Genomic DNA, 282,442 nt, shown 5'->3' on the forward strand with positions numbered 1-282,442 from the left:
TTGTGATCTCTGTCAAATAAATAAATAAGATCCTTTAATAAAGAAAAACAGAAAAATTCTGAAAGAGGATTAAGAAATAGAGGATAGGGACGCCTGAGTGGCTCAGTGCGTTAGGCCGCTGCCTTTGGCTCGGGTTGTGATCCTAGAGTCCTTGGATCAAGTCCCCCGTCAGGCTCCTTGCTCATTGGGGAGCCTGCTTCTCTCTCTGCCTCTGCCTGCCACTCTTGCCTACTTGTGCTCTCTCTCTGACAAATAAATAAAATTAAAAAAAAAAAAAAAAAGAAAGAAAGAAAGAGGATAAACAGCTCAGAGCACTGGGGGCACAGGGACATCCCCACCCACCCATTAACAAAGGAGACTGTCGAATGGACGTAAGCACTGGAAGTCAGTAACTCTGACATGTACCCTAAGTTCCCTGAATTAGCATTTGTTGTGAGCAGCAAGAAAGACGGGCCCTGAGACACGAGTCACAGAGGCTTGTAATAATGACACAGATAACCCAAACCTATCAAAACCCCTAACACCATTAACTCACATTATGATACATAATAATGGCCACAGAGGTAAGAGTAGTTTTCTCAAGAGAACAATTTATTAATGGATATGCAATAAAGTATGTCCCCAAAAATCTTTCCAGAAGTGACAAGACTAAAAGTAAATTTGTTTTCAGTTCTCTGGCAGTTTTTTTTTTTTAATGTAAACATAAAATATTTGGAAAAATGATAAAAAGTAACAAGTGAATCTGTAAATATATTTTTAAAAATCCCATCTCAAACAGGTGCTTGAGGCTTACACATACAGACGTGCTATGTGATAACTAACTGGATTATTTATCTAAACAGAAATCAAAAGGCACTTCTGTAACTCTGATGACAGCAGCACACATTCAGTCAGGCCTTCAGAGGAGGGAGGATGACCTGAATGAGCAGAACCAGAACCATGACGACACAGATGGACACACGGACATAATTATACAAACAGGTGCCCAAAAGCTATATGAATACAAGCATGATCGCTAAGTATTTAAACATCCCTCGAGGCGAGTCTCAACGTAGGCACACAGCAGTGAGCACACTCCACTGACCGGCGGTTTCAAGACTCTTAAAAACACGTGATGGCCAGAAGGTTCCTCTCGTAATTCCGAGAACGCGGCAGTGATCAGCCAGCAAATGCAAATGCATTCAGATCTGAGTGTAAGCTAAGCCACTGCATGCATAAATTGGGAACGAGTGGGATTCATAATTGTAGGACACAAAGAACACAGTTCCAAATCCCTCAGCATCATTCACACTTACTGTGTGGAACCAAGAACGTCTCCATCTGCTTCCAGCCCAACGTCAGAATACAGACATGCTGACACGGTCACAGACGGCCATCACCAGAGTTAGCGACATTGTGACCATCCTTCACGTTCATTTACAGTTTGCCTAGCTGCTACCTTCCAGAAGTCCGCTCACTAGTGAGACCGCGTACACTTTACAAGTCAAAAAAACAACCGTATTATTATACTAAACAACATGAATAAGCAATAAAAATCTTTAATGAGCGATCCCTGTAAACGCTGGTAATTCACTTCTATAGTTCAGCAGAGTAGTAAGTACTTAACAAGAGCATTTGAGGACTCCGTACAACAGTTTACATCTAGAAGAATTAACGTCTGGAAATAATTTCCACGAGTTTAGGAAGTACTGAATCCTGGTCTTCTCAGCATCCTAAGCTCAGGCCTTAGGAATGTAAACAGGGACTCATAAGATTTATTTCTAATGAACAAGCAAGAGGCCGTGGGCTTTCACAGTGCAGGAACTGATTTATTATGTCGAGCCGTGGAGACGAGCACAGTAACGGGGACTGTCCTGGAGGGTGTCAAGGGCACTGGCACCCTACACATCACTACCAACAGAAGGCACTTAAAGGCATTTCGGGGCCTTGGCACCCGACATGGACTTTGCTGAAGGCAAACAACGGTTGTAAAGGCGGCTCTGACGATGTCGTGAATGTTCTTTCAAAAGGCGATATTAAATATGTAAAAATGGAGCGAATTAAAATGTTAATATATTAAACAATTTATAAACATTAAAAGTTATAGATATCTTACAAAACAGCTGTGATGATAAACATTTTTGTTGCAAACAACAAACAAACACAAATTAAACACAGTACAAAAACGTCTCTTAATTAGAGGGTTAGCTGGGAGGGGTGGAGAAGGAAAGCTCAGACCTCAAATCTACTAGCTTCCTAACACAAAGTATTCCTAATTAAACTTCACATGTATTTTTAACACTGAAATATAAAAAAAATTGAAATTTTCAATAATTCCTTATTTTAAGGCCACTGAAGAAAGTTTCACATTGTTACATTGTTGTGATGTGCTGTTCAGAGTCCAGGGCTGTTCGGGGTAACTCGTCACACCTATCCCACTCAGACTTTCCCTGAATGATGCATCCTGTTGAGATATGCCCTCTCCTTCACTAAGAAACGGTCAGCACCCAGCGCCACAGGTCGCAGCATCTGGGGCTCAGTCATGGAACAGGAGGCGGCGGACTTGCTGCAGGTGTGGTCTGACTCCGAGGAGAGTGGCTCTCGGGACATGGTTGCTATGACAACGTTGTTGCTAGGACAATTCCAAGGATCACAAGCAAAACAATTACACAAATAATAATGAACATCATTTTCTGCAAGATAAAGAAAAACATTAATTAATTTGCAAAGTATCAAAAGAAAGAAATCACTAATGTCATTTTACAAAATATGAAAGAGTTTAAAATACGAGTCCCACAGGTCACAGAAAAGGATGGAGTGCGGAAGGAAAGCTCCAGGGGCGAAGCTCTGAGCTACACACACGTCTATTAAATTAAGGGGATGTAGCTAAAACGGTTGTTGTTACAACGACACATGCTCCTGGAGGGAAAGGCAATGTCTACTCGGCACCGTGCGGGTTCTTAACGAACACTCCCTAGTGGTTAGATGAAAACAACAAACTGTTATTCCTGGACATACTGCACATCTTCTCCAACCTTACATGAATCTCTCATTTGCCAACCTCTGACCTCCCCATGTTTTCACACTGAGGTGTGTGCACATGCGTGAGAAACTGGAAGCTGCTGACCCTTCCACCACATCTGCAGCACAGAGGCCGGGCTATGAGCACAGCCAGCTTTGTTCTCAGCTAATAAGCATTCCTGCACAGCTGGAAGCTAGCCCGCCCTTGGCTTAGGGCATCTGGTCTCATCCAGGGGACTCATCTGGGGGAGAAGATAGGAAGTCACAAGGCTAAAGGCACCTGGTCCTGCATGACTCTGGGTTCCCTTTGTGGACCTGTACCGCCAGCTCGCACACACAGGCCACACCGGCGCCTAAGAAACACGCCTATTAAGATGGCACGGCTCTGAGCCAGCACTGGCCTGTAGCAGCTCCGTCCACACTGCATGCCAGGCCCACAGGAAACGTTCAGTCACTCCGAGGGCAGGGAGTGCCACCTTCAGGTCCCCATATTCCTGGCATGAGGACTGCAGCCCCAGCCACATCCCACCATACGCCTGTGAACTCTGCTCAGCACAATGATCTGATGACAGCCTTTCCTCTGGCCTCCGGTCCCTTCTTCCTTCCCATCAGCGGGCACCCTTCAGCTCCAGCACCTACTGCCACCACCTGGGGCCCCTGGGAGACCCGGCCACCCTGCACGTGAGCTCGGACTTTCTGTACCCCGGGGCTGGCTCTGCGCACCTGTCCTTCCTTTCCCACCGGCTCGAGGTGGCGCTCCTCCGAATTCCATGATAGCTGAACTCCTGCGCTCCAGATGGAACAACCATTCTTGTCTAACACCCCGCCAACAGCACAAACCACACGTGGGCCTTCTCTCAGTGGGCAGAGCACACCCAGGGCACCAATCCTGTTCTGAGTTCTAGGCCTGGCTTTCCCAACTCATAGACACAAACCATGGGCCAGGCACTCTCTGCCTGTGTCCTTGGACTAGGAATCAAGTGCCCCCCCCGCCCCCCATGCTGCAGTGTTACTTCCACAAAGTGCATACAGTCTGGTGCCTGGCCCCCCGGAGGGCTCTGCTGAAAACATAAATTTTCAGAAGTATAATTATAGACATCAACTACTGCATTTGTATAAAAGAAGTAATTGTTGACATGCACTCTGGGGTGTTTTTATTAATGAGGACTGTTCTGTATTCATATTTGAAGACACTAGAGTAAACTGGGCCCAAGGCCCACAATAAGCCCACTGCTCCTCCAAAAATCACACTGAAAAGCCTGCTTTTACCCAATAGCATGACCAAACAGCATCTCTAAGTCCAACCTAAACGTTAATTTTAACCTTTAGCGTAACCATGTTCAAACAACCATATTACAACCAACGGAAAAAACTAAGAAAATATGTATTTTTAAAGTAATTATAAAAATATTTTTAAATGCAATTATATTAGCAAAGAAAATCACAGACACTGTGTTAGCCCCAGCAGAGCTAACAGGACAGCATCGTGAAGATCACATAAATGTCTCAATACAGAGTGCTAAGCCTCCTTCCTTCTGAAGAATGACCTACGACCAGCTCCGTGGCCAGAGCCTCTCTGAAACCACATCCCGTGTGATCCTGGGGCACGTGGATAACACGGGCTCAGGACCCCCAGCCCCGACGTCAGTGCGGGCCTCCTCTCCACTTGATGTCCATCCCATGTCTGCAGTCGCCCTCACAGCCGGAGAAGGGGCTCCCCAGGACCACCCGCCATCACCCCGCTGCCGGGCGCTGCATTGCGGCCCTCGGGAGGAGGTGGCCAACCGGCCCGGGACACCGCAGCCCACCAGCCACATGCCAGCCGAGCGCCCCCTCAGGGAGGAGGGTCCCAGGTGTACCAGAGACCGGAGTGAAAACACAAAATGTACTGAAGCTTGGAGAGCGGTAAACAAGGCAAACAGAAATCTAGGGACCTCCATCACCATGAAGTAGAACCATATGTTCTACTCAGGACCCTTCAACGAGTGGGCGGGCTGACCCGATGGCCTTCGCTTCAGCGAGGGGGCATGGGGAAAGCACCAGCAGTGGGCGCACACGAAGGATGTCCCTGGAGACCCCACTCCCACTACCCCCCAGCCCCCGGGAACCCCCGCAGTGGGGAAACCTCACAAAGCAACTTTCAGTTGTTGCAATTATTCCCAAAGCTGAAACCTGGAAAGGTCCATGAACGCAGGAAGTGCCCGTTCACTGAGCAAGCGCCTCTGGGCTGTGGGTGCCCCGCAGGAAGGAAGGGGACCCCTGCCACACCTGCACACCTGCACACGGGCCACGTAAGAAGGCCTCCCCACAGACAGGCTGGCAGGACTGGGCAAGCCGCATAGCTGATAAGGACAGTTACTGCATGGACGAGCAGTCAGTTCCTCTCTGCCGTGCCAGCGGGGGTACACACACGGACATGATCCGCGTGGGCATCTGACGACTGATAAACCGATAATCAGAGCATTTACGGAAACCAGGGCACTGACACGGCTACAATCATCCACTGTTTCTGTCAAAGAAAAGCAAGCCAATTACATTACGGTGCTCTCCTGGCACCACGTTAGAAGACATCATTCTGACAGTAGAACCATCCCCAGGAAGCTGCTTTAAAATCCAAGTTACAGGACACCTGACTGTTTGACAGCTTTTAGTTCTTTAAAAGCGTGGTATTTAGTTGCACGAGGTGAGGCTGTTTGGAGATAAACGGTTCTAGAACTCGGGCTATCAGGTTCCATCAGTGCCAGGGATGAGGGAGGCCCCAACCCCTGTTCCAGCAGCCAGAGCTCCGGAACGAGCCCTGCCCTGTTGTTCCATGTTTGTTTGCTGTCAGCGGGGGACCCTCCGCTGCCCCTGCACCACCCCAGAAAGCACAGCACCCGGAGGCCGGCTGCGCCCGCAGGCCTTGAGGTCTGAGCAGATGCGGCAGTGGGGCGTTTGGGAACAGAGTGAGCAGTGTGGACAAGCTGTGTGACGTCAGGGGTCAGCTGTGTCACCGGAGAGGTGGGGACAGTACCGGACAGTAGCTGACACCAGACAGGGAGGCCTCCTCAGCAGCAGAGTCTGTACTTAACAGGAGGCCTGCTGTCTTTGTAAAACCAACTTTTCATGAAAATTCTCACTGCACTGCTATGCTGGTTAGGCAAAGGAAGGGACCGGCCCTTGGCTAATGACCTTGTCAGACTAGTCCACAGTGTGCCTGGAAGCAGACTAAGAACTCACATGTGGACTGTACCACCTCCTTCACGCAGGAGTATTTTAAAGAGTGGTGACACAGACTGATGTCATGCTTCAAGGACAAGAGCGTGCTCAGATAGGCCCCGGGAGATGCAGGCTACAAGGAGAGCCCAGAGGGGCCCCAGAGCTGCGGCCCGCGAACAGTGAGCACCGTGGCCTCTGCGCACAGACCCCAGCCCTTCCTTTCCTGTCTGCATTCTGTGGGCAGCGCATGGAAACCCCCGACCAGAAAGGCACCGTGAAGTCGCACAGCCCTCTCCCAGGACAGGAGGCAGCAGCGGGGACTTTGTGTGGCCCTCCCCACTCCGGGGACAAGGACAGGAAGAAGAGCCGGCAAGGACACCTGAGAAACCTGGAGAAAGCTTTCTTCTTCCTGAGTTAGAACTTCTTCTTCCTGAGTTAGAACTTAACTTCCTGAGTTAGAAACCTGGAGAAAGCTTTCTTCTTCCTGAGTTAGAACTTAATTCCACCGTGTCGCTGTTTTCTTGGAAGAGCTTTGCTCACAACTCACGCGGAATTTGGGTACGGACAACCCCTTCACAGAGCCTGAACGGCGGCAGCTACAGAACCACAGTCCGGCCTCAGCAACGCTCTTCTTCCTCCAAACCAGAGAATCAGCAAGTAACCCGAGGGAGGAATCAAGGGTTCGCAGCACAACATGTGTGACCGACAGCTTCTAGAATTCCGGTCCCATTGTATTTACACCCCCTCCAGACACCGCCCAAGACACAGAGGTCTCTGGAGAAACGTGGGGCCGCAGAACACAAAGGCCCATGGTCAACACATTTCCCTACACAACCTTCACCGTTTAGCAAACAGAATCACTTCCATTTGAGAGTGAAATAAGAATTTAAGGAATCATTTATTTCCTGGAATCCCTTTTAAGGAGGGCTACCTCCACACACTACCCTCAAAGCCAGCACAACAGAAGCGTGCACTCGAAGTCCGAGGAGGCAGACTCACCCGTCTGGCTCTGCTGCGGTACCTCACGGCTCTCTTCGTCTCCTCTTTCGCGCGCTCCACGTAGTCTGTGGCGTTCATCACGTTCTTTTCTATGTTGTTGATCATTTCGCCCTTAAGACAGAAAGTTCCAGGCTCAGAGGACACCCCTGAAACACCTGAGCGCGTATCTTACAACAGCCACGGAGCACAGACAAAGGCTTCACAGGGACGTAATGTGCACGTAATAGACACCGAATGTTTTCCACGTTTACGGACAGATGAAACCACTGTACACATGCCAATACAAAATGATCAGAATTTATGTTTTAAAAAGAATGAGCACAGATGAGAAGGGTGGGCAGCAAGGCTGAGGGTGAAAGGCACATCAAGGACACTCTGAGATGTGCTCTTGTGTGCACGCAGCCCAGCGCCTTCCTGGCACGCGCACACACGCGATGTATAATGACATGGTTTGAGTGGCACACTGCCATGGTCTCCTTAGAACACCAGAAAACCAAGAGCAGCGTATGTGTGACACTAGGCTGACGAGCTTGAGGAAGTGTGTGGGGCGAGGCGAGCGCAGGGAGGAGCGAGGGGAGAGGGGCCGGTACCTGCTCTCCGTCCATGGCAGACAACCTGCAGCAACGCCGGCAGCAGTGGAAAAGGACACCCATTACCTCCCACGCTCACTAGCATCTCTGACTACACACATAGTCTGAGCTCGAGGAGCCGACATAGTGTTACTAACACTCTTCTACAAGGAGACCATGACACAAAGCTGAGAACACAGCCCTTTCTTAACGGACCTTAATGCAACACATCTGCTGTAGAACCATCATAGTTAGTCGAAGGTGCTCTGAAACCTTCCGTAATTACAGAAACCGTGTAGTGTCCTTACTGCAGAATCCTCCCTGAAGACAGGAAGCTGGCAGAAACTTCTGGTGTAGGAAGGCAAGGGCCCCACCCAAGCCAAACAAGAGTGAGCCCACGCCCCACCCCCAATGCCCCTCCCCGGGGCTGTTGGGTTTTCCTGCCAATCACACAGTACCTGAGCTTTCCACGTTTTATGATAAACGTCCTCAAAAATAAACAGTGTTCTTCCAAAGGTCAGGGACACACATGGAGAATGAGTCCCATACAAGGATGGACTTCCTGTCACCCCTCACATAATCCAGAAAATAAGCTGGTCGGGTTCAAAACCTCTCACCAGACTGCTCCTGCCAGAGCAGACCCCGAAACCAGCCTTCAAAGGCATGAGGACACGATCTACTGAAGATGGGTGACATGGACCCTCCCAAGGTAATGGGTGTCACCAGAATCCTAACCCCTGAATCAACGAGCAGCCGTGTACAGGCCTCCCTCCATACTGGAAACATCAGGGAGGGCCTGATTCAGGTCCCAGGAGTCAGAACACACCAGCCTGTATTTGACACTGGATTTTACATTTTGTAAGGAACTGTCTACACTCCTTCCACCCTCTTCCCTGGGGTGGCCTGCCCTCCTTACCTGTGTCCTGGACAAACCAAGAATTAGACCACCATGCCGTGGACACAGGCTTCTGCGTGTGTCACAGACAGTACCCTAAATTTAGGGCTTATTCTTTTAAACGTTTCTTCCCATTACGTGCTAATACGTGCTCCTTGTAGAACACTTGAGAAATACACACTTTTTAGAGAAGAAAACTAAAGCCCTACAGACCCATGTTACCTTACTTGGTAGATCTCTTTCTTTCTGTGAACACTGTTGTGCAGAGCTGCGTTCATGCCATGTACACACACGGGCATGTGTGCGTGCTACTGGATTATGCTTACACAGATGGGTATGTACACACATAAGACTTTGTATCTCCCTCTTCATTCACAATTCCAGCTCGATATTTGTACGTCTCACTAAAAATCCTCCTGAACCAAAGTCTGCCCAGGTCTGCTTCGCCGGCTGTCCTGTGCACACACAGACTTCGAGTACGAAGCCAGTCCCTCTCTGTTGCAAGCTGAAGCAGTCGCCAGCATTCCTACCTCACAGTAACGCTGCAAGCCTCTTCTGACTTTTGAGACTGGACCCACAGCTCTGGCTTTCTCGGCCATGCAGGACTCTGCTAGGAGATTCCACAGATGCCTGCTGTCTGTGTGGGAGACAGGGAGCTGTGTGCAGTTACCTGGGTCTCCACGAACATGGCCATGTCCGTGAACATCTCGTGCAGCTCCCGGATGCTGGTCTCCAGCTTCATGATGTCCTTGTGACGAGACTCAATTTCATTGAGCGCTTGTCTAGTAATTTGAGAATCTGATATGATCTTTGAAAAACAAACACAAAAGAGAAATACTGATGAACTCAGGGCCGCTTCGGGAGTGAGGCACAGGCAGACGCGTGTAGGCGCGTGGCCTCCCGGGCGCTCACGTCCGCCGTGAAGACCGAAGGGCTCCCGCTCTCCAGCATCTCCTCCAGCTCGTCATCCGTTGTGGCTCTTCCAGCTGCAAGACGAACACACACTCCACTCAGGACGCACCCACATTTGTAAACGACCCTCTCAGCCATATGTCACCAACTACCACTCGAGTTTACGTTTTTAAAGGCTTTTCAGACCTTTCAAATGTATCTTGTTAAATGAGTGTTAATGTTGAGAGAAACTGACCTAAGACTAAGAAACAGGAAAAATTGGAAAACTCTCAGAAGAACCTCATAACTGGAATGAATCATGAAATCTAACTTTAGTAAGAATGAGAAACAACTCTAAGGAGGACGTCATATGTATCTGGAACCACACGTGTTTCTAAAAGTTTACCTCTGGCTCACAGATAAAGGGTGTGCTATCAGCATAGACTAGAAGATCACAAATAAAGACTGAACAATTAGAAGCAGGGGCTTTAATACTCGCTATGTGTTAGTTGATGGTATTTTTTCCTTGAGTTTAAATGTATTAATGCTCTCTAAGAAATACATCCACAGGTTTTCAAAAACACGCAACTGGTAATTCTTTTTTTTTTCAATTTGTGCCATGAAAGACCAAATTAAATGAACATCATAATAATGAAAATCTCATTTAAAGAGAAAGTTGACAACAGCATTATCCATATTGTCATCAGGAAATGACCCAAACGTCCATCATCAGGGCCCCAGAGAGACACAGCGTGGCCCATCTGCACGATGGCACCTGAGCCAGCAGGCCGCAGATGGCTGCATCTCAAAAAATCTGTTTTAAGTGGAAGAGGCCAGTCATAAAAGGGCACATATTGTGAGACTGCACGTATATGAAGTATCCAAAACGGGCCAGTTGGCAGAGGTCGGTGGCTGCCTAGGGCTCAGGGGAAGAGGGCCGAGGAGTGACGGAAGTAGGTGCACATCTTTGGAGCGAAGATATTGTGCAACTGGACTTGTGACCCACTAGAGCCACTGACCTGTACACTCTGCACATCACTGGCGTGGGATATAACTGAGTCTCTAAATAGGATGAAATGCTGTTTGACGAGGTTCACACTCGTGGCTATCCTGGGCTCCCCAAGTCCCTGAGAAGGTGCACAAAGCCCACAGCCCTGGTGGCCACTGCACCCGTCATGAGCTCACGCCACAGCTGAGGAGATGGTCTTCTCTAACGGGGAGCAGGCACAGCAGATTGACCTTTAAGTGGTCAGCAAGGTGCCTTCTGCCCGGAGGAAAACCGGAGCCCCACCATCCCAGGCTGATGGCAATGCACGGATCCTTGCAAGGTAGGCTGGAGCAAAGGGCCGCCCGCACTTGCTCGCCAGACACACAGCCCTGTGAGGCCCTCTGAGACTGTCTCCCCAGATGGGGCACAGAAGGTTGGGGGCAACAGAAAAGTACTTGGGGAGATAACGGCTGGAAGTTTTCCAAATCTGATTAACACTCTAAAAGTAAAGCTGATTAGAAAATGATTTAAAGTCCACTCACCAAGGATTTTCCAAAGGATGTAAATAAAGAAAAAGTTCTGGTGATTCAATGAATAGGAAGCCATGAAAAGGTTTTAGGTTTTGCAATATTGACAAAAATAGAGATGGAATAACTCTTCTGAATTAGAGTACTTTGATGTCAGACATTAAAAATAATATGTTTTTAACAAAAATAGCATTTTCCTCTACTCACTTATTTCTAGCTGACGTTGTATCCGTCCTTTGCTCCGCTCCCGGAATAGAGTCTGTGCCTCATTATATTCTGTCATAACTTCCACAAATTTCCGAGATAGTACGGAATGCTATTAACACAGAAGAAATTAATATATAACGACCATTTCTTCTGCTGAAAGTGACATACAAAATATGACACCAGGAAAACTAAAGCAGTCATGGGAGTCCTTCAGACAGAAAGTGAGAGGACCAGCCAACTCTAGGACAGAAACCATACCGACAGCTTCCCGTGCGCCACCAGCCCGGACCCTCTGGGACCCCCACTGCATGGACATGGATGCTGGGACTTGAACTCACCCACGGTTCCCGCCTCACCGGACACGGCCGGGCCTGCACACTGGGCACCCCCTCGTCAAGCAGAAGCTAGCAGCCTGGACACCACCGTCCACACCACAAACCTTTAGAAGGTGTGGACCCCACCCCCCACCCTCCAGGGACTCAGATAATTCAGATAATACTGCTCTTCAGAGCAGAACCCTGCTGATGGACGGAATACCCTTTTCCTTCATAATAAGGAGGTCATCTGTAGATCACCCCCTTGTATGCAGGGATGTTATAAGGATTAATGGACATAAAGATGACTTCAAATCTGAAAGCAGTAAAGAGACCTATTCTACACATCGCTGCCATCTGGGCGAGGCCGACAGGCAAACCTGGGTTCTCCGGATGCGAAGATCCACCGAAGCCCGGCTCCCACTCTCATCCTGATTGACACTGTGCTCAATCGCTGGAGACAGACAGGGAAAGAGTCACCTCTCAAACTAAAACACAGAAGTTTCTCAAGCCAAACCTCTAGCTGCTTTTCTTTCTTATCTTTCCAATTCCTCATAGATGTATGGGTCTTAATAATGATCATCCGTCAGTGGTAATACCACCAAATAAAACCACTTATTCTATCTTAACATTTAAAAGAAAAACAAGCAAAAGAAATCACCTGACTCTGATGGAGTTTGGAGAACTTAACCATCCGTCTACAGGAGATACAGAGCTTTCAAACCCTGAAGCATGGAAACTCTGATGGACAAATGTCCTGGTTTCTCCAACCAAAAGAAAAAGAGAGGAAGACGGAAGGAGAGTCTGAGTTTAAAACTTTAAGTGACGCGCCGCCGATCACAGGGTACGGCCCTCATCTGGAACCCAGTTCAAGCACACTGTAAAAAGAAACTCAAAGAACACTGGGGAAGCGTAAATTCTGATGGGATATTTCCTAAAAAATGTGTTTTGGGGCGCCTGGGTGGCTCAGTCATTATGCGTCTGCCTTTGGCTCAGGTCATGATCCCAGCATCCTGGGATCAGCCCCACATCAGGTTCCCTGCTCTGCCACTTCCCCTGCTTGTGTTCCCTCTCTCATGGTCTCTCTCTCTGACAAATAAATAAATAAAATCTTTAAAAAAAAAAAAAAAAAAAACCTGTGTGGATATATATGATCATGGCACATGGTTGTATTTGGGGGTGAAAATCCTTCTGGTCTTCAATACACTGACATATGTGCTGATGAAGCCACCAGGGCAGGTGGAGCCCTACGGGTGCAGAGCTGAAGGGTGTGGCCACAGGCTGGGGGCGGTCATCTCCCTGCCCCAACCTGTCTACAATGTGCCAACAAAAGTTCTTTCTGATCTGTGAAGATTTCCTGGGTTTGAATGCTCCTCTGTAACGGATACAAAGCGTCTTCCTGGCAGCCCTCTCAGAAACCACCTCTTGGAGCTGAACCCGAGCACCACAAGCTAAACTCCTACAAAGTTAAGAAACTATTTAAGAACTAGAGATTCGTATGGAAGGCTACTCACCTTCTGAAATACCTGTAATTCAGCAAAAAATGTCATAAAAATAGGCCTCAATGAGAGATTAACAATTTATAAGCAAATGTTTAATTAACCTTGATGAATACAAACTAGTTGTTCTATCCTGAATTTGCAGATTAACACTGTTAGCTTTAGCTCCCTGTGTGCGGTCCTTAGAGCCAGCAGCTAAGAATCCTAGAACAATGAGTAATGCAAAGGCCACTACCCCAAGTTCATATAAATTAAAGCGCTCACACTTCCGACTTGTAAAAATGTCAAGAATCAGAGATTATAAAGGAAACACAGATTACCCACATGCCCCCATCACCCATTACATGCAGCCAAAGCTGTAAACTCACACTTCAACTTGGCTCGGATTTTGTTCGCAGTTTTCTTGATTTCTTTGTTCAGATCTTCAAGTTCTTCTTTTATTTCTTTAAAATTTAAAAAAAAGGGGGGGACATCTAAGCTATAATACACAATTAATTTAAATGGAACAACATTCCTGGTAAATATTTAAGTGTTTGGGTCTCAAAGTGGGACTCCCAGACCAAGGAGCCTCAGCACTAGGTGGGGTCCTGGTAGAAATGCACATTCCTGGGCCCCACTCAGACCGACTCAAGGTGGGACCTGCAGCCTGCAATCCGACCTAACCAGCCCGCAGGTGACTGTGAGGGAGGAACTGGGTGAACATTTGGGAAGAACTGGGTGCTAGCATTTAACTGCTGAAACTGACTCTGTTGCTAACACCTAGACCTAAGGAAGGAAGCAGAAATTTAACCATATTCTGGAAAGAAGTTCTCCCATGTGTTTGATTTCCTTTGTGCTCATCCCTGCCTGACTGAAGCAGGTTCCTCACGGAAGTGCCTGTCCCTGCACTGGGAAGGCTAAGCCCCCAGACACAGCCCCTGTGTCTGGAGAGGGAGAGCAGTGCAGGAGTCGACAGGAAAATGCACTCGGGGCAGAACATGTGCAGGTGTGCAGCCCAGCTGAGGACACGGCATGGCAGACTTGGGGAACAGCTACAAGCCACACTGGGGGGGGGGGCACCAAAGCCTTTGTAACTGAGAACGGAGGCTGGAGCCTTGGATGGGTCAGAGCCCTGCCCCCAGCTGGTACTCCCCAGGAGCACCCCACTCTGGATACAAAAGCCCTGGGCTGTTCCAGGATGGATCCCGGACTCCCCGCTCACACAGGCAGGCAGAGGCCTCAGGTGTTTGTGAGGGAAATGGAAGAGGCGTGACCAGATCTGATCCCTTCAAGGGACAGAGAAGAGCCATAAGCTTATCCGTGGCAAAGGTGGCATTTCAAACCACTGGGGAAAGGATGTGGCACGATAAACACTCCTGCTGAGAACCATCAGGAAAGCTGGACAAAATGTGTTTTAATCTGCTTGAAGGCATTTAAAGCTAACAAGGCAGGTAAGGAGATCCAGGAAGACACCTGGAGGGGGAGCCAGCGACTGGAGCGGCCTGAAGCTGGAGGCAGGGGAGAGGAGGGGAGAGCTGCAAAGCTCCGGAGGAGGGACCTTGACGCAGCTCATCTAAGCCTCCCAAACTACACCCAGAACTGCTGCTGCCCCTGGCCGTCCGTCAGAAATGTTTAAAAATCATCTTCTAGAAAAGGAGGACTCAAATCACTGCCACAAGCTTTTATGCACCAAACCCGGGGCCCAATCCCAAAGAGCCAGGCACACAAAGAACCACAGTGGAGGCACACAGGCGCCAGGAGCACCAGGGAGTGGCTCGTCAGATACGGTGGGATCGTTATGTCCAAAGGGGTGAAATGCAAGGTTAGGAATTTTGTCAGAAAGGAACGAAGTGAAATTCCAGGACTAAAAACATCTCACCCAGAAATCTCTCAACGGGGAAAGAGAGGTCTGCAGATGAACCGCAGACAGACTCCCCAGCGGGATGGTGAGACGGGGGAGAACAGAACGGGGGGTAGGGAACCCCAGGCACAGGGAAAAGGCCCTGACCCCGCAGACTGCAGGTCTCCCAAAGAGGGAAGGCAGGAAACAGACCAGGGACAGATCATGAGGACAAAGTGGCCCGGGCGGCCATAGGTGCAGACCCAGGGGCCCAGGAGGCTAACTCAGGAAAAGCAGCGCAAACAAGAGAAAACCGCATCCAGAAACAGCAGGGCAAAATTGCTAAACCAAAGACCAAAGACCAAGTGTCTTAAAAGCTACAATTCAACAGCTGACTTAAAAAAAAAAAAAAAAAGGCACTGTAAAGATTACTTCAGAATCTTCAAGATGGTCAAAGAAAATTACTTTCACCACTCAGTGAAAACATCCTTCAAGAACAAGATTATAGGGGCACCTGGGTGGCTCAGTGGGTTAAGCCTCTGCCTTCTACTCAGGTCATGATCTCAGGGTCCTAGGATCAAGCCTCACATCGGGCTCTCTGCTCGGCAGGGAGCCTGCTTCCTCCTCTCTCTCTGCTGCCTCTCTGCCTACTTGTGATCTCTCTCTGTCAAATAAATAAATAAAATATTTAAAAAAAAAGAATAAGATTATAGTTGGAAAATTGCAGAGAACTGCATGTTCCCTACTAAAAGCAGTAACAAAGAGTGCTTTTTTTTTTTTTCTTAAAGATTTTTTATTTTTATTTATTTGACAGAGAAACAGCAAGAGAGGGAACACAAGTGGGAGGGTGGGAGAGGGAGATGCAGGCTGAGCAGAGAGCCCGATGCGGAATTCAGTCCCAGGACCCTGAGATCATGACCTGAGCCGAAGGCAGATACTTAACAATTGAGCCACCCAGGCACCCCCTAAGAGTGCTTTTTAGAAAGAAACGATCTCAGGGACGCCTGGGTGGCTCAGTTGGTTGAGCAGCTGCCTTCGGCTCAGGTCATGATCCCAGCGTCCTGGGATCGAGTCCCACATCGGGCTCCTTGCTCGGCAGGGAGCCTGCTTCTCCCTCTGCCTCTGCCTGCCTCTCTGTCTGCCTGTGCTTGCTCTCTGCCCCCCTCTCTCTCTGATAAATAAATAAAATCTTTAAAAAAGAAAGAAATGATCTCAGATGGAAGTTGTGAGACTCAAGAAAAAATAAGGAGCACTGGTAGGGGTATGCATGTGGGGGGATCCGAACGGGCATTCATGGTACAAACGTTTACATTACTTTTACGCATCACATATATACGATGACATGTGCATACAAGAACAGATGTGGTTAAAGTTTCTGAGGTCCCTGTGTCTGGAAGTAGTAAAAACACAGATTCCTGTTGGACCTTAAGTCAAGAATGGACGCTGTACTCCAGAGGACAGCACTGCAACAACAGAAAATAGGACTCATAAACAAGCTAGCAGTGGAGGGGATAAAATTCTTAAAACCTAAGCCAAAAGAAAGCCTGAAAAGAGAGAGAAGTAACGGAGAACAAGCAAGAAAAATGAAAAACAAACATGACTGTGAATGTCCACCCCAATATGTCAGTGATGCTCAGTAACAGCCTACAAGCACGTAGAGATCAAAAATGACCAGACTGGAAAAGTGACAAACCCCATAATACTGTACGTATAAAAGACGAGAGATACACATTAGGCACACGGCTATGGGAAGATCATCAGAAAGTGGCGGGGAGGGGTGCCTGGGTGGCTCAGTGGGTTAAAGCCTCTGCCTTCGGCTCAGGTCATGATCCCAGGGTCCTGGGATTGAGCCCTGAATCGGGCTCTCTGCTCGGCAGGGAGCCTGCATCCCCCTCTCTCTCTGCCTGCCTCTCCGCCTACTTGTGATCTTTGTCAAATAAATACATAAAATCTTTTTAAAAAGAAAGAAAGAAAGAAAGAAAGTGGCGGGGAGAGCGATCCCACAGCCACGAATCAAGGCAAACCAGGGAGCTCTGTTCACGCAAGCAACGTGGCTGCAAGGGCACAGAGAGCGTCTGTTCGTGGCAGTGGGAGGGACGCCCCCATGATGAAAGGCCCAGTGCAGCATGAGACCCTCCTCCGGTTGTGAAGGCCTTAATCCCCAGCTTTCTGCGCACATGCGTCTGGCCCCGCCCTGGAGGGAGGGAGCGGCTGGCTACAGAGGGTGACACACATGGGACCAGGCTTGGGGCGGGAACAGGGCTGCCCGTCAGGCAACAGCACTGAGTCGGCGTGACTGTCCTCTGCCAGATGAATAGTGCCAGCGAGCAAGAGTGTCCTTCGGAGTGCCCCAAAAAGGTCACTCTGAAAGGAGTCAGCACGAATAACACAGCACACATGGAACACACGTATCGCATGTGACAGCACGTACACTGTGTGTCCGTACAGGCACAAACACACAGGTCAGCGTGGCCAATGTGGACAACCGCTGAGGCCCACGGACCGTCACTGCAACCTTCCCGTCGACTGAAAATGTTCACACTGAAACTGTGGAGAACATGTCTAACGGTGCCAGTCCCTTGATCCAGCAGGAACAGACCCAGGAACGGGACACCAGGGTGCGGCCAGGTGGGCCTGGGCAGCCCGTCCACTCATCGTGTATCCCACCCGGGAGCCAGGCAGGGAGAGCGCCAAGGCACCCCCGCCTGCCAGGGGCCGGCAGCCTGTGCATCGCCCCAGGCTCCCCTCTCCCAGTTCCACAGGACATGAACTGTATTTCTCTTTTCAAGGGTCAACTAAGTAGGCACTAGGACAGTGCCTCCCACATTTTGGTTCACACTCTGTCATGAAACAGACAAAAGACAAGAGCGATAGTTTTATTCAGAGCCCAGTAGGGACTACTGGGAAGCATTAAGAGTTCTGCCTGTGGGGCGCCCGGGCGGCTCAGTGGGTTAAAGCCACTGCCTTCGGCTCAGGTCATGATCTCGGGGTCCTGGGATCGAGTCCCGCATAGGGCTCTCTGCTTGGTAGGGAGCCTGCTTCCCTCTCTCTCTCTCTCTGCCTGCCTCTCCATCTACTTGTGATTTCTCTCTGTCAAATAAATAAAATCTTTAAAAAAAAAAAAAAAAAAGAAAATTCTGTGGGCAAATAGGTGTGTGGAACACAATAGTAAGGTAAACGGGACTTTATTTAAGCCACACTGGTCAGGGTCTTTATTACTGAGGACATCAACTTCCCAAGAGGGGATCTGGCATGACAAGGTGCCATAGCTCCTGTTTCACAGGCTAGTGATGACATTCGGGAAACGGCCTTCAAAACCATAAGGTAAGGCACCTAGTGAGGGTCAAATAATTATTTTACAAGACATGCAAAATCTTAAAATTAAGAACATGTTGGGGTTCCTGGGTGGCTCAGTGGGTTAAAGCCTCTGCCTTTGGCTCAGGTCACGATCTCAGGGTCCTGGGATCAAGCCCCGCATCAGGCTCTCTGCTTGGCCGGGAGCCTGCTTTCCCGTCCCTCTGCCTGCCTCTCTGCGTACTTGTGATCTCTCTCTCTCTCTGCCTGCCTCTCTACTTGTGATCTCTGTCTGTCAAATAAATAAATGAAATTAAAAAAAAAAAATTAAGAACGTGTTCATTTTCTGTGAAATATCTTTATTTTGTCAACGTAAGGCTATATACCAAATAATTCTCTAACAAAAAGTTGCTTTGAGCTTTCCTCCGAGGTTGAGAACAAGAGGGGACCACCACTTCCACTTAACCCCGTATTGGATACTTAACCCCGTATCAGAGGTCACTGAAGTAAGTCCACTAAAAATCGCACAAAGCAAAGGGAAAAGCGTCATTATTTGCAGATCACATGACTGGGCGCAGAGCCAACCCAATACAATCTACACAGAAATTAACCGCGTTAATAGGTAATTAGGCAAGATAATGGTCAACGTCTAAGAACCCACCGTACTTCTAGACGTAGAAACAAACAACGAACACACCTGCAGCAGATACGGTCACACTGTTCACACTAGCGACCTCGTAAGAAACAGGGCAGGCTGTGTGCGGTCCCTACACCACACCCTGTGAGCACAACTGAGCGAGATCAAAGAAATGAAAATTGTAGAAGGACAGACCCTTTTATGGATTAAAAGATATAATATTGTAAAAATACCACTTCTTCCCCAAAATGATATTTCAATCACAATCTCTGGCTTATCCCAATCCATCTTACCTTTATTTTTTTTAAGATCTTATTTATTTGTCAGATAGAGAGAGCACGCACACAAGCAGGGGCAGCAGCAGAGGTAGAGGGAGCAGCAGACCCCCAGCTGAGCAGGCAGTCTGATGCAGGGCTCAATCCCAGGACCCCGGGATCATGACCTGAGCCAACAGCAGATGCTTAACCAACTGAACCACCCAGGTGCCCCATCCATTGTACCTTTAAAGTTTTCAGGATTTATCTCTCCAGATCAAGCAAACACTCCCTTATAATTACCAAGGTCCTCATTCCGGGTTAACTTAAAATCATTACTTAACAGACATCCAGAACAGCATACTCCATACAAAAAAGCCTTTCCTGAACACTTGAGATCACCCGTAAACCTGCCCTAACAAATGCTGCTTTCCAACTCAGTCTCTTATTAACTTTCTTTTGTTTAAAGATCTACTTTATCTTAGAGAGAGTGAGCGTGAGCAGGGAGAAGAGCAGAGGGAGAGAAAGTGCGTCCGAATGCAGGGGCGGCCTGCCAACTTCCAGGATCCGGACAAGTTCCCTGCGCCACCGCGCGTGCAGTCAGGGCTGAGGCCTGGTTCACAGGCAGTGAGAGAGAGGGGGGCACAGTTTTTAAAGCCAGTGACTTACTTCCTTCTGGGTTTGGTGCAGAAAGTATGATGCTGTGGTTTTTCTTTACTTCTTCAACATACTGAGCTATTTTAGCTGTACTGTTCCTGATCTCCTCAACCTAGGACAGATAAAAACAGCCGTCACCGTCGTGGCCAATTCCAACTTGCTACCCCTTCCTATTACCTAGAAAGGGAAGGAAAAAGGAAGGAAGATAACAATCACATCAAGAAATACCAGCCTTTTTCAATTCTCACATTGATAATTATTTATTTTAAAGATAAAGAAAATTACTGTGTTAAGATCCATACTCCCATGACTAAGGCGATATCAACTAACATTCACTAACAGAACTACCAGGTGGGAAAAACCTCAACGATCAACAGCCAAGCGTCTGCACAGGTGCCAGTCACTGGAGGCACACGGCCACGCGCCCAGCGCTCCGAGCAGCAGAGGAGGAGGCAGCCACGCCTCCGTGTGGGGAGGTATTTGTGGTCGACAGGGCCAAGCCTTCATAGTCACGTTTTCACCTCTCATGATCTCAACTAGTCAACGCTTATTTCAAAATGTAAGGTACTCACCAGTGAGATTTATCCCAATGGATCCAAACATCCATAATTAGCACACCAGAAAAATAGCTTAAATATTTACTGATTCGTTTTAGAACAGTAATTACAAAACCACTGCATGTTGTGGCAGTAGCCCACGTCCCAGTCCCGTGAGTGTCCCCTTACAGGGGACTCTGCGGATGGGGCCGAGAGTCTAAGATGGGAAATTATCCTGGACTGTCTGAGTCGCCCCCAAGCAGCCACAGGACTCCTCAAAAAAAGGAGGCGGAGGGTCAAATCTAGGAGACGAGGGTGTGCCAACTTGAGCAGCCTCTTCCCTAGAGCCTCCGGAAGAAGCCGGCCCCGCCGGCAGGCTCGTCTCAGGTCCGGCCAGGACCGCTTGAGATGAAGGCATGTGAGGGAAGCCACTGGGTTGTGCTGATTTGTGACAGCAGCGGAGAGAGACTAAGTCCACACACTCATGAGAGAACAAGAGGAAAGGAGGACTTCGCATCCCTATAAACACGGTCTTGACCACATGGACTCCGTGAAGGGGTCTTGGCTTCCCCAGAGGCCCCAGGGCCCAGCTGCAAAGCACATCTGGAAAACCCAAGTGTTGGAGGAGAGGGTAACACAGAACGCTGCCTCCCGAGAAGGGTGAACGGCCATACTGCGGGGCCTGGAGGGGATTTCCAGCCACACATAATTTCTGTAGGACTTTACGGACTTCGTGCGTGAAAACAATTAATAAAATAAAAGCTGATTCTTTTAAACGTCTGCTAGTTCATCATGAAGGTGTAAACACGTGCAGCGATGCTCTGGGTTCAGTGCACAGGCTGGCAGCCCCACCAGCGGCCCTGAAAGTGCCATTTCTGCCGGAAACTACAGTCATCAGGAGAAAAAACACCGTTTGGCCCCCCACAGAGTTCTGCAGTAGACACCCCCTCAGCCTCTCCAACAGCGGCCCTAGTGTAGCCCAGAAAGGAAAGGAGGCTGTGACGCTCTCCGCATAGTGCCAGGGGGCAGCACCGCAGTCACGGTGGCGCCCACTCCCACCGACAGCCAGGAGGGACACGGCGTGGGGTCTCTTTCTGTCCCTTACAAATCACCTTCACAAAGGGGATGTTCCCTGGCCACCCAGTAGGGCACCATCCTAAGTCCTTCACCAAGCACCAGCCGGGTGCGAAATCCTACCTTTTACAACGTTCTGTATGATCTTTAAGATCTGAATGCCGTTCTCTAAAAACAAGTTTGTATTAACAATATCGTTGTCTATATGTGTAAGAAGTCACTCCACAAAGCTTAACTGTGACATGAAACAACTATTTAACAAGTGAGAATCTGACTTCCGCTGGGTTCTGCTGCCCCCGAGCCCACACACCATTCTCACACTTCTGGGGTGCCACAGCCAAGCTGGGTCAGCACATCGTTCCCAGAAACCAAGAGCCAGGTCTGCGATATACGAGTCTTCTGTCAGACATAACAGCAACATTTCATTAACACCAGGAGAGTCTTTAAGAACTACATTTTCACAAGGAATTGGCATGGAAGAATTAAGCAGATAAAGGGGGTAAAATATAAAAAAAATAATTTCACAGAGTGAGTAGGTAAAGTCAAGACAATACAGAGGGTCTCATTTCCAAAGGGAAACCAGGACATGCAATATCGTAACTGCTTCGCACTTTGAAGTGAGTCCCTGTATCAAACAATGACTTTCATGCTTTTCCCACTAGGTACAATCAGGAGCTAACATCATAAATACCAGAAACCCCATGGCTACGCTAATCCCAAGTATTCAGCAAACTCTCAAAACTGCTAACTTTTCATATATTTGTATTAAAACAGTACACTTTTAGGACTTTATTCATATTTATTTGAGAGAGAACGAGCATAAGAGCATGCGTGTGAGCAGCAGCAGAGGCAGTCTGGAGAGCACCCGTGGTCCTGGGGTGAGGACCTGTGAGACACAGGCCTACCACAGGGCGTGGCAAGTCTCCCAGAGGCAGCCTAGCTAGAGGAGCTATCTCCCGGCCCCAGCTCCACAGAGAGAAGCGCCACCCAAGGCGGGAGTGTAGAGCTCCTCCTTGGGGAGGACAGGGGACCTGGGGCTCCACGGCTGCAAACCACCACTCCCGGCAGCCCCTCCCCAAACCTCTTACCAGGAAGAATGGCTCAATACAACCAGGTATGTTCAGGGCATGAAAAATTCTAGGGAACCTACGTCAACAGAAACAACTTTTGCAAATGTTACATTTAGTATTATTTCAAATATCACACACACATAGTTACACTAACTGTGTCTAAAGAAGAAAGTCTAGCTGGGCTTCATCGAATGGCTCTTACCTGGTGGAAGAAATCATCCATGAAATGGTCCTTTTCAACAACAACACTTGTGTCCCCATCGTCATCTTTTCTACACTAAAATGGAAAATATAAAAAGGAAAATTCAGATTTTAGAGATGTTCATGTAGGCCCACAAGGTCAAAGAGAAAAGCGACCGGCTGGAGCACGAGGTCTAATAGGCCCGCACTGTCCGCGGCAGACTGAGAACTGGCTGGTGGGGCAGGGCGGAGGCAGCAGACAGCCCTGGGGGCAGCACGGCCACCTCCTGGAAGCAATGGCAGGGCTTCCCGGAACTTGGCGACAAGGAGCTGCTCATGCACCACGGAAGTCAACATGACACCCCAGGTTTTATCCTCAAGAAGCGAACCCCTCGTACCGCATATTTTCTATAAAGATGAAAAATGCTGACAGCACGGGCTAACTTTTCTAAAGCACACAGTTTTCAAGGAACTTGCACCTGTAGCAGCCGGCGGTCCTCATTGTTCCCTACGTGAGGGACTCCCAGGGGCACCCACAAACATTCAGTGGCACTCTAATAAGGAAACACTTACTAGGAAGAAGGAAAGCACTGTCCTGACCACTGGAAAGAGCTGGGGATGCTACACCAGCAACCAGGCTCTGAATGTTTAAATCCCATCCGAGAATATTCTAGGGCAGTTCTCAAACTTGAGGTGCAGAAGAGTCGTGGGAAGGCTGGGTATCTGACTCGGCAGGTCAGGGTGAAGCATTCTGAGCACTCTAGTATGTCAGACACGGTCTCCTGCTGCTGCTGGACCCGGGACCCTGTGTGAAGAGCCACTTTTCAGGGAGGCGAAGCCTGTACAGCGGAAGCCAGCCCTGGGAAGGCAGCCGTGCACGACACATGCGCAGAGCACCGCCAGCCCAGGGGACTGTTCCGTGGCTCACCGCGGGCATCAAAGTCGTGTCTGCAGCATCCCCTAGTGGGGCTGGCGGGACTGCAGGACAAGGAAAGAAAACCTGCCAGAAAGTCCATGGGGGGAACAGCTCTGAACCATGTGCCTGAGGACACAGCAGATGAGCCCTGCAGAAGCCGAGGAGGCCGTGGGTTTTGGGAATTCTCAGAACCTTAGCATAGTGGAAGTCATTATCCACTCCAAGTCTGCACTGCAGCTTTACTGATCTACAGCCTAGGAATAACTTGCAGACAAAATTCTACTAGAATTTAGCTAAGAAACATCTGAAAAGTTCACAAATGTTTAAGAAATCATAGGAGGCCTTCCCTCTGCACCATCTGGAGCCCTCACAAAAGCCCGGAGATTTGGCCTAACAGTCACCAATACTCTCCCACCGCCCTGAGATCATCTCTGGAGGTCACCTCGCTCAGCCTGGGGCCTCTTCTGGGCGAAGATAAGCCACATCTGTTGGCAGAGGCAAAGGGAAAAGAGAGGTTTCTCTTCGATAGAGAGGAAGAGCTGGCTCAGAGGAGCAGCTTGCAGGAGGAGAATGGCAGGAAGCCCTAATCGCAGGATGACACAGTGCTGGGGACCAGAGGAGTGGGGCGGGACCAGCACGACAGGACCAGGGGGACAGTGGGCAAGGGGAAGCAGAAGCACCACCGGCACAAGCCTGCACATACTCTCTCGCTGGAGGGACCCACTGGCACCTCTCAGACAGGCGTGGCCGCACTGATGACCCTATTTGTTCCCTGTGCCCTGACTCCCCTTAGTGTCCTGAGTCACACTGAACCACCACCTTGCTCTCACATGACGACAGCTGTTGAGAAAGACACCTGGATGAGGGCTGCTGACAATGCTGGGTTTGTCTGCATTAGCAGGACAAATGTCACGAGTTGAAATGTGTCCCTAGGAAAGCAGACATAGAAGGCCTAACCCCAGACCTCTGCCTGTGAACCTTGGTGGGGACGAGGGACACAGCAGGAAAGCAGCATCCCCCAGATGTGGGCTCCAGACTGCTCCCCATCAGCACCTGAACCTCCGAGGTCTGCCTCCTGGTCTGTGAACCATGGGCTCTCCTGGCCCCACCTCCTTCAGAGACAGGTTGTAAGCACCTCTGTCCCCCTGTGTGACCAAAGGGGTCTCTGTGTCACAGGGCTGTGTCATCAGTTCATTCTAGTCTCGGCTGTGAGCAGAGCCGCACTTGAGCCGGGCACCGGCAAGCATGCCACCACAACGGACATCAAGGGGAGCCATGGGTACTTCTAACCCCACCAGGTGGGCCCAGCTCACGGAGACAGAGCGCTGCTGCTGGTGCACCAGGGCTGCAGGAAGCACCCTCGCCAACCACCACCCACGGCCCGGGTCCACATCGCTGCGTCACACACTGGAACACAAACCACACAGTGAAGGGCTGTGCTCAGGTCCTCAGAGCTGAGCAGTCCTGGGCCAGCATGTGCCCCCGCCCCCATCTGTCCCACTTTACAAAGCTCACCATCAACAATTCCCCACGCTGACTCTGGCCACAAAGAGCTGTCCTTCACCGCCAGCTCCAACACTTGGCCAATGGTCCCATTCACTCTGCTGTCCCCATGCTGCCAGGAAGAGGCCGAGGCGCCGAGGACAGAGAGGCTGCCCTTGTCGATTTGACTCCAAATACCCTCGCTCTTAAAACTTCTCCATCCAGAGGTGCTCTGTCGGCTACCACAGGCCCTCCTCCAGACTCCCGGCGGCAGCCTTGCCCCTGGCTTCCTAGAGTGTACTCCGCACCCCACTCATCCTGACTTGGCCCTGTACCGCCCTACGGTGGCTATCCGTCTTCCCTTCTCCAAGGCGGGATCTCAGCAGGAAACAGTTATGTCACGTCCCCCTCGAGTCAGGAGCAAGAGTGAAACAGCATCACGCAAGCAGCTGGCTTCCTGTGAACGGACGTGAACTTGACTTAGGAGTGAGCGCGGTGGTTCCAACTGTGGCCCGGGGCCAGAGAGATGAGAAAGGCGTCCGCCCAACCCGACTCTCACAGGGCGGCTCCCATCTCTCCGCTCTGAAAGTCACTGCAGACTCACACAGGGCGCTTTGGTCCTGCCTGCTGGGGAACGCTGGGGAAGGCAGGGAAGGCTGCAAAGCCGCGCAAGGAGAAGGAATGCGACAATGAGCCTTGGGTGCATCCACCACATGGTTCAACCACCACCTCCCTGCAACCGGTCCTGCTTCACCCGCACCCCCCTACCCCCACGGCACTAGGTCACCCCAGGTGAATCCCACAGAGAACGTGCAGTGGCTCCACGCTGCAGAAAACTCCAGCTGCCACTCCAGGAGACACAGCAGCCCACTGCCGTGCTCGGGGACACAGTTCCCGACCTCACGCCGCTGTGGGGAGCACGTCACATCGCCGCCACACTTCCACGCTGGGCGCTGACTGCACCCCATGCACAGCGCCCACCAGCAAACCAGATGGAGGAAGCTCAGTGCTGCCTCCACCCTCTGACCCGCCCCGCACCCTTGATCTCCGGCCAGCCCTATAGGCAAGGGGATGCTCTCTCTGCCTGCAACCGCGAAAGAGCCAGAGGACTTGGAATGCATTTTCTCTACCGTCTCCTTTCTTTATCCTTAATTTACAACCTTTACCTCTACTTCTTATCTCTAAGGGGAATTCACAAAGCTACCAGGTAGTTGAAGATGGGCTCCATTGCTGCCTTAGGTCGTCCATTCCTAAGGAAGGGAAAGGGGAAAGCGAGACCCCGCAGACGGAACACTGCTACTCACTGGAGGGCCTCCCCTAGTCCCTCCCGCCAGGACAGTGGAGTCCGAGCCCTGACCCAGCCCTGGCCACAGCTTTACCCTGAATAACGAAACAACTCGTGGCAAAGCACTTACTAAAAGCAATGGGAATACTCTCCAGTGTGACGGGCTTGATTTCCAAAGTGTCAAAGTGCAAGATAAACACACTCAAACATCAACATTCCGTTTCTGTTAAATTTTAAAAGAGGCCTCCCTCAAAGCGGCGTATAAAAAACAAAATTCTCAGTGAGTGGCCACTGTCAGGAACAGACACGGAGCAGTGCCCACGCTCAAGGGCTCCTCAACAGACACGAATAATCCGCCACTGGAATGCTGTTTAGATTTCAACAGAAGCTGAACTATCCCAAGTTAGCAGAATCCGGACTTGGATAAAACACTGGCTCCTTTCTCCAGGGCAGAGACGCGAGGGCCTTGCACAGACAGTAACTGTGGGCACCTAAGTTACATTTTCTTGAGACACATACAACAGTGGTACCTTTGATGCTAGAGAACATTAACTCAGATCACTTAAGTAAAAGCAAAGAACGCCTGTAACTGAACACAGGGAAAGCCGTCTACTGGCGTCTGTATGAGACGCGCCTTCCTGCTGCGTTGACGTTACCGGGGCTGACGCCCTGCGGCAGAATGTCACCGCGGTTCATGTTGGTGTATTTGCCGGAGCGCTTGTCTCCACTCTGAATACTACACAGACCTTTCACGGGTACTTGGACTTTACATCAACAGAACCCTACTGCAGAGACGTTTCTGCAATTTGACTCTTTTCTCCCCATGATCCGTTTAAAGGTTTCTCCTTATCTCTCACCTCGACTCTGACAAACCAGCCCTCCCTCTGTCCTGCACACCAACTTGTCCCCACCTCGAAGCCTCGGGGCCTGCTGTGCCTTCTGCTGGCCGCACCCCCGGGGCTTCTCCTTCTCAATGCAGCCCCAGGGAGCCCACCCACAGCCGTCCTCCCAGCTCTGTTTCCCTCGGAGCAGGAATTTACTCACTCCTGCCTGTCCCCCACAAGTGGCCTGGCAGCAAGGACACCATCTGCCTTCTCACAGCTCCTGCACCAGGGTCCCATTCAGAGGGATCAGCTGAGCAAACGAACAGAAGGCGGAGGAGACTGAGGGGCAGATGGGGAGGACAGAGGACACAAGCGGCAGAGAAGCACACAGGGCTGAGACAAAGCAGGTATGACCTGGGCGGGGGCATTACCCGTGGTCCCGGGTCCGGCCCCCCAGCCGGAGATCAGGTGGCACGTTCTGCCCTCCAGTCCTCAGGCACCACCCTCCTACTTTGAGTCAATCTCCTCCCTTCTCTGTTGCAGCTAATGGGTTTCTGTCCTTTGCACCCCAAAGAGCCTTGAGGACAACACATTCCTCTGTCATCTCCATTTTCCTCACCGTGGGATCTTGAAACGGAAACACACCAGTTCAACCCGACAGTTCCCAGCACAACTGCCCACACCAGTCGGCCCTGGAAAGGGTGAAAAGTCTGGAAGAAAACAGGACTGTCGGTGCTCAGAGACAGGAGGACAGCCACCTCTGGGGACATGAGAGCAGGACAGGAAGACTTCCCAGGGGTGATGCCTGCATGAGCTGAGACCACGAGGACGTGACAGGCAGGAAGAGAAGGGGGACATGGGGAGCAGCACGCATAAAGGTAGGGAAGAGGGAGGCCACCTCGGCAACTGCAGACAGTGACGGGACCAAGGCAGCCCAGGGAAAGCGCGCACCAAAGAGGAAACCCTTTTATGAACTGGCTTTCATGAACTGGTTCTCTTAGGTTTTCTACTCCTTAAATTCACAAGAGACTTGAGGTCAAAAACAAGAATGAACCCGTGTAAACGTCGAAGTTTTGTTGTCTTAAAAAGACACATCATGCCTACAAATGAACATATTTATGACAGTTAAGAACAGAGAACCCATAGATTCCAACTGAGGGAACGGTTTCGACAAACGAAATACAAAAAGTTAGAAGAACTAAATGAGCCATAAAATTCTAAACTATAAACATACACATACAGGAAATGATAAACACACTATAAAATTCTTAGCATTTTAAGTGTCAGTGAAGTATTTAGGAAAAAACGTTTTATTTTACAAATGGGAATCTGAATCTTTATAACGTGCAAGCGGAGCTGTCAAAAATAACTTTCAAAATATCTGCGCAGTTTTTCCTGCCCTTTAATAAACTATATTTGCACCCTAAATCAGGGATTAAAAATACTCATTTTGTCATTTCCCTTAGGTCTACTAATGAAGACACAGAATGACCATGTGTTTGTGTTTATTATCCTGTAAACAATACCCACAGTTAAAATCAGTTTCTCTACTCTTGGCTAGGATACGTCCATTTGCGTACACACACTTTTTTGAAAAGGCAATCGTAACACTGTGGGGTCCCTGCCTCCTAGAACAGGTATTCCTCCCGCCTCTGCCATTTGCCCTCTGTGTGCTCCCGCCTCTCTGCATCCCGCACATCCTCCCCAGAGACCCAGCACTCACGGGTCTCTTGGACACATGGTTCTTTTACTTTCTAGAAATCAGAAACCGCATCATTCTGGAGTCGGAGTCTAGGATATCCTGAACAAGTCACTTAGACTTTCTGCACCCAAAGAGATTGGCTGCTCAAGAAGAGAAACATTGGTTAGAAGCAGCTAAACCTGAATTGGATGAACTGTATTGAACACACTAATATTTAAGTCTTTTCCAAGGGGTTTTCAGTGATAATCTTCTCAAGGGAAAGCACTAACAGCTCATAAAGGAAACTTTTTGGAGGTTTCCCAAAACAACTATTTTACCAGCTTGAACAGCATTGATGAGGCATTGTTAACTACCAAATTAAAATTCACCTAGGTAGGGAAAAAACACCAACTGTTTAGAAACATGGTAATGTATGGACATTAAAGTCTTCTTTCAAGAACTACTTGGAGGGGTGCCTGGGTGGCTCAGTGGGTTAAGCCACTGCCTTCGGCTTGGGTCATGATCTCAGGGTCCTGGGATCGAGTCCCGCATGGGGCTCTCTGCTCAGCAGGGAGCCTGCTTCCTCCTCTCTCTCTCTGCCTCTCTGCCTACTTGTGATCTCTCTCTGTCAAATAACTAAATAAAATCTTTAAAAAAAAAAAAAGAACTACTTGGAAAGGATACATTTCCTTAAGGAAAAATAAAAGTGTGACTTTTAGATCTGATGATTTTCAGATGAGCTCTTAAATATTAAAAGTTATTAAACTTTAAATATGTCGATTTTAAATTAATATTTTATACTAAATTTTAAATTAATATATAAAAATTGCTTTTTATAACTTCCAATAACCATTAAAAAGCTAATAAATATTAATAGCACTTATAATTACATGGCATTTTCTCCCATCTACTCCCAGAGTGTCACACACGAGAGATAATTTCATGTTTCATAACTCCTTCTACTAGTAAGCAAGACAGATATTATTATCCCCATTTTATATACAGGAAAATTAAGGTTTTCAGAGTTTTAAAAATAATTTTCCCAAGATTAGACAACTCCACCAGTAGAAACTTCCAACAATCTGTTCTACAGTTACTCAGTGTCTTGATCTAGAGCAGGATGGTACTGGACTAGAGAAGGCCACTGCTAGCTCAAATTCTAGATCAAAACGGGTCCTGTGTGTTCCACACCCTACAGCAGAGACAACTGTGTATACATAAGCTTCAACAGGGGTAAATAATTGCCCGAATTATTTTTTGGTTAATCAAGCCAAGAAAAGCTGTTTATATATAGTCTACTGACAGATTTTTCTTACTGTTCCCCAGTATTACATCTATTTGGAGATCTTCTGTTTGCTAAAACTGCTACAATTCTCCTGTTCAGAGGCACTCAGCATTTCTTCACTCAACAAATATTTGAGCTCCTCATGGCACAGAAAAGGCATTCTACCGGGTGAGATAGTGGTAATTTGCTACTTTTAACAGCATGTTCAACTGCAGAGATCAGAATATTCCGCCTTTAACAAATCGGGAAGGACAAACCCACGATGAAGAAAGGCTCCGGGAACCAACATAAAGCATAACTTCTACGATCCCAAGGGAGAGTCATCCTTTGCCTTCCGGAACCAGGCTTCCTCATCGGATGCCCGGAACACAGGTGACCATTCAAGGGACTATCCCCCGATTTTTCCTAGGCACGACCTATAACCAGCTGCACTCTAGAAGCAAAGGAGAGAAGTTCAGTCCCTGCGTGCGATGGACTCTTGGGCAGCGGGCCCAGCACAAGGCAGGGCTCTCCCCGTGCAGTGGGATACAAGACGTAAGCCACTCGGCATTGAGGACTTGCATTTTTAAAGAAGAAAAGGTCATAATTAACTGTTGGCCTCCCGCATGCTACGAACACCCAATCCGGTCCCACCGCCGCCGTCGCAGTCCCAGAGCAGTCGAGCTGTCGTCCTGAACACGCGCATCAAAACTCGCCCGGCCCCCGAGCGAGCTCCCCGGTCTCACTCAGTCAAGGGCCACTGGCTGGGGGCGCCACACTGCCCCGAGCCCGGAGCGCCGGCGGCTGAGAGGGCAAGCACGGGTCCCGGTTCTCCGAGGCCGGCTCCTCCCTGGGGAGCCGCGGGCTCAGCGCCCGCCCCTGCGCTCACCCCGCGTCCGGGCTGCCAGGCGCCCGCAGGCAGGTGGCCTCGTGTGCCTTCCTCCTGCCACGGGCGGGGTCCCGGGTTAGACCCCGGGTCTCAGACAGTGGGACGGGCACAAGCCCTGCTCTCGGGCGCTCACAGCCACCCGCGGGGCGCGGCGGGGGCACCGACTACAGCTCAGGGGGCTCCGGTCGTCCCAAGTGCTGCGCTGGAGGCCCTGAAGCGCCTTCAGCCTCGGCGAGCAGCGAGCGGCTCGGGGAAGCGGCTTCGAGGCCCGGCCACTGCCCCGCGCCCCCGGCAAACCGCGCTCTCAGACTCAGTTTCCCCATCTGTCCGCGAGGGGACAAGCGCTCCCGCCTCTCGCTGGGCAGCGTCCAGGGCACGGTGGGGACAGCGACCCCCGCCCGCCCCCGCGCAGTCCCGCGCTCCCCCGGCGCCCCCGCCCCCACCCGCCCCGCGGGCCGCCGCGCCTCCCCGCCCCGCCCCGCCCCGCCCGGCCCGAACCGCTATCCGCCGCGCGTCCGCCGCTCACCGCCCTCAGGTCCGGCAGCCGGTCCCGCATCCCCACGGGCCCGGGCGCTCGCCCCGCCGCCCAGGCCTGCCCGGCGCCGCCTCCGGCCGCCGCGGACTCCCAGTGGCCGCGCCGCCTCAGCCCGCGGGTCGCCGGCTCCGCGCCGCGCCCTCGCACTGCTCGCCCCACGGGCCGGCGCTGCCACGGCAACCGCGCCTGCTCGCTCTGCGCATGCCCGGCCGCGCCGCACCCTGGCCCACGCAGGCTGCGGGAGTCCTGGCGGGGAGACCGCGGCCGGAGGGGCGGGGCCGGGCCGCGAGGGGCGGGGCCTGGAGGGAAGGCGGGGCCTGCGGCACCGGGAGCTCACGGAGCCTGGCCGCGAGGGACGGAGCCTGGGTGGGGGGCGGGGCACGAGGGGAAGGCGGGGCCTGCGTGAGGAAGGGGGCGGGGCCTGGGAGCTGGCCGGGCGGGGGTCTGGGTGCTGGCGGGGTGGGGGCCAGGAGAGGGGGCCTGGGGAGGCGGGGCGGGGGTCTGTTGGGGGGCAGGGGCCTGGGGGCCGGCAGAGTTGTACACCGACGCGTCTTCGGTCACCCAGATGTGCCTTTTGTCCCCTCTTGATTTGCTTTTTTGTTTCTGCGCTTTCACACTCATTATTTTTAAAGATCGCGAACATTTTGGCGAGCATTTCAGCTAGGCTGTGGAAGAGGGCTGGGTGCAGCTTTGGACGCGCGCACCCTGGAGGGGCTGTCTCCTCCAGGATGCACACCGGGGATGTACGCGGCGCTGGAGGAGGGCCCCGTGGGGCGGTGATGCGCACAGGCCCGGGGCACCGAATGACCCTAACAAAGACTCTTCTGGAAGCACCTCCTCCATGGAAACCTGCGGATGTCCACCACGAGTGCCCCTGGATCCCCAGTATGGCGCCCGAGCGTCCAGCGTGCATGCTGCCTCAGAAACAGGCAGGCCCACGGTCAATCCTGATCAAGGCATCCCAAAGGACAGTAAAAGGTGTCCACAGCATCAGTCTTAAAATCCTCTTTGTATGATTTCCCATGCTCGGTGTCTCACGCCCTGCGGTTCCCAGAACCCCGTGGTCTCTGCACCCCTCCGGGACCACCGCCTCCTGGGCCTGCAGGTGAGTCAGCAGTACTCTCTCGGGCTCCGGGGGCTAACCGCTCTCTCCAGCCAGTGCTGGCCCTGCCTGCTGTCTCCTCCCCGCCCTCTGTTACTCCTAAACACATAACGTGGGCAGCAACTCATGTGATAATGTTGAATTGTCAACCTGAGCTTTCTTCCCCACCTGGGAAAGAATGAAGTGCGGATAGTACATACTCTGTCATCGTTGTCTCTGTCATGTACAAAGATAGGCAGCGTGGCCATGGTGACAGGTTATGGACTTTACCAGATTATGGGGGTGGACCTAGTCTCACCACCTGACCGCTTGCAAGTGAAGGGCTTTTCTCCAGCGGGAAGAGAGGACGGCAGAGAGTCCCCCACTGTGGGATGGAGTCTTTACTCCATCACTGGCTCTGAAATGTTGGGTTCACATACAAGGACTGAAGACAGACTTCTAGGAGCTAAGGGAGGATGCCATCTGCCCCCTGACAGCCATCAAACAAATGGGGACTTCGGTCTTGAACTACAGGGACCTGTGCTGTGTCAACACGCTGCTTGAGGTTAGCGGCAGATTCTTCCTGGTGCCTCCCAATGACAGGTGACCCCCTGACACTTTGGTCTCAGCCTTCTGAACCCCAGAGCAGAGAATGCAGCCCAGACCTCTGATCCCCAGAACTGCAAGCCAATAAATACGTGTTGTTTAAAGAAGCTCTAGATTTTTATAATTTGTCATGGCAACAGTAGGAATCTAATAGTCATTGACTAAAATCAGAACTTGAGTCCCTGTTGGATGGGGCATCTATGCTGTTCACATGTCCCTTTTCAAGGACAGCCTAACACACAGTCTCCAACTTTCTTCTCTGTAGCCTAGAAATTTCCTCTAAGCCACTGCTTTTAGTTTTCATGACTCACTCCTCCGTTAGAAACAGTTGCTTGGGGGCGCCTGGGTGGCTCAGTGGGTTAAAGCCTCTGTCTTGGGCTCAGGTCGTGGTCCTGAGGTCCCGAGCCCCGCGTTGAGCTGTCTCCTCAGCAGGAAACCTGCTTCCCTCCCTCTCTCTCTGCCTACCTCTCTGTCTACTTGTGGTCTCTGTCTGTCAAATAAATAAATAAAAATCTTAAAAAAAAAAAAAAAAAACAACAGTTGCTTGCAGCATGTCTGATTTTTCAGTACACTGAAATGTAAGCCAACACTCAGAAGGTTACAGTACATCAGTACATCAGTAACAACAGATTCATGGGACAGTTTATAATTTTTATATGTAAATTATCGACTCACTTGGAGTAAAAGCCAGAGTCCTCCCAGTGGCCTGGGAAGCCCTGCACCATCTGACCATCCGCAGTAGCTCCAGGGTCTCATTTTCCAGTGCCTTTCCCTCCACTCACTCCCAGCCAGTCCCATTTACCTCAGGACCTTTGCACTGGCTGTTCCCATCTGAATGCTCTCTCCCTAGGTATCTGTGGAGCTTGGTCCCTCACTTCCTTCAAGACTTTGATCCAATGACGTCTTTTCAATGACCCTGTTAAAAACTGCACCCCCCCATCTCACACTCCAAACCCCATTACCCTTTCTCCCCCCCCATAACACCTACAGCCCTCTAATGAGGTACATCTTGTGTATATGTATTTTGTTTGCTGTTTATTAACTGTCTCTTTCCTCTGGAATGTCCACTCCACTGAGGTCAGGGATTTTTGTCTGCTACCCCCTAATTATCTCCAACACCAAGAATGGGGCCCAGCATATGAGTTGTTAAATGAATATTTGTTAAGTGAATGAAAAAATTATGCCACAAAATTTGCTTAGTGCACATACCCATTATAAACTTCATTACTGTGGTGGGCAAGTTATGGCAAAGTATAGGGTACCTAACTTCAGGCCAAAGAGTCTGGATTTGAACCCAGCAAGGTTCCTGCCTGTTTTAAAATTCTGTGATTCTAAATTAATGTGCCTTATTGGACTTAATGACCTATGAGGGGAAATTTAAAAAACCATTCCAAGTCAGATTCCTGAAGAAGGACTGTCTGTTGACCCTAGAGTGCTTGCTCTGGTCATACGTTGAAGAATTGACTGTCTCTGCTTGATCCTACAAATGCAATGTCACTGGAAACGAGGATAGGCTTTTAGGTATTTGGAAATGCAGTTGCCTTGTTTAATTGATCATTACACTAAACTTAGAATAGGCTATCCTTGGGTGCCTGGGTGGCTCAGTGGGTTGGTCCTCTGCCTTTGGCTTGGGTCATGATCTCAGGGTTCTGGGATCAAGCCCCACATCGGGCTCTCTGCTGGGCAGGGAACCTGCTCCTCCCTCTCTCTGCCTGCCTCTCTGTCTGCTTGTGATCTCTGTTTGTCAAATAAACAAAATCTTAAAAAAAAAAACACACACACACACATTTATTATCTTAATTTTGCAGGGCCAGATGTCTCTCTGGGCTCAATTTGGACATTCCTGGGGGCTCTGGGAGAGGGTCTGTTTCAGCCCCTTTCCCGCCTCCTAGGGTCACCACTCACCTGAGGCGGGGGAGGGGGCGGCTCTTTCCCCTTCCACGTAGCACTCACGCCTCTCCCACCTTCCACGTTTTGCCCACGGTCAGTTATCCCCCTCATGTCCCTCTCAGAGTCTGTGGTGCTGGTCACCTCTGCAAGGTCCCTTTCGGGGACTCTGAGTCACAGGTGAGGAGGCTGGAGTGCAGATATCCCTGGGGGCCGTGACGGTGCCCGGTGCCCGTTGTGACTTACACTTGGCCTGTTTTTCAGAGAACTATTTGATGCATTCCTTTCTGTGAATGGAAAGGAAACAGGATGAAATGCCTCCTAGCTGATGACTAATGACTTTGTTTGGTACTGATGTCTTCCGAGAGAAGGGCTACTATCACCAGACCAGTCCCTTCTGACCTGTGGGCTGAAACACCAGCCCACGGGGAGGAAAAGATGCACATATCCCTGATCACCAGGAAACGCTGATTAAAACTGCAGTGCGACGGGTGCCTGGTGGGCTGGGTCGGAAGAGCCAACAACTCTTGATCTCGGGGGTCGTGAGTTCAAGCCCCACCTTGCAGGGAGAGATGACTGAAAAATAAACTCTTTTAAAGAAAACCGAACCAAAAAAAAAAAAAAAAAACTACTGTGTGACACTATTTTCCCAATGCCTAGGGAAAGCAGAAACAGAGGTACACATCCGTTTGACCTACTAACTCCTCTTTTTTTTAAAAAAAGATTTTTATTTATTTATTTGACAGAGAGAGAAAACACAAGCAGGGGGAGTGAGTGAGGGAGAAGCAGGCTCCCCGATGAGCAAGGAGCCTGATGCGGGGCTCAATCCTGGGACCCCGGGAGCATGACCTGAGCCAGGACTCCAGCATCATAAGCTGAATCAAAGGTAGATGCTTAACAACTGAGCCACCCAGGTATCCCTGACCCACTGATTCCTCTTGAGAAATCTAAACTTGCTATAAAAGCCCCAGGATGCATAGATGAATAGATAGATAGTAACTGCCGCCTGGTTTTAGTGGCCAAAAAAAGCTAAAACACATGGGGTACCTGGGTGGCTCAGTGGGTTAAAGCCTCTGCCTTTCACTCAGGTCATGATCCCAGGGTCCTGGGATGGAGCCCTGTGTCGGGTTCTCTGCTCAGCAGGGAGCCTGCTTCCCCCTCTCTCTCTGTCTGCCTCTCCATCAACTTGTGATCTTTGTCAAATAAATACATAAAATCTTTAAAAAAAAAAAAGAAGGAAAGTGGCGTCTCTGCCTACTTGTGATCTCTGCCGGTCAGATAAATAAATAAAATCTTTAAAAAAAAAAAAAAAAAAAAGCTAAAACACACCTCAACATCTATCAAGGCTGGAAGGTTACTTATTATGTGAATCAGACAGTAATTCGGGAAGACACCCAGTCCCGCCACTTCCCCGGCCTCCGTGTGAGTGACCTGATACACCCGGGCAGCTCTAAGACAGGCTGTCAAGACTCCAGCGAAGAAAACATCATGCAACCGAGGCTTGTGCCCCAGTTCTGAGCATTCTACCGAAACAGACTGTGATTCTACAAAATTTTTATAAGCCCTGCGCTAGGGTTAAATTTTGTCCCCCAGAAAAATACTCTGAAGTCCTCACCCCCATACCTGGGAACTTATCTGGAAACCGGTCTTTACAGACATCAGCAAGTGAAGGGTGTTGTTGATGGGGGGAGGGGTGGGGGAGGCATCAGAAGAGATTAGGAGGAAGAGCCTGAGTGGCTCAGTTGATTAGGGGACTGCCTGCCGCTCTGGTCAGGATCCCAGAGTCCGCTTCGTCCCCCCTCCCTGCTCATGCTCTCTCTCTCTCTCTCTAATAAGTAAGTAAGTAATCTTTAAAAGAAGAAGGAGGAGGAGGAAGAGGAGGAAGGAATAAGACACAGACCCACAGAGGGAAGACTGTAGGAAGCTGTGTGATAGCCCTGGGGACCACAGGCTGATGGCATCAAAAGCCAAGGATGGCCAGGGATTGCCACCAATATCAGAAGCTAAGAGAAAAGCCTGGAATAAACTCGCCCCTAGAGCCTTCAAAGGGAGCGTGGCCCAGCCCACACCTCGATTTCAGGCTTCCATAAGTGTGAGAGAGTCTGATGCTGTGATTTCAAGGCACCTCGTTTCTGGTCTTTTGTTACGGGAGCCCCAGAACCCAGTACACCCTGTCATTACCTTATAAATAGCACCGTTATGTGTCGGAGATTTGCACGTCTTAGAAGAGCCAGTTAGTTCAAAGTCAGCATTTAAAATGTGCCACAGGGGTGCCTGGGTGGCTCAGTGGGTTAAGCGCTGCCTTCGGCTCAGGTCATGATCTCAGGGTCCTGGGATCGAGCCCCGCATCGGGCTCTCTGCTCAGCGGGGAGCCTGCTTCCTCCTCTCTCTGCCTGCTTCTCTGCCTACTTGTGATTTCTGTCAAATAAATAAATAAAATCTTTTTTAAAAAAGTGCCACATGGGACGCCTGGGTGGCTCAGTTGGTTGGACGACTGCCTTCGGCTCAGGTCATGATCCCGGAGTCCCGGGATCGAGTCCCGCATCGGGCTCCCAGCTCCACGGGGGAGTCTGCTTCTCCCTCTGACCTTCTCCTCACTCATGCTCTCTCTCACTGTCTCTCTCTCTCAAATAAATAAATAAAATCTTTAAAAAAAAAGTGCCACAATTTTTGAAACCCTGAAAAACATATATACTGAAAATTTAAAGATACACTGTGACAAATCTATACTGGAATTTTTCATGTATATACTCTAAAAGTTGCAGGTATAGGCATCCATATATAAATACTGATATAGCTTATGGATATAGGTACCAGGTACTGTCTCTATATGGACAGAGATGCTGCCTAGCTACTAGGCCACCAGGCATGTAGATGCTAGATCTCAGTCTCACCATCTGAAAGCAAATGACAACATGTGGAGTGTAGATGGCTGATGTCTAGATAGAGATGCAGATGTGTAGGTCTACGGTGGGCTGGAGGGTCCCAGGCCTGTGTCAGCCTCTGAGAACTGTTTTCTTCTGTTATATATCTGTGGGGTTTTTTTTTTTCAAAGATTTTATTTATTTATGACAGAGAGACACTGCGAGAGAGGGAACACAAGCAGGGGGATCCCCAGGCAGAGAGAGAAGCAGGCTTCCCGCTGAGCAGAGCGCGATACGGGGCTCGCTCCCAGGAAGCTGGGATCATGATCGGAGCTGAAGGCAAACACTTTATGACTGGGCCACCCAGGTGCCCCATGTCTGTGTTTTTTTTTTAAGGCCTTTTTTAGCCTCTTTCTTGGACCAGACTCCCCTAAAGTGACATGGGACACAGAATGAAAGTTTCTTTCACAGAGAGCATTCTGTCCTACCGTGGACTGTCAACGGCCTATTTTGAAGGTTCCTCTTGCAATAAAGAAGCAATCATTGTTCTTAAGACAAGAGGCTCCTTGCTCGAGTTCTGAGATCTGAGTTCACGCAGAAACATGGTCAGCACGGGGATCCCACGTCACCGCTGCTCCTCCATTCCAGACACATGCCTCCGTGCTGTCCCTGACAGCTCCAGGCAGCCTTCCACCTCAGGGCCTTTGCACTGGCCATTCCCTGTCCCCAGAATTATCTTTCCTCCAATATCTGTGTGACTTCTTCCCTCACCTTCTACAGGCCTTTACTCACATGTCACTATCTTAAGGAAGGCCTGTTGGTCCCTCTCCCTTTCCTCTGACTTTCCATATCTTCTTTGCTTGCTTTGTTTCTCACTTAGCAATCATCACTATGTTATATATGTATTACTTCCTTACCAAGTCTTTCCCCTGTTTCTTCTTTCTAGGATGGAAGCTCCAGGAGTCCAAGACCTCTGGAGTCTATTTCGTTAACTACTCCAGTCCTTGGGGAATGGCTGGTACACGGTAGATGTTCACTAAGTATTCGCTGAATGAATGAATGACTGGTGTATTTTTTCATCTCAGACTCACGAAACCAGAGGCTTTGAGTGCAGGTCCTGCAGGGCTCAGGGGGGTGAGTGAGTAGAGCAGGATCAGTGCCAGGTGACAAGGGCCAACGGCAGGCCTTGGGACTGAGACACAGTAGGGACTGGCAGAGCCTGAGGCCAACAGCAGTGTTCGCCCGTCCCTGGGAGACAGGGGCGAATCCAGGTGCTGGTGGCCACACAAGAAAGCAGGCTCAGTGACTGCCCATCTTGATTCTCAAAAGAAACCAGATGCCTGGATTTTTACGTGAACTACCCTTGTTCCTTGTGCTGTAGACCTTACCACTCTGCAGGACAGATCACGTCAGAAGTTAGTGTTTGAAACAGCAGCAAACAATAAATCTCACGTGTTTTCCAGGAGTCGGGATCCAGGACTGGCTTCACTGGGAGGCTGTGACTCGGTCTCTGGAAACTGCAGGTAAGATGCGTGCAGGAGACCGCAGCCAGGGAGGCGGGACGGGGGCTGCGAGATGACTTTCTAGAAGGCTCCCTGGCAGCCAGCAAAACCCCCTGGGCTCCTTACAGGCCTCTCAACTCCTCCTCGCTAGAACCTGTCCCTGGGGCTGTGTTCGTCCCTGCAGTGCGTGGACTCTCCCAGTGAGTGCCCAGAGAGAGCATGGTGGAAGTCACCAGAACCTCCAGGACTTCAGTCTCCAAAATCACACGCTGTCCTTTCGGACACACTCCCATGCCTGGAAGTGAGTCGCTCCGCCCCGCCCACACACGAGAAGGAGGCTCAGCCTTTTTCAAGAGAGAAGTTTCAAGGAATTGGTGGGCTCACTCTAAAAGCCATCACATTTTGAAGTGCTGAAACTAGTTTAGATACAAATCACGTGGTGATCCACCCCAGGAGAGGGCAAATACCACAAGAGGGTGGGACTGAGTTCATTCACTGCCTGATCATTGCGTGGAGAAGGGGATGGGTCTCTGGCATGAATAAATGACAAGGCTCTTGATTTTGCAGTCAGGGAAAATAATTTCTGCGCTAACGCTAAGGAGAAACATGTAATCTGTGCATCGGCGTGCTCCTGGTGTACAAAACTGAGTGTCTAATAAAGGAAATATTTCATTTGACAAATTGTTGATATCCGGCTGGATTGATGAATGAAGTAGATCATGGAATCTTGAAGAATTCCTTCCTTATTGGTTTGCAAAGCCAAGGAACTTGATGGAAAGTGCACAAATAGGAAAGATCGGCAGTGTTTTTGCTAAATGTTTGTTACTTGCTTAATGATTAGTTTTTTTTGTTTTTGTTTTTGTTTTTTTTTTTATTTGACAGAGATCACAAGTAGGCAGAGAGGCAGGCAGAGAGAGAGGGGGAAGCAGGCTCCCTGCTGAGCAGAGAGCCTGATGTGGGGCTCGATCCCAGGACCCCGGGATCATGACCTGAGCCGAAAGCAGAGGCTTTAACCCACTGAGCCACCCAGGCGCCCTAATGATTAGTTTTTGACGAGAAAGAGCATATTAAAATTCTAATAAGCTTCTGTATGTAAGTCACTGTTATTTTATTAGCATATGATGGTGCTGCTACTGTATTCAGATGGTGTTAAGAGTAATTCACTCAATGATTCAACATGTACTTACTGAGCACCCATTACAAGCCAGGCACTCATGCCAGGCAATGTGCTTTCTTTTTTCTAGTGAGAGAAAGAAAAACAGAAAGGTAAACATACGAATTATTAAGCAAGCTATATTCAGTTAGTGGTAAGTGTTTTGGAGAAAATCAAGTGGGGGCTGAGATGGAAAATGGGCTGGTGCAGTGACACCATTGTAGAGAGGGCAGTCAGGGTGGGCTTTCCTGAGGAGGTGACATTTGAGCTGCGATCTGAAGGGTGAGAAGGAGGCAGTCGGGCAAGAATGTGGAGGAAAGCATTTTAGGCAAAGGGACCGGTAAGTGCAAAGGCCCTCAGGCAGGGACAAATTTGGCAGAGGTACGATTCAGAAAGGCTCATGTGGCTACACAGTTACAGGGAAAGAAGCTGGAGATGGGGTGGAAAAGGAGACACAACTTAGCTCACGTGGGGCCTGGCCAGCCACAGGTGTCATGTATGTAAGTGAGCTGGCAAACCGCTGCAGTGTTAGACAGCCCAAGGAGGGTCTGAACTATTCTACGAAGGTCAGTTTATACTCCTAAAAAAAAGATGCACTGAGAAGGACATCACCATTTCTGAGGTATCCCAAGCCAAACTGTGTCACCCAAAACCCATCCAGAGGAAATATCCGACAAATCCACAGAAGACCGGTCCTGCAGAGTCTGCTGCACAAGCGTCAAGGTCATGGAAGATGAAGTTACTGCTCTGGATCTAGGAGTGTGACTACACCGACCAAACAGCTGAAGGTAACATGTCATCCTGAACAGATCCCGCACCAGCTGTAGGACGGCGGTGAGACCCGTGGCATTCTGGTCTGTAGGTGAGACCATCGGACTGCAGCCGGGTTCATTTCCTGATCTGGGTAACTGAGCCGTGGTTCCGTAACAGAATGTCCTTGGGGTTTTAAGAAATACATACCGAGGGACATCCCGCTTGCTGCTTACTCTCAAACATCCCAGAGGACAAAAATCCTATATATATATATATATTAAAATCATATATACGGTGAGATGGATACTGAGGGAAGCAGAGGAGGACCTATGAACTGAGGAGTGCTGATGTTTGAGGAAATTAGAGGCAACAGCTGAAATTCCTTGTACTGTTGCTGCAACCTTTTTGTAATTCTGTTGCCTCTCTGAGCATGTGATTGCCATGTTTGAAACCACAGGGCAAGCATGGGTTTGCAATCCATGCTGGGTGGGGAAGACAAGGAAGTACCCCGGTACCCTGCAAAGCCACTGGTGAATGGAAGAGCTTGGGCAGTCTCACTGGGGAAATGTGTTATCTGTGCCAACCAGGGTACATTTTCCCATTTTCAGTCTGCGTTCTTTGAGATGATCCTCTTCGGAAGTTCTGGGACAGGGCCAGGGAACCCCATCTGCAACTAACGTAAAGAAACCAGACCACCAGGAGGGGCGCCTGGGTGGATCAGTGGGTTAAAGTCTCTGCCTTCAGCTCAGGTCATGGTCCCAGGGTCATGGTCCCAGAGTCATGGTCCCAGGGTCCTGGGATTGAGCCCCACATCCTGCTCTCTGCTCCGCAGGGAGCCTGCTTCCTCTCCCCTCTCTCTGCCTGCCTCTCTGCCTACTTATGACCTCTGTCAAATAAATAAAGAAAATCTTAAAAAAAAAAAAAAAAGAAAGAAATAAAAGAAACCAAACCACCAGGAGCTCCTGGAATGCTGTGTGAGAACAACGGATACCCTTGGTTCAACTTGGCTTTTCTTGCAGGAAGAAGTATTTTCAAAAATGCCAAAAGGTAGAAACACTGGTGTTCTCACCATCCTAGAGTTTTACAGCGGCTAATATGTCGTCCTATTTGCTTCAATTACCTTCTTTTAACAGAAGAAAGGGAACCTTGATAGCCGCCTTTGACCATTCTGCCTATTCCCATCACACCACTCCCTCCTGCCTCTCGAAACAACAGCCTCCGAATTCAGCCTATATCATTGTAGTCAATTAAAAAATTTTTCTACATGCACTGAAGACTTAATATGGTTTTGTGTCTATAAAAGTGTCCGGAGATGGCATCATACTGCACCGTCTCTATAAAACATTGTATCCCTGCGGACTGTATAAAGCTACCGTCACGTCTTTCTTGAATTCCTTCTTTTCTCAACATTACCCCTCGAGACCTAACCCTGCTGATACAGATGAACTTGCTTCCTTTGAGATGCCATACCGGAATCCAGGTTAATACGTGTATACATTTTCCTGTCAATGGATATTTCTGGAAGTTCCATTTTTTGTGGCTATTGTGTTGTAGTGAGCGCAGGCAATCCTGTCTGCCTGTGTGTATATGCGCGTTTAACTCCAGGCACTCTCTCTAGAAGTGAAAGTACAGGCTCGCCAGCTCTCGGCACTGATGTTTTATCAGCTTCTGCTCTCCAGAGAGGCCAAAGCGACGTGCACTCCCTCCAGCAGCATAGAGAGCTGCTTTGGTGTCCTCCTGAGGGTCCTCTGGGGGTGCTCAGACTCGAGCTCCCAGCAGGCAGGTTCACAGAAACGTTGTGCCCAATTTGCGTCACTTGTGTTCCCAACAGGCTTGGTTGCAAAGCACACTCAGGACGAAATGGCTAACTTCTTGGTCCATGGGTTCCCCAGGGCGGAATCCTTTCTGAGCAACCTGACTATTCTGACCAGGTCATTAGCAGCCTGCTCTTGCTCTGAGTGTGGATGCTTGTTGCAGAGGGGACTAAGAAGATCTGGGTTAGAGGAGACTCTGTGGCTGTCCACACAAATGCCAAAAACTGGTCTTAGATTTAGGGTTAGAGGTTGGAGGATTCCACCTGGCCCACAACCTGGCTCAATGCCAGTGGGCGGTAATAACAATCAACATTTTGAGCTTGTGGTTCATTTTATTTTCTACCTACACTGACCCTCAGATGGGCTTCTGAGTGCAGTCCCGTCCGGACTGTTGACAGCTTTATCCCCTCCAGAGTCTGGAACCTAAACACTCATCGACTGCATCCACGTTTGTAACTGGGTTGAGAAGAGCTGCCGAGTCTGAAAACTCCATTTCATCATCCTGTTTGCAGGGCACGGTCGCAGAGCCTGCTGACCCATTAGATGCTTTAAGAGAAGGGAGGCAGGCTCTTCAGGGTGGGAAAAAGCAAGTGTCTTTCTGTCCTTTACCCCTAAGTGGGTTCCGGTGGACGCCAGGGACGCGGGGGGCGGGAGTGGGACCGGGAACGTAGGGAAGCGGCCAGGGGTCGAGGTCAGAGGGGAGAAGGGACATGGAGTGAAAGCGATCTGGGGCTGGGGGACGATGGGTGCCGCGGGGAAGGGGATCTAGAGCGAGCTCGGGTGTGGGAGGAAGGGACCGGGTGCGGCGGGAACGGAAGGGGCCAGGCCGAGGACCAAGGCGAAGGACCGGGGCGGTAATGAGTAGGGGAGGTGGGTAGTGGGCGGGATGGGGGGCTTGGGGAGGAGACTGTGGGGAAGGGCCTGGGGTTGCGGCGGGAGAGAAAAGGGGCTGGGGGCGCAGGGCGGAGGCCACGTGTGGCCCGGAGAGCGGGATGTGGAGGGCGCTGGGGGCGCAGGCGTGGCTCGCGCCCCCAAATGGGGCCCGCCCGGGTGCCGCTGTGCCCCGTTCGCTCGACTAGTCCCCCGGCCTGGGAGGCCCAGGGTCTTTGTGTGCGCGGCTCCCCACGAGTTTCCCGCCCGAGGTGCCTGCTCTCTCCGCCGAGCTCTGCGGCGCGGCCGCAGCAGGGCGCGCCGCGTCGCCGTCGGCGCATGCGCGCGCGGGAACCCGCCCTCTGGGCCGGTGCACGTGGCCCCGCGGGCCGGCGTGCGTGCGCGCGCCCGCCCTGCGTCCCGCGCCCGCCCGCGCCCGCCGCCCCTCGAGTCTTTCCCTCCGCGCCAGGCCGACGGGTGTGGCCGCCCAAGCCCGCGGCGTGCGTGCGCGCGCGCGCCGGGCCACGTGGGAGCGCCGCGGCGCCGTTGCCCCGCCCCCCTCGGCGCGCGCCGGCGTCGGCTGCGTCTCCGGGCATTTGAATTGCGCTTCCGCCATCTTTCCAGCCCTCAGTCCGACGGGCCGGAGACGCTTCTGGAAGGTAGAGCGGCGGGGCCGGGCCGGGGGCCGCGGGGGCGCGGGGGCGCGGGGGCCGGGGGCACGGGGGGCCCCGGGGCGCTGGGAAGCCGGGCCGGGGCGGCGGGGGCCGGGGCGGCGGCGGTTGCGCGGGCCCGGGCGGCGGCGGCGGCGGGCTCTCCCCTTCCCCCCGCGGCGGAGGCCGCAGGCCGGCGCCGGGACGCGAGCCGCGCTGGGCCCGGGGCGGGCGGCGGGGGGCGGCCCCGGGGCGGGCGGCGGGCCCGCGGCGGAGGCGGGGGCGCGATCGGGCGCCGTGCGGCCCCGGCCTCCCGGCCTCCGCCCCGCGCCCCGGCCTCCGGGCCTCCCGGCCTCCCTCGGCGCGGGCGCGGGCGCGTCGCCAGGCCCCGCGGCCGGAGCAGCGCCGCCCGCCGTGAGCGCGCCGCGGCCCCCGCCCCGGCCGGGGTGTGCGCGCGTGGGGCCGGGCCGTCCGGCGCCCCTTTGTGGGCCCGGGCACGTGGGGCGGGCCCGGCCATGTGGCTCCCGGCCGCGCCGCCGGCCCCACGTCTTTCTCTTCGCTCCGCAGCACCAGCGCCATGGCCGCCCAGGGAGAGCCCCAAGTCCAGTTCAAAGTACGTGGTCGGCGGGGAGCGGGGTCGGCGGGGGTGGGCGCCGCGGGCGGGGTCGGCGGGGAGCGGGGTCGGGCGGTGGCGGCGCGGGAGCCAGCGTGTGCTGTCCCGTAGCTGGTGCTGGTTGGCGACGGCGGCACCGGGAAGACGACGTTCGTGAAGCGTCACCTGACGGGGGAGTTCGAGAAGAAGTATGTAGGTACGTGGGGGGCCGGGCGGCGGGGCCGGGCTGCGGGCGCCGACCCGGGCTCACGGCCGTGCTTGTGTTGCAGCCACCTTGGGCGTGGAGGTCCACCCGCTCGTGTTCCACACCAACAGGGGACCCATCAAGTTCAACGTGTGGGACACGGCCGGCCAGGAGAAGTTCGGCGGCCTGCGGGACGGCTACTACATCCAAGGTAGGCGGCGGGCGCCCGGCCTCCGGGCCGTGCTGTGTCACGATCGGAGAGCCGCGGCGCTGGCGCTTCTGCAGTGGTTGGGGGTTTGGGGTTTTTTTCCCCAAAAGGATCTCAGAATTGGAAATGGAGTTTCATAAAGGAGAAATCTCCTGGAATCTCACTCCTGTGATGGAAAGCTTCTGGGAGCCCTTTCTTTGGCCGTTTCGGACACGCGAATAACAGATGAGTGTGCAGCTAGAAAACTAGCGTTAGGTCGTGCTTCGTGGTTCGCTGAGTTGTTTCACGGTTTCCAGGGTCAGCACGGGGACCTAAGTGTTCCTAAGCGCGAGCGCGTGTTCCGTCTTGTGCGGTCTTCTGCAGAATAGGCTCTTAGATCTCAGAGCGGAGGAGCGAGTAGCCCAGACTGCTGGTGTGTCGTTCATCGACCGGAGATTTGGGGATGGGGCAGCACTAATGTACGGCAGAGAGATTCGATCCAGCCAGCTGGTCATTCGCTCGTGGTGGAATTTCAGATCTCGCGGTGTATTCCAGGGATGGAAGATTTTTCAATTTGGAGGAGACTTGGGAATGAGTTAAGAAACAGATAGCCTGAGGACTGGTCTGATCTCCTTGGCATTCCTTGTGTGTGTGGGAAATCCTAGGTGTGTAACCCTTCTCCTGAATTTTTCTTCAGCCCAGTGTGCCATTATAATGTTCGATGTCACGTCAAGGGTTACTTACAAGAATGTGCCTAACTGGCATAGAGATCTGGTACGAGTGTGTGAGAACATCCCCATTGTGCTGTGTGGCAACAAAGTGGACATTAAGGACAGGAAAGTTAAGGCAAAATCGATTGTCTTCCACCGAAAGAAGAATCTTCAGGTACGTTTATAAAACTTGCTGTTTACGGTGTTACTGCTGTATCAAAAGTGAAATTACAACGATCAGGTCTGTTCAAGGGATTCGTGAACATCTGTGGTGTGGTTCGAGAGAATTTCTTTAGTTTGGAACATCCTAATGACAAGAAATACATTTTTAAAAACTAACTTTCCTTTTTTTTTTTTTTTAAACAGTACTATGACATTTCTGCCAAAAGTAACTACAACTTTGAAAAGCCCTTCCTGTGGCTTGCTAGAAAACTAATTGGAGACCCTAACTTGGAGTTTGTCGCCATGCCCGCTCTTGCCCCGCCAGAGGTTGTCATGGACCCAGCTTTGGCAGCACAGTATGAGCACGATCTAGAGGTAGGGTGTGCAAGTGTTCGCCATGTGGTCCTTTCCGGGGTCTTATGTTGCTGGTGGCTCCAGGCCAGAGTACTACCACGTTGTGTCTTTTTTTCTAGGTTGCTCAGACAACTGCTCTCCCGGATGAGGATGATGACCTGTGAGAACGTGCAGCCGGAGGCCAGCGTCAGAAGTCTAGTTTTATAGGCAACTGTCCTGTGATGTCAGTGGTGCAGCGTGTTTGCCACTTTATTATATAGCTGAGCAGAACATGTGCTTAATCTTTGGGATGCTGAAGGAGATGAATGGGCTTCGGAGTGAATGTGGCAGTTTAAAAAGTACCTTCATTTTTTGGACCTGCATATTTAGCTGTTTTGGAACGCAGTTGTTTCCTTCCTGAGTTTCAGATATGAGACTGCTATAGTCCCGTCACAATACCCAGTGGTGAAATCTTGTTTGTCACTGTCATTCCCATTCCTTTTCGTTTAGAATCAGAATAAAGTTGTATTTCAAATATCTAAGCAAGTGAACTCCTCCCTTGTTTGGTAAGAATTTTAAAACTACTAACAGGGAAAGTTGTGCCATGATACTATTTAAATTGCCTTTGCTATTCTCACTTAATTTGAAGCCTTGCAAGTAAAACTCTTAAGTCTGTTTCTTGTATGTTTGAATTCTCTCACGAAAGTGATAGGCTGGTGTCCGCAGTGTTCTGTTTGGTAAGTTGTTGATGAGGTGTGAGCGTCATCAGTGCAGTTACGCTGAAATGTCTCTCCTGCCACCTGCCTGTTGATGGGGTGGTGTCGGCACCTGGGGAAGAGCTTGAGACTTCTGTGGCCTGTCAGGACAGATCAGTGTGTGTTTTCAGACTTTTGCTAGGCATTTTAAGAATTACAGTTGTGGTTAATTCGTGGCAGAAGTAACCATGCTGTTATGTAGAGATTTCACAGTCCAGTTATACCCTACAAATGATGGCAGGAACTTGACGGAAGTCTCAAATACGAAATACTTGTTAAAAATGAGTGTAAGTTATTCATTTACTTGCTTTTGTTTTAATGTTACATGTTTAATGTAAAATTGGTATTTTAGAATGATGTTCCACGTTTTCCGGCTGTTGTCAAGTATTCCCAAGCTTTAAGGATGCCGAAGATTAAGTTGGACACCTCACAGCTTTGATGCTTTTTTCTGAAGGATTTTTGTGGCCAGTTCAATGGCACAGACTAAATACGTTCGAAACAGAAAAGCAGACCCTAGAATGGTTTCTCGGTAAACGTGAAACACTGTAGAAGCTTCATTGGATGAAACCATTTAAGTCTGTATGATTTCCACATTTAAAAATGAGTTGGGTCTGTCTTGCTTGAGTTTGACCCCATTGATGCTATGCCCTGTAGCAGCTGGGCGTCAGCCTTAACTATCTCGCTGATACAAGCACTGCTAGAGTTCAGCTTACCAAAGTTCTCACAAGTCCTTTTCTTCTTAAATGATTACTTTCCTACCTAAAAAGAAAGTAGGGATTGCTTCAATATATGGAGAAAATGAAATACAAAGGGTAGAATCAAATAAGTTTCGATACTCAGTAAATGTATCCATAGATTTACTCACAGATCGGAATCGCTCTACATGCTACACTCTATTCTGTTCAAAACCAGATTAAATCTGGGACTTGAAAAGGGTCTTCCCATAGTTGGGATGAAACCTTTTCCAGATACTTAATAGAAGGCATATGTGTTTGTGACCTGTGTGGAATGCAAGCGTGACGTGACTACTCAGAATCTGGAATGTAACCGTTAAACACGGAAGCTGCTTCACTTACCTGTTTAATATGGGGTGGGAGAGAATTTGCAAGTCTTACTGAAAAATTTGCTGCCAAATATATTGTTTCTTTTTGTCTGGATTTTCTGGATCCTCTGTAGTATTGTGGGAAATAATCGTTAGCATGCATCACCTCCCTGTGAGGGTACATTTCTGTGCAGGTTAGACACGGCGGGAGGGTGTTTTCCCTCTGTTCTGAAATCTGATGGGTTAAGGGGAAGCCTTGTGTTGGAAGCCTGTGCCCTTGAGTTAATCCTGATGAGTAAGGGTCTGTTAGAGCACTGGCCGTAGGAACGAGCATGGGTGGCTCCCACATGGAGTGTGCAGCAGTGGTTCCCTTGGACGGTGTTTATCCTGCTTGGTGACCTGTCACAGTGTGAAGGGCCGGTAGGATGCAGGAAGGGCAGGGTGTCCGCAAAGTCCGGTGGGGTTCTGATCCCACTGAAGTGTGCAGACTGGGTTTTCTGTCCTAGCAGCACATCTGGGGAAGGGCAGCGGTTTGCAAAAATACATTAAATTTCCAAAGAACTGATTTTTTGGCTCAGAAGTGCGTGTGTAAGTGAAACAAACTCCAGAATTTCTGGCTTCTGTGAAAACCTCAATCTGAGGAAATGAGCTTGTGGCTCAAGTTCCATTTGAGTTGCTGGTTGTGCACGTGGGACCAACTTCAGGAGTTCTGTTGACCCCGTTCACCATGTTGGGCTGCAGATTCCTTGCGTGCACAGTGAGGAATGTTGCCTGGGGGGATCCACAGAATTGAAACGGTAGGGTCTGTGGTGGTGTCTGTTCAGCCACAGGAGGTGGAAGGGGAACCTCGGACTTGGTCGCCCTTCTCTGAGCAGCAGAGTAGAAAACCGTGGCAGGTAGGTGTTCTGCGATGTGGGTAGAGGATTGCTTACATCCCGAGCCGCGTGCTCGGTCCCCATGGGGAGATGGGCAGTCCAGGAGTTGCAGGAGGGAGCACTAGGACTGTAGTGAGCTGATCCGCAGAACTGGACAGCTCGGGAAGCAGGAATCACGTCCATCTGGGGGGGGCCGCAGGAGAGAAGGGTTTGAGGTCAAGGGAGCAGAGCCCTGGGGTGTGGTGGGCGAGGGGCGGACCCAGTGTTCAGTGCAGGTTGGGTCAGTGCGCCTCAGGGGTCAGGAGCATGTTAAAGCTTGTTCTGGGAGCAGGCGCTGGTGCGCAGGGACCCGTGGCCATCCTGCGCTGGCCCGTGGAGGTCCTCTCTGCGGCACAGTACTCCAGGGAAGGGGAGGCTGACCCGCGGTTACGTAGCCACATGTCCAACAAACGCGCAGCAGAAACAAAGGAGCCAGGCACCATCATGAAACGGTCCCTTTTCCTCCCGTCTTGGAAGTGATGGGCAGCCCCAGTTTATGTTGACGGCGTGCAACACGATACTTGATACCAGTGCACGGCCACCCCGGCCAGGCTGTCCGCTGTGTCCGCCTCTGTTGTCTGTGTGCAGTAAGAACATTGCCGATCCGTCCTCCGCACACCCGCGCGTACGTGGCTGTAGTAACGGGAGTCGCCATGTTCGGTGTCTGGTCTCCAGAGCCTGTTGCTGTGCACAGCCGAGACTGTGCTCTGCGACCGGCTCCTCCGCGTTCCCCGGTCCCCTGCAGTCGGCACCCCCTCTGCATCTTGGGAGTTAGATGTGCTTAGACCCCATGTAGAATTACCGCCACGGGCTACGCGTCCGTCTGGCTTATTTCACTGAGCAGTGTCCTTCCCCAGCCTCATCCACGACCGCAGTAGGATTTCCCTTTTGGAGGCTGAGTAATATTCCCTGTCCACATACACCTCATATTCCTCCTCCTCTGACCGGCCAGTGCACACAGGCCGACCGCACGTCCTGGCTGCTGTCCGCAGGTTTGCCCTTTAGGAGGGTGGCCAGCCAAGCTTCCAGGACATGGGGCCGGCTCGCGAGCCGCGCTGCCCGTGCAGTTACGCACGAATGCAGCGCGCCTGGTAGCTGGGAAACCACACCGCTGGGGGGAACACCCTGTCCCAGCCCTGAAGCCAGCCCGGCAGGGGGAGCTGCTGGGCAGGTTTGGGTGAGTAACCTTGGCTTTCTGCTTCTCATTTCCTGACCCGTCTGACCACGCTCTCCCCCAGAGTGAAAAAAGTTACATTGAACGTGGACGGATTTGGACAGTTAAAACACAGACTCACCACATCTCCCTCCTGTCGAGAGGGAACTGTTGAGGACGTTTGGTCACATACGCTTTGAGGCATTTCCCCAAAAAGCGGGATTATGCTACAGTACTGTTCTGGAATCATTGTTCACTTTTTATTCTGGGGGTTTCTCTCCCAGGCAGCTGCACTTCTGACAATTGCTAGGAACCCGTCGTGTGTGGGGCTGCAGTGTCGGCTGACGACCAGGTCCGGTCGGGTTTCTGTGACCAGCCCCTCGCTGTGCACCTCTGAGTGGATTTAGCAAGAAAAGGGGAATTTATTCCCAAATGCTTGGAACCGCCATGCTCTTTCACCTCCACGTGCTACTGAAGTAGCCTTTTTTTAAGATTTTATCAGAGAGATCAGGAGCAGGGGCGGTGGAGGGAGAGGCCGGCTGCCCGCTGAGCAGGAAGCCCCGCCGCGGACTCCATCCCACGTCCCGGCTCAAGACGGGAGCTGAAGGCAGACGCTTCACCGACTGAGCCACCCCGGCACCCGTTTTGAATTTTTTTTTTTTTAAAGATTGATTTATTTTAGAGAACGCCAAGGGGGAGGGGCAGACAGAGAATCTCCAGCAGACTCCCTGCTGAACACGGAGCCGAGCGCGGGCTTGATCCCAGGACCCTGAGACCGTGACCCGAGCTGAAACCAAGTTGAGTGCTCAGCCCTCAGAGCCACCAGGCGCCCGCAGACAGCCATGTTTTTAATTTTAACTTCTGAAGACGTGTTCTGCTTTACCGAATCCTCATGGATGGAAACTTGAAATTACTGTCTAAGGAGTTCTGTGTGTCCCCAGTGGGTGACGCGGTGTGAGATGTGGACGGCAGTAATGCTGAGTCAGTCCTCCCAGATCACCCCGTTGTCGCGTGGTTTGCAGTTCCTGAGCCACACAGGGTGTGGGGTGTACGCACGCTCACCCCCTGCGGGTTCTCCTGTTGGGTTGCGTCCCCGTTGGAGCTCAGAAGATACTGACTGGCGATGTTGGGGTTGGATTTAAAGGGAGACAATCTGGGGGGAAAGTAGGGCCAACCAGAAAACCTGCAGCGATACGGTGGAAATTGAGAGCTTAAATTAAAAACCAAGAAAAGAGGTAACAGCGCAGATCCCTGAAAACACTGCGTTAATAGGAAGGGCTGAGCGGCCCCTTGTTGAGCGGGCTTTCCGTGTGCCGCGTGCTCTTTTCAGAGGGTGACTGGGGCGCGGGGGCACAGGGAGAGGGAGAGAGAATCTCAAGCAGACGCCCCGCAGAGCGCAGAGCCCGACCCGGGGCTCGACCTTGGGACCCCGAAATCGTGACCAGGAGTTGGTCTCCCAGTGGAATGAGCCCCCCAGCTGCCTCACGTAGAGCCTGTAGCTGCAGCCCTTGCGTGAGTGGCCAAGGCTGCCAGTCCCCCGGTAGGTCAGGGCTCACCCCCGACTGCTACTGTCCCACCAGAACAGACTGGGGGCAGGCAAGCACTAAGCCTGGGGTCTTGTCACCTGAGTGTCCGTGACTGGAGTCCTGAGGTTACAAGGCTCTGTAACAAGGTCAGCTTTGTCATAACTCAGAACCATGAGCTGCCGATGGCTTCACACCCTCATTCCCAACCCGGGTGTCACTTCCTCCACCGGGAGGCTCGCGTTGGGTCGGACCCTCTACCCCTGGTGTCTCTGTGTCCAGTCCCCACGCTTGCTGGGATCCAGAACACTGTCCCTCCGCGGTAGCTCCTGACTCGTGGCCTGGGCTAGGTGAGGCCGGGAGGCAAGGTCTCACACCCCCGGCTGCGGCAGTCAGGAGAGGAGCGGACCCCTCAGTCCCTCGTGATTTCCGCTCCAGGCGCGGCTGCCGCACAGACGGGGGCTCCACCCGAGTCGCGAGGCTATGAGCACTGAGCCGGCACATGTTGGATTACAAATGATTATGGATTTTTCAGATAATTGTTAATAAACCACTTAACTGTGAACGTTTTTTACGTAAATGAGCGATTCCGTGTTTATGGCATAAACAGTGTTTTCTTTCCGAGAAATTGGAATGGGATATTATTTGGTCAGAGTTTATGGAAGTCATTGTGTTTCAAAAGGCGTCTCCTCAAACTAGGCTTTGGGGACCTGATTTATTTTTTTAATATCTTGGATTATTTTAATAATTTCTCTTAGCTTATTTTGAATAGTAAGCTTATTGTTGTGATCTTTTAGAGAGGATACATCTCGGCATCAGCTCGTGGTCTGCGTTCTGTCTCTTACGTGCCCTATCCTGTCTCCCCGAAATGTTCTATGGACCGCATCCTAACCCCTTTCTGCTGCTTGTTTTCGGGAACTCCCCTTCCCTTCGCTTTAACGTTGTACGCGTGATGTCTAAGAAGCATCTCTTTACTTGGAAATTCCCCGGTTCTTACCCTTCCCTCCTTTTTTCTGGGCTCAGGGTTTCTGTTGCTTCTTTCTTCCCTGTCCTGTCTACTTGGGAATCTGTTGCTAGAAGCTTCTCCTCCATGTGGGGCTCGCCCGAGGAGGAGCTTCCGGGCTGTGTCTGCTGGGCCGACCAAGGCCCGGGTTGGCTCAGATGAGCCACATTGGTTTTCTCCCAGTCCTGAAGGTCAGGAGTCCAAGGTCAAGGTTCTGCAGGGTTTTCCTTTCTGCTGAGGGCTCTCACTGGGTTTGCAGCCAGCCCTGTGTCCTCACATGGCCTTCCCTCTGAGGGCGCTGGAGAGGAGCGCTGGCTAGGTCTCAGGCCACCTGAGAGCCCAGCCCCTGTGACTTCCCTGTAGGCCTGGGGTCCAGAAACAGCCACCCTGGTGGGGAGGGCTTTCAACCTGGGAGTCCGAGGGGTCCAGACATCCAGTTCCCGTGGCTCCTTAGTTTCGTGAGTTGACAAGGAGCAGATGATCCTTGAGCCCCCACTGGCGACCACCGCCTGATGTGCGGGAGTCCTGGCTCCCAGCGCTGTCCTCAGATCGGCCTGCCCTCTATGTCCAGGGGAGGAGCTCACTGACCCTGTTGCCATTCTGTATTTTAGACCCTCCAGTGAACGCCCATGTGGCTTCTTGCCCCCTTCCCTTCAGAGAAGCCGGTACCGAGAGGGACTTCTGGGCGTCATGGTTCATCCCCGGGTTCGGTTTGGTTAGGTGACGAGGTTTTTTTGTTTTTCTACTCCGTGGCGGGGGCGGGGGGGCGGGAGGTGTCCTGGCAGGGTGAAAAAATGCCACCACCGCCAGCCTGTGAAACATGACCGCCGAAACACGGACCCTGAATGGGAGGCAGCTCTTAAACTTAACCGCCGATTTGTGGATGTTCAAGATCGGAGGAATACGCCAGATCCCACAGTCCGGATACATCAGCAAAGCCCAGAAGATGGGAAACACCGCAACAACTGACGTCCTCCTCGTGGGGTGAAGAAGGACAAGGGGGAGGTTCGGGCCTAGAACTTAGAGGCCTGAGAGGAACATGGAGTGGAAGCCACCCGTGCACCTGTTAGATGCCAGTTCTGATAAAGTCTGAACGCAGCTGTGGGACACTAACACAGGAGCCTGGAGCCCACGTGTGGCAGCACGGAGGAGTGCTGGCCACGTGCCTTGGTGCGACACGGTTTCCACGAGTCGGCTTTGTCGGCAGGTGGACATTTGTGTCCTGAAAGACAAAAACTCCCCGTCATGCTTGCCCCGCCAGGCTCGGCGCTGGCCCCGGGAGGGCCACCGGCTCCACTGTCCCGGGAGGGACTGCAAGGCGGCAGTGTCCCAGCCTGTCACCCCTCCTACGTCGGTTGGCTGTGACTCTTTCATGAAGCCTGACTGCTCTGTGTCACCCATTTGGTTGCCCTAAAAGTGGTCTGTAGGGAAAGACAGAATAGATGCTTGATTCTTGTTGCTGATCAGTTTTCTGGGCAGTGACTTCATGCCCTCCAGGATCACCAGTGAGATCGTCTCTGTAGTGTCACTAGGCGTGCCTCTATTCCGCCTGCGTGGTGAGCCCCGACCCGTCACCGTTGTCTTCGCTGGCCGTCAGATCGTGTTCTCTGGCCAGTGTGGAGCTCACCAGGGGAGGTTCATGTCATTTGAATAGGACCCTTCTCTCTCTCTCTCTTTTTTAAAAAATATTTTATTTATTTATTTGTTTGTTTGACAGGGAGTGCACAAGCAGGGGGAGCAGCAGGCAGAAGGAGAAGCAGGCTCCCTGCCAGGGAGCCCGATGTGGGGCTTGATCCCAGGACCCTGAGATCATGACCTGAGCTGAAGGCAGACGCTTCACTGACTGAGCCCCCGAGGCGTCCCCAGACCCTTTTCTCTTTTAATCACATTTTTGCTGCGGACATGACAATGTCCTGGGGTCACCCTGTATCATTCTATCATTCCTGCTTTAGACCCAGCAGCAAAGATTTCCCCATGAAGCCCCAGAAGGTTGCTATTTCGAGGCCAGAATCTGGGTGTTGGGGCGTTTGTCCTTACCAGCTGGTCCTTGTGTCTAGACTTATGGTGGACAGAGATAGGAAATACCTATTTTGCTATTTGGTTGGAAAAATTAAATCAGTCCATCCTGTTATTTTCAGTTAAAAATTAAGAATATGCATTTTACTTCTTTGACTTCATAGCTACATCTTTTTTTAATGCTGAAATCCTGGTTTTTAGCAATGTTATTATAATTATGTAGTTGCTTTATCTACTGTACAGCATAGATCTGGGATAAGAGTATGAATTGTCCCACTTGAGATGAACACAGTGTAGTTGATAATTACTCTATGTGTGTGTTTTCTTTCCCACAAACTGTGCAGTCCAAACGGGGCGCTTTAAAATCCTTTGAAATAATGCCCTGTGGTTATACCATTGACTTGGTACTGAGTTAGGTTCATTTACTTCAGCTTTTCTAAGGGATTTTTTCTTCTTTTTAACTTACTTTTTGCTTAAAAGGGAGAGAAACATTCGCGACTCTAATACCACCAGAGGATGGGTTAGAGGGGTCAAGATTTTATTTCTGTTGCTTCCCCTCCTGATGGGAAACAGTTTCACTAGTTTTTTGGTTTATCCTTCCACTGTGTCTTCTGGAGAACAAAAATGGACATTGAAATCTATTTTGATAACATCAGCCGGTGTGTGGGGGGCTGTATTTGAATATATTTCTGTTCTCTGTTTCTTACACAGAAGTTTTTCTACCGTGAATGTTCTGCGTTGTAAGGGACACGTATCCTGGACACACTCCGTAACAACGTCAGATGTCTCCTGTTTGTTTTTACAACTGCAGTATGTGTCTATTTTGTTACGTCCACTCCAGGCTATAGTCATGCAGACCCTCTTGACGGTCAGTCTCTGGAAAGAAAGTCTTGCCCATATGGAATTTCATAGTGTTGCGTAGCATCTTTGCAGAAGTGGGACTGGGGGTCGAAGGAGAAAGGGCAAGGGTCACTTTTGTTGGATCTGGCCAAATTCCTTTCCAAAGGGTTGCTGCAAGTCTTCATTACCCCCAGCAATGTATTCTGTGTAGGCTGCAGTAGTTTTCTTGGAGAAGTGACACCTCATAAGAAAACGTCATGTAAAATTTAGATTTCCATTTTCTCTGGAGACATGGATAGACCTGGGGATACCCCAGTCCTACGGGAATGGGATGGCTTCTCCAGGTTGTCACGACTCCTGTGTCTGAGAACCTGAGGCCTGTTTGCTCACACCTTGCCCAGAGGTTGGTCTGTAGGTGTTTGAGTCTGTGAATTCTTGTCACAAGTTGAACTTGACAGCTCAAATTTTCATTGGCCGTGAGTGAGACCGAAACTGTAAGTCTATTTGGGAGTGTGTGCATGTGTGCACGTGGGTGTACGTGGGTGTGCAGACAGGGCCCAGCAGAGCTGTAGGAATCAACCTGCTATTAAACCTGTACTTCTGGGGCGCCTGAGTGGCTCAGTGGGTTAAGGCCTCTGCCTTCAGCTCAGGTCATGATCCCAGGGTCCTGGGATCGAGCCCCGCATCGGGCGCTCTGCTAGGCAGGGAGCCTGCTTCCTCCTCTCTCTGCCTGCCTCTCTGCCTACTTGTGATCTCTGTCAAATAAATAAATAAAATCTTTAAGGGGCACTTGGGTGGCTCAGTGGGTTAAGCCGCTGCCTTCGGCTCAGGTCATGATCTCAGAGTCCTGGGATCAAGTCCCACATCGGGCTCTCTGCTGAGCAGGGAGCCTGCTTCCCTTCCTCTCTCCTGCCTCTCTGCCTACTTGTGACCTCTCTGTCAAATAAATAAAATCTTAAAAAAAAAAAAATCTTAAAAAAAAAAAAAACCTGTACTTTTGTCTCTGAGGTTTTTTCTTTCACTTTCTGCTGCATAGAAATCGAGTAGGGTTTGAAACAGTGCGACCATTACTTTTGTTTTAGGTCTTTTACTTTTCATAAGAAGCCAGCATGGAGAGTGAGTTATTTGTGTAGGTTAAAGCAGGTGTCAGGCCTGGCACTAACCTCGAAATCCAAATGAAGAATCCAGATTTTATATCAAACAACTGATAATGACCCCAGGAGTCTGGAGGACAGGCCTGGAGTGGTGACTTTAGTCACAGTAGTACCACTGAAATGCTGACAAGATATTGGGGCACCCGGGTGGCTCAGTCTCTGCCTTTGGCTCAGGTCATGATCTCAGGGTCCTGGGATCGAGCCCTGCATCGGGCCCTATGCTCAGCGGGGAGCCTGCTTTCCCCCACCTGCCTACTTGTGACCTCTTTCTCTCTGTCAAATAAATATATAAAAATAAAATCTTTTAAAAAAAAAGAGAAAGATGCTGACAAGATGTAGATCTTGCTGGTTGGCAATCCTCTGAAAATTAAATCACCAAATATTTGGAGTATTAAATCCTTAACGATACTCTAGTTTATAATAGAGCTCTTTAATGCGTCTCCTTGTTGTCTGAGGATAATTGGTATTAAAAGTAGTCACTTGAAATAAACTGTTTAAGCATCAAAATTTCCGAGTGAAGAGTGAAAAATGTTTTGAGAAACGAAACTAAAAATCATGGCTAGTTTAGTATTTAGTGTCACTGAGCTCGTAATTGAAATTCTTTGCTGATTCTTAGAACAAACCAAAAGTGATTTGCGTGAATTGGGGCAGAACACAATTTACATGGTGAAATTATAGTAAGTTCTTCGGCACACAGTTGATTTTCACAGCATAATCTTATTTTTTTACATAAACACGTATGAGGCCTTCGTTTGTGTTTTTGTATTCAGATCATTCCCTCTGGAACGCTGACCATCCTTGTAATTTCTCTTTGGTTTCAGCTGGTCCACATCTGCCCAATATACAGTTTGTCAAGTCTTGCGTCTCTTGTTGCACTTGAACTTTATTAACTGATTTCTGCTGCAGCTCTGTTCATCCCCGAGGGCCAGAGGCACCAGCACCACGGATGCCGGGCTCATGACCGGGCCACTGATGCTCCCAGGCACGAGGCTGGCGGCCGAGGGGGACAGTCGTTTTGCAAATGACCTTCAAGGAACAATCCTGTGTTTGGGTGACTTTTGCCTCCAATTGCAAGCTCGGTTGGGAGGACTGGACTCTGAGGGCCTCCCGTGCTGCCTGTTCTCAGCGCAGCCCGGGAGCAGCGGAGGCCTAGCTGCAAGGACAGGGCACCAGGAGCACTGACCCGCCCCTGGCCCTGCCTTCTGACATTGGAAAGACCGAGACGTTTGCTCTACCAACAGTGGTCTTCAGTGTGAATTTTATTCGAAGGATTTAAATGGCTGTATCTTGTACTGACTGTTTTCTTTCACCAAACTCAAGCAAATAGAGAAAGCTCCCAGAAAAGGCCCCGAGTGTGCAGCATAGTGGGACAAACCCAGTTAAGAACTTGACGGGGCGCCTGGGTGGCTCAGTCGGTTGGGCTCCTGCCTTTGGCTCCGGCTGTGGTCTCAGGGTCCTGGAGTCGAGCCCTGTGTGGGGCTCCCTGCTCCTCCCCTGCTCAGGCCCTCTCTCTCGGATACATAAAATCTTAAACCCATCTAGCTTTTATGCATATGTGTACCAGATACGATACTGGGTATATTTAATGCTGTTGAAGATCCCAGTTGATTCACGCTGTCACTTTACCCATTTCAGAGATGAAAAGCTGGACGTTAGACAGTCGGTGGTGTGGCCAAGCCACACAGCAGAGAGGCAGGATTTCCACTCCGGTACCGGCTGGGTTTTCAGCCACGGTGCACGACAGCGTTCTCCGCTGGGCCACCAGTCCCAGCCATTGCCCATTTACGTCATTTACTGATTCCACAGGATTTTCCCATAAATCATTTTATGTATAAGGTAATTTGGGGAAGGAGGAAAGAGACACTAACTCAAATACAGAAAGACGTGGGTTCAAGGCCACATGACGTCCGCGAGCCTGGACACTTCCCTCTGTAAGAAGTGACCTTTTCCTGCAGTATCTGCTGGCCTTGCAGGTGGACGCGGTCCTGTGGGGCCGAGCGAGGTCACCCACCATCCCCTACCCCATGGCGGGTCTCCCTGGAAACCACCTGATGTCAGTGTGGGTACCACAGTCACCAGGACCGACACGTTTACTAATCTCCCATTTTATAATTTTATGATGGGAGATGACACAAGAATTATGTGTCTTTTCAGATCCAGAAAAACCGTCGGAAATCACTGTACAGAGAACTGGTAATAAGACTATAATGATTCTGTCCCCTTGATCCCATGTGACTTGGAGCTTTAATGGTCTTAAGGAAATGCTCGGCACCCTTTCCTTCTGAATCATTCACAGCCAGTTGGTATTATAAAATTTAAAACTTTCTGTTATGGAAGATGTTAAAGAACTAGTACAGTTGGTGTAATAAGGTCGGGTTAATACCGTCAAGATCTCCTGTAAGGTGCCCTGTCTAGCGCCATCTAGTGTTGACAGGTGTCCACCGCAAGTACGTTTATAAACCTCTGATGCTCCCAGCTGACCTCTCACAAGCCCTGAAACTGTGTCTCAGGCCTCATCACCCTGAGCATTTCCTTACCTCTCTAAAATAAGAGCGTTCTTTTGAGTGTCAAGAAGATTTTAGGAGACTAAAAAATTTCGGGGTGAATAAACAATGCCACTGAATCAAAACTTGTTATTTGCACCTAAAAACATATTATGTTGTTTCAGTAAGGAAAAAGAAAATCCCTTTTAAAAAGAGGATACTCATGTTTCTGATTTTTCTGATACATTTTTTTTTCCCTAATGGAGCTTGTTTTATTTTCATGATATAAAATCCATTTGGTTTTTCTCTTTGAGAAATAAATAGTATTTTTGGCTTGCTGAGAATTTTCTTAAAAATGAAAATAACCGGGGCACCTGGGTGGCTCAGTGGGTTAAAGCCTCTGCCTTTGGCTCGGGTCATGATCCCAGAGTCGTGGGATTAAGTCCCACGTCGGGCCTTCTGCTCGGCGGGGAGCCTGCTTCCTCCTCTCTCTCTCTGCCTGCCTCTGCCTACTTGTGATCTCTCTCTGTGAAATAAATAAAATCTTTTAAAAAAATGAAAATAACCATGTTTTGGTTATGCAGCAGTAGGTGCTAGTTTTTTAAGAAATCTAGACCATATATACAAATATGAAGGCCACGTACAATCAGTCATATACTGTTGGAGAAGCACCTTGAGTGGCCTCGTGGTTCCGGCCCTCACCCGTGCTCTTCTCTGCGTGCACTTTTAAATTTTATTGCTGTATTTCCCTTCCATCCTCTTCCCACCCAGGTAACCAGTGGCAACAAACTGATAGGTTGTCACTCCATAGCTTTCTCCATTTTAATGTATTGTGTACCTGTATTTAATTTAACTCAAATTTAATGAGTTTTTAATACCTTTATTTGAACATAGCATGCATAATACGTTCACCTGGTCCAAAAATGAAGGAGCTCTCTAAGGCAGACTGGTGAAAAGTCACCCCCTCCATGCAGCTCTGGCCTCTGTCCAGTAGGCAATGACCTTCATTAGCTACTTATGTAACCCACCCTGCTTGTTTATGTATCAGTGAAATATACACTCTGTTTTACTACCATTTAAGAAACATGAATGTTAGCTTGCTTAGACATTATCCCTTTCGCTTTTTGCACACAGCAGTGTAGCCTGTTCTGTATATTGAGATTTTTCTCTACATAATTGCATAGCATCACAGCCCCATGGGTGAGCTGGCATTTGTGTGACGGGTCCCCTCCTGGGGTCCTTGGGTTGTTTACAGTATTTTCCACTACAGACATTGCTACCGGTATATCCTTGGACATGTATCACTTTGTGTGTGTGCAGATCTACCCGTGCGCTGCTGTTCGCCTGGGTTGTTGGGTCACAGATTAGCGGATGGCTGCTCCTTGCTGGTCTTCCGTGGCTGACGTACAGCTGACGGTGCGAGAGCTCCCATTCTCACATGGCTTCAATAACAGCGTGTGTCATTAAACTTTGGTAAGTTTGCCATTGTATATAAGTGGAAAGTGGTAATTCAGCATGGTTCTAATTTTGCATTTGTGAGAATGGACCACTCCTCACTTAGGCTGGGATGACATGTGGGCAGGACGGACCACAGCTTGTGTAGGCATGCGCCACCAAAAGGCAACTTTGTTGCTTCCAAGTTTGGGCCATTATGAATAAATCTGCTATAAACATCCATGTGTGGGTTTTCTGTGGACCAAAGTTGCAACTCCTTTGTTGTAAATACCAAGGACCACAATTGCGGGATCCTGTACTAAGGGTATATTTAGTTCTGTAAGAAACTACCAAACTCTTTTGCAAAGAGGTCACTCCCTTCTGTATTTGCATCTGCCTGGGAGAAGCATTTATCCCGTTGGATCATGCTGGGATGCTAGTTGCCCGACCGGACCCGTAGTCACTGCTCAGGAAAGCAGTTTTGTTAAATTCCATTTCCTTTGAAAAATAAATGCTTCATGGAGGTCTGCTTTACTTCCACACATTTAAGCAAATTATTCTCTCCAATTTAATTTTCTTTTTGCGATTAATTTTCCTTCATCATTTATTCTACATTTGAACATTCTCTTACTGTTCTTAGGTTGAAAAATAGAGGTTCTTGGATTTTAAAGATCACTCTCACATTTGCCATGTTTCTTCATACAACCCCCTCCCTTTATTAGTTCCTTTCTTCTTTACTTGGAACTGTTGAAGTCTTTTACTAATTGCTTTAAGTTCAGCCTTAAGCATTTAAAAACATTAATTCTCATTTTTTAAAAAGATTTTATTTATTTATTTGACAGAGATCACAAGTAGGCAGAGAGGGAGGCAGAGAGAGAGGAGGAAGCAGGCTCCCCGCCGAGCAGAGAGCCCGACGCGGGGCTTGATCCCAGAACCCTGAGACCATGACCTGAGCTGAAGGCAGAGGCCCAACCCACTGAGCCACCCAGGCGCCCCTAATTCTCATTTGTTAATAAATCACCGTTAGACCACATACTTTCATCCGACTAACTTGCTTATCCGCACTGCTGCTTCTATCAAAGTGTCAAAGGCGTCACTTCCTACGAAACGTGAAGTTTTATTTTACGTGCCCTTTCAGTATTGAGGATGTATTTTTAAACAGTTCCCCAATGGTGTTTTTTGCCGCACCCCCATATTTACTGAGCTATAACTGATATGTGACATTGCCTGAGTTGGAGGGGTCCAGCGGGATGACCGGATGGGCGGGTATATTGTGAAATGGGAGTAGCCACCCGCTTGATTACCATGCTTCGTGGTTGCCGTGGTGACAGCATCTAGGATCTCCTGTCTTAGCAACTTTGAAGGACACAGAGCCTTGTAGACCGAGGTCACACGCTGCACACTAGACACCCAGGACTTCCTCTTGCTACCCTGGGAGTGGGGAGGGTGCGCCCTTTGATCGCCTCCCCTCCCCTCCCCTCCCCCCCCCCCCGAGTTCCTCACTCCGTTCTTCCGTGTGCCAGTCTGTCCTTCCTTGTCCTCCACTGAGATATACTTCAAGATTCATCTTCTACTTTCAACTTTATTTTTTAAGGTCTAGCCCTTTAGACAAATGAAACAATTTATCTCCATTTTACGTTTTAGCTGGTTATGGGTAACATATGGGAAAAAATTTTCTTTTGTTTTATCTTTAATCCCACTGCTTTAATGCACTCATTTTTTTTTTAAAGATTTTATTTATTTATTTGACAGAGATGACAAGTAGGCAGAGAGGCAGACAGAGAGAGAGAGGAGGAAGCAGGTTTCCTGCTGAGCAGAGAGCCCGATGCGGGACTCGATCCCAGGACCCTGAGATCATGACCTGAGCCGAAGGCAGAGGCTTAACCCACTGAACCACCCAGGCGCCCCTAATGCACTCATTTGACACGTCTTTCGGTTTTTCTGGGTACTCAGTCACATTTGTCAAAAAGAGACTGTATTATGATGTTTCTAATATTTATATTGATTATTTTCTCCTATTCTTGGATCTGCTGGAACCACTAAGCAACTCGGATAACAGTAGTCATTATGGCTATCAATGTCTTGATTTCAGAAAAAGCATTAGTGTTTACTGCTTTATTTATTCTTGGTTCTTGGTAAGTAATTTTGAACCTACTTAAGAATTTTCTGTATAGAGCTTTTATTAGAAAGGGTAAGTAATTTTGACAGTGCCTTTTTAGCCTCTACTTATAATAATTTGGTTTTTCCTCCACTGATGTAACATTTTAATGGCGATAGATTTCGTAATGTCCATCATTGCTGAGTTCCGGGGATGAGCGCTGCCTGGTCACGGCGTTTCTGCATTCTCTGTTAATTTTTGTGTCTGTGTTCCTAAGGGAGACTGAGCAGTGGTTTTCTGGTTTTGCATTTCCATTACCAGGTGGCGGCGCCAGGCTTTTGGAGCAAACTGCTAGGCTTGACCTATAACCACCTACCTACCTCCCCCACCGAGACTGACGGGCGCCCCGGGCCAACTGCTCTCTTCCTGTTAGCTGCCTCACCCATGAGGTGAGACCACGTGCAGTACTGAGCTCACTGGGGTCTGCTCTGAGGGTTGCAGGAGGTGAGGTCTGAGAAGCCGGCAGACGGGCTGACATATGGTACAGTTTTAAATGTCAGAAAAGGTTGTGCTGTCTTCTTAAGATGAAATGCAGATCTTCCTATATTTTCTAGAGTCCCGAATTATATAAGGGGTTTGTCTGCCGGCTTCAGCATTGTGCTGGAGGCGTAACGTAGCTTTGTCAGGGTCTTGACGTGATGAGGACCCCTGAGGTGGGAAGGAAAACCCTGAACTGAAAGTGTTTTTAGAGAAGAAAAGGGATTGGTGGTTGGTCTTTCCAAAGCAGAGAGAGAGAGAGACATCCCCATGATACTGGTGTAGGAGGGCGGCACAGGAACGTGTTCTCTTTCCAGAAGAGGCAGAAAGACGGAAATTGAGGGGTTGTCTCCTCCATGGCATAACTCAGGCTTTTCTCTAATCTGCAGCTCTCAGATTCTCTGGGAAAACCTTTGACACACTCTCTCTCGTCTCTTAAGTAAAGGTCCACGCACGGTGTGCAGCCCAGCGCAGGGCTTGAACTCAAGACCCTGAGATCAAGACCTGAGCTGAGACTAAGAGTCAGATGCTCAACCAACCGAGCCCCCCAGGGACCCCTCTCTCATCTTTTAAAAACGTGTGGTCAAGCTGGACCTCCATCTTTGATGGGTCATTACACAGCAATATATTGCAGGAAAGTGGGGGTTTCTCTATTTTCTTTTTATTTAAGCTTAGGGAATTATTCTACAACTTAGGAACAGACTCGTATTTCTGAAATGAAGTCTCATGTTGACAACTTTACATGCAAAGTTATGTGGAAATTAGAAAGGAGGGCATTGAGTTCCCGGTTCGTCCCCTAAGGTGTTATTTGACCACATTCTAGAGTTGGTTTTTTAAAAAAGTATTTATTTGTTTGTCAGAGAGCGAGACAGCACAAGCAGGAAAGCAGGCAGAGAGGCAGAAAGCCCGACGCGGATCTTAATCCCGGGACCCTGGGATCATGACCTGAGCCGAAGGCAGACGCTTACCGACTGAGCCACCCCGGTGCCCCTGGAGTTATCTTGGAAAAGAGGTAGGGCACACCGTGGAAACTGATCCCTCTCGATGACATCTGGGGTCACTTGGAGTGAAATATGAACTTCTTATCTTGACTCTTCCAGTGTGCTTCTATCTGGAAAGATCTTGCTCCAGGCCCAGGATCACTCCACCTGCTCCGTGAATATGCCCGGCGCGTACCCTTCCTGGGCTGATTACATCTTCCATTCCACCCGCCTGGAGGGTTTTTGAGCGGCTGTCTCCTTCTTCACATCTGGGTCTCTGCACAGAGGCACCTTCTTGCCCAGCCACCTGTGGCGCTGCCCCGGGCTCCGTGAGACTCCTTCCGTCTTCTTGACAGTGTCACGGCTGTGGGCAAATGAAAAAAATTAGTGTACGGATGGCTGGCCTGTGCCAGGGAATGTTCTTCGTCCTGGGAGCAAAGTTTTGATGTGGGCCAGTCCGCTCATTGCAAAGTATTTTGTGGAACTGTATGACATTAGAGATTTTACACTTTGACCTACGAAATGACCATTTCCTGTGACTGTTCCTAGTGCTGTGGCATCTTCCTGGCTCTTCCGAGTACTTCTCGCTGGAGTCCTCCCACGGAACACAGCGCTTGCCTCTTCTGTGTGCGCTTCGACCAGAACGTACTCTGTCCCCACTCCAGATTTCTCACTTTTCCTGTCCTCCCCCCAACTAAAACTTCCATTTTTGGTCCGGCTAATCTCAGCTACTCGGTGGAAAGGCATCAGGAACCATTTGTATTAACCTGAGACGAGTTGGTGGCTCTTTGCTCCCGCTGGAGTCCTGGCTTTTAAAGAAGATTCTGGGTAACCCATGGGCAGCCTTAGTTGACCTAATTTAAGATGCTCTGAAAAAGCGACCGGAAACAATGCATTGTGGACGGTCGTGTTTCTCAGTGTGTTCTCCTCTGTCACACATGACAGAAATCCACTCAGCTGGCTTAAATATTATTTTTATGCGGCGAGAAGCTTAGATTTCTGACAGCCAAGAGTGAGTGACAGAGCCTGGGTTCTTTCCTCTCACCCTCCCACACACCTGAGATCAGTGAAAGAGGCTGGACCAAATAGGTAAAACCATGGTTTTTAAGACATTAAACTTCCGACAGTAACAAACAGGATCTCTGATACAGACAAGAAATGAGGCGAGCCCCTCAAACACGCCAGCTCACTGCCCGGGGAGAGTTTGCAGGCTGTGGCCGGGGAGGGTGACCCAGGTGGAGCCCCGCAGTCTCCCTGAGCTCAGGAGGTAGACTTGGTGGTCAGAGGAGCAGAGTCAGTGGGGGTGTGCAGGACAGGGTGCTGGGAGGGAGTTTCAGAGAGATTACTTAATAGGTCTGTAGAGGTTCCTTCTTCGTGTGTTCATCTGAGTACTAGTGCAGGGCATGGTGGGAACTCCCAGAGGATGACAGAAAGTGCATCTCGGAGCACGCCTGTGGCTGGGAATAGTTCGTGTTCCCACCAGGCAGAATGAAAACTTCGTAATTTATGGGCATTTTAGGTAAAGGCTTTTGCCTCAGAAGTGGTGCAGAAAGGGACTTAGACCTACAAGTTGGTCCAGTCTTGCCTAAAAACTTAAAGTCATGACCCGAAGGTATGAAATTGTTTAAAATAGCTGAATACATCCCAGAACAAAGCTTGACAATATTTAAAGGAATCCAACAATGAACAGGAATAAGGAATCCAACAATGAACAGCATAAAATGGACAATGCTTGGCGGCCAGTAAGAAATTACCAGGCATGCGAAGACGCCGAAAACGTGACCCATAATGAGAGGAAATACCGATTCTAAAGCAATCCGGACAACACCACAGATTTTATGTTTAGTAGTAAAAGATATTCTCACGCTTACTGTAATCCTGTTCCGTGTGTTCAGGAGGCTTGAGGAAAAATGGAACATGGTATGGAGCATTGATCTCAGAGATGAAAACAATCCTATAAAAAATTACTTTGGATGGGATTAATGGCCGATGAGACACGACAGAAGATTAGTGAACAGGAAAATGCAGAAATAGAAAATATCCAAAGTGGATCAGTAAAAACACTGAATAAACCCAGCAGAGCAGCAGTGATCTGTGGGATAACTCCAGGGTCCTGCTGTAGGTACACCTTGAGTCTGAAGGAGGCAGCGGGAGACAAATGGGAACATGGGCTGAAACCCTCCCACACGGATGAAAGCTACACACCCACAGATCCAAGAATCTCAATGAGCTCCAAATGCAAGAGACATGAAGAAAACTACAGAAAGCAGACTATTATCACATTTCTTAAAAGCAAGTGATCAAGAAGAAAGTCTTAAAAGCTGTGGGAGAGTGGGGAGAGACGTCTGGTCTCCAGAGAAGCAGAGGTAAGAAGGGTGGCAGATGTGGCATCTGAAACAATACAAGTGGGAAGATAGTAGAGCAGCGTCTTTCAAGAACTGAACAGAAAACAAAATCTGAAGTTGACATTTTGGAATTCTGTTTGAAAAAATAGCTTCCAAAAACAGAGGTGAAACAGACATCTGGGGCATACAAATGCTGGAAGAATTAGTTACCGGGAGATTCCACAATAAGAAATGCAGGACGGGGGGCGCCTGGGTGGCTCAGTGGGTTGAAGCCTCTGCCTTCAGCTCTGGGCATGATCTCGGCGTCCTGGGATCAAGCCCCGCATCGGGCTCTCTACTCAGCGGGGAGCCTGCTTCCTCCTCTCTCTCTGCCTGCCTCTCTGCCTGCTTGTGATCTCTGTCTGTCAAATAAATAATTAAAATATTTAAAAAAAAAAAAAAAGAAAAGAAATGCAGGACGGTAACACCAGATGAAATCTGGATCTATGCAGGGAGAAAGGACACTGGACAAGATTACTATGTGGATATAAATTTTTCCTACACTGCAATTCTCTTTTTAACAGAATGGAGTACTTAAATCACATTACTGATGTAATGTGAGGTTTATTTATTGATTCATTTTTAAAGATTTATTTATTTATTTTAGAGAGATAGAAGGGAGCAGTGAGGGGAGGAGCAGAGGGAGAGGGAGAGAAATCCTAAATTGGACTCCTCACTGAGCACAGAGCCCCACACAGAGCTCAATTCCAGGACCCCAAGATCATGACCGGAGCTGAAACTAAGAGTTGGCTGCTTATCTGACTGAGCCTCCCAGGTGTCCCTGTAATATGAGGTTTATAGCATGCAGAGGTAATATGTACCTTGTCAGTTGTATAAAGTTCAGCAAGGCTGAAATGGAGTATACTGTTACAAGGTTTTTACATTATACCCAGAGTGATGGAGTGTCACTCGAAGGCAGACTGTGACAACGTTAAAATGTATAGCATATACTGTAATGCACCCACCAAAAGACTAGTAGCCAATAAGCAAATAATGGAAGGAAAATAGCAACCATAGGGGCACCTGGGTGGCTCAGTGGGTTAAACCCTCTGCCTTCGGCTTGGGTCATGATCCCAGGGTCCTGGGATTGAGGCCCGCATCAGGCTCTCTGCTCAGTGGGGAGCCTGCTTCCTCCTCTCTCTCTGCCTGCCTCCCTGCCTACTTGTAATCTCTGTCTGTCAAATAAATAAAATTAAAAAAAAAAACACGGAACCATAGAAAACAGAAATGGAGGGGAAAGGGGAAAAAGAACAGATGGGACAAAGAGAAAGCAGATGTCAGGATAGAGAGTTAAGTCTAACCATACTAATAATCACACTAAATGTAAATGGTAGAAACACTCAATGAAAAGGCAGAGATCATCAAACTGTGCAATCTTGTATTCTGCCTATAGGAAACCCGGTTTATTTATTTAGAAATTGAGCTATCATTGACATACAACATTCTTATTAATTTCAGGTATACAGCATAATGATTTGATATTTTGGATCTACTGTGAAGTGACCACAAAATGTCTTATTATTTGTCACCACACAGCTACAAATATTTTTTCTGGTGATGAGAACTTTTTAAAAAAAATTATTTATTTATTCAACAGTGAGCAAGATCACAAGTAGGCAGAGCAGCAGGCAGAGAGAGAGGGAAGCAGGCTCCCCGCTGAGCAGAGAGCCCCACGCGGGGCTCCATCCCAGAACCCTGAGACCCTGACCCGAGCTGAAGGCAGAAGCCCAACCCACCGAGCCACCCAGGTGCCCCTGGTGATGAGAACTTTTAAGATCTACTGTCTTAGCAACTTCCAAATGTATAGCATAGTATTATTAGTGGTAGTTTCCATGCTGTACATAACATTGTTGGGAAACTCCCTTTAAATATAAAGTCAGAAATAAGTTAAAAATAAAAGGATGGACCAAGATTTACCATGCTAACACTAATGAAAAGGGAGCTGGATTGACTGTATTTGTATCAGAAAATAGACTGTGGCAAAGAAACCAGGATGAAGAGCATCATTTCATAATTCTTTTTTTTTAAGATTTTATTTATTTACTTGAGAGAGTGAGAGAGAGAAAGAGAGCGTGAGAGGGGAGAGGGTCAGAGGGAGAAGCAGACTCCCTGCTGAGCAGGGAGCCTGATGCGGGGGTGTGGGACTTGATCCCGGGACTCCAGGATGGTTACCTGAACTGAAGGCAGTCGCTTAACCAACTGAGCCACCCGGGCACCCTCATTCCATAATTCTGAATGGAATCAATTTATCAAGAGGTCTAAATAATTACAAACCTTCACATACCTAATAAAAGACCATCAAAATACATGAAGCAAATTTGATAAATGTACAAGGAGAAGTACAAAGCCCCATAATTACAGTCAGATTAACACCCTTCTCAGTAACTGGTGGAACAAGTGGATGGGTACTCAGTGAAGATACAGAGAACATTATCATCCAGGCTGAGCCAATGGAAACTTCTAGAACACTCTACCCAATCAGAGTAGAATACATATTCTTTTCAAGTGCATGAGAATGTTTATTCTGAACATAAGACAAGTCTTAGTAAATTTAAAAGTACTTCACACAAAATATGTTCTTTAACAATATGGAATGAAAAATTGGAAGTCAGTAAGAGGAAAGTCTCAGCAAAATACCCAAGTATTTGGAGACTAAATAACACACTTCTGCCCATGAGCCAAAAACACTGAATCAAAAGAGAAATTAGTATTTTGAACTGAATGACAATGGAAAGAGCATATCAGGACTTGTGAGATGCACTTATGGTGGGTCTCTGAGGGAATCTGTGACATAGTCTTTATCTAAAGGGGCAGTTGTAGCACCGAAGACTGACATTGGAGCCGGAAAAGGTCTCCGACCCATGACCTCAGTTTTCCCCTTAAATTCTTAACAGGGGAACAACTGAAGCTTGCTGTGAGCAGAAGGAGAAAAAAAAATAATTAAATGCCAGAGTGGAAATCAACAAGATAGAAAAACAGGTAACAGGAAAAACCCAATGAAAGCGAGAGCTGGTTCTTTGAGAAGGTCAATAAAATTGATAAGCCTCTAGTCAGGGTTAAAAACAAGACACACCGGGAGGAACGGGAGATAAATTAAGATGTTATGGGAGAATAACAGGACAGTCTAAATGCTGTCATGCTCTTATGTCCAAGCACGTGGACAGGAATGGACACATTCCTCGAGCAACAAACTCTCAGAAGGTCACTCCAGAAGACGCAGGTTACTTAGCAGCCCCCTGTCTATCGAAGACACATGTTTATATACGAAAGACACTGCGGATGAATTAAAATCATCACAGAGAAAACCACAGGCTCTGGGGCAGATTTTACCCAATACCCGAGAAAGGAATAATACAAATGCTACACATATTTCAGAACACTGAAGCAGGGGGAGTTCCTCCCCACTCACTGGAGGCCAGCATCACCTTGGTACCCAAACCAGATGACATTAGGTAAACTGCCGACCGCGATCGCTCGAGAACGTCCATGTAGAGGTTTTTAAAGTGTTAGCGAACCAAGTCTAGTAACGCATAGGAGAGGATAACCCTTCACCACCAAGGAGGCTTTATCCCAGAAATGCAAGACTGGCTGGCATTAAAAGGTGCATCTGTGTGGTTAACCCTAACCCGACCTACACCCTGGGATCCTGCCATCGGAGTCAAGCACTGGGCAAAATCCAACATCCGTTCCCAATTAAAACTGGCAACAAAGTTGGGCTAGAAGGAAGGTTCTTTGGGCATGTCACATGTGGCCCTTGTTAGGTTCCCTCTCTGCCCCGCTCTGCTGAGAGTTTTTATCAAGAAAGGATGTTGAGTTTTGTCGAGTGCGTTTCCTGCATCTACTGACATGATCCCATGGTTTTTATCCTTTGTTTGTGGATGCGGCTTGTCCCACTGCTGGAATAAATTCCACTTGGTCGAGCTTTTAATGTCCTGTTTTGGGGGCGGGCGCCTGGGCAGCTCAGTCGGTGAGGCGTCTGACTCTTTTTTTTTTTTTTTAGATTTTATTTATTTATTTGACAGAAATCACAAGTAGGCAGAGAAGCAGGCAGGGAGAAAGAGGGAAGCAGGCTCCCCGCTGAGCAGAGAGCCCGATGTGGGGCTCGATCCCACGACCCTGAGATCATGACCTGAGCCGAAGGCAGAGGCTTAACCCACTGAGCCACCCAGGTGCCCCGAGGCATCTGACTCTTGATTTCGGCTCAGGTCGTGATCTCAGGGTGGTGAGATGGAGGCCTGTCTCAGTGTGGAGACTGCTTAAGGTTCTCTCTCTCCCTCTGCCCCTCCTGTCTCCCGAAGAAGCAGAAAGCAGAACAAGTCCCGTTGAATTGTTTGCTAGCGTGTCATGGAGGCGTTTTGGACCCGTTTCTTTCCTTGCACTGTCCTTGCCTGACTTTGAAGTCAAGGCAGCGCTGGTATTGGAGAAGGAATTTGGAATCGGTCTCCACCTCTGCTATATTTGGGGAAGAGTTTAAGAAGAACCGGAGCTCTTTCCTCGTTACCTGCTGGATAGATCACCAGGGAAACCATCTGGGTCTGGGCTTTTCTGTAGGGGGAGGCTTTTGATGATGGGTTCGATTAGTAACCTTTCTTGTGACTGGTCTGCCCAGATTTTCTGTTTCAAATCATCGAGGGTGTCCGTCGCCCGTGAACATCCCCAGACTCTACCCCGTACTTAGTGAGTCAGCATCTTCAGGGGACGGGTCTGGGAATCTGTAATTTTGAAAAGTGCCCCAGAATTACCTTCCCATCAGTCAAGTTTGGAAAATCACCAAGATGAGTCCCTTTCACCCGAGATGATGAAGTGCCTTTTTCATCAGATGACTCTGCTCCTGGCCCAGCGGCTGTGTCCTGGCTGCTGCCCTGGGTAATGAACGCATGCGGGGCCATAGCTCTGCCTGTCTGGTAAACACACTCGGCTCTGCTAGCTTTCCCCAGGCCCAGACAGAATTCTGTTAAATAGAGAGAACACCTTGCAGACCATCTTTTAAAAACGTAAATTACTTATATAGCTACCCTACTTGAAGGTTCCTAGGATAAAATTCAGCCTTTTGGTGGTGGCGTGTCATGCCTCCCTCCCCACTCTCCCTCTCCGCTGCCCTCCAGTCCGGCTAGCCCCTACAAACCCCAGGGCCTTTGCCCTTCCTGTTCTCTGCCTGCTGTGTGTTTCCCTGCAAACTCTTTCCTGTTTTCTATCCCTTAAGGAAAAAAAAAAAAAGTGGCATCAAAGAAGTTTATTCTCTTACAGTTCTGGAGGTCCCAAGTGAAAAGTCTGAGTGTTGGCGGTCTGTGTTCCTTCTGGGCCCTGGGGGATAATCATTCCCTTACTCCGTCCAGCTTCTAGGGGCACCTCCTTCCTGGGCTGGGGGCCCCTGCCCAAAGCCCTCTGACCTCTGCTTCCTCCCTCTCACGAGTCCCTGTGATGGCCGTGGGCTCACCGGGAGGGTCCCCTCCCTGGCTCAAGCTCCTTTGACCTGATCACACCTGCAAAGCCCCTTTGCCCCACAAGGTGGTGTTTTCACAGGCTCAGGGGCCTGGGGCAGGGTATCACTCTGCTGGCCACAGCTGGGCCCTGCCCTCGCCCGGGACACCTGCGTCCAGCCTCCAGGACTCTGTGTGTCATGGCTTGCCCTCTCTCTGGAGGCTTTGCCACCCTTATGTTTCCATAAATCTGTTTGGTATGAGCGTCAGGTCCTGTCCCTGACGCTCAGAGATGGGGGGTCAGCAAAGCAGAAGGCACCTGTCCTGGGAAACGTGACCGTCCCACGTAGGTTCCAGTTCCATGTAACACGAGTACCCACCGCCCCATCGATGTATGTACATGCCCAGGTGTGGGACCTCGGGTCACTCTGAGCACCTGTGGCTCAAACGGGGGTGGGGGTGGGGGGCAGTTAGGCGTTCCATCTTTTACCGGTAAGTCTCCATATGGCCACAGGGGGGCACTCATGCTCCATGCTTGTGTCCACACTTCCTGGTGACCATGAGGGGGCGGGACCAGTCCTAGGTTCTCATTCCCCCCACTCCTCCCCACCGCAAACCTCCTGGACAAGGGGACAGAGCCCTCATTACCAGTGGCTGCTGCGTCTGGTCTGTGAAAGCCACAGCAGGCGTGTGTCCCCTGGAGCAAGGAGCCGCCGGGCACCTTTGCCTGCTTCTGTGGTCCTTGTAGAGTGTGTGATCGTGGCTACCGAGGCAGGGCGCAGAGGGACGCTGGGGCTCCCCCCCACCCATGCCCCACCTCCTGCGACCTTCACCCAGAAGCACGGGCCCCCGGGGAGGTGCACAGCCCACCAGCTCGCCCATCTGGGAACAGCCCTGCCGGGAAGCTGTTTCCAGCCGAGACGGGTGCGCAGGGCGTTTAGGGAGATTGTTACATGCGTGCATCCACGTCCTGAAAGCCTGGAACATGCCCAGCCTCAATGACAGGGACTGAACATACAAAGCAAAATTCAGCAGAGCGAACCAGACGCTGGGGTGGCACCTCGGGCAACGGTGCTTCCCAGGGCAGGGGCCGCGGGCCGGCCGCTCTGCTCCGAGCCCTCGGAGCCATCAGGATGGCTGGTGGGATTGCAGCGCCCTCCCGTGCGGCTGCTTTAAGGGTTCCTGAGATTTTAGAGACTATTAGGTCTTCATACTTGGAAAGGCAGAGTTTGAGTGAAGGGGGCGTTTCTCCAGCTGCCATTGGCTGGAGGGTCCGCCTGGGAGGTGGGCCAGGCTCTAGACGGACTCAACAGCCCCAGGGCCTGTGGTTTAGCCCCGCTCCGGTGGATTCTGAGGCTGCTGGTGCTTGGACCACAACGGAGAACTGTGGAACCACAAGGAGTCTCACAGTCTTGCTCGTGGCCTTTGTCCGCCCAAGCGCGCCGCGTGCCCACCGTGTGGCAGGAGACATCATGAGTAACATGGGACTTGGCTTGTGTCCCGTTGAAGTTACTGGCGTGGTTTGGGAGGCCCAGACGGGTAACGGCTAACTTCAGTGCTGCGAGCAGTGCCGTGCAGCAGGGGCAGGGAAGAAGGTGGACCAGGAGTCTGTGGGATGAATGGGGGCCGGGGTGGGGGGAACCGTGGCGCAAAGCCCCCGGGCGCATGGCTGGAAGACAGGGAGGGAGGAAATCGCTCCTGCTCCTAGGATACACAGGACCTGGCAGGATCAGTGCAGAGCGCTGGGTCAGCGGCCGGCCGGCCGGGTGTTGTAAGGACCCCGAGCATTAAGGGGACGTGGGACTGAAGGCTGTCCTCTCCTCACAAGAGGTCGTGCCTGTTTCCTTGGACAAACGCAGCCCTGCAGAGTGTGAGGACAGATCCTACACCCGACCTTGGGCCCGGGAAACTGAGATGTGCCCCTGAATCCCCACCAGAGGGCGGCCTGAACCCCGCGGCGGGTATGGCCTAGGACTCCCCTGTTCAAAGTCCTGGACACACGCGCCCGAGCCGAGAAGTGGGAAACTGTGGCAGACAGGGCTGTGTACGCCAAAAGTCCCATTCCCCTCCCTCAGCCTGGTGGGTTTCCGGAGGGAGGGAGGTACCGAGCTCCCTCCCTGGTCTGTGTCGAGCTCATCAGAGCAGGCATGACGCCTCCCAGAGCTCCGGGGGCGTGGGGAGCGCGATGCCCATCGTGATGCAGTCGGGACTTCCAGCGGACATGGGAAGATTTGCCAGACGGTGCAAGTGATCTTATCCTGAGCGGGCCCCCGGGGGAGCCGGCGGTGCCCGTTACGGGGAGCTGATGGGCCTGGATTGGGGGACCCGGCCCTTCTCCTGCGCGTGCCGCGGTCTCGCCCTGTCTTAGAGCCGTGGGAGGGCAGTTCTTGGCTCTGTGGGCCTCCCATCCTGTCGGCCCGCGGAGACGGGGCTGGGGCAAGCTGACCTCCCGGGGGAGCAGGTGCGAAGTTGACGGCTGGCCGTCAGCTGCGGAGCGTGAACGGGGCCTCAGGACCGCTGTCCTGCTGTGTCCGTGTCCTTCTGTTCGTGGGGGTGGAACTAGCAAGGAGGCAAAGAGACCTGTAAGCTCAGAGCTCTGAGGGTCACCCGGGGACCTGCTGTGTGCTCGGCCTGGGACTGTCACGTTGACTTCCCTGGTGCTCGTCAGCTCGGCACACTGAACCTGGAGCGGCCGGCTGGGGCCACAGCTCCCGTCGGCTCCTGGACTCCGCTCGCCGGAGCGGACAGGCCACCCCTGCGCCTCCTGTCCCGTCAGGCAATGTGCTGCTCGGGGACACACCCTGACTGGCTGCTTGCTGGGGTCTCGCTCACGCCAGCCGGGGGCACCCAGATGTCGGCGGGGGCAGCTGTTGGCCAGCACATTCCTCTCTTCCTGGGAACACAGTGTGACACCCTGGTCTCCGCCGGGGCAGGGAGCATGGCCGACAGCAGGGAGGGGGAATGGGTGACCTGTGCATCTTCCACATCAGCAGCCGTCCCCTGGGTCGTGCGCCTGGTTTGCTGTATGCAGTGGGACAGGGACACTGGGTCCCCGGATCGCCGCAGGAGGAGGCGCGCAGTGGGTAACAGTGAACAAGAGATAAACCCCTGTCCTCTGTCCTGCATTGGCATCCAATGCTTCCAGATGTCTTTGTTTGGGCCTCTGGCTCTGTCTTACCTCAAATAGGCTTCCTTTCAGTACTGGGGAGAGCTGGGCGGGGAGATTCATACAGGGCAGCCGTCCGCCTGCCTGGTCGCCTCTGCCATCAGGGCCACAGGACAGCGTCCCTTAAGGTCCCCCGGAGTCTCCTCCCCCGAGTTGCCCTCCTCAGAGCGGAGACACGGGCGCCGAACCTCGGCCCTGCCCAGCCCTTCTGCTCTGCCACTCGGGGTCTGTCCATGCGCTCAGAAATCAGGGGTTACTCTGGAGGTCACCGCCCTCCTGGGTCTGCTCTGCCAGTGCACATTTTATGGCCAAACGATGACCAGGACTGGTCGTTTGGAGTGTTGTAAATTCATAAGACAAGTTCGCGGAGACCTTGCCAAGGGCGTGCCACTTGGCCGTTGCCTCACATCTAGTTGTGGGGAGATGGGGAGCTGGGCTGAGAACAAAGTATGCGTAAACATTTCTCCCCCACTGATATCAAGTGTATTAGTCAGTCCCTTGGTTGCGAGCCGTAGACTGACACAGACTGTCTTGTGCAAAAAGGGAACATTTTGAAAGAATGCTGAGGGTTCACGGAGTTGTCGGGGGGCTGGAGGGTCGGGCTTGGGTGACAGAGCCAACCAAGGCGGCTCGGGAAGGCTGGGCTGGAGGAACAGGCCAAGGCCAGGATATGAGCAGATTGTCCGTTGTCTCTTGGGATGCAAAGGCCCGGAGCCACCTCATCCCTGGGGTTGGACGTGCGTGTCGAGGGGTCTTGGGCATATCGTCCTTTCTCAGGCTTTCTGGCGACGGAGGGCGTTCTGTGTTGCCGAGTGGCTACAATGCATTGAACATTTGTAAGTACTGTCTCAGTCCTGAGCACAGCCCTTTGGTATAAAAACAGTCTGGCTCCATTTTGCAGAGAAGACAAGGGTCACGAGCCACAGACGGGGTTCCTCCGCTCGCAAGGAGCAGAGCTGGGGTTCACAGCCAGGGCTTATCTCTTCCAAAGCCGGGGCTCCCGTTCCACGTCCCGCCCAGCGTGAGGGTCGCTGGGGGCCAGCCTTGCCCCAGAATAGGCTCTACTCTTCGCTGGGAGAACTTGGAACGATACTCTACATTTTGGATCAAGATAATGCACAGGCAGTAAGAGTGAGCTGCGGGGCTTGGAGGTTAAATTTCCCCAAGGGGAGGCAATTTTGGGAAAAGCGGGAGGGGTTGGAGGGGCTGGGGAGGGAGGAGATGGGAAAGGGAATAACCTGAACCCAAAGTGATCTGCTATCATCATCAAATATTTCCCCTAATTGCAAAAAAATTAAGGGGCTAAGGGAATGCCAGGAAAATCAAGCACAAGCATACTAGGCGTTGGCTTTTTTGGCAAAGCGAATTTGTCTGTAATCATTTTTTAAAAGATATAAAAGGAATTGCCTCACACAATGATCCCTTAAGCCTGGTTTTCATCTGTTTCTGGAGAAACGCTGCGTTTCGAGGGGAGCACATCCGCGGAAGGTGGCGGATTTGTCTGTTAATTGCTTTCGATTATAATTCTAAGCAACATTTAGCACCACCGGGGAATGCAAACTTCCCAAGAAAGCCCAAAGTACAAATCATCTTTTTCTGACCTGCAAGCTCCGTTTTCCTCGTCGAGAAAGGACGTCTTCAGGTGTCAGAGAACATCATTTTGGGGGGCAGGGGCGGGGAGGGCAGAGGGAGAGAGAGAATCTTAAGCAGGCTCGTGCCCTGCATGAACCCCCGACATGGGGCTCGATCTCACGACCCTGAGATCATGACCTGAGCCGAAATCAAGAGCTGGACACTCAACCGACTGAGCCCCCCGGGAGCCCCCATAAAGCACTATTTTGTATCTCTTAGGAAGATGCTGGGGGCGAGGGATGCCAATAACTCTGCGGGTGTGTGAATCTTGTAAGGAGCTCCGGGTCCGGGCGGAACCGCCAACCTCCCTCCGCCAGGCGGGTCCAGCGATGCCCAGCTCTGGGGAAGAGTGGTTAACCCTGAGCTTGGATTGGGGAGGGGGCAGGAGGCCATGCAGCTCACCGCCTGAAGCACTGAAACGTCTGTGGTGACCTCTGGGCCAGGCTTTATTTTCTCTGTCAAATCCCTTTTGTAAATCGGTCTGCATGCAGCTCGCAGAGCCCGAAAACTGGCAGCCCTCAGGCCTTCTCCAAGCTGCACACATCTTTTCAGAATATTCAGATTAGTTGGCCGTGTTGGACCGTACAAAGGTTTCACACAAAATTTAGAATTTCCAGCGTCTCCAAAAAACAAAAACCAAAACAAAAAAGCCCCCACAGAAATCAGAAGTCGCGCAACGTGGAGCCGTCATGTCTGGCTTGTGGAAAGAACCATACTCCCGGGACGGGTGTGTCGCTTCCTGAGCACGTCCTCCTGCTTTCTGACTGTCTGGGGGCCAGCCGGTCGCCCTCACGGTGTCCCCGCAACGCACGCGGCTGGTCCCCCCCTTCCCAGTAGTCATATGTCCTCATGACTAATGTCGCTCCATCGTTGGTGTGATCACTGGCCATTGGCACGTCCTCATTTCAGAAGCATCGTTGTCCCAGAAGTGGCTGCTACCCTAAGTTCTCCTGCTTCTCTTGGCTCCTCCCCAGAACCAGCTCCGCTCACCTGTCCAGGGTATGGGCCCTCGCTGGGCAGCCCCTGATCCGGAGGGGATGGACTCCTGGAACCCAGCTGAAGCCAGAGGACAAGGGCTTGCACATTGATCCCGGCTCTCTGGGTCAGCCGCCTTTTCCCCAGAGCGCAAGGCACACTCACGGGAGTCGTATGGCGACTCCCAGCTGGTGACCCAAGCCTGGAGGCAGAGAGCACGTTAGGGGTCCCCTGGCATAGGGAACAGGTGCGCCCAGGGCAGAGGTTCAGGGAGCGGCGGGAACAGGACACACGTAACCACTGAAAACCCTACCCTGCAGAGCGCTGGGGCTCATTTATGGCAGGCAAGACCCCCCAGAACTCTACTGCTTGAGGCAGATCGAAACCCACTGCCCAGACCTCGCTCGTGCGTCACTGCCCCTCCCGTGGCTGAGAGCAGGGAGAGGCGCCCTTAGCCAGACCCTGCCCACACCGCTGCTGTCCCCGCTGCTGGGCCTTGCTTGTCCCACCGGCAGGGCTGGGGATTCCTCCCTGCCCCTGGGGCAGGAGTCACCCGTCGGGCTCATCTGCATCCCTTCTCCGGTGCCGTGAACCATGACGCACCACCCTTGAAACGTGTTTCCGACAGATGGCTGGTTCCCACGAGGGCCCGGTGGACAATACAAGTAGGGACTTGTGGTGTTCCAAACACGCCCGTTTCTGACTAAAGAAGGCAGACGCGGAGCGGGGCAGCTGACGTTTCCCCAAACAAGCGGTTACTCATCTGAAGAACCTCACACTAAATATAGACGCGGAGAGAGGTCTTGAGTGTGAGAACATATGGCATGCTTTCCTCCGCTGTTTCCAAGTCTTCAGGTTGGTGGAGAATGGTCTTTGTTTTCTGCGTGGCAGCCGAAGCAGGAGATGCGCCGGGTTTGTGCGGTTTGGGAAGAGAGGCTGTCTCTGCCATTCATCTCAAATTCTGGAAAGTTCTAAGGCAGAATTACGTATATACGGAAAAATAAAGAAGCGTGTAACAGCCCATTTCTTTCTTTCTTTTTTTTAAGATTATTTATTTGAGAGAGAAAAAGAGAACAGAGAGAGGGAAGCAGACTCCCCGCCAAGCAGGGAGCCCAACGTGGGGACTCGATCCCAGGACCCCGAGGTCAGGACTTGTGTGGAAGGCAAATGCTTCACCGACTGAGCCACCCAGGAGCCCCTAACCGCTGATTTCTTCAAATGAAATGCCCTGCTCTATGCTCCAAACATCTGTAAAACAAGATTTTTAATGACCTAACTCGTGTGTGGGACCCACACTTCTTGTGCAGGTGTGAGGTGTTCCACACAAGGGACTCCAGCTTCCTGCCCTCTCCTCCCTTTCCAGAGGCGTATTCTCCTCTCTGCCTATTCTTCCAGAACTTTCCTGTGCCTCTACATACCTTTCTGTGTACCTAGAGAGAAAGTGCATGTTCCTGTGTGTGTTTGACCTAGACGGTGTCACATTATTCCAACGGTTCTGTCCTTGTTTATTTTCATGCGGCTTCTCTGGGAGAGTCTGGCGTTAGCACCTGAGGATCCTAGTCATTCTTTCAGCTGCTACGCCATCCTGCAAATTAGGAATGTTTATTCCACCAGTTCTGAAGAATTTGGGGAGGGTGTTCTGAAGCCTCTAAAATTTATAGTTTGATGACTCGCTGCCGTTACTGGGGAAGAAGTAATCTTGGATTTCTTTATGTTTCCTAAAATCCTTATCACTTTGAGGATTTTCCCCTTAAATATTTGCAGCAAGCCTGGTTTCCTTGTGGCAGCATTCTCCCCTGCAAGGTGCCCTCTTTCTCCTTTATATTCATTTGCATCAATTAATTAGGCTCTCTCTCCCGTTCGTTGATAACTGAGACTTAAGTGGTCACGATTTCTCTATGGTGTTTATCGGAAACTAGCCCGAAGACATAGTCACAGTGAGTCAGAGAGGGGGCCCACGCCTGGAGCAGCTAACAACCTCCCACACCTTCCCAGCACGTGCAGAGGGGCTGAGGAAAGGACTGAGGTGAGGAGGGCAAAGCTGCAGGACAGGACCTCGTGCCAGTTCACGCCAACTCCTAGATACAGCCATGCCTGCAGCCAGAGTTCCGTTGGCATTCTCCTCCGCTGGACCCGTAATACGTTTTCCGTTTGCTGCCATCAGCTGGGTTGGCAACCGATACGGCCCTCCCTGACTGAGCTCCAGTGTCAGATTTTGTCACTATCTTGGTATGTTTTTTTTCTAGTTTCAGAGTCCTTCACAGAGTTGTTTTTCTCCTGGATATCATGTTCCTCTTCGCTATTTACTTCAGCCTTGCAAAAGACCAAGTTACCAACCTTATATATAGGTTAAAGTTAGTTGTTTGCCTGCATAATGGTTACTATGTATACTTATGTATGAGTTCATGTTTGGCTCAGGTAATGTGGCAAAAAAAAAAAATCTAGCAAGAATCCTTTTTCTATGCAACTATGGCATAACCTATCTGGCAACACATTTTATAGTCATCTTAACTCAAGTGTGGGGAGAAAGTAACATATGGAGAAGTTTTGTTGGATCCTCATTACATTTATGTTTTCTTGCATCCCTCATTCTTGAGTCCCTGCCAAAAGTTTATATCTAATTGCCTCTACATCATATTTTCCCCCTCAAATAGAAAAAAAAAAGTGTGCCCTGTAAATTGTTATAAACACTTTCACTGCACAGCAATTTTGTTTTCTTGTTCTACATGGACTCACAAATTTAAAATTCCTCGTAAAGTGCCTCAGACTTTATTTCAGGCAGAGCAAAGTGTGAGTGGTACTATTTCTCTCCTAATGAGAGTGTGCTGGGCGTATCAGCCCAATGTCCCCATGCTTTATCATTGTGGAGGACCAGAAGGGACCATTGGTGAAGGCTCAAGCAGGGATGGAATATGAAAGCTTTTTTTTTTTCCTATTAAAGAAAGAGGATTCTCTTGCAAGGAGAATTCCATGAGACTGGGAAGGTTTCCAAAGCCTTTGAATCATCGCACACAAAATCACTGTAAAAACTTAAAAATAATCCCTTTAGTGGTGCCTGTGAACGTGAGCCATGTGTCTGAGATGATCGAACAGGAAGGAAGAGACAGAAAGGCACTAGTAGACTAGAATAGCAAGGTAAGAGTAGCTTTTGAACATGTATGATTCTTTCTGCAAATATTTTTTCTTTTGGAATATTAAGACATAGGGTGGCTGTACAGTACAGTGGTTGGGAACGTGGGTGCTGGAGTGTGACTCCTGGTGTGAATCTTTACTCCCCTACTCAGAAACTGTGTGACTGTGGGGACTTACATCACCTCTCTGGGCTTCGCTTCACTTCCTCATCTGCAAAGCCGTGATGACAAATTGCATATATCCCAACAGCATCATCGTAGGGATTCAATGAATTACTGTGGGTAGGCTCGAACAAAGTGTGCACATACATGGGTGCTGTGCTGTAAGTGTTCCCTATGAGGATGATGATGAAGATGATGGTGACGAAGATGGTGGTGATGATGGTATTGAAGGGGATGTCCATGGTGATGAGGGTGATGATGATGGTGTTGAAGGGGATGTCTATGATGATGATGGTGATGGTGATGGCGATGTTGTCCATGATGAAGGTGATGTCTATGATGATGATGATGGTGATGACAATGAGTGTGATGCTTATGATGATGATGATGTTGAAGGTGATGTCCCGGATGATGATGATGGTGATGATGACGGTGATGTTGACCATGATGATGATGAAGGTGATAATGATGATGGTGATGATGATGATGGCGATGTCCATGATGATGCTGATGCTGATGTTGAAGGTGATGTCCCGGATGATGATGATGGTGATGTTCATGATGACGGTGATGATGATGGTGATGTTGTCCATGATGAAGGTGATTATGATGATGGTGATGATGATGTTGAAGATGATGTCCGGATGATGATGATGGTGATGTTGTCCATGATGAAGGTGATGATGATGATGGTGATGATGATGATGGTGATGTCCAGGATGATGGTGATGATGATGTTGAAGGTGATGTCCGGATGATGATGATGGTGATGTCCATGATGATGGTGATGATGATGGTGATGATGATGGTGATGTTGTCCATGATGAAGGTGATGATGATGATGATGGTGATGTCCAGGATGATGGTGATGATGATGTTGAAGGTGATGTCCGGATGATGATGATGGTGATGTCCATGATGATGATGATGATGATGGTGATGATGATGGTGATGTTGTCCATGACGAAGGTGATTATGATGATGGTGGTGATGATGATGGCGATGTCCATGATGATGGTGATGATGATGTTGAAGGTGATGTCCGGATGATGATGATGGTGATGTCCATGATGATGGTGATGTTGTCCATGATGATGAAGGTGATGTCTATGGTGATGATGAAAGTGATGAAAATTTGATGTCTATAATGATGAGGATGATGAAGGTGATATTATGATGATGAGATGATAGTGATAAACAGGGCTATGAGGAAAGGGTGACAATCTCACCTCCTTCTACCAGGACTTGGCACTACCTGGTACAGCCTGATTGAGGAACTCCTCATTATGAGGAGACATGTCTAGGATCAAACTAAAGATGAAGTATGTTTGTAGTAAAAATCTCCAAAAAGGTCATGGTTTTGGATATATTTTCTCCTCTTCCAGAATCTGAAAACTCCATTACCCTGATGCCTCTTCCATGGTGCTCTAAAGTCTTGGATTCTGCATTCCTTTGTATATTCTGTTAAGTAGCTGCACAGATTCAAGGCTGTTTTCCTACTCAAAGGAAAACAAATCTGGGTGTAGATGTAGTCCTACTTCTGGAGCAGGGCTGCAGGCAAGGGTTCCCTCTCCGCTTTATGGCATGGATATGCCGGTAGGTCTGGAGATGTTTGAGTCTGTGCAGTAAATGTCAGTCTGCTCGGTTCATTTATAATCAGTGGTTTATTCCTTCCTCACACAATACCCTCTGAGTGCTTTGTGCTCCAAAGAAATGTTTCATTCTCATCTTGCAAATGATTTTGGGAAGATACTCCTGACATTGTTAGTATATATATTGAGAAAATTTTGCCCTAGGACATACCCCAGTTCTCAAGTGGATTTTGGCCAATCCACTGTCCCCCACTACAGGCTACCATTTGTAAACTGAGCCAAATGATTTCAGAGGATGATAACTTTTCAGTAGCTTACTATCATTAATTTAAATAGATTAGAAGTGCTGTTATTTCCTATGTTTATAATTACTACTTTGCATACTCCTTGCCAGATCGTCTCTGAGTACATGTGTTAGGGAAATAAAAGCAGGGAACTTCCTGCCATTATAGGCATAATTTGATAAAGGAACAGGTCACATAAATGATACCCATGCAACCAGCATATTAGCATTAATAATAGTAATTAGCTAGTTTAAAGTAAGCTGTAAGAAAGATTACATTCAGGATTCAGGAAATAGGATTTTTTTTTTTTAAAGAAAAGATTTATTTATTTATTTTAGAGAAAGAGCATGTATGGGGGGAGGGGTAGAGGTAGAGTCCCCGTTGAGTATGGAGCCCAACACAGGGCTCGATCGATTCTGGGACCCTGAGATCATGACCGGAACTGAAACCAAGACTCAGGCGCTTAACTGACTGAGCCACCCAGGCGCCTCAGGAAATATGATCTTAAATCGTTGCACAAATGGTGTGTTTTCATTTAGTGACATGGAACAACTTGCAGCTGCATTAAGTGTGAGAGAAATAGATGAATTCAGGGTGTAAAAACTGTGTTTCCAACAATTCTGCACATTCTGAGTTAAGCGATTTCTTAAGGGTGGGTAATAGACCTCCAAAACTTCGGGTCAAGGAAATAAAAATAATTGGTGCGAAGACACATTAACTATGTAGGTATCTTAGCTCTGCGGCTCAGATGATCCTATCTGTGGCGAACATGGAAGATTCCGGATTATTACCATCAGTCATCGCTGGACGTGTATGTTCCATGGTTACTCTGTCCTCCAAGACCAGGGCACTGAGGGCTGTTTCAAAAGTACAGTGTAAGTGTCTACACTGCCACTCCCATCTCTGCACTCACAGGGACTTGTACGCTGTGGGGAGCTTGGGTCCTTGAAACCGTCCCTCCCCCAACACAAAACAAAATTAGCAAAATCCTTTGTTAGAACATCTTTTTAATTCCTTTTCTGACGAGCGGAGTATCAGACCCATTAGACAGTCAACGGCACCGTCACTTTGTTTCAGAAAGCGTGCAATATGAGATAACCCATCTCCTCTGGCGTTCTCAGTGGGCTGTAAGGCTCCCGCGGAAATGGGGCCAGGCGGGAATGAGACCCAACAGCTGGGAGTTTGTTAAACTGTCCTCTCGCAGGATTTACTAAACACTGGAGGAGCAGGGATGCGTAGGGATCTCTGAGCTGCATGACTAACCGAATTCCAAGAGAAACTGTCTTTTTTTTTTTTTTTGACCTTTGAAAATGTAACTATAGATTATCTTTTTTGAGGTAAAGTGAGAGGTTAAAAAAGAAAAAAAGAAAACCCACCCTGATGAAATTTCTGCCAGCTCGAGAGGGAGAGTTTTAATGAGTTCATCTCCCTCCCCCTTTGTCATAGGCACTTGCCAAAACAATAGCTAATTTATTGAATTCCAAGAGATTTCAGTAACGATCAGACTTTGGTTGGGGGGTGTGAGCGCTCCGAGGCTGATACTGAGGCTAACCGGGCTCTCGGGTCTCAGGAAGGATTCACGAGAGCTGAGCAAGGACGAGAAACGGAGAGGCACTTCCTCCTTGTTTTTTTTAAAAAAAGTTACTTTTAAGGAATTGACTGCGGAGTCAGCTGCCTCTCTGCCTGTTCTTTCCCAGCTCAGCTGGCAAGGGAGACGCATTCCACGGACTCTTAGCGAAACACCACATTGAAAACAAATAAATACGGGTGAGCCTCGCAGGAGGAGGGGAGGCAGACGTCTGCGGGGCCGTGAACGGTTCTTTCGGGAGCAGCCCCAGCTGCGAGGACCCAGGCAGGGACCCGGCGGGGCCTCGCCGCCGAGGGAGAGACACACACAGTCCAGAAAGCAAGCTGAGAAGTGGGTATTTCCACCCCCTTCCCATTACAAACCCCAAACTCAACAAGGACATTTTTAGTTATGCAAGTGGTTTCTAAAGTGGTGCTTGTGGGCGACGTGTGAATTCTTAAGAGCTTCACCAGCCCACGGCGTGGAAATCTGTGATTCCACCGTGGGAGGGGAGGCCTCCAGGTCCCTGTGGGGTCCTCCGTGGCCCTTCCTGGGCCTCAGCGTGGAGCTGCTGGCGGGTCGCGGGGTACCCTGTCCCGAGAAGGGTTTCCACTTTGTAGCTCGTCTCACAACGCCCAGTGAGTCTCACCGGTGTCCAGGCCACTCCTGAGGGTCCCCCGACATGGCAGCAGGCTGAGGGCAGGTTCTGTCTGCCCTCAGCTCCCAGCGGTCACCTTCTCAGACCCAAATGGGCCATGGCAGGGAAGGGATCCCCCGGGAGGCTGGTTATCGAGTGAATTCTGGGCTTCTGGTGGCTTCGGCACCTCCTTCCCCTTGATGCCAGGCCCGCCTGCCCCCAGCCTGTTCCTTTCCAGATTCGTTCTTATTCAGTCATGCGACCGTCTACCTGCTTGGTCAAACCAAACACCCAGATTCCCTCCTTGGCCTCATCTGGTTCACATTACATCCCCACCACCCAATCCCCAAAGCACACCTCGGATATTCTACTTCCTGCATGGTCCCCCCTCCCAACCACCCTGGCCCGGGCTGCCATGACCTCTTGGTCGGATGTCTCCAAGAAGCTTCTAACCCACACTCTGTGTCCCATGTCCTCTGCCTCCAAGAGTCAGCCACCCATACGGCAGCCCCAGCAATCTTCTACAAACGTAAATTAACCCAAGCGCCAGTCTCCTGAAACCTTCTAATGGCTTCCCGTTCCACGTTCAACCTGGTCCTGCCCCTTTCCTGGCCTCTGGCCCTGCCTGCTTCTGACCTCCTTTGCTTACCCTGTTCTGGCTGCATCAGTTGTTCTGACTCTCATCAGCACCACGCTCGTTGTCGCCTTGGGGTCTGGCGCTCTCCATGGGCCTTCCTCTTCCTTCAGCTGCCGGCATCCGTCCAACCGCTCAGGACTCCGTTCCCAACCACTTGTTGAGCAACCACTTGTTGTCCTTCCCCGGCCACCACTACAGCCATGCCTCCATGCCCTCCCCGCTCGGGAACACCGAATGGCATTTTAGTTTAGGTTGGTTAAAGCACTCCTCAACATTTTCAGATTTCCCACTTTTTGTGCACGTGTGTGCCCCCCCCCACTGGAATAGAAGTTCCTCGAGGGCAGACCCCTGTTTTTCTCGTTGCCGACCCCATCCCCTGTTGTTGGGAGAGTATTTAGGGACACAGTAGATGCTCCATAAATACTTAATAAGAAACAAATTCTTATTTGATAGTAGCAGCGGAACTACAGGGGTGGGGTGTGCGGTCTGCTCTGTTGATGGGTCGGTGGGCGTGCCTGGAGGTTTCCCCCAGATGGCTGCTGCCTGCCTATAGCTGGATTTCTGGGACGCTACGGACATGTTAAAAAAAAAAAAAGGTTTCATTGGGTGAATGGAGGCAGCAGTTGTAAGAAAGAAGGCGGGTGTTGAGTTTTATCTCATGACTTTTCAGTATCCGCAACCACATGAGCCAGTATTCTCTCTGTCTCTGGAGAACCCCAACACGCCTTCCTCCCGCCCTCATCCCACAAATATGTATGAAGCCTGAATGTGATTCCATACGAGTTGATGGGATGTGGCCTTTGTGCTCTGGGAACTAATAATCTAATAAAAGAATGAAGATAAAGACGCCAACATTCCGAATTCAAGGCGGAATTTCAGGCAGGCCACGGAGAGGCGGGATGCTCTGAGCGCTCGAAAAGGGAGGCTGACCGTGAGGTCGTTGGGTCAGGACCCAGGCCGTCTGGAGTCAGTCACCAGCTCCTCTTTTCAATACTCGTGTCTTCTTTGACAGGTGATCTAATGGTCTGTGACTCTTTTTCCTCGCTTAAAAAATATAGAAACAATGAGCGCCTACATCATAGGATTGTCAGAAGCACTAGACAAAACACCGCAAATGAGACACTTAACACAGCACCTTAGCATCGGGTTCAGCACGTAGAACGGAGGACAGAGACATGGCAGTTTTTGGATTTTGGACGGAGCACGGCGCGGGAGTCCCTGTGGGGTCAGGGGAGCAGAGGGAGCAGGAGAGCCAAAGCGGGGCTAGGTAGTGGCGTCGGAGACGCTCAGCTGGGAAAACAGGACGGGGAAGGGGATGGTCATTTCGGGAAGCTCTGTGGGGCCCCAGTGGGGAGCGACATAGTCATAAGTAATCTCTCTGGTGAGTAATTCTGTGTCCCTGGGGACTCTGCAGCAGAGAAATTGCTGAGATGCCTTAAGTTCTGCAAGAACTTTCCTGCTCAGAAGTTTTGGGTGACCTACAATGACTCGGAGAAGCTCCCTTCTTTCCTTTTACTCGTTTTGGGTTTATTTTGCTTTTTCTTTTCTGGTTCCTTCACGGGGAAACTCAGAGGATTGATTTGGGACAGTGAGTTTCCCCCTCTGGGGGCACCCCACCAATTCTGAGAGGTCAGATTTTCATTTCCACCTGGTTCAAAATATTTTCTCGCTTCCCTTGAGCGATACTCTCTTACCTGTGGATTGGCTGGGGGAGTGTTGTTTCATTTCTGAGTAGCCGGAAGTTCACCTGTTATTTTTCTGTGATTGATTTCTGGTTCAATTTCATTACGCCCGGAGATCATACCTGCTCTGACTTCACTTATCTGCATTAATTAGGATTTATTTTATGGCCTCGGGTAGGGTCTTTCTTGGTGAATGTTTCATGTGCTCTTGTGTGTTCTGCTGTTGTTGGGTGGAGCGTCCCATAAATGCCAATTACATCCAGATGGCCCATCGTGTTGCTCATTTCGTCTAAACCCCTTGCTGACTTTCTGTCTCCCTGTCCTGTCTGTGGCTGGGAGTGGAGAGCTGATGTCTCCCATTGCCCCTCTGGATCCGTTTCTCCTTTCCGTTTGTCAACGCTTTCTTTCATGTATTTTGAAGCTCTCTAGTCAGGTGCACATACATTTAGTATATATATTTTAAAGTTTTATTTATTTATTCGAGAGAGAGAGAGAGAAAAAGAGCCAGAGAGAGCACACAAGCAAGGGGAGAGGCAGAGGGAGAAGCAGCATCCCCGCTGAGCAGAGAGCCTGACACGGGGCTTGATCCCAGGACCCTGGGATAGTGACTTGAGCCGAAGGCAGACACTTCACCGACTGAGCCACCCAGGCGCCCCCACGTTTAGTGTCCTTATGTCTTCTTGGTGAATTGACTCCTTATGCATGTGTGATTCCTCTCTGTCTTTGTTCTGAAGTCTGTCTTGTCTGATATTAGCACAACCCGTCCAGCTTTTCTTTCCTTTCGGATTCATGTTTGCGTATCTTCTTCCGTTCTCCTCTCGCTGACCTGTCTCGCTCCGTTTGACGCAAGTCTCCTGCCGAGAGCAGGTACTGAGGTCGTCATACACCACCTTGTTATCAGTGAGTTTGGACTTAGGTCTCCCGTTTCATGCGCACTTTTTCTGTTGGTTTCTTTTTTGTTCCTCTTGTTTCCTCTTTCCTGGCTTCTTTTGGTTGATTGGAGTATATTTTAGCATTTCGTTTTATTTTTTATTTCGGTTTGACTCTGTCTCTTTGTATAACCTTTTAATGGTTGCTGTAGCGATTACAGAGTACATCCTCCACTTTTCACGGTCTAATTAGGATCAGTATTTTATGACTTCAATTTGAATATAGAAATCTTGTCTCTCGGGGTGCGTGGGTGGCTCAGTTGGTTCAGCGTTCCGGGATCAAGCCCTGTGTCCATTGAGTTCCCTGTTCAGCGGGAATCCTGCTTCTCTCTCTGCCTCACCTAGCTGAGCTGGTTAGCACGAGCTCTCTCTCAGATAAATAAATACAGTCTTAAAAAAACCAGAAATCCCTCTCTCCGAGTCTCAGTATGCGCGGTTGACTTGCGTGCTCTGTGTGTCGGCATTAAAGGGTCCAGCAGCCATGTCTTTGTCTTTGTTTTTGTTTCCGCTTTGGGCTGTCAAAGATGTTTAAACATTTTGAAGGGAAGAACAGTACGCTACATTTACCCACACACCTACTGTTTCTGCTGCTCTCTCCATTTCTAGAGAAGGGAGCCCGAGGAAGGTGAGTAAAGACTGAGACACAGGAGTGACCCTCCTGGTGAGCTTGACTGAGTCCTGCATGTGGTCCTGCTGGCCTCTGGCCTTCTCCCAGCTTGAGTGAAAACGGAACATTTTATCCCGGTTCTTTTTTTTTTTTTTTCCTTAAGGATTTCATTTATTTATTTGAGAGAGAGAGTCCGAGCAGGGGGAGTGGGAGAGGGGGAAGCAGATTCCCTGCTGAGCAGGGAGCCCGATATGGGGCTCAATCCCAGGACCCTGAGATTATGACCTGAGCCGAAGGCAGACGCTTAACCCACTGAGCCACCCAAGTGTCCCTTCCCTGTTCTTTGAGGCTGTTTTGAGTTGGATTTCTTTTCCTCTGCAGCGGAGAGCACCCCGATTGACGCAGTCTTAAAGCACGAGGTTGGGGAAGGGCATTATGATAGTTGCTTACAGTTTGAGTTATTTTAGGCTAATCAGGGACAAGACTGTGATAAAATTTAACTAGGTTTCAAATAGAATTATCTCTGGTTTAAAGCCATTGGTATGGTCTTCAGGAAATCCAGGGTCCGATTATTTTTGGTACTTCTCTCCCAGGAGTGACTCTCTTGGAATGCAGTGCCATCTTTGAAGGTTTCTATGGAGCTTGACGCAGTTACTTGCAGAGACAGAGAGTAAAGAATTAATTGCTAGTTTCACTACAGTCGTTCCGCGTGATCTTCTAAAAGGTGCACGATGATAGATTGTCTTTTTCTCTGCAGCTGATTTCACTCCTAAACGGCAAACTGCACTGCTTGCTCGATGATATGCTAATTGCTCATATGATGATGGTCGTAGTAATGACAGACGATGATTACTTGGTGCCTCACTGTCTCTCAAGATCCCATCTGTTAATGAAAATGGACTTGTTGTTAGGTGCCCCATGACTGTTCAAGCAGCTGAGTCTGGAGACAAAGCGGAAAACTCGCTCTGGACTGAGAAATTGTCCAAGAGAAATGGTCAAGATGAGGCCCTAGTCAGCATGTCAACTGTATCTGTTAGACGTCATTCTCAAGTGCGAGTAACAACACGCCAGCGGCTCAGCCTATGGCATGTTTCTTTTTCACTGTGTTTGTTTGTTTGTTTGTTTGTTTTGGAGAGAGGGAGGGACAGAGGCAGAGGGAAAGAGATTCCCAAGCAGACTCCTGCCATGCCTGGAGCATGAAGCCGACATGGGGCTCCATCTCACAACCCTGAGATCATGACCTGAGCCAAAATCAAGAGTTGGAGGCTTAACTGACTGAGCCACCCAGGTGCCCCCAGTATCTTTCCCCCTGGGTGAGGACATCCAGTTGTTCCAATCCACATGTGCAAAAGGCCCTCCTTTCTCCATCCCGATCCCTGCCGTTCTGCTGGAGACCAAGGAGCGGTGTCGGCGAGAGTCTATTTCTGCGTTCTGTCTTCTGTTCCGTCCATCCAGGGTGTGTTAAGTGTTTGTTGGTATCACATTCTGTCGAGGGCAGCCCCTTTGTAGGAAGTCTTGAAGTCGGTATGGAAGTGTTCTCGCTTTGTATATGCTTTTCAAAAAAGCCTGAAAATTATTTGAGTTTCTTTGCCTTTCCAGATAAATTTCAGAGTTAGCTTATTGATTTCTATTAAAAAAAAGAATCCTGGTGGGATTTTGATTGGGACTTGAGTGGGATTATTTGAGAGAGGATTGGCTCAGATATCCAACCCAAGAACGCAGTAGACCTTTTCCATTTACGTAGGTGCGTTCTGCACATACTCTGTTGGATGCATGCCTCTTTTATTTGGGTGGCATTACAAATCACCTTTTTCATAGTTTAATGTCCAATCATTCATTATTAGCCTACCGAGTCCAATAAATTTTTTATGTTGGCCATATTTCTTGTGTGGCCTTACTAAGCTCACTTGTTTTTTTTTTTTTTTAAAGATTTTATTTATTTATTTGACAGATAGAGATCACAAGCAGGCAGAGAGGCAGAAGAGAGAGGAGGAAGCAGGCTCCTTGCTGAGCAGAGAGCCCGATTCGGGGCTCGATCCCAGGATCCTGAGATCGTGACCTGAGCCGAAGGCAGAGGCTTTAACCCACTGAGCCACCCAGGTGCCCCATCACTTGTTTGTTCTAGGAATTTATATACTACAGAGTTCATCCATTTAAACCGTACAACGCAGCATTTTTTAGTTAATTGACCAAACAACGTAATCATTGCCACAATCTAATTTTAGAACATTTCATCACCTCAAATCCAGACATCTTTCTTTCATTTGGATTTTTGTTTAATTCTGTTATGATCAGAGAACATGCTTTATATTAAAGCTTGTGATGTTTTGTATTTGTTGAGGCCTTTTTTATGGATCAGAATACAGTCTATTTTAATGAATGTATTGTGCGCACTTAAAAAGAATGTCATTTCTCTGTTGTTGAGTGTTCTATAAACGTCATTAAGCCAATTAGGTCAATAATGCCCATCAGCTCTTCCTTAGTGATTTTCTGTCTACTTATTTTTATTGATTATCGAGAGGGGAATCTCTGGAAATAGCCGTGGGCTTGTCTATTTCTCCTTTCAATTATAGCTGTTTTTGCACTGTGTATTTTGTATTCTTCAGTTAGATATATATGTGTTGTTGCTGAATTTTTCCCATGGTCCTCATATAACGATCCTCTTTCTCCCTGAAAATAACTGCTGTTCCGAAGTCTACTTTTTCTGATAACATGGCCATTCCAGTTTTCTTTTACTTTGTGTTTGCAAAATACATTTTTCCTATCTATGTTTACTTTTAAGCTAGCTAAGTCTTTGTATTTAAGATTCACAGTGTATACTTGGGCCTTTCTGTTTTATGCAGTCTGAGCATCTCTGTGTTATTTGGTGTGTTCAGATCATCTAAATTCAATGCAATGATTGATACAATTAGTATTAAATCTGCCATTCTTGCCAATTATTTTCTCTTTGTTTTATGTTTTGTTTTTCTTTCTGTCCTGCTTTTATCCTTTTTTGCTGCTTTTGGATTAATTCAGAATTTGTTATGATTCCATTTTGTGCTTTATAATTAACTTATTATTTATAGCTCTGTAAGATTTTTTTCCCAGTGGTTGCCCTAAGGTTTGCTAAATGGCTTTTTGGTGGCTAGCATAAGAAACATCTCTCTCTCTTTTTTTAATTTTTGTTTTTTTAAGATTTTTATTTATTTATTTGACTCAGAGAGAGAGAGAGAGATCACAAGCAGGCAGAGAGGCAGGCAGAGACAGCGAGAGGGGGAAGCAGGCTCCCGGCCAAGCAGAGAGCCCGATGCGGGGCTCGATCCCAGGACCCTGAGATCATGACCTGAGCCGAAGGCAGAAGCTTTAACCACTGAGACACCCAGGTGCCCTGATACATCTCTTTAAATAATCACATACTACATTCCGTAATCGCGGACCACTTCATGCGTAGTATAGCTAGTGTACATGCTTCACAGCTGTACTCCCACCTTCTCCCTCCCAGACTTTGGGGTTTTCCTACCCTTTACATTTACATATACTGTCAACCCAGGGCACATTCTGGTTTTTCCCTTTAGTCATTTTTCATCTTACAGCAATCAAAAATAAGAGAAAGTGTCTTTCCTACTCCTGTCAACTGTAATTCTTTCTGGACATCTTCACTTCTTCATGTAGATCCAGGTTTGTCTAGAGTCACGTCGTTCTGCCCAAGGAATCCCTCTGCTGCTAACGGGTTCTCCCGGCTCGCGTTCATCTAAAAAAGGGTTTCTTTCTCTTCCATTTTTAAAAGTGAAATATAATTGACATGGCATAAAAGTCACTTTTTTAAAATGTAAAATTCAGCTTGCTTTGGCAGCACACGTATTAAAATGTAAAATTCAATCATTTTAAAATTCAGACGAAAAATTCAACATTCATGAAATTCAGTGATATTTTATATATTCACAATATTTAGCATAGTCACAGGTCAAATCACAAGTATATTCATAAGGCATTCACAGGTGTACTCACAAGTCTTTTCATCCGTGTTTTCATGAGTACAAAGTACATTCATGAGTGTAGTCACAAATGTACTCATGAGCGTATTCATGAGTATATATATATACAAGTATACTCATGAGTATATTCACAAGTATATCCACAAGTATGCTCGTGTGTACATTCGTAAGTATACTCACAAGTATATTCACAAGCGTACTCCTGAGTGTATTCACAAGTGTACTCACACGTATATTCACAAGGGTATTCGTGAGTATATTCACAAGTATATTCACAAGTATACTCACGAGTATGTTCATAAGTACACTCATGAGTATATTCATAAGGGTATTCACAAGTATATTCACAAGTGTACTCACGAGTATATTCACAAGTACAACCATCACCACTATCTGATTTCAGATGATAGGAGAGGATTTCAGATTTCAGACAGGATGATTTTCATCCTCCCCTTGCTGATGAAATTCTATTCCCACGGGGAGTCACTCCTCAGCCCCCCATTCCATGCCCTCCCTGTCATTCTGAAAGATGCGACCACGTGTAGATACAGACAGAGGTGTAGCTAGAGATCAGATTCGGTTGCTGGATGCACAGCTCTGGGCTGGCTGCTCCCCCCTTCCCCGCACCCCCACTCCCTAGATACTCCCTGCATCATCCTTCAGCAATTGTAGTTTCTGGCCAGAAGCCCACTGTAACTCATCTCTGCGCCTCGGTCTGTGCTTTCTCTCCTCGGCCTTCTCCATCTCTCTTGAATGTCTGATTTCTCGGCGTTTGATGGTCATGTGTCTAGGGCTGTGTCTGGTTGGGACTGTCCAAGATTCTTGGGTCTGTAACTGAATATACTTAGTTATTTCTGAACATTCTTGTCCATTTTCTCATCAAACATTTTTTTGGTCTCCTTTGCACACTTCTACTTCTGGAATTTCAATTATACAAGTGTTAGATGGTTTGATACTATGACATTGCCCCTTCCTGCTGGTTTTTTTAAATTATTCTTTTAATTTTCACTTTGTGCACCAGTCTGGGTGATTTTAATAGTCCTATCGGAAGGTTCACTGGCCATTTCCCTGAGTGTGTCGAGTCTCCTGATGAGCTCAAAGGAGTTCTTGCTTTGTTACCCATTTTATTTTCAGCGATACCATTTCTGCTTGAAATATGTATTCCTTCCTGTCATTTCCATTTGCCCATGAGTGATGTCCTGCTTTTCCACTAAGGGACTGATCGTGGTGGTCACAGTTATTCAAAATTTTCTGTCTTGTCATTGTGACTGCTTTGTCTCTGATGGATTGGTTTTCTCTGATTGGTTGTCTCTGATGATGGATTGGTTTTCGTTTTTTGTTGTGCGTGTTCATTATTTTACAATGAATGCTGGGCATCATGGGCAAGACCATGGACACCGTGGTACAGGGTATTCGTGCCGGGACATGGGCACAGCTATTTTCTGCTAAGCCATTTGTGTGGGTGTGACCCCACACATGTTCACATGCACACATGCATATGCACACATGTGTATGTGTGTGTGTGTGGTTGCATGTGGGCATGTGTGCTTGCACACAGGCATGTATGTCACACACATAGGCGTGTGCCTGTGCATGTGTGTAAGTATGCGTACATACATGTGTAGGTATGTGTGTGTGTGTGTGTAGGAGTGTGTGCACTAGTCTGGCGTGAAGCTGGGTTAGGGCTCTCCTGCTGTGTCGCTGTCCCTGCAGGGCTGGCTTGATCCCGCCGGCACCGTCTTGCTCTGGGGTGGGCCTTGGTTTGGCAGAGGGTGTGTCCCTGTTCCCTGCTCCACCTCAGCCTCACGCCTTCCTCGTGTGCCAGGAGGTCAGAGGGTCCCTTGCTGTGCTCTGGCCTCTGGCGTGACAGGATGCTGCTGCTGGCGGCTAGACTAGGATCAGGTGGGGGGTGTGGGAATTCTGTGTTCCTGGTCCAAGGGCAGCCTCAGCGGCCCACTATTTGGGTGCCTTGGGGGCTTGTGTGTTCTGCCTTCCTCCAGCCGCAGAGGTACGCCCGCTGTGCCCTGGGGTGCGGCCTCAGCTGTCCTCCTCCCGGAGACTTAGGTACTTTGCTCCTTGGGGAGAAAGGTCAAGGCAGGTATCCTGCTCCACGTGGTGGGGCATGTGTCCCTCTGAGAGCCGCCGCCCGTCTTTCCTTGGAGGGCCTGCCGAGTCACAGAGAGGGGGAGCATGCGCCCCTTTGTCTGCAGCTGCCAGGGGCCCGGCTCTCACACCCGCCTTTCCAAACGGCCACAAGTCCTCCCTGCCCTCTTCTCACCTGCTGGGGCTCCGTGTTCCTCGCTCCCTGCCACGTGCAAGCCGGCGCTCGAGTCCCCCGTCCCGTGGACTTGGGGCTGGGCAGGCTCCCCGGGCCCTGCTCACTGATGGGCGTCCAGAAAAGTGATGATTTTGTAGAGTAGAGGCTGTTCTGATGGCGGAGGGTGACGCTCTTTCCAGCTTTGTATGTCCCGGGAAGAAAAGCAGGTAGTTTCCATTCCCAGGAGAGCCTGCGAGCCGCTCCCCCTCCGCTTACCACTGCCGCCTTCCAGCCAGAAGAAAGGGTCACGGTCGGAAGCCTTCAGGAAGACCCAAGGTCCAAAGGGACTGGCCTTTCTAAGCTTTCCCTCCGGAGCCTGCGCCAGACCTTCCTCCTGCGCCTTTCTCTCGTAGCCACACGGCCACCCTGGCTGGAAGGGAAGCGATCATTTCTTCCCCCAAGCTTCCAAATCCCCTTTTATTTGTTTAAAAAAAAATTTAAATTTTAAATTGAACAAATTTTAAATTTTAAAGGTTTAAACTCCACGGAGTTAACGTACAGAATTATGTCGGTTTTCGGTGCACAAGGTAGCGATTCAGTTCTTCCACGTGTTACCCCGTGGTCCGCACGACAGGTGCGCTCCTTCGTCCTCATCGCCGGTGACCCGCAGTGTGTCCTCTGTGTTACCAGTCTGTCGCCTACCCTGCACCTTGTCTCCCACGCTCCTCTGTTTTGTTCCCTAATTCCACGCGAGTGAGACCATCTGCTGTTTGTCTTTCTGTGACTGACTTATTTCACTCAACATTACAACTCTCTAGCTCTATCCACGTCACTGTGAATGGCACGATTTGATTCTTTTTCATGGCTGCATACTATTCCATTGTCTACATACACCACATCTCTATCCATTCATCGGTCAATGAACGCTGTTTTCATAGTTTGGCTATTGTAGATACTGCTGCTATAAACTTCACGGTGCATGTAGCCCTTTGAATTACTATTTCTGTATCTTTGGGTAAATACCTAGTAATGAGATTGCTGGGTCATAGGGTAGCTCTACTTTCAACTTTCTGAGGAAACTCCGTGCTGTTTTCCAGAGGGACTGCACTAGTTTGCGTTCCCACCAACAGGGTAGGAGGGTTCCCCTTTCTCCACATCCTCACCAACATCTGTCATTTCCTGACTTGCTAATTTTAGCCATTCTGACCGGTGTGAGGTGGGATCTCACTGTGGTTTTGATTGGCGTTTCCCTGATGATGAGTGATGTTGCGCATCTTCTCGCGTCTGTTGGCCATCTGTGGGACGTGAACACTTTTAACTGAGCTTAAATACACTTGGATTAATCAAATACATTTGGGATCCTGCAGAGAGAGACTAAAGGGGGAAAAGGGGCAGTTAGCAATGTCTGCCCTGCATCTTCCTGGTGGGAGGAAGTTCCTCACCAACTAAATGGTTTCTTTACCCCTCAAAGTTCCCATGTGCACATCCAAGCAGAGCTGTCACTGACTCTTGACGCCCGTATGTGGATGTCCGAGACCATGGGGTCGACATATCTGGTGGATGGGGGAAGCCATCCTGATGGTGCTGATTGCCCTGAAATGGCGGGACTAAGCAACGAGGCTGGGAGCTGAAGCAGGGACATGCAGGACCCAGACCAGAGGGCTGGAGTGTCTCTTCCCCCAGCCCCGGCTCCTGCCCCTTTCCCTCTGTGCCTGTGTTCTGTTGAATGGCAAATTACTGTGGTTTCTTGAATTGACCAGGGCTCTTAATTACAAGGGACAGAAACCAAGCTCATAACTGCTTGAGCCCAAACGTGCATTTATTGGTGCCTGTCAGTGAACTGGCTTTAGGTATAGCAGGATCCAGGGGCTCAGCTGATGCCATCAAATTTCTCCCTTGCCCATTTTTTAGTTTGCCCATTTTCTCCTACTGTTAGTAATTCTTTCCTTTGTAGTGAGAAAAAAATGACTATCAAAAGCTGTATTTAAGTTCGTTCCGGGTTAGCAGTGGGGGAGAGTATCTGTCCCGGGGTCGGTGTCTGTCCCAGGGAAGGCACCAGTGACATCAAGGTGTGTACGGGCCAGGGCATGAAGGCACTGTGAGTGTTCCCGCCGGTCCTCTGCCCGCCGTGGTACCCACAGTCCCACTGGGCGAAGGAAGTGTTCTGCAGAAGAAGACACATACTTCTGTCCACCGAAGGGGCCGGGACCTGGGCCAGCAGGAATATTGCCTGTCCGTGATGTACCCCACACTGCATCTAGGGTGCTAGCCTATTTCATAGCTTTTTCCAGAATGTTCTTCCTTTCCCTAAGAGGAAGGATTCCCTGACTCCTTCCCAGCGTGTCCTGGCTGAGTTCACCTCCCCAGCTCTCTAAGCCCCTCAGTTTCTACAGCACCCGTGTGCTGCTTGCACACCCTAGCACATGGCTGGATCCAGCCACACGGGACACATGCAGCTCCTCACGGATCTGCTGGTTTCTGGAAGGTGGTGTGGCTGGGGGAGGGGTCAGGGTGAAGAGAACGAGCATTAAGAACTCGCGGTCCACATAGACTTTCCCACCTCCTAAGCATCTGAGCAGCTCCTCGTGCCCTCCATGAGGTCCCCGGCTGTCCTCCTGCAGGCACAAGGACACGTGTCCACTTGGCACCTGCTGTCCCTGCGTAAGTCACCAGCTATGTCTCCGCCGTCAGCCAGCTTCATGCTTAGCTTCGTACCTGGAAACGCCTACGGAACAGGGAGCCTGCTGAGGCTTGGGGGTCATTTCTTTTTTCCCCTTTTCAGCTTCATTAAGGTATAATCAACAGATAAGATGGTTCTCTTTGAGTCTATGCTCGGATACATACGTGTTTGACGCGTGTAGAGACGGAGGGATTACCACAGTAGAATTAACACACCCTCACTTCGCACCTGGCTTATTGGCTTATTTATTTATGTGCTTTTTTGGTGAGAACACGCAGGATCTACTCTCGTAGCACATCTGAATTACACCGCTCACTCTTCTCAACTACAGTCACTGCGCTGCCCGGTGGGTCCGCAGACCTCACTTGTCTTTGGTTCTACTTGCTTCTGTGATTCTCTTTATTTATTTTTTAAAGATTTTATTTATTTATTCGATAGACAGATCACAAGTAGGCAGAGAGGCAGGCAGAGAGAGAGGAGGAAGCAGGTTCTCCACTGAACAGAGAGCCTGATGCGGGGCTCGATCCCAGGACCCTTGGGACCATGACCCGCGCCAAAGGCAGAGGCTTTAACCCACTGAGCCACCCAGGCGCCCCTGTGATTCTCTTTAGATCCACATTTAAGGGATGTTAAGGTCCCACTGAAAACAGTTAATTAACGTCTACCTCAATACAAAGCTGATAGACCTTTATCGAAGCGTGACACGCTTTTTCTTTTAAGTCAAGCACACAGGCGCTCCTTCAGAGAGTACTGAATGCCGAATCCCTGTGTACTAGGCTATGTGACCCAGCGATTCCACGTCTGGGAACACATCCCAAGGAAACGAGAACCCTGTGTTAAAGAGACAATTGCACCCGCACGTTATCACAGAGTCACGTGCAGTCCCGAGACCCAGAACCAGCCTGTCTGTTGGTGGGGGGGCATGGTAGGGTGTATATGCCATGCCGTACGGCTTAGCTGACATTGCGTTGATGTCCTGCTGTCTCTGCAGATGTCATTATGCAGTAATTAATTGCATTAATTCCAATAAATGACCCAGCGTTAGGCTGGGTGGAATATGTTGGACAGAAAAAGACAAGTGCCGTATGATCTCCCTGTCATGGGGACTCAGGACAGAGCAGAACAAAGCCGCAGCCCCTGGAAGGAGAGATTGGGTGTGGGGACCGCCCAGGAGGGGAGGAGGGTGCTCACACCGCCCGAACGGGTGAGACCAACCCCGGGACGCACGCCCAGTGTGGCGACACGGCTGTGCGCTTTACAGGGTCCTCGTGGAGAGCAGATCCTAGGAGTTCTCGGGACAGGGAAGAAACATTGTTTTCCGTTCCTCTGTGTGTGCCTCTAGGACACGAGAGATGGTAACTGACTGTGGGGACCGTTTCACCGGGCATGTGAGTCGAAGCAGCTGCCTGGACTTACAGGAGCAGCCGGGTGTCCGACAGCTTGGCGACACCCGGGGTAAGTGCTGGGCCCTATTCTCGGGGCTGAGGACACAAGAACGTCGCTGCTCCGCAGGGCTTGGTTGTGATGGGGAGACACGCGCAGCAGGGGAATGAGGGCTGAACTCGAAAAGGCTATCAGACAGGGAGAGGTGACGCGGAGAAAAGGAGCAGGAAAGGGCGTCAGGGAGGGAGCCCCGAGGCCAGAATGCTGCTCCGGACCGGCCGGAGGCTCACGGGGACTCGCGGTGCTGCGGCCCCGGCCCTGAGCCCACCTGCGCTGCCTCCAAAGTCTGTCCGGCCGGGAAACGGCTCTTCGGGGGAAGGGGCGTCCCTCTCAACGTGGGGAGGAGACGCGGAAGGACAGCTGATGCGAAGTAGCACAAGCAGGTGGTCTGGGGTTCTGGGCAAGCGCCAGTCCCCGGTGAGTGTAGACACCTGCGGGGCGGGCTGCCTGGTTCACTTTACCTGCAATGTTTATGCCGGCCGTGGAGCTGGGGGCCTCCATGATCTGACAGCGCCCCAGAGATCAAAAGGGGGCACAGGCCGCTTTGTTCAGCCGTGGAAACGGGAGAGGTCCGCACAGACAGCGGCCCGTGGAGAGGTGGTTGGGGAAGGCTAGGAAGGGGCGTCCACGCGGCCGCGTCCGTCTGGGGGCGGCGGGAGGAGCCTGCCGGCAGGGAGGACACAGGTGGCAACCTGGGCAGCGGCTACTGTTGCTGCTTGAACGCCTGAGTCTGGGGCTCAGGGCTCACTGGTGCATGAGGGATGCAGCCGCTGCCAGCGGTGATCTGGAACCTTCCGCAGCCAGGCGGGAAGGCTCAGGGCTGCCAGCCTTGGAGGCTAGGGTGCCGCCTGCCCACTTGCCTGACGTTTGAGGTTTGGGTTTCTGTTCTCCCGTGGAGACTGGAAGCCATCTTCGTATCCTCTTTAGGAAGTGCTTGGATTCGGGACTTTCTTCCATTTAAAGTCAGGACGAAGGAGAGAGTGCTCTCCGCTAACGTTTCGCGATGTTCTTGTCTACTTGGGACTCGTCATCACACCGACGTTTATTGGGTGACAGTTTCTCCTCGCCAGGTTTATGGCGTGCTCTCCAGCTCCCAAGCACGGCCTTGGGGGCCTTGTATGCGTCACCTCCCTGTGGGGTAGAAGCGCTGCTCCCTTCCCCGAGACAAGGAGTTGGAAGCACAGGGAGGGTCAGTCATTTCCCTGAGAGCACACAGCTTGCAGGCCTGGGAGGCAGGTGTGGGAAAAAATCATGGAGCAAACTACAGTGCTGACTCCAGTCGTGTGTGTGTGTGCGTGTGTGTGTGAGAGCACGTGCGTGGGAGCCTTGTGTGAGCATGTGCGTATGAGTCTTGTGAGCGTGTGTGAATGAGTGCCTTGTGTGATTGTGGGAGCATGTGTGTGAGCATGTGAGCGAGTGTGTGCATGTGTGAGAGTGTGAGCATGTGTGTGAGCGTGAGCTGAGTGTGAGTATGAGCTGTGTGTGTGAGCATGTGTGTGAGCGTGTGTGTGTGAGTGTGAACTGTGCATGAGCGTGAGCGTGTGTGAGCGTGTGCATGTGTGTGAGCGCGAGCATGTGTGTGAGAGCTGTGTGTGTGTGCATGTGTGTGAGCGGGAGCATGTGTGTGAGCGTGAGCTGTGTGTTAGCATGTGCATGTGTGTGAGTGTGAACTGTGTGTGAGCGTGAGCATGTGTGTGAGAGCATGTGAGGGTGAGCGTGTGCATGTGTGAGCGTGAGCATGTGTGTGTGAGCGTGTGCATGTGTGAGCGTGAGCATGTGTGTGTGAGCATGTGAGTGGGAGCATGTGTGTGAGCATGTGATGTGTGAGTGGGAGCATGTGTGTGAGCATGTGAGTGAGCTGTGCGTGAGCATGTGCATGTGTGAGCATAAACATGTGTGTGAGCTTGTGCATGTGTGTGGGTGTGAGCTGTTGTGAACATGAGCTCTTGTGAGCATGAGCATGTGTGTGTGAGCTATGTGTGAGCATGTGAGTGAGCTGTGTGTGAGCATGTGCATGTGTGATCGTGTGCATGTGCGTGAGTGTGTGCATGTGTGTGAACGTAGGCTGTGTGTGAGCTTGAGCATGTGTGTGTGAGCTGTGTGTGTGAGCTGTGTGTGAGCTTGAGCATGTGTGTGAATGTGAGCTGTGTGTGAGCGTGAGCATGTGTGTGAGCATGTGCGTGTGTGTGAGCGTGTACATGTGTGAGAGCGTGAGCATGTGAGTGAGCATGGTTTGGGGTAGATTGGATTAACTTCTGGTCTTGAGTAAACTGAGGCTCTGGCGGCTCAGGGTTTGACTCCCGGATGCGGGGGAGGGCGGGATTTGGGGTTTGGCGTGAGGATACCGAGGACCCTATAAACACTCCCAGAGCGTTCACCCGCCTCTGAAAGGGTTAACGAGAACAGTGTGGTCAGCACTTATCTGGGGGCACGCGGGTGTGGTTTACTTTCCGTTTCCATCTGTGTATCCCCTTCTGTCTTCCTTCGGACAAGCAAGGCTCAGCTGTCAACACAGTTTAGGGTTTGTCGTGGGATTTCTCGTTAGGAACGGTGGCTCTGACATGGTGGGAGCTGGTGGGAAGCCTCTGCTCTCCCTGGATGCTGAGCCTGTTCCGGCCCGACGTTCTCAACAGACCGGTGTTAGGACCCAGGAAGGACGCCGCAGCGAGGGGTATAAATAGAGAAGCCGCCGGACAAAGTTTGAGCAGAGAGCCTGACATCACTGCCTCTGGCCCGTGCTGGGGCTGAGTCAGGGCGAAGGAAGGAGCCGGCCCGTGGGGCGCACGGGGCCGGTGGGGGGCACACGGGGGCGCACGGGGGGCGCACGGACCGGCGCCTCCGAGAGTCTCCTCGTGCTGCCCACTTCAGGCAAGGAGAGAGGGGCCGGTACGAGCCTGGCTGGAGGCTGAACGGGAGTCCGGAGAGGAAGGGCAGCCCGGACGCCGACGCCGGCCCCGCCGAGCTTTGGGCCTCCCTCCCGAGGCGCCAGCACCCAACACAGTCAGGTTCCCGGACAAGGAAGAGGCGCCCGTGAGCGGGCAGGACGGCTGTGTCTCAGCCTCTACAGAGAAGCAGATCTTCCCCCATCTGGACCCTGTGAAAATGTCCCTTTCCCGGGGCCGTGAAAGTTAGGGCACACGCTTGGCCGCAGAGCTCGGGAACGTGGCGGGATCGTGTCCCGACTCCCCGGGAGCCATGAGGAAGCTGCTCTGGGGCCGGCACTTCTGGCTGCTGCTGCTCTTCTGCGATTTCCAGGTACCGTCTCCCCGGGGCTGTCTCCGAGGTCGGGCTAGGTCTCTGTGCCTCCGCGGCCGTCCCGGGTCTCTGACGCTCCCCTCTTTTGTGTGCAGGTGCACGGAGCCTTCTCCAGGCCGCCAGCCCATCCAGGTAAGGGAGCGTCCTCCGGCACTGTCCACCGCCTGTCCGCCTGCCTGGCGCCGGGTCCCCACACGGTTGGGTCGCTCGTCTCTGGGGCCAGCGTAGGGAGGCCCAGCTGCAGGCCCTTCTGTCCCCGGCTGGCCGCCCTTTGCTCCTGGCGCTCTGCTCATCCTGGCATCAGACGCTGCTGTCTGCAGCTGCGGCGGCCGCCCAGAGGCCTCTGGCTCTTGGTCTCTGCCACCTTAGGATGAAGGGGAGGTGCTGGCTTTCTGTCTGCTGCCCTGACTCCTGCCGTGTGTCTCCAAGCTGACTTAGGGCTCTGTCCTCTCTGTCCCCATCCCAGCTGGGGCTTACTGTCCGTGGGCCAATGCGCGTCCTCGGCCTGCAAGCTGTCCCTGAGTGGTGTGGCCACGTCGCAGGTGCAGGCTTGGGGAAGAAGGGGGTCTGGTGAGCAGCGGGAAGGCCCTGTGGCCGCGGTACCCTTGGCTCCCCTGTGTGTGGGGCTGAGGAACCCGTCGAGGTCCCAGCGCCCATGCTTGGGAGCCATGCGAGAAAACCTGACCCACTGGGGAGCATACCCTGACTCAGAGCTCACACTGGCCTCTGTCCCTGCAGCCCGGCCCCCTCCTGGCACCATCCAGAACCTACGGGCACAGCCAGCATCCCCCAGGCACAAAGCCAGGCCTCTGCTGAGAGTGCCAGGGCCTCAGTCGTGGGGCTGGACCTTCTTCTTTGCAGGTGATCCCGGAGGGCAGGGGGCACAGCCGGAACTACCTGTTTTCATGGCTGGTGCTGCCGTTTCTCTCCAACACACACGCCCAAGTCAAGTCTTCTGTTGGAAAAGGTGTGAGGGCCATGAATCCTGTGTGCTCCCCTTTCCCTAACCAAAGTGCGGACGAAAGAAATCAGGACTCCATGGCTCAGGTGTCATGCTAAGGGGCGCGTGTGCGTCTGCCCTGAGGCTCTCCCCTTCCCGCCGGGCCGGCTAAGGCTCCTGCTGGTTTTCCAGTGGACAAGAGTGAGGGAGGGTGTCAGCGGGCAGATGGGTGCAAGACCCAGGTTGCTGCCCGGCGCAGGAAAGGAAGCCAGGAAGCGGTTTCCGGGTTGTACCCTGGCCACGTGGCCACACATACTTCCACACCATCCACACACATGCACACACATCACACCAGGTACACACACCCACACGTGGGCACACACCACACCACTACACACACCCACATGTGGGCACACATCACACCAGGTACACACAGCCACACGTGGGCACACACCACACCACTACACACACCCACATGTGGGCACACATCACACCAGGTACAAACACCCACACGTGGGCACACATCACACCAGGTACACACATGCACACACATCACACCAGGTATACACACCCACACGTGGGCACACACCACACCAGGTACAAACACCCACACGTGGGCACACATCACACCAGGTACACACATGCACACACATCACACCAGGTACACACACCCACACGTGGGCACACATCACACCAGGTACACACACCCACACGTGGGCACACACCACACCAGGTACACACACCCACATGTGGGCACACATCACACCAGGTACACACATCCACACACATGCACACATCACACCATGTACACACATCCACACGTGGGCACACATCACACCAGGTACACACATCCACACACATGCACACACATCACACCAGGTACACACACCCACACGTGGGCACACATCACACCAGGTACATACATCCACACACATGCACACACATCACACCAGGTACACACACCCACACGTGGGCACACATCACACCAGGTACACACATCCACACACATGCACACACATCTCACCAGGTACACACATCCACACGTGGGCACACACCACACCAGGTACACACATCCACACGTGGGCACACATCACACCAGGTACACACATCCACACACATGCACACACATCACACCAGGTACACACACCCACACGTGGGCACACACCACACCAGGTACACAATCCACATGTGGGCACACATCACACCAGGTACACATACCCACACGTGGGCACACATCACACCAGGTACACGCACCCACACGTGGGCACACACCACACCAGGTACACACACCCACACATGGGCACACATGTCCACACCCACATGCACGCGCACACATCACACCCATACCCATGTATACAGACCCACATGCACACACACAGTCCAAACGCGCCCAGACCTATCCACACGTACACACATGCGTGCACACACACACATGCACACACACACATCCTCTTGTGTGCCTCTAGGCCTTGACCCTCCACGGAAAGGAGCGGTTTGAATTCAGTCTCTGCTCCACACGCAAGCGTTGCTCCTCCCACGCCCTGTCATCGGCCGAAGCCGACTTTGTCTCCCCGTAACTTGTACCCCGGACACCTGACGGGGCAGATGAGCGTGGCCAGCAGCAAGCTCGCCGGCCCGCGGGGAGGGCCGGAGCTGCTCAGCCTCCTTGCCGACGTCCGCGCCCACGGGCTCCCTTCCTGGCTCGCTCCTGCGTCTCGGGGTCTCTCCCGGCCCCCGCGCCGCCCCCGCGCCGTTGACCGTCCGCCACCTGCGCCTCCTCCCGCCTCCGGCACCATAATGACAGAGGCAGGCGCGCCCCGGACGCAACCGTGGGTGCTCCCTTGTGGCCGAAAACCTACTGCTGCGCTTTCTCCCTTCCTCCTTCCTTGTCTCCGTGTCTGTCTGTCTGTGTCTCTCTCCATGTCTCTCACTGTCTCCGTCTCTGTCTCTCTCTGTTTCTCACTGTCTCTGTCTGTCTCTTTGCCTCTCTGTCTCCCTTGATCTCTCTCTGTCTCACTCTTTCTGTCTCTCACTGTCTCCGTCTCTCTCTGTCTCTCACTCTCTCTGCCTCACCTTCTCTGTCTCCCCGTTTCCCCTCCCCTCCCCTCTTCCTGCTCTCTCTCTGGTCCGTCCATCATCTGCTCTCCCTACGTCCTGCAGGGACGTCTGACCCCAGCTCCATGGTCCGTGCGGCACCCCCACCAGGAGGCCGCCTTCCTTTTTGCTTCTGGGGGCACCGACCTTCAGGGTCCTGGGAGCCTAGCCCAGCCCCTGCCCACAAATTCACTCACAGACACAGACACCGGCAGGGAGCCCGTTCCTGGAGGGGGAGCCTTTGCAAACCACTAGACCCCACCCCGCGGGGAACGGCTCTGTGAGCTGTCGCCGTGAATTCTGGGGAACGTGGAGCCGCATTGAAAACTGGCAGCATAGTGGGTGCTTGGACGTGGATTCTGTGGGGTCCCCACACGGCCCTCTCCTGCAGGAGGGGCTCTTCCGGTGAGGGCAGGTGGTTTGCCCGAGGTCGCCGGTGAGATGTGGCAGTGACCTCAGCAGCTCTCAGTGGGCTCAGACACATAAGGACACGTGGGGACCACGAGGGCATGGGAGGGGCTGAGCAGCAGGTGTGCCCAGGACGTGGGGCCGGCCTCCGGGAGGGCCCCTTGTTCCCACGGTGGCCACTCCAGACATGCCGTCTTAAGGTGTGCCAGGACTGGCAAGGCCTCCCTGTCTTGCCGTGACCTTGCACACTGCGTCCCGCGCGGGAGATGTTCAACCGGGGTGGGCCTGACCATGCGCCGTGGGTCACACATGAGTGGAATCAGTGAGCACGGCCCGCCTGCCACACGATGGCTCCCGGGGGCACCGTCATCGGCTTGTCTGTCCACACCAGCCCAGGCAACAAGGCATGGACCAGATGTGTGTCTCTACTGTGTAGATAGGTATTCAGTTCTGTAAATCATTGAACGACCGCTCTAGATCGCTCGGAGCCTTCGTTATTATCTGTGTTTATCTGTGACCGTGGACTTTCATTTTGGAGACAGGACGGCATTAAGCCTTTCCTCTGGCCCGGGCTGCTGAGTCCGTGCTCCGCTCCGGGGGTGGTGCTGGGAAGCGCGGTGGTAGATAGACGTAAGCTGTACATGGCGCCAGCGGAGAGATCGTGGGGATTACAGAGTTCACCCATGTGCCGATTATTTAACTTCTCTAATGAGGAAAAGGGACCTTCTACATCCCTGTTATCCAGCCGCTCCCAGGCCTGGGGTACCCAGAGCATGTAATCCCCTCTGGCCACAGACTGGTTATTTCTCTGTGCAGATCAACAGTCCGCTCTCTTTATTTATGTATCTTTTAATGGAGGCATAATGGACAGACAACATTATTTTAGGTTCAGGTATACGACGTCATGAGTCAGGATCTGTACATATTGCAAAATGATCAGCAAAATGAGGCAAATTAACATCGGTCAGCGCCACAGGGTTACAGGGTCTGCGAGGGGCTGTCCGAGCTGCCGGGTCCCGCCAGAAACTCCATTCTTCCCAGTGCAAAGAAAAGTGTTCCTGAAGGAGTTTTTAAAAATAATGCTTATACTCTACTGAACAAACGGAAGTGTGATCAATGGAGATTTGGGGGTATGTATAGTTCAGAAGTGTGTGTGTGTGTGTATGTTCTATGTTCATCCGTTCATGTATTCACGATTGCGTTTCCTCATCCATTCTGCCTACATAGTTTGAACAAATTTATCGCTAAGCTTACCCTTTTGGGGAGAATCCAAATGCAAAAATCTGGATTACACAGACAGACACACACCCTGGGCGTGTGTTAGATGTGAGACTGTGGTACAGATGGACCAGAGGATCTGACACAGCAGACATGTCAACAAACAAAAGAATTCAAGGACTAGTTAGTGCTGTGGGCAAACAGGGAAGGAGCTGCCAGTGCGGAGGGTGATGGCGCGTGGGCTGCGCTCCTGCCTGAGGCTCCTGTGGTCCGGTGCCGGGGGAAGAGCATTGCAGGCGGCGGGCACCGCGGGGAGTCCCGCGGGGAGACCAAGGAGGAACGGTCCGGGCCAGCTCCGTGACTGGCGGGGACTGATCTCCTCCGTGGCGTGCACTGCTGTTGAACGAGGCATGGGACGCCGTGACAGACTTCCCTACGGTGTCAGGGGAAGACGGTTCCCGCTCACGAGTCCTAGAGAAGGGGCGGGCGTGCGGGATCCGGAGGAGCACGGAAAGGGAAGAGGAAAAGTCGTGTTAACGGTCCTCTGCGGCACGAGTGGTCGCGTGTCCCTGCTTCTCACCAGGCTGAGTCCAGCACGTGGCATCTGGATGAGAATTTGTTCCTGGAGAACCCGTTATAACCGTCGTGGTGTCAGCCAAATACCTCTCCCCCCTCCCCCCATTTTATTCTTTAGGGCCACATGTCCCAGGAGGAGCCGTGTAATGATCAGGCTGACGGTGTGTCGAAGCAGACACACAGACTTCACGGGGTTCATCCATGGAAACAGGGGTGTCTGTAGAACCTGGACATCCCAGGTCCCCTTCTTTTTGGGAACGTGGCTCCTGGGGGTCTTTCTTGGTCCCCAAAGGATGAAATTTGCCCGATCTGATGACACTTGTAGGGCTGTAGGCTTTTACGCCTGCGGTTTTAAAGGGGAACCTACGTGCTAAATTTAGTTTCTTAGGCACAATTTGTAAGTACTGCCCAATGCTTTAGTTAAAATAATCACCTTAATTGAGACATTAAGATTTGGGAAGATTTTGAATAAAGAACCTCCAGGATCTGGGAACCTACAAGGGGGAAAGCTGGCCGTGCTGGGCGGATCTCCCTGCAGAGCCGTGGGGACTGGCAGGGACTGGCGGGGAGACACACACACACACACACACACACACACACACACACACGCACACCTCCCTGCCGGCTGCAGCCCCCATCCCCCGAGACCGAGACTGGCAGCCCCACCCAGGCGGCTCTCGTTTCCAGCCCTGCTGTGATTTGCTGCTCTGGGCCTGCTGGGGACAGGGAGGGTCTGTCCTGTGAGCACCCTCCCGGCCGGCCCCCGTGCGCATTTCACGGTGCAAGCCCGCCACTGCATCTCCATCCCTGCAAACCTGCATCTCAGCGTGGTCCATATGTGACATCGGGGGCGACGCGGTGGGACGTTATCCTTGCCGGAAGCACAGGGATGTGGGATAGCAGGCCCTCGGCGGACCCCCACCCCCTTCTCTCACACACTCTTGCTAGCTCCGGGGGCTCCCTGTGCGAACAAGGCCACCCTCTCTTTCCTCTGTCAGCCTTTGCACCCAGCACGGGTGGTGGGGGATTGAAATTAGGGATGATCGGGAAGGACTTGCCATCCGCAGCGTGGCCTGGGCGACAGCGTGGGTTGTGAAGAAGATTCCGCACCTGTTCTTTGCACGAGGGATGTCATTCCCTTTTCTGATCCGCCACCCCAGACCCTGCCGCCCGCCTGCCCCAGATGAACTGGATAACAAGTCAATGATGTTTCCCCTCTTCAAAATGAATATCCTACACTTGGGGCGCGGGGGGTGGGGGTGGAGAAAAGCGTGGTAGAAATGGAAATGAGTGTTCTGGATAATGAGGTCTCAGAGTCTCCATATTGCGTGGATCGAATAGTACCATGTCTAGTGAACGTTGGCGAATCCACGTTTTGAATTTTTAAAGCAACGCACGTGCGAACGTTTGAATAGGACCGAAATAGAAAGGAATGGGGCGCCTGGGTGGCTCAGTGGGTTAAAGCCTCTGCCTTCGGCTCAGATCATGATCCCAGGGTCCTGGGATCGAGTCCCGCATCGGGCTCTCTGCTCAGCAGGGAGCCTGCTTCCTCCTCTCTCTCTCTGCCTGCCTCTCTGCCTACTCGTGATCTCTGTCTGTCGAATGATTAAATAAAATCTTAGAAAAGGAAAAGAAATAGAAAGGAATAGAAACCTTCTCACGCCTTCCCTCCAGTCTCTCCATTTCCTTGCCCCTAAAATACGGCGGTCCATTTCCGGGCGTCCATGCAAAGTCTCTCTCTCCATCCCCCCTCCCTCCTGGCCTGCCGAACAACTACATTTTCCACAGTTGGCACTAACACATTTTCCTCACACCTTGATTTTTTTGACAGTACAGCTTGAGGAACGTTCCACATCAGGACACGTGTATCAGCCTTGTCCTAATGACTTCCTGGTCCACTGAGTAGCTGCTCCGTCCGTACGACCTGGCTCCTTGGCCGATAAGCACTGTCTTTGTTCACGTGTTCTCAATACGATAAAAAATACATAGATCTTGCGACAAATACCCCTGTACGTAGCTCTCTGATCCCAGGTGTGAGTCTGTCTCTAGCACCAACTTCCAGGAGCTGAATTACTAGCTCAGAGTGCACTTAAAATTCGTGTCATCGTTGTGGTCTTGCCCTCCAGAAAGACCGTACCTTCTGCCAAAAATGTGGCAGAACTCGCCAGCTTAGAACATCTAACTGTTGGTCCGTCGGCAGGGTGAGCTGGGACAGGGAGCTCAGGGCGGTTTACACTCGCCTCTGAAAATGATGAGCAGTGTTGGACGCCTTTTCATAAATTTAAAAATAATTTGCGTTCCTTTTTCTTTCAACTGCCTGTTGCTGTCCTTTGCCCCAATGTTCTGTTGGTCTAAATTTTCTGAATAGTGGGAGTTTTAATGAGGACAATAAATTCAATACATTCCTTTAAAAAGAAATCAGGCATTTCTGCCGCGTGTATTACATAAACATCACTTCCCGGTTCAATTTAGCTTGATTGATTTTTATGTATGGAAATATTTTAAAAATGCACATAGATTTATCACCTGGTTTCCTTATAAGCTTTTATATTTTATTTTCATTGCATTGAAGGCTTTAAAAAATTTTTTTAAAAAGATTTTATTTATTTATTGGACAGAAATCACAACTAGGCAGAGAGGCAGGCAGAAGGGGGTGGGGGGAGCAGGCTCCTTGCTGAGCAGAGAGCCAGATGCAGGGCTCGATCCTAGGACTTTGGGATCATGACCTGAGCCGAAGGCAGAGGCTTAACCCACTGAGCCACCCAGGCGCCCCTAAAAAAATTTTTTTTAAAAATTATTTTATTTGCGATAGAGCGAGAGACAGAGTGTGAGCGGGGGCGGGGGAGTGGCAGGCAGAGGGAGAAGCAGACTCCCCGCTGAGCAGGGAGGTCGATGCCGGACCCGATCCCAGGATCCCAGGATTGTGGCCTGACCCGAAAGCAGATGCTTAACTCACTGAGCCCCCCAGGTGTCCCTACGTGTAAAGTTTGTTCTTCTGGAAATTGTTATGGTAGAGAGAGTGAGTTAGGGATCTCGGTGTTTTGCAGACGGCTAGTTGGCCCTGAGACTTCTATTGTGTGCTGCTCCTCTGGTGTGAAAGACCCCTTTTGTCATAAGCTGGTTTCACGAGTGCGCGGCGGTGTTTATGGGGCTTTCCCACCGAACCGTCGACTCGTACGCCGCTCTGGGTCCTCTCTGGAGCCGTGACCTTGTGACGGTCTCACTGCGTGGGGGCCGGGCCCCCCACCCCTGTCGCCGTCCCCCTGCAGGTTTGTGGGTTTTTCTTGCTTGTTTCCTTTTCTAGATGGTGAGCTTTCTCTCACACAAAATCTCTCAGCACGTTTACAACGACTCTCCTTGCGTTTAGGTATGAATTCGAGGGTGGGTGGACATTTTTATGACTTAGACTTCTCTTTCCCCAAAATAGGTTACAAAATTCTTCATTATCCAAGGGTTCTTGTCCGTCCCTCGGTATTATTTTATTGTTTTCTCCAAGAGAATTGTGTACGGTTCTCAATTTTTGGCACTTAAATGTCTTCTCTTCGTGGGCTATGTTTACAAAGGAGAACTCCTCTTCCGCTCCGTTTTCGCGTTATCGTTTGAAGACAGGGAAACTGTGGACTTTCGCGGGTCACATCTGTATAAATCTCCTTACTCATTTCTTTCCTGGTGGGTCACCGGCTTCGTTTACCAAATTCTTTCCTTATTTGTAAGGCTGTCTCGTTTTTTTCATTCTCCTTATGAGGCATACCTCATTTGAAAATAACGACCTCATTACCTCCTCTTAAAACATTTTTTTACAATGAATAACACAGACGACTTTATTAATTTTTGCTTCTCTGTGATCCGGCATCTCCTTTGGGAGTTTGATGATCATGTCGTCATCTGGGCCATTGTGTCCACTTCCGGGAACTAATCACAGAGAACTAATCCGGGAGCAGATTGGAGCTGGGCGAGGGGCTGAGCGTGTTGGGCGAGGCACGGCCCCAGGACGATCCCCAAGACCCCACCACGGAACCTGGGGAGGAGCAAATAGATGAAACAGTTCATGGGGTATTAAGTGGGATGAGCAGAGTAGGACACGGTCAGTCTTCACGAGATCCTGTCTACTCAGAGTGCAAGGGTCATGAAGGAAATCTGCAAGCGGTTAATTTTTAGTATGTTGGAAGGAGAGTGAGAGCAGAAAGAGCAGGAGATGCTTTGGGGAGACCCAGAGTGAGCCTTCCGTGTCAAACCAAGTCAGCGGGCGATTTCTGAAGCAGCTCCGGACCCTCATCTCTACAAATAGGCCAACAAGATAATTACCTGACAGGTTATTGTTACAATAAAACAAGGAGGTGCTGTCAAGAGCCTTATATGATGTCAGTAATATTGGTGCCGGTTTCCTCTTCTTTTTAAATCCTTTTAAACTTGGGGCGCCTGGGTGGCTCAGTCATTAAACATCTGCCTTCAGCTCAGGTCCGGATCCCAGCGTCGTGGGATCAAGCCCCGCATCAGGCTCCCTGCTCAGCGGGAAACCTGCTTCTCCCTCTCCCATTCCCCCTGCTTGTGTTCCCTCTCTCACTGTCTCTCTCTCTGTCAAATAAATAAAATCTTTAAAAAAAAAATCACATTAACCTTATTTCTTTCCCTGGCTTGATTGCACCAGCTATGTCCTCTAAAACAGCATCAGCAATAACAGAACAAGGTTCTTGCCTTTCTCCTGACCCTAACGGACATGCTTCCTGTTGGGCCCCTTGATGCATGGGGGTTGCTGTTCCCTTCGGTTCAGAGGTCTCCGCTCATTCCTGTTTATCACGCTTTATCCTGTCAAGGAAAAATTCACCCATTTTAATTTATTAAGAGTCCTTTATTCAAAGTGTTGAATTTATCCAAATTCCTCTTCAGTGACTCCCGCATCCCGTGATGTTTCTTCTCCCTTCACTCACGACGGAGGGGAGCGGTTCTGCCGTCCTGACGCTGATTTCCCACGCCTCTTCTTCTCCCCGCAGGGTTTGAGGTCTTGGCGTCTGCTTCCCATTACTGGCCGTTGGAAAATGTGGACGGGATCCAGGAGCTTCAGGACACAACTGGAGGTAGACACGGGTGGCGAGAGAACCCGAGGCCGCAGGGACGGGTGACACGGGGCCAGGGGGCCGTCAGGGGACACCAACGTGGACAGCGTCCACTTGGAAGCCGGGAGATTAACGGAGATTGGTGCCTGGTGGGGGCCTTCTCCCAATCACCGTTCACCCAAAGTATTTTGCAGAAGCTTGACACAGTTTTTATCACAGAAGGACAGAACTTGTGATTCAAAATACCATTAATGTGTGGGCTTTCCCCCGATAGCCTTAAAGCAAAAGCAGCTGTCGGAGGCCCGAAGCTGCAGGTGGTGGGTCAGTCTGCCTACGGGTCTAGGTGTCCATTTTCTAGGTAGACAGACCTACCAAACGGGGATGCATTTGAGCCGACTGCTGAGGGGCGTGACAACCGGCACAACAGTGCACGTCCGGGGGGTTGCTGTTTCCCTTGGCAGAGGTACCCCCACCGACCAATCAGCTTCTGCACACATCACTGGCCACTACTTTGAAAAGACCGAACATCTCCCAAGATGCTCCCAACGTCCCCAACTCCACGGAAAGCACAGTCTCTGTCCGCCCGAATTCAGACGTTGGCCCCAAGGAGGAGCCCCACATGCCCCTAAGCACTGTCTCCCTTTCCAGTAAGAAACTTTTCCCCACTATAAGTGGTCGGTGCTTCGGGATGCTTTCGCATTTCAATATTCATTTCCTTACCGTTCTTGATTATGTCGTGGGCAGCAAGGGCTTTGCCGCTGGCCCAGCACAGGCTCACATCGGGTCTCTTCCAGTTCTGTGCAGTGGGGTTTTTTAAAAAACCCACACGCTGCTGACAACGATGCTCTCCACACTGGCACGCCGGCGTCTTCCATCCCCTGGGACTTCACGTGCTGCCAGAAATTGCCGCCTAAGATTCTAAAACGTTTCCCTTAACATTTGCAAACTGGGAAGCATTCTAGCTGGAATCTGGGCCACGGGTGTCCCCAGAATGGGGCCGTCAAGGAGTGGGGACCTCTGGATGGTGGAAGGGGCCACCAGGGCAAGACCAGCCCAGGAGCCCTCTGTGCCCCCCCTGCCTTCCGGCTTGCACACAGCGAGCCAGCGCCCCACACGGAAGACCTGTCTGGAGCTCCGTGTTTTGTCCGAAAGGTCTGAGCCACGGGGATGTAAGCTGCCTGTGGAGGTCATGACACGACTTCCCCCTCTGTTACAATCTCATCTCTCTTCCCAGGGCCTTTATTTTAAACCCTGTGAGGAGAGACCATCCCAGCAAGTGGAAAGGCGCTGTCGACGTAATTCCCAGTTCAGGATGCAGAAAGTCACCTTTTAGTCGTTATTTCAAACAGTAGCTCAGATAATGATATTCCTGTCCCAACCGCTCACCACAGCTCACTGTTGGGATCAAACCAGTGGCTTAGGGTGTCTCGAACACCTGTCCCTCAGGGAGTTCTCGTAAAGCCCTACAAGCGCCAAGACCCAATTGGTTTGTGGCTGAATTTTGTTGACCGATGTGTTAACTTCCCGGGAAACTCAGTGTGTTCGCGCGTGTCCCAGAACACGCGAAGGGGGTTGGTGTCCCTGCAGGCCGTTGACCTGTGTGATCCTCACACAAGGATGCACACTGGCCCATTTCAGTTCCATGGCAGGCGTCTCCAGAAACAGAGAGCAGGGTCCGTCGGCACAGTCTGATGCCGGGGACGGTGGAATGGCTTTGGAAGGCATCTCGTGCTCCTGCAGTCATGTTTTCTGTCGCTGAACCCTCTGTTGTGTCCACGTGTCATGATATCATGCCATTGCCTCCACGCTGTGTCCTGGCTCGTCCACTGTCGTGACATCACCACATGAACCCTGTCGTCAAGGCTGCCGTGTGGCCGAGCTCGGCTCCGTATCTCTCACCTGAGTATCCAAGGGCGTTGGATGCGGCAAACTGGAACCCGTGTTTGTGGTGACAGCCAGTGGCTGCAGCGCCCTGGCTCTGGGACTGGCGGGTCCCAATGGCACCCAGTGTGCGGGAGGGCAGGGATGGCGGGGAGGCGAGGTCGGGCGAGAAAATCCAAGGTGCTTGGCCGTGGGGAGACGGCCGCTCGGTGCGCGTCAGGTTGAGAGATAGGCGGGTTCCATTGGTTGTTCATGTCACTCATGTGTTGTGCTTTTCTCTTTTGTTGTCCCACCCAGTGTTGCGAACCCACAACCTCACTGTGCTTCCTTCCCATAACTCTACCTTTGTTCGTACCAATGACTCTGCCTACTCAAATCTGTCTGCAACCGTAGGTGAGCACTTGCACCCTCCCGTCCTGTGTTCTGTCGCGTCGGGATCTGCAAGGAGTCTGGAGCCCGGTTCCGCTGGGCTCTGCGGGAAGGCACTTCGTCTTGGCGGGCGATCTGGCCTCCAGTCCGAGACCCGGGGTGCTGGGAAGAAGCGCTTCACGCTGGGTCCGGACGTAGTGCCCCTTCCCAACCGCAAGGCCTTGATGCTCATAAGCATCAGTGACCAGGGCCTTCCGAGCCAGCTGCTTGTTTTCAGACCGAAACGGACACGAGATACTTTCTAAAAATAGAAATTGTTTGGATTTTTCAGCAGTGTATATTCTTCGGGGGGAGGAAAAGCAGACCCTTGGAATGGAAAATGGAAGCGGATTTTAAGATGCCTCCCCCCAAATTTGATCTCTTACAAACATTAAAATCAGCATGTCTTCTGCAGCTGGAGTTTTATTTAATTATTAGGAGCTGCCTTACCGAACACCCAGTGGAGTCAGGGTTAAATTATTATCCGACTTAATCACCTCCGGGCCCGTATGTTTCCTATTTCTCCGACGCAGCTCAAAGCGGGAGAGAGAGCAGCCATGGTGGCGGCTCCCGGAGCAGCGTGGAAAGTCCGTTCGGGTCATTCAGGCCTCGGGCCCTCTGCGTTTGGGGCAACACCTAATCTGATCGCTCTTTTCAGCTGTGAGGGGTCTGCCTTCCAAAATTAATCTTTGCAGTCCAACACCTTATTGAGGGGTTCATACGGCCCAGCTCAATCATGTAACTGTTAACTTACTTCTGCAATATGTTTAGTTTTGTGGTATGTAGGCTCCCCAGCAATAAATGAGATATGCAAAAAAATAATGAGTTTAGAACAGTGAGGAAGCGCACGGAGGCCCTTTGAGGGGCTCTCCCCCCTTGACAGTGGCTGTTGGATAAGTTGCACTGGGGCAGCCGTCAGGCCCCAAGAGCTCAGCCAAGTGGCTGCACATCCCGGGCTCTGTGACAGCTCAAGGGCAGTGGGTAGGTGTCCTTCTGACAGAGGAGGTATCTGGGCGACTTTGACCCCAATGAACAATAAATGCCTAATCACACTTGGTTTTTATAGTCTTCACTTATCGGTCCTGTCAACCATTTACCCCACGCTCACACCATCAGGGACGTTTGCCGTGGGAATGGGGCCAGACAGAGGGCTGGATGGAGCAGCGAGGGCCAGCGGGGGCTCATGGCCACCAGGCCTGGACCTGGCAGGCCCCGCCGGGATTCCCTCCCAGAGTTTGGACATGGATTCTTGCAGAATTGTAGGCTCCCACGTCTAGGATTAGGGGCTTCCAAGGAGAGCTCACAGGTGGTGCTTAGGTTCAAACATGTACCTAAGCCTTTCACTTATAAGATGGGCAGGAGGGGTTCTGGAAGCCTGTGGACCGAGCTGAAATTCGGGACAGGAGGAGGCTGTCACCGCATCGCTCCTGGGAACCCCATCCCCAGCCAACGGATTAGAGTGTTGTTACTGTAGAGCACACAATATGTGCTAATGTAGTAGTCATTGATGACAAAATATTACTATGATCAATTTATTAAGAAATAGTCACGTTTTCTTGTTACAGGATTCTAACTTCACTAGGACTAGTGTAATATTAAAGAGGAAGCATTAATGTTAATGTAGCATTAATTAAGCATTAATTAATGAAGCATTCGTGTTAATGTAGAGGGCACACAATATTATGGACATGAACAGTAAAGTATAGGTTGTGCTCAGTCTGACGCTTGCTGACGCCCGATGTTGTCGCTCTTCTAATGTAGACATCATGGAAGGGAAGGTCAACAAGGGAATTTACCTCAAGGAGGAGAAAGGAGTGACCCTTCTCTACTACGGCAGGTACAGAGCTTCCTGCATCAGCAGCCCGGCGCAGTGTGACCCGGACGGTGAGTGACGCGCCGCCTCCTCTGGGCGCCGGCGGGTGGGGACACCAGCGTGTGGCTGCGGAGTCTTTGCAGACACGGGGCGGTGGGTGGGAGGGGTGGCAGGGGTGGTGGTGCAGGGGTCCAGGATTCTAACCTGAGATATGTCCTGGACACTGAGGAAGATGGAAGTACTGTCTTGCGGAGACATGAGAGCAAACTATTTAATCTTGTAAAGAAAGAAAGAAAAAGAACCCACTACAGAAATAGACGCGGTGATGTCACATGGGACTTGGCTGGGGCCATGGCCTTTGTGGGAAGTAAATTGGTGGTGTGTCTCCTACCACGTTATTTCTGACTCCGGGATGTTGACGGTGGCCCTGGGCGGGGCCGGCCTGTGACACCCCTGCCCTGGGCAGGTTTCTTTCATCCCCGAGCCTGGGTAGCGGTGGGGGGGATGGTGGGCACGGCAGGGGCTGTGGGCCCATGGCAGGAAGCGTGTCCTGGACAAAGCAGGTGCAGGCAGCGGAGGGGCCGGATGTGTCCTTGCCCCGTTCTCCCGTGGAAAGCGACCTGCTTTCCAGCATCAGAGGTCCCGACCGTGGCTATCTGGGCCACACTTCGGACCTCTCTGAAACGTCGTCCGACATCCGAATCAGCTTCAGGCCTTCAAGTTCTGCTACCCCACGCAGGATGAGAATGTTCTTTTTGGGGGGAAGAAAGAAACAGTGTAGCACCAGCCTTTCTGAAAGCGAAGACCTTTCGGACATCCAACGGCCTCAAGACAATGTTGCGATGAACTTGTCACGCACAATTTTGGGGACGTAGGACTTCAATCCAAGAAAAACAAACAAGTTTAACAGGGCAAAACACATGGTGGTGGTGGTGGTTGGGGGGGAGGGATATGTTTTGGAGTTTGCAGAACCCAGGATTTCGAGAAATGGTTTTGAGGTCCAAAACCACGGCCAGGTTTACAAACCCGGTGTTTGCGCCATCCCGGAGCTCAGACAGCTCTATAAACACATCAGGCTTGTTTGTTTCTCTAAATGAAAAACAGCCCAGGCTCAGCTGTGGCCTCTAGGAGAGCCCACGGGGCAGGAGGGCTGGGGGTGGGGGACGGGCCAAGGGGAGCGGCTTCTCTTGGGGGACAGGCCCTCTGCTGCTTTGGCTCTGGTGGGGGCGGTGATCTTAGGTCTTTTGAGAGCTGGACTGCGTGGGTCCTGGAATTGTGATGATGGGGGGGTTTTCAGGGACACCAGCCCTGGCAGGGGCCCCCGTGAGGGCACCACAGGGGAGTCAGAGCCCTGGGAAGTTTCACCTGAACTCCAAGACCTCAGCCCTGGGCTCTGGGCTGGCTCCAGCCTGTGGCCGTGTTTGGCTTGGCAGGCGTGGAGCTCCGCAGTGTTGAACTGGCTGCCAACGTGGAAAAAGAGAAAACTTTGATGTAAATATACAGATTTCCAGTTTCTCTTGAGAAAGGAGCCCTTCCCCCCACTGACTCTGGTTGGCAATGGCCTAGCACCCCCCCCCAGTGTCATGGACACTGTCCCCCTGGTCGTCAATGCCTCCCCAGCCCTCGCCACCATGGTGCTGGGTGACACACAGCACAGCGAGAGCCTGGGCTCCGGTCCCTGTCCTCGTCCCGACTGCTGTGACCTCAGGCAACCGCATCACCTGAGTCTGTGTCTGTCAAACGGGTCAGGGATAGTTCTTCCTCTCGAGGCTGCCGTGAGGCCGGAAGGGGCTACTGGGGTCCTGGCAGGTTCAGCCCGTGGCCATGAGAGGTTCCTCGGCCGTGGCCCCACGGGAACATTTGCAGACCTGGGCACCTGTCTTAATGAGAACCCCAGCTTGCCTGCCTGGAGCGCGATACCCCTACCTGTAAGGGGGCTAACCGACCATAAGGACCCAACGTTATTGATCGCTGACTATGTGATGATCATGGGACCAAGGTCATTACTTGTATTAGCTCTTTTTTATCTGCAAAAAGACTGGGACAAATGAGTGTGGGGTGGCAGCAGAGCCGGGAAGGCTGGCTTCGTGTCCCCTGTGACAGCGGCCTCTTGTGTGCTGGAGTTAGCCAGAGATGTTCAAACCATGTGAATGTCTTTCCAGTAGGGCCGTACATTGAACCCAGGAAGCCTCACGTCACCCTTGGCTCCTGGAGACGGGGCTGTCGTGAGGCTTCCTGCAGATTTGGACGGAGGTCGGCCGTTTCTCGGTCTGCCCGCCTCTTCCCGGGAATGGAGAGTCGAGCACATGTGACATCTGAGGACCGTGGTGTGTGTGCCCCGCGTGCACCCTGCGCTCAGACAGGTGGCCCGCAGCCCGTGTGAGCGCGCTTTTCTGGGGTCCCGATCAGCAAGATGAGCACAGGGAAGGTCTGCCCGCACTTTCCAGATTAATGTCCCTGCAGAGCACCGAGGGCGTGGGAGGAATTTGGGCGACGCTGGGCAGTGACAGACAGTAAGGGCTATGTGTTTATCTGAACAAACAGAAATGTGATTCCCTCGCCGTGGTTTAGGAGGAGACATCAGGAAGTCACAAGCCTTAAAAGCAGATGAAGTAAGAAAAAAGAAAAAGGCAGGCAGGCGTCAAGGAATGACGTCGGGTGGGCGCCTGGGTGACTCAGCGGGTTAAAGCCTCTGCCTTCGGCTCAGGTCATGATCTCAGGGTCCTGGGATCGAGTCCCTCATCGGGCTCTCTGCTCGGCGGGGAGCCTGCTTCCTCCTCTCTCTCTGCCTCTCTGCCTGCTTGTGATCTCTCTCTGTCAAAAAAAAAAAAAAGAGCGACGTCGGGCGTGTCGAGGACGGGGGTGGTCAGGTGTGACGGGTGCGGGGGCCCGAGATGTGGGGTCTTTCCTGATCACCCGTCGCATCCTCCTCCATGCTTGTCTCTGTTTCTCTGGGATGTTTTGGTGGCGAATAGTGGGCTCAGGAGTACAGCCCATTACTTTTATGAGAAAAACTAACATCAAAATGAACAGAGACATTCCCCACCCCCTGTCCGCCCGGTCAACTATTTTTATAGTCCTTATTTCTAAACTCTCTTGTGGTCTCAATCCATAACTTGGGCTGATTTTTCTTCAGGGTTGGGGGAGGATGTTCTTAGGAGCAGAGTGGAAGTCCGAGCTTTTCAAAACGGCGTATAGGGCCGGGCAGCTGTGCCCCCCAGCCTGGAAAAGGCTTGCTCTGCGTGCTGCGTGTTGAAAGCCCACAGCCCGAGCTCCCTTTGTGAAGCCACCTGGCTTTCTCGCTCATGGCTGGTGTCTTCCTGGCCGGATGGGCTTTAGCGTCAGCGGGCTCTGTCGTGCACTGTGGAGTCCAAGAGACACTGGCCCGCTGTGTCTCTGCTCTGTCTCTCCCTGTGTCCCGTACATTGCACGTTCTCCTAACCTTTCAAACTCAGATATGCCTGAGGATGGAGATCCCCATCCATCACCCAGGGTCGGTGGTCCTTTCTCTGCCACTATGACCTCCGGCTCTTCTTCTCTCTATGTTTTTGTTCCTCATGGTGTCATCTCTCTCATGTTCTTGGGCTGTTACTTCTCGTCTTCTAATTACAGACCTGGAAAAAAATTAAATAAAAATCCCGAGGAGATAGTATCAAGGTTTCACTATCCTCACGGCCTCTTGGTGCCAAGTTGATTTCAGATGTTGTGAAGGAAGACACTGTACTCTGGGCCACGGAGCCAATCACTGTTCACGTCCCACCTTAGGGGAAAGACCTGCTTGTTCATGGACGACCACACGGAGCCATACTCTTCCTTCGGTAGTTCCATGTTTCTTAGGATGAGTAAGAACATCTTATGAGCTCTTCTCTTTGTGTGTTCTGGCACGTGGGAGTCCATAATATGGAGAATGGACAATAGCAGGTCGCTTGGAAATCATACCAGGGAAGCTTGCCAGACAAATGTGATTCTATCACCACAGTCCTGATGTGGGCAGAAAGGCGGGGTGCCGATGCCCAGAGCTCAGCTCACCTGACGCAGACGACCCAGCCAGCGACAGGTGGGATGGTGTCCACACTAGGCAACCGTCCAGGGCAGAATCACTTACTTTAACTGGTTTGAGTTGGATGATGCAATTATCTACCTTTCCAGTAATGGTGGAATATTTCTTAAGATCAGTGATTCTTAAGTTTTACTCACTTTTGAACCACTTGTATAATTTTTATCCATATATATGTGTATCTCCGGAACTATTATCGTACTTAGTGTTTTTCTTTAAATTTCATCCCCTTGGATGGAATTGGAAAAGAAACGATGTCCCTTCCACAAATGGAAAACTGGTAATGGTTCCCGTGTTACCGACTTCTGCTTGGAGGATCAGTGCCTGCCGAGGGCTCCACATTTGAGACGCGGCATTTCTTTGCTGAACGGGGATCGCGAGCGTGACTTACACGCGGATGGATTTTCTCCTTATCGCTGTCAGAAGAGCAGACAACTGAGGAGGAAGCAGCCCCTTGTGCTGTAATTCGTGTCATGTCAAGGTGCATCTCTGTGCCTAACTCTCTCAGAGCAGGTGTCCCGGACCCTAGGTTGTGGAATTACCGACTCTCAAAAATACAGAGGTAGAAAATATCATTGTTACCATCACTGCGCTGGACTATGGGGACGGAGATTACATTTTAGCATCTTAGGAGATCAGGGTTTGGGACCGGAGGTGGCAAGCTTGCTGGTCGACCGTCCCCAGGTGCCTGAAGCTTTGCTCTGGTGATCCAGAAAGCCCACACTCGCCGTCTCACTCTGCTCCCGGCCTGTGTTCTGTGGAAGCACTTGGCGGGTGTTTCCCCTGTCGGAGCCCTGCACGCCTAAATCCTCTCCTGCACAGCGGCCGCGCTGCCGGAAAACCCACTGAGATCCCGGTCGCTGGGGAGCCGCTTGCCAGCCTCTCTTCACGTGGTAAATAAAGGACCCAGGGTCCCAGTTCTGGGAGAACGCGCAATGTGCCCGCCTGGTATGTGTGTCAGACGGCACCTGCCAGCTCAGACTAACGGCCTCCCCGACCCCGCACAGGCTCTTTCTCTTTCTAAAAACCTTTCCAGTTGGAGGGGACAGTGGACGAACATGCAGTGTAAAATGTCACCCTTCGCCCACGTTGCTGGTGTGATTAGTGAGGGGCCTCGCGGGTCCCGGATCGTGCGTGGGCCACAGTGACCACAGGGGTCCTCCAAGGGCGCGGGAGAGGGAGGCCGAGAGAGACGTTCGCAGCTGCTTGAGTGGGGAGCGAGGGGCTCGAGCCAAGGGAGGCAGGCGCCTCCAGAAGCGGAAAAGGGAAGGAACGCGTCCTCCCCTGGGGCTTCTGGAGGGAGGGTGGCCGTGCCAGCCCCTTGAGCTTACCCCGTGAGACTCTCGCCTCCGGAACTGGACAAGCGTCCACGCCTGCTGGTAAGAGGCCGTCGGGTGCTGGTGATTCACTGCAGCAGCAGTAGAGACCCGGGCCGCGTCCCTGCCTCTGCGTTCCCTCCGCAGCTCACGGCAGGCAGAGGCCCACGCACGCCGCTCCCCTGTGTCCGCTTCTATTCCCCCCACCCACCACACACTGCCCCAAACCCAGGGTAGCAGGGTAGCGGGGTCCTTCCATGCCCCACGGTCCCTCCCCGGTAGGAGCGCGCCCCTTCCTGCAGATCTCAGTTCCCAAGCGACCGGCTCCACTCCGGGAAGCCGCTCCTGGTCTTCAGGTCAGAGGGCCCTGGGGTCCCTTTTTGACACTGAGTCCAGGGGTCCCTCCGGAGAGCCCCGTGTGACTGTGTTCTGAGTCTGTCTGTCCCCAGGCCTGCACGGCAGTGACGCCGCAGCCCAGCGACCGTGCGGGTCTGTGCGCCCGTCTGTCTGCGACCCCTCGTTCCCCCATGAACAGCCGCGGGGTGAGGGAAGCAGGCAGCGTGGGTACTGCAGTGCCCTGAACTTGGTGTCCCCTCTGCATTCGTGGGCCGGGGCGTCTCTGTCACAGGTGGTGCTGGAAGCGGGCGTCTGCAGGTGACAGGGCTGGGGGAGGTGAGAAACCGCGGACAGCCCGGTCTGCATATCCTGCCGCAGCCGCGGGACGGGTCTTCTCCGAGCCCTGAGCTAGGCGCTGAGGGGAAGCTCGTGCCCCTGGACGTGAACGCCGTGTCCCACTGCAGAACATTCTGAGCCTGTCCCTCAGGCTCGGGTAACTGTCATGCGGACTCACTCCCGGCAGACTGCTCTCCGTCGTGTCGTGGTCTCAATGGGCGGTGGCCACCTCCGGCTGGACCCAAGTACCTTCGTAAGCAGGAGAGGAGGGAGGGTCGGCAGGCGCTGCTCTGGGACCCTCCCTGAACCCTCGACCCAATGTGTCAGGAAGGAGGGAAGGAGGCGTGTGTACCTCCTTGTGGGGCCCCTGGGGGGACGGTGGGGTCAGCTGAGTCATCATAAGCGACAGAAACTCACCTCGATCAGGCTTAAGCAGAAGGGGGGGTCGACTGGCTCATGCACGAGGGGCTTCGGGTACGACTGTTGGGTCAGCTCTCGCTGTGCAGTGCGAAACCCCGGCTGGGGTCGCGTCTCCCCGTCCCGCAGGCTGGCTGGGCTCAGCGGGCCCTTCTCAGTCCGGGCGTCCCACAGCTGCAGTCCGGGAGCGGCCAGGCCTGGGGTCCCCCGCAGCCTCCCTCCCTCTCGCTCTGGCACCTCTGTGCTCGCGTGTGTGGCCCGGACTTCCGCGCCGGCTGAGAGCTCAAGAGAGAGGGCGGAAGCTGCGAGACACGGAGTGCAGCTGGGGCTGGGCCCGGGGTCACTTCGGCTGTCCCCTCTGGGTCGAGTCAGGCCCGGGGCAGGTGGGGAACTTGGCTCTGAGGGTTGGTGGTAAGGGGGGGGGGTCACACGACCCGGAAGCAGGTCGGATGGGACGTATCGCGGCTGCTTTGGAACAGTCTGTGTCAGGCTGAGTGCAGGTGGTCAGACTCTGCAGAACACACATACCCCCTGCTCGGAATCCTCTAGAAGGCACTGGACCCAGCGGTGACTCTGATGGATGCCGCCCGGACATCACTCGGGGTGTGTGGGAGGCGCCACCCAGACTGGAGGACACTGGGGTGGGCAGGATGGCTCAGCTCTCCTGGGGCACACACAGAGGTGCAGCTTCTGGGCGAGGGCACCCGGATGCCACACCAGCCACAAGGCCTACAGATGGCTGCGCCCTCTCTGCTCACAGCTGCTTGGGTCCACTTTGAACCACTGGCGTGCGGGACACCTTGCTGAGTCCCTGGGCCTGGGTGGGGCTGCTCTTCTACCTGGCAAGTCCCCCTGCCCCACCCCTGCCAGCGGCCCTCCCACTCACCACAGAGCAGCAGAGAGGACAGTGTGTTCACCAAGACTTCCTCGCTTGGCCTGGGGCTTTGCTGTGTGTTCTTTTCTTGCCGCAGTTCTCGAGGAGCTTTGCAGTTGAATTCCGGGAGCGGGTGCTCTCCGAAACACAGGCGGTCTCCGGGACAGAGTGGAATGGAGCCGTAATTACCGCAGCCCGCCCGCCCAGTTCCAGTCCTGCCTGCCGCCTCGCCTGCTGCGTGGCCTCTCTGTGCCTCGGTTTTCCCACCTGTAAAATGGGGACACCGATCACACCTGCTCCACAGGGTTGTTGGAAAGGTTAAGAATCACGACGAGTGCGAGTCTTCGAGCGGCCCTCCTTGTTCCTGGGAATTTCACACTGAACGCTAGGGACGGTGCCTGTCCTTATCACATGTTCTCCCTTAGTAAGGACCTGAATTCCTTGACTGTTCGATGCACCACACAAAGCTTTTTCCCCCCTGGATTGCCAGCTACCCTGTGACGCTGTTACAGTGATTTATTTGCCTTGCAGAATTTTGTAGTTCTGCGCTCCATCACATCTGTCTCTCCTCGCGGCATCTGGATGATGTTTTCCTTTTCTTTTTCTGCATCTTGTTGAGAAAGACCTCTCTTCCTTTTATCTTTCTGGATAGACTCAGATTTAGTGCTCGTAGGAAGGAAGAAGTGGGGAACCAACTTGTCAGTCATCCTACTCACTTCTTTGCCCTTCTGCTGTTTCTTCGCTGTGTTGATGGCCCGTGAACCTGCGGCCGCCCTCCTGGGGGCTGCTGGCCTTCAAGGCTCCCCGTGAGCTCCTGAGACTCTGGGAAGACGTGAGCAGATGTTTCAGGATAAAGCTATTCCCCAGAAAGGAGCGATTATTGTGCAGGTTACGTGGGCAAAAACGAAATGCTCGTTTACAGGCAGTGTCACTGGCCTCGTGTCCACTCTTAACGCCAAACTGACTGCCTTCTTTTTCTTTTACTTCCTGGACAGAAAGATGTTTGGCCAAGATGGGATTGAAGAAAAGGAATTTCTAAACGCAACAAAATATTTGGAAAAAATTAACTTCCATGAATCCTCCGGGAACTCGTTTCATAACAAAAATTTCACAATGCATGTGTTCGCTTCCTGGGGAAACGGGTTGTTTCTGAGAGCGGGGAGGCTCGGCGGGGAGGCACAGCGGCAGGGTCACGGTTCGCGCTGGACTCTGGTCCCAGGGTGCCGGGTGGGCAGGAGCGGCTGGGCCCTGTGCCAGCAGCGGGCTCTGGGGAGGGTCCCGGGACCCCTGCCACCTCTGAGCAGCCTTCCCTCGCCAGTCCCGTCCTTCAGGGAACTTGGGGGGCTCTCTACTTTCCTCGGAAGCCCTAAGCACACACCCGTGCGAGCTGGGGTTGTACTCTAGCTTCTCACAGGTCAAGAAAGGTCCAGGCCTCTGCCAATTATTTTGAGGTTCCTCTTATATTAACGAAAAAAAAATGGAGAAACTCCAATCTGGGTTTTTTTTTTTTTTTAATTTATTTGACAGACAGAGATCACAAGTAGGCAGAGAGGCAGGCAAAAGAGGTGGGGAGGGGGAAGCAGGCTCCCCGCTGAGCAGAGAGCCCGATGTAGGGCTCAATCCCAGGACCCTGAGATCATGACCTGAGCCGAAGGCAGCGGCTTTAACCCACTGAGCCACCCAGGCGCCCCAATCTGGGGTTATTAAATTATGCTTTTCTACATGCTTCTCATGAACCAAATTAGGGCTCGGAGCCCACAAAACATGATCCAGTCTGATCGTCACAAGACGACAGTTTGTAACAGACGCGTCAGTCCATAAGGCGTCACAGTAAAGGTGGTTGGTTCTGTGTGATGGTGCATGTCAGCTGATTCGGGGACTCAGGCTGTGTCCAGGATCTCATTGAAGATAAGGCCCCAAGTCTGAGTTTGGTGACATTTGTATAAATAAGGCCCAGGGCGAAGGGCCCTCCACCCCTGTCTTCAACCCCAGAGTCACGGGCTGGTTTTGATCAACTCTGGGCACCGTCCTCTCCCGCCTGGGCCAGACGGGGCGGGGTGGGGCCGCCGGGATGATGTCCAGCTCCTACGTGAGGTTCACCCAGGTTGCTAGGGCAGCACTCACCCACATGCTCTCTGTCTGTCTGTCTCTCATGCGTGCACACATGCATGCACACGGACTTGACTCAGATGCAAGGAAAGGGTACATTTCACTGCAGTGAGCCCGGCAGGACAGAAGCCGTTCAAGGTCGGGAAGGCGGTGATGGGCAGCCTAACGTGCAGAGGAGCCTCCGGCCAGCTGCGGTCCCTGTGTCCCCTCCCCGAGGAGCCCGGCACCCAGGCCTGCAAGGTGACTGGGGGACAGGGTCTTCGCTGCCTCCTCTGTGACTCCGTTGGAAATGAATCTCCTAAACATCAAAACCCTTAAAAGCGGTCCCCGCCTTTGACTGGAAGTTCCCCACTAGGACCTTATCCTAAAGGATAGAATCTGACACGTACCCGGAGGTTGAGCTTCTGGTTCTGCCTGAAGAGTGAGAAGTTGAAGGAGCCCGAGCCGCCCCGATTTAGAATGTGACGCCATGCAGACTCGCGGCACGATGGTGTGCGGGTGTGTTTACAGACCTCCGAGGAAGCTGGTGATGCAAGAAGTGTTTTTAGGTTGTGGTGTATAAGCCCGTGTGCATGGGCTGGTTCCTTTCTTTGTAAAATACGCTTGCAGGAAAGGTTGTAGCAGGAGTTGCCATAAAGACGCTTCTGGACCAAGAGGAGGCGCGAGCGTAGGACGGTGCCGGTTATCTGTGACCTTGGCCGTCACCAGGTTTGAGCTTGGGTGGGAGCCCGATGCCGGTCTGGTGACCTGGGACAAACAGGCCTCAGTGGCCTCATGTGCATAGGTGATGATGAGGGAGATAACTCACTCAGAACTCTTGGGAAAGTGTCCAGCCCTCGGTGAGCTTTTCATAAACGTGGCCTGTTGTCATCGCCCGTGTCTCCTGAATTGAACACGCGTTGTCTCCAGAGGGGAAAAAAGGCTTTTCACATGGAGAGTAAGGGGCAGAGAGAACCCCCTGCTTCTGGGGAGGGGTCCCTTCTGCTGTCCGTCAGTCCTGACCCTGTCCCCGCCCTTCCCTCAGGGGTCACGTTTTCTTTCTTCTGGAAGACACAAGGAGAGGCGTCCAGACCGACCCCTTTTGCTTACGGGGGACAGGTCATTTCCGACGGCTTCAGGGTCTGCTCCAGCGGCGGCAAGGGCTCCGTGGAGCTGTACACGCGGGAGAACGCCATGACCTGGGAGGCCACCTTCAGTCCGCCAGGTAAGGGCCCGGCCTGGCCTCGGCACTCAGGGCTTGCCGGGGGAGACGGACCGGAGAGGGCCGCGTCCTGCAGCCAGGCACCTGCGCTCCCTCCCCCGTGCGCCTGCCTCGGGTTGCCTGGCGCGTGGCCTCCACTGCTTTGTCCTAGAGGGAAGGTAGTGTTGGGATGTGCCCCGCGTGGCCCGGGGGCGTGAAATGCAGTAGCGGACACCAGGTGCTTCGCAGGGCGGCCCCTGCTTCTAGCTCTCCCTCCTCCTTCCCTCGCCCCCCCCCTCCTGCCCCTCATTGTCCCCTCCCCTCCCCTGCTGCCTCTTTCTTCCTCTCCTGCTCCCCCTCCTTCCCATGCCCCCCACCCCAGTGGTATAGACTTGGCCATATTTAGAATATGCTGTGAACAGTTTTTGGAACAGAGGCTGAAGACCGGGGGAGGACGGGCGGTCTGGGGGGGAGGCCTGGGAGCTGTGGGGAGGGGTGCTCTGGGACAAGTGCGGGGCAGCAGGCGGCTGCGTACACACTGGGGGTGTTGTGGGGTCTTCCTGGCGTTGTCTGGAGATTCCTGTGTTCTCTTTGGTGTGAGACCGGGTTGTGCACTGGAAACGAGTCAGAGGCCCGGGGCAGGAAGCTGGGGGAGCAGAGGGTCTGACTTGGAAAATGCACTTGGGAGAGAAGTATTAGAGTAACGTTGAGGGGGAGCCCAGTCCGGGCCGGGCACTAGGAGGCAAGCACGGAGCGGGAGGTAAGCCGGGAGCGAGAGGTGGGAAGAATGAAGGCCTCCAGCAGGAAATGATCTCTCGGACACATTCAAGGACAATTCATTTTCTGGCCCATTTAAAGAGGCTGTGTGTCCCAGTTGGTTAAGACCTGGACGACGCCAGAGCCGAAGTGGCTGGGTTGAACCCTCCTCTGCAACCTGCCCCCTGTGTGAGCCGGGACCCTTACTCGTTCTCCCCAAGCCTGGCTCTCCACCTCGCCTCTGCAAGAGCGCCGGGAGAATCCTGCCCATTTGCTTTCTCTGGTCCCAGGCCAGAAAGACTCTCGGCCCCTCCCCGCCACAGAATGGCCTGTACCTCGTTCATGGCACTTAGCGTGTTCTACCCAAGTCAGGTTCTTCTGCAAGAGTCCTATCTCCGTGTTCCGTGGGGCTGACACAGTAGGGGCATCTGGTAGGTTTCCTCAGCATGTCCTAAGGTAAAGTCTACCGGACTCTGTTTTTCCACCCCGGGAAATGGGAAGAATTGTAAACATTTCTGCCTGGAGACACACTCTCTGTTCACTGAAGACATCTGTTATTCTTGCTTTAAACTTAAAGGTGATAAATCATACTTTGGACCCATTTAGGACCCAAGTGCTCTCCAGAGACTCAGGATTAGGAAGCGGCCCAACCCTAGGGAAGGGCCTGAGTAATTGCTATGTGGTGATGGACTGGTTGACTGACAGAAATTTATCTTTTTATTTTTATTTATTTATTTTAAAGATCTTATTTGTTTATTTGACAGACGGAGATCACAAGTAGGCAGAGAGGCAGGCGGAGAGAGTTGGGGGGAAGCAGGCTCCCTGCGAGCAGGGAGCCCGATGTGGGACTCGATCCCAGGACCCCGGGATCATGACCTGAGCTGAAGGCAGAGTCTTAACCCACTGAGCCAACCAGCTGCCCCAGAACTTTATCTTTTTAAAAAATTATTTTCTTTTTCATCATGATAAGTGTAGTTTTTAATCTCTACCCACCCAACCCCCCACCCCTCCCCCTCTGGTAACCACTCATCTGTTCTCTATAGTTAAGAATCTGTTTTTTGGTTCATATCTTTTCATTTTGTTTCACAAACCTCACGTTGAGTGATATCCTAGAGTATTTGTCTTTCTCTGACTTATTTCCCTTAGCATTAGATGCCCCAGCTCCAGCCCTGTCATTACAAGAGGCAAGATTTCCCGTTTTTTATGGCTGAGGAATATTCTGTCTTATGTACCCACCACATCTGCTTTCTCCGCTCAGTCCATGGACACGCGAGCTGCTTCTGCAGTCAGGCTGTTGTAGACGATGCTGCCGTCAGCAAGGCTGCATGTAGCCCTTTGAATTCATATCTTTGTATTCTTCGGGTAAATACCCAGTAGTGTGATGGCAGGGTCATAGGGCAGCTCTATTTTCAACTTTCTGAGGAACCTCCATGCTGTTTTCCAGAGTCGCTGCACCAGCGTGCATTCCCACCAGCAGTGTAGGAGGCTCCCCTTCCTTGGCGTCCTCGCCAACACTTTTTGTTCCCTGTGTTGCTGATTTTAGCCATTGTGACTGGTGTGAGGTGGGATCTCATTGTGGTTCTGATTTGCATTCCCCAATGACAAGTGATGTGGCGCATCTTCTCACGTGTCTGTTGGCCGTCTGGATGTCTTCTCTGGAGAAGTGACGGTTCATATCTTCTGTCCATTTAAAAAAATTGGATTATTTATTTTGGTTGTTGAGTTGTATGAGTTCTTTATATACTTTGGGTACTAACCCTTTATCGGATATGTTGTTTGCAATTATCATCTCCCATTCCACACACTGCCTTTTGGTTTTGTTAGAGGTCTCCTTTGCTGTGCAGAAGCTTTTATTTTGGTGATGTTCCAGTAGCTAATTGCTGGGTGATTTAAGGTGATGCCTGGCTCACAGTGACACACACCCTTTGTAGGGCTGCCCTGCTCCTTCCAGAAGCAAGCCCATGAGATGCCTAACACAGCACTTGCCAAACAAAGTGAGGCCCTTTGTGGGGCAAGCTGCCGTCAGAGTCTGAGGAACATTCTTCTTATTGGCGACTGTGGTTCTCGTGCCAAGGAGAGTGAGCCGGGGGAGGGTGGTCCTACCGTGGTCCCACTATGTTGGTTGATATCACACGTCCTATGTCAGAGCAGAGGTGCACACCAACTGCTGTGGGCTGAATCAGGCCCACAGATAAGTTTTATTGTCAGATAAGTTTTATTGACCTGCACTGTGATGGCCTAGGCAGGACCAAAAAAAAATTTTGAACAAGTTATGACCGTTAGCTATTATTTCATTTTAATTTAGAATAGCAAAGGATCTAATTTAAAATAGCAAAAGGTCTCTTTGGACTGCTTCTGGAGTTTGGGGATGGGGGTAATTTCTTCCCTCTGCATCTTTCTGAGGAAAAGTCAGATGTACATTCTGACCCATGTGAGGACTCACCAAGGTCAAGAGTGACTAATCATCTCAAGAGGCAGGTGCTTAACAACTAGGAGACACACACATGGGGAGCTCTTTCCACATCAGCAGAACAGTGATCTTTGCTCTTTCTAGGTCCCTACTGGACTCATGTCCTGTTTACATGGAAATCCAAGGAGGGTTTGAAAGTCTACGTCAACGGGACCTTGAGCACCTCCGACCCAAGTGGCAAAGTGTCGCACGCCTACGGGGAGCCCAGCGTCAACCTCGTGATAGGGTCTGAGCAGGACCAGACCAAGCGTTATGAGGACGGAGCTTTTGATGAGTTCATCATCTGGGAACGGGCCCTGACCCCGGACGAGATCTCCATGTACTTCACAGCCGCCATTGGTGAGTGGGCATGTGGGGGAGGGCTCGGGCCAGCTCTGCCCATCTCTGGGAGGACGAGGCTCCTTCTGTCCAACTCCCTTCCCAGCACGTCTCACTCCTCCCTCTCCTGAGGGGGCCGTCTGCGCTGCGGGTGGCGAGGCATCCTGATGAACCTCAGAAATCCAGCCGCTTCTCCAGAACACCTGTTCCCTAAGATGGAGGAACTGGCAACTTAGAGGAGAGACCCCGAGAGGAGTATCCTGCGGGTCATGGGGGGTTTCGAGGTGTAGGTGGTGGGTGATAACGGACAGCTTTGGGAGCAGACATTCCAGGCCCATTAGTGCATTCGATCAACAAAGGTTCACCCAGTGCTTCCTGCGTGCCAGACCCTGAGGGGGTTCCGAGAGTCCCGAGGATGCCTCTTCTTGCTCGGTACAGAGTGGTTGTTCAGAGACGGGACCCACAGGACAGGGAGCCTGGGTTCAAATCTTCCCTCAGCCTCGGTGAGCCGTGGGACTTGGGGGTCACTTCTGTTGAGGTAAAATGCAGGGAACAGAAACGCCACCATCTGAAGGGATGGAGTCCCCTGGTACCTGCTGTGCTCCCCACAGTGGGCAGCTGTCCTTTCTGGTTTTAAAATCATCTCTTCACCTGGAACGGGAGTCCAGTACCCACCACCTCTTGCTCCCTGTGTCGTCCCCGCAGCCGTGGCCGCCGCTGATCCTTCTTCTGGGTCTTCCGCATACACGGAGTGGTAGCAAGTGGCTTTTTGTGTCTTAACCATTCCAAATCACAACATTCTCCTTTGTAACTGGGGGGAAGCTGCGGGGCGGGGGCTCCGCGGATAGACAGTGACCGGGGTAAGGCATCAGCACGGTGCCTGCCCGTGGCAGGTTTTCCCAACACTTCCACTGTTTTAAGATTAATACTTCCTTACCCTTCATTCGTTTTCATTCTGCCAACAGCTGAACACCCTGATTCTTTATTTTAACATAAAATAATCTGCCAAAAAATGACAGTCGCTTGTAAACATCCGTTGGTTGGCCACTGCGCTGACAGCAGGGACAGGTCAGGACCAGGAGTGGAAAGCCAGCCTCCCCTCGGGGTCTGACAGTGAACCCCTCAGCTGTTAGGACCCTGTGATTACATGACAGAAAGCACAACTAAAGTGATTTACAGCAAGAAGGGAATTAAACAGCCTTACACAGTGGAAACAATAGAACATCTGCTTCAGGACCAGTTTGCTCTAGGTGCTCACATGTGTCACTAAGAGTGTTTGTGTTTGACGCTGCTCCTTCTTGTGATGCCAGCAGGGCTGCCGTTCCCTCTGCGTTCCCTCCCCATCCTCAGCAGAAGGCGAGAGCTTCTCTTTTTTGCCATCTCCTGCAGCAGGGCTGCCCAGGACCCTCATTTGGCCAGAATGATCCCTGTGTTTCCCTGGGGGCCAAGCCCTGTGCCCGGGGCCTGCAGAGTACGCTGATGGCCTGAAGCCTGGGTCATCGTCCGCCTCTGGCAGAGGTGGTCATGACAGTGGGGCCAGGTGCATCTGCAACTCAGAGGCGAGGGGACCCCCAGGGACTGGGGCTGCGGCTCTTGGGAGCCAGGCACAGCTGCTGTGCGTGCAGGACATCTCTGCCCACCACCGTCTTTGAGACGCTCGTTTGTCACTGAGAAGGTAGAATTAATTTCTTATACATGAGTGACATAAAGACAAAATACAGGTCCTGTACAATACAAAAGATATTAATCTCCTGCATTTCATAGCCTAAGATTCAGAGATTTGTCCCTTTGAGACCAAGACGCTGTCTGTATTTGTGTTACTGAAAGCCTCCAACAAACCCTGGTTTCCTGATACTTCAACGCTTTATTAACCCCGGAAAGAGGTGTCGCTGTTCCTGGCTCCTGCAGCTGTCTCAGCAAACTCGTGTCCCCAGGACATCCCAGGGCTCGGATGGGCAGCACCAGCCCCACACAGCACAGCGTTTCAGGCCACGTTCCTGTCTGTGCCCTGCGAAGGTGGTGTCGGAGTTTGGGGGCGATTCAGGAGAGGTGTTGCCTTAACCCTTACGTGTCCCAGGAGCACGTGGATGCATCTTTGCGGAACCAGAACTAGACTCATCACACCCCATGTTGCTTGGGCACTTGGTTCTGAAGACTGGGCATGTGACGTAAATCACATACAGAGGAAATGACCAGAAGTCTCTCGGGCGGCCCCGTCCAGCCGTCCGTCAGAGCCAGGTTTAACATAGCTGTAATAATTTACGATTAATTAACCAACTAGAGGAGACAAAGCTAGAATCCTCGGGGTCGAAGGGGCTCGAGAGAACAGTCCCCCCCCCCATCTTGCTCCACCTGTCTGGGAGGGGAGGCTTGACCGGACGGATTGTTTGTCCTCGCCCGAGACTAACGGGCCTCTGTGTTCCAACCCCAGCTGGTCCCGATGCGGTGAGGGCAATTTCTTCTGGTTCTCTATTTATTTGAAATCGGTAAATGCTTGTATAAAATCATCGCTTTATATGATGACTTGCATGAAGGGTGTTCAAAAGCAATTTGAAACGTAAATAGGAAAGTAATGTGACCTGGGAAAATCCATACCATCTGCCCATGAAGCTGATTTATTAGCCGTTCATCTTTCCAGCAGCATTCCTACTCAAAACATTCTCAGGCTGTCTTGGATGTGCCTGAAGCTGGAGAGTCCTGAGTAAAGACAGGCCTTCCTTAGGGCGAAAGCCGGACCGTGTTTCAGTCCCTAATCAAGCGTTACTGATTCTTTCCAGGAAAGCATGCTTTGTCGTCTTCGACACCACCAAGCGTCTTCATGACCTCCCCAGGCAACGCCGTGGTAAGCACACGCATTGATCTCCGTCCCCCTTCCTGTTGAAGCCCTTCTGCTTAGCCTGTGTGCCAGGACTGAATTCCACGGGACAGTCTGGCTCTCTCTTCTTGGCAGTATAGTGTCTGGGAAGAAATCAGCCCTGGAGGGGAAGCTAGCTTTGGCACTAACTCCGGATGCTCAGGCTGACTGAAGGGAAAGCCCTCTGCTTCTTGTGGTCTGTGGCCTCAGGGGCCAAAAGGAAGTCAACCAGACTGCCCAGGGACACAAACACTGAGACCGTCTCCGGGGCCGGCGGCACAGTGAGCGGCGAGAAGGGGGGACCTGTGCCGAGGCTCGTTTTCTCTTTGTGCCCCTTCTCCTGACGTTTGAGGGAAGATCAGTCGCTACAGGAACGTTCCCCTCTGGAATGAGTACCTGTAATCCCCCCACTTTCCCTTCCTTGGGAATTCTAAGGAAACGGGAGGGCACAGACTCTCGTACCTTTGGTGCAGGTTGAAACACTGGTTCCACGTGTATTTCTGGGTGAGCTTCCCTACGCTTGGTTTCATCTCAAATGGGTGCGCGTTTCTTGAAGTTGCCGAGAGGGTGAAAGCTCAGTCCGTGGCAGGCAGTCGCGGAAGTGCCTCCCGGTACACCGTCGGCGCAGCCGCTGTCATCACGGGGCTGTAAGAGGGCACAGCGGACTTCCGTGGGACTCCTCGGCTTTCGTCCCGAGCGGGAATCAGGCCTGTCCTTTCTTTCAGGTGCCCACCAACGCTTACCATCCCGTCATAACCAACTTGACAGAGGCGAGGAAAACCTTCCAGAGTCCAGGAGCCATCCTGAGCTACCTGCGAAACGTGTCCCTCAAATTACCCAATAAGCCTCTCTCGCAGGAAATGGCGCTGAACCTCACCCAGGTAAAGCGACTTGATTTCTGTGCCTGGCCGGTCGGGGGTGGCGAAGCGCCAGATCCTGACCCACACAGGCGTGTTTTGTTCAATCTGCACAGAGTTGTAGGAAGTCAGGGACTCGTACGTGACAGTCTGGGTTCCAGACTCGTCATGCGCCACTGGGTCGCGTGGCCTGTCCCGCCAGCTCCGTCCAGCCGCTGGGGCCTCCTTCAGCTCGGCCCCGGCTCCCTGTGGCTCCCGTCTCTGCACCCGCCCGGCCGCCCGCCCTCGGGGCGCGCAGCTCCAGTTCCAGCCCCTCTGCCTCCCTTGGCGACAGGTGAAGGTGGGACTGGGTCTTGGCAGGTGTAACCGCAGGAAACTAGACCACATCTGCACGCACTGTGACCCACAGTGCTGTGACTTACAGGTCAGTGGGAATGGCCAAGGTCACCTAAAACACTTAGTTAACGTGCCATTGATGGCATGGAATCAAGGTGCTGCCACTTCTCGCCCTCCTCTAAACACCCTCCAGGTCGAGGTAGAGGGTCCCTGGCGGGTAGAGGGGCAGCAGCGGGGTTCTGGGCCGAGGTGGAGGGGGTAGTCCCGTCTGAGCGGGTTCCTCCCGGAAAGAGCAGCTTACAGGTCCGAGCAGGGTGCAGAGGGCTGGCTGAGGGCTGAACGTCCCTCAGTGGTTCCTTGTCCTGGGTCCTCGGTCTCTGCCCTGCTGCAATGTGGGGGAGACAGCAGGACACTCAGCTCGGGGGATCCGTGAGCATTCGTGTGTTTCGTGTGTGCTGATGACAGTGGTGTTAGGTGGGCGCTCTGGGAGCCCTGCTGGCAGAAGGCAGACCCGAGGAGCACGTGAGAAGATGTCCTGGGTGCCCAGGCGCCCCGAAGCGGAAGGACGGCCCCGCTCACTTTCCTGCCCCCGTGGGGGTGGAGAGAGAGGCGGCTTCTCCAGTGTCTCCATCCATCCCCGAACCCTGCCCATCTCTGATTCGATGAGAAATAATATCCAGTTTTCCATGTCCTGGCTTCCCACCACTAGCAACTGGACAGGAAAATGGCGAGAAGTCATTTCCTGTGCTGGGTGATATGGGGCCCGTTAGCCACATCTGGCTGGGGAGTCTGTGAACTGTGGTGAATTCAAAGTCGGATGTGAGACGTGAAATCCAGGCTCTAAAGAATTTTTTTTTTTTAAGACTTTATTTATTTGACAGACAGAGATACAAGTAGGCAGAGAGGCAGGCAGAGAGAGAGGAGGAAGCAGGCTCCCCACCAAGCAAAGAGCCCGATGCGGGGCTCGATCCCAGGACCCTGAGATCATGACCTGAGCCGAAGGCAGCGGCTTTAACCCACTGAGCCACCCAGGCGCCCCCAAAATCCAGGCTCTAAATGGGACATATACACCAGATTCCTAACACTTAGGAGAAAGAGAAGAACATAAAATATTGAATTGACAATTTTGGTCTTGGCAGTTTAGAAATATGGGGCTAAGAAAGACGTAGAATTAGTTTGAAATATATAATTAGTAGAAACATAATTAGTTTCATCTGTTTACTCTTTACTTTTAAAAATATGGCTACTAGAGGCATCCCAGGTGGCTCAGTCGGTTAGGCCCCAAGTCTCAGTTTGGGCTCAGGTCATATCAGGGTTCTGAGATCAGGATTCCCCCTCTCCCTCTGCCGCCCCCCGCCCAGCAGGTGCATACACGCATGCAAACAAATCATGTGGCTACTAGAAAATTTAAAAGTGGAAATGTGGCCGGCATTCTATTTTTATCCCACCAGACTGCTCTGCCGGAGTAGGAATCAGCAATTTATAGCCCTTAGGCCGCATCTGGTGTGTGGATTGTTTTTGTAATAAAGTTTTATTGGAACATGCTCATTTAGTGAGAGTGGCCTGTGGCGGCATTTGCACTACAATGGCAGAGTTGAGTGTGACAGAGCTGTATGGTCTTCAAGCCTCAATACTTTACTAGGTGATCTTTTTTTTCTTCTTTTTTCTTTTTTTGACGTGCTGACTCTTCTCCTAGATTATAAATTCTGCCCACTAGACCTCAAGCCCAATATTTTGTTCGTCTTTTGTTCATAAGGTCTTGCTCTTCAGGGTCTTAATCAGCATTTATCAGATAAAGGCAATGAAAGAGTGAGGAGTTTTGAGGATGAATTCTCTAGATATTTGGTGCCTTAAAGTGTGAGGAAGAATGTGATTTATTCTTGAGACGGCAGTTTGGTGGAGATATGGGAGACTTCGATGATCTAAGGTTTTGGTTTTTCTTTTAAGATTTTATTTATTTATTCATAAGAGACAGAGAGAAAGAGAGAGAGAGAAGTAGAGAGGCAAAGAGATGGGGGAAGCAGGCTCCCTGTTGAGCAGAGAGCCTAGTGCGGAGCTCGATCCCAGGACCCTGAGATCATGACCCGAGCCGAAGGCAGAGGCTTATTAACCCACTGAGCCATCCAGGTGCCCTAGTCAGACTTAAAGTTTAATTCTGTGTCTGTAGTAGGAGACAAACAGTTAAAAGGCAACATGAGGGATATGGACTGGACTAGGTGTCAGGCAATAGAGAGTGGTGAGGACTGGGGTGCACGGAGGAACACATATCTGACCAAGGGGGCCGCTCCCGCTTCACTCTGGCCAACAGTGGCTGTGTGGGACTGTGGGCCGGGGTGGCCTGAGCTTCTGCTCTTCTCCAAGGAAGCCAGAAGTGCACATATTTTCATTTAAACCTCCCCACTTAAACATGTTAAAAGCTAATTTACTTCCTTTAGAACAGTCGTGAGCCAAACCGAACATAATGTTAAGCTGATTCGACCAAGGGTCCCCGAGTAACTTCTTTATGGAGAGGTGGTTTCCCGGGAGCTCATTCACTGGTTCACTCAACAGGCAGCCCCGAGGGCCGCTTCTCTCTCTCGGCCCCGTGCTTCGGGGTTTCTCCATGACTAAGCTGTGTTCGTTCTGACATCTGCCTGCTTATCACTGATGAGCGGCTCGTCACAGGGAGTGAACAAGGTGACAGCTCTGAAGGACTTTGTAAAACATGACCTCTTGTGCTGATGGGGGCTGTTTGTCTTTATGACCGTATGTAAAACCCAGCCAGTGCTTGATAAGACATGGAGAAATCAAAGGTCTTGACATTTTGAGCATTAAGGATATGTGCTAAGCAATGTCATTTTGTCTGCCTTTAGGTTTTCTTAAAGACCATGGGAGAGGTTCTTCAACTACCCAGTTGGGTCGATGTGTCAGAGGTAAGGAAAAAAAAAAGAACATTTTTGGTTGTCAAAATGTATGCACTTTGCCAACCGCTGTGTCTTCCTAGAAGTGGTGTAAATATGGCCCAATTCACATTTCTGAGAGAAATGATGCACCTTCCGGTCTTGCCATCTGGGTCATTAGAGCTCATTTTGACCAAATCTGCAACTGAGTTCAAGGGCCGTGCCTTCTATGGGGCTCAGGAAGTGTGCGGGTGTCGCTAATGTGTTATTCTTCCTGACTCTGAGCTGGGAATTAGCTGCCTGTCTGCATGAGGAGTGTATACTAGGTTGACCTCTATTTATCATTTATTATTTTTCAAATGATTTTATTTATTTATTTGACATAGAGATCACAAGTAGGCAGAGAGGCAGGCAGAGAGAGAGGGGGAAGCAGGCTCCCTGCTGAGCAGAGAGCCTGACGCGGGACTCGATCCCAGGACTCTGGGATCATGACCTGAGCCAAAGGCAGAGGCTTTAACCCACTGAGCCAACCAGGCGCCCCTATTTATCATTTTAATAAAATATTTTTTACAGTCACATTGTTCTTGAGTGGTAAGAGAAAAACATGTTTTATGTCTAAAGATCCCTAGATGTAGATTAAGTGAAAAAAAAAATGGAACATGTGATGATATGTTTCATGATCATAAACATAAAAACCAAAAAAACCCTTTTCATTTCCCCTGAACTGCAAATAATTAGAAAGGAGAATGGAATATACTTTTTTCTTTTTAAAAGTAACTGCATTGGGACGCCTGGGTGGCTCAGTTGGTTAAGCAGCTGCCTTCGGCTCAGGTCACGATCCCAGCGTCTTGGGATCGAGTCCCGCATTGGGCTCCTTGCTCGGCAGGGAGTCTGCTTCTCCCTCTGCCTCTGCTGCCATTCTGTCTGCCTGTGCTCGCTCTCTCCCTCTCTCTCTGATAAATTAAAAAAAAAAAAAAGTAACTGCATTGACTTTACCATTTAACAAATGAAACAAGTTTACGTGTTGTGGAGAAGGCAGGAAGTGCCGATGACAAAAACTTTTAAAAAGAGCCATCACCGAAAGCCCTAAGGCGGGCTGTGACCGTGAGGCCTCTCGTGAACGTCCCATCCCACACACCGCTGCCGGCTTTAATTGGGTCGTCTTTAGCTACGTGCAGGAAGGTTTCCCGCAACAGGAGGCACATCAGGCAGCCCAGGTGAGGTTGTGCTGCGGTGACAGAGAGACCCCGCATTTCAGTGGTGAAGCAGTTGAAACTTCTTTTACTCCTGCAAAGTCCCAAGTGGGTCCGAGGAGCCCTTCCACAGTCCGTGACTTTGGGGTCCTGGCTCTGTTCGTTTTCTGATGATGTGGTCTCACCGCGTGGCGTCCAAGGCTGCCCGGCGGCCGGAGGACTCAGAACTGCTTTGTTCCGCAGACTCGCAGCCACATTGGTGTGGGATTGAAGCGCTCGTTCCCCTGAACCCCTATGATGTTTAAACAGTATTTGGCAGTTCGAGGCAGAAAGGCCGTTCATGAGACTGCAGTAGGTTTTGTCTCTGGACTTTTTATTTGAACAGTTTCAAAAGGAACAGGATGGAATGAACACGGGCAAAAGGGGGAGGAAAAGAAGGGACCTGCCTTGAAGACTGATACAGTCTTACCTAGAAACAAGTTCTTTCTAAAAAGGCACAACCCCCCACAGTCCACACCTTCTGGGGGGCGGGGCGTCTGTGTACAGGGCCAGGAGCCCTGGAGAATGGCCAGTGGAGGGCCTGGGCAGACCCATTTCATCAGCGTCATTTTAAAGTGACTTTCTCTGAAGGCTGTGTCACAAGATATGAATAATCATGAAGCTCTTCAGACGCAGGCGGTCTGTAACGTGCCTTCGAGAGAAAGGATGAATCAGCTACCGCCCAGCAGAAGTGCACACCCGAGACACAGATTTCCATGTGTTTGACTGTGCTCGGCTGATTGAAATCAGGCCACAGGCCTCAAAGAAAATGTCTAAAATTGGCCTCAATGTTCTCTTCCCAGCTCATTAGATTCTCATGGAGTGTGCGTCTGTGAGAGAATTGTAAGGATCCTTAGCAAACAGACGCCTTCCAGAAAGGCGGGAAGGGGGGAAGGGGCCCGGCGGCAGAGAGGCACAGCCACCGTGCCCCTGAGGGCCCGAGAGGCCCTGTCCCCCCATAGCGGTGTGTCTGGTGATGGGGGCGGAGCTCAGTCTGAGCAGTCTGCAGAGATGCATGGACGCTGGGATGAAGCTTCTGGTGTCCTTGTCTTGGAGGGGACTTGGGGACAATCAGCCCCCTCCTCCTGAAACAGAAGGGGTTAGGGCAGGCCGGTCAGAGATTACAGAGTTGAGTTCTGAGTGCATCTGGGCCCAGGTCTCTGTCAGCTGTCTAAGCATAGAAGCCACGCAGCCAGCAACCTGGGTGACCGGGGATGTCTGTGTGCTGTGAGCTCAGCCGTGTGGGCCTCGCCCGTGAGAGGTGTGGTGCGGGGCTGTTCCCTGCTCCTTCCTGTCTGCTCTTAGAAAGCACGGGCCTGGCCCACCGTGGCCTCCACGGGCGCAGTGGGCTCTCGCTGTGGCTGGGTGCTGGGGTGGGGGGGGGAAGTGCAGAGCCCGGCGGCATGTTGGGCGGGTGGGCCTCGGGTGGGCTTCAGGGCGTTGGTGGTGCCGGTTCCATTGTCTCAGTGCCCTCATGTGGCGTTGTGTTCAGGACAACGCCATGGTGCTGGGCTTGATCGAGACCGTCGACACCGTCATGGGCCACATCTCTTCCAACCTGGACGCCAGCCAGCCCCAGGTCACCATCGTCGGCTCTTCTTCCATGGCAGGTACTGGTCGGCTCGGGGTGGGATGCAGCCACGGGTGCAGGTGTCGGGGCAGGGGACTCCGGAGGCCAGCTGGCCTGTGCGGTTTGCTCTGCCAGCCCCGTGCTCACCCACACGCGCACAAGCAGGGACGTACACATCTGCACAGGGGCGCGCACACACCTGCAGAGATGAGCACACAGTGCACACACACATGCCCACAGGTGCCCACACACCAGCCCACGCCTCTGTACACACAGCGCGTAAACACACGGGCAAAGGCACACATGCGTGCAGGTGTGCAGACACACACACACGTAGCAGCAAACACACCATCGGTTCAGACACACCTCTCTGCTTTTGTAAACTGTGTTGCCCTTACGCAAAGTCACGCTGTGGAGGGAGCGTGAGATCAGGGCCCATGTGCTCAGCCAGGATGCGGACACAAAGCTATGGGAGCATTTGATGGTGACTCGGGGGCTGGGCCGATCTTGGGTGACAGTCATCTCCGTTCGGAATGGGAGTCAAAAAGCAGCAGCTCCTTTGAGCATCTGTAGAATAAAAGGTTGCAGAATCAGGTTTTGCAGAGCCAGATGGAGGCTTGGCCTAAATCTGCTTTCCAAGATAATCGGCACAGAGTCCTACTTGCTCTGACTTCATGGCCCTCCCTTTGAAAAGTCTTTATCTAAAGCAGCATTGCGCAGCTGATACTCTCCCACAAAAGCCAGACTCTGGGGCAGGGACTAAACTGACCCACGGAGGTGAGCGTTAATGGGACTGTCGGCCGAGATAGTGACCGATGGCCGGAAGGCCAGCGTCTCCGGCACCTTCTTTCTCCCATGTGTCCGGGGTGCCCCGGCGTGTGGTGAGGAGCAGCTCTGAGAGCTGACGGGCTGCCCCGAGGGAAGGAGGGGTCACCTCAGGCCACAAGTTCCCCACTGTGTGTGGCCAGCTGGATGAGGCAGCCATACGGTGGAAATGACTTCCCTGGACCCTTCTTTGTTCAGGTCGTTATTATCTAGAGGTAATTACGCTGCCCAGGGGAGCTCATTCTGTTAGCAAAAGCAGAAGCAGATGGGCCTTTACAGCCCAATTTCCTGCGCCTTGGAGCTTACTGACTGTGGCTTCCTGTCTTTGGCTTGTTCTCAGAGTTTTCTGTGGCTAAACTCCTGCCCGAGACCATAAATTCTTCCCACTACCGCTTCCCAGCCCAGGGGCAGAGCTACATCAAGGTTCCCCACGAGGCGTTCCGCAGCCAAGGTGAGTGCAGCTGCAGAGGCCGCCCCAGGACCTCCGGGGCCGTGCACATGTGCGGGCAGCTGCGACCCTGCAGACACACAGTCCTCACGCCTGCTCGCCTGTTCCTGCGGGAGCGGCTCTGGGCCAGCATTTCTTGGGGGCTGGCTCAGGGAGTCCTGGTGAGCGCCTGAGCTGCTAAGCTAACTCAGAATGCTGATTCCAAGGGCACCCCAGCCTCGTGAACTGGAACTGGGAGGAGGGCTGGGAATCTGCATTTTGGACAGGTTCTCGAGGTGATTCAGGTCCACTGTGAAAGATAGCTGTGTCCTCCCAGAGCGGCATAGTGACATGTCAGCACACTATGAAGAGATGGGGCCGTGCCCCCTCCCCCACCCAGGGTGGACTCAGGCTAGGTGAGGGTGTCCATCCGGGGCTCTCTGTCCCCCTCAGGTGGCTCAGGCAGCTCTGGTCATTTTTGCTGCAGGGCCAGCCCCTCTGGTCCCTTGAAAAGTGAATGCCCCCACTGCTTATCCCTCGGGCTGTCGGGGGAGTCTTTGAGTCTCTGCTCCTGACAATCTGGCCAGAGGACATGCACTGCCCAGAAATTGGGGACAAAGAGCAGCCTGGGTAGTGTAGGATCACAGTGTCTCCTCCTCAGCAAGGAGGCGTTCCTCAACACCCTGCAAGGGCCCACCTCTGCTCCCTCTACCTTTTTGTTTGCCTATGTGGAAGGTACCTGGAGATGTCACAGGAACACCCCCCCAACACAGGGTGAACTACAGAAACGGGGTGTCTGGGGATGAGGCTGTGGTCTGCCAACTGCACATATGATCTTTGCTCATCTCACGCCACCCGGCTGCAGGATCTAGAACCCTCCATTCTTCATACTCAGCGGGACCACGGCCTCATGTTCTGCCCTGTGGCAGCAGAACTTATTGGTCACAAGGACCGACTAGCAGCTGGAAATCCTGGGCTCCAAGCCTGGTTCAGCCGCTTGCTGGCTGTGACTGAACCTGCATATGTTATAGTCTCCTCGTCTGTAAAATGGGGACAATATTAGTACTAGATTCACAAAATTGTTTTGAGAATTGAATGAGCCAAGCGCTTCTGCCTGGCACACCGTGAGAGTGATAGGATGCTCAATATTTTCCTGAAATTTTAACTTATTCCACAAATACCCGCGAGGAACTCCGGAAGACAGCTAACCGCTTCCTCCCTCAAGCGTTCCGTGCTAATAGTGGAGGGACACAACATCAAAAATGATTCCTATTTCAACGTTGTCACATAGCAGAGATGGGATGTAGCCAAAAGGCACAAAGGACACCTTCGTGATCACCGCCACTTGTAAATCCCGCATCTGCTGCCTGCTCACGTGTTCGTGTGGCTGCAATGGCTCCATATGCCAACAGCAAACAGGACACGCTCACCCAGACGGCGTAAAACTGGAGGCTGGCGCTGTGACCGCTGCTGGAGCAGGGACCTCCTGCCCACAGAAACTCTAGCATTCCTGGCGAGTGAGGCTCTCCCCGGGAGCGGCAGCATCTGTGTGTCTGGAGTCGGCTCAGGGGAGGATCAGGCAGTCATTGCCACAGTTAAATCCACAGCTGAAGGGTCACAGAGTTTCTACTTAGGCTCATGCAAAATTCCACCCCTGAGAGTCCCTCACTTTCTCCACCCACACCCGCCCCTGGATTTGGGTGTAAGGGCTGGCACTGTGCATTGCTGGGCAAGTGGGTTTGGCTGGGCGCTCTGCTGCTGGCAGGCTGACAGGCGTCTGTGACCCTCCGCTTTTCCGCAGCCTGGACCACCATCGTGGGCCTTCTCTACCACAGGATGCACGATTACTTGGACAACATCCAGCCAGCCAAGACCAAGTGAGTATCCCAGGTCCCAGGACAGGGAGAGGGCAGTGGGAGGCTGACCGCTCAAACACCCCTGCCTCCGGGTCATCACAGGCATGCGGGACCAGAGGGGACTCACAGTGCCAATGCCTGGGGCTTCGCTATTAGATCCAGAAAGGGGACACAGGACCTCAGATGCTGGGGGTTCAGTGGCACTGGGCATGTAGGCTGACAGTCCAGTAGTCAGGTGACCACAGCTGCCCGGTACTCCCTGTGCCGTGGTGGATGCGTGCCTTCACGGCCTGAGCCTTGGTTGCCACTTGTGGAAGTGGGGGACAACAGCACACACCTGCGTCAGTCAGGGTTGGTTGGGTGACTGGGCTTGGGTGGTGGGCGGGGAGGCTGGGTCCTCAGGGGATGAGGAAGGCTTCAGGCACGGCTGGACCCAGGAGCCCAGAGGAGGCCTCCTGCCCTGGTCGCTCTGTCTCTTGCCTGTGCCTTCCTCTGTGCTGGCTCTTCTCCAGGCGGGCCCCTCCCTAGGGACATGGCTTTCTACCCCACGGCTTTGGGTCCTCAGGTCTCAGAAGGACAGCAGCTGTGGTCCCTAATGTGTGCATGGAAACTCAGGGAGGGCTGTGATTGGCCCGTTTGGGTCCTGTATCCATCCCGGCGCCCTCCAATCAATGGCCAGAGCGTCCTGCTCTGTCATTGGCCGGATCTGCTCACATGGTTCTGTGGAAATTCAGGGAAAGCTGTGACTGGCCCCTGTGGGTCATGTGCCCCGCCTGGGCCCCAGTCATGGCGATCAGAGCGTCCTGCTCTGTCATTGGCCGGATCTGCTCACATGGCTCTGTGGAAATTCAGGGAACGCTGTGACTGGCCCCTGTGGGTCATGTGCCCGTCATGGCGGCGGCCTGTCCTGTTCTCTTGCTGCCGGAGTCTCTTCACGTGGCCCCCTCGGCCTGGCGGGGGGTCAGCCCACCTAGACGCGGGAGGAGCTGGTTCCTCGGAGGCCAGGGTCGGGGAGGCTCCGCTCCTCTCCTGGGGCCCCGCTGCCCTCCCCGGCACGTGCCGCCTCCGGGGCCTGGGGCGGGCGGCCGGCGCCGCGGCGGGTGTGCCGACCCCTCGGGACGGGAGCGGCCGCGGCTGGAGCCGCCGACAAAGGATGCGGGCGACCCTGGAACCAGCCGCCTGGAACCGCGACCCTGGAACCGGGCCGCCCGTCTCCGAGGCAGCCCTCCCCCGCCGCCCGGATGTCCGCAGCCTTTGGGGAGACGGTGGGGTCGGGGGCACGACAGCCCGGCTGGGCCGTAGAGCCGGGGCCGCGGGTCCTGGCAAAGCCCGCGGTGGCCGGTTTCCTTACAGCGGGGGACGGGGCCGGCCCTCGTGTGTGTGGTTCCCGGAGCTCCTGCACTTGCCAGAGCGGAGTCCGTCGCCTTCCCCAGAAAGATGCCCTCTCGGGGCTTGGGGGATCGTTTCCAGACCCAGGACTCCGAGGGAAGCGGACTCCTCCCGCCGGCTTACCTACCTGCGGCTCTCCGCGCGGCGGCCAGGCCGAAGCCGAGCTGTGGGGATGCTTGCAATGGGGCTTTACCGGCTCGGCTGGGCCTGTCCGCGGCGGGGTCCAGGGCGGGGAGAACAGGGTTCCTATCACCCTCCGGGCTCCCTTCCGCCTCCGCTGGGAGAGGGAAGAGCAAGTGGAACTGTTGTTTACCGACCTCCACGTGTGCCCGCAGTTGGGGACAATGTGCTGTGACCCAGTAGAATCGCAACTGTCGCCAGCTGCTGACAAACTTTCCCATAAAGGGCCAGAGAGTAAATATTTCGGTCTTTATGGGCCATAAAGCCTCTGTCACGACTACTGAGTCCGCCGTGGAAGCCTGGAAGCAACCTCCGACGACCTGTGATGGGATCGGAGTGGCTGTGTGCCCGTAAAACTCTACAGGACCGGGCAGCCCCCCACGCCCGTGTTTGGCCCTCCTGCCAGACCCGCCGTTCTGTCCGCGCCGGCTGCGGTGGATGGGGGGCAAGGCCGAGTTTGTCCTGATTCCGGGAGTCCGAGGATGTGCTTGAAGCCTGGCGGACGGGTCCTTCCTCTGTCTCGGGGCCTTAGCACCTCCCTGCTGTCCTCACTGCCCCCAGGAGAGCACAGAGCGGACTCTCGGGAGCCGCAGATCCCGTGCCGTGTGATCCAGAAAACCGCAGTCAGCCCCTCTTGTCCCTGCAAGCCGTGGGCTCTGAGACTCGCACAGGCAGATCCTGGCCCCTCCCGGCCCTCTACCTGTTAGCACTGACACCTGGGGTCCACGTGCACCCTTGTCGGCAGCAAATGCATGTCAGTTGGCTTCCTGAAATCAAACAGAAATTTTTTTGCCACGATGAGAACATACCTTTCCTGTGCGGAATCTTCAGCTTGGGTGAAGTTTCAAGGGCAGCACTGAATGCAAAGGTATCTTACTGTCAAATTAACCTTGGAAAAAAAAAAATCATCCAAATAGTTCATCAGGCACAGTCCTCGTATTTGTCATGTTCTCTCCTGTGGCACCAGAGTGGGACAGAAGGTGACCACCAGGGTCGTAGTTAGCAGTGCAGAATTGGGTGCTGGGCTCCTGCCTCTGTCCTCCCGGTGGCGCCCTTGGTGGTGGTGTGGACCTGGGCAACGCGTGGTGGTCGTTGGCTGTGTGCTCCCTTCTCGAATAAAGCTGATGACAGTACTGATGGCTGAGGCTGCTGTGAGCGCAACGTCAGCTAACGGTTTGAACAAAGCTTGGTGCTCTTAACATGACCTGTAAGTGCTTGCCCTTACCGCCTCCCAAGATGATTGGGCGTTCTCGCCATATTGGCTGTAAGGTGATGGTCACATTCCACACGCAGTTCGGAGCAGGTGGGTAGAGTGAGCAGAAAGCGCTCTGGTGATCCTGCTTGCGACACAGCGGAGTCCCTTCCCTTCAGTATCAGGCACTGGGGCCTACATACATGTATGGTTTTTGTAAGAATGAAGGGTGCTGTGGGATTGTAGTGTCTTCTCAATCCCCTTTTGGGGTGGGTTGGAGTCAGCACATGAGTTTAATGCGTGAAGATGGGGTTGAGGCCGGGGCGGGGTCTCCCATCTTCCCAGCCAAGCCCTGGGCGGGCCACTCCTGAAGACCCCGGTAGCCAGTCTGGGAGCAGTGTCTGAGTGTCCACAGGTCCTGGGGGGACACTTAGCTGATCCCTGCTGTGCCACCTGCGTGCCGATGGTCTCACCTGCCTAGTCACGATGAGGACTGCTCGGCTCTTACTGTGAGCTGTGCCTGGCTAGCAGCCGGTCAGGCTTTTCCTTCAAGTGGGGCCAGGAATCCGAGCTGGGCAGGGAGTCTGCATCACCCAGTTCCACTATCCCACCGCAGATGGATCCCCGGGCCTGGAGAGCGGATGGGACTTCCAGGCTGCCAACCGGCAGAGGCAGGGCCGTGACTCAGGTCTCTGGGTTCCATGTCTTATGGACAGACACACGTGCTTCCGATGGAGAAGTTCCCGGAGGGTCTGGCGGCTGGCAAGTGTCCACACTTGTTCTTTGTAGAGTAATGCCAACCAGTCAATGCAGAAGGAAAGACAACATTGGAAAGACACCATCTTGGAGCCCTAAGTGTAGTTACTGATCAGGGCAAAGGTCATCAGTGGGTGTAGACACCACTGGGTGAGCAGTATTTGGAGAACAGTCTTTATTATTATTTTTTTAAAGATTTTTACGTGACAGAGAGAGACGGCAAGAGAGGCAACACAAGCAGGGAGAGTGGGAGAGGGAGAAGCAGGCTCCCCGCTGAGCAGGGAGCTGAATGCGGGGCTCGAGGGCTCGATCCCAGGACTCTGGGACCATGACCTGAGCCGAAGGCAGATGCTTAATGACTGAGCCACCCCGGCATCCAGACAGAGTTATTGTTAAATTTACACAGTGAACAGGGCACCTGGGAATAGAGACAGCTGGCCTGCACCCCTTCAGCCAGCAGGTCACTTTTGATATCATCAACAGTGGGACAAGATACCCTGTGTCCCCTGAGGTGACACAATGGGAAAGAGTGAGTGTGGCCCATGGAGTGGTGCAGCCCCAGGTGCTCGGCCCAGAGCTCCTCCTGGGGACACAGCCCATCTATAGTAGGGGCCATTTTGCAAACTGTGGCTGGCGATGCTGTATGTCCGTGGCGGGAAGGAGAGAGAGCTGTGGGGACTGTTCCAGAACTCAGGGGCCTGTGGGGATGTGCTCCTGAGCAGAGGCACTGGCCTCCTCGGGACCACGCAGAGCTCTTAGGCACAAGGCGGGGACCACGGAGGCGGTGTCAGGTTTGCGAGGGTAATGACTGGGCCGTGGTATCCTGGGCCGGCCGGGGGGGGGGTCCTTGCTAAAGTGTGGTTGGGGAGGAGTTTCCTGGCGTGCTTCCTCGTGCTTCCTCTTCGTCAGGAAGAAGAGCGTGTGTGAGCCTGCCGGGTGCGGCAGACGTGAGGGAGTGGTAGGGGTGGTGGATCTAGGTGGAGAGAAAGTGTTCACGTCCTCTTTCTAGCACATCGTCTGTAGGCTTGAGGTTCGTCGTTAGGTAAAAGTAGTCGAGGGAAGAAGAGCGTTGCACACGCAGCACCCGAGACGTGGGTGGGTGTTAGGAAGACAGCCGTGTGGGTGCAAACACAGGCAGGGAGCAGCCTCCTCAAGCAGGCTTGGGGGAGCGGGTGAGGGACAGGCAAGGTCCCAATCAGACAAGACAGCAGCAGAGGGCTGGCTGGCCCAGTGGGGGAGGAGGGGGCGTTTAGTGGCTCCGCATTGCGGGCCTTTGAGGGCAACTTCCCCAAGTTGAAATTCACGCCAGCAGACATTTGCTGTGTCCGGCAGGGCTGAGACTAAGGTGAAGCAAGGAGGCACTGAGGGTGCAGCTTCGGACAGGAGTCCTGCAAGTGCCACATGCATGTGCTGGGCCCCGGGTGTGGGCACCTCCTTAAATCCTGCACCACGGGCTTCTTATCTTGCTCCTGCCTTGGCTCGGAATATCATCTCGTAATTTAACCTCGTAACTCCATGAGACAAGTACCGTATATGTCACGCAGGAGTCTTTGGATTGGGCTGGAAGTGTCCAAAAACATGGCTTAACCTGTCTCAAGTAAGAGGGTACTTAGATCATGGAAGCTGAAGGGCACACAGGTCGATTGGCTTCAGGAGCAGCTTGATCCAGCATCCAGTTGACGTCACTCAGCTCTAGTTCTTCTCTTCCTTGCGGGTTGGGGGCGGGGTGGGACTCGCTTCCCAGTTCATCTCTGCACTCATGTCTATAAGCCACTGCCAGGGCCTCCTCCCCCTGAGCAGACAAGTAGTAGAGAGAAGTAAGGGTCTCTGAGCCAACATTTTCCCTCTGAATCTTGTTGCATCTCCTTGGATTTCCTGGATCATGCCCTCACCTCTGAACAGTCCCTGTGGCCTGAGGGAGGCAGTGGACTGAGTGGTTCAGGCCTGGACAGCAAGGCTTACTCCTGAGCCGAGGCTGGAGGTCTGGAGGTGGGGAGGGAGGTGGCCACCTGGAGGCAACTGAGGGCCTTTCTCCGGAGAACGAACCCCATCAGACAGGGGAACCACAAGCACTCACTGCACTACCATCTCTCGCACCATTTTGTAAGCGGGGAGGTTGAAGCTCAGCCGGGGTAAGTCACTTACCCAAAGTCACACAGCGGCTTCTAGCCCGAGAGAGCAGCACGGGGCGAATGAGGCCAATCAAACTTCCATTCCAGGAAGATTTCAGTATTGAAAATTTCCGCCTTAACATTAAGTTCTCAGAGCAGGTGTTCTGGCTGTGCGCCCGTCCCCTTTCCCCTTTTGTAACGATTTCTCATTTATTCAAGGATTGCGGAGGCGGCAAATTACAAAGGGCACACGCTGTTTGCAGCCAGCTACCTGATTTCTCTGGAGGTGTCCCCGCCACCCGTGCTGTCCCAGAACCTGTCAGGCTCGCCACTCGTCACGGTGCAGCTCAGGCACAGACTGGTGAGTTAACGTCAGCTCGCCGCCACGTGCGTTCTTTGGTCTTGCGTCGAGGACATCGCGGAGTCTTTGGGGCCGGAGAAAGTCTCAGAGGACATGTGTGTTCCCTGGAGTTCCTCTCCGGGACATGGTTTTCACACGGCGGTGGGACGGGGTTGACGCTGGAGAAAAAGGCTTTCACAGGCGTGTGTGCGCGTGGCGTTTCTGGCTGGTGGTGGGTGTCCTTCTTGGCGGAGGCGTGCCGTGGGCAGCTGTCATTCGTCTTGATGGTTGCCCTTAGCAGCATGTAGTGCTCTGTCCTCCGTGAGGAGCAAGCTCTGGGGCCGAGGGTGGGCCATTTCTCCGCTGTCCTGAGGGGTGAGTTCCTGGTCCTGCCGGGTCGTCACTGGAATTCTGTCCACAATTGCTTCATCGTTGTCCACGGGTAAGAATGACAAGTGTCCAGGCACACGGATGTACTCTGTCCTTCCAACAACACCCAGCTCTCCCGTGCCAGGATATGTCCCCAGATACAGTGTTGATTCAACACCCGAACAGGCTTTTCAAGGCCTTTCTTTAAGAACTCGCTGTGTTTTTGGTCATTTGGAGTCCCGCTAAAGACATTTCCCTCCAGGATTTTCAAGTTCGTTCTACTCCGTCTTGTCCTACCTCGTTCCACCAGCAGTAACTGAAGACTGCTGTGTGCCGGCCACTGTTCTGGGCCCTCTCGTCCGCCCACGTGGGAGGGTATTTTCACATTTTCATTCCCTCTGTCTGCACAGCCCTTTCCCAACCCACCTGCACACAGTCCTGGCCTCACAATGCCCCGGCACCCGGACTCTCTCATTTAAAAAAAAAAAAATCACAAAACACGTAAACAGTTTTAAATTGTGGTAAAATATACATAACGTAAGGTTTGCCCTCTTAACCGTGTGTAAGTGTGCCGTCCTGTGTCACAAAGCACATTCATACCGCTGTCCGTCCCTGGACTCGGTCATCTTCCCAAACTGCCGCTCGGCCCGCAAACCCCACACCCACCGTCGCTCTCTGTTGCCCCGAAGCTGACTGCTCTGGGGAACTCGCTCAAGCGGGACGCTCCAGTGCTTGTTCTTGCGCTTTTAGCTTATATCCCTCGGCGCCGGGTCCTTGGGGTCCAGCCAGGTGGTAGCATGTGTCAGGATGGCCTCCTTGGAAGGCTGAGTAACGTCCCGTTCTCCTGCACATAAAATATGCCCTTTCTGGGCCCACCGGCCCATCTGTGGACGCTGGGCTGCTCCCCCTACAGAGAGAGAGAGCCGCCTGGTGTGCCTCTCTCTCCCCGGCCCTGCTTTTGGTCCTTGTGGGTGTGTGTCCCGCGGTGGCACTGCCGGGTCACAGTCCTAGAGCGACACTGGGCCCCACCTTCTTTACACGGAAGCTGCCCTTCTGACTGCAAAAACGTTCTCAGAAGGCCCAGAGATCTCTGGCCCAGCAAGTGTCCTATCTCCAACGTGTAGACACATTGGGCCCCATTGACACCCATGCCCCTCAGCCCCTGTCCCCACCTCGCTGGCTCCCAGGACATGTTCCTCTTGGGGGGCCACTGTACCCCGCAGCATCTCCTCCTCTGACTGCCTGAGCAGGTGTCCCAGTAATGTGCCCGCATAACTGTTTACTTCTCTGAATTCATGGAAATGCTGCGATGTCCGTGTCACCGAATACTGATGTCACTGAGGACCCAAACCCACAGCGGCCTTGGTATGAAGCCCCTGTTCGCGCAGCTTTCCCATCTCCAGGTGCCCTGCGGCCGTGTTTCCCCCAGGCCTATCCATCCTCTGGCTCCCAGTTCCCACGCCGGTTATCACCGGGTCTGAATCCAGAGCCTGAACTTCGTTTGTATTGGAACCTTGGTGCCATCCTGGGTGCCTGTCTGTGGGCACCACGCATGACCCACTGTGACCTTGTTGTCAAAGGGTCCCTCCCTGGTGCAGAGCCCTCATTCTTCTCAGTTCTGCTGGGCCACGAGCTTCCTGATCGCGCCCCCTGCTTTAGCACCTCCGCTTCCAGAAGCTCGGACCAGGTGACCCCACTCATCTATGTAGAATCTTCCAAGCTTCCCCAACGAAGAGTCTCAACTCTGGGCCTCAGGAGCCGATTTCTGGGCGAGCATTTCCCCCCGACTTTCTGTGGGAACCCCTCCCTCCAGCCAGGTTGGAGTGCTGGCTCTCTGTGTCAGGGCGCACCCTCTCCCCGTCTCCCGACCCCCGTGAGAGCCCCTCTGTGTGCTCCTAGTGCCACGATGGACGACTGGGCGGCCTGTGGGTTCTTGAGCGGCTGTCCCGGGCCCATTTGGGACCCCTGAGGCCTTCCTCATGGTGCGTGGAAGTGAGCTTGGGCTCAGGGTGGTGCTCAGCAGCTGCCGGGTGGGTGAAAGCTGCGCTGAAAGCTGGCGGCCCCGGGGAGTAGCCTTGTCCTCGAGCTGTGCTGGTGTCTGTGTGCGGTCGCGCGGTTCTTTCCATGGAGGGATGCTCTCCCCTCCAGAGGGCCTTGCCGGCCACCGCCGTGTGGAAGGGTGGGCTCAGAGGCCGTGGAGGTTTGGTCTGGTGCGAGGTTGAGATGTGTTGAGGACATTACCCTGTGGCTTGGCCAGAGCGCGAGTCTCCAGTCAAGTGTGTGTAAACATAGAGAAACCTTCTTTTGAGAGACTCTGGAACCTTCTTGTGTTTGAGGTTGAGGCAGGGCAGGGCGGCGGGCTTGGAGGCTCGGGCGTGCAGTGACGGGGAGGCCCTTCCAGCGCCGGATCGGGAGGAGAGCAGTGCGGAATGTTGGGGCCGTGAGCGTCTACAGCGCGGAACCCTCACAGGGGAGCCCGAAGGTGTGTCAGTCCTCTGGGAAGCTCGTTCATGGACACGTCCAGTTGTGCTCCACAGATCTCGGCTCTGTGACATTGGCCGAGCGAGCAGCCTCTCTGTGCCTCCAGCTTGTGAGGTGCGAGAGCGAACACGGGGCTGAGAACCCGCACCCGCGGGGCCGGTGAGCTTCCTTGTCTGCCACCGACTTCCGTGCAGACACAGAGGTCAGCCTTGGCTAGCGTTAGCAGAGGACTTTCCCGGAGGGACAGCCTGTAGCTCGTGGGGTAGGGGTGGGGGCTCAGCCCAGAGGCCCTGCACTGGGTTTGTCACTTCGGCCTGTGAGGTGAGCCGGTGCAGGCCATGCTCTGTGTCGGCATCCGCACGAGGGGGAGCGAGAGGCTGGGGCCCGAAGGTGGCCGGGAAGCAGGTGTCCCTCCCCCCGGGGCACACGTGTGGTGTAGTTTCAGTCTGGGAGGCCCGTGCACAGTGCTAGTGGCCATGTGCACTTGGCCACTGCCCTCTCTGAATGCAGAGACGTGCCTGTGCACGTTGTGGAGCACACTCTTGGAGCGTGACGGAGTCCAGTGTCCAGTGAGCAAGCCTTCCAGTGTCTTAAAGACAAGGACGAGCGCTTCTCCGAGGCCAGGCGAGGACCCTGCCCGGGACGGCGATCTGCACTGAGAGCGCACAGAAGGAACGTGGAACACGGACCTGCGTGCGCTTCCGTGGTGTCAGTGATGACAGATCACAGTGACTGAGGACGTTCCAGAAAATGACACACTTGACCTTGTGCTTTAAGCATCTGCAGGTTTTCTGGCTTCGGAGGGATGGGTACTCGGGGAGGTTTTTATTCTTATCTTCAGTTTGCTGAGCTTCTCGCCGGCTCTTTGCTCATGGCGCAGAGGGACCGCATGTGCCCATGGCAGAGAGGAGCCCTGCTCTGAAGGTGGGGAGCCCCCCCGACCGCAGCCGCAGCGTAGCCTCCCGGGGCTGAGGGCGCGCAGGATGGTTTCCTCTACTAGGAGCCACCAGACTCTCCTCCGAGGGTCAGAGGCACCCCAGGCTCGTGGACAGAGGCCGTGTCCCTGAGCCCGGGGCCCCAGGCACCTGCAGGAGCTGGGACCTCCCGGCATGCGGCCGTGAGCGCGAGAACGTGGCGCTGGTCCTGGCTCGGTCCCTCCATGAGCGGCGTGGAATTCGGCTTCTTCGGGGTTTGTCGCAACTCGGGATCTGGAGAAGAGAAGCCATAGACCTGGTTTTCAATGACATCTCTGCCTTCATGGTGTCGGCGGCCAATTCACATTCGCCTTTAACCTCGTCTAGCGAAATACACCTGTGTGTCCAGCCAGTACTTGCCCCCTCACAAGCTCTGTTTTGTCCGGAGCTTCTTATTTGAAGTGGCTTTAAGTGTACAGAAAAATTGCCGACAGCAGAGTTTGTGGGGACCTAATGCTGCTGTTGTAAAGTAATCACGGAAGCCTGGAAACAGGCGGGGCTGTTCCCACACTGCAGACGGGCTTCGGGTGGCCTCAGTTTGCCCGCTTACGGCTTTTTTCTGTGGAGCACCTGGCTCTCAAGAGCTCCTCCAGTCCGTGGCGGATCTTCTGTTTGTCTGTGTTTGTGACCCGCTCGCTTCGCGGCATTGCCTCGCTTTGGGACAGTCTGATGTCTTCTCGGGATTAGGTTGCATCTTTGACAAGGAAGCCACAGAAGTAAAACCAGACCATCACTATGTCTCCTGAGGCCGTATCAGTTTCCTGCGGCGTCCGTAATGGGGAGGCTGAGAGTGTGGGGGTGTTTGCTCCTCCCGGGTCTGCAGGCGCGGGGTCCCAGTCTAGGTGCCACACAGGTCCCATCCCCAGTGGTGGGCTGGCCCCTCCCCAGCCGCACGCCCCCCCCCGCCCCCGGGCTGCAGGCACCACCTTCCTTCCTACATCCTCAGGATCCTGCCCCGTGCATGTGCCTGCGTGTCTGCGTCCTGCTCTGCTCTCTGTGGGGACTCAGTCCTGTGGGACAGGCTGGTCTGGGGAACCCACTTCACCTGTCCCCCTGCACACACAGAGTCACATCCCGTGGTATGGGGGCCAGAGTGGGGGCCAGTTCAGCCCGTGACACAGGCAGCACAAGTCGCTGTTCTTTCTGGTGATGGTTACTGTCCCTGCTTGGCCGAGGTGGCGGCTGCCGGGTTGTCCCCTGTGAACTTACCATTTCCTTTGCAAATTCCGAGTCCCCTGTGGAGGAGAACACAAAACCCCACAGCTCCTCGGTCTTCCCGTACTTTCGGCATGAATTTCCTCTTCTGTTGGTGGTCACCGCCGCACGTTAGCATCGTACTGTCGGCTGGAGGCGGTTTTCCATTTCTGTCCTCGATTCTCCATTTGTTCCGCGGCGTTCTGCTCAAAGGGCAGCTGCTATTTCTGTGTTCAGTTACTTATTTATATCAACGTGGCTCACGGATACTTATTTTATTCCATAGGTTGTAATCCAGTACTACTGTTCTGAGTTTTGTTTCCCAGATTATCCCAACATCGACCGCTCGGAGCTTTTTCCAGTGGCTCCTGGGTCCCTTAGCGCTGCCGTCCTTGTGTGAGTCCTTCCTTTCTGGCAGGAGACGTGTCATCCAGGCTCATGCGAGCCACCGTTTCTCCGGGGAGCCCTGGGTCATCTTGCTGGGGAGAGGGGTTTACAGACCGGAGCCCGGGTGCTGTGTGTGCTCGGCTCTGCTGGGATGTCACTGCTTCTCCGTCCTCCGGGCGGACAGGGCTGGGCAGTGCATGAACACATGTAAAAAGCAGACTCACGCCGTGTGTCTTTCCTCCCCCAGAGACCCAGGGGTCATCCGAGAGCCAGGGTCAGCTCCAGAGTTGGAGGTCTGGCTCTCATTAGTCGGGGGTTTTCCGCGTTTGCATACATCATTTTACAAAGGCAGCTGGGCGGGCTTCCTCCCTTCTGAGTGGCCTTATGGTTCCTTGGTGATGAAAAGAGATTTGCTGGGGCCTGTTTGTGCGATACCATGGGTGTGGCCCCATCTTGGTGACCAACTTGTTTGGGGGTTTGTGGAGGTAACGCTGCCTGTCCGAAGGTGGGGTGAACACTGGCAGGAGCTCGGGGGTGTGCCCGCCCTGCTCCATCTGTTCCCCGGGGTTTTCGGTGCACCCTCACCCGTGGCCTGGCCGTAAGCAGCCCCCTGAGCTTCTGGCTCACCCTTCTGTGTTTCTTTTGTGCCAGTGAGCAGACCCTTATGTTCTCTCCCTGCTCCTCCGGCTCCCAGCAAGGGCAGTTAGACGGCCTTCGGCATGTCGTGGGAAGTCGTGGAAATCAGCCGGTTCACAGAATCATCCACGGTTTCTCATGCTGCAGGGTATTCTACAGCACGGCTTTGCTCAGCCGTCGTGGGCTCAGTTCCGTTCCTCTGCTGCATACGGGCGGCTGTGCCGTTCCCAGCATTTCGCAGTTACACACACTTTGTCGATTTGGCACTGTCGATGCACATGCCCCTTCCTTCGGGGAGTGGCATGGGCCCCTCGCCAGCAGGCCCTCCCAGGCCAGCCTCTTTGCTCATTCGTTGTGGCCCCCTGGCAGCGTTTGGGGCAGCGGAGTGATAGACTACGGGGAGAAGATGATGTGTCTCTACAATGAGCAGACTCTGGGCATGACCGCTCCCGGCCCCGTTCTGTCCCCTCCTGCTCTCTTGAGGTCAGTGAATGTGTGTAATTCACCTTTGAAGATCCAGCACTATGAGCCGCCCACAACAGGTGCTAAGGAAGGAATCTTATAGCTTCACCGTCTCTTCGTGGTTTGGAGAGCAGGGAAGCCTAGAATTGGCCACCCCCAAGGGAGAGCGCAGCCAGAGAGGCCAGGCAGCAGTGGGGGCACATGGTTCTGCTGAGCTGTGTGAGCCTGGGCTCCTTGTCACCTGGGTCCTGGTGGACATCAGGGGGCTGTGGCTTCGGGGGAGGCTGAAGTCCCCTGGGGCACCATTTAGGCTTCTAGATGTAAGACACTAAGGAGACAGTATTTGGAGAGGCATCTCTTTGTTCTAGAAGGCTTGGGGCAGGGACCCATGATGGCTGTCATGACGGCTGTCATTGGCCATTGACATTTTCTTGCCACGGTAATATTGGGACGGGGCCAGAAGACGGTGTGAGCATGGAGCAGGGGGCAGCTTCCCTCAGACATTTCCCACATCCCTGTAGCGTCCAGGGCCCAGGGGCTGCCGCTTGGGTCTGGTGCCCTGGAGGGTAGCGGGGGTGGTGGTGGTAGGAGTCTGCCTTTGTGTCTGCTGTGATGTGAGAAGGTGCCAGTTTCAAAACCAGAGAAAAAGAAAGAGTGGATTAAAATGCAGTCCCTGTTTTAATGGTTGGTTTCTATAGTTATTTTTAAAAGAGAAAGGTTTTGAGCAAAGAATCCCATCTTGGGGAGAGGCAGAGAGGAATTTTTATCATACCCAAAGAGGATGCTAATTGAGGCTTATCCTTACCAAGCTGTTCTCTAGGGTTTTGGGGCTTTTTCTTTTGAAGGTTGCCTTTGTGTTTTGGAGGATGTTTTTGGAGGCAGGCTTTTTTGAAATAAAATGATCCGTCTGATGGGAAGCATTTTTCGAGGAGGTCTTCGCCTGCAGGCAAATCTCAGAGGGAACACAGGGCACGGGGTGTGCAGACTGTCTCCCCGACTCTGCGGGGGAAGCATGGTGTTGAGGAGGCTGCATGCTCATTCCAATGTGGGAGCCAAGGCCTGAGGCCCAGGGCTGAGGCGCAGAGTGCAGTGTGGAGTGGAAGGCTCTGCAGAGGGGGGTGGTGGCAGCCCTGGCCAGGCCTGTCTGGGATGTCCCTTGAAGGGCAGCTTGCTAACCCACCCCTCACCCCCATCCACGGTGCTCAGTCCGTTACCCCCATGCCTTGGGGCACTGTTGGTTACTCTGGATGGTCCCGCTGCGAAGGACGCCTGTGAGCCCAGGCTGCGTTCTGACCCCGGGCTTGGAGCGCACAGTGGGGATGCGAGTGGAAAGGACATGCCTGGGTGGGGTGCTCTCTTGTCTCGGGTCCCACCACAGCCTTCCAGGGCCATCCTAGAAGGCTGGGCCCTGGAAGGGCCTGGGGGCTGACGGGTTTTGTGGCCTTCCCTTCTGATCCTGGCTGGCATCTTACCCCGCAGAGTGCTGCTCTGCTGTCTGTCGGTGCACACCTGTGTCTCATCCACCAGGCCAGTGGTGTCCACAGTGGCCCCCAAGTGACACTGAGCCCTCTGGTGCTCCTGGCTCTGGGAGCAAACAGAGGCTCTGACATGCGCAGGTGCATGGCCGAGTCTGAGCTTTGGCCTCTGAAATGTGCTTGTCCTTGGGGCACTGATCTCCCGACTCAGACAGCTCGGCCTCTTTTGAGTCCCATCATGTCGATGAAATTTGTCTTGTCAGGCGTCCTGCTACGGTGCTGTTACTCCGGGCTGTTCTGTGCATTCCGGGGGTGGAACAGCCTCCCTGGCCTCTGCCACAGCACCCACTCCCCAGCCGAGGCGGCTCACCTGGGGTTCCTGGGGTCCGCTGCAGCGAGAGCTGGTTGCCTCCACTGTGCTGCATCACTGCCCACCATAGTCCCAGAGCTCCATGCCGTTGTCCAGGGTCTGGCCGTTTCCGGGTTTGGGCTGTGAAAGAGTCTTTCCTGTTTCTTCACTTGGAACATCCAAACCAGACGTAAGTCACGTGCACCAAATGGGTCAGTTTCCCTGCAGGCATAGACCCTCCACAGCCCTTAGCTGTCACTTCTCTAGGATTTGTTGTGAGCGAGAAAAATGCTCCATTGTTTTTTTATAGTCACTCTTTGGTATATTAAGGACCTAGAATATTCCTATCCTGCAGACTGTGGTGGAAACTGAGGTGCCCATATACAGTTATTTGAAAAAACATGGCACGAACACGCAGGTACATGAATACAGACACACACATGCACATGCATACATGCACAGAGGGGCACACACATATACACAGGTGCACACACAAGCAGGCACATATGGACACACGCGTGTACAGAGCCCAGCATCACTAAAATCCCAGCAGTCAGCGAAAACCAGTGTTAACATTCGACGGGCTTCCTGCAGCAGATACACATGTGCGCTCCACACACAATTTCTTTTTCGTGGGCAGCGTGCTCCATGCCCTATTGCCCCAGTTTTTCATTTAACATGTGTATGTTTCTGTGCCAAGAACTGAACACCATAAGTTATTTCATGGCTGAGCTACAGTCTCTTTATCACCGTTCTGTGGCTGTGCACTGTTTCATGTTTTCGTTATCATAAACAACACTGCAAAGGGCCATCGTGCGCCTGTTCAATGATCACTTTAGGAGACCGTCCTAGAGCTGCTCCATCGAAGTCTACACCTTGTTCTCCCACTTCACAGTCTACTGTGGACAGACGTTTCAGGCAGATGGTGTTTCCTGGAGTTCTAGAACCATGTGTTGGAGCTGGGGTTTATACTCGCCAGACCTGGCTTTTCACTCCCCACGATTTTGAAAGTAGGCATGTTAGGGACATACAGCAAGCTTACGCAGATGCACATGCATGAGTGTGCAGCACGGCAACACTTCCCACGGTGAACACACCTGTGAGATCACCCCCATGCCATCCGTTGGACGTGGGAGGGACGACAACACTCCTCCAGGACCGTGTGCCTTCTGGTGACTGTGCATGCACCTTCCGTTTGGTGCCAACCCAGGAATGGAGCTGCTGGGTCCTAGAGCACACATGTATTCAAGCTGAGTAGGTAATGCCAGGCTGGTTCCCAGAGTGGATGCTGGTTTACCCCCGACCACTGGCAGATGAGAACCCCAGCTGCCAGCACCTGGTGTTGTCTATTGTTCTAGCTTAGCCATTTGGTGGTTCCGTGTCTCCTTTTGGTTTTTATTTACCCTGGTGACTACAGAAAGTTGGTTGCCATTTAGTATCTTTAGTATCTTTACTGAACATCCCGATGTCCTGTTTTGTCTCTCCTGTTCAAGTCTTTTGCCCATTTTCCTGTTGGGTGTTGTTTTTTTTTTTTTTTTTTTCCTCCTCTCACTGAGTTTTTTAGGAGTTCTTTGCATATGTTGGTGGGAGTCCTTTTTTGGATACATGAATGCAAATATCTTTTTCACCTGGGTCTGGCCTTTTTACTCTTGGGGCGTCTCCTGATGAGTGGCAGCTTTGACCTGTATGCAGTGTAACGCGCTGAGCTCCTCCTTGTGCTGTGAGCTCCTCATGCCCTCTCCGAGAACCTCATCCACCCATGGCTGCAAAGCCTACCTAAAGCTTCTTTGTTTTCTAGCCCTTCTCTGATGGTCCCTGTGTGTGCTGTGAAGCAGGGTTGGGGTCTCCCTTCTGTGGGAGGGTCAGTGTCCCCTCCACAGCAGTGTCACCTAGCCGTAAATCAAGTGACCATGTCTGTGTGGCTCTGTCTCTAGACTCTCTTCCTGCATCCTGTCTGTTTATTCTGATGCGAGTACCCACTGTCCTAACTGCCACAGCTTTCCACCAGGTCCTGCTGCCTGCTCAGGGCCCTGGCTCTGTTCTTCCAGGCTGCCTGGGCCCTTTTGGGCAAGATACCCATTTTAACATTTGATGCCCATTGTAAACTGCCTTTCAGGAGGCTGTAATGACTTGTGCTGTCCCCGGAGGGGCTTGCTGGCACCCGTGTCTCCCCATGGCTGCAAACTGGCAGGCATGAAGTTGCATCACACGGGTGTCGTTCTTTAATCTTCAGTTTTATTTTTTACATCATTTGTTTCCTTGCTGGCTTCTAAGTCCTCTCTGCCTGCAGCATTGTCTGCCACTTTCACGTCTTACTCCATCTTGGCCGTGTGCAAGTTAGACTGCTTCTGTTGTCAGTGGGTCCACGACGAGTGTGCGCTGATTTCCCATTGCTGCCATAATAAGTTACCACGTGGTGAGTGGTTTCAAACAACATGGTCTTCTGACCCTGCAGGCAGGAGCTCGGGCCTCCGAGGTCAGTCTCATGGGCCTGTGCTCCTCCTGGAGGCCCCAGAGGAAACCAGAGGAAAATCTCTCTCCTTGCCTCTTGCTGCTCCTGGAGGTGCCAGGTTCCTTCACTTGTCCCCCTTTCTGCATCCAGAGCTGGTGGCACAGCATCATCAAAGCTCCGTTCCTGACCGCACTTCCGTAGTCACGCCTGTGTCTCTGACGCGACCTTCCTGTCTCCCTCTGGAAGGACCCCGGATCATCCAGGGTAACCTCCCCACTTCCAGTTCTTTAACCGAAGCCCATCCACAAAGTCTCCTTTGCTGTGTAAAGAGCATCCTTGGGTCCTGGGTATGTCTGGGGGACAGGTGCTGGTTTGGTATGGCAGATGTCAAGGAGCCCCTTGAGGACCCATTCTGTTGCAGTCCTCAAAGGACTGCTGAGTGTGCACAGCCACCGCAGCGGGGGGGGGGGGGGCGCCGTCCCTCTGGAGAGTCTCTGCATCCGGTCCTCTCCACTCTGACTGACGTGACCGGACACCGGGATGGGCAAGTGCTTGTAGCATGTTCTGACCCGTCCACCGAGGCTGGGCCCGATGGGGACACTGTTCAGTTGCACATCAGGGCTGGGGCACACTATCGTCCTACACACCAAGGAATAAGTAGTCTGGCCTCTTCTGTGGGACAGCAGAGCACTCTTCCCTGGCTTGCATGGCCACTCGTCGTGGCTGCTGGAGAACTTGACACTGGCCGCTGCAGCGTGTCACCGTGAAGCGAAGCAGAAGCAGAGGACAGCCATCTCCAAGCCCAGCCTTTGAGTCTGCTGAACACAGGGCATCTGTTGAGTCAGGAAAAGCTGGTGATTGTGTGCCTCAGGGGCATGGGCCACGAGTCCCAGACATTGTCCTAGCTGCCGCCATCCTCCCATGATGCGTGGGGCCCGGGGACAAGCCAGACACGCTTGTTGCCCGAGCTGTTCTGACTGTGGAGGAGGGCCAGGCAAGGCCTCGTTCTGCCGCAGCACCGTGCAGCCGGCGCCCTGCTGCTCTTGGAGCAGGTGGCTGGAGTGTGTGTCCGCTGGTCCTGCCGCTGCACAGCACAGCGATATTGGGTCCAGGCCTCCGACGGCAGAGCCAGCGAGCACTCTCAGCTGTTGTTCCCCTGGGGCCTGGCTTCATTTCTTTCAGGATCTGAGCCTGCCGGGCCTGGTGGGTATCATGGGGTCCCTGGATACTGTGGAGCAGGGCTGCTCTGACCTGTCCTGGGTGACACGCTGCACAGCCTAACACGTAAACAGTGCCATCACACGCACGTGCTCCTCGGTTCCCCCCACCCCCCGGCCGTTCTCAGACTCTCACCTCTCAGGGTCATTCCCGCCTGTGGGCTGGGCTCTAACGGGTTGGGTCTTGGCAGTCACCAGCCTTCCTGGGTCACTCGCCTTGAGCCCCTCCCCTCCAGGTGCAAGAGGCCAACAGTTTCATGGGGCCTCAGGGCATTTCTGGCCATCCTGCCGTGACCTTTGCGGGGAGGGTCGGAGGCGAGGGGCTCTGTGGGCCATGTGCATGCTGCCACAGCAGCCGCGTACGGATGGTTTCGCTCCATCCTTCTGCCCACCCGGGACGTGTGCATCATCGAGGAATGCCGCTTCCTCTGTGGGCGGTCACTGTCCTGCCCCAGTAAGTGCAGATGTGTTCATAGCAGCCCATGACGCTCTGCCATGCCTGAGGTCCATGAGGCTGTCCCTGCGAGAGGGGGTGCCCACCTGGGTCCTCGTTGTGCACAGAAGCTGCTCGCCACAGGGCACCGTGTGGGGCTGCTATGGGGTGTCTAGATGGAACTGATTTTCGGTTTTGTGAGGCGGGGGCTGGGGGTTGGTGTCTGGGAGGCAGAGGTTTCCAGAGCCAGCCATCCCCTCGGCTGATGTTTTCGTGGTTGCCGGCGTGGTGACAGCTGCTCCTCGCGCCTGCGGCCGAGGCTGACTGAGCCCACATCTGTGCAGTGTGCGGTGTTTCAGGCTCTGGGGACAGAGAGGGCCGGGCAGATTGTCCCTCGGTGCCCTCTCCTCCCCACGGGAACAGCAGGCTTCCTGAGCTCTTGGGAGGTTGGCCCAGACTCCTGGAATCCTCTCTGGGCTCATCGGGGCATCCAGGCAGGCTGCTCCTGCCTCAGCGAACGGGGCCTGGAGCCGCCTCTCTGCGCAGGCTGGAGGCATGTGGTGCGGGAAGCCCGTGCGTGGCTGTGGTCCTGGTGTGGGGACAAGCTGCACTGTCCCCCACGGCTGCGTCCACGGCAACTGTACCTGCTGGGGAGACGGCAGACAGCAACCTTCACGAGGTGGGTGACACCTGGGGGGACACATGGTGTCATGCGGCACTAAAGAAAGTTCTAGGTGTGCTGAGGACCTAGGACATGGGTACCCTTGTGTCTGCACTGAGCTCGTGATGGGATGGAGCCCACCATCTGCTGGCTGTGCTGCCCGGTGTCACTGAGCAAGAAGACATGGCAGTCTGGCTGCTGGACTTTGGCTACTGTCCTAGGTCACTCTCGTGACCGGCCTCCCCTGGACACCGCCGTCTCTCCTCTGAACTACTGCACCGTCTGCAAACTGCGCTCCCATTTCCGGTTTGTCCCGCTACACGGAGCGTCCGGAGTGGTGCCCGCGGAGCCTGTCACTGTTGCTCTAGTGTGCAGCCCCTCTACTGCTTGTCCTGCATTTCCAGGGACCCACAGATCTAGCTGCCCCTTCCTCTGCCGCAGCCCCCCAAAGCGGCAGCACTTCCTCCTGGAGGAGCACATCAGGTCCTCTGCCTCTCTGCTGGGGACTCTGCCCTGTCGGGTGAAGAGAAACCCCTCCCCAGTGTGCCCGTCTTAGCCCCCCTGTGCCACCCTCCTCATCCACCCCTGCCGCAGCCACAGGGCCTGTGCACCTGCTGTTCCCTCCGCCTGGAGCGCCCCCCACTCCCGCTCCTGCTGCTCCCAGTGGCCCCCGTCTCAGTTTGCCGTCACTCCTGGACTGGGTGGGCATCGCTGCGGTGTCCCGTTTCCAGTGGCAACACGTGCCTCACGAGGTCATGTTGTTAGGGTTCGTCTTTTCCTGTAGCCTCCACGCTGGGCGCATTCTCACTTGTCAGGCTGCACACAGCATGGGGTGCTCAGGAGACCTTGAGGACGGGAACATGGAGCTGGGAAAGATAGTGCCGTCTTCCAGGTGACACAGCCAGGTAGGGGGAGCTGCAGGACGGAAGGTGCGGGGTTGCGGCCAGACCTGTGACCCTCCAAATCTCCGAGTTCGTGTGCAGTGGGACGCGCCTGTCTGTGGAGTAAAGTCCCGCCTCACCTGCGTCTCAAACCTGCCCAGCTTTGGGGCCCCTGCACCCCACCCCCCGCAGATTTCGCTGCACCAGACCTGAGCCTTCCTGCAGGAGGCGCGGAGGCCGTGCTCGCGGCTGGCCCCAACACCACCCACCTTCGGGCATTCAGAGACTCTGGATTAGAAACTACAACAGCCTATCGCTTAAACAGCGTGTCGCTGCTATTATGTTTTGAAAAACCATAATTTTTTTAAATTAATTTTTAAATTGAAAAACCATAATTTTTTAAAACAGATTTATTGTAGGGAGAGACAGACCAAGAGCGTATGTGAACGGGGAGAGGGGCAGATGCAGAGAACCTCCAGCAGATGCCCGCTGAGCTGGGCTCGAGCTCACGGCCCTGAGACCATGACCTCAGCAGAGACCAAGAGTCAGACACTCAGCCGACTGAGCCCCCCAGGCGCCCTTGAAGATGTTATATCAGAACAACGTTGAGAGAAGTCAGAGAAAAGAAGAACACACCCGTTTCCCACACACCTGTCAGTCCCTCACACAGGCATGTGCGTGTTACGTGTCAGGGTTACAACCCAGGGGAAATGTTTGTGCACCGGCTCACTATTTTCTGCACACCCGGGCAAGGCAGGGTGGCCGTGGGGAGGTCTGCTTGCATCCGCCGGCGCAGGGAGGAGCCACGATGCCTTTAAGGAACTCATTCCCCTTCTTTTTGTTTTTGTTTTGTTTTTAAGATTTTATGTATTTATTTGTGTGTGAGAGAGAGGGAACACAAGCTGGAGGAATGGGAGAGGGAGAAGCAGACTCTCCACTGAGCAGGGAGCCCGACACGGGGCTCGATCCCAGGATCCCAGGATCCCAGGATCACGACCTGAGTTGCAGGCAGACGCTTCACCGACGGAGCCCCCCAGTCGCATCAACTTATGCCCCTCCTTGTTCACTGGCCTCAGCAAAGCTCATGCGGCTTTACAGATCGGCCACGTCAGGGGTGCAGGACCGCCGCTGGCTGCCCCCGGTTGGTCGGGGCCCCCACCACGTTTTCATGGCAGCTCGTGCGTGCAGCCCTAGCTGGGCCCCGACTCCTCGGTTCCAATCTTTAAGCCTCTCGGAAACATGTCCCCAAGCTCTTGCCAATGGGCTGAAGTGACTTGGCACCTATCCCGAGGGCTCACGCGCACACCAGGCTCTCAGGACGGCCGGCGGGCGGTGGGCGCCCGGACCCTGGCGGGCAGGGGTCTCTCCCCTCCCGTCGCCTTCTGACTGCTGGGTGTGTGTCTCCTTGTGTGGCATCTCAGAGTGGTGTAGTGGTTGGTGGAGAGCGCATGTGTGTTCTAAACTAGAGCTGATGAATTTTCCCTATTTTTTTAAGAGAATCAAGACTATTTTTTTAAATATGCAATTTTCAAAGAATTTTGAACATTGTTCAGGCCACGCGGTACACGTGGGGGATGGCTCGGCCGGCTGGCTGCGTAAGTGTGGTTCTTGCAGATGCCCTGAGACATTTGCCTGGAAGGGGATACAAAGTCAACCAGGAGTGGGGCTTTTGGGGGAGGTTTGGAGGAAGGTGCTCCTCCCCTCATGGCCAGCATGGCGGGAGAGGTTGGCAGGGGGATGCCCGGCAGGACAGCCGTCGGACAGAGGCAGAGGAGCACAGGTCAGCTCACGGCCCCAGCGGGGGTGAGCCTGGCCACCCAGGAGGGCAGGCATCACTCACACGCATTTCCCACCCCCTGGTCCTGCCGCAGACAGCAGCAGGGCGCTTCCCTGCGTCTGGTGCTGGCCAGAGCTGCCCGGGAGGGCAGGAGCACCACTGTGACCACCCAGGACTAAGACCACACAGCAGAGAGGCTGGGCCTGCCCTCCTGGGGCGGCTCTGGAAGTGGCCCGTAGGGGACACATGTGGGCACTTAGGATCCCTGGGGGACATGCTCCTGCCTGGTCTGAGTCCCAGGTGACCAAGAGGACCCACCTTCCTCTACTCTGATGAGAGCCGTTCCTGACCCTTGGCCTTGGCACCAGGAGAAAACTGGACATCGTAGGGGTTCCCCAGCTCGCTGACCAGCCACCTTGAGCGCATGTACATCCTGTCCCCCAGTCTGTCCATTTCCCTGAGGGGCTGCTTGTATGTGAAATTTTCTGATTTCTACGTATATGCCACAGACACTCACAAAGGGGATGTGGCCGGCGGCAGGAGCTAGGTGGGGCATGCACTGGGGCCAAGTCCGCAGGATGGGGTGGGGGACCCGTGCTTGGGGAGAGGGGAGGTTGAGGCACGGTCATTGGAAAAGCAGCGGTCCCCTTCAGGTCCCCCGGGATAGACACTGAGCCTGGAGCTCTGAGTCCCCAGGGGGTCCAGAGTTGGCCAGGTGCAAGCTCGGAGGTGGCACAGCCGCCCTGCGGGGAGCCCCCACCCCCAGGGGCCGGCACAGCAAAGTATCCACTTTGTTGTCTCTCGGATCCCGGGCAGGAGCAAGTCCAAACCGGCCTGCCACAGGGTCTCCGTAGAAACAGGCCTGCATCTTGAGCGGTTGTCAGCTGCGGGGGCTGAGGCCACGCTCGCGGAGCGGAACAAGGCAAGTGGTGTTCTCACTCCCAGTGGATCCCAGCCCGGGGACACTCGGCACATCCTGCCCTGGCAGCCCACTGCTTGGTGTGGCTTTTCCCCAAGCGCGCTCCCCGCGAACACGGACGCGCCGAGCCTTCCACACCACCCTGGGGAGCATCTGGGCACATAAAAACCAGGATTCTGTCTGTTTTCTCCCTTGGAAGATGGAGGATCTGAAGGGGGCCCAGAGTGACGCACATCCGAGCTTCCAGCCGCTGGGTCTCCAGAGCCTGGCCCTGTGGTGGACCCCGTGGGTCACCTTCCTGCCCCACGGAACCCAAGCTTGAGAGCCAGGACATGGCTCAAGAGCCTCCGTGGGGAGCTCTACTGTGGCCACACGGGCTTCCCAGCGTTGTTGCTCGTCTGACGGGCATCTGGGGACGGTGGTCAGGGGGACGTGGGCAGCCGGCGAGGAGGCCGTCATCACCGCCCACTTCCCCTCCCTACCTCCTTTTCTTTCTCCTCCTAAACTGATGTCGGTCCTTCGGAGAAGGGGGCAGCGGTAAAGACTGATATCTTCAAGCCCATGTGTTTGGTGCACATTTTTAAATATATGCGGAAACAAACGTGATAATTAAACAGAAAATGCTCCCATTTCTCTACTTGTGTGGACATGAAATCATCGTGCAGTCCCCGGTGGGCAGCCGGCCCATGACACAGGGTGCAAACCAACAGGTTTTGGGCTCGGACAGCTCTGGAAAAGCCCCAGCTGTAGCCCTGGACAAACTCTGAGATGTGGGGTGAAGCGCCCACCCTCTGAGACTTGTCTGGGGCACGGGGCTGGTGGCAGCAGCATGGGACCAGCCTCACGGGGCAGCGGGAGGGACCACGCACGAGGAACGCTGCCGTGAAGCTGAGAAGTCGCATTCACTCTTGGAGCTGACCTTGCAACGTGGTGACCCTTGTGTCACGTTCGGCCTGAGGATGCCCTGCACTGAAGTTCAGATGGTTTCGAAGCAGTCACCAATATTCAAAGTTGGGATTTTGACCCAAACGTCTTCCTTTCTAGTTTCTGGGTGTGCCGGTCCTGTTGCGGGGCAGGATGTTGGAAGTGCAGAGGTGCCGGCGCCCCATGCTTCCTGCAAGGGTCTGTGGACCCAGGTGTCCTCCCCCGGGGACACCTGCTGGCGGCACGCTTCCCAGGGATGCCCGCTGATTGCTGGGGCGCAGGCTCTTCGCAGAGCACAGAAAACCAGCGTGCTGGCTGCCGGGGACACAAGGAGGCACCGGAGGGAGCCGTCAGGACGCGGCCCTCCTTGCTGAAGAGAATGTCAGGGCCAGACACGCATCCGCCGCCGGCCGTGGGATGTGCCAACGGCACCTTTACTGCATCTCATTATCGAATCTCGAGCTGCGTCATGCTGCCTGTTCGGGGGACAGGAATCCTCTCCAGACAGAAGTCAGCGATGGCAGGAGGGGCCTTCCTGTCTAACCTGGCTCCTCTGGGGTGCCGTGGCTGTGCCATACCTCTTGGGGTTTGTGAAAGCCCCGAATCCACGGGAAGAGGTCTGCCTTCACACAAACCAGGGTCTTTGTCAGCGAGGAGCGGTCGTGTCCCCAGGGGGCTGCTCGCCTCTGGAGGTGAATACTCCCCAGGCTTGTCCCAGAGCCCTGGCCCCTTCCAGGATCTGGACCCTGTCCTCAAGCCCAGGATAGTGCTCCGCTTGTCACCTTTGTGCCACACGTCGGGGGTGGGGCAGCAGGGCCTCCACCAGAGCCTCTGAAGGGCGTGTCTGCGGACGCGCCGCTGCTCAGACCCTTTAGCTCTGCATGAGGGAGAACAGGTGTCCATCTGTCATGGGCCTCTGTCCTGCCCCCGACCTGGGCGCTCAGGGCTACGGCCACTATTTGCAGACGGGGGGCTGCTGAGGTCGGAGACAGCATCCAGCAGCCTGTCTGGAGCCGTGGGCAGGGTGTGGACGGTGCCTGGCTGGGGCTGCGAGTCACCCTTGAGCTCCCCTTCCCGGGGGGAGTGTTTCTTCTCAGCTTGGCCTGCAGGTGGCCAGACGCACTGGCTTCCTGAGCACGGCAGTCAGCCACTGTCCTTGGGGCTCGGAGGGGAGCCTCCGTGTGTCTCCTCGGGCCTGGGGCCCAGATATGCGGAGGGGTGTGCCCTGCCTGCCTGGGTTCCCACCCTCGGCCTCTGGGAAGAGCCGGGAGTGGGAGGGGGCCCTTGGCAAGCAGGCCCCGGAGGGAGTTTCTGTGACCTGCGCTCCTCGGATTTGCAGGGTGGAGGGCTGAACTAGGCACCGTCCCAGTAATTTATTCCACGATGATAATAGGTTGTTGATCCAGAAACTTTTTATAGTTCACATAAAAGACTCTTATTCTCTGAGAAAACAGACCTCATTTCTGGGCAGGATGGGATGGTTTTTAGATGTTGGCGTGGCCCTCCTCTACACTGTGGGACAAACCCGTGTTTGGGGCCCGGGAGCCTGACCCGGCTCTGTCCTGTGGGGGCTGGCAGCAGGGCCTCTGCCTCTCCTCCCCAGGCCGCGAGAGGACTGGCCTTCTCCTGCCGAGTCCCAGTGTCCTCCTGAGTGGTTCCTAGGGTTCCGAGATGCTGGGGGCACTGGCTTCCTGACCAGCGTGGGGTCCTTGCTGATGCTGGGCTGGGCCAGCGCTTTTCCACCCACTGGCAAGAAAAGACGCAGAGTGAGGGGAGAGGAGTGGGGGAAGGAAGAGGCCGGACGAGCACGGGGGGTGCGCACAGTGAGCACAGACAGCAGCCAGCACTTTGCCTGGGGCAGGGCACGGGCCCTAGAGCCAACCCCGTGTGCAGGCCCTGGCTCCGTCACAGGTCAGCTGTGTGGCCCCGGGCTGGGCCTTGAGGTCTCTGGTCTCAGCTTCCTTCTGCATACGGTGGGCCCGCTGTGCTGTCTGCAGGCCAGCATGAGGGTTACGCCAGCTGAGGGTGTGGAGCGGGTGCCGCAGTGCTGGGCGCGGCCGCTGGCCCTGGACAGGGAGAAGCTCGTGGGCCCGGCGGCACCAGGCACGGCCTGAGCTGCCCGCAGCCTCTCCCCTCTGTGTTCGCCTCTCGCGGTGCTTGCACAGTCGTACCCTGCGCCTGTCTGCCACTGATAAACTTTTCTTCAACCCAGATGCCCTCTTCTCTAAGAAGCTCTGGCCAGATTCTGGGGATGGAATGCTCATGCTGCCATCATCCCGTGTTCGTGCAAAGTGTCCATCTGTGCGTCACCCACAACAGTCTCATGCACCAGGATCACCCGTCACGGGGTTGGGTACTTTCACAGCTGAGTCACTTGACGTTATCGTGAGCCACTTGCTGTGTGCTAGGTGGAGGCCTGGTGACGGGCAGCCATGCTGGCTGCAGGGAGGGAGCCTGGATCTGCTCTGGGGATGTGTTTCGTTGCATGGGATGGCCTTGGCTCTCCTGGGGGCTAGTGCCGAGATGGAGAGCCCCCCAGCCCAGAGGCAGAAGTAGGGCAGTGAGAGGTGCGGTGGGAGGAGGTCTGAACTGACACTCAGATGGCCTAGAAAGTGTGACACTTGTCTGTGGTTTACAGATGTCACCCTGGGTGGTCAGGAAGTCATCTCTCCTCTGCTTTGGCTTGCTCCTGTCCCTGTGGTCTGGTCCCTATGAAACTGGGCACAAAGACTTTGTCGGCAAATGCTTGGAGCCTCTGCTGCACAGGGCGGCATTTGTGCAGGAGGTAGTGGACCCCGCGTGTCCCAGCTGGATGGCCTTCGCTCCTGGCCCACCAGTGGTCCACAACACAGCCTCGTTGTGTCCCTGAAGGTGGCTTCATGGCCAACCCAATGTGGTTCTCGGAGGACACGCTGTCCCCCTACGTAGCTGGGAATTGCTTTCCTTGGGTGGCTGGCGTGTCCCAGAGCTGCTCCCATGGGACACAGCTAGCAGTTTGCTGCCCAGATTTCCAGAGTGGCGAACCGAGCCTGCTTCCAAGTCCAGCACTGGGGTTCAGCCGGAAGTATGATGGCAGTCCATTGCTCCTACCTGTTTGCACCTGTGTGAGGTGTAGGGCGAGGCAGCTATGCCCCTAAAAGCAAGAACCCCTCGTTCCTGTGACTGACGCCAGGAGCAGCCAATGGTGCGCACCATGTCATTTTCTGCTCTTTATCTGACACAGAACTTGGGTGTTTGTGTTTAAGCAGTACATTTCCATCAGGGGACCTCCCTGTAAATGATTAGGAAATCCTGGCAATGACATACTTTCTGGAGCGTGGGCTCTTCAGGGCGGTGGTGGACACATTACAGCCGTTCCTGACCGGCACTCGTGGATTTCAAGGCAGGGAGGGCGTCCTCCTGTCCGCGGCTGGACGGGGGATGGACTCCTGCCTGGGGAGGGGCTCAAGCCGTGCCAGGGGACGGCTCCAACCTCTTCCGTCCTCTCCGCCCTGATCTATGTGGTCTGTGTGGAGGTCTCATCCTCTTGACTCGTCTGGGTCTGCCTACACAGCGGCCCCTGGTCAGACCAGGAAGGACAAGCTCTTAGGAGAGAGGGGCCTCAGGAACAGAGCCGAGGAGCCTCCTGCCCACCAACTGGCTCTGAGCGTTGTCCCTGGAGCCCGCTCCCCGTGTCTGGTGGCACCAAGTTCCTGCCTCAGCCGCTGGCTCAGGGCCTGGTGGGGTCCAATAGAGGAAGCCACGGAACAGGGCCGCAGCTGCCTGAGGGTCCAGTCCTGGGCAGGGCCGGTGCCCGAGGTGCTCCATCTCTTGCTACTGGCTCTTGGAGGTCAGGGGTCACCGACCAAACATGGGTCACGGCACATTCCCACTCTGTGTCTTCCCGTCTGCCCCTGACCCCGGCCCCAGTGTGTGCTCTGCAGCCGGCACACCTTCCGTCGGGGGCGAGAGCACAGTGGCCGCAGGCAGAGTTCTTGCGCTTGTTCACGGTCACCGTCACCGTCACTGGGGAGTCAAGGGACGACTTCCGGGGCTCCTGGGGGTGAGGGTGAGGTGGTGTCGTGTTGCCGAGCCTGTTTCCCTCCCGCAGCAGGGATGGGCTGCTTGTCTCAAGACTAGTCAGGGGAAGAAACGCACAGACTAACTTGGACCCAGCAGTGAGGGCTTGTCTCTGGACAGAAGGGCAGAGGAGGAACTACGGCAAGACAGCGCAGCGGGAGCGGGCGTGAGCAGCTGGAAGGCAGCGCCGGGACTCCTGCTTACTCGGCGGCTCAGCGAGGCCGGCTCCGTGAAGGCGGGGCTGAGGTCACGCACAGGATGGAGCCATGGGGACTGTGACGCTGTTGGGGCCTGCGAGACGCGGCTGTGAGCCTCAGCTGCCAGACCTGCAGCGGCCTGGGGGATAGAGCGAGGCCGCCAGGCTTGGTCCCAGCACAAGCCCTGGGGGCTCTCCTGGCCTGCTGCACCTGTGCTCAGGGCCGGTAGTCCTCGTGCATACACGCAGCCAGGCCGTGCGCTCATATCCGGCCCCCCAGCCCTGGATCGGACCAGCCCATGCTGCTGCTCCAGGCGCCTCCCCCAGCGGGGCTGTCCCTGCCTCCTCTGAGGTCCTCCCGTGGGATCACACCTGCCCCACCACGAGCAGACGAGGACCGCGCATGCTGCTCCCCGTCTGTCCCTCGCCCTTTCCCTTCCGTGGGCTCACGGCTGCCTCTTCGTCCTCGTACTGATGCCCCATGTGTTATCAACGTGTTCTTTGTTTTTTCTCCGAACGCTTCTGTGTTCACGGCTGCTCACGGCCACCAGCGCGTCCTGCCAGATCAGGAAGGTTTGTGTCGTTCAATAAAAGCTTCTCCCCAGAAGCTCACACAGTGGTTTGGAAAGGCTCTGGCCTGCTTTTTGTGCTCCGAGGACAGGTGTTCATTTCAGAAGTTCCCAGGGCTGTGCTCGAAGTCAGGACCTGCGGCTCTTGGACAGACAAACTGTGTTCTGTCCGCCTCGGTCAGGAGGCCTCCTGCCTTCTGGGTTACTGCCTGCTGGCTCCGCAGTGGGCGTTTGGAACCTCTGTTCTGTGCACTGAGGTCTCGCCTGCCCAGCGTGCGCGGTCAGCCGGTCGGTCACTTCGCCGGTGTCCTGTCTGCTCCTTTCCTTCCACATTCCCGATGGCTCATTTGGGTGTGATGCTTTGGAAGCCGCAGCCTCGCTCACTAGTGAGTCCAGTAATTTCCTTTAACAGCTGTTTACCTCAGATCTGGTTGAGAGTCAGGATTCCACCTTTGTGAAAAGTGCTGTCTTAACACGTGGAAAGATAACTTAAAGGGAGGACAGTATCTTATTAAAAAAGGATGTTTTTTTCCATGTGTTTAAAGCTTAGGAAACTTTGGATTAGGCTGTTTTACTTATGAGTGTGTAAAATAGAGAAGCAAATCAGGAAATGGGTTGACAGAGCCCAAGGACGGAGGGTTCCCTGAGCACCTGTGTCCTTGATGGTTCTAGAAGGCATGCATTGGGTTCTGCGTTCCTCCCTGCTCTGAGTAAGACCATGCACCTTTCAGGGCAAACAGCATCATTTTTAATGTTGTTTATGGGGGAGTTCAAGATACCAAACACAGCCCATTATCATTAGCGGCCACAGAACCAGGTTGTAAAATTGATCCGAGTTTTATAACCTTTCCAGCTCACACCGTCACCTACAGAGCAGTGAATGTATGGCCCTCCCCAGCGTGGCCCTCTGGGGCACACCTATAATCGCAGCTTCCCGAGTGTCTGCAAATCCGGCAGCTAACACTTTATATTGCAATTTCTGCTCTGTACGTTGTGTAATGAAAACAATCCATTTTCCTCCCAGTTGAGGAGGGCTGGTAGGCGTGGGAGCAGCCCTGATCTGTTTCCATCGCCCGTCCTTTGTTTCAGACGCGTGTGAGAGGCCAAACCGCAGCTTTCAACCCAGGAAGACTTCCTGGCTGTCGGAAAGCTCTCAGACATGCGGCACCGGAAACGGGAACCGACAAGGGGATCGACTTCAGGACAGCTGGGTGCGCCTTCCACCTGCACAGAGACCAAGCGCGCGTAGCGGGTCTGGGGTGCAGGCCCCACCGTGCAGGGACCAGAGGCAATGGCAGAGCCCCACCCCAAGAGGCCAGCCGACCATGGCTGAAGCCGTGGCTGAAGCGCTGATTCTTTTCTTTCTTGTATCACAGTACAGATGACATTAAAATTAAGTTTGCAGAACATTTTTAAAAGATTCAAGCCAGGTGTCCAGGGAGAAACAATTTATAACACAAATATTCCATGAGCAAGAGGCGTCTGGGAAGAAAAATGTCACAGAAAGAGGGCTAGGAGCAAAGGCTGACCGCTTTGATGTGGGTGGAGGGTGGGCGCTGACGCCGGGGGTGGGGGCGCTGCGGCCGGCCCTCCGCAGAGTAAGGAATAAGAGCTTCCCTTGTTTCTGGCCAGGACCACACAGGGGACGCCGGGCTTCACAGTGAGAACAAAGAATCCGCCTCAGGATGCAAACGTGGGTGTGTGCAGAGCCCCTGGGGCCCCCGGAGGTGGAAGGAAGCCCAGGGAAGGAGCGGGGTCCTGGGTGGACCGACTGTGGGGTACTCTGTGGGGGCCACAGACTAGAGACAGGAGGTCCTGGGGAGCCGGGGAGGGTCGGTCGCACCGTCTCCCTTGACGAGAGCACCGTCTGCTGCCTGGGGCCCCTTCGCTGGCTGACGGAAGGATAGCACGAGCCTGCGCAGCCTCCGCCAGGTGGGGCCTGAAGGTCTAAGCCCCGCTCAGTGGCCGGTCCCTTCCGCGTGTGCCTCCGGCTGGAACACCTGGCTCTGTTAGAGTTGATCCCATGCCCGTTTAACCCTTTTAAAGCCCTTTATTTCGGGACAGGGAGAGAGCCACAGGAAGCTGCAAAGGCGGCAGAAGGTGGTCCGTGTGCCGTACACGTGGTCTCCCCCACTGTTAGGTACTGTTAGGGACGCTAGAACTTGGCGTGCGGCCGCAGAACCAGTGCGGGCGTCGGCACGCAGGTATAGCCTGTCGGTGTGAGTTAGGTGTGGACTCCCAGGACCGCCACAGACACCGGGCTGCCCCCTGGTGTTATCCCCAAAACTGTCTCTTGTTGCACGGTCCCACCCTCACCAGCGGTCCGGCCCATCTCCTAATCCGTCCTTCTGAGAAAGCCATGAAGACAGTCGCACCGCGTGTTTTCTTTCAGGCCTGGCTGTTGTCACTCACACGCATGCCTGAGGCCCGTCCTGGTTGTTGCTGTGTCAGGTTGATGGGTTTTCGAGGCCGGGCAGTACCCCCCACGCCGGGGGCTCCAGTGTCCCCAACCACTCCGCGCGTGTGGGAGGTGTGGGTCGTCCCCAGTGTTGGCTCGCGCAAGGAGAGCTGCTGTGAACAGCCATGGGGGGGTGGTTTTCTGGAGACACCGCTGGCATTTCTCCGGGATGAACGCCCAGGAGTGTATCTGTAGGGTCACAGGGTAAGGATCCTTAATAATTTTTTTAAAGTTCCAGACTGTTTTCCGGAGGGCCTGTCCCACTGGCCTTTCCAGCAGCGAGGTGTGAGGGCCGCGGTGTGGGTGTCGTCTGCGGCTGGTGCTGTCCGTGGCTTTATTTCCCTTGTCCGGCTGCGGTCGAGTCCCCGGCGGCCGCAGCATTGGCGTGTCCCGGCGCTCCTTTGCTCGCTGCCTGTCCTTCTCCAGGGAGAGGTCTCCTCCTGGCCCTGGTCCGTCTTCTCACTGGTTCTCTGTGTTGTGTTTTAGAGTTGAGTTGTGGGAATCCGTTCTAGACGTCACTCCCGGGTCAGACGTGTGCTTCATAAGTGTGCGCTGCTCGTCCGTGGCTTGTCTTCGTGTCCTGCTCACACAGTGTCTCGCCGAGCTGGAGGTTGTCGTTTTAGGAAGTCCAGTGCACTCATTCTTGAAGTTTCACGGATTGTTTCCGGCGTCCTAGCCAAGTGTTCTTCAGTGGGCTCCGGCTCTGCAGGGTTTCTCCTGTGTTCTCTTGTAAAGGCCTGTACTTTCTGTTTAACGCTCAACGAGGGACCCATCTCCGGTCGATTCTGTGTGAGGCGTGGGGTTCAGGTGAGGTGTGTGTGGGTTTCTGCCCTCGCGCACGGGTGCCCGCTTGGCCTGGTGCCACGTGTGGGGACAAGTGTGCTTCCTTTCCGGAGCCGCTCCGCTCCGCCGCACACATGTTCCCACCCCCGTGCGGGGTCTTCCTGGGTTCCCTGCTCTGGCCATCCGGCTGCTGCCTTCCTGTCAGCCCCGCAGTATCTCGGGCTTCTGAGCACACAGAAGGCACTTTCTTAAGCACTGAACCTGGTTCTTTAAGCAGCATGTGTTCTAATGGGAGGAAATCAAACTGAGAATCCCGAGTTTCCCAGAGGAAAGATGTTGCACCTTGTGTGAATCTGTCTGAATTCCGACTGGTCGGGATGTGTTTGCCAGCCTCGTGTCTTGGACTAGAAGGGGGAGGGCGGAGAGGACTGAGACCGGGGTCTGGGGGCCGCCCTTCCCTGTAGGGGCTTCTGGGGACCCCTGGTGTCCCTGTGGTTAACCAGAGGGGCCGGGGCTGGAGGAGGGAAATGCTGGCACTCCAGGCCGGGAAGGAGCCTCGACCCCATCTACGGAATTGGGACCGAATGTGTGTGGCAGTGCTGGGCGCTGGGAGCAGCAGCAAACACGCACAGCGTCTGTGACTTAATGCCAGTTGCACAAACAGTTTCTTTTCTAAAAAGCAAGAATTTCTGCTGCTCGTTCACATGACATGGGGATGAAACGCCCCCAAGTCCCACGTGGACAAGAGCGAGCTCACAGGCACCCTCTCGCCCACGTTCCCGCCTCCTTCCGGCTCCCCGGGTTTGCTCTGTGCTGCACTCGGGGTCCCATCCGGCTCTGTTGGTGCCTTGTTCACCGAGAACTTCAGGACTTGGGGACACCTGGGCCCCGGGGGAGGACTTGAAAATGTTCTCGGTTGCATGCTGCAGCAGTCGGTTCTGATGGCAGCCCCCGTGTGACGTCCCAGCAGTGTCCTCTCCCGCGGGGCTGACCCGGAGCTGCCAGGGGAGGGTCCCAAGTCCTCAGGACGGAGGATGTGGGAAGGGCACTGTTGGGAATGCCGCTCCCTCCTGAGGGTCCCAGAATCCCACAGGGACAGAGGAAGGACGGGCAAGCTCGTTTTCAGAGATGTGCGGGCCCCCTGTTCCCCGGGCTCCTGGCCCCCAGGGCTCCGTGGCACCTCTGACCCTGGTCCCAGGTGGCCCTGGCACATGCTGACCTCCTGCTGTGCTTAGCTGCAGGTGCACGGAAGAGGCAGGTTGTGGGGGTTGGGCTGTCACCTGAAGATAAAAATGAGCTCATGCTGGCATCGCACGGGCGCCTACATCATATGGTCAGGACGTGTCCCTTGACAGGACAGACCAGAGTCCAGCCACGTCCGGCTCAAAGGGGCCTCATGTGCCTGGAAGGTCTGGGTAGGAGGGCGTTCCGGCAGCATTTGGACAGGGGGGGCAGGGCAAGGGCCTGGGTCAGGGCCTTCGGGGTGTCCTCAGGTGACCTGATTGACACCTTGAACAAGGGCGCCTGTGGTCCCCAGGCAGCCTGGGGTGAATGGTTAATGCAGCACACGGGTGTGTCCTCAGTTTCCCCATGCTGCCCACTTTTGCTGGGCCCTGCATGGGACAGTGAGTCCCTGCTCCATTGAGACAAAAACCTCCCCCATCTGACCTTTTGCCCTCCACCCTCTTTCTGGAGGTGATTCCTCCGCTGTCTCCTCCGTGGGGCCCCGCCCCAGCCACCAGGGCCTGTGTGAGCAGTTTTGGGGAGGGGATGTGTCCGCCTGCTGAGCTCACAGAGGTAAGACACGTTCACACACCCCGGGACTTGGAGGCTGGTTGAAGGGGCTCCTCATCAGTCTCCCAAGATGACTTCTGTTTTTCCTGCTTTCCTCCGCGGTGGGACATCTCGGCCACTTGGAGCGCTGGCCCCTGGCTTGCGGTGAGATGAGCTGGGTGGGGGCAAGAGGGGGGCAGGCTCACATCCCGGAGCCCCTGCCTCCTGCGCCGGGCGTGGGGCCCTGAGTGCTTCCAGTGCTCTGCTGAGGGTCAGAACTGAGAATCATAGAGTGTTCTGTGTGTTTGCTTGGGGGAGGGACAGGCAGGTGCTCCCCACCGTGTTTGTAGGAAAAACCATACACCTGGATGAAACGCAGATTTCCAAGCAAGGAACATTGACAGGTTGTTGTCTGATGGATTTTTCTCCTCTCCTGAGAAGCAGGTGCCTTTCTGTACCTTGATTACGAAGAGCACAAGTAAATACTTGGTTAGTCCCACTGACGTCTTCCTAGCATTTGGGTTGTCTGAGGAAGTCTCCAACCCCGCAGGAGGTGCTCTAGGGCCTTGTGACACCTCAGGGAGGTGAGTCTGGGGCAGTCAGGAGGCTGGACGCAGGAAAAGCTCTTTGCTGAAGACCCTGTCTCTGTTGACCGCTTGGGCCCATCGTCAGGGCACAGGAAGGGGTCAGATGATGGCTCTGCCCTGGGCCCCATTTCCTGGTCCCTGCACTTGCAAGGCCATTGGGCGTTAACGCCTCCCTCATTTCTCCGGGAAATCGGGCCGTGACTCGATGACTCACCTTCCTCTTTCTGGCTGTACCACTCCCATGTGTTCACAACTCAAGCTCCTGGGAACATTCTAGGCCTCCTTTCTTGGAGACGTGCTGAGGGCCTCTGTTCCAGTTGGATTGCGCATCCAGACATGAGGAGGCCCTCTGCTGTTTCTGCGTCAGGAGGAGCCCCGGCTGCCAGGCCAGGAGGTTCCCGACTCAGGGTGTGACCTTGGCTCCAGACCCCGGGAGCTCCGTCTGCACCTCCGCCCTTCCGACCACACACGTGCTCGGGGCTGCAGTCGGGCTGATTTTTAAATCCCCATGAATGTGGATCAGGAGTCAGAGGGGGACCGGGCGAGGCCTCAGTGGCAAGAAGGGGGCTGAGCCGGCTACACGCTGCAGTCAGAGGGGGTGGCGTCACTTCTTCCTCCAGACCTCCGTGCCCAGGTCCTCCGTGAGCCCGGCTTCAGGTTCCCTCCTGTCCTGGCTGGTGTCCACCTGCCTTTCTGTCGCATGGGAACACACAGGTATGCCCGTCCATGCACAGTGACCCCTGATGTTGTCCTGGGGCAGGCCCAGGGCCACTCGGGCCAAGGGCACCTAGGCGATTCCAGGTGGGGGCAAGCACCTGGTCCTTATCAGTACTTCGGATTTGGTGGGTTTGTGTGTCGTGGTTCCTTGGCTGACAATATCCTTTGTCCCCAAGCGGCTGCAGGAGGGGTCTCCGTGTCTGAGCGTGATACTCACGATGGCTGGGACATGGCATGGGGAGGGGCAGGTGGCCTCAAATTCAAGGGCTTGTGAAAACCTAAGCTGCTGTCCCCACCCCCAGCCCTGGCTTCTGCCCTTGGAGAGGCACAGGGATAGGCCGTGCCAGGCTCCTGACTGCGGCACTTGGAGAACCACACTCTGCGGTGTCCTGTGTCGGGCTCCTTGGACAGAGTCTGGGAATGGAGTAAGGATCTCTCGAGTCTGGGGTTGTGCTGTGTGGTCCCTGCAGCTTCTTTTGGGTTTGAGGCTCAGCTGAACCTGTCTCCCTGAGCACCAGTCCCTGTGCCCTGATGCGGCATGTGCGCGGAGAGGACGGCCAGTTGGTTTCTGATGCACCTTCTCCTGCGGCCCCGCGCAGTGGGCCGTGCTGCTGCCCTCGGAAACCGTGCCTGTAAGGTGGCACTTCCACTGTGACTCATGCAGCAAGTACTTCCACGTACTCTGTGTTTTGCCAAGATATCAGGAAGACGTGGCATTGAGGTCACCATGTTGTGCACTGGGGGACTACCCGCCGTGGTCCTCGTGTGAAGCGGAGGACGGAGTTTGTGATGGCCGCAGGGGGCACCCATCAGGGCTGCTGCAGGCGCGTATGTGACGGGAAGGAGAAGCTGGTACGTCTGGAGCTGAGGTGGCAGGGAACTGTCCCATTGCTCCCCTGCCCTGCAGAAGGCTGACTCCCACGGTGGCCCATGCGGCCCCACCGTAGAGCTGGGGTAGGGTCTTAGGAGCACATGAGATGGTGGGAAAGGTGGGCAGCCGCGGGAGAGGTCCTGACTTTATGACTGTGCGTCTGTGGGACATGGTGTGTCCAGGAGCAGCCCCGGCTTCCCGAGCTTCCTGCTGTAGCCCCTGGCGGACCCCTTGCGACATGCTTCGGGCAGAGCAGCTGTGGTCGCGGGCCTGAGCTGGCATCGCGGAGAGGTCCAGGGCCTGGAGTTTTCTCTCTGTGGGGAGAACAAGAGTCCTAGGAACAAGGTCACGGGTTGGTCCGGTCGCTTGGTTGTTCCTTTGTCCTCTCACTCAACCAGTCTGAAGTGAGCGCCTGCTGTGGGCCTTCTCTGGCCGGGCACAAGCGGCACAGCAGTGCCCCGGACGGAGCAGCCCTGCTGTGTATGCTTCCCCGGGGGTAAGAGAGCGAGCGAGCGGCTACGGGAAGGCGTGTCCTCCTGCCTGGCAAGCAAGGCTGGAAAGAGCATAGGCGAGAGGAAGGGGCGGGCTGCTCGGGCTGCTGTTGGAGCGGCAGGAAGGCGCCACTGCGACTGACATGTCACATAGACCCACGGTAAATGGGGGGCATGTGTTGGGGGAAAAGCATCCTTAAGGGAGGACACAGCAAGTGCAAAGGCCCTGAGACAGAAGCCCTGGCTTCCAGGCTGGAGTGGGCGAAGGAGAGGGGACTGTGATGTGGGCTGGATGCCGTGGCCCTCTGACCACGATAGGGCTGAGAAGGAGTCTGTGGCCTCTTGCAACACCACCCTGAGGTCCCGGGGGCTGCGGGTGGGGTGTTGAGCTCAGTGTTGGGAGCCTGGCCTCTCCAGCGGCCTCATGAAGCATTTCCGCCCTTTCGTTTCAGTCCCACAGTCAGCGCAGCAAGGCCACCAACAGCAGCAACCAGCTGTTCCTGTACTGCGCCTTCCTGGACTTCAGGTACTGCCAGCGGGCGGCCCCAGGGCGGGGATGGGGGGAGGGGAGCAGGGCGGTGGGTGCGCAGTGCCTGGTCAGGTTATGATCCAGTCACCCGCCTGGAGACAACGTGGTTGCATTGTCCCTAGCGCCCAGCAAATCCTGGGACCCAGGCGAGGGCTGGAGGGGGTGCTGGGTCACGTTTTCTCTGAAGGCCATGTTAGCACCTAATAGGACTCAGCACGCTTCAGAACACTCACCTGGTCCGCCAAAAGCCCGGTGAGGTGGGCCCTGGTTGTGCTGGGGGTTGGGTGTCGCACTGGGGAGGGTCTGGGTGAGCCGCTCTTTCCTGGTGGGCCCGCAGGCCTCTCAGGATTTCACGGCCCCCCGATGGCCAGTGGCTGCCTGGGGTGCACGGACGTCAGCCCTGCTGAAGCTCTGGGAGCACAGGCACAGACCAGGGCATCCTTCTCAGCACCTCCGCGAGGAACTTAGAATCCACTGTCCCCCTCTGGGCTGGACACCCAGCCCTGCTCCTCTCCACAGGCACCCACCATTATCAGGGGACCTTCTCCTGATGAAGTTCTAATGGTGATGCTGCTGTGAGTGAGGTCCCCCGTGAGTGGCCCCCACGGGCAGAGCAGGGATAGAAAGCAGAACCTCCCTCCCCCTCCTACCCGGGGCCACGGAGCTGCTGTAGGAGAGCATGAGAGAGGATCAGGAGCAGACAGGGCTCGGGGTCAGGCTCTTCTCAGCGGCTCTGCGGGTCAGAGAAGAACCCTCCCTTCCCCACTCTCGGTGACCAGGAGATCAGACCGAGGTGCTGGGCTGGTGTGGCGTGTGCTGGATCCCCATCTCTGCTCCACGCACAGCCAGGAAGTGCAGCCCATACCCCCTAGTGCCCAGCAAATCCCACTTCTTTCCTGTCGGTCCGGGGAGCGGGGAGTGCCTTCCTCTGGCTGTGCCCTTATGTGCACACATCCCACAGCCTGCAGAACGCATGGCCAGTGCTCGAATTGCAATGGTTTTGCTGTGGCCGAGCTCAGCCGGCTGCAGCCCATCATTTCTTTGCAAATTATGAAAACGAATGCCGGACACGTCCGTCTAGAAAGGGTCGTCCTAATTTGGGGGCATTGATCTCAGGGAAATATTTTATGGATGGAGCGGGGCAGACAGAGTTTGGTAGCAACAGAACACGCTGCTGGCGCTTATTTTTGAAGACGTCTTCCGAACAGAGAGAAGTACAGAGAATACTCTGAAAACCGCTTCCCTGTTGCCGCAAATTGATCTTGATCAGCGTGTTTATATTTTCAAGAATAAAACAACGAAGACATCACAGATGATGTCAAAGAACACTCTGTCCCCTCCGTTCTCTGCCCCCACTTCCCAGGGCTACCACCACCCAGCGTGTAGCATGAGGACACTTCTGTCCCCATCCCCAGGGACTTCTTTATTAGCAAGTAGCGCCCATCGGAGATAGGCACGCTGGTCCCGCAGCTCTAGGGGTTTGGACAGACAAGTCCAGCGGTGTCAGCCCCGCAGTCAGGATGCAGGCCAGTGCCCAACCCCACCAGATCCCCGGGCCTACTCCCCACCACTCCTCGGACTCCAGCTCTTGTGGAGTCTGTGGACTCCAGCCACAGACATGTCTTCCACCCACACGGTTCCACGTCTGCAAGCGTGCTGCATGGACGGAGCCACCGTGTGTGTCGTGTCTGACTTCATGGAGTCATGGAGCGTGACAACCCTGCGTTGTTGCCTGTGCTGACGGCTCCCTGCTACGGTTCACTGCCGGGTGGCGTTCTGCGGCGGCCCCTCTGGTCCGGGGACACATCTGGGTGGTGGCAGTGTGGCTGAGTGTGCACCGGCTCTGCCGTCCCGGAGAGCCCACTTGCTCAAGGTGATCTGAGCGTCACTCGCTGCAGGCGGTGACGTCACATCTGTGTTCACAGAGAACACTGGTCTGCAGTTTTCTTGTCTTGTCACGTCTTTGGTTTTTGTACCAGGGCAGCCGTCCCCTCGTGAAAGGTACGGGTCAGACAGTTTCTACAGAATGCATCTGTTTTTTCCCCACGCGTTCGTTCGGACTCACCACTGAGGCCGCCTGAGCCTGGTTTTGTGGTTGGCTAGCCTCTGGCCACCATGGAGTGTCTTTGGTTGACACAGAACTACTCAGGCCATCTACCTCTTTGTGAGTTTGGACAGTTGAGTTTTCGGAGGATTTGTCTGCAGTGTGGTTAAAGCACGAGCACAGTGGGGGCCCCGCGCCCACGCTCCTGTGGGGGGCCTGTGTGCGCGCCCCTTCCACGTTGGGTATCTGCCAGCTGTGTCCCTCTCTCCCTCCGCAGTCCCTCGTACTGGACGTTTGTCAGCCTCACTGTCTTTCTCAAAGAGACGGCTTCTGGCTTCGTTGGTTTTTCTCCCCTGCATTTCTGTTCTCCACAGACTGGTTTAATCTCTCTGTCCCTCAGTTACTCACATCTGCTTATCCGGGGCGCCGTTTGCTGAGGGCGCGGGCCGCGGTGGCGGAGGCCTGACAGTTTCTTTTCTTCTTCCTTTTTTTTTTTTTTTAAAGATTTAATTAATTTATTTATTTATTTGACAGATCACAAGTAGGCAGAGAGGCAGGCGAGGGGTGGGGGGAAGCAGGCTCCCTGCCGAGAGCCCAATGCAGGGCTTGATCCCAGGACCCTGAGATCATGACCTGAGCCGAAGGCAGAGGCTTTAACCCACTGAGCCACCCAGGCGCCCACCCCCCCGCCCCGACGGTTTCTGATGCAGGCATTTCGGGCCGCACGTCTCCTGCGGATGCTGACTGGGCTGAGTCCCGCAGTGTCGGCACGTGGCCCTCATTTTCATGAAATGTTCTCTAGCCTTTTCCATAGCTTCCTCTTCAAGCCTCGTGCTGCTTTGAAATGCATCAGTTAGTCTGACTGCTTGGGGATTTTCCAGAGATCTCTCCGCTCCTGACTGGTGATCGATTTCTGTTGACAAGAAGACAGGAAGGAAAACGTTCAGTTTTTTAAAAAATTCAGTTCTTTTAAGTTTCTAAGATCTTGTGTGATGACGCAGCTTGTGTTCAGTCCTGGTGAACGCCCTGCTTCCTCCAAGACTGTCGCTCCTGGCGGGGTCTGATACATCCGGCGAGGTCATGTTGATAAAGGTTGTCGGGCTTTCTGTGACTTTACAACTTTCTGGCCGCTGGTCCCACTGGTTCACGGGAGAGGGTGGCAGCGTCTCCGTGTCGTGAGGGATCTGTTTCTCCACTGAGATTTCTCCAGGTTTGGGTGTGCTTTTAGTAGCCTTTCTAGTTAGGATCATTCCGTGTTCTTAGAAACTGACCCTTACTGCTCCGTGTCCCTGTCCTGGTGGGAATATTGGTCGTTCTGAGTCCCACCTGGCCTACCTTTGACAACAGCCCTTCTGGCTCCCTTACTCCGTGCTTGGATGCTGTGTCTGTCCCTATCTTACATTTCAACCTCTTTATGTATCACCTTTGTGCTTAAAGTGAGTCTCTTCTAGGTTACGTGTGGTGGCATCTTGCTTTTTGATCCCTTTGGAGCGTTTCTGTTCTTGACTGGTGGGTTTTGACAATTGGCATTTAATGTGCTTACAGATGTGTTTGGGCAGAAAGCTGCCGTCTTACTGCCTATTTTCAAATTTCCTCATCTCTTTTTTGTCTCCTCTGTTCTCTTTTCTTACATCACTTGGAGTCAAGACATATGTCACAACGCTGCTTTATTGCCATGACTGACCTCTAAGCTGCCCTGTGATCTTCCGTAGCGGCTGTCCCAGGGTTCCCAGTATATGTGTCTCTGGTTCCTTGCATCTGGCTCCAGTGATAGGACACCACTCAGCATGTGGTCTGCGACATCACAGCAGCGTCGGGCCGTGTCCCGCTCTGGTCGCTCCCTGGACCATGCAGACGCCGGAAGCACATGACGCCTTGCTGGAGTTTTTGCTTCAATCAGTTGCCCTTTAGAGACACTGAAAATAAGACAGCTCATCCACTCCAGCTGCTCTGTCAGCAGATTGAAATTTCTGTCCAGCATATTCCTTGAACCTCAGCGCAAGTCTGCTGCCAGTTTCTGTTTGTCTCAGAAAATGTTCTTTATTTTCTCAAAGATGTCCTCACTGCACTGAGAATGCTGGCTCACTTTAGACTTTAGGAAGTGGTACAGGGAATACATTGGCGCGTTACTCTTCTAGAAAGTACGAGCAAGTGTCCCATGGACCGTCTTTCCTTCCTGACCCCTCTCCATGCCCTTCTGGAGGCCACAGCACGGACGGCTTGAGGTGTTTTTTCAATAACTTCAATGTGAGTTATAATTACGTTCAACAAAAATCCGTGGTCTTGTTCAGATCCGTGCTCCTCGTCCCATCCCGCCACACTCAGTGCTGTACTCGGCCCACACTGCCTCAGCTGCTGTGTCGGATTTGATCGTGTTCATCCCACACTTTAGTCTCATGTGCGAGTGGGCAGCTTCTGCTCCGACGCGGACTTCTAGGTCACAGGGTCGTGTGAGTCTTAGGTTCTTCGGTGTTGCCTGGCCTGGCTCACGTGGCAGAGCCTTCATGGACAGGCTTGCCCCAGGGAAGTGGGTCCTTCCCCCACGGGAGGCGGTGCCACCTGGGGCTCAGCTGCCCTGGCGAGTGCGTGTGTCACCACACCTTTGTGGTTCCATCTGGGAAGATGTGACCTTCCTGGTTTGTAATTCCTAATTGCCGTGTGTGTACGGAGAGATGCGCCCTTCATCCCTGTGACCGGGCTCGTGTGGTCCAGTGCCCGCTGGCTTCAGGTTGGTGTCCAGTGGAAGGAAGTGTGGCGTCTGCGTTGGGGAGACAGACAGAGGAGCTGCGTGGAGCCCGGCAGCCAGCGTGGCTGACTGTCCCTTCCCCGCTCCCCCCTCGGCTTCCACAGCAGCCAGGCCTCGACCAGAACGCAGTCACACCTCGTCGTCGCCGCAGGGACTCGCCCACCTCGGGGGCCGAAACGAGTGCCGCCAGCCACATCCCTCATGGGCTGCGTCCACAGAGAGAGACCACTGCCCTTGCATGAGCTTATCTTCATAAAAGCTTTCCCCGAGGGCCCAGCCTTCGGTTGAAATGAACGTCTGTCTTTGCTGATAACTCAAAGGTGTCGTTTCTGGAAAGAGTCTTGGAAACATCTTGGGAGTTTGAGAAGACAGAGAGACACGGAAGCAAATGATGATCCCTGATGTTCTTAGCGTAGGAGGAAACCACAGTGAACACCTGAGCCCGTTTGCCGGCAGCCACTTCCGGCCAGGCGGCGACGCCACGACGTAACACAAGGCCTAAATCACTTCTGTAAAAAAGTGAAATGTTGTAAGAAAGCAAAGACCCCTTTGACAGCTCGGTCTCAGCCCCTCTCATGGGAGGTGGCCGGTCGGGGTGTCCTCGGAACCACGCGTGTCGCTTGGGGCCACGGCGGTGGAGCACACGCCGTCCCGCTCTGCTTCATGCACACGTGTCCTGCCCGACTGCGCCCCGGGCGTGAGGTGCGAGCGCTCGCTTCCCCCCACGCGGATACACGTCTGCGATGGACGTGCCGCATTTTCTCACGTCTGTGTGCACCCTGTGGCGGGCCCTGGGCTGCTTTCGTGGTGTTGCCTGCCCTGGGTGAGGGCCCCCCCAAGGCGTGTCCCCGGGCATGTCCCCAGGCACGTCCCCGGGCGTGCTGCTCAGAGCTCTCCAGAAGTGGGGCTGGTGCGTCGTAGGATGAGCACGTGTCTTCTCCCGGGCTGTGGGTCGAGGGCGGGTACCCACGGTCCTTCTAGCGGGCACCAGCACGTCTGAGCTCTCAGCCTGCTGCCTCTCTCTCCTGTGTCCCCAGCTCTGGAGAAGGCATCTGGTCCAACCAGGGCTGTGAGCTCGCCGAGGGGAACCTCAGCTACTCCGTCTGCCGCTGCACTCACCTCACCAACTTCGCCATCCTGATGCAGGTGGTGCCGATGGAGGTAAGAGCTGCACCGGGTCCCCGAGCCCTGACAGCGTGTCCTTCTGACCTCAGGGTGTGGGCGGGGCACACGGGTGGTCCCACTCATCGGGGAGACCCTGTGATGCGTGACATTTGTGACGTCCTACACTTTTAGTAAAAAACCAAATCAAAACCAAAACCTTTGCCTCAAGTTCCCTGTGGCAGCCCTGTGCGGAGCCTCGGTACTTCCCAAGGGTCTACGTGCCCAAGGCAGGTGTGCCAGCGTCCTCTGCTTTCAGTCCCAGGGCTGTGGAGCCTCTGTGCTTTGGGGGAGTCGGCGGGGGGAGAGCCCCGCACACCAGGGGGGGTGTCTGTCCTCTTCTCCGATGGGGCCATGGCCTTCCCTGGAGCCTGGGGCTAAGGGTGGAGGAGGCGCTCCTGCCTGGGTTTCTCTGTGCCAGAGTATCAAGCTGGCAGCTGTGCGGTCGCCCTGAGAGCTAGATGTTTGTTTCATTGGTTTAAGGCAAGCTTGGAAGAGAAAAAAAAAGTACTCTTTACTTTACTTTATTTTATTTTAAAGATTTTATTAATTTATTTTACAGACAGAGATCACAAGTAGGCAGAGAGGCAGGCAGAGGTGGGGGGAGCAGGATCCCCGCTGAGCAGAGAGCCCGATGCGGGGCTCGATCCCAGGACCCTGAGATCATGACCTGAGCTGAAGGCAGAGGCTTTAACCCACTGAGCCACCCAGGCACTCGAAAAAGTACTCTTGAAAAATGCCAATGCCCCTTCTCAACTATGATCAGTCCCTGGGCCCTGCATGGGAATGACTTGATTGGCTTCTAGACCCCAGTGGAACATGAAATTCTGTGCTAAATTCAGGAGGTTGGGAAAGAGAGAGGGGTCAGCCCAGGGGTCTCTGAAGGTCCCTGGAAAGCGAAGCACCTGTACAGACACATCCCACTTCATCCCAAACTGTGTTTAGAAATTGAAAAATCTTTTTTATAACTCTGAGTTTCTGACTCCTCTTAGAGATCTGTGGGTTTGGTGATGCTGGGCTGTACAGAGCAGGGAGCCAGAGGCTTTCCCCTTCCACAGAGCCGTGCACCCCCCACCTCCTGAGTCACAGGGGCAGGTGCCCTGAGCCCCCATGTTGTGCATGGAAATGACCTGGGGTCTGGAGGTCACAAGCCCTCTGCTGTCCCGACGGGCTCCACTATGTCCCTCCCTTGGCGCATCGACCCCACGGGGCCCGTCTGTTTCCAGACAGACCCCTGCCCTGGGTCCCAAGGTCCAGGGCACCTGAGCCCCTGACACATGCAGGACTATGGGGCTGGTGGGGCGCGACTCCTAGTGGCCCCCAGGGTCATCACACAAGCATCAATTTCTCCTCCTCCGCCGCTCAACGAGTACTTTTCGGCACCTAGCCTGGGCGGTCAGCTGGAAACAAGAAAAGCAGTGACGTGTTTTTTTTTTTTTTTTTAAAGATTTTATTTTATATTATTTATTTGACAGAGAGAGATCACAAGCAGGCAGAGAGGCAGGCAGAGAGAGAGGAGGAAGCAGGCTCCCTGCCGAGCAGAGAGCTCGATGCGGGGCTCGATCCTAGGACCCTGAGATCATGACCTGAGCCGAAGGCAGCAGCCCAACCCACTGAGCCACCCAGGCGCCCGTGACGTTTGGTTTTGAGGAGTTGATATCCCAGTGGGAAAGACAGGCTACAGCTTAGCAAACACAGTGTTGTTCCAAGCAGCAGCAGGTGAAGGACCATTGAAGGGAGTGATGTGGCAGGTGCAGCGAGGAAGGAGAAGCCTTTTGCTGGTGCGACCGGGGACAGGCAGGGGAGAGTGCCACAGGCCAAGGGGCAGCAGGAGCAGCTGCTGCAGGCGGGCCTGGGCTTGGGGTGTCCCCGGGGGAGGCAGCGAACAGGCTCCTTCCTGTGCCATGTGTGCCATGGGTTTTGTGTCTGGACTGTGAATTACTTGTAGAGACTGCAGAGGGGAGTTCCAAGACCCCCAGAAGGATGGGGGTGTGGGGGCAGACCGTGGCCCCTCCCGCTCCCCGCGCAGACACGCCAGCACTATGCACAGGTCGGAGCCGGGGTGGGCGTCTCTTCACTCTGCGGTTAAGCTCCAGGGGATGAGGGTGTGCCGACGACCCAGGGCCCATCACTCGGGGTCGCCGACGGGAATAGAGTGGAACTGGGCTCCTGCAGGTCAGGAGGCTTTCAAGTGAGAGCATGCGGAGCTTCGGACGCGTGGTGCTGTCTCGGGCTTGAGGGGCGTGAGCCCTCAGCTTGCCTTGTGTCCTGGGGGGAACATCTGTGTTCAGCAGCTGCGACCCCCAGGCAGTCCCAGTGAGAGTGACGTGTGGGCAGCAGCTGCCCCTCAGATGCCAGGTACCCCTTCCCATCTGGCTCTCGGCCCCGGGCCCTCTGTCACCCCCTTCTCTCCTGTCCCCCAACTCTTCTGCCTGGTGCTGCCCAAGTCGGGGTGTGTGCTGTGGCTTTGTACCGTTAGCTGCAGGGAGGTCAGGTGGTGGGCCAGTGCCAGGGCCAGTGCTGTGGGCACATCGGAAGGGGGGGGTGAAGTAGAAGGTTCCAGAGTGGCTGGAAGTGGAGAGGCCCTCAGTTACCTGGGCTGCGTGGGGCGCCCTCCGAAATCCTACTCGTTCCCAGGCTCTGCTCATCCCTTCTTGTCATGCTCTGCACAGACCTTTGTCGGGCTGCGGGAGTGGCGGCCCCGCCACCGTGAGGCCTGTGTCCGTCTCTGCCTGTCCTGCCAGGGCTTCGGCCCATGTGCCTCCATCGTGTCCTCTGGGCACCACGTGGGAGTCACCGACCCACCTCAGCTGTCCCAGCGGGAAACACAGCAGGCTGCCACCTGCAGAATGAATGTGCCAGTAGGGCGGGGACAATCTGAGGCTGCGGTGGCTGAGTGGAGACAGCAAGGCCCAGAGAGGGGGACGGGCTGGGGTCATCCATCCATCCGACAGTGAAGAATTGGGTTTGAGAGGACCACCCAAGGCCTTTAAGGCACTGGTCTGGGCCTTGGGAGCGAAGCAGCAGACGCATCCCCTGAGAGGGAATGCCGGCACTCTGCACTTGAGAGCACCTTCTGTCGTGCATGGCGAGGGCCCCCTGGAAGCCAAGAGGGTGGTGTGAGGCAGGGCCCAGCCCACAGGGTCTCCCTGAGACGGGTGCGGGTGAGCGACTGCCAGGAGGAGGCTGCAGCCTCACGGTCCGGGGAGGAAGGAGCAGGGGCACATGGCAGCAAGGGGCCGGGGGGGTGGGGGGCTCTCGGGAAAAGTGCCAGGGCTCAAAGCCGGGGCTTCAGACCCAAATGTCAGGGGCAGAGAGGCTGTCATGACACAGAGGAGCAGACCGCGTGTGAGTGCTGGTGTGGGCAGGACAGCCGTCCTACCATTTCAGGGGATTTGCCCAAGGTCACCCGGGGCAGGGGAGCCCCAGGTTTTGCTCTGCTCTCCAGATCCTAAAGCTGGGGCTGGGGCCCAGCCTCCAGACGGCTCCTCTGGGTCCTTGGCACGCAGAGAGCGAGGTCCATGCTGTGGGCCTCTGTGATGTGGAAGGGGCTGCTGGGTGGTGGGTGTGGGCAGGAAGTTGGGTTTGGGATGTTGGCAGGACGGGGAGGAAGGGAGGCAGCTCAGTCCAGGGAGCTAAAAAAACCCATCACAGAGCATTTAGGATACAAATCTGTCAGCACTCGGTGTAGGTGACACCAGATTCGGACAGTCTGTGGGTGACTTCGTGGGAGCAAATCGTATCTGCTCATTGCCAGGAAAGGTTGATTTGAAAATGATTCAAAATTACCCATGCTAAAAATGAGCATTCTGAGGAACGTTTCAACAGTGACGGCGTTATCGCCAGCAGATGCCGATCTGTGGCTCGGCTCATTTAGTGAGAACAGCAGGATGGCTTTTCTCCATCTTCCCGAGGGCCTCTGGGAGGGGGCGTCATGGTCTGGGGTCTCTCCCCGGAGCTCATGGCCACACCCGCCTTCCCTCTGCTGGTCTGCCCTGGCCTGCGCCCCAGCAGGGCTTCCGTGGAACCCCTCTCCATGGTGCCTGGGGTGGCTGGGGTGGGTCATGGAGGGATGTCCCTGGCCTTGCTCTGCTCACTCTTCTCTGTGGGAGGGACTATGATATGGGGTCCCCATCCGTTGGTCAAGAGTGAGGGGATTGGCCAGCCACAACCCCAGGGTGGGGAACAACACGCTTTGTGCTCCTCGAGTGGGAAACAGGCCCAAATCCCTCCCACGGAGTGCCGACCCCACGGGGTCGCCTACGAGCTGGTTTGTGGGGCCCCCTTGACCCAGAGCACCGGTCACCCCAGCTGTGGCTGGCTGGCAATAGTGGTCCTTACTCTTCTGTTAGGAACCATCTCCTTAAAATTATCTTCAGGTTAATTTTGGAACAGAATATTCTGAGCGTAGTCAAGAAAGTTAGGAAACAGGGTAGGAGAGACTTTGCATGGCACAGAGTGGGTCCCCGTGAAGTTCCCGTGGTCAAGACAGTGTGGTGTCCCTATACGTCCAGAAAGGCAGACCATGACTTGTCGGTACACCCACGAGGATCTGCATCGTGGAATTCCAAAAATCGGTAAGCAAGATAATAAGTAAAACACTATTTCCAGCCTGGTTTGTCGTGGACGTAACAGAAAATGGAAGTGTTAAATGGGCCTAACGCCACAGAGTGCGTGGGCTCTGGTGCCTCCACAGCAGGGAGGACATCGCACCTCCCCGCCTCTGTGTTAATAGAATGTTCCATCAAGAGCCAACGTGCGGCTGTTGGAGTGGATTGTAATGGTGCAGGCGACCTGGAGGCATCACCAAGGCTTTGTCATGGGGAAAGGATAGGTTGCAGAGCAGCGAACAAACATCTTGGTTTTTTTTGTTTTGTTTTTAGATTCTATTTATTTTAGAGAGAGACCAAGTGCAGGGAGGGGCAGAGGGAGAAGAAACTGTCAGGCAGGCTCTGTGCTGAGTGTGGAGCCTGACACGGGGCTCGATCCCATGACCCTGAGACGGTGACCTCAGCTGAAATCAAGAGACAGACGCTCAACTGACTGAGCCCGCCAGGCGTCCCCATACACCTCATATTTATGAAGCCATGTGAGGTCCCCTATGTAAGGTCCCCTATGTGAGGTCATGTCACGGTGTGTGATCGGGAGAAATGTACCAAGATACCTTACTGGGCCTTTCACGGGCCGGGAGACTCTGGACTGAAGCCCCGGCTGGTGAGCTGGGCCCCTGTGCGTGCAGCTGTGTGGAACTAAATAGTAAAAGTAACAGCTCGAAGAGGCAGTTTGTAACCTCTGCTCTCCGGCACGGCGGCTTTGAGAGCGCCTCCGGCTGCCCTGCTTCTCCTTGCCACTGGCCTGGGGCTGGTGCCCGGCAGAGGCCATGTGAGGGTGTGCGGTGTGAACTGTGTGTGAACAAGGGTTAGGGCTTAGGGAGGCCAGGAAGGCCTCTCTCTGGACACCAGGATGCCACATGCGGCTGCACAAGGAGTGAGGCTGACTCGCACGGCCTGTTCCCGGGGAACTGGGGACCAGGACAGGAGGCTGGCGCTGGGACTGTTGTTTCTCAGAACTGGCCCACAGAGGCACTGGGGACTGGGAAACGGGGTCCGCAGGGGCGGCTGCTGCGGTGGGCTGGCCCAGCCAGACCCAGGAAGGGGTGGGGCTCGGATCACCGCAGCCCCTGTGGGAGCCACCACCGTGGCCCCAGTGACCGACTCAGAGACAGGATTCCTAGGAAGGTGAATTGGAACCACGAGGACTTGGAGGGGTGAGGGCTGATGTGACAGAAGCCATAGAGACGAGTCAGTCCCACCTGCTTCTGGGACCCCACCCCAGGTTCACACTCCAGGGCGGCAGTCTGGTTGTACAATGGTGAGAGCGGCCCATGTGCTGGTGGAAGCCAGACCCCACTCTGTGCGCTGCCTCCCCGTGCCGCTGCTCCCCTGCTCGCCTCCTGCAGGCCCTCTCGCCCCGGCTTGGCTCCTCCAGCGGGTCCCTTGGGAGCGGCCCAGGAGGGGCATCTGTTCTAGGGAGGGGGCAGTGGGAGCACTGTGCCAGGACAGGTGCACCTGGGAAAGCCAGTCCCCGGAAGCTCCTAACCTTCCCCAGGGCAGACTCGGGCGGGGGTCAGGGCCAAGTTACCGCTTAGGAAGACAGAGCCACAGAACCCGGTCCGGAGGCTGGCCAGTTGGCACAATTCCTTTAGCTCGGCTATCAATATTTAAAAAAAGAAATTATCGGAAATTTTGAATTTTGTTTTTCTTAAAAAAAAAAAAGTTGGGCTACCTGGGGCGTCGTGACCAAGCAGCTGCTGCCCCCAGCAGGCCAGGGCGGGGGCTGCACTTGACCACAGTCCCTGCACCTCCCGCTATGCTCCCCACACTTCGCACTGCCCCCCCCCCGCCCCGTCCCCCTGCCCCCTTCCTCACAGGGGCACTGCTGTTCCGCTCCTAGGAGGACAGAAAAGTCTTTCTGGCTCTTTCCTGGGGTGGGAAAATGACATACCCCTATGCAGGGCTTTGCGAAAAGCGGAAGACAAGTATTTCTCTCTGAAACCGGAGTTCCACTTGGATATGATGTGTGCAGGCTCGCAGCCGGCCTCATGAATTTATGTAAGAAGCCTCCCCAGAGGCCTTGGAGTCTGTGGTCTGTGACTCAGAGGAGCCCATGTCCCGAAGCAAACTCCAGGCTTTTCTGGGCATTTCTAAATCTAGCCGCAGGGCGGGGAGGGAAGGGCACCTCGGGGGCACACCACGCCTCCTGAGGCCAGCGCTGCAGGGCGTGTGTGCACGTGTGTGCTGGGAGTCTCGCCTCTGCAGCACCCCCATCCCTCAGGGTCCCCTCGAGCACCCTGGGCCCACGGTGCACCTGGTGCGGCATCCTGAAGCTGCTTGGCGGGCTCTGGGCGGTGGGGTGCGTGTGGGGAGCTACAGTGCGGGAGCTTAACTGCAGGGCGTGGCTGGGGCTGCTCCAATGCCCCCTGGGAGCTACCTCTGTGGTCCTGCTGGGCGTGTCCCTGACTGCCCGGACCAGCCTGCGTGGAGATGCGCCCGCTCCATTCGCCATGGGGAAGCAGGTTTGCTCAGGCGGTCTCCCTTGTGCCTGTCACTTCCTCACGCAGTTTCTGATGAGAACCTACTGTGTGCAGTCCTGTCCCCATAGCTGGGGTGCACTCAGCAGTGGCCCCACTCTGCCCCCTGGCCAGCAGATGCTCAGGGTCCCTCTCCTGACGAACTGTGTGGCCTTCTGCAAGTGCCTGCCCTGAGCTTCGGCCTCCCCACCTGTGACTTTCCTGGAGTACTGAGCTCGGAGCACCCAGCCCCAAGAACTGAGCCCAAGCACCCAGCCTAACTAAGGTGGCAGTGACATCCAAATGAGCAAGTCTCACCTGGGGGCTGAGCAGCCAGCCCGAGGAGTTGGGTGACGTCCCCAAAGAGCCGGACTAGGCTGGGGTGTGGCAGGCCTGAGTCAGGACTGGGCCTCCCGCACTCCCTGACCCCTTTGCATTCATCCTTTTGAGGGATGGTGGAGTCCTGGGCCCTGGGAGACCTGTCTTCTTGCTGATGGTGCTCCCGCGCGGCTCCCTCCCCGCCCCTCCCATCCCCCTCCTGCCTGTCTCTCTTCGGGACTCCCAGGGCCCTTCCCCCTGGTGGCCTTGCTGCCTCTCTGGGGCACTGGGCCACTGGCTACAGCTCCATCTCTCCCCTCAGCACCCAGCCACACAGGGAGCCTGCTTTGTTCACCCGGGATGTGTGGAAACAGGCCCTGGACGTGGGATAGGAACATCAAGGAGGAAAACCACACTGCTGGGGCAGCCGCCGGCTGGGTGCTGCTGGGTGCTCACCTTTTCCATGGGCCAGGCCCTATGGTCCTAGAGACGGTGCCTCCTTTACTGAACTTCTGGAAGAACGCTGTGCTGTGCTGTGCTGCTGTTGGGGGCTAGGCTGCCCCGCAGAGGGACACTGACCACCCGCCAGTCTCAGGAGCCATTGCTGCTCAGGCTGGAGGTGGGGACGCTGGGGTTGGGGGAGCAGGCGTGTCTCCATCCGGGAGGGCTGGCTGTGAGGGACAGGAGGCCAAGGGCTTGGTTTGGGGTCAAGGCAGGAGGCTCTGGGCTGCTGGGTTGAGGGGGAGACAGGCTGTTCTGCGGGATCCTCGTGGGTTCACTGTGTGTTGCCATCCACTCAGCCCACAGGCCTGCCTCATTTGTTTAACCCGAGCACGAGGCCGCTGATGGCTCCTGCCTCCACTGGTAGGCGGTCAGGTGTCTGCAGCCCCCGGGCCCCGGCAGACAGGAAAGGCCCGTGTCTGTGAGTGTGTCCCCAGGCGGCATTGCTCAGAGGCACTGTGCAGCTCCAAATGGGCACAGATGCTCACAGCTACCGAGTGTGGGGCCTGCAGCAGCCCAGCTCCTACGGCGAGTGGTGGCTGCGGGGCAGGCCCATGTCTTCCCTGTCCGTGCCTCCCCCAGCACAACATACGTGCGTCACAGCAGTGTTGACAGGACCCTTGCTGCCATGTAAAGCCAGGGACTACACAGCTCCCGCCTCCCAGCCCCGGCCTCAGGGGCAGGGCTGGGGGCTTCCTGTCCCCCACAGTGTGGCTGCCCGGGGGCGAGTGCAACACGCTTGACCCCAAGTGTGTTGGGGCTGGGCCTTTGCTGTCAGGCCCACCCCTCCCCCTGCTGGGGTCTGCACCCCGGGAGGCTGACTCTGCCAGCCAGGGTCCTGGTCCGCTGGGGCTGCAACAGGGTCCTGGTCCGCTGGGGTTGCAACAGGAGACTGGGGAGAGGGTAAGGCCAGACACCTGCTTCCCTCACTGTGCTGCTGGCAGCTTTCCCGGCAGTGGCTGTGTCACCTCCAGCCCCTGGTCCAGGTTTTCCCAGGGACCGCGGGCCGCACCCTCCTGCCCAGGGAGAGGCCCTGTTGTGATTCCTGCCTGGACTGCTTCTTCCACTCCATGGCACTCCCCACAACCCTGTGTTAACACTTCCTTGAATGGAATTTCCTGCTGTTTAAGGGTTTCAGTGGTGCCTGTTCAGGCACCTGGGCACCTGTGTGCCCCGGGGCTGGGGGCCCCAGGGGCTGGGGGCCTGGGTGAAGGGGTGACTGGGTTCAGCGCTCCGCCCCAGCTCACTCCTTTAACGAGGTAGCTGGCCTGACCATGACAAGTTAGAGGTCTTCTTAAAGACATAGGAGCCACGTCTCTGTGCAGGGGGTGGGAGTGTGGGGGAGATTCCCCCCCAATGCAGGCCCGTGGGTGCCAATCTGTGCCCCTCACCCAGCCAGAGAGCTCGTTTCTGCCTGTCCTCAGGCCTGTGGCCTTGATCTCATCCTTGGAGCACGCCATGTGCCTACAGCCCAGGCTTCATGCAGGCAGAGGCTGGCCGCGTGTTCCCTCAGAGCTACACCTGGTGAGGCCAAGGGACTGTCCCCAAACCCTGGAGGCCCAGGGAGCCTTGGGCTCCTGCTGTCCACAGCCGAGCGAGGGGGTATGGCTAAGCTGGGGTCAGAGAGCATGGCTGAGGGGATGTTGGCTCACGAGAGCCTGGAGACTGGGCATTGGGAAAGAGCCAGGGTGAGCGGCGGAGGCAGAGAAAGCCACGTGGGTCAGCAGCCACGAAGGGCCGCGTGTGTGTGTGTGTGTGCGCCACCCGGGGCACCTCACTTGTCCTTCACTCTGCTCAGCCTTAGGTTCCCTTGGCAACTGGCCTCCCAGCCGGGCCCGTGATGAGGGACAGGCATTGGTACGATGCTGCGGTGCTGTCGGCCGGGTGCTCCCGGCCTCACCTGGGTCCCCGTGTTCCCTGACCCAGTGGCATCTGCTGGCTCTGCTCCCTCCCCTCCTTGACCTTCCTGTCCCACAGGGATGGAGGCCGTGCCTGCTCCCTGCGGTGCCTCATGGCTTTTGTTTCCAGGGACTCCCACACTCTTGTGACCTGCACCCATCCCCCAAGTCACTGGGAGGGTCCTGCTCTCCTGCATGGGCCCTCTGACAGGGCCACCAGTCGGTGAGGCAGAGATGCAGGGCCGAGGGAAGGAATATGGGTCTCATCCAGGACAGGGGCCATGGAGGGAGTGAGCTGGGGTGATGTCCTGCCCATGGAGACTGGACTGAAGGTGGCCCTGATACACTGGGGTGGGGGGCAGGGAGAAACTGGGCGAGACAAAGGTGGGAGCTCTGGGAATCAAGAAGGAGAGGGTGTGTGGCCTGGGTTAGCAGAGGAACCAGCAGCACTTGGGGATAAGTGCTGGAGGGACCCAGAGGACCCTCATCGGAGGCCGATTGAGACCGACCACCCGAATCCTGGTCCTCAATAGGCCGTCTGCCCCGCGGCCCTACTGGCTCCTGTCTCAGCCTCGTCCAAGCAGGAGCTAGCCACCTTGTTCATTCACCTGTGCATTCGCCTGCTTCCCGCCTGCGGCATGCACTCTGAGCTTGGTACACAGTGGTGCTCAATGCGTGCTTGTGGCAGATGGAAGCCCAGTGCTGCCCCTCCTGGCTGTGTAGTCTCTCCTTCTGCAAGTGAGAACAGTGGTGCCCCCCACAGGGCAGCTGTAGGATTCACTGTCTGCGTGCCCAGGTGCCCAGTGACAGCTGTGACATTCTTCCTGTCTCAGCCATCCGGTCTCCCGCTTGCTCGATGGTGGGCCTGGGCAGCTATGGGTCCGCGGCAAGGGTGGGAAGCCCATTATCAGAAGCTCCAGGCGGAGCAGGCTCGTGGATCGGAGGCTGGGGTTCTGTGCGTGGCGGGCAGGCTGCAGCGCTCCCGTGGGAAGCTTCTGCTGGGCACTGCGAGCCTGCTGTGTGGGGTCTCCCGTGCACCTGGGAGCCGCAGCGGCATCGACCAGCTGTCTCTGCCACAGGCACGCACGTGTGGATTAGGTGTGGCTTCCCTGGAGGAGGGGAGAGTGCCCCCTGCCACCCGCATTCAGCAGGCGGACACCTCTGGATTCCAGTGGTCCGTCAGAGCAAGCTCTGTATCTTCCAGGGAGAAGGATCTAGCGTGGAGGTTCACGTGGAGTGCCCTCGCTTGGGGCCAGACCTGAGAGGGGGTCCCAGAGGCCGAGGGCTGAAGGTGTGCCGTGAGCCAGGCATGGCTGTCACCCTTCACGTGCTCCTATTTCCATGGCTAGTTAGTCCATTTCCATTTGTTGGGTGCCATCGAGGTGGACCTTAGTTTCTACAAAGAGCTGAGGGTCTGTGATGTCCATAAACCCTTTAATGTGATGCTTCCCTCTGTCTCCGGGGCCATCGTAATAGCCAGGAGACTTTTCAATTATCTGTGACAGCAAAGAGGGCATTCTCATTTAATGCTGGCGTTTTGTGTGTGGTTTTACTTCCAAAAACATCTCTGTAAGAGCACTTGTTCCAGAACTGTCTCTGGAGGTGAGGGGCGGCCTCTCCTCTCCTCTCCCTGAGAGCGCGACAAGTGCCAAGTGTTTGGGTTTTACCTGCAGGATTTCTCACTGTTCCTTAGAGGGGCAGAGAATGCGGCTCCTCTTCCCCGTTTCTAACACTGGAGACACCAGTCCGGGGAGCACTCCTCACAGCACATCGCAGGGGCCGGAGTCTCGGGCCACGCGGTGTGGGGAGGCGGCTCTAGGTGGCTTTTGCCTTCCTGGGCTACCTGATGAACCCCCATGCCTCCGGCCGGCCCCTCTGCAAAAGGGGACACTGGGGGTCCCGATCCGGGGGTGTGGCCGAGGTTGTCGCTGTGGGAGCACAGTGACCCCCATGCATTCCTTCTGCTTAGGGAACTGGTGTGGGCAAACAGGAGGTGAAATGGGGCTTGCCCCCTCCTGCATCTAGGGCTGCGGCCTGCAGGATTTTCCTCCCCACCTCCATTCAGTCAAGGCTCCAAAGTGTTTCGTAGCCCTGGGGAGTGCGTTGACCAGCTGAGTCACAGAGCTGGGAGAAGAGAAGCCCATTAAGTTCTCCATGCCCAGGTGCAGTCCCGCTGGCTCCCAGATGGCTCCGCATGATCCACTCACCATCCCCGGTCTGGGGAACTGGGGCCTCCTGGGCCCACAGTCCTTCCGGACGTGTGTAAGCTTCCTGAGCTGCTTCCTTATGTCCCCGATGACATCCTGATGAGCAGGGCAAGGGGAGACGTGGCTGAGGCAAAGGCCCAGAGTGTTGAGGCCGAGGCTGGAGGGACCTTGATGCCTGGTGTCCACACACGGGCGACGGGGAGGGGCTCTGGCGGGGTCTCTGATGCAGACCCAGGAGGAAGCCACAGCAGGAAGCAGTGACAGCTCCGCAGGGATGTGCGTGGGGAAGCTGGTATCCTAGGCATGAGGCTCAGGGAGCAGAGTGTCGTGGAGCCCAGGGTCAAGTGAGTGTGATCTGAGGCTCCTGCTTCTGGAGCTGAAGGGGCCACCATGAGCGGCTGTGCTGCCAGGAGAGTTGAGGCTTGTGTCACCGTCCCTCATGGCTTGCATCTGACTCATTTACCACGTTCCTTTCTGTGCTAGTGGCGTCAGGGATGACGCTGACTCCGCACGAACTCTAGGACGGCTCGGCCCGTGTGCCTGGCTCGGCTCTAGGCACTTTAGCTGTGTACATCCTGGCATCCTCAGGGAGGAGTCGGTCCCCCTCCTGGGTCTTACCGCACTCCTATGGCTCCTGGGTCTGGGTCTTAACCCACCTGGGTGCTGCAGGGTAGACTCGGAGGCACGGCTGGGTGGTGGGAGTGGGGACGGGTCGGGAGGGCAGCAGTTAGGAATTAGCAGGACAGAAGCCGGAGGTGGAGGAATCTGAGTGATTGCTCTAGCCCTTCGGGTGAAGCCTTCCAGCGCCAGTCCAAGGGCTGAGACCAAGGGACTGGCCCTGTCGGTGGTGGTCACAGGGCATCTGTGGGGAGGGGCAGGCCCCCGTGATCCCCACCACATGCACACTGGGACAGCGGCTGCCTGATCGTTAGCTGTGCACCAGCCCGGGGACCCTCTCCACGGGTCACCTCCGCCTCCGGGACCTGGACCAATGTGGACGCCTCTGCTCTGCTTCCCACACAGCTCACGCGTGGACACCAGGTGGCGCTCTCGTCCATCACCTACATCGGCTGCTCCGTGTCCCTGGTCTGCCTGGTGCTCACGCTGGTCACCTTCGCCATGCTCTCGTGAGTCATCCTCCTCTCTCTCCTGCGTCCGGGGAGGTCTGGACCCTTGGACAGATGCCAGTGCAAGCCTGCCCCACTTCAGCTGCCCGCTGGGCATGTGTCCTCGGGAGGCGGCGAGTGCCTGGCCTCGCTGAGAGCCTGAACGTGACGCATTCCAGCTGGACAGCTGCTCCAAAGTCAGCTTTCGTCTTGAGATCCGGGGTGCAGGGAGGGGTTGGGGTGCTGGAGAAGGGAGGAGGGAGGCAGGAGGGGCTGTGGGATTGGAGGGCACCCTGCTTTAGTTCCGCTGGGAAGTTCCATAAGGGTGTTTCTCGCCCTTGGGCTGGTGAGAGCTTGACCAGACCAGGAGGACCCCTACCCAAAGACAAAGCCACAGCTCTGTAGGGGTCCCAGGTATCCACTGGAGAGGCAGGAAGGCCCTTTCCCAGGAGGCCCCTTCCCCTCCTGGCTGAAGCCACATGTAGTCAGAGCTCAAGGGAGTCTGTGCCCTCCCGGAGAGGGTGGAAGCTGAGGCCCTCTCTGAACTGGGATGGAAAAGTGGAGTGTGCACTATCCATGTGGGCAGACGACTTCGAGGACATGCCGGCCGCTGCTCAGGGCTGTTGCTTCATCCAGGATGGGGCCCCTCCCTGGAGGGGGTGGGGCTTGGGAGATTTTCTCTCCTCCACGATCCGCTACTGCAGAGGATATGATGCTCTGGCGGCTCCTTCTAGACCCCAGCACCCCTCCACCTGCTCTGGTTCTCTGAGGACCACCTGGGCCCCAGCTTGGCTGTGACTGTGGGCTCCCGGGTCAGGCCGTAGCACAGTCTGCAGGGAGAGGCCTTCAGCTCCTCAGAACTCCAGGAACCGTGGGGGACAGGGGTGGCGGCAGCCGAGCCACCAATGTTGAGCTGAGACCTCAGTTCCTTGGTTCCCTCATCCCCAGCTCTGCTCAGGAAGCCCGCCACAGCCAGGCGGGCAGCTCTGAGGATAGGACACAGAGTGGGCGGGGATTGGGGGGCCAGGAGTGCACACTTCTGGGCCAGCGGAAGTCCTCTCCTAGGGAGGCACAACTGGTGTGAAGGCCACAGCCCGGAAAGGACTGGGGTGCGTGTAAGCCAGACAAGGACATGGTGAGCGGCAGCAGGAGCAAGGAGCGGGTGCAGTCAGCCAGGGCCAGAAGGGGGAAGCAGGACGCAGGCTGTGCGGGGCCGAAGCCGGTGGAAGTTGCTGGTTCCTTTCCTAGAGCAATAGGGAGCCACTGAGGTGTGAGAGTGGGGAGTGATAGCGTCTGCATGGGCTCCATAAAAGGCCTCTTTGGCAGCCCTTGGGGGCGTGGCAGGGAGCAGTGGTGGCAGCGCTGGGCCTGGGCCTCACCCCTGCCCCTCTGCCCTCAGTTCCGTCAGCACCATCCGGAACCAGCGCTACCACATCCACGCCAACCTGTCCTTCGCTGTCCTGGTGGCCCAGACCCTCCTGCTGGTCAGCTTCAGCTTCAAGCCCGGCACGGTGAGTAGCCCCACACCCGTCCCTCTCCTGCCTCCCTCTGGTGTCACCGGGGCTGACGCCGGCTGGATTCTTCAACTCAGAATTCAGGCCGCATCCCCCAGACAGTCGGGCAGGGGCTGGTCCGGGAGAGGCCCCGGAGACAGCCTGGCTGAGCTGGGACCTCTGCCCACTGCCGCCCATGGGCTGTGTCAGCTCGCGCTCTGGGCGTGATGGGGTGCCAAGCGTGATGCGGACAGGTGACACAGACCAGCCCTCTGGTGCTGGAAGACAGGCCCGCGGAGGCCGTGCTGTCCTCACCTCCTGCTTCTGGATGTGGGAGCGGGTGACAGACGACCCTGGCAAGGGTCGGTCCCCTGCAGTCTTGCTTTTCACGGCTGCATGGACCTCAGACCCCCAGCTACTTCCATTTGCGGAGGGTGAGGTCGGGCGCTGCCGGCAGGGGAGTGTGAAGACCCAGGCCCACCTTCTCCCTGCCCTTTGTACTGGGGACCTAGGAAGTCTTAGAACCCCAGAAGGGTGAGGGCGAACACTGAAGTGGCTTGGGGATGTGGTTTTAAACCCAGCTGGTGGGAAGGAGAAGCAGACTCGCGCTTGCTCCCACCAGGAGAGGAGGCGGCTCTGGGGAACAGAGCAGCAGAGGTGGGCGGTCTTAAGACACACAGGATGGGCTGAGGCAGAGTGAGCTCTTCATCCTATGCTAGCGGGGGTCGGCAGAGCTTCTGGTCCTCTCTGCCGAGGGGTCCTCAGCCCCCACCTGCCGGTCCTGGGGCCGCTACGGAGGGAGAGCTCCACCCTCCTGGGCTGCAGGGTGGTCCTCCCTCGCTGGTTTAGGGGCGCAGGGCGGCATCTAAAGATCCCCGCATGGGCGATGGAGGGATCGGCCATGTGCCAGCCGTGTTCTCTGGATGCGTCTGCCCTCCGCTTTCCTTAGAACGCGGATTTGGGTTTGTAGCTCTGGGTGCGGCCAGAATTCCGGATTTCCATCAGGCCTCCGGAGGATGCAGATGCGGCCGGTACAGTGCCGAACCCCTCTGGGAGGGATGGGGTCCCACCGTGTGCCCTGGGGGCCGGTCCCAGAGCCGCTGGTGGGCGGTGGCGCCCCTAGGAAGGGGCTGCAGGGACGAGCACTGGGCACGGGACACCTGCCTGACACACGCCCGGGGCAGATGAGGGACCTCCAGCTGCACCTGGGAAACCAGGTGCCAGGGACACGATGCTGTCCTGAGAATGAGCTGGTATCTCGGGGAGTCTGAGATGCAGAGCTTGGGGTGCCCAACAGAAATCACGCCGTAGCTGGGGCTCTGTCTTTAATTCTTTAATTTTTCTCTCTTTTTCATTATTTTAATTTTTTAAAAAAGATTTCCATACATTGAATTTGTATCCTGCAATTTTATTGATTCATTTATTAGTTCTAGTAATTTTTGATGGAATCTTTTGGGTTTTCTTTCTTTCTTTCTTTTTTTAAGATTTTATTTGACAGCAATCACAAGCAGGCAGAGAGGCAGGCAGAGAGAGGGGAGGGGGAGAAGCAGGCTCCCTGCCGCCGAGCAAAGAGCCCCACGCGGGGCTCCATCCCAGGACCCTGGGACCACGACCTGAGCCAAAGGCAGAGGCTTTAAGCCACTGAGCCACCCAGGCGCCCCATTATTTTAATTCTTGAAGGTGTTATTTAAACGTATTATTATTTTTCCTCCCTCCCATCATGGCGCCCCCTTCCCGGCCCCACGTGGATACGGGCTCTGCGCGCCAGACCCGGTACAGGTCGGGTTTGGGGACCTACTGGCAACTGCCTGGCACACGTGTCCGCGAAGCCCCAAGCTCGAAGGCTGGCTCCCTGGCGGCTCCGCCCCTTCCCCAGAGCCCACCCCATTGGGTCGGTCTGCTCACGTGGCCAGGCTGAGCCAATCCGCTGTAGAGGACCGCCCACCTCTGCTGCTCTGTTCCCCAGAGCCGCCTCCTCTCCTGGTGGGAGCAAGCGCGAGTCTGCTGCTCCTTCCCACCAGCTGGGTTTAAAACCACTTCCCCAAGCCACTTCAGTGTTCGCCCTCACCCTTCTGGGGTTCCAAGTCTTCCTAGGTCCCCAGTACAAAGGGCAGGGAGATGCTGATGCTCTCTCCTGAGCCAATCACTGTGCCAGAGTCGCAGGTCCCATCCAAACTGTGGGGACTAGAAAGGGAGCTTGGGCCCCGGCCCTTGGGGGGGGGGTGAGGCACGTGACCCAGGATGCCAGGAACCGCCCATGGCTCACACCCAGAGAGATGGCCCTCTGCGTCTTTGATCCTAGGTCCCCTGCCGGGTGTTGGCCATGTTCCTGCACTACTTCTTCCTGAGCGCCTTCGCGTGGATGCTGGTGGAAGGGCTGCATCTCTACAGCATGGTGATCAAGGTCTTTGGCTCAGAGGACAGCAAGCACCGCTACTACTATGGGATAGGATGGGGTAGGTGGGGAAGGGGTGGGGCGGGAGGGGGTGGGATGGGGCAGGAGGGGTAGGTGGGATGTGATCTTTCTTCATAAGACATACTTCCAAGAGGCCAGATACTCTTGGGCTTGGACAGGCTTTTCCAAATCACATCCGTTCCCATGGAGAGTGCGCTGGAGTTGTCGGAGCTAATGGTCTATTTCCCCCATACCTGGAGGAGTCCTGGAAGCACCGCTCCGGAGCTGGGGCAGGGACGGTGGCTCGTTTGTCGGGGACGGCACACCAGCATCAGAGCATGGCCTTGGGTGGGGTGGGCAGCTCGCCTCTCGCAGTGTAGGGCCTCTGCCCTGTGAGTGCCCTTAGGGGAGGGCAGTCAGGGCTGTGTTCTCCGCGAGTCCCAGTGGGGGCAGGTCCCACACACTCTGGGCTGCGGCTGGACGGAGGAAGGGCGCTCGGATCTCTGTCGCGCTTGCCTGGGACGGTTTCCACAGGAGCCGGCTGCCCACCCCTGTGAGGTATGTAGCTCCAAGGGGACCAGTGCGGGGAGGCCGGTCCCTTTGGGGTGGAGCAAGTCATGCTTGAGTCATGGACCCGCTGGTATTACCAAATTTAGTAGGTTTTCTTGAGTCAGTTTTTCCTGATTTGTTGTCTGGCTTTAGGAAAACTTGCAAAGATTTTCAATGGTTGGGGTTTCTCTAGGCTAATTTTCACCAGTGAGGGTTGTCTCACTGAGCGGTGCGCCCGTGGAGCCGCTCGTGGCTTCATTCCAGAAGCCCCCTCCCCACTGACTTGACTCCGTGAACTTCATCTTGCCCACCCTACCCCGAGGGGTCCCTGCTTCCTGTCAGCGTGGGCAGAGCGGCCGCGTCACTGACCGCTGCCGTGACTGCATCTGCAAGGAAGCGTTTCTGCAGCACCAGCGACCTGCGGCTTGTTCCTGGTGCGCCTCACAGGGCTTGACTTCGCACAGCCCTCGCGCACGGAGCCTATAAACACGTTGACTCTGCTTTGAGCTGCTCGATGTAATGTATCTGGGGTGAGGCAGTACGTTCTGCACCCTCCCGGCTTCTGCGGCCGCCTCCCTTAACCCCACTGCTGGGGCCACGCAGGGAGCAGCCCACGGCGGCCAGGATGCCCCCCACCCGCCTGTGAGCACCCCTGCAGCCTGCGCCCGCCTGGGCTCTTATTCGGTCAGCGGAATTAAAGGAAAAAAGATGGAAGATTTTAATCAGTATTTAAATATTCTGAGATTTTATATAAATCACAGGGATCTTTTGAAAAGTGCGGCCCTCTGGGAACCCCGAGTTCACAGTCCTGTTGGACGGCACAGTCTGGACTGTGTAGCTTCTCACCCCGGCGTCATCCTTGCGGGTGGGTGTGTGCGGCCCAGGTGCTGCTGTTTGCGGGGGGATGGGGGGAGCCCAGGGTCGGGCCCATCACCTTCCCGCAGGGCATGTCCTCAGGACTCAGGAGCTGCCTCTCTCCGTCTGACTGGGTAGAGTTCACTCTGGGCGTCCGTCACGACAGCACGCAGCAGGGCCCTCTCAACCTTCAGGGGCTAGTGAGGAAGGAGCTGGAGGCTGACCCCGGGCGCAGGGAGACCACCCCACGGGGAGTGCCTCTTGCACAGAGGCCTTGTCCTCCAGAGCCCGCCTCTGGCCTTGAAGCCGAGTTGGGGGATGGAGGCATCACATCAGGAACATATCTTGAGGTTTTGCGAGATGTCAGGCCCTAGGCTGGACTCGTAAGGTGACTGAACCGTGATCCCTGTCCCCGAAGTGTCCCCATGGGAGCAGGAGAGATTGGGAGGGATGTCTGAGAGTTTGCACATCCCGCTGCAGATGTGCGTTTCTGATGGCCGACTCAGAAGTGAGGGGTTCAGCTTTCTCTGGAGAGGTCCCACTCGTCCCGGGCACATCCTTGGTCGTGGTTCATGGCGGCCTCTCTTCCCTGGGCTGCTTGGCGCTCCAGGGAGCAGGGCCAGTGCCGGGCCACAGGGTTGCCAGTCAGGCAGCCGCTGAGCACTGTTTGCTGTAAAGCCACACACCTTTACTTCCCGTTTCTGTGTCCCTGGTGGCCATGGCTGTGGGCGGGGCTGAGCTCGTGGCAGCCCCACGAGGAGGGGTCGCTGCCTGGAACTGCTGCTGGGCGCTGGGGGAGGGGAGGACGCGCAAGGACCTCACACTGGAAATGAAATACTCAGTCTGGAGAGGCACACTCACTTCTGTCCGCACTCGGGACCCTAGTAGGCTCCCTCGCGCCCAGAGAAGCATCTGGAAGAGTGTGGCAGGTGGCACTGGCCCTCGGGCAGGAGGGCAGGCCACTTGTCTCCAGCCTCCTCTCGGCCCTTCTTTGTGAGGCCTCCGCCCCTGTGTCAGGTTTCCTGGTACCCGCTCCCTGGGCTCTTTGCTCTGTCCTGGCCGGTGGCTCCCACGGTCCCACCCTGGGCTGGGGAAGCACCACCGCTTTCCAAAGACAGCGCGTCCTCAACTCCACGCGGTTTGTGTCCACGCGCCAGGGCCAGACAGACCCTGAACTGTCTGCAGAAGCAGGCCATGTGCCCGCACGGCTGCGGGGACCGGAGGTGGCGGTGACGGCCACAGCAGAGGGACTGGAGTTGGCTAACGACAGTGCAGATGATTACAGGGACTGAGCTGAGCCGTGGAACGTCTCGTCCCGTCATTCACACACGGGCCAGAGCACAGATGGGGAGCAGGGAGCTCCGCCCTCCGTTTCCGCAGGGAGACCTTGGAGACTCAGAGTGGAGACTTCCTTGAGGCCACAGAGTGGGTCTGGGGTGCCCTGGGAATGGACCCAGGGCCCAAGATTTTCCTCCTGGCTCCTACCTGCCTCCTCATCCTCCCACCTCTGAAACATTTCTTCTTAAGAACACACACACTGGGGCACCTGGACGACTCAGTCGCTGAGCATCTGACTCTTGGTTTTAGCTCAGGTCGTGATCTTAGGGTCCTGGGATGGAGCCCCATGTTGGGCTCTCTCCCTCTGCCCCTCCCCCACTCTGGGTGCACCCTCTCTCTCTCTCTCTCAAATAAATAAAAGCCTTCAAGAAAGAGAAGAGTACACACTTAGTCACGTGCTGGGCTCCGCCATGTGCCTCAGAGACGGCAGACAGAGGGGCTGCCTCTGCTCAGACAGACGCTTCTCCCACTGCCCCGTGGGGTGACCTGGGATACCAGGAGAGGGGCACAGGAAGAAATGGTGAGGGAGCCCCCAGCATTGCGTTTGAGATCAAACGAGCTGTGAATGCAGAAAAAGAACCTTGGACTCTTCCATTTTACCCCAGGCAGCAAAGATGCCAGCCGCAGACCCGGTGGACGTGGGCCAGGACTGGGGAGGGGTGTGTAGGCCTTGACCACCAAGTTTGAAACCCATCTCCAGCAGTCCTTGCCACAACTGGAACCCACCAGGATGGGGCCTCTGTGCCTGCTTATTGTTCTGTGGACCCAGAGCAAGGGTGGCCCTCGGCCTGCGCTTCCTCAGTGAAACCGGGGTGTCTCGGTGGTGCCGTTGGGGTGCTGGGTGGCTGCCAGTGCCCGGGGCTTAATGCTCCCCCCACTAGGCCCCTCACCATCTCAGATGCCAGGTGACCCTCCCACACCAAATGAGCCAGGCAGAGAGGATGCCCTGTGACATTTGTGGACATGGAGGGCCCCAGGGAGGTGCTGCTGGGCTGGAGTCAGGCCCCAGGGAGCCGGCTCGCTTCCTGTGGCCCTGGGTCCATCCAGGCAGGAGCCCCAGGCGTGCAGCACCAGGAAGAAGTCTGCCTTCTCTCTTCTCATGTTCACCTGTGGGGCACTCATATGACAGCAGGCCACGGTGAGAGCCCCCTGCATGGCCGCCTCTCCCCAGAGGCCAGTAGGTCCCCTCTGTGGAGGCGTGGACGATTTCTGTAATGCATTTGAACTAGTTAGGTGTGAGAGCAGCAGATCAGAGATAGACCAGCTGTGCAGGAAACTCCTGTTCATGACTGTTCAGACTGAAGCTGGAAAGGCCGGGAGCCGCCGCAGGAGGCGCGCAGGCACAGCCCGGGGCGGGCTTCCCTCTCCTTCCTCTGGGGCCTCAGCGAAGGCGGGGCAGGGGGTGTGGGGGACTCCTGTGTGCTCACCACCCCCAGCCTCTGCTCTGGGAGTGAGCAGAACGCAGCCTGGTTGCGAGGAGCCAGCCAGCAGGGGACAGGTCCCCTGATGTCCTTGCCCAGGCCCCTTCCACGGCAGGGAGCAGGCAGAGGAGAGGGTTCAGAGGTCTGCGCTTGAGTGCGGGCGCTCGTGGGAATGGGAGGGTGAGGGTGAGCGTGAGCGTGAGTTGGCCCTCGGTGTAGACTGAGGCTCCTGGAGGCCGTCTCAGCACTTCCGCTCACAGTTCACACCCACCGGGGGCAGGGGAATGAATGACTGAGGAATGCGGGGTTCCAAAGCCAGCGGCCATGATTTCCTGCTCTCATTGTCCACAGGTTTGCCTTTCCTGATCTGTGTCATTTCAGTGTCATCTGCTATGAATAGCTACGGAACAATTACAAAGTAAGTCAAGGGACGCATCCTTGTGTTTGGCAGGAGGGAAAGACCGCTGTTGGGGGTGTCCGGGCCACTGCCCTGTCTTCCCGTGTTGTTCTGGGGGTGCGGCCTGTCTCTGTGGGGCTGCCCCACCGAGGCCCTGGGGCAGGAACAGCCCCAGCTGAGCCCAGGCACTCTCCCCACAAGCAGAGGTCCAGGGGCCTCGCTGTTTCCCAAGAGGATGGGAGCAGAAAATCCCCCTCAACTTAGAATTCTCAGAAAATGTGGGGGAGCCCAGCCATCTCGTGTGCAGTTGCCCCCTTTGGGAGCCCGGGTTGGCCACGCACCTTGCAGCGGGGCCACTCAGGTGCCTTTCCTGGAAAGGTCACCTCCTCAGAGCAGGGCCCAATGAGCATCTCACAGATGCCGTCCCTTGCCGCAGGCATTTTGTGTGTCCTGGTCCTAGAGGTGTCAGGGGAGGAAGGGGGGCAGACAAGCACCTGGAACATTCACCCCAAGAATGAGAGGCAGAAATCATGGTGGGAAGGATGCAGAGATATCTGTGGGGGTGAACAGTGGTAACCTGGCTGCTCAGATAGGCCACATAGTGGAAAAAGATACTGGCTTGGCAACTGTTCTGGGCAGAGGAAAGTGGTATGGACCTCACGCTTTGCTTCCATCCACAGCTGCTGGCTGTCCATCACCAGTGGTGCTGTCTGGGCCTTCGTGGCCCCTGCACTGTGCATCATTGTGGTAAGTCCCTGCTTGTGGGAGCAGAGGGGCTGGGCGTTGTGGGCCCTGCGACCCCATCCATAGCCTGTCACAGCACCCCTACCCCGGCATGTGATGCAGGGCTCTAGTCCCCAGATGGCACGTGGGAGGTGCAGGTGCACACAGCCTTCGAGGGGCAGTGTGTGCCGGTGGGGTCTTCCCTCCCGGGTCTCGCTCTCGCCCTGCCACCGCTGCTGCAGCAGGGACGGTCATGCATGTCTGGGAAGCAACCCCATAGAGTTCCCGACATCACGGGGGACAGAGAATGCCACCCGAAGGGCCAGTGAGCTCTCAGGCCGGCCTGCCGGGTGCTCTGCTGGGCCCAGGGCTCAAGAGAGGCTGCTGCAAGGGGTGGGGGCTCCCACTTCTGGCCGGGGGCGCCATCCTTGGATGCCGGGGGTCCCCTATGACCCGAGGTGGGGGGGCGCTGTCCTGCGGGGGGGGGGGAGGGCCCTGACTGTAAAGAGCTCTGGAATCTCACAAAGTTCTAAAGACAGCCTTTGCTTTTCTAGCTATTGTTCCTCCTACATTTCCCACGAAAGCCCTGGGTTAAGTTTCATCCTTTCTGATGGGCCTGGCTTGGAATGTTGCCCATTATGGCCCCTCGCTGCAGCTGGAGGAGGGGAGTGCTCTGATTGGCCAGCCCTCCTGGGCGTGGAGGAGAGAAATGCTCTGATTGGCCAGCCCTCCTGGGCCTGGAGGCGGGGAATGCTCTGATAGGCCGGGCCTGGGTGGCTGTGCTAACCCTGGGACTGGAGCAGGTGGATTCCAAGTCCGGGAGGAAGTTACGAGAAAACTGGGGTGTGGTTGGCACAGGAGGGGCGGCGCACAGGTGGCAGGGGCCCTGGGAGGTGCCAGGGAGCCCCTCTCCATAAGGTCTGGGCCCAGGGCCCTGGAGTCCCCAACTCAGGGGACGCCAGGTGTGGCCGCGAGGTCGTGCGGGCTGGGCCCTGTGGGCCAAGTCCCTGGGGTTCCTTGGAGGAGGGTTCCCTGGTGTCCTCCTGGGGGATCGCCTATGAAGTCAGCATTGATGACAAAGGCTCGATGTGGGACCATCCTTCTCCTAAGATGTGAAAGTCCTTTTCTGTGAAGTGTCGCCGCCTGCGCCGGGAGTAGCTGCGGGAGAGATGGTACTTGCTGTTCCGTGGAGTGGCAGCCCAAGGCGCCAGGGCGGTAGAATGACCAAATCCCGGCCTGGGGGGCCGGGGTGGGGGGCGGGCAGCGGCCTTAGTGTGGATGTCCTCCTCCTGTCACTCCTCCCCTCCCCTCCTCCCCAGGGACACAGACCGGGGGAATTCTCCGCAGGTAGCGTATATGTTGGCTAACTGAACTAACAGAAAATCAATCAGTGCCCGGTAGATAGGGAAGGCTCAGTCCTGGGAAGCATGGGGGGTCAGGCACTCGGGATGTCAGCAGGTGTCTCTTGCTTGCCCCCTGGCCCATTGCCTGTGGGCTGGCTGCGTCTGAGGCACACTCTGTCTGGCAGGGACATGTGTCCTCTAAGTGTGCGGAACAGAGCAAGGAGGGAAACTGTCCCCGGGGAAGTCCTGGAGCAGTTCTGATTGGCTGCTGTGGGTCACATGTCTGTCCCAGAGCCAGTCACTGGGGATGGAAGCAGATGACTGGCCAGGCCAGTGTCACCTGACTGCTCGGGGGCCAGAGCTGGGGGGTCCGCAGGCAGCCTTGGGGGGCTGGGGAGGAGCGTGATGCCGGTGCTCTTGTGCCGGGATCGGTGCCGGGGCCATGAGGCCTGGTCAGGGATGGCCTGTCTCTGCCATCCCATCGGGGCAGCTCTCCCCAGTGGTGCTGAGCACTGTTACCAGGAAGGGGTGGCCCACAGAAGGGCCTGCCCACACCCTTTCTGTCCCCTCCCCTCTGCGCAAATCCACATCTGTAATCTCCAGGACCCCAGGTGGGACGCCAGAACACGTGCTGTGGGGGCCAGCACCCTCCCATGCTGGGACCCTTGATAGGCTCTCCGTGTGCACCCCTGCCTCAGCACCCCCCGGACAGGCTCTCCACATGTACTACTTCTGCTGGGACCCCAGGACGTGCCCTCCATGCACCCTGGGGTGGTCCCCTAGGCCATGGCACTGGCTCTCAGCTGCTGCCCATAAGGATGTGAAGTCCTGCCTTGGCTGGGGCACCAGTGTTGACAGGGAAGGAAAGGGACACCTCCCGGATGCCGTCGCTTCAGCGTCCTCATTCACCACCCCATTCGTCGCCCCCCATCGCTCACCCGTCTGCCACCCGAGGCCAGGTGACCGCTGAGGGCAGTCCGCAGGGACTTGGACTGCTTGGCCCGGCATGGCCGGGCTCTCATAAATTCCACACCTTCCCTTCTCTCACCCTGGTTCTCGTCCCAGCTGCTTATTTGAAAGCCCATTTGACTTTGTTCCAAGTTCGCTGGCACCAGCCGGGGCTGTGGGCCCTGGTGGTTAATTAGAAGTGAAAGTGAGGAAAGAAGCTGGAGGATCTGTTGGTTCCTGCCGCGTTGAAATCCTGCGCACACAGTGCTCAAGCCTTGCCTTGGTGGGGCGGTGCGAAAGCGAGGGCTTTCCAGAGGGACTGAGCTTGGGGCACCACGATGGTGTCACCGCTGTGGACCGGGGCGAGAGTGACAGCGGGCGGCGCCCGCCCCACACCGCAGCCCGGTGGTCCCGCATCATTCACCCGGCTCTCTCTTTCTGGGCCAGGCTCCTGCTCCCTGGCTTTGGGGACGGGTGGCCCGTGGAGGTGCTGGCAAGAAAGCAGAGGGTCGGGGGGAGCGAGGCCAGGTGTCCACCCTTGGACCCTTCGTATAGGACCGCAGGTGGCCAGGGCTGCGCCATCCTCCGTAAGCCAGAGCCTGGCCACAGCTCTGGCCTCTGTGCTCCCCAGGTACCTCTGTGAGGGGAGGGGCACAGCTGACCCACATGTGCACATCTTGTCCCCAGCTCCCAGTCCTTCTGTGTCCAGGGGGAGCAGCAGGTGCTGCTGGGAGCACTTGTCCTGCGTGCCGCAGGCTCTGGTCCTCCCAGGTGTGCCCCCCCCCACCGGCCCCCAGGCCTCCCTGCACAGGAGAAGCTGTAGGAATGGAGGTACTAGAGGCCATTCCAGTTGCTGTCTCCCCAGAGTCCTCTGTGCATGAGCCTGGGACAGCCTCTCCCCAAGGGAGGGAGAGGGTCGGGGGGACGCGTCCTGAATAGGCCGGTGAGGGCCGGGGGCAGGGGCAGGGAGAGCCCCTGGGGAGATGCTGCTGAGATCCGGCGCAGAGGGATCAAGAGCCTGCCTCAGGCCGGGGTCCCGGGGGAGGAGAGAGGGGTAGGTGTGAGGGCCGTTTTGGGGAGCCGGGGACAAAGAAGGTGAGCCCATCCTGGTGCTGGGCGCAGGGCGGAAGGAGAGAGGGCGCTTGTGTTCGCCTCCCAGCCTGCAGATGGGGCGGCGGCCCGCAGAAGCGTCCCGCGTGCCCGGCAGCTTTATTGCTGCTGTTGTATCGCCCTTGGGATGCGGGACTAGCTTCAGGCGTCTGGAGATCTTGTGTGAGGGTACCTGGGACGTGTGGCAGCCTGGCTGTGTGTGGCTGGGTCTGGGGTGAGACCAGAGGAACCGGTAACATGGCCACCCAGCCCTGTTCCGGGGTGGACAATGGGGCCTCAGGGTGGGCGGGAGCAGCTCAGAGACCTGTGGTGGTGGCCTTGGGCTCCCACGTCGGGGCTGCCACTCTGGGAGGCTGGGACAACCTCGAGGGATGGACTGTGGACGGAAGAGCTTTCTGGGGGACCGGAGCTTCTGAGGAGCCTGACCGGGCTGAGCATGAAGCAGGGCGGGGCATGCCCAGCTGGAGAAGATCTCACACCTGTTCTGGAAGGGCCGAGAGGTCGGGGAGGGCTCGGGGCGGTGGATCCGAGGTCCCCCCACCATTGCACAAATGAGGGGCTCTGAGCAGGGCCAGTGTTCTCCAGGGAATGGCTTAAGCTGCAGGAGGTAACTCGGGGATGTGTGACGGAGCCTGCAAATCCAGGGCCGTCCCCTGTCCCTGGGGCTCTGTGGGGCTCGGGGGCACAGAGCCATGGCTCCCTGGGGAGGGCTCCCATCCGGGCATAGAGGCTCTGACAGCTTGTGTGGCTAAAAGCGCCCACCGGTGCTTGCCAGTTTGGAACACGTTTTTGAGAGTGTCTGTTTGGGTTGGGATGGGTGGTTTCTACGTGTTCTGGTGCGATTGGTCTTCCTGGGGCTGGACTCTCGGGGACAGTGAAGGGCCCCTGGGGCCTTGAGCTGGGGAGCAAAGGGCAGAAGTGAGCCACAGCCATCCTGTCACCACACACACTGTCCCCCAGTCGGGAAGGGAAGTGGCTGCCGTTCCCCAGACGGCTGCAGGCAGGCTGAGTGTGGGTGGCCTGTGGGACCGGCAGGTGTCATAGGAGCCACTGAGTCTGGACGCCTGCTTGGGAACCCCATGGGTGGCAGAGTCCCCCAGGGCCCTGTTCTGTGCAGGCCTCACAAGGCAAGAGAGAGACTCCTCTGAGGGAGAAGTCGGGACAGCTGGGTCTCATAGATGCCCAGATGCCACAGGGTTAGAGTGCCAGTCACAGATGTCCATAGGGACAGGCGAGCAGCCATGGATTCACACCACCATGTCTCCTGTGTGTGTCTGTGTAGTGCTCTCCCTGTGAGTTGTGGCACGCACCCCTGCGGCTTCTCACGAGGTCCGGGAGCAGGACACGGTGCAAACCCCAGAGCCCGGAGCAGCCCTTCCCGCCTCCCGAGGTCACGTGACCCTGAGTGCAGATGCTTCCCCCTCCCCATTTCTGCTGAAATGCGGCCCACGAACTATTCCTCCAGCCTCTGTCAGAGTGACCTGCTGGCAGTTGTCACGGGGATGCTGGTTAACGAAACAACCAGTGTCCGAGGTGCATGGGCCTCCCCACCCCGGCCTCCCCCCTTCCCCAGCCGCCATCCCATGGACGGCCAGGGTAAGGGGGCAGGCCCGCTTCTGCTCTGGATGTTCCCCAAACACTAGGGCTTTTTGGTTCCCAGCACAGCCTTTCCCGGAATGAGGCGGCAGGGTCGCGGGGTTGGGGTTCCCCTGGCCCCTCTCCTGCTCTGCAGGCAGGCAGCACTGTCATCCCGAGGCACGGAGAGTGCTTGCTGGAGGGAAGCCCTCAGAGCCCGGTGGGGAGAGGGAGATGGGAGGAACAAACCCCCAGAAATCTTCACAGAGACAGCAGCTGTCGGAAATGGCAGCGGCTTCACCGCGGTCACCACACCTCTGGGCAGAGGTCAGGAGGCGACGGGGCCTGCAGTCAGGCACCGTCTGTGTGGCCCTGATTTTCCCTTCGGGGGTAGAGGCCTTGGGTCATGTAGGTGCAACGGACGGGAGGTAACGTGGTTCTGGAATTTTAACCCTCGTGTGGGAACCGGAAAGAAAAGTTTAATGTGCCATCCGTTCAGCTCTCTTTCTCAGCCTCCGACTCCGCCGCCTCCAGCAGACGCCCGAGCTAATCACGCGTGTATCGTCGGAGCTTTATGCTGGGAGAGGCAAATGTGAATACACGTTTGCACATACACAGGCCCGGGGCCTTTCTCACACGATGTCTGTTGGACTCAGGCTTTATGAGTGTGGGAAGAACGGCCCGGTCCGTGGTCCCCCCACAGAGTGGGCGCCCCCAGACCTGCCACCCGCTGTGGTCAGTCACATGGTCTCCAGCCTGTGTTATTCCAGAAAAACCTCAGCTTTGCCCTGGGTGCAAGGAACCCAAAATGTGAACTGCCGAGTGGAGGGGATAGGCCTGCAGGGCGGCGGACGGGACCAGCGGGAACCTCCCCTCAAAATGCACAAGAAGTCCTGCAGGAATCATCGTCGGAACTCCAAACTTCCCCCAAAAGCGTAAAGCCGAAAAGCATTTAGTCCAGAAAATAACCAAACCTCTGCGGGGGGAAAAGGGGCTCCTGGTGGCCCTGCCCTCTGGTCGCTGGGAGCGGCAGGTGCCCGGTCAGAAGTGAAAGCCTGTGGCTTTCCGAGCTGAGCTGCACGTGGACTTCGGGGAGCAGCCGTGGTCTGGAGCACAGTCCCCACACCCCTGGGGCCTTGCTCTGCCCACCCTTTCTCCGCGGCGCTGAGTGGGCTTTTCTGGCGCTTGTGCATGGCTGGCGGGGCGGGGAGGAGGGCTCGCTGCTGGGGACATCACACCGTTGACTTCCCTCCTCCCTGGCGCTGGGGGATGCGGTGAGGATCCTTGCTGTGCAGGAGGGAGAGGAGGCAGGTGACGTGGGCCCGAAGCCAGGGACTGAGCTGCCTGGGGTCGAGGCGTCAGCGAGGACACGGAGCCGGCCCCGCAGGGCACTGTCCTGGCAGGGGAGCAGGCTGCGGCTGAGTGGGGAGGGTGCCGGCCCTGCCCCGGTGCTCGGACATGGAGCCATGGGGACAGGTGGCTGCGAGGAGGGAGGCTGAGAGGAGCCACCGTGCAAGAGCAGAGAGTTTACGGGGACGCGTCTGCACGGCTGCTTGTGAGGTGGTGTCCGCGGCGCCTCAGGCCGGGGCCCCCGTGAGGATGCAGGTGCCTGGGCTGGGCATGCAGACCTGCTCGCGGGCCCGGCCAGCAGGGTGGGAGCCCCCGGGCCCCGCCTGCCACCCTGCAGCACCAGCTGGCTCTCCTGGGCTCCGGGCTGGGGTGGGGAGGGCCACGTCTCCCGGGAGGTCTGCCAGGGAACGCCTTGTCTTTGCCTGTGGTCGGGCCTGAAGGTGCACCTAGGATTTTAGCCTGGAGCTGGACTCCTCGGTGACTTTGTCATTGATCTTCTGAGGTTTCCAAGGGCAGAGGGCGTCCCAGCCACAGCACAGCCCTGAATCCTGCGGCTGCAGAAGGAAATCCGGGCTCTCACTTCCCCTTGCTGCCTCCTGCCTTTCCGGGCTCGGTCAGGGCCCCGGAGAGCTGCCCTCAGAGGGACAGTTTGTGCCGAAACCTCTTCAGAGAAGCCCCCCAGCCCCACTCCCAGCTCCACTGACCCTGGGGGAGCAGCCCTGGGCAGGTGCAGTCCCCTGTGCCGTGGCCTCCGTGGATGACACAGCTGCAGGCCTGCCGGGGCCGGGGAGTAAGAGGCTGGCTGTGTGCAAGCGGCTTCGTGGATACAGTTTCTCACCCTTGCAATGATCTGTTCGCGCTGTGGGTGTCAGGACTGTTTCGCCTCGGGCGGGCAGCAAGGGCTCAAGGCCGTCGTGCGTGGGCTTACTGAGTGAGCAACGCTGAAGTGAGGTCTGAGCCCCAGGCCTGGCCTTGCTGTGCCCCTGGGTTCAGAACTTCCTCACGGGCACAGATGTGCTCCCAGAGGGTGCTGCTGCGTGTGGCAAGGACAGTGAAAATGCTCGGGGACCCTGTGGGCCAGGTTTCTGCACAGACACTATCTCCTGGCTCAGAACCCAGGGGTGGCTTGGGCAGCCGTCTGGGGGGATCGGGGCTCTGTGGCCACAGGCTCACTTTGTGGCCCGTTGCTCTCCTCGTGCAGGTCAATGTCGGCATCCTCATCGCTGTGACCAGGGTCATCACACAGATCAGCGCCGACAACTACAAGATACATGGGGACCCCAGTGCCTTCAAGTAAGTTGGACTCTGGGCCATCAGCGGCGGACCTGCCTGCACAGAGCTATTTGGGGCCGGAGGGCACTGGGGAGCCTTGAGCTCAAGTCCCTGCTGGGCTGTTCGTCACCTGACCAGGACCAGCCCTTTCCCAGCCTTGCTGCCGCATTTGTAGAGCAGGGGGTCTTATCCCTGGGGTGAGGAGGAAGATTCTAGATTCGGTCCTGCTCCTGCCCTCGCCATAGCACCCTCCATGCCTTGCTTTCCTAGCCGTGGAGGGCTGTCAGTGCAGGTGAACCTCCTCAGGGTCGAACTTCCCGAGGAGGAGGCGCAGGTCCCTCTGGGGAGGGACCCGCCCACGCCTCCCAGCCTCGAGGCCTCCTGACCCCATATCAGGGAGGGCTCGCCTGACTGCAGGGGACCGAGGACCCAGCACAGACTGGCTGAAGGTGAGGGGACGGATCCACAGAGCCCCGGAGGGAGTCTCGACCTGCTTGATCCAGGGGACCCCGCTCCTCCCTCACCCTTCATCCCGTGTCCCGGTCGGCTTCCTGCTCAGATGGACCTGCCTCCTGGTGACACGGGAAGCCCCCCCATCCCAGATCAGACGGAGGTCCAGAGGCTGGAGGTCCTGCTCCCTTCAGGTCACACGCTCAACCCGGAACCCGTCACAGCTGAACGGAAGTGCCCAGTTCACCCGGGCCTGAGTCCCAGGGGCCATCCTGGCTCTGGGGGGCACTCAGCACCCCCCAGGCCACAGGCCCAGGAAGTGGGGGAGGTGCTCCTCTCAGGGAACTTGGGAGCTGTCGTGAACAGTTAGGACAGGGACACGAGGTAGCTAACCTTCTGTAAGTTACTTCAGCTACACTCTATCTTTTCCGATCTGAGAGCAAGAGCAGTAAATATGTCAGCAGCAAATCGATTAGACAATTATTTTGTAATGAGTTCCCAACACCATGAATTGGACTGACAAGCAGCTCTGGCCCTCATGGGTTTTCTCAGCTCCCAGACACCTTCGAGGGCAGCTCCGTGGGGCAGGCAGGGCCTCCCAGGTCGGGAAGCACATTTCCGCGTCTCTGCAGAGCGTCGGCTGTTGGCTCGACCACTGAGGACTCCCGTGTCCTGCACCTGACAGCCCAGGGTCCCACTCCTCCCAGGAGAGCTCGGGCCGTGCCTCTGGACAAATGTGGCTCTGCAGTGTGACCTGGCTGCGTGACCTGTGCTGGGGCTTCTCCACGCGGCTCCATGGGGCCCCCTCACTGACTTCTGAGGTCCCCTGTGTGGCCCTGTCCCCCGGGCTCCAGACCAGGCATGGAGGCGGCAACTACGGCATCCTCGGATGGCTTCTGTGGCTGCTTCCTCCTTCCTGGGCCTTGGTTTCAATCTGGCCGTGTCCTCCGTGCAAACCAGCTCCGCACGGTGACTAACAGGACGACGGGCTTCCGCAGGAGCCTGAAGGGGCTTCCCCTCCTCCTTAGTCTTTGTGTCCTGGGGGACTCCAGACTCCCCAGAGAGGAGCAGGGAACGTTGCACTTTCACAAGCGAGATCCAGACTCCTGGGGGCAGGGGTGAGGCTGAGGACCACGAGCGCCCACCCACGAGCCGCGGAAGGAGGAGGGGAGGCTCATGGGGACTGAGCCCCACGCGGGGCGGCCTGGGGAGCAGCGGGAGCGGCTGTGTCTGGGCCGTGCGTGCACCTGCCGGGGCCTCCCCCAGGGCAGGAATCCGCTCCTTCTGTGTGTGACGAGGGACCCCGGCAGCTCTGGCCCCGTTAACAAGAGGCCTCAGAGAGCGCCAGCTGGACATGTCTTCCCCAACACCTTCTGTTCTGAGGCTTCAGTTTTTAAGAAAAAAACAGCACAGTTTGAGACCCATTTCTCAAGCCTGCTCTTTTCACATACGGATTCTCTAATATGTGAAGATGAAGCTATGTCGACTGTGATGGCTCATTTCCTGGATTCCGGTGTTTTGACTGTACTGACTTCAGGGAGATGTGGGGTTGCTACTCCCCGGGCAGCTGACCTGTGGGGCCCTCCGCTGGTTTTCAGGGTTTGTGGCCAGGAGCTGGCAGGACCGGGATGCGGGGTGTCCTGCCAGGAAGCTCGACTGGCCATGTCGCCCCTCCTCCCGGGGATGCTGGATGTGTGTGTGCACGTGGGCACGCTCGTCAGTCTGTCCGTCACTCATTCACTCACACGTTCGCTCCTGCATTTGACGGTCACTTCCCGAGAGCCCACGGGGCCCTGGCATGGGGCTGTGCGTCAGGATCGCGGCGATGAAGCCCCAGCCCAGCCGCTGGGTGCTCGGGGTCTAGTGAGCGAGGCTGATGTGTGGTCAGTGTGCCCAGTGATAAGCACAGCTTTCCTCGGAAGCGCAGGTGCCGACCCTCCAGCGCGTGCAGAGCCGAGCCGCTGCGGAAGTCAGGGTAGACTGTGAGCAACGGGAGGAACAGCTGGGTTCAGGCAACACGTGGGCCTTGCCTCACTGGTTCCGGGGTTCCCTGGGAGCAGACTAGAAGCCAGCTCTGCTCCAGGCTTGCAGACGCCGCAGGGACCATGTCCACGGAGCCCACATTCTGGGAAGGAGCCCGTGAGGCCGAGCCCGAGTGTGTGTCCTTCCTTGCTGGATCCACCCCCGGAGCCTTGGCTCTGCTGTGCTCCGTGGGTGCCGGGGATCAGCATTCCGACCCAGCCCTGCTGCCGCCCGGGTCAGGGTGATCAGCTGAGGGTGCCCCGGGGACATGATGGCTGCTGGGTGCCCTGTGCCAGCTGCAGGAGGCAGAGGCAGAGCTGCTGGTTTGGCCCCGGGCTGGCCGGGCAGGGACCTGGTGTCAGGTCCCGAGCGCTCCGCTCCTCAGCCGAGGTTCCCTGCAGGGTGGAGCTCAGGTCTGGCCCCCGGCAGGGCCATGTCCGCTCCCTCTCAGCGGCTTCCCACTGAGAGGCCAGTGCCCCCCGGCCCGCCCCCCCAGAGTGGCCGTTTCCACTTCCCTTTCAGGTTGACGGTAAAAGCCGTGGCCGTGCTGCTGCCCATCCTGGGAACCTCGTGGGTCTTCGGCGTGCTTGCTGTCAACAGCCAGGCCTTGGCCTTCCAGTATATATTTGCTGTCCTCAACTCCCTGCAGGTGAGTGCCTGTGGGACTGCCCGGGCCGGCGGTCCGCTTCTGGCAGACGCGTGTGCAGCGGGTTGTCACGAGCGTGGCACGGAGGCCCTCCTCTCTGCTCCTGCCACACATCCTGCGAGACCCAGCACGGGCACGCCCAGGGCCAAGGACAGGGGTATCGATGGAGCCCGCCCCTGGGTCTCCGCACGCAGGGCCGGTTTGCAGCAGGGCTGCCTCGTCGTGCTGGCCACTGTCGGTGGGAAGCACAGCGGGGCCTGAAAGGGAAGACGGTTGCATGGATGCCGCTCTGGAAAGGTCGCAGAGATGGCGATAGCGTGTGCCCCAGGTCTGGGTTCACGTGTATCCCCTGTGTGGAGGCACAGAGAAGGGGAAGCAGCCTAGAAATCGGAGACTTGGGGTGCTCAGAGCCTGTATCCCCAGACCCACAACCCCCCCCCAAAGGAAGGGTGGAAGTGAGTGCCCCCACCAGCCGCAGCCCCACAGCTGAGCCTGAGCTGTATCCTGGTGAGCGTGAGCACGGCCCACCCACGCCGTCTTTGCTGCGCTCGGGGCCTTTCTGACCAGGGACTGCATCTTACCAGAGCGAGAGCTTGTTGCTGCTTCTAATTTGTAATAAGCTGCATGCACTGTTTCCTTCCGGTTTTTCACCGGAGAAGGTGATTGTCGTGGCTGCAGCTGTCGCGCAGCCGGGTCCCGCGGCCCATCACTCGTCCTCTCTGCGTTCCAGTCCCTCCTCCGCGACGCGGGAACCGTAACAGGACCCACTCCTGGGGCAGCTTCCACACTAAGGGAGCGAGCTCAGGGGAGGTGTTGGCCAGTGCCGGACACACGGGAGCTGTCTTCAGAGTTTGGGGCCATCCTCATGCCCGTGCCTGCTTCGTTGTTAGCACCATGCTCTCTGGGAGGACACGAGGGCTCAGTTCAGTTGATTCTCAGATGTCCTCACCTTTGTCCATTGCCAGCATTTTACTCATCCCCGGTCTGTCCTGCCTTTTGTACCTTTGCCCAAACAGCACCGTGGGCGCAGTGGTGCCTGCCTCTAGGCTGGATTTCACGCTGGGATCTGGAAGTCTCCCCTTCTCAGGGGCTCCAGACCGTAGGATTGTCAGCAGCTCACTTGCAGGCTCCCCAGCGGTGAGCCACACCAGTGCCCATCCCAGAACCCACATGGCCTTGGGAGGAAGCTTTGGAGCGTGCTGGGACAAGACGCGAGGGCCTAACCCTGTGTTCTCCCTCTTCCTCCCCAGGGGCTTTTCATCTTCCTTTTCCACTGTCTCCTGAATTCAGAGGTATGTCTGTCCTGTCTGTCCTACGTCCTGGAGACACAGGTAGTTTTTCACTTCTGGAAGGGCCCAGAGCACAGAAAGTCTTGCCCCACCAGGCCGGTGTCCGGGCAGGCTTCGGTAGGGGTCACAAGTTGTGTGCTGTAGGCTGCTTTCCACCAGCCCTTCTCTTGCCTCCTGGTTGCTGAGCAACCTCCAGGCGTCTCCTTCCTGGCCTCACACAGGCCCTCCTGACTCTACGGAGGATGGAGTGACAGAGATAGTGGGGGGCAGCCAATTGGCAGAATCAAGACCTGGCCGGCACATCGGGGAGGGTAAGATGTCGCTGTCTTTCCAGTGGCCCCCAAAGGCAAGAGGAGGCTGTCTGGGGTGAAAGGAGGTCGCTGACCGTCGGACTTGGGGGCACTGCGTCCCTGCCCTCCGCAGGCACTGGGGCAGGTGGGAGTGGGCTCGTTCTCAGGTGCAGTCTGGACATTGACCTGCCGTGCACTTGGCCACGGGGAGGGTGAAGGCTGCTCTAGATCCTGTTTCTCAAGACCCATACTTAGGCTTACATTGTGGGCTTGACATCTGAGACCATTTCGGGCTCGGCCATGGGGAGGCAGCTGTGGAGCCGTGAGTGGGAACCGGCAGAGGGGTGCGGTCCCACCCGCGCTGTTTCTGTGGGCAGTCTGTCCGTACAGAGATACAGGTCAGGCGGGGACGGGAGGGACACTGGGGGCAGGGGGATGGCTAGAGGTGGGCAGGGAGAGTCGCTGAGGACAGTGGTGGCCAGTGGTGGAGGGGAGCAGCTCAGCAGAGCTCAGAACTGAGGTTCACACGATGGGAAGCGGACATGGCCTTGAGCCATGCCTGGCATACCCCATGTCTACATTGGTTCCCTTGCCTGTGCTCTGTTCCTGCTCCCGGCCACACTCTGCCCGCTCCACGGTTCCTTGTTGAGCATGACTAGTGTCCTGGCCAGAACTAGGATTCGGCCAGCAGGGAGCAGACCAGCCCCAGCTTGCTCGCTCCGTGGGCCCTGGTAGGCGGTGGAGACAGAGCACGCCTGCCGACTGGGGCAGTGAGTCCGGACAGATGTTTCCAGATCCTGCCCGTACCCTGCTGCTGGCATTCTGGGACTTTATTTCAGCACAAAACCTAGAGGCCTTGGAGAACAACCTTTATTGTTGCCATTTCCACCGCTGAAACGGCTTCTAACCATCTTCTGTTCTGCCTTCAAAGGTGAGGGCTGCTTTCAAACATAAAACCAAGGTCTGGAGCCTCACGAGCAGCTCCATCCGCAGTGCTAACGCGAAGCCCTTCAGCTCCGATGTCGTGAGTGCCTTGCAGTGTTGAGTCTGCACCCCCTTCTTGCTTCGGTCCTGTCCTGAGCGCTTGCACGCTTGCTCTCATGGACCCGCAGAGGCTCTGGACTTCTTCCTTGTTATCTGGAAAGTCCTAGTGGCTGCTGGCCTTGGCTGGGGGCACCAGGCCTCTGCCCTCCTGGGCCTCCTAAACCCAGAGCCTCCAGAGCGCGTCTCCTTCCTTCCCCGAGCCTGACTTGGCCAGGGCCACGTTGTGCACGTGGCTGCCCAGCTCGGTCGGGGCTTGGTGGTAAGGCGTGGCCGCTGGTGCCTCCTGCTCAGCCTTTTTCATTCTTCACCCGGCCTGGGGGCTGCATGTGCTCCAGGGTGATGGTATGCCCACAGCGGGGTCTCTGTCCCGGGGGTATCCCGTGACCTCCCAGGGCCAGTTCATCTGCACGGACTTAGGAGGAAGGAAGAGGAGCTGATGAGGAGGCAGGCGCGGGGTGTGCTGCCGGCGCCCCGGCAGGCGTGAAAGTCCCCAGGCACAGCCCGGCCTTCAGGGAGCTTATCTCCTGCCCGGGTCTCTTCCCTCTGCACACACCTGAGGACCGGGTCTTGGTGCTCAGGGATCCCGACAAGCCTGTCATCTCCACACCAGGCTCAGTTCACCTTCCTCCTGTGGGAAGTGCAGATGCGGGCAGGGCCCCAGGTGCCTGGGGCAGATGACATGTGTTCTAGCCGGGCCCAGGGCCCGGTGCAGGGGTCCTGTCCTCGGGAGGGACTTCTGGGCCGTGTTGTGTCGTAAGCAACAACTGCTCGTTCTGTTTACTGACATGTGTGGCTGTCTTGTGTCTCCCGCTGGTGGGTAGAGCATGGGGATGAGGGTATGGTTGGCACTGGTCACTCCTGTGATCCCAGACCTGCCACAAAGGCGAGGTGTGCTCGGTGGGTGCATGCGAGTGAGCGCACGGACAGACAGACAGGAGTGCGAGTGAGCGTGTGCGACACCAGCTCCGGGAAGTGACAAGGAAGGAAGTCTCGCAGAAGGCGGGAGGCAGTGTGCCCCGGAGTACAGCGCTCTCTTCCCCGGGGGGCAGCGGGGCCCCCCGCTGATGGGCTGGAGGGGGCCTCATGCAGCTTTCTGGGCCAGCGCGTCTGCACTGCCCGGGGTCTGGTTTCCTGTCCTGGGAGCACGTCTTCAGAGTTCACTCGTTTGTGATTCGCAGATGAACGGGACCCGGCCAGGCACAGTGTCCACCAAGCTCAGCCCCTGGGACAAGAGCAGCCATTCTGCCCACCGCGTGGACCTGTCCACCGTATGAGCAGGGACGCCGCTGACCGGCCGTCTTGCTGCTCAGACGCACCCTGCAAACTAAACACAAGAAACACTCTGCCTTCACCGTGGGACCCTCTCCTTGTTGCTGTCTGGGCATGGGGGTCCTGGCCCCCTTGACAGGCGTCCTCACTTCTGGCCCTCCCCGTGTGACTGAGCCCACTGCTGGGCCCGAAGCCTGATGCACCATAGGGGGCGGCCCTCCCAGCTCTGGTCCTCCCGTGGCCAAGTGACTGTCCCCTGGGGCACCTGCTGTGGGCACATAGGACCCTGGGGCTGCAGCATGACAAGGGCAAGTTAGCCTGGGCGTTGTGATGGGGACTTCGGGGCCAGAGAGGCAGGGTCCTGCGGGGGAGGTAAAGGCCCTGAGGCACCCCTGCAGGGTCAGGCAGAGGCACGTGGGGGTGTCTACGAGTGTGAAGAATGTCCTCGACCTGCTGAATCAGCCACAGCAAGCTCTGAGAAGAGGGCGCGGTGCAGGCTGGAGCCCCACGGGCCACCCTCGCCTTCCGGCTGCACGGGGGTTGGGGCTGGGGGTGCTGGCTGCTCAGGGCCCATCTGTGGGAAGAGCCGGGTGGGGCCGCTGCGGGGACAGCTCCCAGCGCCCCCTTCGGGGTTCTCTCCCCCCATCGGGGTTCTCTCCACACTGGCGGTCCGCCCCGCCCGGGGCCCTGCTGGGAGCCCCTGAGCCCGCCCTCATGCCCCCAGCCCCGCAGCTGGGCTTCCCGTGGTCTTCCTTCCCCAGAGCTTCAGGCTGGTCACGTACAGACCCGTTCTGTGTTTCCCCCCGGGCAGATGCCCTGGGGGGTAGTGAGCACACGTCCCGTGTGGCCACAGAGGCCGCTCACACTGCGGACCAGGGGAGGGTGGCCTGACGGTGGCTGTGTCTTCCGGTTGCTTTCGGTTTGTGGACCGGGGCTGGGCCCCCAGGAAGTGGAGTGACCATTACTGCTGTGTGTCTGAGCAGGGTCCCTGGGATACCAGGGCCTGTGACCTTAGATGCGCCCCCAGTGCCACTGAATATCGGGAAGCAGGCTGGGAAAGCTCAGACCGGGGCATCCGCGGGGACGGTGTGCATGAGCCGTGGGGGTGAGATGTCCAGGCCTGTAGCTGATACTGGAAAGTCTTCTGTAAACTGTGACCGTGGTGGCACCAAGCCCTGCCCACCCCACATGCCCGCCAGGTCTCCAGGGGCCTTTTCCCTCTCGCTCAGGTGCCACCTGATCCCGACGATGGCTGCCGTCCCCCACAGGCATGTCCCATGCGGGGAGGGGTCCGACCGAGAGCCACGTGTCGATCGCGGGGCAGCTGTGTTCTTGCTTCCTCACGAGGACCCGGGGGCAGCAGCCGACCCAGCACGGGGTGATGGTGGCCGGTGACCTCTGTGTGGGCCCCAGGGATGGGCGGGGGGGCTGGAGTGCTGCTGAGACCCCTGGCGTGTCGTGAATAGCCCGGGTGTGCCCAGCCCCCTCCCAGGCTTTTCCTCGTGGTTCCCGAAACCGGATGGCTTGTACCTGCGCGTGGTAGCCTCGTCACGCGCGAGCCCCGAGGAGTGAGCGCGCTGCAGTCCCGAGTCTGCTCGGGGGTCGCTGTCCCCTTAGTCTCCGGGGAAGCACGTCGGGTACGGAGCTGTCTTTCCTTTAGGTGGAATTCTTTGTTTTAAGCTCAGCATATTCGCTCTACACAGCTAACATATCAAGGGGAGTAATGAAGAAACCTTTCACTTCTAATGAAGGAGCGCGTGCACTTTATTTATAGGCTATAGAGCTGGGCTTCTGCGGCGTTTTATTATCTGCACACAATTTGGCCAAAGACAAGAAATTGGGAAGAATCATGTGTTTACGGTAGTTCACAGCACAGGAAAAATGATGAATGCCACCAAGTAGTGGAAATATGTTGTGATTTTTTATGAAATAAACTCTCCGTGTCCTGACGGTGATGTGTGGTCCTCAAGGTTTTGGCTTGTGTGAGGTGAGCGAGATCAAGTCTCGAGACGGAAATCCGTGGAGAAACACAGTGGGGGACATCCCGTCCTGGGACTCACCTGGCAGACATGTAGCCAGCGCCTCCTGCGTGCCCAGCACGTCCCAGCTCTGGGGACACGGTGGCGGGTGACCCCTGGCTCTCAGGAGCCTCCTCCCCGGGGCAGGGCGGCAGGGCACAAGCATCAGCCCCCGAGCCCAGGGAGCTGGGGAGAGGGTCTGCGCAGCCGTGTGTTCCCCGTGTCGGGGCACGGTGTGCGGGAGCCTCCGTCAGCACCCAGCCCTGCGCGGCTCTCCCGCGCCGCTCCTGGACCCGCAGAACAGACGCACTTGCCCCCCTCGTCCCCGTCATGGGCCCCCCGCAGCCACCGGCTCTCAGACTTCTGCTCTGCGCAACCATTTTCTGAGTCACCACATGCCGTTCATAATTTTCCCTGTAGCGGAAATGCATGAAGTACCCGGTTACAAAAACTTCAGCAAACCCTTGAATTATCTTACGATCATTAAAGCCGCTCGGGAGTTCTCTCCTTTTCAATTTGCTGGGAGTTCGAGAAGGATCGGTGCTCATTTTTTCATACGCACTTTCTTGACCCTGCAAAGTGCCGGTCCAGTGGCCAGCGGCCCCTCTGCTCTCCCCGGGGCAGCAGGGCTGGCCCAGATGCGGGGGTTTCCCTGCGGCCCCCAGGGGAACTGGTCACAGGCAGCACAGTGTGGGGGCTGCTGTGGGCCTGTCTGCGGACCGTGGCCTGGCTTCCTGATGGAGTCTGAGGCAGGCTTAGCAGCATCTGTGTCCTGGGGACGTGCTCCGACAGCCCGGGCTGCGCCCTCCCGGCTGCGCCTGTCCCTCAGTCCTACGGCCACCTTGGTGCTCGGTGGGGCTGAGGAGTGGGTGTTGCAGTGTCCACGCAGCGGGGGTGTGGTTCTCCCTTCAGCCCTGGGGGGAATCTCGGGCCAGGGCCTGGCAGCAGGCCGTGCGGGGAAGGGGGCGAGGGTGCCGTGAGGCTGTTGCCCTCTCCTCTGCCGGCAGCTGAGTGCAGTGTCCGCAGCTCCCTCTCCGGGCTCCCCGACCTCCACGAGCGCGGCCATCCGTGGGTGAACGTGTACCTTCGAGCTCAAGTACACGGTCCTTTAGAAACGGAGCTCTGTGCAGTGCTGAAGGGTAGCGGGCAGGCCTCGCGGCAGCCCGTGGCACCCTGCCCGTCAGGGGCTGGCCTTTCCCGGAGTCGTCTCCGTTCCTTTGTCCACGGTCCGCTGGCCACTGGGTCTGTGAGGCTCTCACCCCGGCTCCTCCTCTCTGTCCATTGGTCTGTTTGTCTCTTTTCCTTCCGACTCGGCACCGTCCTGACTGCCGTAGCTTCGTGCTCTTGAAATCGGGACGCGTGAGTCCCCACACGTGCCTTTTCTCCCGCAGGGTCGCACTGGCCCTCGCAGATGCGCGGCCTTGCCGTGTTTTAGACTCAGTCTGTCAGCATCTAGAGTCGTTGGCTGGTGAGGAACTCTCCAGAGCAGTCCTGAGCAACCGATTTCCTCCTAGTCCTGAATGTTTCAACACGCGAATGCGGAGTCTCCGTTGGTTTACGGCTTTAGAATTGTTAGAATCGCGTCTTGAAATGTTCGGTAGAATTCAGACTGATCGGCTTTCAGATTTTAACACATATTCTAACTAATTTCTGAAGCACAGGGATCGCTCCTCCGCTGTATGCGGCCTGCCGATGAGCCCGTCGGAGGCGTTCTGCGTTTCTCTCCCAGGGTTTTGGTTTCCGGCGTTCTGTGTCGCTTTTCCCTCAGGTTCACGTGTCTCTGCTTTCACGGCCCGTCTGTTCTCGCGCGGTGTCTGCGGCGTCTGTTACGGCTCGTACCGTGCTCATCACGGTTCCTTTAAACCCCCTGCCCGAGGGTTCAACATCTGCGCAGCGTGTGAGTCTGGTTCCGACGTGTTTTTCCTCCTTGACTTTTTGAGTTGTTGTTGCTAAAGGCGGTCGGTGTGTTTGAGCTGGGTATTAGGGACCCAGGGAAGCGGCGTCGGGGGAGGGCCTGTGCTCATCTGGCCGGGGGCTGGGCTGCTGGAGCCCAAGGCTTCCGGTTCTCCTGTGGTCCTTGATCTTGCCTTTGCTCCTGACTGTGGATTTGCCCTGGGCCACGCCCGGGAGAGGCTGCAGCTTGCAGCTCTGTCAGCCGTGAGCCCCGGGGACCCCCAGATCTCTTGCCTCGGGCCAACGGGCGGGGCAGGGAACTCCTGTGATCTTCCGAGAGCTCTTCCCCCTTCCTGGGTCTGTGTCTAGGGTGGTGACCCTCAGAGGTGTTTCTCCAGTGAGCAGGCATTTCGCCCTTGGGGGGACCGGGGAAGACCAGCGGCCCTGGAAGGAGTGCCCTCCCTGGAATGGATAGAGCTCTGACACGGCGCTTGCCCGGCAGAAGGGGCTCTGGTGATGATGAGGTGGGCGTCACCACGGCCCCTGCAGTCCCCCCCAGGCACCTCAGCTTCGGGAGATTGATCCTATCATGGTGTCTCTGGAGCCTCATGGGACCAAGGAGGGGGAGCCGGCGAGCAGGCTCCTGGTGATAGCAGCCGGGGACCTGGTCCTCCCTCCCTGGAGCTTTGGTGCCACATAAACTCCCTTGAACTTGGACGTAACCCTGGAAAGCTGGTGGGCATGGGGGGTGCGCAGTCCCCGAATCACCCCAGGTTGACACCCAGGCAGAATGGAATCTGAAACAAGCAGTCCGTGTCTCCAGGTCGGCGTGTGGATGAGTCCGGGGTCCCTGACCATTTGGTCGGAGGTTTTCTTCTGTAGGAGGAGGAGCAGGGGCAGGCACTCTAGCTTTGCTCTCACACAGCTGCGTGCCGCCTGGGGTCTCCACCAACACCTGCCGCGTGGCTTCTTTCCTGAGAGAACCCTGTCCCACGGGACTCGGGGGAGGGACGATCCCTCTACGATGGGCTTGAAGGTCCCAACATTCTTCCAGGGCTTGGTTTTCGCAAAGGCATGGGAGGCATCTCGGCCAGTGTCATCTGAGGGGTCACTGGCCTCTGCCCAGGACCCATGGAGCCTGGTATGACCCAGGGGAGTCGGCCAGGCCACAGCAAACCCCTGCCATGGCGGCAGGAGGATAGACATTGCCGGAGTCCCTGACGGATGGAGCTCCTCCAAGAAGTTTCCTCCTTCCCTTGGACCACAGAGAGTTCTCTGTTGTTTACACCAGGGGCCTCTGGATTCCCTGGATGACGGGAGGGGCCCATGTGCCTGCTGCCGCTTGTTTGGGGCTGAGGGGTGGGGCTTGAGGGCCAGTCCTGGGGGAACGCTGCCTGCCGCCCTCCTGTCTCCCCCGCCGACGTGGGACTATTCCTCCCCACCAGCGTCCCTACAGGAGAGTGAATCAAGAAGATTAATGGGCCTAATGGAGTCCGTCCAGATAAATGAGAGAGTGGCCCGACCCTTCCTGCCGGGGAGCCTGCTCACATAATTGGGCATTCGCGAGTCCCTTCTGCTTCTGCCAGGCTAACAAGCTGTGTTTGTCACATCGCAAACAGCTCGGTCCCCGTGTTCTCCTGGTTTCACAGATCTCCTGGGTTCCGAGAGATGGCTCCTCCGCGAGTGGACCATCTTCTCTCCTGGGGGGTCTTCTAGATGGACGCAGGGCGGGCTCTGTCCATGTGGGGGTGGGGAGCACGGGGCCCCTGGAAGGCTCCTGCCTGGCTCTGCCGGGAGAATTCCTGTGCCTTCCCAGTGCTCATCCCAGGACGCGGGCTGCAGCCGCCCTGGTTTGTGTGAAACTGCCCCCCAAGCTTGTGGTGGCCGGAGAAGATCGGGCACATGGGGCAGCTATGCACGGCGGCCTGCCTGTCCCCGGCAGCTGGAATGGAGATGTGGGCGCTGGAGCTCACGCAGCCCTCCTGGACATAGGAGGAACCCGATATGGAGAAATCCCTAGAAACGAGGTAGAGTAGGCTCCTTCCCTGATGCCTGTGATCTGGTCTAGGCTCCCGTGGATTGTGGTTTCCAGTGGCTCACAGCCGCCTCTCACCTTGGCCCGGGCAGCCCGGGCATGTCCAGCCCCTGCACGCTGTGCTGAGTGAGGACAGCAGCCACCCCCCGTGGTGGCTCAGCCCCGAGCCCCTCAGGGGCCAGCGTGGCCTGGGACTGGTGTCACGGCAGGTGCTGACTCCCAGGCCTGGGCCGGGGCCCAGGACTCTGCATCGGTGACAGGCTCCAGGGCAGGTTGGGCTGCAGGTCCTCAAGCACACTGGGAGTAGCCGGGGTCCCAGCCCGGGTGTGCTCCCCTGTCCATCTCCTGCCCACCAGAGCAGCCCGCAGAGAAAAGCAGTCGGCAGAGAGCATTTGCAGGCAGGCGGATGTGCTCCTGGGGAGGCTGGGCTCAGCAGTGATGGTGGGTCCTGGAGGCCTCTCCATCCCTCTTCTGCCTCAAGTGACAGAGACGCATCAGCCCCCCCTGCCGGCTGCTCCTGCCAGCTGCGCGCCATGGCATGGTTGTGCCCCTGGGAGGCAGGACGTGGGGCGTGGTTGGGAGATGCCGGTGAGCAGCCCAGGAAACGTGGCCGGCCGGGGGGGGGGGGGGGGGGGAGCAGGGGTGGCGGGACCTGGGTCGGTGGAGGGAAGAGGAGCGTCGTGGGAGGGGACACGGGTGGCAGGGCCGGCAGGGCCGGGTCAGGGGTATGGCTGAGAGCCATAGGATGCGTCAGTGAGCCGCAGGGCGCCAGGGACGAAGGCGACAGCTGTGGGCTGAGCACACGGGCAGCTCCACCACAGAGGCGTGGATTCCACAGGGAAACCTCCCAGAATCGGGGCCCCGCCCGTGAGGCCTTTTGTCCCTGTCTGCACGCTTCCTTGGGGCCCAGCGCAAAGGGCCGTGGATGTCTCCAGAATGGCTGCAGCCCCAGCCTCCAGAGGCCCCCAGGGTCTTGTGAGGTCGGCCTCTGAGGTCAGAGAACTGCCCTTTTACCCTCGGTCAGCAGCAGGGAGTTCGAACCGCTTCCGACGATCTCTGCTCTACTCTGGTAAAAGGTCCGCGCACTCCCAGATGTAATCTCGTGGGACGCCTCCCATCAGCCTCACATGACTTCAGGGAAGGTTCCTCCCGGAAGGGGCTGTCTGTGGCTGGTCTGCACCTGCTGACTCTCCCGTGTAGCTGTGGGCTCACGGGTGCACGCTTCTAGCCCAGGGATCGCTCTGTGCGCTCTGGGCACTGTCCCCTCTGTGGAGAGGGGACCCTCCACTGCTGGGCCCCGCAGGGCTCCAGGGTGGACATGGGGGCTGAGGACCACCACGGGCTGTGGGAGGAGGAGGAGGGCGGGCTGGTGTGTTCAGCTATGTGGGGGGCAGGGCACAGCCTCTGGGGAAGTGACAGAAGTGGGCCACTTCGGATCTGATCTTGGGGAGGTCCCTGGCAGCCCGCGAGGCACTTGGCTGCTCTCCAGACACAGCATCTCCTGGGCAGCGACTGAAGTGGGGCCAGTGGCTGGGCAGGACTTGGCCCGGCCAACGCTCCAGCAGTGTAGCCCAGCGGCCAGTGCCCAGGAATGGAGACGCTCCGAGGGCAGTTCGGAGTCCTGGACATCCTTGTGCGGTGAGGACTTGGGCAGCTCTGGGCCATCCCACACAATAGGCATGGCTGGTACTGGGCTGGGGACACCCCTTTATGGGGCATGCAGCCCCTCACCCCTGTCTCCCCCCACCCGCCTTGTCCAGTAAACACCTGCCTGCGTATGTCCCGAAGTCACTTGAATGCCCTTTGGAATCATGAGGCTGCTCTCGACCTTGCAAAGGCTGCAGCCCTAGGTCAGAGGACAGGGGTGGACAAGCATGTCTGCAAATCACCGCACAACATCCCAGGGACCCAGGGTGCAGAGCCTTGATCCACATCCGTGGTGCTGTGGCAGCCGAATGACCTGCTCGGACGTCGACGCGCTGGTGCAGAGCATGCGACTGTGTCAGCTCCCGGCGAGAGGCGCTCTGCTGATGGGGCGAAGGGTCAGATCTTGAGAAGGGGGAGGGGCTGCTCCGGATTACCTGTGTGGGGCCAGTCTAGTCCGTGGGTCCTGAAACTAGGAGGACCCTGCCCAGCTGGCCAGAGACCAGGCGGGAGGAGGGCAGATGTGCAGCTGAGAGGGGCTCTGAAGTCGGAGCAGGGGGCCCTGGGCCAAGGCACTCACACGGCCCCTCCGGGTGGAAGGGCCCTCGGCTGACAGCCCGAAGGAAACAGGGAAGCCGTCCTACAACCACAGGAATTCTGCCAACAGCCCGAATGAACAAGGAAGCGATCCTGCCCCAGAGCCTCGGAAAGAAAGGCAGCCAGGAGAGACAGCGGTTTTTGCCCAATGAACCCCACGTCCCACGTCTCCCGTGTGCAGCTGCGAGACAAATCCGTGTCTGAGCCACGGACACGGTGGTAATTGGTTAGGTCGGCAATAGGAAACAAAGGAGATGATTCTGGTTCTGGAAGGCGCAGAGGTCCACCTTCAGCAGACACAGACTGGAAGCTGTCCCACCTGAGGGCAGGTGTGCCCAGGCTCCAGCTGCAGCCCCCTGGAGGAGCTGGTCCAGCACGGCAGGGAATAAAGTCAGAGCAGGGAGAGAAGGGGACACGATGGTGTTCTGTGGTCTGGTGTCTGCTTCCCCATGATGCTCGTGTCCATCTGCCGCGGTCGTGAGCTAGCCCACCCAACCTCGGTGGGACCCAGGTGGGACCAGATGACCCACCCAACATGCATGACTGCAGAGTCTAGAGCTGTCCTCAGACGTGCAGGCAAGTGCAGGGGACCCACAGGACCACGAAGCACCCCTGGTTCTCGCAGGAGTGAGGAGTCTTTCTCCTGGGCTTGTCTGAATGACAAGGAAGGAAGCAGGGTTTCTGGGGGTCAGGAACAGCTGTAGCCTGGGGAGAGCGGCCGAGGGCAGGACCTGGGACCTTAGAGGAATGCGGCCTCTGTCAGAGCCCCAGGCCAGCAGAGCAGAAGCAGGAATGCCCCAGCCTCCCTCTCCTCCCGCCCTCCAGGCTCCTGCCAACTCCCCCACCGGGCTGAAGCCGACCAGGAGCGGAGGAGCCGCTTTCAGGCAGAGTTGGGCCCAGCCGCCCTGCACAGAGCAGAGCGGGCGGAGGAGGAGCAGAGCAGCAGGGGCGCAGAGAACAACCAGCTCAGAACCCTTCCTCCTGGTCCTTGACGACAACAAACGCCCCTTGGCCCCTGGCATTTGGAATTGTGACTCTGTCGTCTGAAAATGGGAGTTCTGACAACTCGGTCTACTTCCATGAGTCTCTACTGGGCCACAGTGTGATCCAGGACTGTACTAGCCCAGGGCCTGGTATACAGTGGGTGCTCAAAAACGTCTATGGAATGACAGGTTGGGTGGACAATAAAGTCTCATGTAGATGCTACAGGGGACAAGACCCTGATGGATAATCCCTGCCCTGTTGGTCACCTTCTACCCCGTCCTTGGGTGAGAAAAGCATCTTTCCCCTGTTCTGCTGTCAGAGCGAGGAAGAGGTTGGGCGAGTGGTCACAGAGCCTCTCTTTTGCAGAGACTATGGCCCAGCGGGGCACTGAGCTCCTAGTGGTTCGGCAGTGACTGTGTTACATGAAAGAAGAAAAGGGCACGTGGGACTGCTTCCGTGTCCATCGGAAACCACGTGCGCCTCCTCCAGAAACGCCTCCGACGCTAGGACTCCAGAAGGGCGGCTTCTTGGGAGTGTCATGGCACAGTGGCCCTCGTTCCATGACCCCCTCCTCACTAGCCAGGCTAGACGTCTGGACACGAGCACCCTCAGTCCCTGGACACCCGTCACCTGTTTGCATAGCGGACAGACCTACCCCTTGGAGCAGCCTGGCTGCGCTCGTCCCAACGCCGCGGGGCCTGGTCCTGTGTCCTGCTGGAGAAGCATGGCTGGGAACTGGCGAGGGGGGCAGAGGAGTTTGGTTTCGGGGTAAAAGCTGGGAGAAATGCTGGATTCATGGCAGGTGGCCGTGATTCTCGGGGAAGCGTGTAGGTCTGTTCTGAAGGGAGTACTGATTGCTCTGATGGAGCCTGGAGTCTGGAGTGCGTGTGCTCCAGGTCTACAGAGTCTCAGCCAGTCTTCCCAGACAGTCCCTGCAGCTGAGCGAGTGTGTTTGCTGGGGACAGTTCTCCCTGCCCAGGCCGCCTGTGACCCAGTCTACCAGCGCCCCCTGCGCAGGGCCAGCAGTGTCGTCGGCCCCCTTCCCTCCCACCTGTGCTCTTTACATAGGAAGGACGCTTCTGCTGCAGAGCAAGACACGGGATTACCCCAGCGCATTTCAGCGGGAGCCTGCCTGGTATGGTCTCTCTTTCGTGCAGTCAGCAAGATGGTTTGAGCTTACTGATCTCAAAGCTGAGCTCGGCTCAGGACCAATTCCAGGGCTGCTGAATGCTGGGCATCTCCCTGTGAGGACATGTGGTCATCCTGGCCGTGCTCCCAAAGCCGCAGATCCTAGGTCTGCTCCCCGCACCGTGCTTTCTGCTTTCTTCTGGACCATGAGCTGGCCCATCCAGGGGGCTGTGGGTAAAACACAGGGAGGCACAGAGGTGGTGCCTGGATAACTTTGGAATGTCTCATTCCAGGCCCCTCCAGGTGCAAGAGACAGAAAACCCAGTGCCAACTAGGCTCAGTAGGAGACTGACGGACTCATCTAACTGAGCAGAATGAACAAAATCAGCAGAAGCTGGATCCAGACTTCAAAAGCACAGTCACGACCCTCTTTTCTCTGTCCATCTTGAGGCTTTGTCTTCTTCATATTGGTTAATATAAGGCCAGCTCCTCCCTGAAGACGGCTGCAGAACTGGTTTAACGACAGCCCCTGTACTAGTTTAGGTAACCACAGCCCCTGTACTAGTTTATGTAACAGTCTCTGTACTAGTTTATGTAACCTCTACTAGTTTATGTAACTATAGCCCATGTACTAGTTTAGGTAACGACAGCCCCTCTACTAGTTTAGGGAACCACAGTTCCTGTACTAGTTTAGGTAACCACAGCCCCTGTACTAGATTTAGGTAACAGTCCCTGTACTAGTTTATGATACGACAGTCCCCATACTAGTTTATATAACGACAGCTCCTGTATTAATTTATGTAACAACAGCCTCTGTATTAGTTTATATAATGACATTTCCTTTATTGGTTTATATAATGAGAGTCCCTGTATTAGTTTATATAACAACAGTCCCTGTATTAGTTTATATTAAAGGCAGCCCTTGTATTAATTTATATGACAGCTCCTGTATTCATATAATGACAGTCCTTATGTTTTATTAAAGGCAACCCCTGTATTAGTTGATATAACACAGTTCCGGTATTAATTTATATAACCACAGCCCCTGTATTAGTTTATATGATGACGGCTCTTGTGTTAATATATATAACGACAGCTCCTGTGTTTATATAAGGACAGTCTCGTATTAGCTTATATATGGCAGCTGCGTATCATTTATATAACGACAGCCGTGTACTAGTTTATGTAATGACAGCCCCTGAGCTACTTAATATAATGATGGACCCTGTACTAGTTAATATAACAACAGCCCCTGTACTAGTTAATATAACAGACCCTGTGCTAGCTTATATAACGACATTCCCTGTACTAGTTTACATAACGACGGACCCTGTGCTAGTTTATAGGACAGCACCTGCATTACTTGACATAACCACACCTCCTCTCCCCGGCTGCCCCCCACCCCCATGCTGAACTCAGATCCCTCAGGAAAGGGGCTTGGTCTGGGACCGCCCACACAGCTCCTGGGCTGTGATTGGATGGACATGAGTCATAGGCACACTGTCAGCCAATCACACGAGTCCCAGCACTCGGAGCTCTGATTGGCCTGGCCCAGCAGCCCCTGGGCCTTGGTTCAGAGAGGGCTGGATGCTGGCCAGTCCCAGGGCAGAGTACCTGGCTCTGGCTCTTCCCACTCGCTCTCTCTGCAGTCTGAGCTGCTGTCCTGGGAAACCAGGAGCTCTCTGAGAAGCTGAGACCCCAACCTGATACTCTGACAAGGAAACAGTGTAGCTTCTGGCTCCTCAGGCTGCCAGGACCCCCTGGGCTCACAGGGGGACCACGAGGCTCCCAGGTCCCTGTATTAGTTTATATGGTTGAGACCCCACCTAGGGAGAAGCCTGTACAGAGGGACTGAGTGGCTCAGCCCCAGGGGGAAACGGGGTCTGGGACACCCCTGGGAGGGAGGCCATCAGACAGGTGCTTTCACTGTGGACTGGGCGTGAGCCACACAGAAGCGACTCGCTGCTGGCTGCTTGCACAGGTCAGTGGTGTTCAGTGGCGTGCACTGTCCTGTCCCATCCGCCATCCTAGGCAGTCGCAGGTGGACTGTGTCGGGCGGTGAGGCGGCTGTGGCCCGAGGTCAGGGCCCCTGGGAGTCCAGGCCTGCAAGTCTGAGGGCCCCACAGCTTGTCCCAGCAGGACCTCCACAGGTCGCCGAGCTGAGGGTTCGCAGGGAACGGCTGTGCTGGCGAACAGGGGGACCGGACAAGGGCATAATGCTCCCTGAAGGCTCTGGACCCTGTGTGTGTGGGCGCGGGCCTGGCTAGGGTGCATGTGCGGCCTCTTGTCAGGGCTGCCTGCGTTCGGGTGGACGCCCAGGACTCAGGAGAGTGAGGGTCTCGGCCCCGAAGAGCCACAGCTCGGGACTGTGGACGAAGGTCGGGCTGCAGGAGGACCTGCGCCTTGCGGGTCTGGGACGGGACATGGAATGATGTGCAGATCCAGGACAGAACCTAAGCTGTGCGGGTCCGGGAAGGGACAGCAATGACACGCGGATCCAGGATGGGACCTGCGCTGTGCGGGTCCGGGTCATGATGTGCAACCTGCGGATCCAGGACAGGACTTGCAGCCAGAGGCCTATCTCTGACTTGGCATCAGGGGCCTGGATTCCCGAGAAGCATCCTGGTAGGACGCCCATTCAGCGGGAGCTGCTGGAAGGTTCCTCCGCAGAGCCCCATTCTCTTCCCAGGGCCCAGCTCGTGCTTAGCAGCTGGTCAACAGACGTCTCCTGCGCCCCAGAGCTGTCCGGGGTGGGCGTCCTTCCCGGACTCAGAGCAGTTTCACTGGTATCAGTTCCAGGTCTCGGTTCTACCTGTGGTCCCGACTCAGACAAACTTCCATCACAGAAGAATGACAGCATGAAGGGCTTTAGACGTGGGTTGCAGAAGCTGCGGGCACATGGAAGCTGCAGACCCAGAGAGAGGCTGTCCCTGCGTCCCCTCATCTGCCTGGACACACCTCCTGCACCAGGAGCCTGATGGTCCTCGGTCCCGGCAGCGTTCTTTTTTTAAAGATTTTATTTATTTGACATAGAGAGATCACAAGTAGGCAGAGAGGCAGGCAGAGAGAGAGGAGGAAGCAGGCTCCCCGCTGAGCAGAGAGCCCGATGCGGGACTCGATCCCAGGACCCTGAGATCATGAGGTGAGCCGAAGGCAGAGGCTTAACCCACTGAGCCACGCAGGTGCCCCCCAGCAGTGTTCTTATAAGGAGAACCGGCCCTCGACAGAGAGGAGCCTGGACCTCCACACCAACCTGGGATGGACAGAGCTCCTCCCGTGGCCACCCCACTGCCTAGTCTTCCTTCTGGGGTGACTCGCCCTCCCCCGGGCCCCACATCCCTGCCCTCTCCCTGGGCAGAGGCCTCTGCTTCACCTCTTAGCCGCTGCAGGGGAGGCTCCCTGTGCCCCGGGTTTCCACGCGTGTTTGCGGCATGACTGTTAGTGAGCTTCCCCAGTTTCTCTCTGCTTAATCTGTCTTCCCTGGAGGGGTGACTGGGGCCTGCAGGTTGGGGGTGATCATAACCTACTCCTCGAAATGAGACCGGGCGGGTGCTGCAGGTTCCTGGCACAACGTGTCCTCCTTGAACCCAAATGTGTGCTCCTTGAACCCAAATGAGGCTCAGGCCCGGTCCCCGATCCTGTCTACACAGGAGGGAGCTGAGCCCCTGTGTGACCCAGTTACCCCGCAAACGGGGAGTCAGATGCCATCTACCTTGGCGCGATGAGGGGGGCTGGAAGCTTCCCGCTGTGCGGGGGAGTCCGGGGTCGAGTTCGGAAAAGCCGACAGGGCGGGTGGCATGCAAGGAATTTCCACGGGTTTAGGGGGCACAGGCTGCCTGTGGGGCCATCCCTTCCTGCCCGCAGAGGGTAGGACAGGGAGCGCTGGCAGCAGTGCAGAGTGGGTCCTGGGTCGGGGCACCGCAGGGGCAACAGCCATCTGGGCTCTCTCCTGCCAGGGCTGTCTTGTCCGGGACGGGTTCTGGGTGCAGCGTCCACACGTGCGCAAAGCGGTAGACCCTCCGGGCCATACGCTGCTCTGTCTCTCTGTAGAGCAATTACATGTGCGACGCCGGCACCTGGCAAGGGTGGGCTAGAGCTAAAGGCTGGTACGTGGGGGACGTCGTGGGACAGGAACGCTGGTACGTGGGAGACGTCCACATGAGGGGCGCGCCGGTACGTGGGGGACGTCAGTGGGAGGGGCACCTGGTACGTGGGAGACGTCAGTGGGAGGGGCATGACTGTACGTGTGAGACGTCAACAGGAGGGGCACGCTGGTACGTGTAGACGTCAGTGGGAGGGGCATGACGGTACGTGGAGCACGTCAGCGAGAGAGGTACCTGTTCGTGGGAGACGTCAGCCGGACCGGCACGCCGGTATGTGGGGTCCTCGGCGAAAAGGCAACGCTGGTATGTAGGGGTCACTGGTACATGTGGTTGTTGGCACGAGGGGGACGTCAGTAGGAGGGGCACGCTGCTACATGGGGACGTCGGCCCAAGGGGGACGCCATTATGAAGGGGGACATCAGCAGGAGGGCCGTGCTGGTACGTAGGGGACGTCGGTCGGAGTGAGACGCCGGGACGTGGGGTGGTTGGCACGTGGGGAACGCCGGTAGGTGAGGGAGACGCTCGTACGTGGGGGACGTCAGTAGGCGGGGTAGCCGGTACGTGTGGGCGTCGGCCGGAGGGGGACGTTGGCACGCGGGGACGTCAGTGGGAGGGGCACGCCAGGACGTGGGGGACGCCGGCACGTCGGGGACGTCGGCACGGGGAGCACGCCGGCACGTCGGGGACGTCAGAGGAGGGTGCGCCGGTTCGTGGGGGCGTCGGCTGGAGGGGGACGTTGGCACGCGGGGACGTCAGTGGGAGGGGCACGCCAGGACGTGGGGGACGCCGGCACGTCGGGGACGTCAGAGGAGGGTGCGCCGGTTCGTGGGGGCGTCGGCACGTCGGGGACGTCGGCACGAGGGCACGCCGGCACGTCGGGGACGTCAGAGGAGGGTGCGCCCGTTCGTGGGGACGTCGGCACGTCGGGGACGTCGGCACGGGGAGCACGCCGGCACGTCGGGGACGTCAGTGGAGGGTGGGCCGGTTCGTGGGGGCGTCGGCACGTCGGGGACGTCGGCACGAGGGCGCGCCGGCACGTGGGCGTCGTTGGCCCTTGGGCGTCCGTGCGCGCGCCGGCCCGGCCGTTGGGAGCGCACTGCCGGCGTGTCCTGCGTCTCGGCTGGCGGCACCAGCGCCAAGGGCTTCCTCTTCGGAGGCAGGCGACGGCCCCGCGGGGCGGCCTCTGCGGGATGTCTGCTGGTGGTGAGTCCCCGGAGTCCGGCGCGCACCGGGTGAGCGGGTGTGTGACGGCCCTTTGGGGCGTCGGGGGTGGGGCGGGGACCGGTGGGTGCACCGTGTGCTGACCCCTGAGCGGGGCGACAGGTTGCCGTCCCGGGACGGTGTCCTGAGAGGGGCAGCTGGGGCCTGGCCGCGCAGGGCAGTTACTGGTGGCGCCGTCCGCACTCCAGCCGGCCAGCGCGGGGGCCCGGCCCTTCCGTGGGCGGGCGGGCGGGCGAACGGGTACCGCGGGCGCCAGCTTGGTGGGGAAGGGGAGTGAGTTGTCTCGGTCCCCACCCGCCGAAGCCGTCTGGGGTTTGTCCGTGTTGGGCTGGCACGTCCGGCCGCTGCTCCGTGGCGGGAGCGGCTGGAACGGAGAGTGCAGACGGCGGAGCCGTGTGGAGCAGAGCGTGTGTCTAACGCGTCGGGAGCGTGATCCGCGCTGTCACCTCGAAAAGCCGAAGGTGGTTTGGGAAGGAGGCGTCCTTCTGTGGCCGTGGGGGCGCGGACTCGGGGGGCCCTGGGCCGCGCACTCAGCGCGGTTGGCCGCCGTGGAACCTGGGATCCGCAGACTGGGACAAGGAAGCGGACTCTGGCGAACCGAGAGCGCGTCTCGCTGACCAGACCGGGGGCTTCGGGCGGCCTCGTTCGGAGCTGGGAGCGCCTGACCGGAGCGGGGACCGCCACCGCGTGCGTGGGCTGGGCCTCCTGTTGCTGGGGCGGGTGCGTCAGTGAGGGCGTGCCGCCGGGAAGGGCGGGGTGCGCAGACCTCCCACTGCAGCAGGACTGTAGGTGGAAGGGGCCCGCCGGCGAGGTCTGGGGAAGTGGCCGCCGGAAGGGGTGTATCTGAGGACCTGGGGGACGGACACGCGGGGGTGGACCCAGTGTCACGTGCCCGCAGCCTCACCCCCCCCGCCCCCCTCCCCGTCCTTCCTGGGCGCACATGAAGGAGCGGCCTGGCGCTTCCCCTGAGCACTTGGCCTTGCAGCCAGGAACCCCGGTCTCAGGCATGCCCCTGAGGTGTATCGTTTACTTAATCTCACAAGCGCCCGACCTTGCAGGGGCCATGGCCTGTTCAGTGTGAACACGGCATAGCTGAGAAACCACGCGCTGCCCTGTCCTTTTTGCTAACTCTTCACGTAAGATGTATACAACAAGCCGTCTTAAGTGCACGGTGTGGCGGCGTTCTGAAGGCTGTTCGCAGTGGCGCACCCGCAGCCATCCTGCTCCAGGACTGTCCTCTTCTCGCAAATGGAAACGCTGTCCCCGCAGAACACGAGCTCCCTATGACCTTCTTCCCTGGCCTGCCCCTGTCGTCTCCTTCCTTCCGGGTCTCCCTCCCCAGCCTCCCCACCTGTCCTCTGATCTGGGGTCCGTCCTGGTACCGCAGGTGTGTCTACACTGACCTAGGATGCACCGTGCACATCCCAGCTGTGTGAGCTAGAAACTGTTACGCCCAAGCCCCAGGTGTACTCCCACAGACCTGAGAGGTCTCCGCCATGTGTCCGTGTCCCCTTGGGATGTCTCCCTAATCCTCAGGTGTGTCTGCATTATCTGGAATATCTCCCCAATTCCCAGCTGTGTCAACATGGTCCTCGGTTATCTCAAAATTTCTCTAAATGGTAGTGATTTGGGATGCATTCCTAATTCCCAAGTCGTGTCTGTGTGGGTTTGAGATTTGTCCCTAACATCGCAGGTGTGTCTACGCCGTCGTCTGCCTGAGCTCCCCAGGTGTGTGTCTGTTATCTAGGGTGTCTACTTGCACAGAAGGTGAGTCTATGCTGACCCAGGAGGTCTCATTCCCCAGATGTGTCAACGCTGACTTGGTCTGTCTCCCTCATTTCCCGGATATGTATACACTAACCAGGAAGGTCACCCCAATTCCCCAGCTGCGTCTGCACCGAGCTGAGTTGAGTCCTAAATCAGCGCTTGTACACACTCACCTCTGGTATCTCCTTGCTGCAGCAGCTGTGCCTGGACCGGCGCGGGGCGTCTGTTCCCTTACCCGGGTTTGCCTGTCTCATCCTGGGCGGTCTCTCTAGTACCCGTGCTGGGCCTAGAAATACCTAGAGTGTTCTCCCAGGTTCCCATCGGTGTCAGCCCTGACCTGGGATGGCTACCCGGCTCCCCAGGCATCTCCACACTACCTGTAGGTTTGATACACCTGGTGCAACTCTTGCGACCTCTTATGCCTCCTAAATATTCAGGATGAGTCTGGAATAACCAAGGGGTCTCCCAAAGTTCCAGTTGTACCTTCTGCAGCCTAGGGGGTTTCCTGAATGCCCCGGGTGTGTCTGCCCTGATTGCGTCTCTCTAGAGCCCTGGGTGTTTCTACACCGACCAGCCTTTGCCCTAATTCTCCAGCTGTGCCACCTCTGACCTGATAGTTCCCAAGGGGTCTTCCTAGTCCTTGGATGTTCCCATAGTTTACCCTGTGTTTCTTTGCTGACTTGGAAGGTCTCGGTACCTCCCTCGATGTGTCCATGATGACGAGGAGGCCTTCCGAATTCCCGAGGTATGCCTACAGCGAAGGGGGTTGTCTCTAACTTCCCGGTACGTCTCACCTGGTGCGGTTTGTATCCGTAACGGCCCAGGTGTCTCTACGCTGGCTTTGGTGGTTCTGCTAGCAGCCTCGTCCTCCAGGTGTGTCTGCTCCGGGCTGGTATTCCCTGTAGAATTAGATATCAAGGGGTCTTTATGCTTGGATTTCTCCATGGTTTTGGCTGTGTTTCTTTCAAACGTTTTTTAAAGACTTATGTATTTGAGAGAGAGTATGTGTTCGAGGGGAGGGGCAGAGGGAGAAGGGGAGAGACAATCCTAAGCAGATTCCCTACTGGACCTAGAGCCCAACCTGGGGCTCGATCTCATGACCCTGAGATCGTGACCTGAGCCGAAATCAAGAGTCGGACGCCTGACCAACTGAGCCACCCAGGTGCCGCAGTCCTTTGTTTCTACACGGATTTGGGAGTCTTCCTGTTTCCCCAGATGTGTCTGCACTGATCTGCTCTGTCTCTCGGATTCCTGGGTGTGTCCGCTCTCGCGTCATCTACAATGACTTGAGGTGGCTCCATGTAAGAACCCAGACAGGTCTACTCTGGCCTGTGAAGTCCCAGGAGTACCCAGGGTGTGTCCAACTTGACCCTGGAGGTTTCCCTTGCTCCGTGGTGTGTCTGAACCGTCCCTGGAGTCTCCCTGATTCACCAGATGTGTCTGTACTGACCTGAGATATTCTTTAACCCCCAGGTGTGTCTGCTCAGACTTGTGGTGTCTAAAACCTGTAGTGTTTGCTCTCACACCGGACAGCTCCCTCATTCCGTGAGCATATGTACAGTGACCTCTGCTGTCACCTTATTTTGCACGTTTTCCCACACCTGGGATGTCCTAGTTCCCTGGGGGTGTCTGTGCTGAACTTGGATGATTCTCTGACTTGCGTGTGTCTGCCCTTACCTAGGATGTCTCCCTAGTACCACAGGTGTCTCTACCCTGACCCAGTAGCTCTCCCCTACTCCCTAGGTTGGTCTACGTTGATAGGAGTGTCTCCCTACTTCCCTGGCTGTGCCATTACTAGACTGCATCTTCTCCATAGTATCTGAGGTGCGTCCAGGATGAACTTGGATGTCTCCCTAATTATACTCACCTTTGATAGTTTCCATGTAATTCTCTGGGTCTGTATACACTGACTCAGTATGTCTCAGATCGAGTGACGTGTGTACACTGTGTTGGGGTGTCTCCCCTAATCTCGATGTCTGTACTCTGATAATGCGATGTGGCCCTAAATTCCCAGTCTACACTGACCTGAGTTGTCTCCCTAAATCGCGCAGGTGTGTCTCCAATGACTTTGGGAATCCCAGCAATGCCCCAGGTGTGTCTTTACTCATTGGATGTCACCTGAGTTCCCTAGGTGTGTCTTACCTTGACCAGAGATAACTCCCTGGTGTTCCCAGCATGGAGAATGTGGTCTGGAACGTCTCATTATTGCTAAGGTGTGTCCACATTGACCTGAGCACGTCTCCCAAGTACCCAGGAGTCAACCTAAGAAGCCAGCCTAAGACTTGGGAATTTTTCGTGAGGAGCTACATGTGGATGCGGTGACCTGGGTTGTCTGTTTCCCCGGTGTGCGCACCGAGACCCGAGGCGCCCCCCTACGTCACGAACTGTGTTTAGATTTAACAGGTATAGTGTTCCTTTTCTCGGGGCGTGTGTAAATTACACCAAGATGTCTGCCTATTTCCCACGTTATGTCTTTTTTTTTTTTCTGCGCTATTTTTATAAATCTCACTTGTATTTACCCAAATGTTGGATATATCCAAGACTAAGGTGCATACGCGGATCCGTGATGTCTGCCTCCTTCGGGGATATACCCGGATTTCCTCAGGTGTGTCAGATCTGACCTGGGATTTCCCTGTAACTGCTTAGGTGTGTCTACCAGGAACATCGTTATCTCCCTGTTCCTGAGAGATGTCCACCTGACCTGGGGTGTATCTGCTTCCTCGGGAGCGTCTATGACAAACGGTCTCCTATCCCTCGTTTCCTGTGTGTTATCTACACTGGCCTGGAAAGCCACCTTAATAACCTCGGTGTGTTCACTCGGAGCTAGAAAAGTCTCTCTAGTTCCCCAGGTGTGTTTACTCTGGTCTGACGGTCTCCCAAGCCCCAGGTACAGCTACACTGTCCTGGGACGTCTACAGAACTCCGAGGTACCTCTAATCTGACCTAGTGTTTCTCCCAAATAACCCAAGAGTGGGTACTTTGATGTGGCATGTTTCCCCATTTCCCCGGGTTTTCCACACAGACCGGCATGTTTCCGTAATTGTGCAGTCACTGGTCATCTAATTACCCACGTGTGTGAGCTCAATGTGGGACGGCTCGCTGATAACCAGGTGTGTCTTTACCGACCTGGAAATTCTAACTTCCCAGCTGCTTCTACACTAATTATAGGGCTCCCTAATAACCAAGGGTGTCTTCGACCTGGGATGTCTCCCTCATCATCAGCTGTGCCTGCTCTGATCTAGAATGTGTCACCGATTCCCCAGCTCTGTGTGCACTGACCTGGGCTGTGTTGCTCATTTCCCAGATGGGTCTTCAATAACCTTGGATATCCTCTTAACTCACTAGCTATGTCTACACTGACCCGGGATCTCTGATACCCCAGGTGTTTTACCCTGACCTGGAATGTTTCCTTCATTCACCAACCGTGTCTGCCCTCAGCTTAAATGTCTCTGGAAGATCCTAGGCCTGTCTTGTCTGATGCGGCATAGCCTCCTGTAGCCTGCTTGTGTCCACACTGACAAGCGTGAATTCATAATTCTCAGGTGTTTCCATTATGACCTGTGATGTCACCGTAATTCCTCATGGGTGTCTGCCTGGACCTGGTTTGTCTCTCGATTCCCCCAGTATATACAAACTGACCTGGGACGTGTCACTCTTTCCTAACGAGTGTGTCCGTGGACCTGGGATATGTCACTAAAATAGGGGCTTCTCTTTGCTGCTGTGGAGTCATCTTGTTTTCTCTGCCGTCCCTCCGCTGACTGGAAGTGTCTCCTTAATTTTATACGTGTGACTGTTAGGTGTCTTCCCGGTTCCTGACATGCGTCTCAAGTGACTTGGATTGTTTCACAAATTGCTGAGGTGTGTCTACCAAAATGGTGTGTCTTCCTAGTGGGTATGTCTACACCGAACTAGGATGTCTTCTCAATTCCCTGGGTGTTTCGGCCCGGACCTCCTAGAACTCCGCAGATTTCCAGGTATGTCTGTGCAGGTCTTGGGTTTAAAAAAAAAAAAAAACCGCGGTATAATTGACATGTAGCAGTTAAGTTTTAACACGTTGATTGGGTTCATTTATGTATGGTGACGCGATCACCACTGTAGCACAAGTACCTCTGTCACACCTCGTAATGACGTCTTTTAAGGTCCGGTTTCTCAGCAATTTTGGTACTTAGGGTACAGGACCGTTGCCTATAAACGCTGTCTGTGTGTCCAGTCTCCAGAGCCCATTGACCTACTGGTCACTTGTCTGTACCCTGATACATCGTCTCCCCGACTCCCCCACCCCCAGCCAGTGGCAGCCATTTGCTGTTTTCACAAGTCTGACTTCTTAGGATCCTACCTGTGAAATTTTACAGTATTTGTCTTTCTCTAGTTCATTTCACTTAGCATAATGTCCTCGAGGTCCATTCCTTCCTTACAGATGTCAGGATGGCCTCCTTGCTCGTGGCTAAATGATATTCCATCGTGCGTACGCACTCCGTCCTCTTACCCACTCGTTCGTGAGCGAACACTTGAGTGGTCGACAGGTCCTGGCTGCTGTAAAGAATGCTGCATTAGGCACAGGGACGCAGATCTCTGTTCAGTCTCCCGTTTTCATTTCTTCGGTCATATACCTGAAACTGGGACTTCCAGATCCTGTAGTTGGTCTGTTTTTCTCTTCTGAAGGAGTCTCCGTATTTTCTGTAGGGATTGAACATCCTGCCAGCAGAGCGCGTGGTTCCTGGTTCCGCACACCGTCCCCAGCACTTGTTCCTTGTCGTCTTGGTGACAGCATTGTAGCGGGTGTGAAGTGTAGCTCATCCCGATTTTGATTAGTGTTTCCTTGATTATTCGTAACGTTGAGGATCTTTTCATGGACCTGGGGACCATTTGGGGAAATGTCTGTTGGTTCCTCTGTTCGTTTTTTTAATCAAACGTTTTGCTTTATTGCAGAGTGTTATGTTGTTTTTTTATTTTAATCCTTTACCCAACGTCTGGTTTGCAAATGTTTTCTCTCATTCCATAGGTTGCCTTTACCTTCTTAAGTTCTGCTTTTAACGTCTGCTGTGCGGAAGCTGGTTGGTTTGGTGTCTCCCTGGTTTTTTGCTCTCGTTGTGCTTGTGTTTGTCCTATCCAAAAAGCCGTTCACGATTGCAACATCGAGGGTCTCCGTCCTTATGTTTTCTTCTAGGAATCCTGTGGCATCAGGCTTTACGGTTAAGCCCTTAACTGTTTCGAGTTGGATTTTGTGAGTTGAGTGTTGCAAGATAGCGTTGAGTTTTCCCAGTACCATTTGTTGAAGAGGAGACTGTCCTTTCCCTGTTAGGTGTTTCTGGCTCCCTTGTCAAATATCAGTTGACCATACTGTGTGGGTTTACTTCAGCGTTCTCTATTTCGTTCCGTTGGTCTTTGTGTCTGTGTTTATGTTAGTACCGTTACTGCTTGCATTACCATGTTCTTGTGGGTTAGTTTGAAATCAGGCAGTGCGGTCCCTCTGCATTTGTTCCCTTCTGTCAGGATCTCTCTGTTTGGGTTGTTCTTTAGAGGAGGCTGCGTACGCTTTCAGGATGGTTTTTTTCTGTTCCTGTGAAAAATACCATTGGGGTTTGATAGGCGTTACACTGAGTCTGCAGGTAGTTTCGTGTCCTGTGGCCATTTTAACAGTATTAGTTCCTCCCATCCATGAACATGGGACACATTTCCATTTGGGTTTTCTTCAGTTTCTCTCATCAAGTTCTTGTAGTTTTCCCATCATGCACAGCTCTCATCTCCTCGGTTAAATTTATTCCTACTTTATTTTTGATGCTGTTGGGATTGAGAGCGTTTTCTTTGTCACATGTGGGGGAAGCGCAAGGAGGAAGCCCAGGGAGCCCTGTCCACTGGCCACTCCCCTGGCCTCCCTGCATGAGCTTGGAACCTGGGGGCTGGATCTGGGGAGAGCAGGTGGTCTGCGGGGAAGGGCTGGTGCCGGTGCGGGGAAGGGCTGCCTCTGCCGTGAGTTAAGTCTGTTTTAAACCAGGAGAGAGAGAGAGAGAGCTTAAGTCTGAGAGCCTTGCACGCTGCTGTGCTCACTAGCCATTAGGAAAAAGGCTCCTCCTTGAACTTAAGGTAAAAAACGAGTCATTTTTTAAAATCGTGTATTTGGGGGGTTACCAGCTGGCTCACTCCTAGAGCACGGTGTTCTTGAACTAGATGTTGTGAATTCAAGCCCATCCCAGAGCCCGTCCTGGAGCAACGTATGTAACCACAGGCCACTTGTGCAAGGAAGCGTGTATGTGTATACGTGTGACAACTGATGGCGAACGAGACAGCTAGAACAACTATCAAAACAAAATGGTTTGTTATTTGTTTTAGGTTTGTTACTTGTTTTTATTTGTGTTAGGTCCCCAGCAAAACTGAGAGGAAGGTACAGAGATTTATTACCTCCTCCCTGCCCCGTCACAGCCTCCCTGTGACAGCACCACCCCTGTAGACGGGACATTTGTTACCACTGAACCCACATGGAGAGGTCATCACCTCCACCCACCCCCCACCCCGGCCCATGGTTTGCTGCTCGTTCGCTCCTGGAGTTGGAGATCCTGTGGGTTGCGGGTACCAACTGTGTGACAGAAGGGACCCATCATGACCGGGTCCCACAGAGTGCTGTCACTCCCCTGGAAGTCCCCTGCTAGTTACCCTTCCCTCCTACCTCCCTCACCACAGGCAGCCTCGGGTCCTCTCACCGTCTTCTTGGCTCAGACTGTTCTAGAGTGTCCTGTGGTTGGAACCATGCACGCGGAGGTCTTTCCAGAGTGGCTGCTCTCACAGAGCGGTCCGCCCCTCGGACTCCTCCCGTCTCTGTTCCTTTCCTGGTTGTACTGAGTTATAGTCGACATTGTGCGAGTTTTAAGGTGTCCAGGATATTGATTTGAAACACCTTGATGGTGGTGTTCGCTTTTGCATTACATACCCTGTAATTTATTGTGGGGGGACTGTGTGCGATTCACTCTCTCCCAACTTGCAAATTCTTTATATGTTTTTTTTTTAAGATTTTACTTATTTATTTGATAGACAGGGATCACAAGTAGGCAGAGAAGGAGAGGGGAAGCAGGTTCCCTGCAGAGCAGAGAGCCCGATGCAGGGCTTGGTCCCAGGACCCTGGGATCATGACCTGAGCCGAAGGCAGAGGCTTTAACCCACTGAGCCACCCAGGCGCCCGTCACTATGTAGTATTAACTCTAATTAGGCTTCCCATCAGGTCCCCAGAGTCTGTCTTATAACTGCAAGTTGTCCATTTGACCAGCTTCTCCCCACGTCCTCAGTCCGAGTCCTTGATACCACCATTCTGTGTCTGCGTTCACTCTGTGTCCGAGTTCTTTTTTCTTTTCTTTTTTTTTTCCCCAGTTCCACATGTGAGGTCATACTGTATTTGTCTTTGTCTTATTTTATTTACAGTAATGCCCCCTGGGTCCATCCATGTTGTTGAAAATGACAGCATTCTCTTTTTTTTCCCGACTCTAAATAATAAGCCGCAGCACACAGACCCCATTTTCGGTACCCGTCATCCATCCACAGATGTCGAGGTTGCTTCTATGTCTTGGCTACTGTGAGTAATGCTTCATGAACATGGGGGAGCAGGTAGCTTTTCGAGACCCTGTTTCATTCCCTTTGGAACTATGCCCAGAATTGGGATTGCTGAGCCATATGGAAGTTCCCGGGTTAATTTGCCGAGGACCCTCCATTTGTTCTCCGCTGCGACAGTGGCAGTGTCACCTCCAGCAGTGGTGCACCGGGATCCCTTTCCTCCCTGTCCTCGCTGTCCACACTCGCTGTCCCCACTGGTTTTGACGTTGGCTGTCCTAACAGGTGTGAGGGGGTGTCTCCTTGTGGTTTTCGTTTGCGTTTCCCTGATGAGGACCGACGTTGCGCACGTTTTCACCTGCCTGCTGGCCATCTGCGTTGTTCTATGGAAAAACGTTTATTCACTTCTTTTGCCCATTTTTAAATTAGTTTTTTTTTTGGCGTGAAGTTGTAGGAATTCTTTATATAGATGAACTCCCATGGAGTGTAGGATTTGTAAGTTTCTTTTCCACGTTCTGTAGTGTCTTAGTGTTTTGTTGATTTTCCTCTGATGTGCAGAACTTTTTAGTTGGTTGTAACCTACTTACTAATTTCTGCTTTCATTGCTTGTGATTTTGGTGTCGTACCCAAAGCGTCATCCCGAAGACCAATGTCAAGGAGCTGCTGTACTGTGTTCCCTCGGAGCTCCTTGGCTTCAGGCTTTCTACGTCCTTAATCAACTCCAAGGTGTTGGGTGAGTGGTGTGAGCTAGGGGTCCAGTTTCATTCTTGTCCATGTGGCTGTCCAGCTCTCCCAACACTTGGTTGAAGAGACCGTCCTTCCCCGTTGAGTAATCTTGGCGCCCTCATCAAATATCGGTCGACTGCGTACGCCAGGGTGTATTTCTGGGCTCTCCACTCTCTGCCGGTGGTCAGTGTGTTTGACTTCCTGTCAGTGCCGTGCTGTGCTGGCGACCTCAGCTCTGTACTGTACCACGTAGTCGAGACGTGGGAGGCTTCCTGCTCTGGTCTTTCCTCAGGATTGCTTTGGCTCGGGGGGTCTTCTGTGGTTCCACAGGAGTTGAGTTTTTTTCCATTTCTGTGGGAAAACGACGCTGAAATTTTCTGGGGATGGCCTTGAATCTGGGGGGTCATGTGGCCCCAGTATTAATTCTTCTGAGAACAGGAACGTGGAATGTCTTTCCATTTGTGTCTTCAGTTTCCTTCAAGGTCTTACAGTTTTTGTCGTGTAGATCTTTTCCCGCCTTGGTTACGTTTATTTCCGAGTATTTGCGTGGTTTGGGAACCAATGTGATTGGAATAGTTCTCTTTCTTTCTTTTTCCAGGTATTTCACTAGTCCTGTGTAGAGGCAGTGATTTGTGGGGCTTTGTGTCTTGAAACTTGACTGGTTCCCGCAGGTGGGGGTGTTGGAGGCCTTCACATTTTCTTTGGAGAGGGTCCTGTCATCTGTACGGACAGTTTCATTTCCTTTCTCCAGTTTGGATGCCTTTTCTTTCTTTTTCTTGCCGGAGTGCTCCAGGTAGGACTTCCAGCGTAGTGTCCAAGAGGAGTGGGGAGAGTGGGCACTCTTGTCTAGTTCCTGGCCACAGAGGGGAAGCTCTAACCCTTCACCGTGGCTGTGATCCTGGCTCTGGGCCTGTCATGCGCCGCCTTTATTCCCTTTATGATGTCGAGGTACGTTCTGTGCCCAGTTTGCTAAGAGGTTTTATACCATGACAGGATACTGGGTTTCTGCCGAATTGGTTCCTGCATCTGTCGACGTGATGCGATGATTTTCGTCTTCAGTCTTCTAACGTGCTGTATCCCGGTTATCGACGTGTGTGGTTTGAGCCCTGCCCACGTGGCAGCGGCGGATCACAGTTGATCACGGCGGATGGTCCTTCGACTTGCGCTTCCGCGTCCGTCTGCGGACACTCTGTTGAGAAGCTTTGTGTCCGTGTTTATCAGGAATCTCGGTCCGCAGTGTCCTTGTCCTCTCCTTGTCTGCCTTTGGTCAGGGGAATGCCGGCCTCGTAAGATGAGTTTGGGGTGTTTCCTCCTCTGGAATATTTCGTTAGAGTGGGAGAAAGATTGGTGTTAATTCTTCCTTACGTGTTTGGTGGAATTCACCTGTGAAGTCACCGGGTGCTGGGCTTCTCTGTGTTGAGAGGTGTTTGATCCCTGACCCACAGACCCTACTTGGTGTTGGTCTGTCTGCACTTTTCTAAACCCTTTTTGATTCAGCCTTGGTAGGTTGTGTGTTTCTAGGACTCATCCTAGTAACTTCTAGGTTACCCAGTTTTGTGACCTATAGTTATTCCCAGTAGTCTCTTAACAGCCTTTATGTGACTGAACTGCCGATTGTAATGTCTCCTCTTTCGACTGATTGTATGTGTATCGGCTCTTTTTGTTGGAGCAGCTGTTGGTCAGTTTTGTTGGTAGTTTTAAATTTTCATTGTTGGAGGGGAACAAAAACAGGGATGTCTTAAGCCACCATAATGACATGCCCTCCAGCTCGTTTCTTTCTATCACTGAATAGTACTCCGTTTTCCGTATGGACCACAGTTTGTCCTTTCACTCACTGAAGAGCATCTCTGTGGCTTCTAAGAGTTGGCGCTGAGGAGCAAAGCTGCCGTAGACATCTGTGTGCAGGTTTCATGTGGACATACGTTTTCAGCACCATTGGGTAAATACCAGGGAGTTGGCTGGCTCTTACGGTGAGACTGTGTTGAGTTTTTTAAGAAACCACCGAACTGGGGGCATCTGGGGCCTGAGTTGGGTAAGGGTCCGACTCGATTGCAGCTCAGGTCATGGTCTCAGGATGGTGGCATCGAGCCCCGGGTCGGGCTCTGCACTCAGCAGGGAGTCTGCTGCACATTCTCTCTCTCCCTCCGCCCCGCAGCCCCGCTTCTGTGCACAAACTCACTTTCTCTCTCAGAAGACGAGTCAATCTTTAAAAAAATAAGAAAGGAGAGAAAGCCCCAAACTGTCTGTGGAGTGGTCATGCCGTTTCGCATTCCCGCAGCCTTGAGCCAGAGTGCCGATGCTCCGCGTCCCCTCCAGAGCCGGGGTGACTAGCGTTCTGGACCGGGCAGCCTCGGTCCGTCTGCAGGGGTGTGGCGATGCCGTGTGGTTTTACTCTGCGTTTCTCCGACACGTACCATGGTTCATCGTTCTGACGCTTACTTGCCATCAGCCTGTCTACTTTGCTGAGCGGTCTCTTTAGGTCATTGGTCGGTTTTTTAATTCGGTTGTTTGTTGTTGACTTTGAAGAATTCTTCCTCTAGTTTGGATAGCAAAATCCCAAATCAGAAGGGGCTTGTCGGGGCGCTGGGTGGCTCAGCTGGCCAAGGGTCCCACTCTTGGGCGTCTGGGTGGCTCAATGGGTTAAGCCCCTGCCTTCGGCTCAGGTCATGATCTCAGGGTCCTGGGATCAAGCCCCGGGTCGGGCAATCTGCTCCGCAGGGAGCCTGCTTCCTCCTCTCTCTCTCTGTCTGCTTCTCTGCCTACTTGTGATCTCGCTCTGTCAAATAAATAAAATTAAAAAAAAAGAGTCCCACTCGGGTGGCGGGATTCTGTCTCCCTCTCCCTGGGCCCCTCCCCTGCGCACAGGCACGCATGCACACGCGCGCACACCTTCTCTCTCGCTCAGATAAAGAAATGAGTCTTGGAAAAGACCAGCCACTTCTTCTCAATCACTTGACAACGTCCTTCGCAGAGAAGTATCACCAGACACAGCTTAGGAATTCTTTCCTTCATGGGTTCTGTCTTTGGTGTCACGGCCGAGATGTCATCTTGCTTAGTGTTCCTGGGTTTCCCCTGAGTCGTCCTCCAGAAAGTGTTAGTTCTAGGCCTGTGAGCCATCTTGAGTGGATTCCGTGTCTGGATTCCGTTCGCTTTTCCGTGAGGGTGTCCGGTTGTTCCAGCCCCGTGTGCTGAGAAGACGGTCTCTGCTCCGTCGTCTGCTCTCGTGCCTGCGTCAGAGAGGGGTCGACGGCCCTGTGTGGGTCGTGGCTGGGCGCACCTCAGTTCTGCGGGCGGGTGTCGCTCTCACAGAGCCACACTGCGCGGGCTCTGCCGTGTCCTGCACGTCTTGGAGGGAGGGAGGCAGCCCCCCCCATCCTCTCCTTCCTCCTCCTCCCTCCTGCCTCCCCCACCCGCTCTGCCCCCTTCTCCCCTGTCTTCCCCGCTCTCCCGCTTCCCCACGACAAACCCAGGCCCCCCCAACACACCCCAGGGCTGCCGCCTTCCCCCTCAATGGACTTTCCTTTCTGCCTCTTGCCCAAGAGATGCCCTCCAGTGACACATGTAAGATGCCACCCACCAAAGGACTGGCGAGAGTGGCTCGGGTGGGGAGAGACAGGGAGGAAGGAGGAGAGAGGTGCGGGGGGGGGCTCTTAGAGCTTCTGGTCGGGAGCGACGCACGTAACTCCCGCCCATGCTGCTTTGGCCCAAGGAGGGTCCCTGGGCACGCCTGAGTCCGGCAGGGTTGGGGTGCAGAATCCTGTCCCAGGGGGAGAAGCTGATAAAGCCAGTGCGGCCGGGCCCAGTCCCTGTCCTAAAGAGTGCCCTGATCCTCTCAGGGAAAGATCTGGTTCTTTCCTCGTGTTGCCATTGAATTTACGAACCCCGGGTGCACAGCCCAGTAGACTTTCACAAGGGAGGACGTGGGGACCTGTACTCGGGTAGGGAAGCGAGGTTGTCAGCAGAGCAGGGGACCCTGCCGGCCCCCCCAGCCTGGGACAGCGTCCCCCTGCCTGGCCCTCCCGAGGGCCGGAAGCCAGCAGGTGCAGCCTCCCACAGAAGCAGCGGCTCCGAGTGTCTGGCAGGAGTCCTTGAAAGCACAGGTTAGGACTCTGGAAGGCCTGGGGGATGGAGCTGTTCCGAAAGAGAAGGGGGGCCCTGGAGCCATGCCTGGAAGGGCGGTCTGCTCCAAGGACAAAGCACCCGAACTCTGCCCTCTGCCCTCCTCGCTGGGGATTGTGTCCCGCTTTGTCCGGGAGCAGTCAGTCCACCAGAAAAGCCAATTAGAGGCGGAAGGAGCTGAAAGGCGCTCACTGGTGCCCTGTGGGCATTTCACACAGCCCCGGGGAGAAGCAGCGAGAGTCCACTCACATTAAAACCCGGCCCATGCGGGATACTCAGCAGCCCTGTGTCCGCAGTTTGGGCTGTTCCTATGGAAACACGCAGCCCTTGCGCTAAATGCCACAGCTCCAGCGTCTATGGGCTTCTGTCCCAGCTGTGGGCCCGTCCACATGCCTCGGACACTCCTTGCGGGCGGGGGTCCTGCTGGGGGAGGGGGCGTCAGCTGAAGGCCCGTTCGTGCTGGGAAGCACGTCTGCTTGGGGCCTCCTGTGCTCACCTCGTCCGAGGTTCCTTCACGTCTTTGCAGGGAATAGGAACAGACTTCACAGTGCCCGCCTCCGGGGGAGCTCAGGGTCTGCCCCAGTTCTCTTTCCGCCAGCAAGAAGAGCCCCAGATTTCAGCGGACAGTGGCGAGCTCGGACAGGGTGCGACCAGAGACTGGAAAGAGAAATCCAGACCCTGGGCTGCCTGTTGAGCAGAGCGGGCCTGAGTAATCCCTCTGAGCCGTCTGCAGCGACCGTAGAGGCTGGAGGTCCACTGCGGGGGCCGCCCTGGCCTCCCCCAGCTTGTGGGGGTGGCGGAGTCAGCCCAGGGAAGGGAGGTGGCCGTGCAGGTGCCTGTGATTGCGACAGAGGCGGGTCCTTCAGAGGGAAGCTGGGGCGACTCTGTAGCAATACGTGAGATGTGGAAGGGCGCCGGCCCCTCACTGGGCCGTCTCAGGCTCTGCAGGTGGCCCGGGGAGGGGTCTGTGCTGAGTGGGTTTGTGGCACAGAGAGACCCACGTCTTTCCTGCAGTGTGGCCCTTACGGGCACCTGATGCTCGGCTGAGAAAGGGGGCCTGGGCCAGGCTGCAGGAAAGGCTGTCCTTGCAGCTGAGAGACGTTCTTTCCTCGCATGTCCTTCAGCAGCTCTGGGGACCCAGAGAAATAGCCACTCTGGGTGACAGCTCCTGGAAGGGGTAGAGACGGCAGACTCGGAGTCAGGGGGACCTGGGTTCCGGTCTCAGCCCCACTGCGTTCGGAACGACCGATACTTCTTCAGACGTTACAAACCTTGAGTATGCTGCCTGCACCTTTGTCCTCAGAGGGACGTGTGACAGGACACATGACAAGCTACTCGAGGTCCCCGCTCATCAGGGGGACACACAGGACCGTCACCAGGCTCCAGAGCCGTGGGAGCGTCCTTGTCAGGACTCGGAGGCTGCGGGTTTCCGGCGATGCCGTGGGAGCTGGAAGCCGTGTTGCACGTTGCTGGGGGCCGTGGGAGACGGTGCGTCCACCAGGGAAACGGGGAAGTCACGGAAAGACTCAAACACGGAAATTCCGTGTGAACCGGCGGCTCCCCGCCAGGGCTTTGCCCGAGGGCGCTGAGAGCAGGGGTTCATGAGGTACTTGTCCTCTGTGTGCAGAGGGACTATGAGGAGGAAAGGACCCCAGCGTGACCTCTACCGGCATCAGCCGCCCCGGGGGACCCCTCGGCCATGTGCGCCTGGGCCTGGGGGGCGGCGTGAGCCTGCTGGTGGGGTCCCTCCCCTGACTCCGGCTCTCCCTGGGGGACCAGCCTCCGCCCCTGGAAAGCAGCCAAGCCCCGGGTCTGGAGATCTGGACTTTGCAAAATTAAATTCCTCTGCGGGCCAGAGGCTTTTCACTCAAACAGCAATCTCATAAGTGCTCATTTTGGGATCTGAACAAATACTTCCTTCACAAAAGCCCGTGGAGGTGGTGTGAAGGGAAGAAAAATTATTGCGTTTCTGGGCTCCTTTTGCCAAAGGCACTAAACCCCATTTCTGACGCGTTTTCCGCGGGCAGATTTATTTTTACTCTCCCTCTTTATTGCTGGTCTCCGTGGAGCCAGGGCCGTGTGAGGGGAGAGAGGTTCTGATTTTCCGGCCATGCGGCTCTTCAACGTGGGGCAACAGCGCAGAGTCTGGACCGGAGTCACGCACTCAGATGGCGGGGGCCATCGGGAGACCCGGGGGAGGCGTCCAGGCAGGCCGTGGGGACCGGAGAGTGTGCGTCTCTTGCAGGGGTCGCCAATCATTACTAGGTGGACAGAGCCCAGCACCGCCAAGACCCCGACTGTGGGAGCATCCATGTGTCCCCCTTCTCAGGTGAGCGCTCGTGCGGCCCCAGGACGCCCTCCACGGCCCTCCATATCCACGCATCACGGCACTCATCCTGTGCACCCCACACGGTGACCTGGGGGCCCTGTCGCCTGGGCTCCCGGCCTCCTGCCTCGTGTTCAGGGTTCGCCATAGGAAGGAGACGGGGTGGGTGCAGAGAGGCTGGGGTCCTCCCTACTGGGGACTGCGTCCGGGCCAGGAGCTGGGATCGCCTGTGGGGCTACAGGCCTGGAGACCCCCAGCCCACTCTCTTAAGCCCCTGCAGGACCAGCAGCACCGTCCCCTCCCGGCCCTGCAGGCCAGGGGTGGAAACCGCTCCCCGCGCGGCCCCTCTCCACTTTTCCCACCTCCTGGGCTGCGTCCTCCCTAAGGAGCCCCTTCTTGCACATGTGTTGCTCAGGCCTGCGCGTGTTTCCTGTAGCACCTGGATGACAGAGCCGGGGATCAAACCGAGAAAAGGAGAGCATCAGGGGCCCCTCCCCCGTGACGGAGAATTACCTGCCCTCGTCGGAGGGACCATCTGTGCGGCATCTGACTTTGGCCCTGACCCAGCGCTGGGGACCAGATCACAAGGTCGGACCGTGTCCTCCTCCCATGCCCTTGCGGTCATACTGTGACCCTTGCGCCGGCCTCTCTGCGGGCTGGCCATGGTCAGCTGAGGCGGGCGGGGAGCAGAGGGTGGGGGGCGCATCTGGCCCTGGAGTTCCGGGGAGCCAGGTCTCCTAGGGTTATTGCTCGGGAGCGTAGCCCACCTGTTGGTCCCCGAGGAGAAAGGAGGCTCAGGTATGGCTGCTGGTCCCCGACTCGGGGCTTCCAGCAGGGCCGTGAGCCTGGGGTGGGGCAGTGGCCGACAGGTGCTGGGACTCCTGCTGGGACACACTGCCAGGCCAGTGGCTGCCCGTGGCCTCCTGTGCGGGGATGTGGCCCCGCCCACCAAAGTAGCAGGCTGGTCCGGCTCTGGGGGTCCATGGGAGACCCTGGCAGGTGCACGGGCAGCTGGGGGCTCCTTCTTGGCTTGTTCTCACCCCCATCCTGGGTCAGGCCCGTGGTCCGGAGTGGGAGGAGCTCTCCATCCCCGTCCGGAGCTCATGTGTCGCTTTGCTGCTCGTCCAAGGGACAGACTCCCCGGGTGAGGAGAAGCAGAGTCAGGAAGGAGCAGCGACGGCAGCAGGAAGCCCGTGTGGGGGTCGCAGGCCTCCGGAAGACCCCCCGGCAGCAGTCTTACTCCATGGGGGGCAGTTTCCCGCACAGCGATGCCCCACGTGGACTCGAAACAAAATCGGGCCACGATACACACAAAGTTCTTGCTTTAATGCCACACTGGGCCACGGGCACAGTCCCAGCTACTCTGGGTCCCCACGGTGTTCTAAGACCGTTTCCACTGTGCGAACCCCTCCAGGCTTCAAGTCGCTGCTGTCTCCTGGACACTGGCCGTGTCGTCCGCGGGCTTCTGCCCCGTGCGCTGTCGCCGCGGACCCCTGCGCGCACGTCCCAGGCACAGAGCTTGGCGAGGACCGCACAGCCCAGCATTTTAAACCAAATCGCCCGTGTCCTGTCATTCACTCCTGAGTACGTCTGCGTGTGTCGTGATACACGTTCTCACCGTCCCGAAACGCTGCTCTTCGTCATACTTTATTAAGCCAACAGGAGCTCCGTAATTGCATGCCGGTCGTGCTCAAACTCCGGGCCTAAAAAGCTGTATTTTAATAGCAGGTTCGCTGGACCCCAGGTTGAAACAAATTCTACATACTGTGTCAGCGCGGCGTCCCCATGTCCCTCCCCCACTCGTGGGCGCCCCACCCTCCTGTCCATGAGGGCACGGAGTCACCTGGGTCTCTGTCCGAATGCCCCACAATCTGAGTTTAGCCGAATCGTTACTTTGGAGGCCATCACGGGCTCTCTGGGGTCCCACCGTGCTGCAGCTGGACGTCAGCTCTGACTGCCGAGGAGGTTCACGTCTGATTCTGTGAACGCGTCCTAGTGAAGCCGTGTTCGTTGTACCGCGACACACCGGGAACCGCGTCTTGGCTGTCCAGCGGGCGCCTATGACGCTGAGACCCGCCGGTGAATTTGGGCACGGGTGGTCTGCCCCCGTGAGTGTCCGCTGTCACTTCCGCCCGTGGCACCGATACGGTTGGACGGAACCGGCTTTTCCAGCAGGTGCCGAATCTCCCGGTTCTCTCATCGTCTCTGAAATCGCCTCCCGAGTTCTTCTCCTCGGGAGAGCAGCTCCACGTTCACGAGGACGCGGAGTTACCAGGAATGAATTGACCACGACTCGTGCTGCGGAGGCTGGGTAGATGGCGGCGTTTTCCTTTATCGATTTCCAGGGTGGTGAACGGGCACCGCAGCGAGCTCCAGCGGAGCACGGGGTTCCCGCGCGTGCTCTGCTCGGTCACCCTACGCCGTTGTTCGCTCCTGCTTCTATTTTATTCGAGCTGAGGTTCTCGTGGCATGAAATCAAGCCGTTTAACGTGTGCCGTTCGGAGGCGCTGGGGACAGTCACAGCGCGTGCCGCCGTCGGCTCGAGCACCCTCGCCGCCCTCCCCCGGCCCTCCGACCCGCCCCTCCCCGGCGGTTTCCGACGCCCCATCTCCGCGCTGGCGCTCTCCGGGCCTCGCGGAAACGGAGCGCTGCGGGAGCCGGTCTCCGCGTCCGACGTCTCTCCGGGATGATGCGTTCCGGTTTCGTCCTGTCGCGTGCACGAGCGCTCCATTTTTTTCATGTTTTGCTTTTTTGAAGATTTTATTTATTTATTTGACAGAGAGCTAGAGAGCACACAAGTAGGCAGCGCGGCAGGCAGAGGGAGACGCAGACTCCCCGCCGAGCAGGGGGCCTGATGCGGGGCTCGATCCAGGACTCTGGGATCACGCCGTGAGCTGGAGGCAGACCGTCAACCGACGGAGCCCCCAGGTGGCGGCCCTCGATTCAGTTCATCGCTCAGCAGGGTCCCATCGTGTGGACAGATGACCCGCGTCCAGTCGCTGGGTGACAGACGTTGGCCGTTGGGCGTGAGTTGCCATGAGCATTCACGTCCAAGTATCCGCGGGGCTGCCGGGTCGTGTGGTAATTCTCCGTTTAGCTTCTGGAGGAAATGCGCGGCGGTTTTGCACCATGGCCGCGCCGTCCTCCATTCCTGCTGGCAGCATCCGAGGTCCCGCTTCATTCGCACCTTTGCCCTCACTGTTCCTCTCTGTTGTCAGAAAGCAGCCCCTCGGCCGTCCTCCTGGGCGTGCGGCAGGACGCCGCTCTTGCCTGGCTTCCCTGTCCTGATGGCTGCTGGCACTGAGCATCTGCAGAGAAACGTCCCTTCGAGTCACTGGCCCAGTGTTTAGTCGGGCTGTTCTTTGGTTGTTGAGACGTAAGAGTTCTTGGTGTACTCGGGACACTCGGCCCCGTTCAGATTCAGGATTTGTGTGCACTACCCCCGGCGTCCGCCGTAGTGTCTCTTAACGCGTAGGAGTTCTCAGTTTCGTGGAAGGCCAGTTTAGTTTTTTCTCTTACTGCTTGTGCTTTTGGTGTCCTAAGAATTCATTTTCGAATCTGAGTCCCAAAGCTTGACCCCTAGGTTTTCTCCAGGGGAGTATGTGGCTTGGCTCTTGAATTTAGGTCTCTGGTCCATTTCGGTTGATTTCTGCATGTGGGAAGGGGCTCCGACTTCATTCTTACATGTGGTTATCCGGTTGTCCTGCCCCGTTTGTTGAAGACACTGCTGTTGTCCTGTAGGATGGACCTGGATCCTTTGTCAGGAATCTACTGATCGCTGCCGCCGCGGCTCCATTTCCGGACTCTCCGTCCTCCCTCATTCTTCTGTCCTGGCGCTGCTGCACCCCCAGTGGGGAAGGTGCGTCTCCCAACCGACAGAGCTCGGTGTCACGACTGTTTTGCTCCTTGTGGTACCGGCGGCTCCACGTGTGTTTTAGGATGTGGTTTGCCATTTTTGCCATAAAAATGCCTTCAGGATTGTAGTGAAGCTGGCATTGGATCTTTGGGTTGCTTTGGGTAGTTTTGACTTAGCAGGAACTCTTCAGTCCGTGAACACAGGCTGTATTTGCGTCTAGTTAGGTCTTTCGGATTCCTCCCCCTCAGGCTTTGTATTTCAGCCTACAAATCTCGCAGGCCTTGATAAGGGGTATTCCCGTGTGTTTTATGATTTGGACGGTGTTGTGCATGAAATAATGTTCTTGATGTTTAAATAACCTGTGACTAGTATATGAAAATACAGCTAATTTAGGGGTGTGGTCTTGCATCCTGCAAGTGCTAAATTCCTTCATTAACTCTGTGTGTGCGTGTGTGTTCTTTAGGATTTTCTAGACATAAGACCAAGTCATCTGTAAGTAGAAAAAACTTTCCTTCTTCATTTCCAATTTGTATTTTTTTTTTTAAGATTATTTGTGTTTATTTGACACAGAGAGAGAACAAGGAGGGGGAGCAGCAGAGGGAGAAGCGGACTCCCTACCGAGCAGGGGCCCTGGTGGGAGCTCGATCCCAGGTCCCTGAGATCATGACCTGGGCCACCATGAGATCATAACCAGCTGAGCCGCCCAGGAGCCCCTCCAATTTGTATCTTTTTAATTGCTTTTTCTTCTCTATTTTTTTTTTCTGATTGGCGATTCCAGTACAGTGTCGCATAGAAGTGGCGTAAACAGACATCCTTGTCTTGTTCCCGAACTTAGGGGGAAAACGTTTAGTTTTTAACCACGGAGTATGCTATTGAGTAAGGTGTTAGCCGTAGTTTAAAAAAACTGATATTTTTAATTGTGGTTAAATACACATACCATAAAATGTGCCACCTTAGTAATTTTTAAAAAGATTTATATTTATTGGGAAGCCTGGGTGACTTAGGTTAGCGTCTGCCTTCGGCTCAGGTCTTGATCCCAGGGCCCTGGGATCGGGCCCTTCGTGGGGCTCCCTGCTCAGCGGGGAGCCTGCTTCTCCCGCCGCCCGCTGCTCACCCTGCTTGTGCTCTTTCTCTGACAAATACATAAGAAGATCAGACACTGGACATGTGTCACTCGACATGTGTATGTGTTGAGAAATGTCCACCACAAGAGCCCGAGCCTGCACAGCCTGCGATCACCCGTCTGCTGCTGCTGTTACGGGGAGAGCCGTAGAGCTCCACCATCACAGCCACTTTCAGGGACACAGCACAGGACTGTCCCCTTTAGTCCCGTGCTGGGCATCAGCTCTCGGGGGTGTCCTCTTCTTACAGCCGAGAGTTGCTGCCTCTGATCCATGTCTCTGCATTTTTCTCACCAGCAGACCCCAGCAGCCAGCGTTGGGCTCTGTGTTCAGACGAGTTTGAGGTCTACGATTCTGCGGGTGAGGGCGGTCACAGCGCATCTGCCGTTCTCTGACTTCACTGAGCGTCACATCCCGGGTCTGTCCGTCGTGTCACAAATGGCAAGATTCCCTTTCTCCTCGCCGCATGACCCTCCGCTGTGCGCGGACCACATCAGCTTCCTCCGTGCACGCGCCCGTGGGCGCCTACGTTGTGTCCGCGACTCGGCGGTTGTGACCAGAGCCGCAGAGAGCAGGGGCGCGTGCACGACTCCCGCACAGTGATTTCGTTTCTTCAGACACGTGCCCAGAACCGCCACTGCCGGTCGTATTCAGTGGTTGAACGTTTTTGTACTTTTTGAGGAGCCTCTGTACTGTTTCCCTTGGGGGTCGATCCAACTTCCATGCCCCCCACAGTGCACAAGAGTTAGTTTTCTCCTATCCTTGCTATTTGTTCTCGCTTGGCTTTTTTCTTTTTTTTTAAAGATCTTTCTTATTCATTTGACACAGAGAATGTGCACAAGGTAGAGCAGGAGAGGGGAGGCAGGCTCCCCACGGAGCAGAGAGCTGGATGCAGGGCTCGATCCCAGGACCCTGGGGTCCCGACCTGAGCCGAAGGCAGAGGCTTCACTGACTAAGTCCCCCAGGGACCCCCTCTTGTCTTTGTGATAATCGCTATGCTAGTAGGTGAGCTGATACTTCACTGTGGTTTTGCTTAGCATCTTTACTGATGAGCTCCGTGGAGCAGCACTTCCTGTCCTTGTTGTCACTTATATGTCATCTTTGGAGAAAGGTCTGTTCAAGACCTCTGTCCATGTTTTTTTAAGGATTTTATTTATTTATTTGAGAGACAGAGATCACAAGCGGGGGGTGGGAGGGGGAAGCAGGCTCCCCACTGAGCAGAGAGCCTGACGCGGGGCTCCATCCCAGGACCTGGCATGACCTGAGCCAAACGCAGAGGCTTGACCCACTGAGCCACCCACGCGCCCCGCTTTGTCCTTTTTTAAAATCAGATTTTTGTTTGCTACAGAGATGCAGGCGTGTCTTGTACCTGTCGGTACTGACTTCTCATCAGACACGTGGTTACAGCATTTCCTTCCATCCTGTATGCGGCCTTTTCCTCTGTCGATGGTTCCTTTTGCTGTGCAGAGCTGTTTAGCTTGCTGTGGCCCCACTCCTTGGTGATTGCTTTTGTCGAGTGTGTTCTTGGTATTGTTCCAAAAATCAGTGCCAACACCTGTGTCAAGCAGCTTTTCTCTTGTTTTCTGTGAAGAGTGTTACGGTTTCAGATGTTACATGGAAGTCCTACGTCCCCTCTAGGGTAACTTTTGTGAGCGCGGCAAGACCGGGTCCGGTGTCATTCTTCTGCGTGTGGGCGTTCTTTCCTAGTTCCTTGAGGTCGAGGGTTGGGTTATTTGAGGTCTTTCTTTTTTTAAATGGAGGGTTTTGTATCTGTAAGACTCCTGCTCAGCATTGCTGTCCCACACGTTTTGATACGTTGTGTTTTCAGTTTTGTTTCAGTGTCTTTTTCACTTCCTGTTGGATTTCATTGTTGTTTCATTCCCAAGTATTTGTGAGTCTTCCGGTTTGCCTTTTGTTGCTGATGTCCAGATCCCCGCCACTGTGGTTAGGAAAGATACTCGTTACGATTTCAGCCTTACTTTGTGACCTGACATATGATCCCGGGGAAGTCCTCAAGGAGCAGGGAGCCCGATGCAGGACTTGATCCCAGGAGCCTGAGGTCATGACTTGAGCCCAAGGCAGACACGTCACCGACTGAGCCCCTCAGGTGCCCCTTAATCTGTTTACTTTCAACACAGTTACTGATAGGTAAGGATTTACTATTCTGTTAATTATTTCCTGGGTGTTTTGGAGTTTCTTCATCACTTTTCCCCTCTTCCTGTTTTCTCTTCTTTTGTGAATTGGTAATTTTCCGTAATGGCATATATTGATTCCCTTTTTACTTTGTTTTGGAAGAAGAATTCTTTTTTCAAGTAGGCTCCACACCAGCACGGGCTTCAACCCCTGACCCTGAGATCAAGACCTCAGCAGTGATGGAAAGTCGGGTCCCTAAGTGATGGAGCCGTCCGGGCGCTCTCCCTGCTCTCTGTCGCGTGCGCAGCTGCTCGTGCGGTTTCTGTGTTGTGGGTTCCCTGGGGCGGAGTCGACAGCTCTTGCAGATGTGAGAGTCTGTCCCGTGTGGATACCAACGTGGGTTGTACATGAAACTCTGCCTTAGCATCCCCCCCGCAGACATTCTGTGGTGTCGATGTCCCATTTTTTAATCTTTTTGTGTTGTGTGTCCACTGACACATTGTTGTGGCCGTAGCTGTGTGTAACACTTCGGCTCTTCGACCGTCGTAGTAGAACGAGGTGGGGCGCGCCCACCACCCCGCTGCCTTCCTGGAGGCTCCCTAATCTGTCCGCGTACTTGGCTTTGCTGGGACGCTGCTGCTTCCCATATTCTGACGCGACTGGGTAGCGTTCTTCTGTTTCACGCAATGAGCTCCTCTCAGTATTTCTGGGTGCGCAGGGCTAGTGTCGATGGAGCCCCGAAGCTTTGTCGGTTTGGCACGGTCTGTCCTGCCTTCATTTCCGAAGGACAGCGTTGCTGGGTGACGTGTTCTGGTTCTGATCTGATCGTTTCTCTGCTTGGTCCGTGCATGTGATGCCCGTTACTAAACTTCACGTCGGTCACAGCGTTCTTCGGCTCCGTGGTTTCTGTTTGGTTCTCTCTCTTTCTCTCTCTCTCCCTCTATTGTTTTTCTGCTTCTTTGTCGAACTTCCTGTTTTGACCTTGGATTATTTTCCAGATTTCATTCGCTCGCTTACTCGTATTCTCTGGTAGCTGAAGCTGATCATGGTCCTAACAGTCCCTTTGAATTGTCAGTCAGTTCCCGGTCTCTGTTCCTTGGGGCGAGTGGGACATACTCCTTTGGCGGAGTCACCTGTCCCCGATTCTCTGTCACCATCCGCTGACGCAGGGTCTGGGTGTTTGCAGAGGCGGCAGTCGGGGTTCCAGGCTTCACAGATGGGGCTGCAGTAAGGAAAGACCTTCACATGCAGGCAGGAGATGCCGCGGCGTGCTGGGACCCTGGGTCTAGAGCGGTAAGGGGCCGCATACGGAGGTGTGCTGGCCGCGGTTCCAGAGCAGCACAGTGACTCACCCACGGATGTCACTGGGGTCCACAGCACCAACAGCTGCGTGATCCTCAGTAAGTGTCGTTGGGGGATGTGTCCACAGATGCTGCTTGGGCTGGACGTCCTCGGAAGTGCCTGCGGGTCCAGCTGCTAGTGCCCGGGACGAGCAGTAGTGACGGTTGCAGCTGGTGGTTGTCCACGCATGGCTGGAGGTGGAGCCGGAGGGCGCGTGTGGTGGCGTGTGTCGCGCTCTCCCTGCCCGCAGAGATGACACAACACACACACAGGTCGATGCACAAGCTCTTGTTTATTCCCTGGTTGATCTTTCTCCTCCCATTTCTTTCTCCTTCCTCTGCGGGGAAGTTCCCTTGCCTTATATAGGGCATAACAGCCAATCACAGGGGTGTTCACATGAACAGGGAGTATACAGCCAATCACAGGGCTGTTCACGTGGAGGTATCTGGGGCTCGCAGGCAGTGGCGGCACATGGTACTCATGTGACGAGCACGAAGTCACGTGTGGCCAGGGCGGATGTTTTTCAGGCTGTCCGTGCTGCTCGGGCTATGTAGCCGGCGCCATCTTAGGGGCGCGACCCCGACAGCTCCCCCTTCTTTATTTATTTGTATGGATAAGGGACTGTGCCTGTCTTAGGTTGGGACAATCAACTTGCACCCTTACCCGTCATCAAATACTGCAGAGCATGCTGCAGCTTCTGTCTTAGGTTGGTACACCGTTATCGTCCTCATTACCCGTCACTGACTACCGGTCCAGCATGCTAAGCCATACTTGGGGTGAGCTACCATGCTCTGTGGCTACCAAGGCTTGATGTACAGCCTGCCGGTCTCTGGCTAATGTGCATTGGAGGGCCCTTATCCAACGCAGCGCCAGGAGGAGGACGAGGAGCACAATACAGCCGAGTGCAATAGTCCCAATCCAGGATTTCCCAAAAGCCACCACTGCCTGCATAGTTTGTAGGAATTGGGAGGCTGTGAGAGGGTTGACTCTCGTGGCATTGATCTGCAGAATCTCCATCATGCGGAGGGAGGCTGTCAGATTGTGGAATCTGGCTGACCAGGTGCCGTTGAGCATCTGAGATAACTCTTGGGAGAGGTTCGCTGCTCGGGAGAGATTAGAATACAAGTTAGATGTGATGCATATGCCCGATAAGGGCTGGATACAACTGGTGGAGAGAATTTGCAACATTAGATTCATTTGTTCCTGGAGGAGATCTACCCTTTGATTGAGGATCATTACGAGTGATATACAAGGGGGTTGAAAGGAAGAATAGTTAAAATGAACAAAGAAGCAAAGGCTCCCGGGAAGGAGTAAGGAAGTGATGTTGTAAGCTGCTTCGGTGTTCTCGTACGCAGCTTTACTATTCAAATTCCCACCTCCTGAAAAACAACTTCTTAAATAACTCTCAAGAGGAGTTCTGTTAGCTTTCAAAAGTGCCCACAAGGGGCTCTCCATTCGGAGTCTAGAAATTTCCGACCCCATTATCTTTACCTTTACAGTCGCGATCCGCGAACATACAGCTGCTGTCCCTTTGTGGTTGCTCTTCAGCAAACTTCTAACCTTTCCTTTGTGGTCATCCTAGGGACGAACTTGCAATATGACGAGGGGGAAAAGGTACTCATGTATTGCCTTCTCTCACCTTCTCCCTAAAATGCTAAGTTTAAAAAGCTGCACAACTTCTATTCCATGAAATCTTCCTGTTAGAGCTACCACTTCTAAAAATCAAGTAAACAAAATGGAAACATTGTATTTCACTCTGACAAAACGGTTCAATGTGAAATCAATGCACATAAAATTAAAAAGTTAAATATACCTCAGTATTATCAGTAAATCAGAACATATCTCAACCAGTATCAGAATTTCTACCTTCACTGTATCTTTGCTTTTTTTAAATATACTCACAGTTCCCAGGTTTCGGCACCACATGTCTCGCTCTCCCTGACCGCAGAGATGACACAACACACACACAGGTCGGTGCACAAGCTCTTGTTTATTCCCTGGTCGATCTTTCTCCTCCCATTTCTTTCTCCTTCCCCTGCGGAAAAGTTCCTTTACCTTATATAGGGCATGACAGCCAATCACAGGGCTGTTCACTTGGAGGTATCTGGGGCTCCCAGGCAGTGGCGGCACACGGTGCTCATGTGACGAGCACGAAGTCACGTGTGGCCAGGGTGGATATGTTTTAGGCTGTCCATACTGATCCAGTGCCATCTTAGGGGCACGACCGGCGCCATCTTGGGGGCGTGACCCCAACAGGTGGGGACCACGTGCAAGCTCACGCTAGTGCTTAGGGCTGAGGTATGAACAGGAACTACCGGAAAAGCTGCAGGTGCCCCAGGTGTGACTGCTCTGATCTGTTACTAGATCCTTCAGAGGTTTCCGCCCTGATCCGGGAGTTCTCCTTAATGCCTTTCGTGAGTCTACACTGACATAAAATGTCTCCGTTATTCCCTGCGTCTCGTCACCAAACTTTTCTATTTCCACAATACCCCGTGATGTCTCCTCCGACGTGGGACCTTGCCCGGGTACTGAGATCTGTCCGCCTTTGCCCGGCGTGTCTCCCCAATTCCCAGGCTGTGTCTTCTCTGACTGTGGACGGCTCCCTTGTTCCTCTCACGGGTTCACTCTGGCCTGGGGTGTTTCGCTCGTTACTCGGTTGTGTCTACTACACCGACCTAGGACTTTTTCCTTTATTTGCCGGGTGTGTCTGCTTGGACCGGTGATGTCTCCCAAATTCCCCAGCTATGACTCCCTGACCCGCACGTGTCCCCCAAACCCTGGGGTGTCCACTGTGTCTTAATATGTTTCTGTAATAACCCAGATATGTCTGCCTTGGCCTGAGTGCTTCCTTAGTTTTCCAAGTGTGTCTACCATGTTCTGGGTTTCTATGTACTCCTCAGGCTGTCTGTTCTGGGCATGGGCGGTGTCCTGATTTCTTGGCGTTTCTCCTCTATCATGGGCAGAGGTGTGTCTGCTCTGACCTGGGTGACATAGTCCTCCCTGTGTCTGTATGAATCTGGGACGTCTCCCAGTGTACCGTGTTGTTTACACTGACCTGGGGTATGTTGCACAGGTACTCAACGTCTATACAGATCTGGCCTGGGATGTTCTTCTGGTTTCCAGTTGTGTTTGCACTGACACACATGTTCTTTTTTTCTTTCTCAAAGGTTTTTATTTATTCATGTGACAGAGAGGGAGACAGCAGGAGGGAAGACACGAGCAGGTGGAGTGGGAGAGGGGGAAGCAGGCTTCCCACTGAGCAGGGATTCTGCTGCGGGGCTCGGTCCCAGGACCCCGGGATCGTGACCTGCATCGGAGGCAGAGGCCCAACGACGGAGACTCTCAGACGCCTCAGGATACGTCTCTCATTACCGGGTGTGTCTGCGCGGATCTGGGATGCATTCCTATTTATTTATCATCATCATACTCAGCCACAGAGTAGTATGTGATCGGTTTTTCATGGAGCGTCCCGATCCATTAGTTCTGTGTGACTGCCCGGGCGCATCACACGTCCCCTCCTCCGTGCCCGTGGCCCGGCTGCCCCACCCCCCACCCCCTCCCCTCTGAAACCCTCCGTTTGTTTCCCGGAGTCCAGAGTCTCTCGTGATTCCGTCTCCCCCTCTGATTCCCCCCCTTCAGTTTTCCCGCCCTGCCCCGTGGTCCTCTGCGCTCTTCCTTCGGTTCGACGTTACAGATGATGGGCTGGTATCCAAGGTCTGTGCAGAACTTCTCAAACTGTGGTGTCTCCCTGGGTCTGTACACTGTGTGCTGGGCTCGATCTTGTATCGCCCCGTTTTGTCCTCCTCGAACTGGGACGACTCCGTAGTGAACCGCAGTTTTGAGTGCCCTGACCGGGGATACGCCCTACTTCCCGCTTGTAGGACTGCCCTGCCCTGGCCTGTAGGAGTCATAGCCCAGGGTCTGTAGTGCCCTCATCTCTCTACATCCGTGACTCTGGATTACGTCTACATTACGCTCTGGGGGGTTTTCTGCAGCTGGTTGTGTCCCCTGACCTGGGAGGCGGCCTCATTTCCTCGGCTTGTCTGCCCCAACCTGAGCTACGTCCGTAATTCCCGAGTTGTGTCTACACTGACGGGGAAATCTCACGAGCTCCCTGGGTCAGCGCTGACAGGAATGTCTCCCTAGTTTCCCAGCGTGTGTCTGCCGTGACCAGGGGCGTCTCTCCAGTTCCACGGGTGTTTCTCCACTTCCCCAGTGCGCCTCCCTCATGCCCCACTGGCGCCCACGGTCGCGTCCGTAAGCGCACAGGCCGGCTTCTCCGTCTCCGCCTTCCGTAGCGGCGTTGGGTCGCGAACGCCGCTCCTGTTCCAGCGCTCCGGACTCCGAAGCTGGAGGTCTCCCCGACGCCCCGCGTCATCGGCGCTGACAAGGGGTGGCTCCCTCGTTCCAGGCAGGGCCGCCGTCTCTGCGGAGTCTCCGTCACCCCTCGCGCGGGTCTGCAGCAGCCTGGGCTGTCTCCCTCATCCCGTCTGTGAACCCCCCTTGGGAGATTTGGCTAAACCCCGAGGTGCGTGTCCCGACTTGGGCTGTCCCGTTCCGCGATGCGTCAGCACCGACGTGCGGCATCTCCCGCTTCTCCCGGTGGGTCTGTTCTGACCAGGGCTATTGAGCGCATTCTTCAGTTTGGCCTGCAGTGAACTGGGTCCTTCCTAATCCGCTCTGCGTTCCCGCGGACCTGCGGGACGCTCTGATTTCCCAGGCGTGCACGTGCCCGCTTTCCACGTGTCCGTGACGATCCCCCTGGGTCTGCCCTGACCGGGGATGGCCGTCTGCTCCCCCACGCGCGTCCCGCTAACATGGGACATTGGCCGAAATCCCGGCTCTGTCTCCCGTGACCTGGGAGGTCTCCCTGGTTCCCAAGGTCCCACCGGGGATGTTGCCCTCGTTTCTCGTGCGTGTACACCCTGACCTGGCCCTTCTCCAGAATTCTCCTTACGTGTCCGCCGTGACTGAGATGTCAGCTTATTGCCGAACTACGTCGTCTTCAACCTTGGCTTCTCCCTAACTGCCTGGGCGCGCCAGCTCTCACCCCGGGTGTTTCCCCGGTGCCACGGTCGTACGCGCACTGACCAGGCCGTTTCTCTACTTCCCCACCGGCGTCTGGCACGGTCTGGCCGTCTGTTCACAGTGACAAAGGATGTCGTCTCTCTAGTTTCTCGGACTCAATTACTGTGACCTGATGATAGCCCTTCTTTTCCATCCGTGTTTTCCTGCTCAGTGATGTCTCCCGAGTTTCTCCTGTGTGTCCGCCGTGACGTGGAACGTCTCCCTAACGCGCCGGTGTGTAACGCCCCGGTTGTGCCTACGCTGACCTGGGATGACTCGGGTTCCCCAGGTGTGTCTGTATTTACCTGGGACGTCTGCCGACAGCCACCCGCCATCGCAGCAGTCTGCCCTGACTGGGCATGTCTTCGGACAAACCAGCTGCGTCTGCGCCGACCGGGATCTCTTTCCACTGTCCCGGTGCGGTCCGCCTTCACTCAGGATGTTTTCCTCAGTCCCTGGGGGGGTCGACTGTGGCGCTGCGCGTCTCCTCGTCACCAGGTGCATCTTCTCATCGGGCGTGACTCTGTTTCCCTCTTGTATGCACTGCCGTGAGATGTCTGTCCTCCCCCCACACGGTGCCTGCTGTGACCCGAAGTGCTGGTGTAGGATGTGCCTAAACGTCGGCTGTCTGCACCTCTTCGGGTTGTCTCCTCATGATCCAGGTGTGTTTTCTTAGAGACATTTCCTTAATTCTCATGGTGTATCTACTCAAAGCTCGTGTGTCTCCCTGTCCCCCTGGATTTTCTGATCGGATCAGGAATATCACCGTAGTGTTTGAGTACATCTAAACGGGTGCGGGATCTATGGAATTCTGAGATGTGCTGACTCCGTGAAAGTTTGCCTTTATAGTTCCGGAATTGTGTCTGTCCTGACCAGCTGACGTGTCTCTAGATGCCTGTGTGTCTGTGCAGACTTGGGGCCGCGGTCTAACGGTGCTCGTGCACCTGACCTGAACTGGGTTCTCTTCGGTCCCGTGTGCGTCTGCGGTGCCTCGGACGTCTGCGTAATGAAGCAGGCGTGTCTGCGCAGGAACGACCCCCTCACTTCCCGGGGACGTTCACTCTGACCTTGTGTCTCTAGCATATCCCAGGTGCGTCCGTACTGTCCTCGGATTCCTCACCAATACACCAGGTGTGTGTATTCTGACACGGGGTATTTTTTCACACTAACCCGGGATGTCTCCCTAATGGAGCGCGTCTACACAGAACAGAGATGCCTCCCTGCTCCTCCGGACAGGACTCTGACCGGGTTGTCTCATTTCCACGGTTGTGTGTCCACGGACATGGGTGTTTCCCTAAGACCTCACGTGTGTCTCCACTGCCTGGGAAATCTCCGCAGTTCCCTGGCGAGTCAACACTGTCACTTGGTCTCCACTGTCTGTTTGCCATGATCTGGGATTCCCCTACGTCCCGAGGTGTGTCTGCTCTCAGCTGGAAAATTTCACAAATTCTGCTTTGTGAGACTGTGCTTGCAACTCTTATTAACTTACTCGATGATGACTTACATAAAAAAAGAAAGAATCCTTACTAGTTTCCCAGACGCACCTTCTGTGGCCCAGAGTGCGTCTCTGATTCCGGAATGGATCTTCTTCGTTCTGCCTCCTTCCCAGCTCCGTGCACCCGGGATGTCCGTGGAAGTTCCTGGAGCGTCCGCAGTGGCCCTGGATGCCGCCTTCACTCCCTGCCCTGTCCGCTCGCTCTGTGCAGTGTCCGTGCTCTCCCTCAGTCCGGGTGTGTCTGTGGACTTTGTACGTCTTCCTTTCCCCCCGGTGTGGCTACGCTGTCCTGGGATCTCTCACTTCCTGACTGTGTCTACACTGGAAGAGATGCCTGCTCCTACCCGGCGAGCTCCTCATTGCCCGTGTGTCTACTCAGAGTAAGAGGAGGAGAATATCCAGTGGTTGAAAAGTACCCAACTCCAAGGTGTCCACTTGCCCAAACTTAACCAATTAAAGTTAAAATTAAAAACCAATTAAAAGGGGCGCCTGGGTGGCTCAGTGGGTTAAGCTGCTGCCTTCGGCTCGGGTCATGATCTCAGGGTCCTGGGATCGAGCCCCGCATCGGGCTCTCTGCTCAGAAGGGAGCCTGCTTCCTTCTCTCTCTGCCTGCCTCTCTACTTGTGATCTCTGTCAAATAAACAAAATATTAAAAAAAAACAATTAAAAACAAATTAACCAATTAAAAAGATCAAGTCAGTTACAAGGTTTTTTTTTTACTTTTATAAGCCAGTCTGCACTGTTTTTCATAATGTGTAGCTGGGTTTAAAATTTTTTCTCATTTATACAGAGAAACATGACATACTAGCAGTGACGGATTCTTACTGTAACTGTAGGTGTTCTGCACCACACAGACACCCCGAGGAAACTTTGCAGCAGCATCGGTAAAGGTAGGCACTCCTGGCATCTGGGTCAAAATCCCAGGTCAGAGTAGAAGCACGTCGGGAATTAGACGTCCCAGTAAGCAGAGACACACGGGCTAGCTGGATCTATGAGGTCCGAGTAGACACACTGTGTCACTGGTCAAGGTAGATCAGGGGCACGAGGTCCACCTCCCCGGTCGGACTGGTAATACTGGGGTTCAGAGAGCTTGTAGGTCAGGACAGACATGGCTGGGATACGGGACCATCCTGGGTGTGTCAGAGAATAAATGAAGACATCGATGTGATTGTCCTCATGCTGAGATTCTGTGCAACAGTGGTGAAGGAGAGAGACACGGAGGTCAGAGCAGACCTGGGAAAGGAGGCGGACGTCCTCAGTGTGGACCGTCCTGATGAGGGTAGCGACGTGCGAAGAAAATACACTGCGGGTAAATGTACACACGACTAGGAAGGAAACCTCCAGGTTCAGTTATATGCACCAGGGTGAGCAGGGAGACAGGGTTGGGGAATTAAAGACCCACAAGGTAAGAGAACCCACACCCGGGGAAACAGACTTCCCCGGTCAGTACGGAAGAAAGACTTGAGGAATTGAGGTGACCGCGTGGGTCCCGGTACCTCTCCCTGGGGAGGCAGACAGAACCCAGGACATTAGGGGAAAATCTCTGGTCAAGAGAGATGCATCTGGCTGAGAAGGAAGCAGACTCCCCATCGGAGAGGAGAGGAGAGAGGGAAAGGTTCTCACGGAGGCCACACCCCACAGTCGGCATCAGCGCAGACGCACGTGCGTGTCCGGGCGGAGATCCCGAGTCGGGCTGGGGATGCGGTGAGTTCAAGAGTCGTTGCGGTCAGGGACTCCGCGCATCCCAAAGCAGAACAGACGTACCTGGAGAAATGGGGAAACACCTCAGGCCACCGTGGTCACAACTTTGGTCAAGGTCGGTTACCCGGGGTTGGGGGAGACAGAGTCGTCTGTGAACTAGACAACCTTGGGAACGAGGGAGACATCTGAGCTACAGCTGGGACAAGAGAAGGACAGTCAAGTTAGAGGCGGCCACGACACGCACATGAGGTGCTGGACGTCCCAGGCCACGGCAGACACAGCAGGTCAGTGTAGACATCCGGGGAGTCCGGGGAACCTCCCAGGCCAGCGCAGGCAGATGCGGCTGGGATCCGCGGAATCACAGGATGCTGGTGTTGACACACACGGGGAGGAGACGGCCAGGTCCGTGCGGACGGAAGCGGCGCCCCCTTCGGTACCCACACGGGGAAGCCGTGGCCGGTCCAGATGCGTCTCAGGAACTACGGAGACACGACGGTCAGGGTAGACAGAGCCGCGGAATGGACGAGATGTGCCAGAGCAGGATGCGACGAGCAAAGAGGGAGACTCCCGCGGGCACAGAGGAGTCCCTCAGTGGACACACACGTGAGGAACTACACAGCCCAGGTCAGTGTATTTACCCTGAAGAATGAGGGAGATAAACCCGGTCATAACAGGAACAGCTGCGATTAGAGACCCGCTCATGCCCACCAGTGAGCTGTACGTGCACATACCTGGTCAGAGAATATGGCCTCTGAGAAGAGGCAGGGTTAGGATGGACACACGGGGAGAACCAAGGAATCATTTCAGGTCAAGGCAGAAACACCTGGGGCAATAGGGGAGACCCAAGGTCAATGAAGACACTTCGGTGAACCAGAGATCCATGCCAGGTCAGACTCTCACTGACGAGAAGGCAGCCGTCCCGGTTCTGGACCTTGTACGTGTTTACAGAAAGGGGAACAGCCACTACGGGTCATCCTTTCCCAAGTCCAGGCTCGTGTGGATTTGGTTTCCGGAGGCCCCTGCTTGTGCGGCCTTTCCCTGCCAGGGTCGGCCACCGCTTTGCTGGGGGTCTTGCTTCGTGGCCTGAGAATCTGGCGCGGCTTTCTGCCTGCCTGCCTGTCGCATGTGCAGGCAGCTCAGCTGTCAGGTCGGGGGCCCTAAGAAGTTGGCTGGACTGAGACGTGGGGCCCCCGTTTGTCGCTAACCTCCCACCGACTGTTGCCGGCTCTCAGGGGAACTGTCTTCATGTCGCCTGTCCTCACGAATGGCCCTGATGTGGGGAAGACCGACCTCCTGCCCCCTCTTAGGAGATGCTTTGTGTCTCCATGGAAATGTCATAAAAGCCTTACTGGTTTGGGTGGAGTAACTTGATACACTTCTGGTTTAAAAGAAGACGACAAGAAGAGCGCAGTACTGCCAGGAATGTGTACTGTTCGTCCCAGCCAAAACCTGCAAGGAAGATGCTTGGAAGAATTTTTATAATGATTTTCAGGGTCCGAAGTCGGCCACATGGGAGGCCCCAGCAGTCAGACACGAGGAAGGAATCCGAGGCCTCCAAGCTGGTGAGGAAGAAGGATACCTCTCCCTCACGGATGACCTGACACTGCATCCAGAAAACCTCACAGACACCACCGAAGTGCTATGAGACTGACACATGACCTCAGTACGGCTGCAGGAGACCCAATCCATGGCATTTTTAGACGCTAGTAGTGAAGCAACAGAAAGAGATTAAGAAATCCCATTACTGTTGGACTGAAGATGATACCAGGAATCTATCTAATCAAGGCGGTGGGAAGCCTGCTCTCTGCTGGTTAAAACACACTGATGAGCACACAGTGAGCGGGAAGATGTTCCACAGTCATCCAGCCGAAGAACACACACTGTTAATTACCCAAAGCAATCTGCAGATTTAGTGCAATCCCTATGGAAACACTAAGATTTTTTGCAGAACTAGAATAAACAATCCTACAATTTGTATGGAAACACGGAGGACCTTGAATAGCCAAAACAATCTTGAAAGTCAAAGCTGAAGATCCCAAACTTCCAGATTTCAAATTATACCGCAAAGCTGTAGTAAAGAAAACAGTGCGGTAGTGGCACAACAGGCACGTACATCAGTGGGATCGCAGAGTTCCCAGAAATAAACCCACATTTCCACGGTTCATCTTTGTCAAAGGAGGAAAGAACATGCAATAGGAAAACAATCTCTTCAACAAATGGTGTTGGGAAAACTGGGCAGCTACCTTCAAAAGAATAAAACTGGGCCCTTACGCCATACACAGAGATGAATTCCAAAAGGGTCGAAGGACCCCAGTGGGAGACCTGAAACCACAGGGATCCTAGAAGAGAGCACAGGCAGTGACTTCTCCAGGCTCGGCCACAGCAGCTGGTTCTGAATATGTCTCCTGAGGCGAAGGAAATAGAAGCCAAAACAAGTATTGGGACATCCTCAAAAAGCTTTGCAGAGTGACGGAAACGGTCAACGAGACTGAAAGACAACCTGCAGAATGGGAGATGATGTTTGCAAATGACGCGTACGGCTAAGGGTTAGTGTCCAACATATGTAAAGAACTGATACAACTCAATGCCAAAAACACAAGATAACAAAGGGCAGAGGACATGAACGGACACTTCTCCAAAGATGACATCGGACGGCCAGCAGACAACGGGGAGATGCCCCACGTCACTAGTCAGGGAAATGCAAATCGAGACGATCCGCTGACACTCATCAGAGCGGCTACAGTCAAAAGCGCAGGGAACAGCACGTGCTGGCGAGGATGCGGGGAAAGGGGCGCCTCTTCCACTCTGGTGGGAACGCACGCCGGTGCCGCCGCTCGGGAGAACCGTGTGCAGGTTCAGCAGAAAGTTAAGAATGGAGCTACCCTGTGACCTAGTAACCACACCACCGGATATTTCCTCAAAAAGTACAAACCCTGAGGAGGAGTCAAGATGGCGGAGAAGCAGCAGCTGAGACTACCTCAGGTAGCAGGAGATCAGCTAGCTAGCTTATCTAAAGATTGCAAACACCCACAAATCCAACAGGAGATCGAAGAGAAGAGGAGCAGCAATTCTAGAAACAGAAAAACAACCACTTTCTGAAAGGTAGGACTGGCGGAGACGTGAATCCAAAGCGACGGGAAGACAGACCCCGGCAAGCGGCGGAGCAACGGAGCACAAAATCAGGACTTTTAAAAGTCTGTTCCGCTGAGGGACATCGCTCCAGAGGCTAAACCAGAGCGAAGCCCACGCGGGGTCAGCGTGGCCTCAGGTCCCGCAGGGTCACAGAAGGAGCAGGGGTGTCTGAGTGTCGCAGAGCTTGCGGGTATTGGAACGGGAAAGCCGGCTACAGAGACAGAGCCGACAGTGAGCTCGCAGCTCGGGGTTACCTTGAACCGGTCGCAGGCTCGGAGAGCTCGGAGCGCGGCCGGAGGTCAGGCAGACGGGAGTAACTGGGCGCTGTTCTCTGAGGGCGCACTGAGGAGTGCGGCCCTGGGCTCTCGGCTCCTCCGGCCGGAGACCAGGAGGCCGCCATTTGTATTCCCGTCCTCCGGAACTCTACGGAAAGCGCTCAGGGAACAAAAGCTCCTGAAAGCAAACCCGAGCGGATTACTCACCCTGGCCCCTGGTAAGGGCGGTGCAATTCCGCCTGGGGCAAAGACACTTGAGAATCACTACACCAGGCCCCTCCCCCAGAAGATCAACAAGAAATCCAGCCGAGACCAAGTTCACCTACCAAGGAGTGCGGTTTCAATACCGAGGAGAGCAGCAGAATTCCAGAGGAGGAGAAAGCAACGCACGGAACTCATGGCTTTCTCCTCATGATTCTTTAGTCTTGCAGTTAATTTTTTTTTTCATTTTTTTTCTTCTTCTGCTAATTTTTTTTTAACTTTTACCCTTTTCTTTTTAAACGTTTTTTTTAACTAATTTATCTAATATATATATATTTTTTCTTTTTTATATTTTTTGTTTTCTTTTTTGTTTCTTTTTTTTTTTTCTTTCTGAACCTCTTTTTATCCCCTTTCTCCCCCCCACGATTTGGGATCTCTTCTGATTTCGTTAAAGCGTATTTTCCTGGGGTCTTTGCTCCCTTTTAGTATTTTACTTTCTCCTTCATATACTCTTATCTGGACAAAATGACAAGGCGGAAGAATTCACCACAAAAAAAAGAACAAGAGGCAGTACCGAAGGCTAGGGACCTAATCAATATAGACATTGGTAATATTCAGATCTAGAGTTCAGAATGACGATTCTCAAGGTTCTAGCCAGGCTCATAAAAGGCATGGGACATATAAAAGCCCTTTCTGGAGAAATAAAAGAACTAAAATCTAACCAAGTTGAAATAAAAAAGGCTATTAATGAGGTGCAATCAAAAATTCAGGCTCTCACTGCTAGGATAAATGAGGCAGAAGAAAGAATTAGCAATATAGAGGACCAAATGACAAAGAATAAAGAAGCCGAGCAAAAGAGGGACAAAGAGCTACTGGACCACGAGGGGAGAATTCGAGAGGTAAGTGACACCATAAGACAAAAACAACATTAGAATAATTGGGATTCCAGAAGAAGAAGAAAGAGAGAGGGGAGCAGAAGGTATATTGGAGAGAATTACTGGAGAGAATTTCCCTAATATGGCAAAGGGAAAAGCATCAAAATCCAGGAGGTGCAGAGAACCACCCTCAAAATCAGTAAGAACAGGTCCACACCCCGTCACCTAATAGTAAAATTTACAAGTCTTAGTGACAAAGCACTAAGACCTGAAAGCAGCCCAGGAAAAGAAGTCTGTAACATACAATAGTACATTAAAAGGATTATTCACCACAACCAAGTGGGATTTATTCCAGGGCTGCAAGGTTGGTTCAACATCCACAGATCAATCAATGTGATACAATACATTAATAAAAGAACGAACACGAACCATATGATACTCTCAATAGATGCTAAAAAAGCATTTGACAAAGCACAGCATCCCTTCCTGATCAAAACTCTTCAAAGTGTAGGGATAGAGGGCACACACCTTATCAAAGCCATCTATGAAAAACCCACTGCAAATATCATTCTCAATGGAGAAAAACTTAAAGCTTTTCCACTAAGGTCAGGAACATGGCAGGGATGTCCATTATCACCACTGCTATTCAACATAGTTCTAGAAGTCCTAGCCTCAGCAATCAGACAACAAAAGGAAATTAAAGGCATCCAAATCAGCAAAGAAGAAGCCAAACTATCACTCTTCACAATGATATGATACTATATGTGGAAAACGCAAAAGAGACCACTCCAAAACTGCTAGAACTTGTACAGGAATTCAGTAAAGTGTCAGGATATAAAATAAATGCACAGAAATAAGTTGCATTTCTCTACACCAACAACAAGACAGAAGAAAGAGAAATTAAGGAGTCAATCCCACTTACAATTGCACCCAAAACTATAAGATACCTAGGAATAAACCTAACCAAAGAGGCTAAGAATCTGTACTCAGAAAACTATAAAGTATTCATGAAAGAAATTGAGGAAGACACAAAGAAATGGAAAAATGTTCCATGCTCATGGATTGGAAGAATAAATACTGTGAAAATGTCTATGCTACATAAAGCAATCTACACATTTAATGCAATTCCTATCAAAGTACCATCCATTTTCTTCAAAGAAATGGAACAAATAATCCTAAAATTTATATGGAACTAGAAAAGACCTCGAATAACCAAAGGAATATTGAAAAAGAAAGCCAAAGTTGGTGGCATCACAATTCTGGACTTCAAGCTCTATTACAAAGCTGTCATCATCAAGACAGCATGGTCCTGGCGCAACAACAGACACATAGATCAATGGAACAGAATAGAGAGCCCAGAAATAGACCCTCAACTCTATGGTCAACTAATCTTCGACAAAGCAGGAAAGAATGTCCAATGGAAAAAAGACAGCCTCTTCAATAAATGGTATTGGGAAAACTGGACAGCCACATGCAGAAAAATGAAATTGGACCATTTCCTTACACCACACACAAAAACAGACTCAAAATGGATGAAGGACCTCAATGTGCGAAAGGAATCCGTCAAAATCCTTGAGAACACAGGCAGCAACCTCTTCGACCTCAGCCGCAGCAACATCTTCCTAGGAACATCACCAAGGCAGGGGAAGCAAGGGCAAAAATGAATTATTGGGATTTCATCAAGATCAAAAGCTTTTGCACAGCAAAGGAAACAGTTAACAAAATCAAAAGACAACTGGCAGAATGGGAGAAGATATTTGCAAACGACATATCAGATAAAGGACTAGTGTCCAAAATCTATAAAGAACTTAGCAAACTCAACACCCAAAGAACAAATAATCCAATCAAGAAATGGGTAGAGGACATGAACAGACATTTCTGCAAAGAAGACATCCAGATGGCCAACAGACACATGAAAAAGTGCTCCATATCAAAACCACAATGAGATATCACCTCACACCAGTCAGAATGGCTAAAATTAACAAGTCAGGAAATGACAGATGCTGGCGAAGATGCGGAGAAAGGGGAACCCTCCTACACTGTTGGTGGGAATGCAAGCTGGTGCAACCACTCTGGAAAACAGCATGGAGGTTTCTCAAAAAGTTGAAAACAGAACTACCCTATGACCCAGCAATCGCCTTACTGGGTATTTACCCTAAAGATACAAACGTAGTGATCCAAAGGGGCACGTGCACCCGAATGTTTATAGCAGCAATGTCCACAATATCCAAACTATGGAAAGAACCTAGACGTCCATCAACAGATGAATGGATCAAGAAGATGTGGTATATATACACAATGGAATACTATGCAGCCACCAAAAGAAATGAAATCTTGCCATTTGCGACAACATGGATGGAACTAGAGCGTATCACGCTTAGTGAAATAAGTCAAGCAGAGAAAGACAACTATCATATGATCCCCTGATATGAGGAAGTGGAGATGCAACATGGGGAGTTAACGGGGTAGGAGAAGAAAAAATGAAACAAGATGGGATTGGAGGGAGACAAACCATAAGTGACTCTTAATCTCACAAAACAAACTGAGGGTTGCTGGGGGAGGGTATGTGCTATGGTGAGTGCTATGAAGTGTGTAAACCTGGTGATTCACAGACCCGTACCCCTGGGGATAAAAATATATTATAGGTTTATAAAAAATAAAAAGAAAAAAGAAAAAAAGTACAAACTGTGTAATTCACAGGGATCGAGGTACCCCGATGTGGTAACGGCACTGTTTCTAACAGTCACATGGCAGCAGCCCCCCGCCCCACGCGCCCGAATATGACTCCGCCATAAGGAGGAGGAAATCTTGCCGTTTCCCACAACACGGACGGAGCTAGACAGCATGACGCTCAGTGAGACCGGTCAGTCGGAGAAAGACTGTTACATGATCTCACACGTATGTGGAATGTGAGAGACAAAACACATGAGACACAAAACTAAGGGACAATAAAGAGGTCAAACAAGACACAGACCCCTGACTACAGCGAACAAGCTGCTGGTCCCGCGGGCAGAACAGGTGGCGGGGGTTGGGGAGCGCGTGGTGCTGGGCAGTGCGGAAGGCACGGAAGTGCTGAATCACTGTATTACACGCCGGAACTGGACACAGCACTGTGCGCTATGTACACTGGAATATTAAAAAATTAATTTAAAAAAGCCCAATAGGGGTTCTTTAAAAAAAGAAAAACAAAGGTTCCTCACTACAAGGAAACTATGTATCCAGAGGGAAAGAAAAACATTCTGAAACCCTTGTGGAAGGATTTTCTAAAATATTCAAAAGACACACAACTCTAGAATATAAAATCTTCTGACTTTCATCCAAGTTGAAAATCCTGCTGTAAAGAAGCAAACTGAAGATGCTACGGCGGGTAAGCGGGTCAGCCCCTGGATATCATTCATGGTGCAACTCCGTTCTTGGAAGAATTAAAAATGACTGTGCTTGTGTGACGAACTGAGTCTTTACGGGGGCAGAGATGCAGCTCTGGAAGTGACTGGAAGCCCGCCTACCCTCTCACCAATCCCCAAACCTCCCCCGTTCATCTCAGGAAGGTTGTAGATGTCCTAAAAGATGTGGATTTAGGAAACCAAAGTCCTTCCCAGAGAAATTTGCATTCTCTGAGTTTACATAGTAAATGTTCTTCCCAGAGGAAGGAACTAAGGGCCATCTTTTTGAAATGGAAACTTCAGGTAAATAATTCTTGTCAGAATCACAGAAAAGAAAAGAAAGGCTATTTGGAAACTAAGGAAAATCTTAAAATCTTCTCCAAAATTGCAAGTGCAGAGCGTGAGTGATCGGAGTAGGTGATCCTAATCTGTTCTGTGGGTCGGAAACGCAGCTGTGTTCCAACTGTTCTTTTACAAGCTATGGAGTTTTTCATTATTGAATTTGTCTCATGGCTAAAATTCTAAAGCCAAATTGAAGGATGTACTTTTATGTATGGTTGGGTGTTCCTGTACACATGCCTGTGAGTGACCTATGAAAGATTTCCATTTCTAGACGGTATTTCCAGTATTTATTTGTAAACAGCTCTAATGGGCTTAAAGACAAAGCAGCCCTTACACAAGTGTGCTCTCAGAAAGATAGGAACTAACCCCAAAGTTTTTCAAAATGTGATCGAGGGTAACCTGAACCTTAGGCACCTATTTCACAGGTGACATCTGGTCCGTTGCTAACTCTGGAGACCTCGGAACCAAAGGGACCGGGAACAGAAGGCGTGAGCGTCATGAGGCCGGCGGTTTCCTCCAGAGACTCTGAACCAAGGAGGTTTCTTTCTACTGGATATTCACCGACCCCTGTCTTACAGGCCTCACCAACATTAACTTGAAATGGATTAAAGACTTAAATGCAAGACCTGAACGTTCTAGAAGGAAAAACGCGAAAAAAGCTCCTTGACGTGGTCTTGGTGATGATTTTATGGAAGTCGCACCTACAGCACCAGCGCCGACAGAAAACTACCAGGATCACACCAACCTGAAAAGCTTCTACACAACAACAGAAACCATCAACAAAGTGAAAAGAAACCTACAGAATGGGAAAAATATTTGCAAACCACACATCTCATAGGAGGTTAATATCCAAAATATAGAAATAACTACTACAACTCAGTAGCAAAAACCAATCCAATTTAGAAGAACAAATAAAAGGGCAAGAGAACTGAGAGACATTTTCCCAAAGATAGACAAATGGCCAATAGCTACATGAAAAATGTTCAGCATCACTCCTCAAATTAAAGCCGTAAGAGATACCACCTCACACCTGCTCGCACAGCCACGATCCGGATGACAAGGGGTGACAAGTGGGGGCACAGGTATGCAGGAGAGGGAGGGAACGTGCGTATGTGCATGGGATTGTGAGATGGTAGAGCTACTCTGGGCTGCAGTTACTCAAAAACTAAAACTAGACTTACCCAATGACTGCGTGCTCCGTCGGAGAATGCATCCGGGGAAATGCACAAACTCACAGAGCTGTCTGTCCCGGCGCGCCTGTGGCTCAGTCGTTAAGTGTCTGCCTTCGGCTCAGGTCATATCTCAGTGTCCTGGGATCGAGTCCCACGTCAGGCTCCCCGCTCTGCGGCAAGCCTGCTTCTTCCCACTCTTGTGTTCCCTTTCGCTGCCCCATAAATAAATAAAAT

General features: G+C 54.6%; 3 protein-coding genes across 9 annotated transcripts; 2 read left to right on the plus strand and 1 right to left on the minus strand.

The window, feature by feature from the left end:
• Nucleotides 1–570: 570 nt before the first annotated feature.
• Nucleotides 571–31,765, minus strand: STX2 (syntaxin 2). Of its 5 annotated transcripts, none has more exons than XM_032310114.1 (10): nt 31,476–31,765; nt 22,631–22,705; nt 19,761–19,860; nt 13,456–13,530; nt 11,969–12,042; nt 11,275–11,383; nt 9,574–9,647; nt 9,332–9,469; nt 7,198–7,308; nt 571–2,672 (listed from the first exon to the last, which is right to left on the minus strand). In XM_032310114.1, exons 1-10 carry the CDS (start codon nt 31,503–31,505, stop codon nt 2,595–2,597), a joined length of 864 nt encoding a protein of 287 aa, XP_032166005.1. In that variant the 5' UTR covers nt 31,506–31,765; the 3' UTR covers nt 571–2,594. The 5 variants fall into 5 exon arrangements, 4 of the variants coding, with proteins under 4 accessions (XP_032166005.1, XP_032166006.1, XP_032166008.1 ...); XM_032310115.1 differs by lacking the exon at nt 31,476–31,765 and adding an exon at nt 25,040–25,213; XM_032310116.1 differs by lacking the exon at nt 571–2,672 and adding an exon at nt 2,679–3,242.
• Nucleotides 31,766–44,548: 12,783 nt separating this feature from the next.
• Nucleotides 44,549–47,537, plus strand: RAN (RAN, member RAS oncogene family). Its single transcript, XM_032310563.1, has 7 exons — nt 44,549–44,673; nt 45,232–45,277; nt 45,389–45,473; nt 45,547–45,672; nt 46,346–46,533; nt 46,725–46,895; nt 46,994–47,537. The coding sequence occupies exons 2-7, from the start codon at nt 45,242–45,244 to the stop codon at nt 47,036–47,038; spliced, it is 651 nt and encodes a 216-aa protein (XP_032166454.1). The 5' UTR covers nt 44,549–44,673; nt 45,232–45,241; the 3' UTR covers nt 47,039–47,537.
• Nucleotides 47,538–102,407: 54,870 nt separating this feature from the next.
• On the plus strand, nt 102,408–225,972 carry ADGRD1 (adhesion G protein-coupled receptor D1). Of its 3 annotated transcripts, XM_032309835.1 has the most exons (26): nt 102,408–103,199; nt 103,295–103,331; nt 113,427–113,510; nt 115,668–115,763; nt 117,540–117,662; nt 128,061–128,240; nt 131,527–131,781; nt 134,538–134,602; nt 135,340–135,495; nt 138,660–138,719; nt 141,411–141,528; nt 142,654–142,764; nt 144,542–144,617; nt 150,444–150,585; nt 181,112–181,185; nt 187,016–187,139; nt 200,156–200,259; nt 201,638–201,749; nt 204,034–204,187; nt 208,641–208,707; nt 209,367–209,433; nt 216,937–217,028; nt 220,002–220,128; nt 221,376–221,417; nt 222,636–222,728; nt 223,927–225,972. In XM_032309835.1, exons 1-26 carry the CDS (start codon nt 103,140–103,142, stop codon nt 224,020–224,022), a joined length of 2,715 nt encoding a protein of 904 aa, XP_032165726.1. In that variant the 5' UTR covers nt 102,408–103,139; the 3' UTR covers nt 224,023–225,972. The 3 variants fall into 3 exon arrangements, with proteins under 3 accessions (XP_032165726.1, XP_032165727.1, XP_032165728.1); XM_032309836.1 differs by lacking the exon at nt 115,668–115,763 and having other exon boundaries at nt 102,409–103,199; XM_032309837.1 differs by lacking the exons at nt 102,408–103,199; nt 115,668–115,763 and having other exon boundaries at nt 103,298–103,331; nt 113,427–113,523.
• Nucleotides 225,973–282,442: the final 56,470 nt, after the last annotated feature.

This window comes from Mustela erminea, chromosome 13 (genome assembly GCF_009829155.1).
Source record: "Mustela erminea isolate mMusErm1 chromosome 13, mMusErm1.Pri, whole genome shotgun sequence".
Taxonomy (NCBI): Eukaryota; Metazoa; Chordata; class Mammalia; order Carnivora; family Mustelidae; genus Mustela; species Mustela erminea.

Bases quoted from the DNA above. Each gene is read 5' to 3' on its own strand.
- STX2 (XM_032310114.1), bottom strand. From the start codon at position 31,505: ATGCGGGACCGGCTGCCGGACCTGAGGGCG. The intron at 9,470-9,573 runs GTGAGCGCCCGG...TGTTTTTCAAAG, and splicing joins CTTCGGTCTTCACGGCGGAC to ATCATATCAGATTCTCAAAT. The intron at 7,309-9,331 runs GTAACTGCACAC...TTCTGTCTTAAG, and splicing joins CCATGTTCGTGGAGACCCAG to GGCGAAATGATCAACAACAT.
- RAN (XM_032310563.1), top strand. From the start codon at position 45,242: ATGGCCGCCCAGGGAGAGCCCCAAGTCCAGTTCAAA. The intron at 45,278-45,388 runs GTACGTGGTCGG...GCTGTCCCGTAG, and splicing joins AGCCCCAAGTCCAGTTCAAA to CTGGTGCTGGTTGGCGACGG. The intron at 46,534-46,724 runs GTACGTTTATAA...TTTTTTAAACAG, and splicing joins ACCGAAAGAAGAATCTTCAG to TACTATGACATTTCTGCCAA.
- ADGRD1 (XM_032309835.1), top strand. From the start codon at position 103,140: ATGAGGAAGCTGCTCTGGGGCCGGCACTTCTGGCTGCTGCTGCTCTTC. The intron at 181,186-187,015 runs GTACTGCCAGCG...CTGTGTCCCCAG, and splicing joins TGCGCCTTCCTGGACTTCAG to CTCTGGAGAAGGCATCTGGT. The intron at 201,750-204,033 runs GTGAGTAGCCCC...CTTTGATCCTAG, and splicing joins TCAGCTTCAAGCCCGGCACG to GTCCCCTGCCGGGTGTTGGC.